We start from the raw sequence: 279,119 nt of genomic DNA, 5'->3' as shown, positions 1-279,119 counted from the left end.
AGACGCTGCTCACAGGGCAGGCCAGGCAGCTTAGAGCCGCATTCACGGTGGGCACGCTCTCTTCTGATTTTTTTTAATAATCAAACAAAAAAAGTCTCATAAATGTACCACTCTTTCCTTTCCTATGAACACATCTGCTTCTTCATTGTTAAGTTCAGAACAAACAGCCCTTACACTAATTAACCAGCCTGTTGATAAAACGATGCCCATCAGTGGACATGTTCAGCAAGCAGCACTCAAGACCACAGGCTGGGTCACCCCTTGAGCTGGACAGCTGTGCCCAGGTCCCAGCTCGGCCCGTGCCAGCCACCTGCCTGGCTTCCTGCCCCTACAGCCCAGCCACCACAGACCACAGCACTCACCGGCCTCAGAGCGCTCTCCTGGAGTTTCTGTCCACCTGCCAGACCCTGACTATTGAACCGGCTTTCAGCTACAGAGCCTGATGCAGCTGGCCCAGCCCCCGGCCCCTGGGTGGAGCTTTGGCCAGGCCACATCTCATGCCACGGCCAACCCGCCCGCCTTGTTCTGCACTGGCCTGGGCCACGGACGCACCACGCTGTTCCTGGGGCTCCCAGTCCAGCAGGGACCCCAGGATGTGGGAAAAGTGGTGCCCCAGGCAAACCTCAGCAGGGTCTTGCAGGGGCACAGAGGACTCTTCCAGGACAGAGATGGCAGGGCTGGGAGACCCCCGGCCCGAGTGCACCCTCAGGTGCAGTGAGGGAGGGGGCGAGGTTTCTGCTCTGCTCACACAGCGGGATTTCACGCCACCCTTCCACGAGCCGACCTGATTTGCAGGCCTGAAACCCGTGAATGTCACCTAGAGCACGGAAGACAAGCTGGGGACAAGCAGGGTGGGCAAGGCCTGCAGCCTCACTAAGCAATGGACGGGGAAGACAACACAGACGCGGAGTCCTGGAGAAGGGCGCCACGGGCCAGGGGGAGGGGGCCAGGCCTCCACGCCCGCCCCTCCCTGTGGCCAGGCTGCCCAAGCAACTGTCCATACCCAGAGCGACCACCGGCAAGTGGGGGTTTACTGGGAACAGGAGAGGGGCCCAGGGCACACGGGAGACGCCAAGACCCGGCCGAGTGCCTTCCATTCCCGGGCAGGAGTCACGGCCTCCAGACCAGGATGTCTGTGCCCAGCTTGGAAGTTCTGGAGGACGCAGCTCACCTGAGAAGCACTAACAATCTGGCCCCACAACCCAAGCTTGGGGCTTGGGCACCAAGAGGATTCGCATGCCTGAGGGACACAGGTGGGGGCTTCCTGGGGTCCTGTGCTTGTTACTGTTTGGTATGCATGGTCACTGGCTGTGTGTTTTTTCTAACACAATTCCTGCTAGAGACACACGGGTATTTAGACCTTCTTGGGCTGCGAGCTGCCTTCGGGGAAGGAAGGCTGCAGGAACTGTACTCCCTTCCCATCATCCCAAATACGGAATGTGTAAGTGCCTGTTCCGTGTGCTGGACAGAGGAGACAGACGGACAGCAGGGCAGACGGTGCGCCAGGACATTCCAGCCCACGACACTCGGGGCGCACAGTCCCAACCACAGCTCCCGAGAAGGCGGGAAGTGAGCGGGGTGACCTCACTGAATCAGAAAAAAGGGGCCTTGTATTTCCAACAACTGGATTCTCTGAAATGTTTCTGAACAACCTACACTAATGTTCAATGATCAACCAAACAAGTCTGGAGTGGAACGTGCCTGAATTGCCCTTTTTTTTTTATTTTTTTAAGATTTTATTTATTTATTTGAGAGAGAGAATGAGAGAGAGAGAGATGAGCCCAAGAAGGGGGAGGGTCAGAGGGAGAAGCAGACTCCCCGCTAAGCAGGGAACCCGATGCGGGACTCGATCCCGGGACTCCAGGATCACGACCCGAGCCGAAGGCAGACGCTTAACCAACTGAGCCACCCAGGCGCCCTGAATTGCTTTTTAAAAGTCAGATTTTCTGGGGGCGCCTGGGTGGCTCAGTCGTTAAGCGTCTGCCTTCAGCTCAGGTCATGATCCCAGGGTCCTGGGATCCAGCCCCGCATCGGGCTCCCTGCTCGGCGGGAAGCCTGCTTCTCCCTCCCACTCCCCCTGCTTGTGTTCCCTCTCTCGCTGTGTCTCTCTCTGTCAAATAAATAAAATAATAAAAAAGAAAAAAAAAAAGATTTTCTGGCCTGCAGCCACCTGAGGCCAGAGGGCACCGAAGCCTGCCAGGAGCGCGATGCCAGGGCCGGGCGCCGGGGTCACTCTGCCCCCGACCCCCTTCCCCGGGCTGGGGGCACTAGACCGTCACCAGGGTCCCTTTCATCCCACACCATGGCCCCCAGCGAGGTTCAATGGGGTGTGCCAGCCGAGCCCAGGAGCGGGACGGGCAGAGGGGCCGTGGCAGGCACGGCCTGGCCACAGACGGTACAAGTCAGAAGGGCGGTGTTTCCGTGCTGCTTCCGGACCCCTAACGAGAGAAGGCCTTCGCCTACTAACACATAAGCTTCAATCAAGGTGATTTTCCGCGAATTTTCTTTAAAACCAAACAGGGGTTTACATAAACTCTAATTATCACGTTTCAATTCTGCAGCTCACCTGCAGCTTGGGGGGTGTGTGCATATGTGTGTGTGAAAGGGGCCCCCTCCATATGCTCGCCCACCGGGGACGGCCCACGGCCACCCCAAACATCAAGATGACAAAGGAAGAGGTCGTCACTTGCGTGGAACCTGCTTCCCCCTGCACTTTCCCCTTCAGGTCTCCATTTCGAGAAGGTTCCTAAACCCCACCCACATACAGCAAGGGAGCAGCCCCACAGTGTGCCCCAGGACCTTCAGCCTCCTCGGTCCTGGCCTGCTGTTCCTTTACTGCGACCACCCAGCTGGTCCCTCTGCGTCCTCAGAACTGGAAGGGGCTTTGGAGTGAGGAGGCCGGGCTGGGCGGGAGGGTGAGAAGCAGAAGGTGTGGGCCCTGCACGGAGGGAGGTCAGCTCAGGGCGAGCACCTCTCAACACCACAGGGGACATGCCACCTCCAGCCAAGGGCTCTGGGCAAAGCTGGACAGAATCGCACATCTGCACCGGACAGAGTGCCTTCTGTGGGGGACACGGTGCTGAGACATGCCACGGAAGGCTGGCTGTGGCTGGCGGGTGGAGAAGGCACCCACAGCTGGCCACGCACCTGGGACAGCGCCAGTCCCTGGATCTCTCAGCATCCGTGGGTCAGGTCCCCGGCTGCACCCCTTTGCATAATGAAAACATCCACAGATTTCCACGTGCGAAGGATCAACATCAGGTAATGTGCGGGTTGAGGCCCACGTGCTGGTGTCTGGAAAGGGCTGCCAGCCTCGTAGCCGGGGCAGAATGTCAAAGTAGGGTGCGTCCCTCCCCTACCAAGCTCAAGGCCCCCACACGGAGTCCCAGAGAACCCCACAACAGCCCTGCGGGGACAGGCTGCCCAAAAGCACACAGGAGTCGTCAAAAATGCCTCCAGAGCAGGAAACAAAAGAGCCCTCCTCCAAAGAGAACCAGATGTCACCAGCTCCCGGGGCTGACAACCACGGGTAAGACCTGACAGGAAGCCAGCGTCTGGCCGTGAAACAAGGAGGCACTTCCTTTTCACCAACTGAACCCCATGCACCGAGGCGCCCGGAGTGTGGGTGTCCTCAGAGCCCGAGCCGGAGAATACACTGGAAAGTAACAGTGCCCTCGTCCACCGCACAGAGAAACCAGCTCGGGCTGGGCTGTCCCAGCAGTGGCCTCGTCTGCCGGGCCACCAGCTTGCAGGCCGTGTGGACGGACAGGGAGCCTCCTGGGGATTCTATCAGGACAGGGAGAGCACGGCTCTCAGAACCTACAGATACCCTGCGGGAGGGACCCGCTCCTCACCGGCAGCACCATGAGGCAGCGGCCCAGCTCGTGTGGGCAGAGGCGTGGGGTGCAAGAGGAGGCCACGCACGGGGGCAGCTCCATCCCACAGCAGGGCCCACGTCATGCCCTCCAGAAGCTGGGGCGGCCCCTGTCACCCCCCAGGAAGGAGGGACCCTGCAGGGAGGAGGGTGACCGTTTGTGGTGGGCGACCCCAGGGGTAACTGCGTGCGGCGGGATGGCACGGGAGGGGGTGCCTGCGTCCTGTGCGGGGCTGGCGGGCAAGGAAGTGCCTGAGCGGGCAGCGGGGAGCCCTGGGCCCCCCCTCACCTGGCCTTCAGCACTTCCTGGACCTTCTGCTCCAGCTCCATCCGCCGCTGCCGCTCCCGCTCCAGCTCCTGCCGCAGCATCTCTGAGTTGGTTTCTTCTCTCAGCTTCCGGAGCTCCTCCTCTGTAGGGGACAGAACCGCCAGGTGACCTGCGCTCGGACCCGCCCTGCCCCTCCAGCGGCAGAGGTGCCGAGGGCAGGCTTGGTCTTCAGAGCACTTGGACGGAGGGCCCTGTCTGCACCTGCTGGGCCGTAGCAGCTCTCTTGCTCCTCTCTGGGGGGACACCTATGGGGAGACTATTAATCGGGGTTCCTCTTACACGGTGGGGGTGAGAGCTGGGGCGAAGCCACAATGAGGAGTCCTGTACTAAACAAAACAGGTGCAGGTCACATGCACGAAAGGTCTCACCACATCACCGCCACCACCAGGATGCCCCAGAGAAAGGGATCCTGGTGGCACCTGGTCACCCAACGGACATCGCCTGGACACACAACCGCACCAGGTGTGGTCCGCAGGCCTCAGCCACAGAGCCAAGCCCCTGCCAGGGGCAGATGGACGGCTCCCACCACCCGGGTGCTGATGACCCAGGAGCACAGTGGGAGGGCAGGCAGGGAGCTCCTGCAGTCCGAGTGGGGACCTGGATGGGACGAATATCAAGGCGACAGATTCCTAGGAGAAAAGCAGGTGGCAGGCTCAGCAACAGTCTTGCAAAGGCCCTGAGGCAGGAGGGCCCTGGGAGCTGAGGGGAGGCGTCACAGATGAGATGGGGTGGGGGGCAGGACGTGCAGAGCCAGAAGGACCTGACATTTACTCCAGGAGAGGTGGAAACCAAGGGCCACATAGTTGTGGTTTTTAACTGTAATATGTGATATTGATGGTCCCCAAAGAGGTCCCAACCTAATTCCGGGGACCTGGAACTATGTCCCCTGCATGGACAAAGCAACCCTGCAGACGTGATCAAGCGAAGGACCTTGAGATGGGGGGCTCTCCTGGTTATCCAGGCCCAGCGTAATCACCATTTTGTAAACTCAGACGAGGCAGGAGGGTCAGAGGTCAGGGAGAGGAGAGACCTGCAGGTGCCAGGCTGCTGGCCTCGAGGGCAGAAGGGGCCAGCAGCCCAGGATCGCGGGCGGCTTCTCGGAGCCAGACAAGTCAAGGAAACAGATTCTCCCCGAGATCCTCCAGGGGGGACAAAGCCCTGCCAACATGTGACCCTCATTCTGCTGGACTTCTGGCCTCCGGAATTGTAAGAGAATAAACACGCTATTTTAAGGCCCTCGGTTTCTGGTGCAACAGCAAGAAAGAACTCCCACAGAGCGGAGCCCACACGGGAGCTCAGATCTAAGTGGATGCCTCACTGCATTTGCACACACTGGACACCCAGATCCAGAGACAGCACACTGCAGGCCACGCAGAGGCCCCTACGCCTTCCATCTGTGTCCGTCCTCCGTCCATCCCAGGGGTGACCACCAGTTAGCATCTACGCACAGGTGAGGGCTCCCGTTTCTGAGACCGTATATAACGAAGGTGGGTATATCTTAGCTCGTGCAGCCAGGACAAAATACCACGGACTGGGGGGACCCAAAGAGCAGACCCTGATTCCTCCCAGTTCCGGAGGCTGCAAGTCTGGGGTCAGGGGGCTGGCCGAGCCTGGTGCACGCCGCTTTGTGACGGCCTCACGCGGCAGAGAAAAAGGGCTCGGGCGTCCCTTCCTCTTTTCCTGAGGGCACTCACCCCATCCTGGGGGCCCCACCCTCACGGACCTGTCTAACCTTGATCACCTCCCAGGGGCCCCACCTCCTAACCTGCCGTACACTTTTGGGGGCACGCAGACATCCGGTCCACAGCAGGGCCTGAGCTCAGGGGGCCGGCCCCAGCCAGGCTCTCGACCGGGACACCGTGCTGACTGTCAGGCTGCCCCACTTCAGCCTTTTTTGGGTGTCCCCACGCTGCCCGGCCAGCCTTCCTGCTCACCCTGCAGCCCATCCACACCACGGAGCCCACACACACACTATCCCATGGAGCTCTTACATGACCCAAGGGCCGCTCCGAGGCTCCGACCAAGCAGCTGAGCGGGGGACGCAGTAGCCGCAAGCAGGCCCTGCCTTCCGCACTGTTCCTAAGGCGCGAACCCTGGTCAGTGGGCACCGCCCAGGAGTACAGGACCCTGGCTGTCCTTGCAGGCAAATCCTTCGCCCCTGCCACTTGGTCACTCCACAAACATTCGGGGAATGACAGCTGGCTGCAGGCAACTTTTTCAATTCTCAAGGACTATGCTGAGTCCTCTGCAAACCCAATTACCAAACGTTTGTATCACGATAAAATGCAACGGAGTCCATCTGGAAATCCTAGGGCATCTCCTTCGGGCCTAAGGCTCCTGCAGATGGGGACCCAAGTCACATTGGGAATGGCTCTGTCTTGTTTCTAAACTGGGCACGCAGTGGACCCACTCTTGTCACAGCCCGACGACAACACGGGGCTCACCCCCTCTCCGCTCCGCCCCCCATCCCGCACCTTCTGGATGTCAGCCCTGACTTCTGGAGGTTCTCTATCATCTCCTGGAGGGGTCACCACCCACGGGGAACAGATGGACCATGAAGGCGTGAAGGGCAGAGAGCCGGCTGCCTCGCTGGGCTGGGCTAGGCTCCCCATGTCCAAATAGGACACAGGTACCTGGTGAGACGCCCCGACTGCCCTGCAGGGAGAGGGAGGTGCAGGGGGGATGCGGCCACAGCAGCCCCGGACACGTGCCGCGGCCCAGCCACGAACCCCCACGGAAAATAACACAGCCCGAACAGACACCTCTCCACACTGGCAGGGCTGCCGAGGGCCAAGACTGTGGACCAGGCTCCTCCACAAGCATCTGCCGGAAGCTGATGATCGCATTTCCCCTTTATAGCAAACAAAGTCGCCAAACGAATCTGCTGGGGCTGGCCCACCGGGGCCCGGGTGGGACCGAAGCAGGCTGTCGAGCCCCGGGGGGCCGCGGTCAGCGGTCACCCGTGACAGATCTGCGTCCTGCCGCTCCACTAATGAGCGCTGCACAGCCTCGTGCACCGGGACGCTTGTGATGAACAAGTGACCCAAACAAAGGCCCACCCTCCCAGGGACGTGGGCAGTAAGGACAGCTGGCTTGGAGGGAGCCCTGCTGGCTGGGAACCTTCTCTCTGGGGTGGGGGCAGGGAGGTGCTCGGGAGGACCCAGCAGCTTCCTTTCTGGTCCTGGCTGCCTCATCAGACCTGGGGACACAGGGCTGAGCCTGAGCCCCCGAAATTCAGGCCAAGGTCAGTCCAGCAGCCAGAGGCCCCAGACACAGACGGGCTTACAGCACAACTGGGCGTGAGGGCAGGTCTCCCTGTCCAGACAGCACACGGGGAGGCTGAGAGGCCCAAGGTCAGAAGACCCTCCTGCCTCAAGAGAGCCTGCATGGCCCCGGCCACACCACCTGCCTGGGAAGTTCGTGGCTCGCTGGGTTTTGTCACTAACCAGTGAGAAGCACTGAGGTTTGCTGAGTGCTGGCATCCACTGGCTCAGTAAATATTTGGAGCGCTCAGAGCCCTCCTGTGCACCCACTCTGCTGGGATCCACCCCGCTCCGGGCACCTGCGCCCCACCATCCTCCAGCACCCTGCTGACCCCATGGGGCCCCTCTTCGGGAGACTCACCGGGAGAAGGCCCTCCCCAAACAGGGGGCCTGGAGGATGCCATGCCAAGCCCACAGGGAGCGGTTCCTCCTGGCTCCCACAGCACGGTTTCCCCCCGAGAACCCCTCTGTCCTGGGGTGAAGCAGGGTGGCCCTCCCACGGCCATGTTTCCCCTGGGGCACAGAACAGGGTCCATAAGGGGCCATGTAAAGGGGAGATCTGAGAGGAGGGGGTGGCCTCTGTCCAGTTAGACCCAGAAACAGGGCCCAACCGGCCAAGCAGCAAGGGAAGGGTGGCCAGGGAGGCAGGTGACAGGAAGGGCTGCGGGAAGCCCGGCCAAGGCCCCCCAGCCCTGCTGACGGAGCTGTGTGCCCCACCCCTCTCACGCTAGCCAGCCAGGCTCCTTTACGGCCGAGGGGACCTGTGGCAGGCACACCACGCACTGGGATGTCCTGCAAGTACACCCAAACCCATGCGTTCTGCTGGTCTCTGCTCCCACCCTGATTCCCAACTGCACCCTAACACCCTCGAATCTGGCTCCAAACAGCGGTCAGAGGTTCCTCTGAAAGCCTAAGTCAGAACCTGCTGCTGTCTTGCCTCAAAGTCGGCAGAGGCTTGTGATGAAATCCAACCACTCAGCAAGTGTCCCCACTCCACCTCACCAGCTGTGTCTCCCTCTGCTCTTCCTTCATCTTTGCCGCCGGGACCTCCTTTTAGGGCTTCAAATGCCCACGGTCTGACTGCCCCAGGACCTTTGCACGTGCTGATGCCCCTCCCCCACCATTTCCCCTGAGGAACCTCCCTGACGCTCCCCACAAATTGAATGTAGCATCTTGTCACGTTCTCTCATGGATCCTGCTCTTTCCCGTTGGGGACCTCACGGGTCCTCCTCAGGGTGCTGGAAGGGGATTCCTAGAGGTGACACGGGTCTACAGGGAAATGACCACTGTGAGTCTACACTCATCTGCAGGCGCCGCTGACGCAGGCCCACAGCCCCCATTTGCTTTGCTGTCTGCGGCAGCCCAGGACCCAGCCTGGCTCCAGGAGAAGCCACTGAAGACACGGGGAACGGACAGCAGGTGAGCGAGGACGGTGTGGCAGGTTCTCACGTGACACGCCCGGCAGCCAGAGCAGAGGACTGGCCATGAGCTGGACAGCGAGACGCCGGTGGTGGGGGAGGGGCCGGCATCTGAAGGACGTCTGCACCCAGCCCCCACGATTCAGGCCTCCGCCTTCCCCAGCCTGTGCCAGGGCTCCTGGGGACTCTGACCCTGAGAGTCCCCGCCTGTGGTGCTCCTCGCGCGCACAGCGTCTGCTGGGAGGTAGCAGGGGGCACTCAGGAGATGCGGGACCCACAGCCCTAACGTATTACCAGCCCGAGAGCCCCGGCCCCCACGGGGCCTTCCACTCAGCCCCACACGAGGCCCAGCTGCCCGGAGAGGCCACCTGCTCGCACACGAGTTCCCCAGCAAACACTCACTGTGCGAGTATTACGCACCGGGCTCTGTTAAGGAGGAAGACTGCATGACAAAGCAGCCACACCCTGGCCCGGGCAGACGTCCCAGTGGGCCCTGGGAGCACAGCTCTGGGTATACTGGCCCCAGAGGGCGAGCCTGGACACAGCTCCCGCTGGATCCTGGGCCCCCTGGGAGGCGGGTCTCCTGTCCTAACACAGGCAGGGCCCTGGGGCCCTCTTCCAAAAGGGCAGGCACCCCCTGGCACTGGGAAATCTCTGTCCTCCCGGGTGGACATCTCTGTCACACCTGCAGGGTGATGCTCCGCCTCCTCCCGTGGGACTCCTTTCTGCTCAGTTTGACCCTCCTGTGGTGGGCCTGGCATAAGCAGGTGCTCAGCCGAGACTCACTGGATGAGCCCGTGGATGAACCTCAGAGTGAGCCTCCACAGTGACCTGTCAACCAAGTGCTCATGGGCGGACAGCCCTGTAAAGGGGTGGGACCACTTCTCTCCCAAGGGGAGTGGCCACAGCTCGGTCAGGTGCCCTGGGGGCCGGCTCTGTGAGCCACCTCACAAGGACCAGGCTCAGGTGAATGTGCAGAGAGCCAAGAAGGCTTCCATCTCACTGTCTGCTTTATGTGGGGGCAGTGGGGGACAGTGAGGACCGTGGGGACGGTGAGGACAGTGGGGATGGTGGGGACAGTGAGGACAGTGGGGATGGTGGGGGACAGTGAGGATGTGGGGACGGTGGGGATGGTGGAGGGAAAAGTGAGGACAGTGGGGGGCAGTGGGGGACAGTGAGGACAGTGGGGATGGTGGGGGACAGTGAGGACAGTGGGGATGGTGGGGGACAGTGAGGACAGTGGGGATGGTGGGGACAGTGAGGACAGTGGGGATGGAGGGGGACAGTGAAGACCATGGGGGACAGTGAGGACAGTGGGGATGGTGGGGGACAGTGAGGACAGTGGGGATGGTGGGGACAGTGAGGACATGGGGACAGTGGGGATGGTGGAGGGAAAAGTGAGGACAGTGGGGGGCAGTGGGGGACAGTGAAGACCATGGGGGACAGTGAGGACAGTGGGGATGGTGGGGGACAGTGAGGACAGTGGGGATGGTGGGGACAGTGAGGACAGTGGGGATGGTGGGGGACAGTGAGGACAGTGGGGGTCAGTGGCTGCTCTCGTGGGGAAAAGAGAGGTGAGGCACTTCATGTTATCACAGCCTTGCTCCTGGGAGCCCTGGTTGGGGGGGTTCTGGTGCTTTCCCATCAGCTCCTCTGAGGGCCAACACCCACACGCACCCCAACAGCCTCCGTGGATCTCAGCTCCACCTGAAGGTCAAGGCAGCCCCAGACGCCTCCTCCGTCCACAGACCCTTGGCCCCTCCGACAGCATCGGCAGGAAACCACACTTTCCTTAACGTGGCCACCCCCGAACTCCCTTCCCCGTGACGCTCACCTGCGAGAGCTCCGCACGTGGCCGGGTTCTACCACGTGGCGACCACCAGCCCGGCCCATGGGAACACGTGTGGACACAAAGAGCCCCTCCCCGAGCCCCGCGGGGGCGCTGAGCAGACAGGCTCACAACCGCGGGCCGTGTCAGAGACGTGGGGGCCCAGGCGGCCAAGAGCCATGTCCCCTTGACCGGGGCCTCCCTGACGATGCCCCCCAGCCCACCCTGCCCTTCCCCCAGTGGAGGCGGGTACCTCGGCCCCGGAGCTGCCCCCCCTGCACCAGCCGGAGCAGAGACAGACGCCCTCCTTCCCCCGGCCCCTCCCAGAGCCCCCCGCCCTCACCCCCGTGCCACAAAGCCCACCCACCGGCCAGAGCCGACCCTCGGTCGCAGCCCCGCAAACGTGCTCGTCCCCCTTCCGGGCGAAGCCGCAAGGAGACTTCCTCCTTTTCCAGAGTCTCCTTTCCTGGTGGCACAGACCGCCACAGAAATAAAACCAACTGGCGTTTCTGGCCGGTTCCCTCCCGTGAGTTCTCGCTCACTGAGCAAACGGCTGCCCGCGAGCAAGGCCAGCGCCTCAGTCCCCGAGCCTGAGACCCTGACTTGACCCAGTGACGGGCGTCCCGCCCACTCCCCTCGTGGTGACATGTTTAGTCATCGTGGTGCACAGAGCACAGGACAAGGCATCACACACCCCCAGTCATCGATGTCTCTCTCCTCTGAGACAGAAACAGGAGAGCCAATTTCCTGCTGAGCAGAAACTGCTGAGCTAGTCATTCAAAAGGCGGCCAGTCCCGCCAACCTCCCACCCACGGGGACAGGGACGGGGACGGGAGGGAACGGGGATGGGACGGAGATGGGATGGGGATGGGAGGGGGACGGGACGGGGATGGGACAGGGACGGGACGGGGATGGGACGGGGACGGGAGGGAGATGGGGATGGGACGGAGATGGGACGGAGATGGGATGGGGATGGGACGGGGATGGGAGGGGGACGGGACGGGGATGGGAGGGGGACGGGACGGGGATGGGACAGGGACGGGACGGGGACAGGACGGGGACGGGAGGGAGATGGGGATGGAATGGGGATGGGATGGGGACAGGAGGGGGACAGGAAAGGGACAGGGATGGGAGGGGGACGGGGACGGGATGGGGATGGGACGCGGAGCTGTGGCAGCCGCCCCTGACCTCTGGGGCTCTCAACCGCTCCTGCCCTGACACTCAGACCTCAGAGCCCAGGCCACCGGCTCTCCAGCGGTCACCAGCCTTCTTCCTGCAGAGCCTGGGCCTGGACACTCTGCTGCCAGAGCGCCAGGCTCCCCGTCCCAGCACGGGACCACCTCGTGCCCTGAGCGCTCACAGATGCCACGACGCAGGCCAGGCAGAGCAGCGCCCACCCCACGGCCTGCCTGGGACCGTATGCACGCCCTGCTCCCTGGGTCACGGGGCCCAGAGCATCTCCAGCAGGGTGGGGGGGGCGGCGACAGAGCGGCTCAAAGAGCCCCCGTGTTAATTCCCTATGCTGCTGTAAAAAAATACAACACAGAGGCTTAAATCAACCCAAATTTATTATCTTAACAGTTCTAGAGGTCAGAAGGCCTAAAACCAAGGTGTCAGCAGGGCTGGCTCCTTCTAGGAATTCCAGGGAGAATCTGTTTGCTGGTTTTCCCCCCTTGCAGTGGCGCTGCACTCCTCGGCTGGTGACCCCCAGCCACAATGACATCACGGTGACACATCTCTGACCCTCGGCCTCCCTCTCGCACTCGCGGTAAAGCCAGGAGAACTCCCCGCTCAGATCCTCAGCTCAGTAACGAGTCCCTTGTGCCAAGCAAGGTGACCACAGTCAGTCACAGGTTCTGGTGACCAGGTCACTGACACTTTCGGGGGCCAGGATTCTGCCCCCCACATTCCTCCCTGAGACAAGACTCTGCGTCCAAGGAGGCCGTGCTGGCCCCAGGAGGGAGTGATGAGCCCCTCCGCCCACCTGGCCCAGAGGGGGCCTTCTTGCCCTTGGGAATCCACCTGCTCTGGGGCTGTTCTGGGCCCCTCTGTGCCTCCGCGTGGGACAGGCTGCACCCGGCCTGCCTCCTGGGCCCAGGACACCCACTTGTCCTTATGTACCAGCAGCTAAGTGACAGGCGGGGTCCCCAGGAGTGGGAGCCCCACCCCGCACATCAGACCACCAAGTCACAGCCCCACAGGGCGGAAAGGCCGCTGCATGAGCGCTCACCAGGCCAGCCCGGGCACGCAGCGAGGCTCCCCCCACAATGACTCGCTCACTTTCAAGGACGGGTGTGGCCGTGAGGGCCCCGCGGCCTCTGCTGACCTGGCATAGACAGCCAAGGACAGTGGGAAGCCTGTGGGAGACTGCGGAAGCCAAGATGCCTGCCCGAGGAATGAGTCTGAACCCCCAAACCTTCTAGGATCCGAGGGCGCCCCTGGGAGAGAGAATCAGCACCGTAATTCATTAATTTCCCCCCTGAGCTCCTGTTGAACGGGAGTGTGGCACCGAGGGAAACCAGGGCCGGCTCCCCGGGCACACAGCCTGTCGCCACCCACCTCCCACCAGAGCAGCTGGGCAGCAGACTTTCTTTCCTCCTTTCTTCTTTTTTTTTAAAGATTTATTTATTCATTTGAGAGAGAGAGAGAAAGGGAGCACAGATGCATGTTGGGGGTTGGCGCAGAGGGGGAGGGAGAGGGACAAGCAGTCCCCACGCTGGTGCGGAGCCTGACGCGGGGCTCCATCCCAGGACCCAGAGACCACCACCTGAGCCGAAATCAAGAGTCCAATGCTCAACCCCTCAAGTGCCCCCATCTTGACTGTCTAATAAGGTTTGGTGTCCTCATCCAAAATGTCCCCTTCCTGCAGCCCAGGGTCCCGCTCGCGGAGGAGCTTTCAGGGACCCTAACAAGGAGAAGACCATCAGGTCGTGCTCGCAGCCCATTTCCTCACAGAGACCGCGGACCGCTGCTTTCGAAGGGACACGGCAAAGGAGCCACAGCCACGGAGCCCCGCGAAGGGGCAAACGGCAGCGCTCTGTGGCAAAGCGAGCCGTCCAGCATTTGCCTGCGCGCCCCACCCGGCAGGCCTGCCCCGGTCGGAAAGAAGGGCAGGGCCGGCACGCTGACCGGTCACTCCGGGCACCTCGTCTGCCACCAGCCCACCGCCACCCTGGCTCAGAGGGGGAAAGAGGGGACGCCGTGGCTCATGCCCACCGCACACCCAGACAGCAGAGGCACCAGCCCAACCCAGCACCCCAGCCTCCAGGGAAGTCACTGGGAGGAAGGAACCAGCTTCCAGGCTATTTTTAAACCTGTAAAAGTAGAACTCTTCAAGCAGGAGTCCTCTTGGCACATAATTCAACAGGCCCAGCCACAGCCAAAAATAAAAATCAAGTGATGATCCTTAAATAAAATGCCTTCCCACCGGCCAGGCCTGCAAACACTGGAAAAGCTAAGCTGTTCCTGCCACCTGGCCAGGTGCGAGGCCAGCATACCTGGGGGCCCCAGGCTCCACCCCCTCACCTCCCTCGCCAGGTGCCGCCTGCCAGCCCAATTCACCCCTCTGGCCATCGCCGGGGACCTTTCTAGAAGCCAGGACCACGTGCTCCCCACTGCGACAAGTTACCAGGTTCTAGGGCAAGGGCACAGCTTTACTTCAGTGACCAGCGAAGAAGTGGCCACGACAGCTCCCGCCCCCCACCCTCGGCCTCTCGTTGCAGGAAAACAGCTCCTCATGGGCAATGCCTGGCTTCTATGTAAACTTCCATCCGCACGTTCTCTCCGCTATGCTCCTCACCACCGCAGAAGGGCCGTCAACCACCGTGCCCTCTGGCCAGCAGCAAACAGCACCGCCTCAAACACCTCACCCCTTCGAGATGGCCTGCTGAGGTACCGCCCTCTCGTGGTGTTTGCAGGGCGTCTTAGGAAACCGACCGGGGTCTGGGTGAACAAGTAGTGTGTTACGTGTTTTTCCATGTAAACTAATAAGAAACAGGATCCCAGCCTATCCCAGGAACCGAACGCCCGTCAGCAGAGATGGTGTGCTTCATCTGGCCGCCCGCGGTCCGGACTCTGGGACCCTGGGCCCAGTTGTGGAAGACAGCATGTGTGAGCGCCCAGTCCCCCCATTCACAGTCCCTCTCTCTTTCCAACCCAGCACTTAGTGCCGGCAGCTGAGCCCTCCGGGCCCCTCTCCGTCCCCACAGCAATGAGCTATGTGCTAAGCACCTGCTCCCCACACGGCACTGGGGTGGGGCAGCAAGGGACTCTGCTCCCCAGCAAGGTGAGACCAGGCCGAGTCTCTGAGTGGAAGAGCTCACCGGAGAGCAAATGTGGCACATACAAAACATGTGCTTATGGACCAAACACCAGACAGGATGGGAGCAAGGAAGGATGTATCTAGAGGATCAGAGCTCAGGTAAGTACCCAGTAGGACCTTGAAGAATGTGCAGAAGCATGCTCAGTAAAAGGAACAGTCCATTTGTTCATCCACCCACCCACTCGCCTACCCACTGCCCCACCCACCCACCCACCCATCCCCCACCCACCCACCCACTCGCCTACCCACTGCCCCACCCACCCACCCACCCATCCCCCACCCACCCACCCACTCGTCTACCCACTGACCCACCCACCCACCCATCCATCCATCCCCCATCCACCCACCCACTCACCTACCCACTGACCCCCCCACCCACCCATCCATCCATCCACCCACCCAGTCGCCTACTCACTGACCCACCCACCTACCCACCCACCCATCCCCCACCCACCCACCCACTCGCCTACCCACTGACCCACCCACCCATCCACCCATCTATCCCCCATCCACCCACCCACTCGCCTACCCACTGACCCATCCACCCATCCATCCATCCATCCATCCACCCATCCCCCACCCACCCACCCACTCGCCTACCCACTGACCCACCCACCCACCCACCCACTCGCCTACCCACTGACCCACCTACCCACCCACCCATCCATCCCCCACCCACCCACCCACTCGCCTACCCACTGACCCACCCACCCATCCACCCATCCATCCATCCCCCACCCACCCACCCACTCGCCTACCCACTGACCCACCCACCCATCCATCCATCCATCCATCCCCCACCCACCCACCCACTCGCCTACCCACTGACCCATCCACCCATCCATCCATCCACCCATCCCCCACCCACCCACCCACTCGCCTACCCACTGACCCACCCACCCACCCACCCATCCATCCATCCCCCACCCACCCACCACTCGCCTACCCACTGCCCCACCCACCCATCCCCCATCCACCCACCCGCAGACAACGCCCACTGAGCACCCCGCCGCCTGACCGCAGGCCTAAGCGTGGGAACGCACACGTAAGGCAGCAGCGACCTTCATCTTCACACAAGAATCTAGCTCCGGAGAGGAAATGAAATGCGGATAAGGAAGAGTCCCCTCTCAGGCCCGGGAAGTTGGGGCAACCCCACAGCACAGGACAGCCCATCTCGGCCAGCTGGGCCTCGTGCACACCGACGAGGGTCTCGGCAGGAGGGGACGGCCGGCAGGCGGCAGAGGATGGCCCTGTACACACGGAGCTCAGGTGTGCCACCTGTATGTGCCACCTGTACGTGGGGATCACATCCTCACAGCGCAGGGAGCCGGTGAGGTGTTCAGGGGGTGGATGCAGAGCAGCAACGAGACAGGTCCCAGAGCTCAGCGCGGCCCTGCCTGAACACTCCCCATGGAGCTCAGCTCTGTCATCTTCCAAAGGGCCCGTCAGGAGACACGGCCAGACCCCGGACACGGAGGGGACACGGAGGGGACACGGAGGCATCCAACACACAGGCAGGCGCGTGCCCGCTTCCTCCCCGACTTCACCCCTCACCCCAAGATGCCTGCAGCCCTGGGAGCAGGCCCGCGCTGGCAGGATGCGGGGGTCTCTCCCCTGAAGTGTGAGCTGGGCAGGCGCTGGGACGACACAGCCTGGGGCGGTGAGCTGGCCTCTCCAGGCTCAACATCCACAATGAATAATTAAAGGGCACATTCTCACCCGGCAAAGGAAGGGATCTAGAAATTTGGAATTCTGGCCCGCCCAGTGGGTCGTTCAAGCCATTTTCTTCGGGGCCAATTCCATTTCTTCCAAAATAAAGCTCATCTGATCCGCACATCCAGTCTCACCTCTGTTATCTGTCTTCACCTTTTGCTTAACATCAGCGAACTAACAGCAGGAGCAGAGCCAAACAAATGAGCAGCCAGACCCCCAGATGGACATCTGCAGGCCGAGATCACCTGCCGCCACAGGCCTCGAATGGCCGCCTCACCTCATCTGGACACCTGCCCCCCAGCAGCAGGCCGCGGCAGCTCCCCGGGCCCTCCTGTTTGTAGGTGACTGTGGGTGAGAAAGCTCTTCCTCACCCTGAATCACCCATACTGGCTGCTCAGAAACTTCCCTTCACTCCAGGGCCCTCCTGCTAAGTCTAGGCATTCAGAGAGCTCCTGCAGCCACCGGAGTGGATTGCTCGCCTCCCTGGCCAGCCTCTCTGGGAAACCCTCTCACGCGGGTAGCAGAGAGCTATGCTGACCCGCCTCGTATCAGGGCAGGAAGGGGAGCTTGCAGCAGCACGGGGGCTCACGAGCAAGGGGCACCCTCTCCCCGAGAATGTTCTGCAAGAGCTCCTACCTCTGCCGTCCGCCCATCTGTGTCCACCGGGAACCCACGTGCTCCTGGCGCCGGGTGGGTGTCGGTGGCCCAGTGAGGATGGTCCCTACCCCGAGGGCTCAAGACCCCGGAGTGTGGCCCCCTGGGAGAGCACCCTCTGGCATGTCCAGGGAGGATTCCACAGGCCTTCACCTCAACACGGGAAGAAGAAACCGCCCGGCAACACAGAACCTGCACTCAGGTAAGGGTGCCTCAGGCTCAGCCTGGCCACTGGGATGCCCCCAGACCCAAGGCCCCATAAGCCTTTCCTCCAAGATCCAAATTCCACACCAAGTCACTTCCGGGGAGAGCCTGTGTGTGCTGCTCACAATGTTGGAGAACCTCCTTTCCCAGGGCCCGCACCCAGCAGGAGACAGAGAAATGCACAGAAACGGGAACAGTGCGCGTGAGCTCAGAAAGCAGCAGCTGCTAAATGAAAATGTATGATGCTTTTAACTCGTTTATAGGCCTCTTTAACAGATTCGGGCTCCTGCCTCCCGTCATGAGCCAGAACGTGCTTCCATCTCACGTTGCCCGTCCCACGTCATTCCTCACGGGGACATTTGTACTGTTCAATATTTCATGGTGAAGTGAGCCGCTGCACACTTGGGCTATTTCCTCCTCCCCATGAAGAATAATCATCTGCTTTCAGAGAGAAAGTACTACAGGTAATTAAATGGAACTTTAACACTGAGCACTCGGGTGTTTTGCAGATGGGAGGGCTGAGGGCTCGAAGGGGTGAACGTCCCCAGCCGGCCGCTCCCCGGTGGACAGCAAAGCTGCCCCCGCCCACGTCAGCACCTCCCCTGCAGACCCGGAGCAGGCAGGGCGGCCACGCCGGCGCACGGAGGCCGGGTCAACAGCAACCACAACAACTCTGGGTGTCAAGAACACTGTAGATCCTTTCCTACACGCTATGCTCCCCTGGCTACTGAGACGGAAGCAGCAGTGGAGAAAGACAGGCTCTCCTGTGCCGCTCGGGATCTAAGAACAGGCCCAGCCCGGGTACCCACGGCGCAGTCCTGGGAGAACCACCTGTTACCACGTAAGTGGCTGGCGGCAATGGATTCACCGTCACAGGACGCGGAGGGTTAAACCGTGCATGCAGGATCCACATGGCACACAGGACATGGAACATGTCGAAGGACCGTCTGGAGGGACCTCCAGGAGGCGATGTAAGTGTGGAGAAAGTGAGAGCAGGAAAGATTTATCTAAGGGGGAAGGTAAGAACAAACGTACATATTTGCTTCTACGAAAGAGTCAGGGAAGGATAAACTGCAAAATCAAAAGACAACTGGTTCTCCAGAGAGAAGGAACGAAGGTGTACAGTAAGACAAACTCCATTTCTCTGAATATACCCTGACTTTGCAACCACGTAAATAGTTTTAGGGACACCTGGGTGGCTCAGTCGGTTGAACATTTGACTTCAGCTCAGGTCATGATCCCGGGATTCCTGGGATCGAGCCCCATGTCGGGCTCCCTGCTCAACAGGGGGCCTGCTTCTCCCTCTCCCTCTGCCCCACTCCCCTGCTCATGCATGCACTCTCTCTCTCTCAAATAAAAATTTGAAAAAAAAATTAAAAAAAGGGAAGAGGGGCGCCTGGGTGGCTCAGTCGTTAAGCGTCTGCCTTTGGCTCAGGTCATGATCCCAGGGTCCTGGGATCGAGCCCCGCATCGGGCTCCCTGCTCTGCGGGAAGCCTGCTTCTCCCTCTCCCACTCTCCCTGCTTGTGTTCCCTCTCTCGCTGTGTCTCTCTCTGTCAAATAAATAAATAAAATCTTTAAAAAAAAAAAAAAAAGGGAAGAACTCTTTACAATACGTGTCAACAGGACGAAATGACATCATGCACCTCCTGACGGATGCACTGAGGCTATAGAATCACTCCTGTGATGCTCCTTACCTGATCTCCCCATGGGGACATCAGACACACCCAAACCGAGGGACCTGCACTCTTGGAGAACGTCAACATCCCTGCTCGGTGACAGGAGCCTGAGGACACAGGACACCTGCGCATAACATGTGACCAGGGACCTTCTGCTAGAAATTCCAGGACATGACTGCATGCGTTGCAGTCTCAGGTTAGATAACTGTCTGGCATCCCCGTTCATTCCAGAGAGTGATACCTGGACTGTTAGGTGAGAGAATGTGCTCGCTTCTCAGGAAATACACAGAAGCAGTCAGAGCCCAAGGGACATTGTGTCCGCAGATGACCACAAACAGGGTCAGAAAATAAAACACACAGGTGGACACAAAGAAGGATACAAGACCGACAGGCAGACAAACATGGTAAGATGCTATCTCTGGGAACACTCTAGCTGAAAACTAGCTTTGCATTCTTCTTGGCACCTTCCTGTGAATCTGAAATTGGGTCAAAAGAAAAAGTGAACCGGAAACAGAAGTGATCTCTCAAGATCTCAAGCGACAAGAAACACACGCAGCAAGTCTGTACTGAGTTGGTGACGTAGCCGCAAAGGGGAAAACGCACAGTCGCGTCACCGTACGAGCCTCGTGGGATCGGTTCCCCCGAGCGCAGAGGAACCAGCAAACACAGCGGGGCCGTGCGGGGGCCGCATCCCGAGGCCGCTGCGTGTGTGACCTGGGGATAAAACAAACGAGGCCTTGTCCATGTCGCTCGCGAGAACCAGGATGGGCAGCAGGAGAGACTCAGAGAACAGTCTGATGAGGTCAGGTGAAGCCCTCGGGGTTTGAGAGCAGGGGTCAACAGCAACCACAACAACTCTGGGTGTCAAGAACACTGTAGATCCTTTCCTACACGCTATGCTTCGAAGAGAAAACGCACGCCGTCGCTCACAGCAGCCACACGAGGGCCCGCTGCCGGATGGACAGACAGACACGGTGTGGCCTGTCCGCACAGCGGAAGGAAGGAGATGCTCACACCTGCCAAGAGCCGATGAACCCGGAGGACACTGTGCTCTGTGAGGCCAACCCAACACAAAAACACAAATACCGGGCGCCTGGGTGGCTCAGTCGTTAAGCGTCTGCCTTCGGCTCAGGTCATGATCCCGGGGTCCTGGGATCGAGTCCCGCATCGGGCTCCCTGCTCGGCAGGAAGCCTGCTTCTCCCTCTCCCACTCCCCCTGCTTGTGTTCCTGCTCTCGCTATCTCTCTCTCTCTGTCAAATAAATAAATAAAATCTTTAAAAAAAAAAAAAAAAAAAAAAAAACACAAATACCATAAGGTTCCACTTACACGAGGCCCCTGGAGGAGTGAGATTCACGGAGACGGATGGTGGCGCCAGGGGAGGGGGACCTGTGGTTTCACAGGAACAGGGTTTCAGCTTCACGAGCAGCCACATGGTGGTGACGGCGTCACAATACCATGAACGGGTCAACACCACTGAAGGGCACACACCAAAATGGTTAAGATGGCAAGTTTTAGATCATCTGTATACTTTATCATTTTTTTAAAAAGAAAAAACCCCCAAAACCCCATGGTCTTGAATGTGAATTCAAACTATCTGAATGAACTCGGGATGCCCCACCTCTGCCCACTGGAAAGGTCTAGAAACACTGACAGCAGTGACCAGAATCCTTATTTACCTTCTAAAAACCACTTTCGACCAACAGGAGCCAGGGGAAATGGCTAATTCCAGGACAGGGGCAGGAAATGTTTAAGAGGAGCCTGGGCGGAGGGGGACCTGGGTGGCTCAGTTGGTTGAGCATTGGACTCCTGATTTCGACTCAGGTCATGATCTCAGGGTCCAGCGATGCAGCACTGCATCGGGCTCCGCACTCAACGGGGGGAGTCTGCTTGGGATTCTCTCCCTTTGCCCCTCCCCCACCTCCACATGCATGCTCTCTCTCCCCCCAATAAATAAATCTTAAAAAAAAAAAAAGAAAAAAAAGGAAGAAGAGCCCAGAGTGTCTTGTCACACCAGAAAGCAAGGGATTGCTCACAGAGGACTGGCTCATGTCGAAGGGACTTAGAAGCAAACTGGAGGAGGCCCCCGCTGCCCAGAAGTGGGTCTACCTGAGCACCAAGGGGGCAGTGGCCACAGCGACTAAGACACATCAGCTACGTTCAAGGCCACGATCTCATGATGACACCAAAAAGCTCAGCACCCTCACTGGTCACCTTCGGAGGATGCTGAGTAGGGAATCGGCTCCTGATTTTGGAAACCGGACAATAAAGGGAAAAATTCAAGCCTGTATCCTGCCTCTGCTCTAGGAGCCATCCCTCGAGCAACCAAGTAGTTAGGTTTTCAGAAACAGGTCAGTGAGCAAATGGAGAAAGAATGGAGGGGTGGGAAATTATCGTTCTGTAACCTCCAGCGGGATGACGGATCGAAGCCACGTGACCACGGATGGACACCGCCGCAGGGAAGCCACCGCCGAGGGAGTCCTCCCAGAGAGCGCTCCGTGGGGAGCCCACGGGGTCGCCCCGAACAAGGTCCAGGGTGGAGTTGCCCCCAGAGCAGGCTTGGTTTCCTCCACAAAGATCAAGGGACGCAGAGAACCAGCACCAGCCCCTCAACATGGGGCCTTGGGGGCTACTCCGGGAGTTGCAAAAAAAAGGAGACAATTGGGGAAATCTGAGCTCGGGCTGGAGGTCTGAAGATTAGAAAGGACAACTTGATGTTTTCAGCTGTGATACCAGACGCGTGGCGCTCATTTTTAAAACACCACGAGCTGCCAACTGAAAAGCACAGATGAAGGACAGGAGGCTGCCAGGACTGGCTTCCCAAGCCGGGGTGGTGGGGCCACTGCCCACCGCCGGCCGCCTCCTGCCGAAGCTGAACGTGAGCATGTGAGATACTCTGCTTCTGCATCTGCTTGAAATGTTCCACAGTTTGAAAGAATGCCCGTCACTGCCACTTGATTGCACCTTACGCTTCTACGACATGAGCTGCCCAAGAGTAAACGAGATGCTCCTTTGGCAAAACACTGAGGACAGACCATGAGGACGGACCGAGGACACCAGCCACGCAACGCCGTGGGGCGTGGATGCTTCTCTTCAACGCAGAAAGGGTCGGCCCAGAGAGGCGTCCCTGTGGGTCCCAGCCGTCCTGCCTGCACAGCTGCCTGGTCGGTACGTGCATCCCACCTGCCCCGCCTCTGCCAGGTAACCCCTGCTCCCGGGGGCCTGCTGCTCCCCTCCCCGGCTGGGGCTCCCCAGTCAGACATGGACAGCACTTGGCTCTGCTGCTTCATCAAGCCCCCGTGAAACCACCCGTATTTGGCCACTTGATCCACAAAGGCAACTGCACGAGGCTCCACCAGCCGATGCCTGGGGCAGGGTCTGTCCAGCTCTGTCCGGACTGGCCAGGGAACCAGTGGGGCAGCCTGCCCCTCCGTTCATGCAGAGCCTCCCTGCGGGACCTCAGCACAGGCCAAGGTTACAGGCACCAGGTCACCAGGACCTAATCAGGCGGGCCCATCACCGCCCGTAGCCCCGGGCTGACCCAGCCTGGCCCTGCCTGTCTGAGCCGCCCGGCGACGACCTTGGACTCGAGGGGAGACCGAGTCATTCCGCAGCACTGTCCTCAGAACCACGGGTGCTCCAGCCCGACACCACACCTGCACACACACAGTCGACGATCTTGTACACACGTGCGTGCACACACGCTTGTGCCGAGGGAGCGTGGACAGGCTAGAGGAATTCTGAGGGAAGGCAGGGCTGCAGCCCCCGGGTGGCAGGACACTGTGCAGAAATGCCGGGACAGCCAGGTCCCCTGCTTCCAGGAGAAAAAGGCAGGGCCAGCCCCCAAGGCTCCCCACCACGGCGCAGACACCCACTGTCACGTGCAGGCGAGGGCCCCACGTAGCTGCAGAGCTGGGGGGCCCACGGCTGGAGCCCCGAAAACCCCCAGTGTGTGGACGAGGGGGCGGCGCCCGTAGGGACATGGAGGGAGTGGTGTCTGTGGGCCAGCAGACGCAAGGGAAGGAAAGCAGAGGGGGGGACCTGCCCGCGGGCCCTTCCTCCTGGCCCGGCAGCTCTGGGCCCGCTCTGGGCGTGCGGGGCCAGGAGGCTGGTTCTCTCTTCCTGTGTCATCCCAGCAGCTCTGCTCTGGCCCCGGTGTCAGTCGTGGAAGCTCCGCATGGCGCAGCGGGGCATGCGCGCGGGCGCCACGGCAATCTGCCTGCTCTAAACCCCCTCCCGGCCGGGGGCCTGTCCCTGCGCGGGGGCCCTCACCCGAGCCCTGCGGCTCCGGTCTGGAGAGCAGGACAGAGGGTGGTGAGAGAGCCAAGGCAGGAGTCAGATGAGATCATCTCCATGAGGAGCTGGCAGACGCCCCCACAGCAGTCTCTCCCATTTGCACCCAAGAGGCCAAAACCACAGTGGCAGGGAACGGCCCACATACCAACGCGGACGGCCACCCAACAAGGAACCCCTCGGGCTCATCCTCCCTCCTTGATGCGAAACTAAACAGAACACGGTATGAAAGCCAACTGCCAGAAATGCAACACCCCAGATCCGTCAGAAGCAGCAAAATCCCTGCCTCCCTGGGACATCCTCCCTTACCCCAGAGTAAAGACCTGTAGCGCGCGGACGAGAGCTGGTCTTGGTGGAGCGGCACAGGGAGCTTCCGCTGGGGACGTCACATGGGGGGCCACACGTGTCCCCAGCACGAGCGAGCCCGGTGACAGCAGGCACAGGGCTTCACCAGCCCCAACACCCTGCTGCACGTCTGCAGGACTGCATTCCCCCCGTCACCCCACCCAGGGGTACTCACGTAAGAAGTGTTTTTCCAATAAGGCGATTTCCAGGTGACCTTTGATCTCATTTAATCGATCAAACTCTGTCCGGTTAAAGTCCTGGACTCCTGCAGCCATGATGAGGGTCCCCGGACCAGCCTACAAGAGAAACACCAAGAGCTCAGAGGAGCGACCTCCAAGCACCCCACTTCTCAGAGGCGAACCCTGAGGACCCCTCCTCGGCAAGGGCTGGGCCCACAGAGCCCCTGCTGGGCAAGGAAGGCGTCGTTCTGCCGAAGCCCGCATCAGTTCACCTCGGCCTCACCTGCCGCTGGAAGGGACATCTCGGACAACGTGGACATCCCTGGAGCCCAGCGAGGTCAGCTTTTAGAAATGATTAAAAAAAATTAAAGCCAGAAGCGTGACGCTAAGCCTCTTGATAGTCACGCCAGTCTCAGGCTGCGGAGGGAAGGCAACCATCCAAACCTGCGCTGGCCTCCCAGGCGGAGGGTGAGCCCAGCCGCAGGCCCTGTCCCCTCGCAGCCCGGAGCTGGACTGACGAACGCAAGGCGGCTGGGGAGGGCATGTCCGCAGGCCAGGCTGCGTAAATCTGAAGGGACAGTGGCTCCTGACATGAGCAAACTCCAAACGGGGCCTGTCCTGTTGCACAGAGGGCTAAGGAAAACCACCGCCTAACATCCGACGGGTGCAGGCCAGGCTCCGGTTACCGCTGCCCGCTGCCGCCCGCCCAGGGCCTTGGCACAGGCGGCCGCTTGCGTCCGGCCGACGGGAGGGGAAGGGGTGCGGCACAGGTCAGCACCGCCACGCCCGCCCAGGCGCACACACTGGACGCTCCCACGGCCACCCACCGCTGCACGCTCATGCTGAGCTAGCGAGAAGCAGCACCCGTGTGCCTCCCCAAGCGACGAGGGGGATCCGACTCCCAGTCTGGGTTTCCATGACCCCCCTGCAGGCCAGGTGAGGGTAGAAGGGGACACACAGCCCGGAGAGGGTGCAGGACAGACCCCTGCATATACACGTGTCGCCTGCTCTGAGGCCACATCTCAGGAAGGAGGAGCGGACGTCTGGGAGCCAGCAGGTTCTGGGAAGACCCCCTGGCCTGTGGCTGCCCGGACCCTTGCCCTGTTGGACTCTGAGCTCCTCTGGCCACTGGGGCGAGTTCCCATGTTTCCCTGCAGCCCTGGGGGCCAGGCAGCAGTGGGCACAGGAACTGGGGGAGTGGGGTGGAAGGCAGGCAAATTCTACCTGCCCTGCCACGGGGCAGATGGCATATGCTAGACCCATCCCCCCTGCGCATGAACTCATCCCTCCCCTGCCCGTCCCCCACCTTGACAACCAAGGCGGTGGCCACACGGCAAAGGGCGGAGACTGGCCAGGAAAGGCGGCTCTGCACGGACGTGGAAGCAGAACACTCAACCTCTGTTACAACTGCCAACTCCTCCCCGAAAGCGGGCAGGACGCCCCCCATTCACGGGGCCACGTCCGAATGCATGAGTCCAAGCCCTCGGAGGCTGTAACGCACATCAGTCTCTAGGACGCTGGAACGAAGTCCATCTGGAACTTGCCCCAGAGCGTCAAGAATCCCCGCAGGGTCCCCCTGGGTGGGGGTTCAGGGTTCTGGGTGCTCGGTGCTGAAGGCAGCTCTGAGCCAGAGCCCCGTGGACCGCAGGGAGGAGAAGGGGCTGCTCCAGGGAGCTGACCAGCTGGCAGGGAGCACCGATGGGGGTGGCGGGCCCCAGGGGCGGCACTCGGGAATTCTGAGGTCTGAGCCCCTCTGTGAGCCCCTCGGGTCCCTTCAGCTGAGCAAACCCCCAAGGCCGCAGCGTCACCACCATAAAGCCAGGGAAGTGGGCTGGGCCACTTCTCCTTGCAGCTCCCTTAGAATGGTGGCCTCCAACTCCCCACCTCCTGGGCTCCCCTGCAGCCCCTCAGGGCAGGACCTCCTGCTCCCAGAGGAGTCTGCCCCTTGGCCTCCCGTGCACGGGGTCACTTGTCTGTCCCCAGCTCTAGGGCTCTGGTACCCTCCCCGTCACACCTCTCCTCACTGGCCTGTCCCTGACCCACCCGGTCGGCCCTGGTCCCAGTCCCCGTCCTCATCTGCAGCGGCCCTCCCCCCCAGCCACACCCTGAAGCTGGGTATCACCCCAACTGCTGCACGCTGTCCCCACACATCCCACTGTCTGGGGCCTCCTCAAGCCCGTCTGCCAGCCCAGGACCCCTCCCCTGCCCACGCCCTTCCCCTCCACCCCTGCGCCCACTCATCTCTGCCCGGGACCCAGAGACCAGCCAGGCAGGAACCGACAGGTACTACGGGATTCTCTCACAGGTCGCTGGGCCAGTCGGTCCACAGAGACGGAAAGTAGATGTGGGCGCCAGGGGCTGGGGGACGGTGTGGGGGTCAGTGTTTAATGGAGAAGGGGCTTCCGCTTGCGGTGAGGACGATGTTCTAGAGACGGATGGGGTGACGGTCGCACGACACTGTGAATGCACTTAATGCCCTGTACACATACCAGTGGCCAAAACGGTGAGTTTTAGCTATATTTTACCACAACAAACAAGAAGTAAAGTAAAAAGAACCCAAAGCCTAAGCACAAAGATGACCAGCCTCCCTCACAGGAACAACCAGGAATCAGAGCCATGCTCTTCACCCGCTGGGCCGGCAGAGCAGAAAGCCGTGGGACGACACCCCGGGCCGTGGCAGGGTGGGCAGGCGACCTGGTAACGGCCACCAGGACAACAGACAGCATGGGCCCAGCACGCCCACCCCAGGGATGTGGGCCGGGGAGAGGGTCCCTCAGTGGGGAGCGGTCAACGCATCGACGGCATATTCCAGCACCACCACCACTCAGACGTCCCTGCAGCCTCAGACCCGACTTCAGTGTGGCACGGGCCCGGCCCTGCAGACCCTCTGGACCTTCGGCCACCATGCCCACGCCGCGGGCTGCGCTCCAGGGGCAAGTCCAGGTCTCTACTGAGACAGCACCCACAGCAAAGTGGCTGCCGCGGAGTCCTAGAGGGATGGACAGACAGAGCACGGTGCCAGACGAGTCCACTGCAGGATCCCTGTCACACCCCGCAGTGAGCTCAGACCCCCATGTGGGGATTCACGCTCCTGAGAGGGCCACGGCACACCCGGCCCAAGGACACCACGGAGAACCGCGGCTCATGGTGCCCCAGGCTGCCGCCGGCCCCTGGCGCTCTGCAACACACCGTGCACTGGGAGACCCAGCAGCAGGGCCCCGGCCCCCCACGGACCCCGAGGCTGGAGGACCAGCCCACCTATACCAGGGGACAGCGGCCAACGCCTCATCAGGCAGCCTGGCTCCCAGGAGGCAGGGCCAGTAAATTATTCATTCCTGCCAGGAGCAAACTCGTAGTCCCTGTTCTAAGGCATTAATAATATAAGAAACCAGAGAAGGCGAGCGCTCACAGGCCACACCGGGGAAGAAAAGCTGGCTTGGGTGCTCAGAGAGGAAACCAACGGACCACCGACTTAGGTCATCCACACCAGGTAAGATGGCTCTGGGCTTCTTCACTGGCAAAGGGGAACACTCGGGCAGCTGTGCCCACAATGGTGAGCCTTGTAATCACATCTGGCCAGAGAGCCTGCCCCGCCCCAGCCCCACTCCCGGCTGAAGAGGCACAAGCTTCCAGAAGACAGGGCCCACTCAAGCCCTGTTCCCGCCACAGCCACGCTGCCTAGCTGAGGTGCTCAAGGGATATTTGGTGCCCCGTTAAAGAGAGCCCTGCAGACCAGCCCACAGGGGCCAGCTCTGTCTCCACATGGCACGATGAGGGCCCAGCCCGGCCTCAGCCAGCTGCCGAGGGCTCTGTGCATGACTCCCCCATGAGAAGTTTGCCAACCACCCAGGAAGCCAATGAGGAAGGAAAAGAAATCCAGTGGCTGGACAGACCCGTGGTAAAGGCAAGGCTCTGTGATCCTCGATCAGGGGGACGAGCACCTGCCAGTGAGGTCCAGTGGGGAGCAAGACAAGGACAGAGGGGAAGCCGGACCAGGCAGGACAGGGCTCAGCTTGACCATCTGAGGATGGGGGATGGTCCCTCGCCCACCCAGGGCTGAGGCCAAACAGAGGAGGAGGACATTCCCGCTGCTGAGGCCCGCACGGCATACTCACAGGGTCCCTCAGCTCCTCACTGTCCCGGGTCGAGGTCCGAGGTATTTTCAGGGGCACTTCATCTCCACATTCGGTGTCTGAGGCATTTGGAGACTCTGCTAGATCGAGGAAGTCATCTCTCTTGTGACCTCTGAACCTGATTTTGTCCAGCCTCCTTAGCATGTTCAGCACTGAGCCCCTCTGCTTTACCTTAACATGACGGTCGGAGTCCCTGCAAGAGAAGAAAAGAACAGGCTTGGTCACTCGGTCACTCGCCCACTGGCCACCTGTCCCCATGGCGCACCCACCCGCCCGAGTACACGGTTCTCCTACACACACTTTGGTCCTGTGGCCGAGCCCTGCCCTCAGGAAGTGGCCAGGCTGGCTTTTCAAGGAAAACTCGGGGCCCACTGGCTCCCATCTGGCACCCACCAGCCTGGGCCCCTCCATCACTCCCACTCGGCTGGCCAAGCTCCTGCCCCTGGCCCCACCAAAGTCACCTCCCCCCATGTGCCCCACAAGGCAGAAGGAAGCCAAGTCAGCAGGATCTTCCCAGCCATAAAGATGGCCAGCCTAGTGCACGGGGAGGCCAGAGAGCCTGGGGAAAGCTAGGGCAGAAAAGCTTCAAAGAAAAGGGGAGGGGGACGCCTGGGCGGCTCAGTCGGTTAAGCGTCTGCCTTCGGCTCAGGTCATGATCCTGGGGTCCTGGGATCAAGTCCCGCATCGGGCTCCCTGCTCCGCGGGGAGCCTGCTTCTCCCTCTGCCTCTGTCTCTCTCTCTCTCTGTCTCTCATGAATAAATAAATAAAAAAAAAAAATCTAAAAAAAAAGAAAAGGGGAGGGCGCCTGACCGCTCCTCAGAAGCGCCCTAAGAAGCCAGCCATCAAGGGCGCGGTCCAGGCTGTAGCTATGCACACCGCTCAGACAGCAGCGAATGCCCAGAAACCGCTGGAATGCTCGGCATTAGGGTGTCTCAGTAGATCCCTTCCGGGCCCAGCAGTGCCCTGGCTTCGCGTCCCCTGACTCGGCCTGGTCCCCCTCCCAGGGACACAACCCAGCCTGCTCTGTCTGCCCAAAGCACCTCCCTGCTCGCCTGGCCAGCCCTCACTCAGCTTGCTGAGGTCCTGCTCAGAGAGGTCTTCCCACACACGGGCTGGTCAGGAGCCCAGCGCTCGCCCGCCTTCTGGCCTGGCACAGCCCCAGACCACAGGCGCAGAAGGAAGGCTGCCTGCCTGCCCCCTCCAGCCCGAAACCACTGCCACAAAGACCTGGCGTGGGTCACAGGGAGGGGAGGACATGTGGGAGCTCAAACACGAACACTCACCCAGAGATGGACATGTAGTGGGGTGCCCCATATCTCTGCACCAACCTGGCCAGGAGAGGCAAGCCGACCCCCTCAAGTCCCCGGGGCAGAGTATGAGTGGCTCGTCTGCACGTCCAGCCAACCTCACTCCGAAGCCTACAGCAGAAGCCACAAACCGCAACCCGAGTCCCAGTCACACAGCCCCTGGGCCCAGGGCTGCAAGTCGGGGTCTCCCACAGGCCCCAGCCCCCCAACTTCTACAAGAGGCCCTGGGTCCCTGCAGGAGGGTGGGGACTCTGGACACAACAGGGCTCAAAGCCTTCTCTGCTGCTTACCACCTTTCTGGGCCTCGGCTTCCGCCTCTGAAGGAACACCACCAGTAAAGGCCAGTGTTCTGGAAGCTCCAGATGACGCACACCAGGAGCCGGACGCTGGCCCCAGTAAACACACGCGCATCTCCACGCAAGGCGGGCAGGGAGGGGGTTAAGCAGGATGGAATCCATCAACTCGGCCCTAACTGTCCCAGTTGGGATGTCTCAGGGAGAACCACAAAGTCAGGGAAAAGTGCTTCCTGTTTGGGACTGTGCAATCACAAAAACTCTCAAAGGACTCTTAAATCACGGCCCAGGGTGTCTGCCCACCCCGCGAGGGCCCTCCGCCCCCCTCAGCAAGTTTTCCTGCCCCGAGCAGTGATGCCAACAGTGGGGCTCCTAGGACTCCAGCCAGACGGACCAGAACCCGCTCTGGTCTACGAGAACAGAAGGGTGTGTGGCACGTGGAGGGAGGGGCTAGCAGGGGCTCCTGGGTCAGGTGATTCTCAGAGCTCGCTTGGAGCACTACAAGGTGGCCCGGGGTAGGCCTGGTGGCAAAAACGACAGGACACCCAATGCCCAATGCCCCCAGGACCCAGGAAAGCCCAGAAGTGCATGATGCCGAGGGGGGCTGTGGGGGGGCCGGGGGGGCCTTGGGGGGGCTGGGGTGGCCGTGTGGGGCTGTGGTGGGCCATGGGCAGTCTTGGGGGGCTGTGGGGGGCCAGGATAGCCTCAGGGAGGCCAGGGTGGCCGTGGGCAGCCATGAGGGGCGGTGGGGGGCCAGGGCAGCAGGCTGCTTGCATGTGGGTGGGGGCGCAGGCCGGCCACCTGGACAAACAGCTGCTGTGAGCTCCACATAGATGAAACGGATAAGAAAACTTAAAAAAAAGAAAAGAAAAGAAACCTAAAGAAAAGAGAACTTTGTGCTGACCAAGTCCCCAGAGAGGGGATAACAGTCTGTTTAAGAGAAATGACAAAAATAATCACAGCATGAAAGAGTAACAGTCAAGTGGACAGAAACAAACTTCCACTTGTTTTTTTATAGATTTATTTATTTATTTATTTATTTGAGAGAAGCGAGAGAGCATGCGCACAAGCATGGGGCAGGGGTGGAGGGAGAGGGAGAAGCAGGCTCCCCGCTGAGCAGGGAGCCCGACGCGGGACTCGATCCCAGGACCCCCATGGCCTGAGCAGAAGGCAGACGCTCAACCGACTGAGCCACCCAGGCGCCCCCAAACTCCCACTTGTTAAAAACAAATGCAGTGCCACCAGGGTGTAGCCAACGTGGTCCACGAAGGACTACTCTCTTTGCTCTGAGACCGCTCCAGTACGTGGGCAAAAGCTACAGGACCCCGGGGCACAGACGGGCCAATTCCCTGAGCACAGGAATTCGCAGCCAGAGGAAATCTACCCACCACTCGAGCACAAACCTCCAGCTTCCCTAAAAAGGAAATACAAGCCAGTCCGCGTGGCAGAAGGCAGCGGGAACCGTGAACGCAGACGCCCTCGGAGCCGGCGATTCTGCTTCTTGAGCGCGAACCCAACACGTGGGGAGTGTGTCGCCCCCACGGCGGGATGGGACCCAGCAGCACAGCGCATGGGCAGGCCACTCCTACACGGGCAGGCATGGCATGCTGAGCATCACGTGGACTCACACAGGACCCCGGCCCGAGTGACAGACGCTGCCGCCCCGCGCACCATGACGGCAAACAGGTGTCCAGAAAGACCAAAGGTGATACAGGCCCCCACATGGGGTGGTTTGTAAAACTCTCTCCAGATGTCCTATAATGCGTTCCTACTGCTTTTTAAACTATGAAAATAAAAACCTGGGTACGGGAAGTACAGCAACGTAAAACCTATTTCCTCTCATTTCCAAAAAGACCTGAGGGATTCCTCGGCATCCGGCATCAGAGGAACGTGGGGTGGAGGGGACGGGCCAGGCGGGGACCACGGCTTGGGAGCAGGGACATCTAGCTGACTTGTGCCTGGAGAAAAGGGCTCAGGGCTGGCCTCACACCAGCCAAGCTCTGACCTCCTGCAAGGCTCTGGCTGGGTGGGTTCTCACCATCTGGGATTCTCTACAGGCCCTGGAGCTGGGGCTGCCTTCCTTCCCAGTTCAGCTCCAGCAAGCCAATGAGGTGGCAGCAGCAGGACAGGGGACAAAGCACCGAGTGTCCAGCCCCGCACCATCAGAACGCAATGCACGCCTCGGCGAGCCAGGGGCGCATCCCTCCAGCAGCCAGCCCACCCCAACCCTGGGCTCCTCCTGCCGGCTACTCATGTCAGCCTGTGGTGGGGGGTCCAGACACAGCCCACCCGAGCGAGGGGCTCCCAGAGGCCCGGCCCGGCCCTGTCCCTCCTGCTCCCCCAGGCTCCCTGGGCCCTTCAAAAGGATGAACCATCCATGCTGCTGTCAGCTCAGGGCCAGACACCAGGACTCCCCACCCACCCTACCCGAGGACGGGTCCAGGCTGCGAGGGGAGCCATGCTGCATCCCTGCGCTGGGCTGGAGTGTGGCGCATCCTACCCCAGAATTACCGCATCTTGATTACATCTGCAAAGTCTCTGTTCCAAGTAAGGTCACGTTCACAAAATCTGGGTGGACGGGAATTTGGGGAGGTTCATCCCCCATCTGTCAGATGGAGATGGAGGGCAGTACGGACCATTGTCTCGGACACAGAGGAGACCGGATCTCGGACACCAAGTGCGACCCAGAGCAAAGCTTTCCACGTGGAGCCCATGTCCAGTGGGTGCCCTCTCGACAAATCCTACCTTCACCTTGCATTCTGGTTGCTGCTGCCATGTGTCCCCCGGGCCCCACCAGCCCCCCACTCCCCAACCCTACCTCCTCAGATGCCCTCCACAAGCACCCAGAAGCCCAGCCCAGGCGGCTCAGGGCAGCTCCCGTAAGCCCCCCACCCCAAGGGGAACCAGCTGCTCAGCGGGATCCGCCACCACCCGGCCCTGCCGCCGTCGGAAGGAACCCCCTCCCCGTACCTCCACGTGGAAGCAGACGCTTGGGGAAAGGCCCCCTGGCCGTGGCTATTCCAGATCCCTGCTCAGAGCCAGGGCATTCTACAAGGACTCACGGGGACCATGTGCAACGGGGGCACCTGGTGCTGAGGCACAGGGTGCAGGGGCTTGCCTGGCTCCAGGCAGCACCCGCCAGGCTCCGGGTCCCCTGCACGCAGGACTGAGTCCAGCAGAGCTGGCCCGGGGACACAAAGCACGCTGCTCTGGAAACCCGCTGAATGGCTTCTGGACACACAAAGGCGGCAGTGTCTAGGGAAACTGGACTTGGAAACCACAAAGGACTTTATCTCCCTTCCCAGCCAAGATTTTTAAAAGAGTGGTTCCTGGTCTCCGGCGCTTGCAGCGTCCCAGCCAATCTGCCTCGACCCGCAGCGCACACCACTCCCCGGCCTGGCTTCACCTCCCGATTATCTATGGCTCTCCTGCTGATCTGAGGACAAACAATGTCCACTTTCCCACAGGATGCCGTCCCGTCCTAACCTTCTTCCCGGGGAGTCACAGACGCTGAGAACCGCGCGCCTCCCCCTTCCCCCAGGCCAGTCCCAGAGACAGCCAGGTCCTTCCCATCCTCTGGGAAGACAGCCCCGGACCCCACGGTCAGAGTGGCCTAGGATGGCAGCTACAGACTCTGAGGCTCTGCGGGGCAAACAGGAGGGACGGGGAGGAGGCACAGACTCAGTTGTCCTGATCAACGCCCCAAAGGCCTTGCCCCCAGAACCCCAGTGTACACGCAACTCCCATCCAGCCCTGTGGGGCCCTGTGCTGAGCACTCCCTGGGAGCGGTCTGACACTGGAGACCACTGACCCTGTCCCCAACCCCATGCCAGGCTCAAGACATGGCTCATAGCGGATGACCCCCAGGTTTCCCCAAACACAAGGCTTGTGTGGGATCCACTTCTCTCACCCCAGATTCACAGCTCAGTCCTGCCGGACTGGGCACAGGCAGCAGGACCCCAAATGCTCCCGGCGTCCACACCCAGATGTCCTGCTCCTGACCTAGCACCTGCTGGCTTCCCTGGGAGCTCTGCCGGCCAGCTGGACATCTCACTGGTAGCTTGGTTCTGCCTAGCTTAGCACGGAGCTGGAGTCTCAGCTCACCCTCCCGCCGGATGGCATGTGTATCCACCAGCTGCTCAAGCCACAGCCCTTGAAGGAGCCCTCAATCACAGGATCACTCCATGGCCACCCTCTCCAAACCAGGCCCCACACCAGTCTGCCTCTCCACCCTGACCCCACCCTCCTGCTCAGCTGGGCCTGGGGCGGAGGGGCCCACAGCACCTCATGGAGCCCCTTCTGCACGTGGCAGGAAACCAGACCTCCCAGCGCTTCCTCTTCCAGTCCCTGGGGGTCCTCTGGCCACTGCGTTTGCTCCTACTGTGGGGCCCAGCACCTCTGGTTCTGGGGTGTCTCCCATCCCAGAGCCTTTTTCTCCAAGTACCCCACCTTGAAAGCCATTCCTGGAACTTCCAGCTAACTCCCTTGTTTGGGATTTGGACCCCCAGCCCCACGCTGTAAGAACACGGGCCCCAAGGGCAGAGGCAGCCGTGGCTCTTCAGGTGATGCCCCAGCAGGCCTGGCCCATGCTGGGCTCACAAACCCTCATCAGGCAAACGAAGGAATGATGCACAAAGGCGGGGCCATGCTGAGCAGAAGAGCAGCAGGAAATCCAGGGCCCTACGCCGGCTCTGGGCCACCCAGCCACAGCTGCGAAGGGCTATCCTCCCAGAGAGCCCTCAGAGCAAAGGGCCGTCCACGGACTTTGCTCAGGAGCCCTGCTGGGGTTTGCAGTTCCTAAATCCCTAAACACTTGTGGAAAACTTAACGCCAAGTTTTCAACAACCTGGGTGTTTCTCCGGGAGTGGGGGGGAGGCTTGAATTTCTTCCCATGGGCAAGCATCTTCAGGGGCTGTCTGTCCACGAAGGTCAGGCCAAAACCCCCAGTGCGGTGAGCCAGGGGAGGATAATGAAGGCCCAGGTCCCACGAGCTCAGTGACCCTGACCGATGGCCCAGGTGGCCCTGGAAAGTCAGAGAGCGGGAGAGCTGGGAGGGCCCGGTGTGAGCTGCCACCCCCTTTTCTGTGACCTGGGATCACGCCCCCGGACCGGAGAGCTCATGACCACACAGGGAGTGGCCCCGGGGACCCGTGTGCAGAGACGCAGGCTGGACGGCGACTGCAAACCGCACAGATACACAGCCGCGTGCACACGCTCACAAATACCAGGAAAACGTGTGGCACCCTTCGTGGGAAAGCCGAGGGGCCGGTGCAGCTCACGGATGTTCTGACTTTTCCTGAACAACCCCCTCCCCTGTCCAGCACGATCCTAACGGAAGATGAGTACAGCGTAGAGAGGAACGCCGGCTGACATTCCGTTAACGTGAACAAGACAAGGTGCACGTGGGAGGCACGCATCAGAGCCCCACGCGTTGGTCGCGGACGGGGGAGCCCCTGCTGAAGGGCAGGGCAGCTTTCTGAGAGCGCAGGAGTGTTGCCTCGGCTTCTCTGTGCCCCTCACGGTGGGTGGCTGCACACGTCCCACACGTGGCTCTTCCATTGCTTGATTAAGCCGAGACAATCAACAAAATGAGAAGCGAAGCCCCAATTCGTAGCATCTGCCCGTTTCTGTGGTGTGGCTGCTCCCACCGTGGCCATTTTCAAGCCACCAGAGAGACGTGCAGGCGTGGGCGCGTGGTTGGGGCCGATGCAGTGGCCACCGTGACCCAAGATTTCCACCTTCCAGACACGACGGACGCAAGCCACCTCGCGACCATAAAAGTAGCGACGTAATTCAGAAGGGAGGGATTTCCAGTGAATACCTTGGCTGCGAATTCACCTAAGTTTACAGGCTTTCGTTTTTATTACTGGCCAGCTCCCCAAATCCCTGCAAATGTTAGCAGCGCCTGCGAGCTGGGACGAGCTGGTTCCAGCACACCGGCCCTGCTCCCTCCCCTCACACTGCATGGCCACACAAGAATGGGGCTCAGGAAACACTGGGGAACCCAGCACTCCCACTCACCCTTCTTCCCCCGCAGGGCTCAGGGACAGAGGCACGAAACAGGAGCCAAGGTCAAAATGCAAAATTCGAGCCCCTGAGAGGGCCAAAGGGACCGAAGACAGTCCTGGGAGGTGGGACCCAGATGGCGTAGTCACTGCCTGGACCCCACCCCCCATCCTCACCATCCCCGACCCCCCGGACCCCTGGGACCCCGCCAGGGACATTCCTGCGGTCTGAGGCATTCCCAGCCACCGGGTGACCACTTCACTCTTCCCATCTCTGGCTCGGCACCACCTGCCCATCCAGCCAGGCGGCTCCCACCCGCCGTGAGGTCACCCCCACTCGGGCGTCCTGCAGCACGATGGTCCACACAGCAACCACAGCTGAGGGGCGCAGTCAGGGGACGTACGCCTGTCCAGGGCAGTTCCCACCGCAGAAGCCACTGGGAGCGGCCTGTGTGCTGAGTCCGGACCCGAGCCACCTCTCCTCACCATCCGGGCGTGAGTGCAGTGGTCCCGAGTGCCCAGAACAAGATGCCACCTGCCACGTTGCGTGACCTTGTGTGGGTCACACCCCCCTCCCCTGTGCCCGGTCTCTGGCTCTGAGAGCATGTTGATGGTAGCCCCTCATTCAGCTGTGCGTGGAATGACCTCATGGTCGTCACCTGGCGAGCAGCAATAATGAGGGCAAAACCCCAGATCCTACTTTCCAAAACCACATTCAACAAATGTCACTCTCCCTGCACGCTGTCACTTTACCTGGTGGTGACATCACTGCTTGACAGATGGGGGAAGCCACGGTAAGAGGGTCCAGGACACCCGAGACCACCCCCCACCCCCAGCCATCAGCAGCTTCCACACCCACAGGCGGGAAAGGAAGGGCCGGCAGGTGAGCGGAGCCTGCAGGCAGTGGGAAGCAAGGGCCACAGTGCCCAAAACACCACGGGAGGGTTCAGACCGGACCCCGGGGGGGCAGGCAGCCGGTTCAGAGAGGGCGCAGCAGCCCCCGGCCAGCACTCCAGCACCAAGGCTCAGCCCTGCCACCTGCCCTGCACGAACCAGGCCGTGCCCTTTGACCCCAGCTGGAGACCAGCCCCAAGGATCAGCAGTGAGGTCTACAGAGGCAGGCCAGCCAGGCCAAGCCCAGCCCTCCTGGTCCTTGAAGTGGCATTAAAAAAAGAGCAGTACCTGCTAGAGGTGTGAGCCGGGCCCACCCGAGGACTTGTCTCCAGGCCCTTGGGCCTCAGCAGACACACACACCTGGAGAGGAAACCCCAGGCGGGGGCTTGGAGCACCTGCTCTGGAGTGCTCACCAGGCCCCAACACAGGGGAGGACAAACCCTCAGCGCTGTGCTTTCACTGTCCCCAGGCCTCCTGTGCACCCCAAAACCTGTGCAGGGCCCCAAATCGCAGGCAAGAGTGACAAGCTCCCCCATCCTAGGTGTCCTATGTCCCAGTCACAATGCTGTTAAACCAAATGACAGGAAGGGAAACTGAGGCTTGGGGAAGCAGCATAAGAGAGAAGTGGCACATCAGAAACAGAAGCCAACATCACTGGACTCCAGAGCCCGTGCTTGCCCTAACCCCAGACAGACCCAGCCATCCCACCCTCCCTAGCACATGCCTCTGTTAATACATCCCTCACTGAATGACAGCTCCCAGGCCCCTCTGCCTAGCATATTGAGTAGGGAGCCTGGCAGAGTGGCCACACTGATGTTTATTTAAACAAAACAACACTAGCAAGAAAATCTAACGTTTAGGAGTAGGTAGACAAAAACCTCTGTGTCGTGTAAGCAAATAGAATAAGCTACTAGAAATGCACACAAATTCATTTCAATTTCTCTCCATCACTCTTCACAACAAGGACCTGAGAAGATCCAGCCAATGAGACAGCTGGTAGGAAGCACCTTCCAAATTCCGGGCACTAGGCATGACTTCGTGCCATGGCCCTGGCCCAAGTTCCTGAAAGCAGAAAGGGGCGTGGCTCGCAGCTGTCTGAAACCAGGCAGCTCTCCAAAGGCATTGCACCATTAAGACACGGCAGCAGGCGAGGCGCGGCCCGGGCGAGCCTGTTCTGCAAGGGGCCAGGTAGGAAATGTCGGGCTTGGCGGGCCACACGGCCCATCCTAACTTCTCAACTCTGCTGTACCACAAAATGGGTGTGGCTGTGGGCAAATAAAACATTATTTTTTTTTTAAGATTTTATTTATTTATTTGACAGAGAGAGAGAGAGAACACAAGTAGGCAGACCGGCAGGCAGAGGCAGAGGGAGGAGCCCAGGCTCCCTGCTGAGCACAGAGCCCGACATGGGGCTCGATCCAGGACCCTGGGATCATGACCTGAGCCGGAGGCAGAGGCTTAACCGTCTGAGCCACCCAGGCGTGCCCAAATAAAACATTATTTACAAAAGCAGGTGGCAATGGGCTAGGTTTGGCCCGTGGGCCATGCTCTACTGCCCCTGCTCTTACGGCGAGATGCCCAGCAGAACAAGAACTCTCAGAAAGGTCACAGTACTTACTGGCCCACTAACAGGGAACCTGGGCCCTCGCTAAGCACCGGGGTCCCACTGCCAGTGGCCTGAGCATCACAGGCTTGTGCGTGGACCTTGCTCCCACCCAGTCTTCTTAAGGAAAGGGGTGAGGGGCAAGGTGCTCTCCATGGCGAGGGTGGGGCAGCCTGGACAGTCTCTAGGCTCCCTGGGGCCTGAAGGAGCTCGGTGAGGGAAACCGACCCGTCTCCGTCCACCTCAGTCGTGGGCCAGGGGCTTCTCCCCACATCCCTCATAGCGCATCTGAGGCAGGGAAGCTGGAAGGAGAGGAGCTGTGAACAGCCACGGGTGGAAGGCACTGCCCACCCTGAAGGGCCGCCCCTTGGGTCTCACTCAGGGTAGTGTCCCTTGCTCTGCAGGGACAAAGAGCACAATGAAAAAGCCCTCATGACACCAAGAGCCAGCGCCAGGCCCCACCCCCTGCCTGGAACACCCCAATCTGTGTTCCTGGCTGAGCACTGCCCCCCTCCCCAGAGCCACTCAGCTCAGTCACCCCAGACCCAACACAGCCTGGTCACCTGGCTGTCTCCTGGCCGTCACCTGCTTCTGGCAGCCAGTCAAGGAATGGGTGGGTGAGGTGCATTTTAAAGACCTTCCGGGACCCGGGCAAATCCAGCACCAGGTAAACCCACAGCTTTAAACAGCCCCTTAGGTGAAAAGAGCTTCTGTGCGCCACCAAACCACCTGCCCGGAGGCCACTTTGTTTTTCCTGTTTTATCTCAGCCCAGCCCAGGCCCAGGGCTCTCCTGCCAGGCCTCTCCCCACCCCAGGCCAGGCCCCGGGATATTTACAGGCCCTCCGCCGGGTGTCAAGCACCACAGGCCACAAAGGTTTTCCATGTTTAAAACAACACACAACGAGGAGAAGGTGGAACCCACATTTCCTGCTCAGCAGGCCAAGAAAGGAACACAACCCGAGCCGAGACAAGGCGTGACAGCAGAGGGGCCGGATGGAGGCGCTCAGCAGCCCTCCCTCCATGGGCCTCTGTTACAAAACTCACATCCAGCGTAAAAGAAAAAAGAAACTAAAAAAAAAAAACAAAAAAAACACCCGAACCCTCAAAGTTGTCTTTGCACCTGCCACCCGGATAACCGCTGAGCTCCAATGTGGCCGCCGGACGGTCTGGTCTTTACTCGGGCTGTCCTGGCTGGCCTGGCGGCAGGTGGGCTCTGCAGCCGAACGAGCCATCTGCACGTCGGCTCCAGCACACAGCCCTGGGGACTCGGGCTGCGCACCCTCACTGTGCAGCAGGGGTCACGGGGCAGAGGCCACGGAGGCAGGGGTGCGAGTCACGCGCCGCACCCTCGGGAGTCACAGCGACGAGCGATCCTGTCAACAGGTGTTTAATGAGCACCTACTATGTACCAGACGCAGTCCAGTGCGGGAATGCAGAGGAGGCACTCTGACGGCCCCGGCGCTTCCTAACCACGGAAAGGAGGAGCCGGGTGAGTGGGGGACAGGGGGCCACGGGCCAGGGCAGGCCGCTCTGAGCTGCAGGAGCCAGCCGCGGGCTGCAGAGGGAGACACCCCAGGGAAAGGGAGCAGCACGGAGACTCACAGCAAGACGGACAGAGGAACTGGTAGGGCCGTGGGAAGCAGTGGAGGCCGGGCAGGGGCTCGGTCCATTCCGGGGGCGCGCCCGGGGAGCCCCCACATGCAGCAGCTGCGCGGAGAGCCACACTGACACGGCCCATGGGCTTCACGCCTTCCCGTCCCCCCCATCCAATCCCCGCCTGCCCGGCTCTGGGAGGCTGAAGTCCTGGCTCCCGCACGCCTGTCTCTGGGCCAGGCTGGCACAAAGGACTCCGTAAACATCAGCTGCTGGGACTCCGGGGTCCTGCCTTCTACAGAGAGGAGGACACTGAGGTCCAGAGGGACTCGCAGGCATGACTGGGTGGAAGATGGTGTCCAGGCCACTGTAAGGTCCCCGTCACTCCCGCACTGCCCCCCTCCCCTGGGACGGCTCACGGACCTGCCTGGGGAACCAGGGCAGCCTGGCTCAGAGCAGTCCATTTGCCAGATTCCCAAGGAAACACTCGGCCCAATTTCCAGCACCCACGGCCAGAAAATAAACACAGGGCTACCAGAGGACCCAGCAAGCCCGCTTCTGGGGATACACCCAAAGTACCGACACCTGGGGCTCAGAGAGGGATGGATGGATGGATGGACAAACAAAATGTGGTCTATGCATACAACGGCGTATCACTCAGCCTCAAGAACATCGGGAATTCTGACTGGGGCTATAACACGGATGAACCTGGAGGACGCTGTGCCCAGTGAAAGAAGCCAGTCACAAAGGAGCCAATTCTGCATGATTCCACTTAGATGGTCCCCAGGAGGGTCACATCCACAGAGACAGAAAGCCCATGGTGGGCGCCAGGGGCGGGAGGAGGGGGACGGAGAGTCAGTGCTCCACGGGGACAGAGTTTCAGTTGGGGAAGATGACAGTTCTGGAGACAGATGGTATGATGGGCTCACACAACGTAAATGTACCTAATACCACCAAATTGCATACTCAACAATGGTTAAAATGGTATGTTTTATATCATATAGGTTGTATCGCATTCATAAGGCATATTATATACATCATGTTGTGTATATCCCATCATGGTTACATACAAATACACAAGGAGAGATAGCCTGAGCAAAACTCTCTAAAATAATCTATAGGTCTAATGTGATTCCCCTAAAAAAATTAGAAAACGATTTTAGAGAAAGCAAAACGAGCTAAGTCTAAGGTTTACAAGGAAAAACAAACAAGCCGAATAACCTGGAAAATTCTGGAAAGCAAGAGTGATGCGGGGTGACGAGCCTGATCATGTAACAGAACGTGGTGCAGCTACAGCCATTCTGCAGGCGTGGGGGTGGCGCGTGAACAGAGAGCAGGGCCACGGAACAAACTAGAACGCACAGAAGCAGACCCAGCCCCCGTCGGGATCAAAGTGGCATTTCACAGCAGAGGGGAAGAGACACACTGATATCCGGGTAGTTGTGCGGAAAAAGGTAAGGTTGGAGCCACACCTCACACCTTCCCAAAAGACACTGGAAGTAGCCCGGGGGCCACAGGGGAGGGTCCAGGACCTCAGACCAGACTGGGCCTCTCCAAGCAAGACATGAAGCGCGGTAAGAACACAGATTACTTTCAAAACAAATTTTTGCAAGGCAAAAACCTCCATCGGTAGTCAAACAAATGATAATCTAGGAGAAAATGTTTGCAGCACGTACTACAAAGGATTAATCTGTCCGACGTTCATAAACAGCCCAGTAGAAAAATGGGCAAGAGATGCAGACAGCTCCCAGAAAAGGCAAACAGTTCTTAAACATATGGAAAGACAATTAATCTTCACTTATAAAGACAGAAATACAAATTGAAATTACATCGAGAAGCCCTTCTCCCTAGCAGACTGGCAGACACGCAGCACGTGGGCGTGAGGACGAGGAAGCAGGGTCCCCCGCTCGGAGAGCGGTGCCCAGGGCCATTTTGCAACACCCAGTAACGGTACTATTTCATTTCCAGGAACCTCTCACACTTGCAAAATGATGTATAAGCAAGGTCGTTTCACTGCCATGTCGTTTTTGTAATAGCAAAATAGGCTGGGTGCACCCTCATGTCCACCCATGGGGGACAGTCACCCATGGGAGCCCCCCCAGTCTGAACAAGAAGTGAGGACCCCCCACCCCCCACCCTGCTGGAGACCTCGCAGCCTGGGCTGACTGCTACCTGCAGTGTGCGCAAAGCCAGCAGCCGCGGAGGACCAGAGAGCAGGAAGTAGGGAGGGGGACGGGAAGGGGCACTGGAGACCCAGCCTAAGCTTCAACCCCTTTTGAATCTTGAATGTGTTGACTATTCCATAGCAAACAACGTTTTAAAATTAAACGTTTTAAATAAAAGATAAGAAGGATTTTTTTTTTTTTTTTGATAAGAAAGATTTTAAATGAAGCAGAAAAAATGGGGAAAAGGACCTTCATTTCACTTCAGGGAAATCTCTCCCGAGGCCAAACCGGCGGTTCTCAGTGTGGCCCAGGAACCCCTTCTGGGGGACCCACAAGGTCAAAACTAAGGCTCGTTTGCTTTCCCACGCTTGCTCTCACGCCACGGTGGCCGGGACAGGACTCAGCACCCCAGCTGTGTTCGCTCACAGCCGACTCGCGGCGGCCTGCAAAGCGGGCAATGCTCCCTTCACTCATTTCTTTTTTGTCTGGGGAGGGAGGTGCAGGGAATGATTTTTTAAGAAATAAAATATGCTACTTATGTGAATATGTAATGGGTTTATGGTTGGCAGTTTTTGATAAATTAATAAGTATTTTTAAATTTTTCAGTTTTACTTTCTAATCCGGTAAAGAGCAACAGAGACAACCCACATATATAAGGGCCCTCTGGTGACCTCATGAACTAAAGATACAAAGGGGTCCTGAGATCAACTCTGAGACCAGGCAGCCTACCCCAGTGATTCTGGAGAAGGGGTGCGGGGCCAGGCCAGTGGGCCCACGACTCCCCTGACCCCAGTCTAGGCCGCGGGGGTGGCAGCTGGGCCCCGGCTGGGAGCTGTGTCCACAGACGCGACCAGAGTGGGCCTCGGGCAGGTGTGCGGCAGGCCCGGCAGGGGTGGGGGGCAGGGCAGAGCGCCCTCACCTTACAGGTAGGGAGACGTGGCACAGAGCCGGGAAGCAGGGGTGAGGCAATGCCCCTGTGCCCGGCCAGGCCGGTGGCTACACCTCCCCCCTTCTCCACTTCCACCTCACCCCTTGGGGCTCAGGCAAGAGGAGGCCCCCAAGCACACCCCCATTTCGCCACCCCCTCTGCTTACACACACCCTCCCTGTCTCTGGGTACCATGCACCTTTCAGGGGCCACAGAGGCTTCCTGCTCCAGGAAGCCCTCCCTGATGTCCTCGTCCACAGGTGTCTCTCAGTTCGTGCACACCCCTGCCCCGGGGCACCGGGGCTGCCACACCGGAGTGTGCATGCACGCACCCGCCCACCGTGCCTCTGCAGCCCGGTGCACACGGCCTCTGTGGTTCTCAGGCCTCAGCAGCCCGTCCCCCGACCCCCCACACTTGGAGTGCAGCTCAGCAGGCAAATTGAAGCCTTTTTGGTAACAGGACTGCGTGAGTCCGGAGCACACAGGTCCTGCCTTCCTGGGGAACAGCCTGCCTGAAAATGAGTGGACCGCAGGGAAAGAAGAAGGGAGAGGTGACAGGGAAGGAAACAAACAGAAGAAAGGGCACCAGAGACATGGGCCTCCCCCACCCCCGGGCCAGAGCGGCAAAGGCCCCTGTGCGTCAGCAAGCCTGCGGCGGACCCCTCCTGCTGGGCAGACAAGGCGGCTCCGCACTTGGGGGACTCCCTGGAGGGGAGACGAGGAGGAGTGGGCGACGTCTGCAGAGCGCACTCACGAGCTGCTGGGACGCTCTCCGGAGACCACAGGCATCGCGGGCCGTGGGAAATCAGGCACGCAACGGTCCACCTCACGAACAGTCGCTTGAGAAGAAATGGTTTTAGGACTGAAGGACCCCTCTCTCCACAGGACCCCCTGACAAATCGCTTTGTAAACAGTGACCTTTCCTGGGACCTTTAAGGTTCAGATGGGATGTGCCCTCATCGGCTTCCTGGGCAGTCCTCCGGGGAGAAAGCACCACTGTAGCGAGAAGCACTGGGACCTTCCTCACTCTCAGGAGGGGGGCCCCACGTGGGAAAAGGTCACTCTTCGGCGAAGGCGATTACAACCCACACCATGCCTTTGCTTCGGCGAGAACAAACGCACAGAACCCGTCAGGCTGTGTGGCCGTGACGCTGAGTGGGGCAGATTTGTGGACAGGCTTTAACCTCCCTCCGCAGAGAACCGAGAGGACACGGTCAGTGTGGGAAGAATCAATACCCAGAAGCGCAAGGATGAAAATCACGGCTCAGAGTCTGAAAAGCCAATGGCCATGCCCACACTAAGTCACAACGCGACTACGGACACACACAGGCCCCGCCATCCACGCCCCAGGCCCCGTCTGTTGACCCAGGTTCCAAAAGCCGACTTGTCCTGTGCTAGGGATTCTCCCTAAATCTTAATGTCCTGACCTGACCCCACATCGCAGCCTGCTTTGTCCCCATTCCCCGAGACCCTCTCCTGAGAGGCTGCAGGGATGCGAAGCTCCGGGCTGTGGGCACCGCAGGTACCCCCCGGCCAAGCTCACACCCCAGCCCTCCCCACCAGGCCCTCAAGTGAGGCTGCTGTTCCGACCCCGGGCACTCACTTTCCCCCTGGGCCCCCCGTGCACCCAGCCCACTGCTCCTCTTTCGTTCTGGCCACTCGGCACAGCTGATAAGGGGCCTGCACTCGGCAGCAGCTCTGGTCTCCCCATATCAGCGACCCCTGCCCCTCAGACGAACTCACCACTGCACCACGCCCCCACGTCCCCGGCTGACCGCAGGCACTCCTGCCCCAGGTGGGCCCCCACCGCTCAGCCAAGCAGACCCCAAAGACCTGGAACCCCCCGAGCGGCCAGAATCAGACCAGTAACCATCCCTTAGAGTCGGGGAGGGAGCCACTCAAAGGGTCCCCTGGGGATGCATCCAGCGGATATCCACACCTTCCGCAACAGGAATCCTCAGGCGGCCACAACCAAGGAGCAAGATGACCACCCCCACCCCCCAACGGCCACCCTCCTGCCTCCACTTACCAGAGCAGAAAAGGCCCAAGCATCTCACTCAAAGTTTCATCAAAGTTGGACCCAAAAAAGGCAAAACGCCAAATCCTTAATTGACTAAAAAAAAACAACGCAACTAATCAGAACATGCCACCTTCTGGACCGAGAAGGGAACGTGTACGAACAGAGGATCGATACAAACCCACATTCCACGCAAATCTGCCCTCAAAGACGCCACCACCCTGCTTCTGTCCTCATGGAAACACTGCGGGCACGTCACCTAAACCGTGAGACAGACGTCACTCAGCAAGTCCCCCGGATCCTAGGACGGCCCCAGCTCACCACATCATCTCATTCCCACAGGCCGCAGGGCTCCAGGGAACCAGCACGCGGTCTCTGCCGCAGCCTGGACCGCACCATGTGTCCACACCTGGCCCGGCTGCCGGCACCCAGCTCTGCGATCCTGCCGGAGCCACCTCCCAGCGCTCGTCCCAGCCAAGGGGTCTGAAGGTCTGGCCGTGGATTCCCAGGGGAGGGCAGGACGCACCGAAAGCAGGCGTGGAGACCTGGCTTAACCAGACTGACAGGTTGGCACAGCCGAGAAGGGTGGTTTCCCATCCCGCCCGGGGACAGCAGCTGAGTCCATCCCACAGCCTCGAGATGCTGCAACGTGGAGGCCTTGGGGACGGTGGGAAAGACCCAAGAGGACAACGGAGGCCACCTGTTCAGGCCTGATCCCCAGATTCGAAAAGGAAACAAGATTCCATCAACTGGTTCACTGAGGAGACAGACCGTGGGCAGCCCCCACCAAGCAGAGCACACGCACCTAGGCCCGGGGAGGCCCGGCTCCACCACACACAGATGGTCAGAGTCCCTCACCTGTCACACAGGTCACCCCGCAGGAAAGACTGCCTGCATCGGTCCTCCCAGAAACTGCTGGCTCTGGCCTCACTGGGGCCACCTCACCGGTAAGACCCCAAGCCTGGGTCTCTCTTCGGGGAGCTGGGCCCCTCCCCCGCGTCCTCCCCGCCAGTTCAGGGGGAACCTGCAGTTACACAGCCCTGACCTCCCCTCGGAGCGCTGCACCTGCGCACAACGATCCCACCTGCATCCACAAACTGCCTCTGGATGAAGTAGATCCACCTGGTACGGTGGGTCAGCCCCTGGAGCGAGGAGAGCACGGGGGTGGCCGGCCCCTCTCTCCGGGACAGCAGGCTCGTGCTGACCCGCTTCGAGGACCCTCACTGGCTCCCTGGGAGAGCCCATCAAGGGGGCAGAGGAAGAAAGAGCGCCACGTGTAAGGACAGGAGAGCCGGAGGACCCAGCTCGCCGCTGGCTGTGGACGGCATCCACCGCCCCCGCCCCCGTGGGACAGGGAGGCACCTGCCTGCGGAGCGCGGCTCGAAGGTTCCCGTGCACTTGCTTCTCGGACTCGCTGATCCTTGATGACTTAGAGGACCGTCACCAGAGCATCGTGGGCTGTGGGGTGGGCACAGGGAGGGTGCAGGGGTGTCAAGGCAGGAAAGGGGTCCCCCGGGGGCCGACCCTGGCTGAGGGCTGAGCTGCCTGACGGGAGCCTGTTTTCCTCTCAAGGTTCTCCACTCGGGGACCCCGGCGTCCCCAGCACAGCCAGACGTCAGGGGCACTGCCGCACGTGCCCAGAGCACAACCAGCTCCTCCCCGGGGCTACAAGACGAGGGTCCCCAGGGTGCGGAAACCCCTTAATAAAGACAGACTCACAGCCCGGGACACCGAGGTCAGAAGGGGCATCCCCCTCCAAGGCGACCGCATGAAACCCGGTCCCAGTGGCCAGCTTCTCCCACATTGCCTCTGCGCTTGTTCCGGAAACCCGAGGCGCTCAGTTTCCCCCTGCACCTCACTTCCCAGGAAGCTGCCAATACCCTGCACGAGGCTATGGGCCGCAAGGCGCCTTCTTCTGGGCCTGGTCTGCGGGCTGCAGGCTGGAAGTGGGTGCAGAACCCCCTTCCCTCGATGCTTCGCCTCATGGCGGCCCCCTCCAGGCCCCAGGGCTCCCTGAGCTGCCCCTCACACCCACCCCCCGGGGTCACGGGGTGGGCTCCGACCTTCCCCTCCACTCCAGGGCGGCCCCAGCCTCCATCCACCTCCAGTCCCGACCTGCTCCCAGCCTCAGGTGCCCCTCTCCCATCCCGGGCCACTTCCACACTTGAGACTTCTGGAAACACCTGCCCTCCCTGGGGCTCACCCCGCGGAGGTTCCTCACCACCCACCTCCCTCACCCCAGCTCCGCTCGGCCCCACCCCCCGCGCACACCTGTGTGCTTTCATGCCTGCCCTGGCTTAGAAGGCTCGGTATCGCTTCCCTACCTCCCACCCTCTCGGTCCACCCAGACCACTTCTACCAGTCCTTCCAGATTCAATCACACAAAGAGGGGCAGAGAGGAGGGATGCTCCGGGCCCTACGGATGAGCGGCAGGGTAAGACAGTGTGGTGTCGGCCCGAGAGAGGCCCACGCCAGGAAACGAGGAACGCCGTGCAAGGAGCTGGCGCCCAAGGCTGGCAGAACACTGGTGACATGGGATCATCAAGGTCCTGGCTTCCGTCCTGCCCGCAAGCTCGAGGGCGCCTAGGACATTGGAAAGAACGGAGTAAACAGATAGGCCTTCTCCAGGACCACGCGCCTGAAGCCAGAGCAAGAAAAAGACTCGGCCCATGAGTCTCCCCTCTTAAAAGTCTCCCCCAGCCCCACGCACGCTGCCACGGACACTCGGCCCCACACCTGCCTCCCCACCAAAGGGCGCACCACCAAGAGGGCGCTGCTGGTACCGATCCCCCTCCTCGTCCCAACGCCTCACCCCAAGCCTGCCACAGCCAGGAGCACCTGCTGGCAAGCCTCCGGCTTCAACTGAGGTTTAGGGGGAAAAGCGGGGCTGGGGGGAAGCCAGCCACGGTTCAGCAGCCAGAATTCACAAAGACTCCGGAAACATTCCCGTCAAGTTTACCTTCCTGCGGCTGGCAAATGAGGGGGTCTGCAAAGGGGACAACCGGCAACAAGGCCTCCTGGTTACTGACGCAGACGCGGGATTTTCAAGCCTTTGAGAGAACAGTGTAGATGAAATCAATTCCTTTTATGTTTTTGTTAAAATGGCTTCTGTTTTTTACAAAACCTACACGGGGAGGGTTCTCATCTAGGTTACGCTAGTGCACAAAAATAATCACAGAGTAGGGTTTATATCTCCTAATTATACAGAATTTAGGACAAAATACTCGTGTAAGTGATTCTAAAATACTTTATAAATAGGTCACACTAGGCTCTTTGATTGCCAGGATGCCTGCAGCTCACGCAGCAGAGCCCAGCCTCCACGCACAAAGGGACCAGCGGCAGCAGGGGGTCCCCACACACGGGAGGCTCTCGGGATGGAAATCCTGCCTCGGATTCGGGCATCCTGCAGGTGTGGCAAATGTGGTCCCACCCCAGCCCCATCCGATCACAATCGGAATGGGAAAAAGATGCGGAGAGACCAGGAACCCGGTTGTGAGGGAGAGCAAGGGAGAAGGGAGGCCGCAGCTGAGCTTTCGTGCGAGGACTCGGTGCCGACACTCACCAAGCTATGTTCCCTCACATGGTTAAGCAGTCAATTATTTAAAAAGACACACACCTGGGGCGCCTGGGTGGCTCAGTCGTTAAGCGGCTGCCTTGGGCTCAGGTCATGGTCCCAGGGTCCTGGGATCGAGCCCCGCATCGGGGTCCCTGCTCCGCGGGGAGCCTGCTTCTCCCTCTCCCCCCCACCCCGGCTTGTGTTCCCTCTCTCGCTGTCTCTCTCTCTCTGTCAAATAAATAAATAAAATCTTAAAAAAAAAAAAGACACACACCTGCCTAACTTAGAAGAAGGAAGCTGATCTGTCACGTGAGTCAGCTGGTGGGGGGGCCGCGGTCCCAGGCACTGCCCGATCCGGCCCGGGGAGGATGGACTCGGGTGACAGGCATCACCTCCTCAAACATGCCCAAATGCCCTCGGCCAAGTGACGGGGACGCTCCCTGCCCGCCTGGGGGGCCTGCAGCTATGGGCGACGGCACCGGATACTTCCCACCCCTCCGTGGCCCGGGGCTAACTGCACAGCGCAGGGGGGCGGGACACAGACCTTTCTGGGGCGTGGAACCTGGGTCAAAGGTACAACTCTGGCAGCACGGGCCTCCTCCAGATCGGGTAAATGTTGGTAAACCAACAGTCCATTTTCTGATACAGCGGCGAGGTTAATTTTTTTAGGTCTGGGATCAGAGAACGTTAAGACAGAGCGGGATTTCGCAGTCACGTGCTGGGAAGAGGGAGGACACAGTTACCTGCCTCGTGGCCTGTGGGTTCTGGGCACCTGGCTCCCTTTCTGGGACCCGCGCCTTCTCCAGCCATGTCTCTAAACTAGAAACCTCAGCTCCTGTCCTCAGACACTGCGGGCTCTCCCCCCCAACCTTCAGACCCAGCCCTGCCGGGCCCCGGCCCCTCTCCTGTGCGGTTGGCCTACACGTGGTTCCAGCCCGGGCTTCCCCTCCTCCCCTCACCCTGCCAACCCACACGAGCGACCAGCAGACACCCACCGCCCCAGCATCCACAGCAGCAGCCTCAGGCCTGGGTCGGTCACTCACTCACACTCTCACACACACACACACACACACACACACACACACACTCGGACGGGCGCCCCCACCGCCCCAGCACCTCCTCAGCTCTCTGCCAGAAGACAAGGTGGCCGGCAGCGCCTGGGGGACACACAGCCAGCAGACAGAAAGGCCTGGACTCGGGCCCGAGGCCTGTCCGGGCCACCATGGCTAACGTAGACACGCGGGGCCCTGGCTCACAGTGGCCTCTGGAATCACCCAGCCTCACATCTCTCTGGCTGTGTGATCTTTTCTGAGACACCTCACCTCTCTGCGCCAGGCTCACCCGCTCTCCCACGGGGCCATCATCGATGGAGGCCATGGGTATGAAGCCTGGGCCACCCAGGGAGCCTCCAGGATCACGGTTCCCATCATCGGGCGGCATCTCTGTGTGAGCCTTCCTGCCCCACCCCCAGCGAGGTCCTGACCCTCTCAGTAGGTTGTGACAGGCTCCGGGGGGAGGGGCAGCCCAGATCACGGAGGCCTCCCTGGCCCCGCCCCACCACGCCTCTGCTCCAGGCACCGCCCACTGGGCTGGCTTAGCCTGCAGAGGGCAGAGCACGAGGGCGCCAGACCCCGGGCAGCACCCTCCTGCAGGTGCCCCCTGCGCCCCGCCGCCAGGCTCTGAGGGGCAGACAGCAAGGGAAGGTCACCGCAGACAGCACCAGCATTGGGCCCCTTGCCACTCCAGCTCTCACCGGCCACGTGGGCAGGCACCTGCCCGAGCCTGCCGTCAGTCCCGCGGGAGAGACCACCCCCTCCCATCGAGTGCCAGGTGGTGGGGGGGGCCCGGTGGGGGCTGGCTAGGTGGGTTGGGGAGGAATCTGACACCCGAGCCTCCCTGAGAAGGCTGGGGAGGTGGGGGGAGGCCCGAGGTCCCTGCAGAGCAAGGGGGGCCTTCGTGCACACATGCACGAAGGGGGCGAGTCCCCCAGAAGAATTTAGGGTCCACATGAGGCCCATAAGTGGGTAGCAAAGAGGACAACTTCAGCCCTGTAAAACCCCTAGGTGGACACAAAAGGTGTGGTGGGTGGGACGCAGACAAGGGCACAGGCCCTGGGGGCGGCAGAGGGGCTTACCCACTTACAGGACCTCTCCAACCCCCACTGAACTCATCTGCAAAGTGGGGACGATGAAGCCCCTCCCAGCTTTGTTGTGGGGGGTGACACCCACCTGCTCACCCTCCCCTGGGGACCCTCGGGCAGCCCTCCCCAGGCCCCCCACCCCCCGTTCAGACCAGCCCCCAGCATGCCGTCCATGCTTGGGCCACGTGAGGTGGGGTCCCCAGCATCCAAGGCTCCCTTCCCTAAGAGGCCTTCCCAGAGATGACAGCGACGCTGCGGGGGGCGGGGGGGCCCAAGGACTCCGGGCCCAGGGCTGCAGCTCCAGAAGGATTCCTCCCTGGAGCACTGCTCACTCATCGAACACCGTGCGCACGGATGTAGCACCTACTGTGTACCCAGCCCCGCGGTCCCTGCCCCGGGTCAGCAGGAGCTCCGCTTCAGAGGACAGGCTCAGGCAGCAGAGCCACACCTCCTCGCGAAGCCACGATCCGGGGAAAGACTTCAGCACCAGCTGGGCCTGGGCCACATCTAGGCTCTGCCCCGTCTGTCCCCTACGTCTTGGGATGAGAGAGGCCCAGCCCGTGTGACGGTGGTGTGGGGCTCAGGAGCCTGACGGAAGACCCCAGGGAGAGCAAAGGGCCACTTTAAGAACTCCAGCCACCTGCTTCCCCACCGGGGGAGCATCTGAAGACTCCCCACTCCCCCAGTGCAGCAGGGAGCTATGTGGCTATGGAAGACCCGGGATGGAGCTTTTCAAAGATGAGAAACTGGCTGGTGAGAGGCCATGGCTCCCCTTTCCTGGGCTCCATGCGGCCTGGCCCACCCCACAGGCACCGGCAGGAATCCCAGTTCTCCCAAGAACCAGTCGGGCGGCCTCACACAAACACGAGCAGACCTCAACATCCAGGCGGCCCACCACCTCCCTTCTGGACGCTGTGCCTTCCACGCACACCGGGGAGATGCCCAGCGGCCCCTCGTGCTCCCCCTGTCAGATGGGGGTGGTGATGCCAGCAGTCCTGAGAATTCCACCCCCCCTTCTGTGCTTGCCCTGGTCAGGTTCTTGGGACTGATCTCCCAGAGCCCCCCCCCAGCGATGATGCTAAGTGTGGCTGAGAGCCGCCTGCGCCCCTCCTGACCGGCACGGACCCCTTGCCTCTATGCTCTCCCAGCAGGGGCTCGACCTTGGGACACAGGCGGGCAGGGCAGGACACAGGCAGCAGGAGCAGGATGGCCCCTCCAGCCTTGCCTCCCTCCCAGTCCTCACTCCAATCCCGCCAGGAGCTCCGCCCAGCCTGGATGCCCAGGGCTTTCTGGTTGACTCACAGCTCACTTCCTCTCCCCCAAACATGCTCAGTAGCCACTGAGTCACTTATCTGCAGCCCCCACTGTGTGGCAGGCTGGGCTCCAGGGACCAGCGAGTCCCACGCTTCGGGTCTGCCTTCTGATCCAGCACCTGTGGGTCCCTGCCGCTATCCCTCCTCCTCCACCAACCCGCTCACCACCCCTTGCACGCACGTGCACGCGCACACACTTAGATGCTTACACCTCATTTTAACTTCCTCACGGACTACTTCTGATGTGATTCACACATCCCCCTGCATTCTTACGCACTGGCTGTTGAACAAACTACTCCTTTTCCTTCTGATCCAGGACGTGCCCGCATGCCCGCTATACGCTCAACCCACCTGGCAGGACGGGCAGGGCCTGGCAGCACGCACCGCTGTGCCCCGCCCCCATGCAGCAGGCCACACGCTTTCCTCTCTGGAACGACCTAGAAAGGGGCCACAGCACAGGACCCGAGGCCAGCCCAGGACCCCCAGGACATGCGCAGAGGGGCCTTGAAGGGGCGCACAGCACAGCCTCAACCCCCTGGAGCCAGTGGGCAGCGTCGCTCAGGACAGCTGGGCACCCCTCCGCCCACCCCACACGGGAACCTCATAGTTCTGCTTCTGGGATGCAGGGCCTGAGGTGGTTCACGCCCCTCACTGCCACAGCGCACACCCATCGGCGTGTGGATTTGGGGGGAACCCTGTGGGTGGTTCGTTAGCCTGGTTCTTCTAAGAGTGAGAGTCTGAGTTCGGTGATATGAAAGGTTTGTGTTTCTCACTATTCAAGTTGCTTCGGCATCTTAAATGCCAAACTCGCCGACCGGGGGCCGACACTGACCCGCATCCTCCGGTCTCTGCCACGGAGCATCCTCGGAGCGGGGGAGCCCTCCGCTCCCGTCCCCTCTGCTGTGGGCAGGAGGACCACGGCCAGGCCGGCCTCACTGGTCCCGCCACGCTCACCCTGGTGGTGCAGCTCAGGCTCCCCTCCAGGCAGACAGACACCGCCCCAGACCGCGGTCACCAGGCAGCCACGCTGGGCAGCCGCGACCCCCAAGCGATTCGTCACCCCAGAGCTCTGCCACCATCGCCAGGCCAGCATCACCCCCAAAGCCGCCTGTCGCACGGGACCTAGCAGACCCAAAATCTCAAGCCGGAAAGAAGGGGTGGTGCAGGGCGGCACAGCAAGGTCCTGGGATGGGGCACCCGGTGGGGGAGCCAGGCGAGCAGGCAAACAGGCGGCGGGTGGTGGCACGCTGGTCCCCCCTCAGGTCCCAGGAAGGGCCACTCAGGGACAACAGCACCCCCACCCCACAGAGCCCCCGCTCACTGAGCCCCCGGCCTGCTCCACCAGCTTCCTCAGCCCTCCCCCCACGGGACCAGAGCGGGGAGACGAGCTCTGAGCAGGCCCAGCCAGGGGGCACGGGCAGCCAGCCCCACAGCCCTCGGCACCCCGACAGGCCCGCGACATGGCAGGGGTGCAGGCACACACCGGCTGGGTCTCCAGGAGCCTTGCACAGGAGCTGACCTTTGGGAAGCTGACCCCGCAGGTGCCCACGCCACCAGAGCTGGTCCAGGGGAGGGCAGAGTGGTGGCGGAGGCCTAGCCCGCCTGCTGCCCCTCCTTACTCCTCCTCGGGCTAAGCCCCCTGAGTCCTGCCAAATGGGCTCCTGTGGTCTCTTCTCTCGCCCCTCCGGGGGTCCTCCCTGACCCCCAGGCAGTGCCGGCTGCTCTGTCCCACAGCCCCCACCTCTGTCGTCCCTCCCGCCTGGCCTGGTCTCCCTCCCACCATGCGCTCCATTCATCAGGCCCTGCTGCCCAGCGCCCGGCACAGAGCAGGTCCTCATCAACCAGGTGAGAAGACAGACGGGGCTCCCAGCACCCGCACAGAGACCAGACGCAGGCTGGGCGGGTGGGCTGGAGCCCCCCCCGGCCCCTCGGCGGGAGCTCACCCAAGAGCAAGGAAACAAGACCAGTTCCTCTCAGAGCCAGACCCCGCTGCATGGGAAAGAGCACAGTGACGGTGCAGACAGGATGGTGGGCACGGCACTCCCACCCAACTGTGCACCCACTCCAAGCAACGGTCCTTGTCGGTGCCCAACTCACCCGCTGTCCTTCCCACCGTCCTGCCCCACTTTCCCTCAGCAGGGACAGCTGCTGTGCCAGTCTCCTTCCGAGCCTGCCCAGCTGTCTGCTCCCCTTTTCAGAAACCTCCTCCCCAAGCCGTGGCTGCGCTCGGACCTCCCCAGCCCAGGGACCCCAGTGCCGACCCCTGCCCAGCCCCTCGGGCCTACAGACCGTGTGCAGGCCCCCAACTTAGGGGCACCTTCTCTGCCTCCCAGCCTCCCGCCTGGCTCTGAAGCCTCCAGCGGAAGCCCTTCTCCCTGCCAACAGGACCCACACGTGCCGCAGACAGACCCCACACGGAAATGGAAGCCGACACACAGCCTTGCTTCTCTCCTTTCCAGAAAGGAAACTGGTCTCAGGGCACGGCTGCTGTTCCACAGAGCCACGTGCAGACCTGTGCTCTCCTTTCAAGGGCTACCCCCTGCTCAGGTGTGAGTTCAGAGGTGGGGAGAAGCCAGGCCCCACCAGGATCGTAGTCCAAGATGCATCCAAAGAGTCTGCTCGCAGTCTTTCTCCTCATGCTGCTGAGGCCAGACCTCTGGGGCGTGTTCAAAGTCAGCCCCGCTTTCACATTTCAAAGGGATGCCAAGTCTGTGCCCATCCCCGCGGGGCTGGCTGACCGGGCACAGCCAGCCCCCCCCACGTTCTCCTCCTTCCCTCTCCCCGCAGGCCACAGGCCTTCTCGGAGATATGCCGCCCCGTGAACCCCTGCAGCCTGAGCTCTGACAGCACGCCAGGGCCCCGCAGAGTGAGAGGGACTGGACACGCATGCTGCGTCCAGGCCCATAAAGCTGCTTCCCGCGGCCAGGATAACAACTGTGACCCCGCTCTGCGCGCGCACCGGAATGGAACAATTACGGAAATGGATGGCAAATGGGGAGCCCGTGTCCCACTGCAGGATAGGAATTTATTGATCAGCGAGATGAGGAGGCCAGAAGGATCCACGTGGTAACGAGCAGACTATATCATCAGGATGAACTCACATTTCACTTAACACAGACACAGATGGTTACTCAGAGAAGTCGTCAGAGACGCAGGTGGCCCCACGGTTAGAATACCCGCTCCGCCAGCTGACAGTGCGCCCAGCACCCGACCCCAGCACCCAACCCCAGGTCCTAACACCATGCTCCAGGAGGAGGAGCGGCCAACCGCAGCGCTGGGGCAGGAAGGTGAGCCCGGAGCCGCCGGCAGGGCCAGAGAGTGGGACGCGCTCACCCCCCACCAGGATGGGGGCCAGAGCTGGAACAAGTCCTCCAACAGGATAAATAGCTCAAAACACAGAATCAGACAGGAATCCGTGCTGATATAGGAAAGACTGAATACATTAGTAAATGGGGAGAAGACAAGACTCCCACACAGAAGAATTCCAAATAAAGTAGAAACTCCGCCCTGGAGGAGCCGGGGCAGGAGCCCCCTCAGCGTGGGCCGTGCACACGGACTCCCCTCAGAGGGCAGCGTGGACGGGGAGAGGGGGGCTTCGCGGTGGAGAAGCCTGACCGACGGGTCGCAGCCCCGCGACCGCGGCCGACACCGTGGGGGTCAGTGAGGCTGACAGGGATGAGAGGGCGCTGCCCCTGTGGGCTTCCTCCCAACCCCACGACCCCAGTCCAGCCCCCGAGGAAAACATCCAAATTTCAACAGAGGAATTCCAGTTGTCTAAACAAATTCCAGCGTAGAGGGACCCTACCATATACCTAATACTCCTCCACACTGTCGGGGTCTTCAGAAACAAGAAAAGTCTGAGAAACCGTCCCAGCCCAGAGGAGCCTCCGGAGACGGGACAACTCATGTACACGAGCCCAGACGGGGTCCTGGGATAGAAAGAAGATTTTAGGTTAAAACTAAGGATATCTGAGTAAACCTGGACTTGAGTTAATAGTGTGTCAACACCAGTTCACCAATTTTAACAATGTTTCACAAAAATAAGATACTAACAACAGAAGAACCTGCAGGACCAGTGAGTATGTAGAAATCTCTGCCTCATCTGTGCAATTCCTCTGTATATCTAACACTGATCTAAAACACACAGTCTATTAAAAAGCAAACAGACAGCATGCCACACAGTGGGAGGCGGGGCGGGGCCGGCGGGCCTCCTGGCTCGTGGCAGCTCGGGCCCAGCACCCCGACACCCACAGCCAGACCAGCCCTGCCCTGGAGGCGCTCCAGAGGACACAAACAGTGAAGTTTCAAAAGCAAGCGAGCGTACAATCATCATCAACGAACAGAAACAGTGGGGAAGTCAGGGAGAGAGCCTCATGGACGCACCCCCACCAAACCCCCCACCTGCAACCATTCACCCCCAGACGCTGTCCCCAAAGAGGCCAGCAGAAAATGAAAGGCAAGGCCCCTGCCCTCTGGCAGCTCAGAAGGCAGGTGGGTAACCAGGCAAGCCCGGGCAGGGTGACCAGCACAAGGGCACGGAGGCCCACGAGGTCTAACCCCGTGGGAAGGGGAAAGCCAGGAAGGCTTCCTGGAGATGGGAGGTATGTGAATGGCTCGAGGTCCCTGCACACAGAGCGTACACCATAGCGACCGAAGGGACTGCTATGAGCTCAGACCCTGGTGCCTGGAGAGGCCAGGTGAGCCCACGAAGCCTATAAGAAAGGTGGGCCAGGGCCCTGTGGCGCCAGGGAAGAGACCACACTTCAGAGAAGGCCCCCACAGCCACACAGATGAAGCATCCTGCTCAGTGAGCAGAGCCCATGCAGGAGGCGGGGATGAGGAGGGCACAGGGTTTCTTTCTGGGGGGACGGAAATATTCTAAAATCTGATTGTGGTGACGGCTGCACAATTTTGTGAATATGCTAAAACTCCGTGAATTGCACACTTTCAATGGGCGGATTGTACGACATGTAAATTATGACTCAATAGATATTTTAAAAACAGCCGCCTCTCTGCCTGCCCGGCCCTGCCCCCTCCCTGTGGAAGCCTGCCTCCCCCAATCCCACAGCTCCCCCAGCCAGGCTCCCAGGAGCTGGAGCGCCCCCACCCCAGGGCAGAGCACGGCACCGCAGCCGCACGGGCTGAGGGCAGGGACTCCATCCCTTCCTTCCTTTCCCTAAGTCTTACAGGCTTGGGAGCTCAAGCAGAGAGGGGCAGGAGAGGCACAGGAGGAGCGAGGTGGGGGAAGGAGCAGAGTGAAGGGGGCACTTCTCTACCCAGGGCTCAGAGGCCGCCCTGGCCGGGGGGAAGGGAGCAGAGACGTGCGGGACACAGGGCTCTGCAGCCCTGGAGGCTCTGTGGGCAGAAGGGGGCGGAGAGGGAGGGAGCAGGGGAGGACGGGTGGGTCAGAACGGAGGCTGCACGCCTCTCTGTCCCAGGAGGGTGCTGGGGCACAGGATGGGCTCAGATGTGCCCCCCCACCTGCACTCCATGTTGGCAGCACTGGGGAGGGCCTCCTGCCTCCTCGTGCCCTGTGCTCATCCCCAGACAGCCCCAAGCCCCTGCTGCCCACAGGGGGACGGGCTAGAAGCAGAGTGCTTTCCACTGAGAGTGGGGAACCTGACCAAGAGGGGGGAGCTGTTTCCCCCCACCTCTGGGGACATCAATGGTGCCCAGCACATTTGGTGTCTCCTACCCACAGCTTAACCTAGGTTTGGTGGCACAGAGGAGCTCTGGGTAGAGCCCCCTTCCCCATCCCTCATTCCGGAGGAACCGGTAAGAACTCACTGAGCGCAGGGCTTTACGGTTTCCAAGCACCCCCACTTCAGAGGGAAGCAATATGGCCCCCAGTGTCACGTATCTTTCTTCCCAGATCCGGGACGGAGCCCTGGAGAGCCAGACGCCCTGACTCTAGCCACGGCCACTCTCCACCAGTCCGTGCTGGGGATGGTGAGCACCTGCCCACTTGCTCCACCATCTTCCCCACACCCCCTCCTCCTTGGAGAAGCTAGCCAGACCTTTCTGTGGATGGCAGAGTGCTCTTAAACCTCTGGCTTCTGCATCCTACACCGAGACCCTTGTTTATAGGTGACCAAACTGAGGCCCAGAGAGGTTAAGCATCTTGTCCAAGAACACACAGCGGCAAGATCATGTTTTCTCCACCTAACCCCCCTGCTACCAGTTAGGAACAGAGACCACTGGTTCAAGGCTGGCTCTGCCACTCGCCAGCTTGTGGCCTCAGGGACATTACTTAACTTCTCTGAGCTAGGGCTTCCTCATCTGTGCGATGGAGCTAATAATAGCCCCTACCTCCAGTTGTTACAAAGATCAATCATATAAAGTGCTTAGAAGGCTGTCAGGCCCAGGGTAAGGGACGCTCTCACTATTGCCGCATGTTTGATAGCAGAAAGACTTCCTACCACGACTAAATTTACTGCTCACGACTCTCTCACGAACCCGCAGAAATGTAACTGAACTTTCTACGGGGTTATTGGAGAGGCGGGGAGGTCAAGAGCTCAGCCTTAGGGGCCAAACAGCCCAAGTTCCAATCCCAGCCCTGCTACTTAACTAAATGGGGGCATAGGCCAGCCCGCCTCTCTGTGCCTCAGTTTCTCTCAGTGGGAAGTGGCACAATGCGTGGAGAACACCTGTCCCCCGTCTGACGCTACACAGAGTGACTTCCGTCACTATTACTAAAGTTTCTTTGAATGGCCGGTACTTCCTGTCTTCCAGTGTAACCACAGGGGACTCCGGTCCCAGGGCTCAAACAGGATCACAACCCGGTTAGAACTCAGATGCCCAACAATCCCAACAACAGCCCTCAGGAGGCGGTGGTCATGAGCGGAGGAGGAGGGGCCCAGAGTCTCCCCCAGCCCCTCCGTGCGGGCCACACGCAGACACCAAAGGCCGAAAGAACGCGGTTTTCTCTAATCAGGAAACCCTCCTCCTCTTGCTCCATCTCTGTAAGAAAAGTCAGAGCGACCTGCCTTCGAAGTTCTCAAGTTAACCGATTACGTTTCTTGACCTCGCCAGCCGACTCCAAACCCGGGGCAGGGCTGTGCCTTCAACGTGCGCTGTTCACTAAACGACCATCATCTTCAGGGACCCAGGCCTCCTCCCGAGCCCGCCCACCACACCGGACTGTCAGGGACTTGAACTCTTACCCCTTCTGCGTGGGGTATTTTCGGGACTGTGCCCGGGATGAAGAATCAACCAGAGTCCCCACTGCCATGCCACCAAAAAAACCACGGAAAAAAACCGGCCTGAACCCACAGCGGTGCCGAAGAGCCTCCGAGTCAGCTTCCAGTCCCCCCGCCCCAGGGGCCTTCCTCCAAGCGCCAGGGGAGTGGACACCTTCTCCCAGAGCGGCTTCCCACAGACACCCCTGTCTGGGCTGAGCAAACAGAAGCCGCTCCCCAGCAAGGACATCTGTATTCCTCCTACTACTCACTTCCACAGCCCACGTCTCATCTCCCCCAATTCATTTCCAAATTCTTTAAGTGCAGGGATGTGCTGCTACAAAGCCCAACGCGGTCAGAGCTCCCACGGGGCAGCAAGCACACATGGAAATGGGAGGACCCCGTCCTCCCGGCAACAGGGGCCGCAGCCGCGGGAAGGGAAGGAGGCGGAAGCTCAGAGACGGGGTCACCAGGCCACACGGCCGGCCACCAGTGGCTTCCTTCCTAGCCAGCACTAACAGCCAGCACGCTTTGCACTACCAGGCGCTCCAGGAACGCTCGTCAAGTCCCCATCACGGCCGCTAGGCAGGACCCCCCATCCTGACGCACAGAGAGCCAAACACCAGAGGTGAGGGGCCGGGGGGAACATGCCAGCGCCCCAATAGGGCTGCCCCGGAAAGGGGCAGCTGGCTGGGGCCAGGCCACGCCAGGATGGGAACCCCATCCCTCACACAGCCCGGGCAGCTCCAGCTTCCAGAGGGAAACACCCAAACCACAAAACAGGGAGAGCTGGAAGGGGTCCACGGGGGTACCGAGGGCACGACCACGGTCACACCACGGACGCATCAAGGGGGCCCCTCTGTTCTCCGATGACACGGATCCCATCAGGAGCGGCCTGGGTTTGGTGTGGGCGTCTCTGTCACATCTGTAACCTGGCTGTCACACAGGGAGGGTGGGCTGCGAGCTCGCGGCCTGCCCTGGCAACACAGTTCGCTGGGATCTAACAGCACTTCGTCTCATCGTGCCCGAACCACGATTCTATCCTGTTCTGTCGTAGAGCAAAAACGGTGATTCAGGAAAAACAGGCCTGATTCTGCTCCTCGTTTCCAGTTGGTGAACGTGAGGCCTAGGGAGCAAGGGGAGTGGAGGTCACCCAGAGCTGGCAACCACTGGTCTCCTGACACCCACTCCTGGCTGGACTCGACAGATAAGAGGAGGGCACAGAGGGGGGCCTTGCGGTCTAGTGGCCTGGGGAGAGACCAACCTGGTTCCTGCTCCATGAGGGGTCCCTCGCCCACCTCCACAGAAGACACAGAATAAACAGGCTGCCAGGGCCAGAGCCAAGCAGACCACAAGTTTAAGACTTTCCCAACCAGTTTCCAGGAAATGCCTTTCCCGAGTGCAAACACACAGACATCACAAGGACAGGCCCTGCCCGTCCCCAGGCCGCTCCACTGGGACAGCAACACCCCACACCCCAACAGCCAGGGCAGCTGAGAGGGAAGAAGGGCAGAGGAGGTGTGGCACTCACCCTAAAGCCCTGAGGACCCCCTACCTCCCAGTCCCCAGGACCAAAGTGGCACCCCCACGGCCTGCCATAAAGTCCAACACTGTCCAGACTCTGGAGGTTCAAGGCCCCTGCCCCACGGTCACAAAGTGCTAAAGCAGGACCACCACCATGGCCAAGACAGGGAGAAGGCCAGCCAGGTCAGGCCCCCTACCTGGGCCAGGCAGAAGGTTTTTGAGGGTCTGCAGCAGGAAGGTGGGGCAGGTTTCCTTAGGTCCCTGATCCAAGGTGTCCCAGCGAACAACTGTGGATGTGCTTTCATCCCAGCGCAGGGCAGGGCAAAGTGTCTCACCTAGCTGGAAGATGTGTCCTCAAATGTGCCTGGGACACAAGTGGAGCAGTCAGGGAAACTGGCTGCCTGGGGGCAGAGGGCACCGCCAGCCTCACCAGGGTGTTCTGATCTCTGCCCCGGGCGTGCCTGGCCAGTGGGAGGCCTGCATCACCTCAGTTAATACTCTTACCAGCCCCCCTCTCCCTTTACTGGGGGGGAAACGGAGGCTCAACGCCTTCCTGTCCAAGGTCACAGAGCTGATGCACGACAGAAGCAAGACTCCAAAGTTTTCTCTTAACGACTGCGTAGCCCTGCCCCTGCCCATCCTGCCAGGCCCAGACTTAAAACAACGCCCAGAGCTGGGTCACTATTTGCCACAATTTGCGTGTGTGGGAGAGGCTCAGAACTCTGTATTTCCTCCCCAACCTGCATAGGGAAGGCAAGAAGAGATTCCCATCCTGCAAAAGATCTCCCCCATAATGAATTTTCCCTGCCTCTGGAAATTCAGGGCTGGCAACAACCCCAAGAGCAACCTGGCTTCAGGGGGTGGCGACGGAGGTCCCCAACATCTGGGGCCCACTGCTCCTCCTACCACAGAGCCACTGTCAGGGGCAGGGGCGCCCGCCCACCTGTCTCTGGCTCTCCTTCCTCCTCCCCAACTGTAGGCCTGGACAGGGATGCTGGTTCTGCTCTGGGCAGGTGGGGACCCCAGGCTGGGGGCGGCCACACTCCACCTCCTGGCCTGCAGGCGGCCCTGGGTCCCCGCAGAGCCCCACTACTAGAAGTCACAAACAAAGGGAGAGCAGACGAAGCAGAAAAAGGGGTGCAGGGAGGGGGCGAGTGGCCACAACTTTTTGGCGGGGTCGTTTCTAGGGTCGCGGGCTCCCTCCTCCTCTCCTGTGTCCCCACGGAGTGGGTTCCAGGACGACGTTCGCCGAGCCCCTGTCCCCAGCTAGCTTCGGCGACCCCCAACTCGGCGACCAGTAGCACCCCAGTCCGGGCCCCGCGCCCCCGGAACGTCCTCCTCTCCCAGGCGGGTCGGGCGCCAGGGACCGCGGGGCGCGCGCTGGAGGGGAGGGGGGTGGCCGTGACGCGCGCTCCGGCCCCGCGCGGGACCTGGGGGCGTGTGTGCAGGGCGCGCCCGCGCGGGGCCCTTCTAGGAGGGCCGCTGGCTCCAGGCACGGGAATGAGCGTGGCCGAGCGCGCCGGGTCGCGGCTTGGCCGGCCCGTGCCGGGATCGTGTCCGTGTGTCCGCGAGGTCCGTGTGGGCGTCCGCGCGCGCGCCGCTTACCCTGCGCGGAGATCGGGGCCAACTCTCATTCACCCGCTGCCGCGGCGCCCCCTTCGCCAGCCGCCCGGCCGCGCTGCACCTGCCGCCCGCCCGGGAGCCCAGCGAGGCCGGGGAGCCCGGAAGAGGCGGCCCCGCGGGTCCGGGCCACGAGCGCGGAGGCGGCGGCGGCGGCGGCGGCGGCGCCAGGTCGCGCGCTCGCGTCCCGTTGCGCGGAGTCTGCGCGCCCCAGGCCCGGCCTGCGCAGCCGCCGCCCCGCCCCGCGCCCCGCCCCGCACGCCGTCCCGCCCCGCGCCTGGCCCCGCCCCGCGCCGCGCGCCGCCCCGCCCTCCCGGCGCGGCGGGCTCCGGAGCTTGCGGGGGGCGCGCTTGTCCCGGCGGGGCCGCGCGCGCGCGCGCGCGCACGCTCGGTCACGCGGCGCCACCTTTGTTTGGGTGGCCCACGTGCGTCCCCGCCACCTGCACCCACGCGCACGCGCAGCGGCTCCTCCGCGCGGAGGCCCGCCAGTCGCGGCCGCGGCCAGGCGTTCCCGCGCTTCCGTCACGGCGAAAGTCTCGGGTACAGCCACGCACAAGCACGCACGCTGCTGTCACCTCGCCGGCCCGCACGCCGGACAGCCAGGGGACGCGCCGGACCGCCAGTGGTTCCGAGATGGTGACTGTGCTGCCGGTGGCGACCCGCATCCCATAGGGATACGCCTTTTCCGTGACCGCCACTGCTTGCCCTCGGTGGGGGGGGGGGGTACGCACTCCCTCTGGACTCCCAACACCTGGCAGGGGCTCCCCCTAGGCCCAGCCGTGCTGCCTAGCCTCAGGATCTGGGCCTCTGGGCTCGCCCCCACTTTCTCCTTGTCATCGAAGGGAGCCGGCCACCTCCTCCACGCTACAATGGGCACCATACAATGGGGCAGGGCAGCACAAGAGGGGTCCCACTCTAAGCGCTCCTGCCCCTGCGTCCGGGACACCACCCCCCCACCAAGCGCTCCTGCCCCCAGGTCCTCCAGGACCAGAGGCCGCCTAACTCACAGGACGGTGCTGAATGGACAGATAGAGGAAAATACCCCTCAGAACCCAGGCCCTTACCCTGGGCTGGGGGTACCCACTATCGGCTCCCCACCCAGGTCTGACCAGGACAAGGCTACCGGAGATTGGGCTGGGAGGGTAGGGGGAACCCAGAGAATACAGAAGGCCTGAAGGCTGTCACCCAGCCTCCTCGGCATCCCCTGCCCAGCTGGATCCTCTGGGCTCGGCCCTGCCTGTCCCATCTGCTGTCTGCCAAGTGTGTTTCCAGCCCACTCTCCCTGCTCTGCAGAATCCTACAACCGTGGGAGTCCCACAGGCGCCTCCCACTCAACAAATCCAGAACTGAACTCTCCTCTACCCTCCTGCCCCAACCCACCCCCAGCCTCCCCACCATCTGGGAAAGTCCTATCCATTCCTTCAGGGGCCCTAGGTCCCTGAAGCACTCCCGGGGGCAAGATTTGGGGCCCCCTTTTTTGTCCTTCCCCAGCGTTCTCTGCCTGGGGAGGCAGCCCTGATGGGCCAGGGCCAGAGGCAAGCATTCAGGTGAGCTCCTAGCAGGAGACGGTTCCTCTCTGTGACTCAGTCTCCTTTCTGTACAATAGGGAACCAAATGACTTCGGAGTAAGGGAGCTAAAATAACCTGCACGGCCCAGCTCCAAAGCCCCCAGCTCCACAGTGCACCCCTTGACCAGCCTGGCCCGAAACAATCCTGGCCTCCCGTGCACCCAGAGCGCCCAGGAGTCCCCACCCAGTACCTGCCACCCCCTGCCTCCATCACTGTGATTGTTTGCATTGTTATTGGTTATGTTCTTGCCTCCCTGAACTCTCCCCACGGCCCAGCGGGGGAAAGACCCAGGTTATTTATTTATGTGTGAGTCACTCCTCCCACTCGCCCCCACCTACCCTCACCTCAGGACCTTGGCCAGGCTAAGTATAGTTGTCAGGACCTTTTTGTTCACAAATGACAGAAATCCACCTCCAATTAGCCCAAAAGGGCACCTATTTGCTCATGAAAGTGGCAAGCACAGCTAGGCGTGACAGCTCGCCCCCCAGCATGGCACAGAGCAGGTGCCCAAGAATGTGTTTTGGAGGCGTGGCCAGGGTTAGGGGGAGCAGGCAGGAGCTGGAGGGAACCTGGGGAGAAGGAAGGGGTTGAACCAGACCGCTGGGTCTGCCCCAGGATCCCTCACGTTCAGTGCACCCGACAGACATCTGCTGGGGGGCCCGTCTGCACCTGCGGCTGCTAGGGAGGCCACACGGTGGACAAGGCCAGATGTGGTCCCACCTGGCGGACGGGCACAGACCGGATACCCCTCAAAGCAGGTGCTTGATGTGACAGGACACTGCCCTGCTCAGTGGCTCCTCAGAGCTATCCTATCACCGCATTTACAAACGGGGACTGCTCCAGGCTCACCTGTGTCCATCCCCCAAATTAATAGGCTGAAGCCTTAACCCCCAGTACCTCAGAATATGACAGTGTTTGGAGACAGGGCCTTTATCAAGGTGATTATGTTAAAATGAGCTCCTTAGGATGGGCCCTAACCCAGTCTGGCTGGGGGACTTACAAGAAAAGGAGGTCAGGACACAGACCCACACAGAGGGACGACCGTGTGAGGACGGGGGAGAGGACAGCCATCTGCATGCCCAGGACAGGGGCTCGGAAGGAACCAGCCCACCTTGTTCTCAGATTTTCAGCCTCTGGAACCGTGCGGAAATAAATCTCTGTTGTCCCAGCCTCCCCTCCTTCCCAGTCTGTGGTATTTACGCTGAGCCAAGTCCCACAAGGACCAGGCTCAGAGCAGTCTCCTGGCCCCTCGGGGCCACATCGCAGGTGGTTGGCGAGGCCACCACTAGCTCCCTACCCCTCTGCTCAAATGAGTGGGCATTGCCAAATTTTGAGCTGTACTCGCAGCTCTGAGAAGGCGGCCTGGAGTCCCCCCCCCAACCTGGAGCCAGCTGAGCCCCCAGAACCGGTCTCCTGGCCTCAGAGGCCCAAAGAGCATCCAGGGGACAAGATGGCTGGACTCAAGGGAACCCCTGGGTGACAAGCAAAAGCAGGGGATGTTGGTGGCCAAGCAAAGGCATGCAGAAAGAAGTCAGGGGGAGGCCTGGGCCACTTGCCTCAGACCCCGTCGTGCCCTTCCCGCCACTCCCCTGGGCCCTCGGCACCCCCAGAGCACCCTCCCCCAATCCCTCCATCCTCAGGCCTTCTCCCACCCTTCCCTCTGCCCCGTGCTCTGTGCCTGGCAGCACTTTCTTGTGGGGCTGGCCGGACACCCCTCACCCCTGGGCCCGCAGGTGGGGCCCCGAGTCCTCACTTCAGAGCCACCTCACCCCACCCCGACCTCCACACCAAGGCAGGTGGGACCCATACACTCCCTGCCAGGCCCACCTGCCCCCATGGCCACCCGGCTTCTATGACCCAAAGTCCTAGCGCCTACCTCCTTGCTGGGCCACCTGCAGGCACACAGGTCCCCCCCACCCCTGCCGAGGCCTCTTCTTCAGGGCTGTGCTCAAGTGCCGCCTCCTCTCTGAGGCCCACCCTGACCACCTCTCCTTTTCTTTTCCTCCCGGCACCAAGGACTTCGTCATACACGCCAAGGGACGCTCTTGGTCAGCCAGCCGGGAGCCTTGCCTCCCCCCATCCATCTCAGCACCGAGACCAGCACGTGGCCTCTGCCTCTGAGACCGTCTGTCTTGTCAACCTGTGCTGTGCCTGAGGACAGGGACCACGGCTGACCCCCTCCAGCCTCCCAGCCTAGGGCCTGGCCCACAGCAGGGCTGCAGTATCCCTCTCTGCCAGCCTGGGGGTGGTGGTTCTTCTCTGGCCATCTTCCCTCTCATACTCCCGTAGATGGGCTCTTTTCAGGCACACCCATGTTCAAGTGCCCTGTCTTTTAGGAAGCCCTCCCTGCCTGCTCCTTTTCTCAGAGCTCCTACGGGGCCACTCTGTCCATCCTGGACTCTTCTAGAAGAGTCAGCCTGCCGAGAGGTCCCTCCCAGCCAGAGCCCCCTGCCATTGGGGTCTCCTCATTCACCCCAGCCCTGGGCCAGAGCCCCTCTGTTCCCTTCCTCCCGGCCACCCTCCCCCCAGATACCCCACCCTTTGGCCTTGGATACCAGTATCAGAGCTGCTGCCCCACCTTGGACTCTGAGCACTGACTCCGGCCCTCAAACATCTCTCTTGGGCTCTCTCCCCACCAGCTGCTGGTTCTGACCTGTGGCCCCAGCCCCGTGAGACCGTGAGGGCCCTGCCCAGAGAAGGTTGGGACCACCCTCCACGTGCTCTTGGCTCTGTGTCCTTGGACACACCACCTAACCCTCTGAGCCTCAATTTCCTCATCTGTAAAGGGAAGAGTAAGATGCCCACCACCAGGCTGTGGCCACCACTGGAGAGGCAAGAGGCAGCCTGTAGGGGAGGCCAAGGGTGGGCAAGGCCTCTGAGGAAGGGTCTGCAGCAGGGGGGATGAAGGTCTGATGGTTCCACGTGTCCTATGGGAATCGACACACGTTTATACTTCAGTACGTGGGAGAGCCTTGCACCTAGTACGCACTCAGCAGATGTGGTACGGATGAGCAGTCAGACGACCCCCAGAAACTGTCTTTACATATTTCCTTGACTTTAAAATGCTGTTGAGGGGCACCCGGGTGGCTCAGTCATTGGGCATCTGCCTTCGGCTCAGGTCATGGTCCCAGGGTCCTGGGATCGAGTCCCGCAACAGGCTCCCTGCTCAGCGGGAAGCCTGCTTCTCCCTCTCCCACTCCCCCTGCTTGTGTTCCCTCTCTCTCCCAAATAAATAAAATCTTTAAAAAAATAAAATGCTGTTGTGTAAGATGCACCATCAACTTAATAACAGCTTTTCGGGAAAAAATGGACCACGCACCGCTGTATCAGACACGCTCCTCTGTTAGGAGCTGCATCAGCGTCTCAGCAAGGTGAAGATGGGAACAAATGAGCGTCTCCGAGTGGAATTAGCACAGAGCTAAATGCAAGGTGTGAAGGGCTTTTCTCAGCTTGTGTCCCTGGGGAGATTGTGTTCTCTGCAGGGGGGGGGGGGCTGAATACACGGCTCCTTAGCAGGGCTTAGCCAGGCCCTGGGGAGGCGACAGAGCACAGACACCCCACCCTCACCCCCCCACCCCCACCCCCCAGCCCTGGCCTGGGACAGACACAGGGGCTTGTTGCACAAACTTGGGTTCTAGCTTCTGAGACTAACGGAGCTGCCACCTCGTGGCAGCAGGCGGCAGTGCAGGGGCCGGGCGCCTCGCCCCCTGGGCCCGCCCTGGAGCAGTCCGCCCAGCCCCCGCCCTGCCCAGTCCTCGCCCAGAGGCCCGGCGTGGGCAGGGTCTCCCTCCTTAGCGGCCCCGCCTTCTGCCTCCTTGTGGAAGAAGGCTGGGTCAGCCAACCTGGATCCGGACTCTGTCTTACCAGCTGTGGGACCCTGGCAAGCCCCTCCCCACTCTGTGTGCCTCAGTTTCCCTACCTTTCAGGGTGGTGGTTAGGCCTCCTTCCTTCTCACCGCTCACCTACTCCGCAGCAGTGCGGAGGCCGGCGTTTGTTAGACCTGACCCTCATAGACCTTCTCTGGGGAGGAAGACCTCCAGCCCAGGTGGTCAGTGGGGCTAGGATCTGCCACAGCCTGGGGGCTGGGGGCTTCGTGGAGGAGGAACTCTCAGGCCTCCCTGAGGGAAGGCAGGCCTGGCAGAGGCCAAAGGGAGGAGGCGGTGGAGGGCTGACAGCCCCCTCTGTCCTTGGGTCCATGGAGCTGAGCAGGCATGGTGGGTGGGTGGGAGCCTGGGGGCTGGTGAGCCGAGGTGGCCAGTGCAGGGCAGCCGGGAGGGACTGTAAAGGGTAGACTGGAGGAGAGTGACGGTCGGACCCTACCCAAGTTTGTTATAAGAACAAGAGAGTAAGGCAGAGAGTTATGATCCTATGGACCAGCTCTGTCTGATAGAACTTTCTAGAATGACGGAAATACTGTACATTTGCACAGTCCAGTAGTTACGGAGCACTTGAAATGTGGCTAGTGGCCCTACGCGGTGGGACAGCACTGCGTGGAATACGAAAGTGTGTCAGAAAGATGTGCTCGCAAAGCAGATGGAAACTGGAGCCTCGCACTTCCGATCAAGGCCAGGTCATTATGAAAATGATAGAAATCACAAAAGAACGACATCATTCAGAATTAGGAAAACTCAGAAAATCCATGATTAGAGAGGAAAAGAACGGTTGAGCGTGAAGTGTGTGGAGAATAATTCGAAAAAAATGAGAAAGTAAATTCCAGGAACGAAGACAAAACTGTCAGGGAATAAACACAACCAGCAGGAGGTGAAAAGTAGGCAACTTTTTCAAAACACAAAGAAACGAGAGAAAGAGAGAGAGATTAGGGATTAGAGGAAAGTGAGCATGGAAGGCAGGCAGGAAAGATCCAGCACAGGACTAATGATAGCGTTCCTGACCAGAAAGCCAGATCAGCGGGCCAGAGCGAACACCGAAACTGTAATTCAAGAAGGCATTCCTGAAATTTAAAACAAATGAACAGCTGTGAAATTACATATTGGAAGAACATACCCCACGCTAGGAAAATGGGCCTGGAATGACTAACTCTGAGATGCGGGTGAGTGAAGCCACTGAACTTTAAAGAAAAAGAAAATAAAATCCTTTGGACACCCAGGTGAGAAAGTTCCTGTCACAAGGAAAAATAGCAGATCGCCACAGACTGCTGATGGCCGTGCTCTGTGCCAGAAGGCGTGGTTCCCAGATCCAAGGAAAGAAAATGTGCGCCCGGAATATTGTGTCCAGTCAAAACGGCCCTTGGTGTTAAGGCTGCAGAGAAAGTGCTCTTGTTGAGGATTATTGCTTCGATGAGCCTTTACTGAAGTGATCTACTAGAGAACGAGCATCGGAAAGTGGAAATGGAGAGACAGCAAGATAAGGGTTGATGATGAGCACTGAGTATGTTTTATCTTCAGAGTTAAACATAACTGGGATGGTTCCTGGGGAGGAGCAGGGCGAGGGTATGAAAGGTAGGGTCAGCTTCCCGCTTACCTTGCAGGTGTTAACTGGATGTAAAAATATGATTTTGAATCAGACTATGGAGAAAAGGAAGAAAAGAGAAGGATCAAAGGTCACCAACTAATTTCATTATTGTCTTGCTGGGAGACCAACAGATAATTGAAGAAGAAGGAGGGGGGAGGGAGGGAAGAAGAAAGGGGGGGAGGGAGGGAGAGAAGGAAGAGGGGAGGGAGAGAAGGAAGGAGGGAGGGAATGAAGGGGGAGGGAGAGAAGGAAGGAGGGAGGGAGAGAAGGAAGGAGGGAGAGAAGGAGGGGGAGGGAGAAATGGGAGGGGGAGGGAGAGAAGGAAGAGGGGAGGGAGAGAAGGAATGGGAGGGAGAGAAGGAAGGAGAGGGAGAGAAGGAAGGAGGGAAGGAGAGAAGGAAGGAGGGGGAAGGAAGGGGGAGGGAGAGAAGGAAGGGGAGGGAGGGAGAGAAGGAAGAGAGGGCGAGAAGGAAGGAGAGAGGGAGAGAAGGAAGGAGAGAGAGAGAGAAGGAAGGAGAGAGGGAGAGAAGGAAGGGGGAGGGAGAGAAGGAAGGAGGGAAGGAGAGAAGGAAGTGGGGAGGGAGAGGAGGAAGTAGGGCGAGAAGGAAGGAGGGAGGGAGGGAGGGAAGGAAGGAGAGAAGTAGGGAGGGAGGGAAAAAGAAAAGAAGGAAGAAAGGCAGGCAGACAATGGACCAAGAATATTATATAAAGGTTTAAACATAAAGTAATTACATATATAAAGCATAATAAAAAGAGTAAATAAAACAGGCTACCTGGGGAAAGACAATCATTTATCTAAAAAAGTGAGCCGTCAAACATTATTTTTCATATTCTTAAAAAATTAAAAAATAATGCAAAAAAATTTTTAAACAGTTACCTCAAAGAAGAGAGAAATAACAGGATACTTCTTTGAAAATACTTTGGCAGATCAATTGGAGAAATGATGTTAAATTTTTAAAAATCCTAAAAACAAAAAATGAAATAAATGAACCTAAATTGTGTATTTAGATGGCAACATAACCATAAAGAGGAGAGGTATTCCAAGTAACCTTAAATACAGTAATTTGTCTGCACATGTCTGGTAGTCTATAACTTAAGGACAAAAAGAAGTACAAAATATTTAACTCCTTTCAAGGATCATGTTGGTGCTGTTGTTGGTATTGGGTATTGTTTTTCTGAGATTGTTGTGTATGCAGGGTGGAATAAAGCACACGAGATTATTTTCTCGATGTGCTATTTGTAGTTCAGGTGAGAGGAGATAGAGGTCAATGAGTTTAAGTAAAAATGCTGTAGTCCAGACTCTAAGTAGGAAGTGTCAGTGTAGACTCAGGGTGTTTGTCTGAAACACAGACAAATGTTTCTCTGCTCTGTCCAGTGGAAATGCCTTAGAAACAAGGATCAATCCCCTGGAAATGAGCACCCCTAGTGGGATATTTGTGGTCTCTAATTTCCCCTAAAAGGAACCAGAACTTCTTGGAGAAAGGCTGGCTCCAGGTCTGGGATGGGAAATGTACAAGGTGAGCCTGGAACATCTTGTCACACCCAAAAAAGCAAGAAGCTGTCAAAGACCACTGCGGTCATGTCAGAACCACCCAGATGCCACAGAACAGTCTCGCACTGACCGGGGACGGGACAATTAGAACACCAGTAAGGATTGTAACTGCACTGGACTGAAGCACACTCTATATACTCAAATCCATCAGTTCATAATGATGCCAAAAAAAACTTGACAGTCACAGGATACTAGGGAATCAACTCATTATTTTGAAACTTGTAAGTAAAGGGAAGGAGTCAGCCATTTATCCTACCTTTCCTACGTGATCTGTAACTTAGGGTGATCAAATAGTTGCTAAGGGGAAGTTTCTCTTAACAGGATTTCAGCCAGTGATTGAAGCAGCAATGGTAGAATTGGAATATCACCATTTTGCACCTGCTGGTAGATGAAGGGGTCCAGGGCAGTGATGGGCAATGACCAGCAGTGGATCCTAAACCACAAATAGAGAGAAATCTGACATTATGGTTACTTCTGAGAGAAAACTCACTCCCCTCTCCATGAAGTCGTCTTGCCAAAAAATATTGAACCTGAATCTGATTAAGCCTCTAAATCTGCCCATTATGGTGGCCAATACCTCCCCACACAGCTATTTACATTAAAATTAAAATTAATTAAAATGAAAATAAATGAAGAATTCAGTTCTTCAGTTGAACTAGCCATATCCCGAAGGTGGTGGGATGTAGGGGGTCAGGCTGGTGTCCCCCTCAAAGTGTTCCCTGCTTCTCCCAGAGGCGGCTGACCCCATCCCTCTCACACAGGTTCAAGCACAGCCCTGAAAGGGGCATGCCCAGAAAGAGGGCAGAACCTTCTCCTGGTGCACAGGAAGGGTCTGTCCAGAAGCTTTTTCTTTTCTTTTCTTTTCTTTCTAAATAACGTTTTCCAGAAAAGTTAGATTTACAGAAAAATTGCAACAATTCTTCAGAATATACCCCCCCCACACCCAAGTCCCCCAGTTGTCATTCTAGCTTAGTCTGGTGCATTTCTTACAACACATGAATCAGTATCAATACATCATTATTCACTAAAGTCCATACCTTATTCAGACTGACTTATTTTCCGAGACCCCATCTGGGACATTATATGGCATTCATTGTCATGTTTCCTTGGGCTTCTCTGGGCTGTCACTGCTTCTTTGTTGCTTGTTTCCGCTGATCTTGGTGGATTTGAGGAGGACTGGGCATTTTTGTAGAGGTCCCTTGACTGGGATTTGTCTGATATTTTTCTCGGGGTTGGACTGGGGTCACGGGTTTGGGGAGGAAGACCGCAGAGGCCAAGTGCCCCTCCTCATCCCATCCCTTCAGGCACGTGCTGTCAGCCTGACGGATCCCCATGACATTGACCTCGATCACTTGACTGAGGGTCCCTTTTTCAGGATTCTCCCATGTAATTTTCCTACTTTCATTCTGTACCCTTCGGGAGGAAGTTGTGACAGTGACATTGGTCTATTTAAATTTTTCTTTATGTAAAACACCATGAGAACTTAATTTTATTACTTTATGCAGCTAATATTTGCTTAAATTTACTCACACGTTTATATAATTTTATGGTGGTGATATATGCATAGCAAAATTTACCATCATAACCATGTCTAGGTGTACAATTCGGCAACCCTAAGCCCATTCACACTGTTTTCATCTTGCAGAAATTAAACTGTCCACATCGGACACTCACTCCCATGCCCCTCCCCTAGCCCCTGACAGCCATCATCTACGGTCTGTCTTTATGATTCAGACAACGCTAAGTAACTCATGTAAGTGGAATCCTATAGTATTTGTCCTTTTGTGTCTGGCTTACTTCATGGAGCATAATGTCCTCAGGATTCATCCATGTTGTAGCAGGTGTCAAAATTTCCTCCCTTGTAAAGGCTGAATCATATTTCATTGTATGGATGGACCACATGTGGTTTATCCATTGATGGACACTTGGATTGTGTCCACCTTTCAGCTATTGTGAATAACGCTATCAATGTACAAATATGGGTGTACAAATATCTCTTCAAGTCCCTGCTTTCAGTTCTCTTGGGTGTATACCTAAGAGTGATTTTGCTGGATCATATGGGAATCCTATATTTAACCCTTTGAGGAACTGCCAAACTGTTTTCCACACCGGAGGCACCATTTTACGTTCCCACCAGCAATGCACAAGTGTCCCAGTTTCCCCATGTTCTTGCTGATGGAATGCTATTTTCTGTTGCTGTTTTTAAAATAATAGCCATCCATGGGGCACCTGGGTGGCTCAGTCAGTTGGGCGTCTGACCCTTGATTTCAGCTCAGGTCATGATCTCAGGGTCATGAGGTTGATCCCCCACATGGGACTCCGTGCTGGGAGTGGAATCTGCTTAAGATTCTCTTTCTCCCTCTCCCTCCGCCCCCCACCCTGCTCATGTGCCCTCTCTCTCAAAAATAAAATAAAATAAAATAAAATAAAATAAAATAAAATAAAATAAAATAAAATAATAGCCATCCTAAAGAGTGTGAAGTTGTATGCCTTTATAAATTTTTTTTAAATTTATCATTTTTCAAGTGAGTGGTATGGACTGAATTTTGTGTGCCCCCCAAATTCATATGTTGAACCCCTCACACCCAATGTGATGGTATTTGGAGCTGCGGCCCATGATGGGATTAGTGCCCTATAAGATGTGTGAGAGAGAGAGAGAGAAGAGAGAGACCTGTCACTGGTTTGTAAGCACAAAGGAAGGGCCACGTGAGGACACAGCCTGAAGGCGGCCGTCTACACCCAAGGAGAGAGCTCTCACCAGGAACTGAATCAGCAGCACCCTGATCTCAGACTTCCAGCCTCCAGAACTGTGTGAAACAAACGTCTGCTGTTTAAAGCCCCCGCCCCCACCCCCTCAGACTGTGGTATTTCTCATGGCGGCCAAGCTGACTGAGATAGTAGGTAATATATTCACATGGTTCAATATTCAAAAGGCACAAAAGGCATCGGGGAAGCCACCTCATTCCCAGCCCCAGCCATTCACACCCCTGCGGGGAGAGAACATTTGAACCGAGACCCCATAATGAGACAATCACTGAGAAAATGTTCTAGGCAGAAGGAAGAGCCCGTGCAAAGGCCCTGAGGTGGGAAAGATGTTCAGGGAGCTGAAAGGTGGCCCAGCGACTGGAGACAGGTGACCAAGTTGAGCCCACGTGGCTCGATGGGGACAGGGCCAGCAGACTTTTCCAATGAAGGAAGCAGTGGGTCGTCTACACACATTCTGGCACGAGCTCCTGCAGCCGCTGGGGCCAGGTGCTCTGGGCAGCTCTGAGGAGGCTGAAGGCCCCCCCACCCCCAGGACTGGCCTTCTGTATGGAAGGAGGAGGGCAGGTGGCTGCAAGTCTGGGGCAGGTCAAGGAGGGCAGTGTTGCGTTTTTAAAAAGTCACTCTGGCTGCTGGAGAAGAAGAGATTGGAGGGACCAGGGCAGGGTGGGGGACGAGGGACCAGCTGGAAAATTCCAGCATTGTCCACGGCGGAGACGGTGGCCTAGACCAAGGCAGCAACGTTGGGGATGGAGAGAACTGGAAAGACCCACAGTGCAGGCCCGAAGGTGGAGTCTACGGGTCCGTGGTGGACAGGAGGTGGCTGGGGGTGCACAAGACTGCACTATCCATGGGGCCAGGAAGGGGGCCAGGTCTCAAAGCCTTTCAGGAAGCTCAACTCTGCCTGCCCCCCCCCCCAACAATCCAGCTGCCACCAGGACCCTGGTCAGGCCGTGTCGGCCTCCCCCAGCAGCCAGCACCAGCCTCCTGAAGGACTGAGCCCACCCTGGTCACGTCAGTCCCTGGCCGGAAAGCCTCCATGGCCTTGGAGAGACCATCTAAGCTAATTCAGGGCCTCTCCCACCTCACCTGGTGTCCAGTGTGAGAGGGACTCTGGGGACAAGGAGACGCCTCCTGCAGTGGGCTGTGTGTCAGGAGTTCGTTCCCCACTCCCCACAAAACCCGTACAACCCACAGCCTCAGTGGGTGTGGGAAGTGGGTTTGTGTGGAGGGGGAGTGTGTGCGGGAGCCGGGGCCTGGCCTCAGAGGATCCAGGCGTGACAGCAAGGAAAGGCACGGGAGGAACGGGCCTGTCCCCTTTGTTCATTTCAACCTCACGGGCTGGGGCGGGCCTGTGATCTTCCCATCACAAGGAGGGGAGCCAGGGCTCCCAGAGCTGAAGCTATGTGCCCAGGCCACAGCGACCGGCACGGCCTGGGCCCTTGGGGGGCTGCTCCATTCCCAAGCCTGCCAAAAGCCCCCAGGCCCCTCAAGGTCCCCTAACCCCCCCAGCCCCCTAAATTCACGAAAATTTCCCAAGGTCTCGCAAGACTTCCCAGGTCCCCCAAGGCCCCCAAAGACCCTCAAGGGCCCCCCATGCCCCAAGACCCCCATGACCCCCAAGGCCCCTAAAGACCCATCAAGACCCTCCATGGCTCTTCAATGCCCCCAGGCCATTCAGACCCCCCCAGCCCCCTGAGGACCCAAAGGTTTCCCAAGGTCTTCCAAGGCCCCCAGGACCCCCCAAATCACCCAGGTCCCAGATCCCCAAGGTCTCCCAAAGTCCCCTAGGCCCTCCCAGTTCCCTCAAGACCTCCCCCAGGCCTCAGGCCTCCCTCTCCATCTTCAACCCTCCAGGAGACTCCCCCGGCATTGCCTTTTTCTGGGCCATCCAGCTGGGGTCCCCAGGGGGTGAATCCAATTGGTCAGCTGCTCACTCTACTGCCAGCGATTGGTCCTGGGCTGACCTATGGGGTGCCCCCTGTGCGTCATGTGACCGCGAGGCACAGTCACGTGGTGCCAGACATGGCTGCCTGTAGCTCTGCTGCCGGCGAGGCCAGAGGAGGTCTCTCACAGGGTCCTGAGCCGCCTGCTGCCCTGGGCCCCCCGCTCGGGCACCAGGGGCCTCGCCCAAGGAGGAACACAGCGCTGGGGGCCGTGCAGAGGGCTGAGGGCCGGGTCTGAGTCCCTGAGCAGGCTCCCAGGCCCTCCTGGAGCCCCGCCCCACAGCCTGCCCTGCCCATCAGTGGGGGGCCAGCAGCCCACCCACATACCCCTCCCCGGCCGGGGTCTCTCTCAGATCCAGCAGCGCCCTCTCCATCCCTCCCTGGTCTGGAGGCCCAGGGCCCTGCCCAGCCAGCCTCTCTCCAGCTCCTGTGCCGGCGCCCAGAGGCTGAACCCATCAACCAGCACTTGCTGAAACACACCCACAGACCGCAACCTCAGCTCCCCACTCGTGCCCTCAGGTTGTCACCAAGAGAAGGGAGGAGGGGCCCAGAAGGGCTCTGCCTCTGTGGGGAAGGAGCTTGCCTGCCGCCTCCAAAGCAGCCTGGGGAACAGATGAGTGATGTTTGAGATCTGAGGTCCCAGGCTCCTGTTTTAAGGAGGGAAGAGCCACACAAGGAGGCAGGAGGGTTTGGCCACTGGCTACAATGCCTTCTGCAAGTGCCTCTGCTTTCCTGGTCCTCAGTGGACTCGCTGCACCCGTGGGGTGATAAGATGACGGGTAGTGGCTGTGGGGACTCAGAACACGGACTCTGAGAGGGGCTGCCTGGGCTCAGGTCCTGGATCCGCTGCCTACAGGCTGTGTGATTCCGGACAAGTTCCTAGCCTGCTGGTGCCCGACTTTCCTCACCTGTTAAGTAGGGATCAAACGTAACACACCACTGAGCATCATTATGAGGAGTCAGCGAGTTAGTATTTATAAAGATTTAAAACAGTGCCTGGCACATGGTAAGTGCAATGTGAATGGAAACTCGAAATTTCATCCAACTATTCATTGTTCATTTAGCAGACATTTACCCATCAGGTGTTCATTCTAGGTCCTGGCTGGGCCCTGGGTTGGCAGAGATGAACCAAAGGAAAATACAATGAATGTACCAGTAACTACCTACCACAATAGCTTGGAACTGGCAATCTGTGAGGGGTCCCGGGTTCAAAGGGATGTGAGAGTCAGGATGGAGCCCTTCTGGGGTGGTCAGGGAGGGCTTCTTGGAAGAGGGGGCATTTAGGTGGGGCATGGAGGCATGGGCTGGCAGGGACAGACACAGAGCACGGGCAGCCCACTGATTGCTGGTTGGTCCACAGACGTCTGAACTCTGCTGGCTGCTAAGTCGGCTGGGACCAAGGGCCTGAAATGACTTTATTGCACAGTTCGGTGGACCCTTAAACGCACTCGGTTGGGTGACCTGCAAATTGCACCTGCCTGGCACTTCCCCCAAGGGGCATCCACGGCCCTGGCCAAGCTGGGGCCTGGGGAGGGACAGGTGTGGGCTTACGGCTTCCCCACTCGGCTCCTCTCACATACCTTGGCTGAATCCTGAGGTTGGGGTTTTGCACAGCAACACGACCCATGAGGCAAGGCCCCTGGAGGCCTGGCCTGCCCCACCCCCATGCAGTGCTTCTGAGACGTCATCCCCTCAAGAGACCTCCAGCCCTTGCCAAGGCCCAAGGCCATAATAAGGTGCTGTTAAGAGCCAACTTGGGAGCCTGGGGCCTGCCTGGGCAAAGATTTGGCCCAGGAGCCTGTGAGTTGCCCTGACTCCCAGGAAGACCAGCAACACCCACGCCAACCTGCCTGGGCACACCGCTCTCCTGACAGCTCACTATAACACAGCCATCAAGGCCTGGCCCAGCCAGGGACAGGAGGAGACTCACACAGCACGTGTGTATGTGTGTGTATTTGTGTGTATATTTGTGCATGTTTGTGCATATGGGCTTAAGATGGGAAGGTTTGGGTGAGCCCTACGCCCGCCCTCTGTGCACGCCCCAGCCCTTTGGGTGTCCCCTGCCACAAGGTTGGGTCCTCTTTCCTCTCCACGCCCCCTTTCTCATTGGCACTGGGCTGCGGGCAGCTCCTGGGAGCCCCTGGTCCCACGGGGAGGTGCAGGTGGGTGGAAGGAAGGCAGCCCGAGGCCCTGGGCATGCACCCTGGTTCCTCTGTTAACTGCCGCTGATCCTCTCTGGCACAGACCAGACAAGGACAAGTCGTCCGGCCCTCGCGGTGGGAACGGGAGTGGGGGCTTCGAGCTGCTGGGTTCGCCACATGGCAGCCTCCCCGCCTTCCTGTGGGAAACCAGAGCTAAACCTGACCAGAGACACTTGAGCCTGGTTCACGCAGAACCTGCAGCAGGTAAGCCGTGGGTGGGCAATCTCACCACGCTGGCCATTTGCCAAGCTTTCCGAGGGGTCCTGGGCTCTGGAGTGGTCCCAGGTGGCAGGGAGAGAGGGGCTTCGAGCCGGTGCCCACTGCGTGTCCCTTGGCAGGCTGTCTGGCCTCTGTGAACCCCTTTCCACGTGGGTGAGGCTCCCCACCGGGCAGGATCATCAAGGTAATGGAGCTGAGCTGTGGTGAGTTCTTAGCAAGAGTTGGCAAAAGCCAAATCAGAAATCCTTCCGGTGGAAGAGACAGAGGTGGAATCCCTCCCTGGGTGCGCAGCCGCGGAGCCCGTGGAACTGGAACCCAGATCCAGGCTGCTTCTGCCAAGTCCAGTTCTCCCCCCGCCACCACCACGCTGGTCTCCCCGAGGAGCTATGTTGCACCGTGAGCAACATGCTAATCAAAGGAGGGACTCTCAAATGCCATAATTTTTGTCCATGGAAAGACAAGAGAGCAGAACGCTCCCGGGACAGGTCACCTCCTCCCTGCTCCAAGGAAACTCCTGGCTGGGGCTTTGGGATGCGCCACCTCTCACCTGTGCCAGCCTGGTGCCTTCTGTACCAATGTGAGTGCCACCCTGTCAGCCCGGGCTGTGCCGTCTGCACCTGCGCTCCCTGGGTACCTCCTCACCAGGGGCAGCTGGTCTCTTTTTTTTATTGTTATTTAAATTCAATTCGCCAACATAGAGTGTATCCTTAGTCTCAGATGTAGAGGTCAGTGATTCATCAGTTGCGTATAACACACAGTGCTCACCACATCACGTGCCCTCCTTCATGCCCATCACCCGGCTACCCCATCTCCCCCCCCACCTCCCCTCCAGCATCCCTCAGTTTGTTTCCCAGAGTCCAGAGTCTCTCATGGTTTCTCTCCCTCTCTGATTTCTTCCCATTCAGTTTTCCCTCCCTTCCCCTGTGGTCCTCCGAGCTATTCCTTATGTTCCACATATGAGTGAAGCCATATGATAATTGTCTTTCTCTGGTTGACTTATTTCACTTAGCATAATCCCCTCCAGGTCCATCCACGTCGATGTAAATTCATCCTTTCTGATGGCTGAGTAATATTCCATTGTACGTATGAACCACATCTTCTTTATCCATTTGTCTGTTGAAGTACGTCTTGGCTCCTTCCACAGTTTGGCTACTGTGGACACTGCTGCTGTGAACATTGGGGTCCAGGTGCCCCTTTCGGGTCACTACATTTGTATCTTTGGGGTAACCCAATAGTGCAATTGCTGGGTTGTTTTAGGATATTGAGGTATGTTCCCTCTATCCCTACACTGTGGAGAGTTTTAATCAAGAAAGGATGCTGTATTTTGTCAAATGCTTTTTCTGCATCGATTGAGAGGATCATATGGTTCTTGTCCTTTCTTTTATTAATGCAGCGTATCACATTTATTGATTTGCGAATGTTGAACCACTCTTGCAGCCCAGGAATAAATCCCACTTGGTCATGGTGAATAATCCTTTTAACGTACTGTTGGATCCTATTGGCTAGTATCTTGGTGAGAATTTTGGCATCCATGTTCATCAGGGATATTGGTCTGTCATTCTCCATTTTGAAGGGGTCTTTGTCTGGTTTTGGGACCAAGATAATGCTGGCATGGGCATCTGGTCTTGTTCATCCATCTCCTCCCCAATCCTCGCTACTCTCCCAGCCACCCCTGACCATGTCCTTCTACAGCTGAAAATCCACATCACCTATAGCGTAAAGGCTGGACCCCTTAAACCATCCCCGGCCTACCTGTGACCTCACCCCCAACCCCTGCCCCCCACATCTCACCCTCAGTAATACCGGACTGCTTATACTCTCCACCCACCCCAACACACACACACACACACACACACACACACACACACACACACACACACACGAGTGTTCTGTTCCTCTGTTATGCTTTGGCACAAGTTGTTGCCTCCAGCTAGAATTCCACATTCCCATCTAGCTGGTGAACTCCTACTCACACTTCAAAACCCGTCTACCCCAGAAAGCTTTCTCAGACACCTTTCTCCCTCACCATGGGGAGACAACACTTTCTCTTTGGAGTGACCCTGCCCTTTGGTTTTATCCCACAGTATTTTGACGGGTATGTGTTCAGCAGGCTGAACTTGGTGAGAGCAGGCCAACACATCTGATTAAACGGGCCCCACATCCAGCACAGAGCTGGGCACGGGAGGCACTCAGCAGTGGTGTGTGGCCCAGATGAAAGGCAGGACCGTCCCCCGAGTCTTGGCTGCGGGAAACATCTCTGTAGAAGTGTGGTGAAGATTTGGGGGTCCCGGCGGAATCTCTCAGAGGGCCGGCCTTCCCCTGCTCCTGGCCTCCATTCTGGAGTGAAGGCCTCCTTTTTCTTCCAGGAACACCCTGCTCAGGAGTGACTGCGTCGGGCTTCTGCGGACATCACGGCCCCATTCTTTGGTGTTGGCGGGCTGTGTGAGCAGGGCTTCCCCGCAGAAGCCCCCAGCTCAACCCCCACCAGCCTTGGTCATCTGGGTGGGTCCAATATAATCGGATCCTTAACCCTGGAAGGGGGAGGCAGGAGAGTTGGCTTCAGAGAGCCGCGATGTGAGAAAGGCCACTGTGGGCTCTGAACCCGGAGGAGGGGCCGTGAGCCACGAGCCACGGGAGGCAGGCGGCCTCAAGAAGTTGGGCGAGGCAAGAGAATGGGTTCTCCCCTGGAGCCTCCAGGAAGGATGCGGTGCTGCTGACATTTCGATTTAACCCGCAGGAGAGTACGTGTGTTGTTTTAAGCCACGGAGTCTGTGGGATGCTGCTACATCAGCCGCAGGAAATGGGTACAGCCCATTTCACAGAGGAGCAGACTGAGGCCCAGAGAGGAGAAGGGGCTTGCCCAAGGCCACAGCCTGTGGCACTGCCAGGCCTCTGAATCACAGCCCGGTGCTGCTGGCCCTGCCCACCCCCCTCCTCAAGTGACAGGGCAGAGCCCCCAGCAAATACTCGCTGTCGATTCTGCACAAGTGTGAGGCTGGAAAAAGTACTCCACATTCACTTTTCTGGGTGCACCAGCACACGAGCGAACTTGGTGGACAGACATGCTTATGTGCCTTGAATCCTGCAAAGCAACCAATTAACCAATTTTGGCAAAAGTTGGAACTTGCAGGAACCGAGGGCTCTGCCAGCAGCCCCTCCTTGTCCTCCCGACCCCCTACAGCGGGCGGCGGCCAGCCATGGGTGTCGACGGGAGCTGCTATCCTTAGCTTCGTGGGCGCCCAGACCACGCACCTCCCCAGGGCACCTCCTGTGTCCGGAGCCAAGCCTGGTGGCTCTTGCCTATTTATGGTGTTCTCACCCATCTTTTTTCTTTTGATCAGGGCAGGGTCTGCTCTCCTTGACGAGTTGCAGGTCTCAGCAAGCACACCAAGTTCCAGCAACGCATGACTCATCGCCCCTGCCCCTGAGAGGGCCGTCCCCTGCCAGCAGGGCTGGTGGGGCCCCGGGGCTCCCCTGTTGCCTGGGTGGGACCCAGTTCCCCGGGCGGTGTCCCTGCATCCCCCAGATGACTCCCAGAGCCTTCAGGACCTCAGGCCAGCTTTTCCCCTAGGGATCTCGGTTGACCCCTCTATGAATTTCCCTTGGGATGGAAGGATGAGGGAATGCCTTTTCTCCCTGGCAGGTCTGGGGGCCAGGAGCCCATTGGCATTGGTGGCTCCTCAGGGCTGGTACCTCTTGCCTTGAAGCCTCATGGGTCTTTTTTTTTTTTTTTTTTAAGATTTTATTTATTTATTTGTCAGAGAGAGAGAGAGAACACACAAGCAGGGAGAGCGGCAGGCAGAGGGAGAAGCAGACTCCCCACGGAGCAAGGAGCCCCATGCGGGACTCGATCCCAGGACGCTGGGATCACGGCCTGAGCCGAAGGCAGACGCCTAACCGACTGAGCCACCCAGGCGCCCCTGAAGCCACATGGGTCTTAGACACCCCCAGGTGCCAGATGGCCGAAGTTCCCATGCTTCCTGGAATTTGGGATTCTCTTGGAGACCAGACGACCCCACCCCCAGGCTCTGTGGGCGGCCCAGAGGGGGAGGGTTCCTTCAGACTCTCAGGGTCAGGCTTCTCTGCTCCACGTTCTGCCCCAGCATCCCAGAGTGGCCAGCTCCCTCCCCTGGCCTCTGAGCAACTGTCCTTCCCTCCTCCTCTGGGGAGCCAGAGCCAGGAGGCCTGTGTAGTGTTCCCAACACGTGCACGTGGCAGGCGGCTGGACTCTGGTGCTGAGTGCTAAGGAGCTGCGGTGAGCAGACATTCATTCCATCATGACAATGGCAAAAATAGCACCGATCTTTCAGTCACTGCTCACAGGAGCCGGTCCCTCCCGGGCGGAATGTCCCTCCCTGCTGCATGCTTTTGTCTCTCAGAGGAGGACATGAGGCCACCAAGGTCCCTCCCGGGGAGGGGACTCATGCAGGAAGAGGCAAAGGGACAGGGTTAGTTCCCAGCTTTGCCATCCCGGTGTGGAGAGCTTCCTTTTCATTTTTTTTAAAAAAATCTTTAAGAAGATATAATTGGGATTTGGGGACTTTCTTTACTTCATCTGGGTCCCCCCTGTTCCTGTAGAGTCACTGATGAAATCATGCTTGCTCACGGTCACGTGCTCATCTTCCCTGCACCCTGAGAATGTTTTGCAAGCCGAGCAAGAGAAATAAACAAGGAGGGGTGCCTCCCAGATCACTCTCTTCCCTCCAAGAGGGACATGGGGAGATAGAAGCTTCCTGAAGGAGACATGGGGGCCTTTTCCATCTCTGCCTCCCCACAGCCCCAGGGGGTGCTACACGCAGTGCTTCTCACTTAGACACTGGATCTTGCACAGGGGGACCCTTCTGTTGACAAAAAGGCTTCAAGGAAGAAGGCCCCGGGGTGTGCTCCCCAGGCAAGTCAGAGGAAGGAGACCTGTGCAGGTGGGGAGGAGTGGGAGGAGCCCTGTTGCTGGGCTGTGTCGCTGGGGGGACCCTGATGGCTCTATGTCCCCCAACCCCACTTTTACTCCAAGGGCAAGTCCTGCTCACTCCCCTCCAAAGCTCAGCCCAGATCTGATGACTTCTCCCGCCTCCACGGCTGCACCAGTCCCATCAGGATGCCTGGACCGTGGCCCTGGCCTTCCAAACCCACCTCCGATCAGCCAGGGTGATGGCTGGAAGGCACAGACCTGCATCACTGCATCTCCTGTGCTCGCTGCCTGAGGTCTTCCCATCAGACGCACGAGAAAAACCCAAGTCCTGGCTGGGGTCGTGAGCCCCTGCCACTCACTGTCCTCCACCCCCGTGGCCTCAGACACCCTTAGCACACCCACACCTACCCCAGGCCCTTTGCACTTATTATCAGTCCTTCCTGGAATGTGCCTCTCCCAGATGTTCCCCAGGTCCCTTTGTCACCTGGCCGGGAGGCTTTCGCAGATCACTTCACCTCAAATAGCTCTCCCACCACTCTGTCCCCATTACTCCACTTCATTTTCTTTAAAAAAATAAAGAATAATTTCAAAACAGGTTTTGTGTGCAATTTAAAAAAAACATTTGTTTTTATTTTTAAAAATATTTTATTTATTTATTAGACAGAGAGCGAGAGAGACAGAGCAGAAGCAGTGGGGAGGGGCAGAGGGAGAGGGAGAAGCAGGAAGCCCGATGCCGGACTCGATCCCGGGACTCTGGGATCATGACCTGAGCCAAAGGCAGATGCTTCACCAATGGAGCCACCCGGGTGCCCCTGTGTGCAATTTCTTTAGGGAGAAATGTCTTGCCTTTTCTTCCTCCACTTAAAAGGAAGGGAGGGTATTCAAAAAAGTCAAAAAGTGGAAACAACCCACATACCCATCAGGTGATGAATGGCTACACAAACATGGTACATTCGTACAACAGAGTATCATACAGGCATAAAAAGGAACAAAGTCCCGATTTGTGGATGATCCTTGAAAACAAGATGCTCAGTGAAAGGAGCCAGCACAAAAGGCCACAAATCGTAGGGTCCCATTCACAGGAGATGTCCACAGAGGCAGAGGGTAGACGAGTGGTTACAGGGAGGTGGGGGGAGACTGCTAATGGTATGAGCTTCTTTCCAGGGCGGTGACAACGTTCTGGAATTTGACCATGGTGCTCGTTGCACAACTTTGCAAATATACTAAAAAACACTGAGTCGTATACCTTAAAAAGGGTGAATTTTATGCTGTGTAAAATATATCCTTTTTTTTTTAGACTTTATTTATTTATTTGTCAGAGAGAGAGAGAGAGAGAGAGCATGAGCAGGGGGAGCGGCAAAGGCAGAGGGAGAAGCAGACTCCCCACTGAGCAGGGAGCCCGAAGCGGGACTCGATCCCAGGACCCAGAGGTCATGACCTGAGCCCAAGGCAGATGCTTCACCGACTGAGCCGCCCAGGCGCCCCTATGTAAAATATATCCTTAAAAAAAAGAAGGGAGATACGCAGAGGGAAAAGAATCAAGGAAGACGATGTGCTTCCCCACACTGGCTTCGAGATGTGGGTGTGGGGGGGCAGGAAATGACAGAAGCAAGTACCTCCACACTGTGCGGGCCAGCCAAGTGCTGAGTTGCATGCCCCTCTCCCACCACCGAAGTCTCGGCTCGGCTCCGTCGCTGCCTTCCGAGGCCTTCCTCCGTCCTTGGGAAGCCCCCTCCGGCCCTCTCCCTTCCCCTGCAGGGGCTCAGACTGGATTGGGCCTTCCTGGTCTGCCAGCTCAGGTCATTCTCCGGGGCTTGGTGACCAGATCAGACCCGAGGTGTTTGAGTTGGAATTCCAGCACCTGCACTCCCCCCCCGCCGCATGTGCCGTGTGCTCTGAGCCTCAGTTTACCACGTGTCCAGCAGAGGGGGAGGGGCCCCCCTAACCTGCGGAGAGTCTCAGGAGCCCCAGCGTGGCCGTGTGGTCAGGAGGCTGTGTGGCCCAGCAGGGGCCGCGTGCTCCCCGGGCTGCAGCAGCCGTGTGCTCGCCGGTGCCCACGCTCGGGCCTGTTGCCATCTGGCCATCTGCTCCCTGAGGGCGCTTGCTGGGCCCCTGTGCAGGGGGGGAGGCGGTGGGGCAGCGACTGTGCTCGGCCACTAGAGGCCAGTGCAGCCCAAGGGGGGCCAGGGGAGCCTGCCAGGACGGGCTCAGAGGCCTGGGGCCAAGGGCGGGGCCGAGCAGCCCCGGACTGAGTCCTGTGCCCACCACCCTGTGCCCACCACCCTGTGCCCACCGCCCTGTGCCCACCGCCCTGTGCTCACCACCCTGTGCTCACCACCCTGTGCTCACGGTGCTTCCAGTCAGCCTGGAGCCTGGGACTACAGGGCCTGCCCAGCCAGCTTGCAGAGCCTTCCAGCACCTTCCTGGAGCTGAGGCCCGGCCAGGGACAGGCCTGGTGCAGACTGGTCGGGCGCTGGCCTCTCAGGGAGCACCTGAGGGAGTCAAGCTCCCAGGAGGGACCTTCACCTAGGGGCCCCGAGGGCCCCAAACCCCAGTCCAAGGGCTTGGGAGCCTGAAACAAACTGCAGCATTTCTATTTAGAAAGTTCTGGCAACTTGCAACCAGGACAACAATTTTATTTTTTGTCATAACGATATCTGGGTCGTTCAGGGAAGTGCTAGTACATGAAAGTTCTTGACTAGATTCCAAATCCCCTTCACACTCTTGCTTCTACCAACATTCTGATTCAGTCAATTTCTCCTCTTTGTTCCCTGTTTTGACTTTTGGGATTTCCCACCAGTCAAACCCCACCAAAAGCGAGGGCCACTGGGGGTGGGGTGAGGGGGGAAGAGGGGCTCGACCAACTGTTTGTAAGAGGTTTTTCCCTCTGAATTCCAAAAACAGAGCAAAGTGGGGGTCCCAGCTTTTCGGCTCTCCCCACTGGGGTGTTTCTTTGACCTCCTCACCGCTTAAAGATTGGCTTAGGGATTTTTTTGTGCAAGGAACAGATTCTGGAATTCACATGAGTTCTGGTTTGAGCCCCTAGCAAAAAGTGTTTCGAGATGCTTTTTTTTTTTTTTAATTTTTTTTTTTTTTTAAAGATTTTATTTATTTGCAAGAGAGAGAATGAGAGACAGAGAGCATGAGAGGGAGGAGGGTCAGAGGGAGAAGCAGACTCCCCACTGAGCAGGGAGCCCGATGCGGGACTCGATCCTGGGACTCCAGGATCATGACCTGAGCCGAAGGCAGTCGCTTTAACCAACTGAGCCACCCAGGCGCCCTCGAGATGCTTTTGAGAACATGAACAACACTAGAGATCCACAGCTTCTGCCTTAAAAAAAAAAAAAAATTTTTTTAAAGGACTCACTTAGGCGGCTCAGTCGGTTAAGCGGCTGCCTTCGGCTCAGGTCATGATCCCAGGGTCCCGGGATCGAGTCCCACATCGGGTTCCTTGCTCAGCGGGGAGCCTGCTTCTCCCTCTCCACTCTGTGGCTCCCCCTGCTTGTGCTCTCTCGCTCTGTCAAATAAATAAGTAAAAAATCTTAAAAAAAAAAAAAAAGTGTAGAGCACTCACTTCCCGTGAAGCAGCGCGGGGGTGTGTGCAAAATATAAATGTCAATTACATTCCCTGCGCCCCTGAGCTCCAGGCACAGCACCATTGCTAACCTCCAAGCTCCTCCTGCTCGGGTGTGACCCGCCCCCCGCCCTGCAGGGGCCCCGGAGTCAATGAGTGGGCGCTTGGTCCGCAGAGATGGTGGGCATGTGGGGGAAGGGAGGAGAGTGCTTGGAGCCACCCCCTGGGGGAAGGGCAGGGGAGCTGGACACAGCCCCACAGGCGGTGCCAGGCAGGTGACTTGGGAGCCCCTCCCAGGCACCTGCCTTCGCGGCCCCCAGCGAAGGGGGATTTCTGTGAACACAGAGAGGACTGGATCAGGGCTGAGCACAGACAGCCCCCCCCCCGCCCCAGGAAACTGGATGAAAGTCCCAGGCTCTGCCTCTCCATGAGCAGGGACATGGGCATGCAGCCTTCAGCTCACGATTGCAGCCATGAGCACTGAGACAGTATGAAAGTCATGACCCATGACCTCGTGCTCAGGGATAATGACAGTGGCAGGACAGGTCAGCCCCCTGGTAGATCTGCACCCAAACCAGCCCTGTGCCAGTCTCTTTATGCAGTCTTTTTTTTTTTTTTCCTTTTTGCGTAATCTCTACACCCAACATGGGGCTTGAACTCACGACCCCGAGATCAAGAGTCGCACGCTCCACTGACTGAGCCCGCCAGGGGCCCCTTTTCGGCCTTAATAATCCTGCAACAACGCTAGGAATCTAGGCTACTCTTGTCTCCAGTATCTCCTCCAGACTTAGGCCCTGGTGACGGTCACACAACTACTTAGTGGCAGAACTGGAACGTGACCCCTGCAAGGCGCCAGCCCTTTGAGATGTGTGCGGTTCTGCTCACGCGGCTGGGGTCCCTGCGTCAGGGCCGGAGCTGGAGCCCGTCTTTACCCCCATCCCCTCTCTTTCATGCTGTGGACACTGCACGTGTGCACATAGGAAGGTGCATCAAGCATGTGTGCAGAGTTCAGTGTATGATCGTAAAGCCAACACTCCACGAACCCTCGTGTTCCCTGCTCCCCAGCGCTCCTCCTGACCTGGCTCAGGTCACCCCCTTGCAGTTCCCGAATCTTCCGCCTGTTGATGTGCATTACTAAACACGCGGTTTGGGCCTGCTTCGGACCCGTATGTGACTGGAACAGCGGCGTCTCTCGGCCTTTCCCGGGACATCATGTTAGGGAGATCTGTCCATGTGTTCCTCCCTTCCCCGTCCCTGGGACCAGGAAGTGGCACAGAGCAGTCCCTGCAGTTTCCTTGCAGCCTGCAGGTGTCTTATTCCAGGAAGGTATGCCCACACCCAAACTCCTTCACTGCATTTGAATTTTCAAAAACCAGCAAGCACAGTGCAACAGAACCTTTTGTTTATATAAACCCAACCCAACCTGTTTAAAGTCCTGTTGAGAGAGAGGCACTCTGGGGTTCTCTCCAGCCCGAGTCCCCCTGCTCTCCCCTCACCCTGGCCTTGGAGCTTTCCACTGCAAAGCTCTAGCCTCCAGGTCCTCACTGCACTCCCCACCCTCAAACTCCTGCCCTTTGATCCTCCCCATCCGAGAGGAAGGACAGACCCGGGATGTCCTGGACATTCACACTTGAAGGATGAACTTTTCTCTTTCCTCCCCCTCCCTCCACGCACACATTTCCCCCAAAGGGCTTGCCAGTGGAAACTCCCAGATTAAAAGATTCTAAAGCAAATCTACCTTTAAGGCTAAATATAACCTCTTTAAGTCTTGCTAATGGGAAGAAAATGCTCGTATTTGGCGTTAGCCTAAAGACATTGTAACAGGTAACTTTGAGCAATATTGTTTGAGTTAATTTTTTGCCGCCCCCCACCCCCATCTGCACTCAGCTTGGAAATACAGCGGCGGGAACCTCCAGGGTCCAAAGGACCTGCTTGAACATCTCTCACCCCTGTCTTTCTACCGGACCAACCCGGTGGAGCCTTCCGGGATGAAGAGACTCTACTGACGGGCCGAGGGGCTGGAGAGGGGTCCTGGAGCCCCGAGCTCTACTGAGGGCAATTGCATCTTCCCAGCCGGGGGTGGCACAGTCCTAAGGCCCCTCGGGAGGTGGGGTGTCCTACAGTCCTAACCCCCGTCCTCCAAGCCGTGCTCCGCAGGAGGCGGGGGGGGGGGGCCCGCTTAGTTCTAGAGCTCCCACCCCCATCTGTTTCCCGCAGAAGGCTGAGGTGCGGAGGTCAGTTCCAAAGCCTCCCCCCCCCACCCCCGGTCTTCCCCGCAGGCGGTGAAAGGGGCGCTGCCACGCTTCTTAAATCTCCCGCAGGTGGCTCTCCGCTCCCGGCCGCCGCGCTTCGGGAGGAGCCGGGAGGCCCTGGGACCCGGACCGCGCGTCCACGAACGCTCCGGCTGGTCGCCTCCAATGTCCCCACTCCAAATCCCAAATGTCAACCCAGTCTGTTTTCCTTTTCGTTTCTTGAAACCCGGTGGGACCCGATCCGGTTAGTTGCCGATTGCGTTTCAAAGTTTTGTCGGGGTGAAGCACTTTAGCCTCCCGCGTTGTGCTGTGAATGTGTAACCTTCCTCCAGCCGTTGCCGCCGTCCCCGACCCGGGGCGGGCAATCCGGCCCCCTCCGGGCACCTCAGCACCCGCCCTCTCCCCTCCCGGGTCCAGCCTGCGCGGCGGCCCGGGCGGCGCTCTCCGTGGATCAGTGCTGCCCGCGTGGTGGTGGGTGGGGGGGCTTCGGGCCGCGCCCCGCCCGGGACCACCAGAGCCAACGCCCCACTGGTAGCGGCCGCCGGGGGGCCCCCCTGCCCCGCCTTTCCCGGCCCGGCTCCCTCGGCCCCGCCCCCCGGGGAGGGCCGGTGGGGAGGCCGCAGGGGAGTGGGCCCAGCCTCCAGCCCCCGCCCCGGCTGCGCCCCCGCGTCTCCATAGCGATCCTCCCGGCGCGCACCTCCGGGCAGGCTCCCCCCGGGGCTGAACAATACGCGGCGGGGCCGGGGGCGGGGCCCAGCTGGGCCGGGGGCGGGGAGAGCGCGGGCAGAGGGGGCGCCGGCCGAGCGCACCGCCCAGGCAGCAGCCGGCCGCCCGGGTCCGAGCGGCGCGGTGCGGCCCAGCCCCTCCGGGAGCGCTGCCCCCGCCCTGCTCCGGGCCCGCCCCGCTTCCCACGCCGCCCGGCTGAGCTCGCGCGGGAACCACCTGGAGCCGCCGGGAGCCGCCGCAGCCGCAGGTTGATGCGCGGCGCCCTCCCGGGACGCGCAGAGGAGCCATCTTGAAACCAACTTCGCAAACTTTCGCAAAGTGCTCTCGAAGTGGAAGCTGCGGGGGAGACCGGGAGCGCGGCCCCCGGTGTCCCCGCCGGGGCCCCCGGGGAGGCAGGGCGCGGGCCGCCCCGAGGGCCCGGCGCGGGGCGCGCAGGAGCCCTCCCCCGGCCGCGCCGGGTGGATGCGGAGCCGCGCCGGGTGCATGGATTGTGCTCGGGCGCCCAGCTCGGGCTCGGGCTCGGGCTCCGGGCCATGGCGCCGCCGCCGCCTCCCGTGTTGCCCGCGCTGCTGCTCTTGGCTGCGGCCGCCGCCCTACCCGCGCTGGGGCTGCGGGCGGCCGCCTGGGAGCTGCGCGTGCCCGGCGGCGCCCGCGCCTTCGCCCTCGGGCCAGGCTGGACCTACGGGCTGGACGCCGCGCGCACGCCCCGGGCGCTGCGGGAGCTGCTGGACGTGAGCCGAGACGGGCGACTGGCGGGGCGGCGGCGCGGGCCGGGCGCGGGGCCCCGGGGCTGCGTGCGCCTGGGGGGCCGCCCGCTGCCGCTGCTCGTCCGCCTGGCGGCCCGCGGCGCCCCGACGGCGCTGAGCCTCCGCCTGAGGGTGCGCGCGCACGGCCCCGGTTGCGGCGCCCGGCTCCGGCGCCGACGTGCCACCAGCGCGGAGCTGCGGGCGCGGGCTGTGCTCACGGTGCCGGGGCCCGGCGCAGTGCTCTGCTTCCCGGCCCTCGGCGGCGGCGACAGTGGCGGGGCCACGCTGCACTCGGCGCTCGCGGCCCTGACCACCTTCCCCGCCTGTAGCTGCCCGCCGCACCCCGGATCCCGCTGCCCACGCCGATCCGCCTGCCTGCCGCCCGGGGGCTCGGCCCGCCTGCGCCAGCTGTGCGCCCTGCGGCGCGGGGCCGGCGCCATCCAGATGGAGCTGGCGCTGGAGGCGGCCGCGGGGACGCCCTCCCCGGCGTCGTCGCTGTCGCAGTCGCCGCCGACCCAGCCCCAGGCCGGGGCCGTGGCGGCGCGGCGGGCTCGGCGGGGCGCTGGCGGCAGCACGACCCCTCAGTTCCCGCTGCCTAGCTACCAAGTATCGGTGCCCGAGAACGAGCCGGCGGGCACCACGGTCATCGAGCTGCGCGCGCACGACCCGGACGACGGCGAGGCGGGGCGCCTGAGCTACCAGATGGAGGCACTGTTCGATGAGCGCTCCAATGGCTACTTCCTCATCGACGCCGCCACTGGCGCGGTGAGCACTGCGCGCGCGCTGGACCGCGAGACCAAGGACACGCATGTGCTCAAGGTGAGCGCTGTGGACCACGGCTCACCGCGGCGCTCGGCCGCCACCTACCTCACCGTCACAGTGAGCGACACCAACGACCACAGTCCGGTGTTCGAGCAGTCCGAGTACCGTGAGCGCGTGCGTGAGAACCTCGAGGTGGGCTACGAGGTGCTGACCATCCGTGCCACCGATGGCGACGCGCCCTCCAACGCCAACATGCGCTACCGGCTGCTGGAGGGCGCAGGCGGCGTCTTCGAGATCGACGCCCGCTCGGGCGTGGTGCGCACCCGGGCGGCGGTGGACCGGGAGGAAGGGGCTGCCTACCAGCTGCTGGTGGAGGCCAACGACCAGGGCCGCAACCCGGGCCCGCTCAGCGCCACCGCTACCGTCCACATAGTGGTGGAGGACGAGAACGACAACTACCCCCAGTTCAGCGAGAAGCGCTACCTGGTGCAGGTGCCCGAGGACGTGGCAGTCAACACGCCTGTGCTGCGAGTGCGGGCCACAGACCGAGACCAAGGGCAGAACGCGGCCATCCATTACAGCATCGTCAGCGGGAACCTGAAGGGGCAGTTCTACCTGCATTCTTTGAGCGGCAGCCTGGACGTGATCAACCCGCTGGACTTTGAGGCCATCAGGGAGTACACGCTCCGCGTCAAGGCCCAGGATGGGGGCCGGCCTCCACTCATCAATTCCTCGGGGCTGGTCTTGGTGCAAGTGCTGGACGTGAACGACAACGCCCCCATCTTTGTGAGCAGCCCCTTCCAGGCAGCTGTGCTGGAAAACGTGCCTCTCGGCCACTCGGTGCTGCACATTCAGGCGGTGGACGCAGACGCAGGTGAGAACGCCCGCCTGCGCTATCGCCTGGTGGACACCGCGTCGACCTCCCTGGGTGGCGGTCCTGTGTCCCAGGACCCTGGCTCTCCCCCGGAGTTCCCTTTCCAGATCCACAACAGCTCTGGCTGGATCACCGTGTGCGCGGAGCTGGACCGCGAGGAGGTGGAGCACTATAGCTTCGGGGTGGAGGCGGTGGACCACGGCTCGCCGGCCATGAGCTCCTCGGCCAGCGTGTCCATCACGGTGCTGGACGTAAATGACAACGACCCGGTGTTCACGCAGCCCGTGTACGAGCTGCGTCTGAACGAGGACGCCGCAGTGGGGAGCAGCGTGCTGACCCTGCGGGCGCGCGACCGGGACGCCAACAGCGTGATCACCTACCAGCTCACCGGCGGCAACACCCGCAACCGCTTTGCCCTCAGCAGCCAGAGCGGCGGGGGCCTCATAACCCTGGCGCTGCCGCTGGACTACAAGCAGGAGCGGCAGTACGTGCTGGCGGTGACCGCGTCCGATGGCACCCGCTCGCACACCGCGCAGGTCTTCATCAACGTCACTGACGCCAATACCCACCGGCCGGTCTTCCAGAGCTCCCACTACACCGTGAGTGTGAGCGAGGACCGGCCGGTGGGCACCTCCATTGCCGCCATCAGTGCCGCCGACGAGGACACGGGTGAAAACGCACGCATCACCTACGTGCTGGAGGACCCTGTTCCCCAGTTCCGCATCGACCCGGACACTGGCACCATCTACACCATGACCGAGCTGGACTATGAGGACCAAGCCGCCTACACGCTGGCCATCACCGCTCGGGACAATGGCATCCCTCAGAAGTCCGACACCACCTCCCTGGAGATCCTCATCCTCGATGCCAACGACAATGCACCCCGCTTCCTGCGGGACTTCTACCAGGGTTCCGTCTTTGAGGATGCGCCACCGTCCACCAGCGTCCTCCAGGTCTCGGCCACAGATCGGGACTCAGGCCCCAACGGCCGTCTGCTGTACACCTTCCAGGGTGGGGACGACGGTGACGGGGACTTCTACATCGAGCCCACGTCCGGCGTGATCCGCACCCAGCGCCGGCTCGACCGGGAGAACGTGGCCGTGTACAGCCTCCGGGCCCTAGCTGTGGACCGGGGGAGCCCCGCACCCCTCAGTGCCTCGGTGGACATCCAGGTGAGCGTCTTGGACATTAATGACAACCCCCCAGTGTTTGAGAGGGACGAGCTGGAGCTGTTTGTGGAGGAGAACAGCCCCGTGGGGTCCGTGGTGGCAAGGATTCGTGCCAATGACCCCGACGAAGGCCCCAACGCCCAGATCATGTATCAGATCGTGGAGGGCAACGTGCCCGAGGTCTTCCAGCTGGACCTGCTGAGCGGCGATCTGCGTGCCCTGGCTGAGCTGGACTTCGAGGTCCGGCGGGATTACGTGCTGGTGGTGCAGGCCACCTCGGCCCCGCTGGTGAGCCGGGCCACCGTGCACATCCGCCTCCTGGACCAGAATGACAACCCGCCCGTGCTGCCGGACTTCCAGATCCTCTTCAACAACTACGTCACCAATAAGTCCAACAGCTTCCCCACAGGCGTGATCGGCCGCATCCCGGCGCACGACCCCGACCTCTCAGACAGCCTCAACTACACTTTCCTGCAGGGCAATGAGCTCCAGCTGCTGCTGCTGGACCCCGCCACGGGCGAGCTGCAGCTCAGCCGGGACCTGGACAACAACCGGCCGCTGGAGGCGCTCATGGAGGTGTCTGTTTCTGGTGAGTGGCTGCCCCGAGAACCGCAGGGACCTGCCGGGGGCCCGCCCGACGTGCTGGGGCGCATCTGGGCAAGGCCCAGGCAACTCTTTGGGGATCTGTGGCCTCCGGTTGAATGGTTGGTGCCGTAAGCTGGGGGGGGTGCTCCGCGCCTAGGCCAAGGGAGTGGGAGGGGTACGACACTGCTTCCGTCAGCACTTTTGCTGGGAGCAGGCCTGGGCTGCTTCAAGTTCAAGACTGGGGCTTTTTTTTGGCGCTTTCCTCAGTGGGCTGTGCTCCCGATTGTGCTATTAAAAGTTGGTCTCCAGGGTTATCTGAGTTGTCTGTTTGCCTGGCGATGCCCTGCAGTCAGCCCTCCGCCTGTCTGGAAAGATCAAAGGTCACTGCCCGCCCCATGTGCTGGTTGGAAATTGCTGGATGGTTCCCTGAGTCACCCTGTAATATGGCTGGAGTTCGGTCCTGTGGTGTCTCTTTTCTGTTTCCTCCAGATAATAACAATCCGGCTTATGTGTGCTCGTCTGTCGGGGAGCTCTTTGAAAAGCATAGCCTCGTTTGATCTTGGCTTCTGCTCCTGGACACGGGCTTATAATTTGGGTGTTACTTAGAGGCCTGCCCAGTTTGGTGGTGGGGCCAGTGTGGGAATCCAGCTGGCCTGCTCTGGGGCTGGAGGTGAGCAGAAGAGCGAGGTGGTCTCAGCTCAGCCAGCCTAATGCTTGGCAGCCAAGTGTTGGTGCTCCATGCTGCCGACCCCCGAGTGCTGGACAGGGCCTGCAGGGCCAGGGAGAGGGGACAGATAGAGGGTGTGGGAATTGGGAGACACAGCGGCTCCTTAAGGGGGCCTGCCTGTGGACAGGGTCGGCTGGTGCAGACGGGTGACCTTAATCATGAGACCAAACTATCACCAAGAAAGGCAATGTTTCGGTTGACTTATTTAAACAATAAATTATTACAACACAGTATCACTGTGGGAGCCCTGCAAGAATTAAAAAGTAAATTCTCTGATTTGTTTTGTTTTCATGGTTGGTTATCAGTTGTTATACGCCAAGGGTTGGGTAGCAAACAGGTTCCTGTTTCAGCTGTTTGCTTATAAGACCCGGAACTTACAGGTCCAGTTTTGAAGTGATGCAATCCTTCACCAAGGCTTTTGGCAGCGTAGTCTGTCTGCAGGTGAATATTTTAGGTTTTGTGAGGTTGTGAATATGCGTGGGGAATACGGAAGAGGCCCTTAGGGGAAATTGTTAACCAGGTTATGGGTATTCCAGGCAATGACGAGTTACCAAAAAAAGTCTCTTTCCGAAATTCCCATTTGCATTTGCTCAGTTTTGTTTGCTCATGCTGCTTTATCTGCTAGATACAACAGAGTGGAAAACAGCCCGTGCAGACACGACTTGGCAACATCGTGGGGTTTTGATTGCACAGGGGACACACGGGGCTTTAGTGGGAGCCCTGCATGTGGAAGCAAGGATGTTGTGTGTGCCTGAGGCATCAGGAATGTGGGCCCCCCTGTGGCAGCCGGATAACAGGGCTTAGGGTGGATTTCATTCACCAGAGGGTAGTTACTGGGAGATGGCTTGCCTACCTGGAGGGCTCTGGGCTGGGACCACAGTCGAAGGTGGGCTGGGATCCATGCTATGTAGGGGACTGTCTCGATGGTCTCAGTGACCCAGGGCTGGCTCCGATCCTGCGGCGACATAACGCTTCCGCCACTCAGGCACTGGGCCTCCTGTGGGGATCCCGCCAGGAGGAGATGGTTCCTTTTCCCTGGGCTCTGATCAGAGAGCAGGCAGTTTTATAAACTCTAGCACTTACACGGACACTTAGGTGAGCAGTATTGGGCTTCTTGCAGGAAGATTCCCGAGGAATGCGTTGCTGCGCTTATTCCGGCGCCCAATCTGCGCTCGGCGCCCATTGGCGCCGAATCCGTGCTGGGGTCTGAAGTGGGCACCTCGGGGCGCGCTACGACCCTCAGACCACTTGACTGCTGCTGAGTGCTCAGGCGAAGCACATGGCTGGACACTCAAATCTATGATTCCAAACAGCAGAGCGTTGTGTAGAAACAGAACAGAAAGATCAGTCTTTGAATGAACCCAGGTGGATTCTCAGGTTTTGTAAAGGAACAATGGAGAAAGCTGTTGTTTGGGACTCACTCACCCTGTTTTCACTGAAGTGTTATTGGCTTTTCGGGATTTACAGCCATGCCCTAAAGCCTCTGATGCATTATTACCGCCCTCGAGGTGCTGGACGGAGGCGTTCTGTGAGAGCCAGGCCTGTGGGAGCCAGGCCGGCGGTGGGAAGGGCTGCGTGCCCCCAGCAGAGGAGCCTGCTGGGAAGATGCACAAGGGGGAGGGCCTGAGATGGCCAGGCAGGGGGGAGGGCCTGCAGGAGGGAGGGCTGTGCCGGGGGGAAGGGCTGTGCAGAAGGGAGGGCTGTGCAGGGGGGAGGGCCTGCAGGGGGAAGGGCTGTGCAGGGGGGAGGGCCTGCAGGGGGGAGGGCTGTGCAGGGGGGGAGGGCTGTGCAGGGGGGAGGGCCTGCAGAGGGAAGGGCTGTGCAGGGGGGGAGGGCTGTGCAGAAGGGAGGGCTGTGCAGGGGGGAGGGCCTGCAGGGGGAAGGGCTGTGCAGGGGGGGGGCTATGCAGGGGGGAGGGCCTGCAGAGGGAGTGGCTCCAGGAGAGAGCAGCTGAGGGAGGGCCGGGGGACTGGGAGGGCCTTTCCTTTGGCCAGGCCAGGGGTTTTAGTTGGCAGGAGCATTTTGACTGTAAGTAGATAGTGCTGATGATTTTACATAGCCACCGAGAACAGAACACCGTTTGAAAGTGTTTTTGAATTCAGAAATAGTCACATTCAAATAACTGCCATTTTTGGAGGACATCCAGCCATACAAAATGCTCATTTTCTATGCGACGGTTTTTGAATGAGATTTAAAATTCTGTGACTGGGACCTTTTTATGGATGTTGTGTAAAAGCCGTGTTTGCGTTTTTCAAAGTGGTACGGCCGCTGACCTCGTGGGACCCTTCAGGCACCAAATACTTTAATCTTTCTAGATGTCAGTTTTTAGTAACATCGTCATTTTGAATCCAGCTTGAACGTGTGTGTGCCTGTGGGGTTAGGGCCTTACGACCCCGCGTTTGTGGGCACTGCCAACCGGTGGATGTGGGAATGTTAGCGTGTGTGGGGGGAGGACGACCAGTCGACGAGTGGCTCGGACACGCCGGAAAACAGTGCAACGCGGTGAAATGAGATTGAGCAACCTCGGGGCGCCTGGGTGGCTCAGTCGGTTGAGCGTCAGAGTCTTGATCTCAGCTCAGGTCTCGATCTCGGGGTCTTGCGACCAAGCCCCGCGTCGGGCTCCTTGCTGGGTGTGGAGCCTACTTAAAAAAAAAATAAGAAAAGACTGAGCAAGCTTTCTGTGGTTGACCTTGGTGGGGGGTGTATGGCATAAAGCCGCCTAGGCCTGACGAAGCTGTAGAAAGTATTAGCCTTGTTAAGTACAGGATATCGCGGGGACTTTTCCCCAGGTGATTGCAGACGGGGAAGTAGGGTTGGCCGCCGTACCAGGCAGCACCTGGATGCTTGGTGCCGGAGTTCGTCCCAGGTCTCACGGGAGAAAAGGGTGGACCAGCTGAAGCCTCTGGAGCTGCTGAGCTGGATTCTCCCGTGACACCCAGTGCCCCGGGAGAGTTCGGTGCTTCTCACAGCTGGTTAGCAGCGAAGGGCTTTCGTACTCTGGGGATAGTCACTTGCTAGCATACTTTCAGAAACACTGGCTCCGAACCAAAAGTGTGTTTCTTGTTTTGCTGAGCACCTACTCTGTGCCAGGCCCTAGAGAGCCAGTGTGGCCCTGTTCTCCCGGAAGTTGGCCGGGGGACAGAGGATCAGATGAACGCGGGTGAACACGGAACTGAGATCGAGGGGAGGGAGATGCAGGAGGAGGGGGGCATGGGGACTCCCGGTCACGCGCCTGAAGCGCCTTCCTGGGGGTGGGGGGAGCGGGTGTGGTGGAAAGCCCCTGACCTGCAGAGGGCTGACTCTGGAGGCTTTGGTGACCTTTCTGGGAGATTTGGGGGAGAACTGGGCGTGTCTGAGCTGCCGATGGGGAGGTGGCTCTAGGCGGTGAGCTGGGAGGGAAGCGTGGGGGTGGCTGAGGAGCGTGGGTGGACAAGGTGGGGTCTGTGAGCTTAGATGGTCAGATGTGGGGGCGATGGTGGGCTTGATGGGCCCATGTGCTCCGTCCGCCGGGGCCTCCCCAGGCGCTACCTGTCTGCACGTGGCGTGATCCTCCCGGAGTACACCAGGGCCCCCGGGGCTTGACGGCAGCTGCTTGTGGGGGAAGCGCTGGGATCTGAACCCGGCATGGTGGCTTCCAAACCATGTTCTCTCAGAATAAACTGGCTCCAGGAGCGTGAGGATGAGGTGAGGGAGGGACACTCACTGAGCCGGGGGTCCTTGCAGGGGAGTCTGGCCTTGGGGGGGAAAGACCAGGAGACCATGTGGCTGGGGCACCTTTGACCTTTGTCACTTTGGACATGCAGGTCTGGGCAGGAGAGGCCAGCTGGAGTCCTGGCCAGAGGTGGTCAGCAGGGCCTCAGGGGTGACAGAGAGGACAGTTGTGGCGGGGGGTGCTCAGTGACCAGTCTGCAGGGGTGTGAGGGCCTTCAGGCAGGGGGTGCGTGTGACGGGAATGGGACCCAGGTGCAGCCTCGAGGAGCCATGGCCCAGGTGGCCCATGGGCAGGGATGGATCAGCATCAGAGCTAGAGCATGAATAACCACACGCGAGGGAAAAGCTGGAGGGCCTGGGGCTCTGGGGGCTGAGGGTCCCAAAGTGGGTCACCCGTGGGGGTCGGGGAGCCTGGGGACAGAGATAGGGCTCGAATTAACCAAAGGAAGGTCCTTGGTGGCCTCCATGAGAGCCAGAGTGGTGGGGGGCTGGGCGGCCCCTCTGAGGAGCAGAGGACAGGCTCGCAGGGGTGAGGGAGCGAGGCTGAGGGCAGGGGGCTGGCCGCAGGGACATGGAGCCTGCACTGGCCCAGGCCGGGTTGAGGGCCGGGAGGACTTGACGGGTTAGCACGCACCACCACACCGGCCGTGCGGGCACTCTGCCTACCTGCGCGGGCATTCACCTGCTGGGGGCCCTAGCACCTTCCGGGGGCACCGGGACTGAGGGAGACGCCTCGATGGCGATGCAGTGCCCGCTGTGACCACACTGAGTGTAGACAGGCCTGCCCGGGAGGGTCGCTTCCACTTCTCTTTGACTCACAGGACCTGTGACGGGGGAGCAGGGGGTCAGGGGGCCAGGGCAGCCCCCCTCAGCACTGGTTACCTGGCAACATGAGGTCTCCTGGTGGTCCCACCTACCACCTAGAGCCACAGGGAGGCTCTTTAAATGTGGGAGGAGCCACAGGCAGGTAGGCCCTCGGAAGGAGGAGGGGGATGCCGAGCTTATGTTTGGAAGTCGACTGACGTTGTGGTTTGTCGGGGACGCCCAGGCTCCGTCCAGGACCCGGTGCCCTTGTTGGACAGCCCACTCGGGGCCGGGCGGGCGCACACACCTGCCCTGGTGACGCCCAGGAGCAGAAAGCTGCGCAGGAACCGGGTTGGTGGGACGGGCGCTGCCTGGGCCTGGCAGCCACGGCTGGGCCCCGCAGAGCGTGTTCTGTGGCACAGGGCCACGGGCCTCCACCCTGCCAGCACTCGGATGCAAACAGAAGTAGATTTTATCGTGTGGGGCAGAGCATATGGAAAATATTCCTGAATTTGGCATGATTCTCCGCTCACAGCCTAGGGGGTCATAGTTTTCTGGTGTTTCTTCTTGTCCTGTAAACTGAACACGCAGGTTTGTATGAAAGCCAGAGGATTCCTGGATCCCAAAGGGGTGGAGTGAATGACCTCCCGCTTTCTGCGGGTTTGTTTTGGGAGGGTCACTGGGGTGACCTGAGGACGCGTGGCATGGTTGGGGTTCTGAGTTGTCAGGGTCAGGGAACTGGCCTTGAGTATGTGGGGGATGACGGGGATCCCCTCTGCTTTTCCCCTGTGAGCCTGGGTCTCGTACACAGTAGGTGCTGTGCAGTGGCTGTGGGTTATTTATGGACTGAGCCAGAGGGGCCTAGGGGGAGGGTCCCCCTGCAGAGACCGCGGCGGCTCCTCTGCCCTCTGTCGGGGGACCGGGCGAGGAGCACAGAAGACAGGATACCCCCACCCACCACTTTGGGTCCCTTTGTGCCTTGCTTGGGGCTTGGCCCTGGGGGAAAGGTCTATTCCCATGGCTGATTCTCGTGCTTTTGCTTCAGGTAAGGACTTGTGGATACCTTGGTAATCGGTTCCCCTTTTTGGGTGTGAACATTCCAGAGCTGGGAAAAGCCCGTCACCAGCCATTCATCATTCTATCACTCCCGTGAGCGTCTCCTGACGTCCTGGAGATGGGCCATGATTCTTTCTTAAACACGCACACGGAAATGTGTGCACGTGCCCACATGCACGCACACACACGTGGACACACGTGCACAGCACAAGGCACACACATGCACAAACACATGCAGAGACACATATGCACACAAGTACACACATGCACACACAGACATGCACACACATGCACACGGACACAGGTACACACGCATAAACACGTACATGCACACACATGCACACACGGACACGTGCATAAACACACACATGCACATACACGTGGACACACATGCACACGGACCCAGGAACACATGCATTCACAAACATGCACACATGTGCACACAGGCAAACACGTGTACCCATATACACATGACAGGTACACGCATGCACAAATACACAGACACAAATACACATGTGTACACATGGACACACACATACACGCACAAATAATACACAGACACACAGTTTAACCGACTCCTTTGGAGGCAGACCGTTTAGCATACGCTTTCCTTCTGGCCACCCCGACCTGACACACCGTTTTTTGCAGTCGCGGTGGGCTCTCGGCTGGTCTGGTGATCCCTCAGGCCCGGGGCCGGGGTGCCGGGCTTGAGAGTGTACTGTGGACCATGGGCCTCCCGTGAAAGGGGTTGCGCTAGCCGTTAGTTTACAGGTCAGCCACCGGATATCGAGACAACAGGTGTCCCGAGTGCCTGGCCGGTCCTCCGCAGTGGCCGCTGGGACAGACTCCGTGGCGACTTTGCCACAGCTGCGTCCACGGTGTGCCCTGGGGGGAGGTGCACAGCAGGCGAGCCCTGCACTAATCTGTGGGACATGGAATGGTCCCTCCACCTTCCAGGCGGGAAACGGGTGGGAAAGGACACACCACCTCCTTCGTTGTTGTGTGGAAATGTTAGAGGGGACACGAGCTGGCCAGACCCCCATCCCTGCCGCCCCTGTGTTGGATTTTCAGGCCTGGCCCCCAGTAGCCGCGAATGATGGTGCCGGTTTGCTCTCTTGGGGTGTTTGGATTGTTCCCGACCCCCCAAGGTGGCCCAGGGCTGGCTTCCCGGGTCCTAACCTCCTCTCCCCCTCCCCACGGGGCACTCCCCACGAGCACCTGGAGCGGGGACTCTGTGCCTCAGTTTCCCCTGGCACAGGCTAGCAGACGCCCTCTGCAGGGTGTGGTGAGGGTGCCCTGGGTCTGCTTGTGCTCTCCGGACGTGGCAGGAGTGGCTGGCCTTCTCTTCCCTTTCCTGTGGCCTCACTTTTCCCTCTGGCTCTCGGTTGAGCAGCTGCGAGGGCGAGGGCGGCCTCCTGTCCTGCCTGGGGGAGGCCGTTCCTCCTCCGTGTCCGTCTGTCTGTCCTTCCTGCCTCTCCTCTTGCTTCCGACACGCCGGGACGGTGGGGGAGGTCTGTCTGCTTTGGAGGGGGAAGCAGACGACTCAGGAGAGGGGCTTGGTGCCGTGACCCCCCCCCCCCCGACCCTGGAGGCAGAGGCCGTGGGTCTGGCAGAACGTTGGGACCCCAGAGCCTTGGTCTAGGGCTTCAAGCGCCTGTGAAACCTTGAGGGGACAGTGTGGTCCAGCGGTGGGTGGCCCCCTGTCAATGGGCCTCCTGCGCTCAGAAGGCAAGAGCTGTGTGAGCCCAGCCGAGTCCCTGAGCGGTCTCGGAGCAGCCGGACCCGCAGGGCCCTGAGCTGCGGAGTCCCAGCCCCGCCCCGCCCTCCGGCCGCCCCTCCCCTGCTGTCTCCTGTCTGCTGAGAGTGCCCACACTTTCGGTCCCTCCGCCCCTCCGGTCTTCCCCTCTGCCCGCCTCCTTCTCTCCCCCGGGGCTTTGAGTGCCTGACCTCTGCAGACCTGGGACGGACTGGCCTCCGAGGCAGGACAATGCCCCGAGCGGTGGCTGTCCAAGAGCCTGTCGCCCCCCCGCTGCCTGGGTCTGTGTGCCCCCTCCCCAGGGTCGGCCTCGTCATCTTGCTGGAAACCCGAGAGTCCCCATTTCCTAGGCAAAGACACGGAGGCTGCGGAGCTCCCAGTGGTGGGTCCCGGTCTATAACCACGGGGACCCCGCTGCCGGCCAGCAGCCAAGGCCTGCGAGGAGGGGCTGTAGCGAGTAGCCCTGGGGACCCAGGTCTGGGGATCACCCGGAACAGGAGGGCTGTGCGTCACGTGGGCATCATGCCTGATTCCTCGGGAGCGCTCTGGTGAGCAGGGGTGCAGCCGCGGCACGATGAGGGGAAAGGGGGTCCTGGCCGCCGTCCATGAGTCTCTGCGGGCTTCCTGTGGCGGAGCTGTGTCACAGGAAGCTGTGGAGTGCAGGACCCGCGTGCACCAGGTGCAGGGAGGGAGCTGAGCCAGGGCGGTGGTCAGGGTCAGAGGCGGCGGCGAGGTGGATGGCATTACGGAGCTCACGCTGACTGGCTGACATGCCCTTGGGGGCCCTCCAGCTTCGAGAGCACAGATTCTCCTGGCCAGGGACCGACTGACCTTCCCTCCTTTCTTCTCTCCTTCCTTCCTTCTCCCCTTCCTTCTCCCGTCCCTCCCTTCCTTCCTTTCTTCCTCCCTCCCTCCCTCCTTCTTCCTTTCTTCCTCCTTCCTTCCTTCCTTTTCTCCTTTCCTCCCTCTATCCAATAATCAAGATTTTTCCTTCTTTTTCAATAGTCTGTTTTCACTTCCAGTTCTGTTTTTTTTTTTTTCCCTAATTTAAAATCTATCTAATCTAAGTAATACTCGGTTAGGGTAAACTTCGAGCAGCTAGTTCAAACAAAGTCATATGCTATTTTAGCATTCAGAGATAAGAACTCTCTTGCAGGGCAATAAACTTTTATCAGTGAGTTGACTGTTGAAGGACCGTGGTCACAGAGTGAAGTTGTTCTGCGGGGCAGCCCCACTTTGGAGACAGCCATGCTCGGCTGTGGTCTCCGCAGTCGTCCCGTGCTGCGCTGTGACGCCTCCCCGGTGTTGGACAGAGCATGGGGTTTCCCTGGCAGTGAAGCCCAGATGGCACCCTGAGTGCTGATTGCTAATGCTGGTCACGTCAGCCCCCTCTGGGCCTCAGTGTCCCCACTGGAATGAGGTGGTGGGATGGTCATCGCCCAGGACCCCCATCCTGACTCCAGCCCTGGAATCACGCTGTAGGTGAAGGATCAGAAGAGCAGAGACCCAGCGTGAGGGTCTGGCTGTGTCTTGGGAAACCTTTTTTTTGGTCATGAACATTGCAGGTGCTGAGAAATTACCTCGTTTAAAAGCTATTATGAAGTATTTGTGAATCACATATCCGGTAAGGGATTACTATCTAGAATATATAAAGAACTTCCACAATGGAGAGATAGAGAACAATAGAGAAACAAACAACCCAATTAAAAAATAGACAAAGGACTCGATTAGACATTTTTCTAGTGAAGATGTACGCATGGCCAAAAAGCACACGAAAAAGATGCTCCACATCACTCATCCTCAGGAACATGCAAATCAGAACCACAATGAGATATCACCTCACACTTTAGGATGGCTATTATAAAAACAAGAAGAGCAGAAAGTAAGACATGGCTACAATAGGGAGAAATTGGACTCTCATGCCCTGTGGGTGGGAAGGAAAAATGGTGCAGCCACTGTGGAAAACAGTATGGCGGTTCCTCAGAGAATTAAACCTAAATCCTGTTAGGATCCAGGAATCCCACTTCTGGGGATAGACGCAGAAGTAAAAGCAGAGCCTTGACCAGATACTTGCATCCTCACGCTCACAGCAGTGGGTTCGCGATAATCAAGAGGTGGAGGCACCCAGGTGTCCACGGGCAGGTGAATGGATACGCTGTAGTGGCGTATCCATGCAATGGGATTTTACTCAGCTTTGAAAGGGAGGGAGATTGGGACCCGTGCTACAACGTGGATGAAAAATTAGGACCTTGTGCTCTGTGAAATAAGCCAGACACGAGAGGACACATATTGTAGGAGATGATGAAGATCCCAGGGTCATGGCCTCCATGGAGACCGGAAGTAGGATGGTGGTTGCCAGGGCTGGGGGAAGGGGGGGACCGAGTGCTTAATGGGAACAGGGTTTCAGTTCTGCAAGATGAAAAGAGTCCGGAGACCCATGGGGGTGATGGTTGTGCAGCAGCGTGGATGTGCTTAATGCCACTAAATTGTACACTTAAACATGTTGACGTGTTAAATTTTTTATGTATTTTAGCACAAAAAAAAAAAAGCTAATAAAACCCAACCGTTCTGACCACTCTGGCGCTGGACGTGTGGGAGCAGGTGCCTCTTCCTGTGGTTTCAGGCGCTCTTTCCACCGGAGCTGAGCGACCCCACCCAGCCCTCTTTTGTCCTGTCCTCATTCTGTGCATTTCCGAATTCTCCACGGGTGTCCTGACGTCATCCACAGCCAAAGGGGCGGGCACTTTAGTCTAGTTTTTGTGTCTGAACGTGTGTGAAATCTCCGTGGCATTTGACTATGTGCTAGAAGCTGCAGGATGAACACGTACCTTGTTTTAAAAGCCCTGGGTGAGAGGAAGGGTCCTTGGGGCGCTGGGTGCAGCCCAGCCTGGGGGGGAGATAGATGGGCTGGGGGCTGGGGATTCAGGCCCGGCCCCACTGCCCAGGGAGAGAAGGCCAGCGAGGATGTGGGCCAGACTGCTGTGCGTCCTTGCACGTGGGGGCCCTCTCCTCTCGCCACCAGCCTCACCACATGACCGGGTCTTGGGTCTTGGGCTCAGTACCACTTGGTCCATGTGCAGGTCTAGGCGTAGTTATTGGCATTTTAACATGTTTAAGCAACTGGGCTTGATCTTTCTCTTCTTCCATTTTTTTTTTAAAGGATTTATTTATTTGACAGAGAGAGACACAGCGAGAGAGGGAACACAAGCAGGGGGAGTGGGAGAGGGAGAAGCAGGCTTCCCACAGAGCAGGGAGCCCGACGTGGGGCTCGATCCCAGAACCCCGGGATCATGACTTGGGCCAAAGGCAGACGCTCAACCAACTGAGCCATCCAGGCGCCCCTTTCCTCTTTCATTTTTATCAAGGTGAAATTCACCACGTTAAAGCGTATAGTTCTGTAGGCATTTGGTGCATTCACCGCTGCCACCTCGTCCCCTAAAGCCCTTTCGTCGCCCCCAGAGGAGACCCCGGACCCATCCCAGTCACACCCCAGCCCCTGGGAAGGCGCAGCAGTCGGCTTCCAGTCTCCGTGGCTGTCGGAGCGGCGGAATCACACCCCCCGTGCGGGCTCCCCTGTCTGGCTGCTTTCGCCGAGCGCCTTGCCTGCGGGTTCGCCCACCGGTGCCCTGCGTGGGTGCCTCTCTCCTCTGCATGTCGGCTCTTTCGAGCTCGCGACCTGGGGCACCCCACCGGGCCACCACGGCCACCAGACTGCCACGGACAGGTGACTTCTGTCACCAGAGGTACTAGAGCAACTCGGAAAACTGGAGTATTCCATGGGAAAGGTGGGGGGGCAGTCATTTGGGAACCTCGGACACATTGTTAGCTCTGAGGATGATGCCCCGAGAGGTGAGGAGCCACACTTACGAGGGTCACAAACGTGCACTCCATCTGTAACTTTATAGCTCCTGGGAGTTCCGGGGTCTTCTGTGACTCAGCCCTGTTTTCAAGTCACCGGTGCCACCTCGCTGAGAGAGTGGGGTCCCCAAGGGAGGCACCTGGATCAGGACAGGTAGCAGCCCCAGTCCCATAGGCCTGGGTTTATGGGATGCAGGGGGAGCTGACTTCTACGTAAGCACAGCAGTGGACATTGCAGGTTGGGGAGACCCTGTGGGTGGGCACAGTGGGGGAGACTTAGGGAGCTCTGAAGCGAGCAGGGTCTTGGGGGGTCAAACTGAAGGGTGGGGGCGAGGGGCTGAGTGTTGGTGAGTGGCCCCAGTTAGGGGCTTGGAAGATACAGCTTCTTGTGGCGGGAGGTGAGGCCTTCTCAGGGACGGATTGAGCTCATTGGTGCTGAGCAGAATTATCCCGCGGCCTCAGGCGCTGGGGTCTGCAAGGTGGTAGGGTCAGGGGTCCTCCGAGGTCCGAGGTGGAGATGAGGGCAGTGTCTTGAGATTGCTTTTGGCTGTGCTTTGTGAGATCCCTGCCGGGCCCTTCCTCTGCCTCTTGCTCATTCCGGAGCTCATGTGCAGAGAGGATTTGAAATTCGGGTTTGTTGCCCTGTGCGAGGTGAAAATGTGGAACACAAGCCCCCTCCCTGTGCGCCTCCCGGAAGGTTCTGCTTCCCCTACAGATCTTTACAGGCTCCCACCTGGGCTTAGCGCCGGCTTCAAGGAAGCCGGAGGGGCTGCGAGGGTCTGGAGGGGAGGTTCGGTGAGGGGCCGGGCCCGGGTCTGTTTGGCCCCGTTCCTCAAGGCGACGGGCTTGCTGCGTCAGCTTCCTGGGGCTGTAACAGAGCACCCCAAACCGGTAGCTCAAGACAACAGAAATTTATTCTCTCACCACTCGGGAGGCCAGAAATCTGAAATCAAGGTCTTCCCTTCAGAGGGAAGGCTCCTTCCTGCCTCTTCCAGCTCCCGGAGGCCCCAGGATCCTTGGCTTGCCCAGGCTCACCCCAGCTAGGCTTCCGTTGTCACATATGGCCTTCTCCCTGCGTGTGGCCTGTGCGCCTTCCCTCGTGTAAGGACACCAGTCCTACTGAATTAAGGGCCCACCCTACTCCTCTCTGACCCCATCTTAATTGATCTCTCTCTTTCTCTTAAGTAGACTCCACGGCAAGCGTGGAGCCCAGCGCGGGGCTTGAACTCACAACCCTGTGATCAAGACCTGAGCTGAGATCAAGAGTCAGACGCTTAACTGACTGAGCCACCCTCGTGCCCCCTTAATTTATACCTTCGTTACGTCTGCAAAGGCCCTATTTCCAAATCGGGTCACACTCACAAGTACTGGGGGTTAGGACTTCAACGTATGTTTTTGGGGCCCACGGTTCAACCCACTGCAGCACCCGCCTTCACGTTCAGGCGCGTAGCTTGTGTTCGGTGGGATGATGGAGCTCTGCTTTGCCAGTGGGACCCACAGTTTGGCCGCCGGAGCGGTGCCCCCCCCGACCTGTGATGCCACGTGACCCATCGGGATCCTGCCCCTTTGTCCTCTTCTCCCCTGGGACTCCTCCCAGGAGACCGAGTAGCGCACTGGGTAGGGCTCCCGACTGCCTGCATCACTTGGGGGATGAGAGCAGCGTTGGGCTGAGTGCTCTTGCCTCTGGGCATCGCGTAGGAAGGAGCGGGGTGCGGAGCATGTGTGGAGTAACAAACAGCACAGAGGTGCGGGGGGCAGGTAGCAGGGGCTGAGGTGACCGCACACCCTGCCTCACCCTTTACGCCTCGACGCCACGGGACACAGCTGGGGGCGGCGCCTTGGCAGCTTAGCTCCCTCTCCTAAGCATGGAAAATTCTCTAATGCGTAATTCAACGTTCCCCAAATCTTCAAAGAGGAGAGAATGGAAAATATTAAGGTTTATTGTTCTGAGCGGTTTCCTACGCATCCGGCACGCGGCCGTCGGGGGTCAGGGGTGTGTGCGTGTGCATGTGTGTGTGTGTGTGTGTGCGCGTGTGCAGGGCAGGAAGTCCAGCGATGAGTTAGAGCGTGTTGGCCAGGGCGCCGCACTGGGCAGCAAATATGCCCGAGAAAGCAGGCAGGGGCTGGGGCCGGGGGCCGGGGGCCGGGATGGGGGGCGCACGTCAGCGGCTGGGTTCTGCACCCGGACAGCGCCGCTTTTTGCCAGGTAGAAAGTGACAAGTGCTAGTGAGTCTGTCTGTGGGGAGAACCAGGCTGGGGCGGCCCCGGAGGCAGGAAGCCGAGGGCCTCAGGGTCGGGACAGCTGTCCGAGAGGCCCCGGTTTGGCCTGGGAAATCCATTGTTTGTGGCGGGGATTCTATTTTCCCTCCTCTTGTTTGTGCTGCCCATTGGCCTGGCGTTTTTTGAACCAAAAGTGAAGTTGGAACAGCGTGAAAGTGGGCCCAGCTCCTTTCCCTGCAGCCAGGGGAACTGAGGCTGGGGAGCCCACGAGGGGTTGTCCCCCGTCTGTGCAATGGCCCATCCAGAGCGGGCCTGCCTCGGCCAGGACACTCTGGATTCTTCCACAGAAACAGCGTCCCCGCCTCTGAGCTCCTGGAAGCTGACAACCCCAGCCTCCGAGTCTTTCCCTTATAACCGCTGCTTGGAAAACCCAAAGAGAGCGTCTTGTGGCGTGCCCGGCCGCGACACGGGTTTGGGTGGGAGCCCGGGGCTCAGCGGCAGGTGGATTTGGGAAGTAGGGAGGGACGTGAGCGCACAGCTTCCTGTCCCGGCCCTCGGGGTGCTGCCTGTGTTCCCAAGAGCTGTTTTTAATGCTGCGCCGCCGCGTGCAAACTGGTGGGAGCCCGAGAGAGGGGGGCTCTGCTGCCCGGGGAGCCGAAGGAGCATGCGGGAGGGAGGTGGCTGGGAGCCCCCCTGGGGGGTGTTGAGGGGCCCAGAAGGGACTTTGAAAGTATGTCCTGTCCCGTTTGGTTTGACGAGATCAGACCGGGGCCGCGGGCCTACGGTGTTCCGTGGGTCGGCTCTGCACACTGGGAAGCATCGGTGCCAGCCCGCTCAGCCGCCTGCGTGTGCCGTTCCTGAGGGCAGGCTTGCTTACTTGTGCGCGCGACGGGTCACTGCACACACGAAATGCACCACTTAGCCGTCTCCAGGTGGACAAGCCGGTGGCGTTTAGGACATTCACACAAGCTGCACTCCCGTCAGTGCTGTTGAGTTCCAGAACATTATCCTCACTCCCCCCCCCCCCATTGTCTGCTTTTTGGTTTACTTTGTTGTTATTTGAAGAGATATGGTCAAAGGACAGGACTTACTTACCTGTGCCAACAGATCGGGATGGGTTGTTGTCAGCAGCGTGGTGGGTGCCTGTCTGGCGGGAAGGGAGACGGGTGTCCCCCCTCATCCTCAGGGGGCGTGGGGTGGTACGTGCCAGGACGGGGAGGGGGGCGGCTGGAGGGGCCGGCTGTAGCCGAGGGCCAGGTAGTTCTGCCTGTCTGCACAGGGGCTGAGCCTGGACCTTCTGCCTCGAGAGCCGGAAACACAACCTTAGGGTCTTGCCTCCATCCCTTGTGTGCGGCCCCTCAGCCGGCACTGGAGTTACTGGCTGGCCCGGTTTGCTGGGGCCCCGAGGGGCTTCAGACTGTGGAACTGCAGTTCTAAGATGGGGAAGGGCCTGGGCAAAGCAGGCCGGCTGGGTTTCCTCGCTGTTACCTCGCTGGACGGTCCCTTTCACGTGATGCCCTGGACTCCATCGGAGCCTTGGGCCTTCAGCCCAGGTGCCCCCAGCTGGTGCTGACCGGGCCCCTTCCTGAACCACCAGACTGTCCATATGGCCCCTAAGTGTGGCTCCACCCTCATCTTCTTCACCTCCGGCCCCTCCACCTGGACTGGACAGATATGTCTGGGCCTGGGGTTCTAGTCAACCTTCACACCCTCTTCCTAAATGGAATTCTGCCCCCCCCCCCCCCCCCCAGTATCTCACTTCCCACAGCGGCTCTGACAGCACCAGCTTGGAGACTTGGCCCCAAGGTGGTGTTGTGTCCCAGTGAGTTCCTGCACTAAGAGCCCCCTGGGTCACCTGGGACCCTTTCCTCGGGGCACTTGTTCATGGGATGGATGCCTGGTGGCAGTTTGGCACTCAGGGTGCTGGCCCCAGCTGCCCCTGTGGCCTCCTCGTCGTCTTGTGTGCAGCCCCATGCCCCGCTGTCCCCATCACCCCATGTCAAGGCCTTGCAGCCTGCTCTAAGCCAGGTGTCCCTCCTGTGACCTTCTGGCAGCCGTCAGCGTCCTGGAGCTTGGCCTGTGTGCCCGCTGGCTTGCTCAGGAACACCTAAGCGCTCCGCACAGGTGGGTGAGGCCAGGCGGGGTGAGCGTGCGTGCAGAGGGGAGGGTTTAGTACTTCACCCGGGACATTCTGACTCTCCAAGGCATTCCCTATACTCTCCTGCTTTTCAGAAACTAGCTTTCTGAACCAGATGAACCAGGCAGCGTCCGCTGGGGAAACAAAGCCACCCGAGGGATTTCAAGCAGGAAGGGATCTGAGGGCAAAGGAATCAGGAGGGAATTGGGGCTGGAGGTGCAAAAGGGGTGCCTGCTCCCACCTCTCTGCCCCCGGTCTCCACCTCTGTGCCCTGGGCACAGGCTGTCATCCTCTCTGGGCTGTCCGTGCCCCCCAGGGCTTGGACTACGTCAGCAGAACTCTCCGAAATCCGAGTTAGAAATGAATCTGCTGCAACTCGGTGCCCTGGGGGTGGCAGGGGCAGGGCTCCGGCGGGAGCTCACGGGCAAGTGTTGGCGTCCACGGAGATGCAGAACCGAGAGCTGAGTGTGGAGGTTCCTGTGTGAGCCCCCCATCCCCCGAGCTCTGAGGGCGACACGGGCCCTGGGTGTGGGGCTTGAGCGGGTGCCGGGAAGCCCAGAGCGGACCGGGGTGCTCACCTGCCAGGCTGGGGGCTGCGGGTGCAGGCAGGCATCCCTGGGTGGGCGGGGCCTCAGGCTTTTCCTGCAGGGGCTTGCACTTGCCGGAGGCATGGGGATGACTCAGGTGGTGATGCCGGGGCCGCGGCTCGTTCTGCTGCACAGCCGAGCTGTGAGCCGGGCTCCTCACTGCAGCTCTGACCCCCGCGAGGCAGAGGGACTTTGCAGGTCCTGCCGCTCTTGACGCTGGGAGGGGGACATGGGAGGGAGCGGCAGGGCAAGTGGCCATCTTCCTGCCTCCCTGCAGGGATCTGGTGATGCCCGATGCCCGTGTGGTGTCCTTGAGCCATATGTCCCCCCAGGACTGGTTCTCACTGACTCGTAGCCGGAGAGGCAGGGCTTCAGGCCGCCGGGATCAGAACGTGGATTGGGCCTCAGAGATGGGACCTCGGGGGCCTGTTTCAGGGCGGGGGCTTCTGTGTCACACAGGTTAGCAGTTCACATGTGGCTTGACTAGTACAGGCAGGAGCCTCCCTGGCTGGCCCCTGGCACTGTCGTCTTGGGGGTCTCGGTCCCCCCCCCCCAGGTGGGGCAGGGGCCCCTCTGGGTGGGGGCAGGTGCGCAGTCAAGGTTAAAGGCAGTTCCATTCTCAGAGACTTGCGTTTGCTGGCGGCTGGGAGGTGAGAGAAAGATAGAGGCGCCAAGGGGATCGCTGGGAGAAACTCTAAGTAGGACATTTGCAAGGTCTTTCTGTGGCTTTCAGTCTCTGGGCCCCTGTTCGAGTGAGCATTCGTTGAGAGGTCTGTGCGCGGGTGAGTGCGGGCGGGACGGACTGATGGACAGGATGGATGTGCGCTCCAGGCCACGGCCCCCCCTGGCTGGTGCGCAGGGGGGGAGGGTCAAACAGAGCAGCCCCCCAGGCAGGGTCTCATTATGGCAAATATGAAGCCCCCCAGCCCCCCTGATCTTTGCTCCTGACGATGTAGGGGAGAGGGTGTGGCTGCAGGTGCTCAAACTGGAACTGCAGTGAGTAGGATCACCTCTGTCGGTGTAGACGTTTCTGCGGAACTGCTTCAGCCCTGTCAGTGTGGAGCCAGGTGCAGGCTGACCCGGGCTTCCCAAGAAACCCGACTTAGGACCCTCCGTGGGGGAATGGTTTTGAACATGGATTTTAGCTCCTTGCCGATTTACAGACCTTTTGGCCTGCAGGGACCGTGCACACAGTTTCCCTCGTACCGTCTGATTTACGGAGGATTATAATCAGCAGTGAGACCCTGCGGTTCCCTGGAGGCAGGGGGCCCCGGGCTCGGGGCGGGGATGTGCCAGCTCAGGGACCTCAGGACGGAAATGACTTGTCCTTCCCCAAAGGCAGCAGGATGCCAAGCATGTCATGGCAGAAAGAGCTGATGTTGGGAAGAAAAGGGGAGGAATCCGTCACTCCACAGTTATGTGGTCCGGGCAAGGGGACGCGTTCATTCAATGCCTGGGCTGAGTTTCAAGAAGGGAGGCGGGTAATTGGATCTAATTATCCAGAGACGCTCGCCGGGCTGGCAGCGCCTGGACACTGAGGGCGCCCGGGGCCCCCTGACCCTCTGCCTGCCTGCCCGCTCTTCCCGCTCCCTCAGTGTCACCCCCGGGCCGCCCCATCATGCCTCAGGGGTCCTGGGGCGCCGTGGCCCCACAGAGTGTCAGCCCCACTCCCCGGGCGTCTCAGGGCCTGGCATCTCCTGGCTCTCGAGGCTGCAGAGGCCCAGCCCGAGGTGAAGACATGGTCAGTGTTTTTTGAATGAATGATTGAAAGCATGCCGAAGAGAGCACAGTTCATATTGTGTTATAAAATAGAACAAAAGGAAAGATTAACTCCGGGTCCTGCTTGCCTGGGGGAGCCGTGACACTGTGACCAACGGTGGGTTCTGTGGACTCTCAGAGCCTGGGAGGGGCCTGGGGGAGGCCCCTTGGCCGTGTAGTCTTGTGCTTTCTGTCCCACCTTCAGTGCCGGGTGAAAACAAAACCAGAAAAACTGCCGAGCAGACATACCATGAAGAAGGCTAGCACCGTCTAGTTTTAGTTTTTTAAAGCTTTATTAGGGAGTATTAATAGAAGTTGCTTTTCAGAATCAAAAACATGTTAGGTTTGGGCGCCTGGGTGGCTCAGTTGGTTAAGCGACTGCCTTCGGCTCAGGTCATGATCCTGGAGACCCTGGATCGAGTCCCGCATCAGGCTCCCTGCTCGGCAGGGAGCCTGCTTCTCCCTCTGACCCTCCCCCCTCTCATGTGCTCTCTCTCTCATTCTCTCTGTCTCAAATAAATAAATAAAATCTTTAAAAAAAAAAAACAAAACATGTTAGGTTTGTTCACAACGAGAACCATGCTCATTCTAGAAAATTCTTGCAGTACAGAAGAACGTAAAGGAGAAAGCAGGAAATCACCCCAAGCCCAGAGCAAGTCCTCACTGACCTTTTGGTTTAAATCACAGTTTTTCCTCTGCTCATTCGGACCTTTCCCGCTGCCGAGTGCTGCCAGGAGGAAGGTGGCTTTCCTGCTTCTCAGAAAGTGACTGTGGGGCTCATCCTGGATGGGCCACGTGCCTCCTTCTGGGCCCTGGAGGGCAGGGTTGTCATGGCGACGGCGCTCCCTGAGCTTTCGGGAGGCACCTCTGGGGCCGGTACGCTGAAGGGCCGTCCCTTTGTCCCAGGACAGCGGGGCCCTGAAGGACCGTTTGTGTGTCCAGCTCACTTGAATTACCTTGGAGGGATGCCCCGGGAAGGGGAGCTGCCATCCCCTTGGGATGAGCCCAGCAGCCGAGGGGTCTCTTCCGTAAATGCTCAGCCTTGGATCCCTCGCTTCAAAACAGTCATCGGGTTGTTTCACTCCTGAACACCTTATTAGCTTTTGTGGCTTCACCTTAATGGATGGACCAGAGGTAGACTCTGCGGACAGCCGCCCAGAGGCCCGTCCCCGCGTGCTGGACGGTTCAGGGCCAGCCCGGCTCACTGCTTCACCAGCCAGCTCCTGTGCATCTCTGGGTCCCGTCACCAACCGCCCTGGAAGGGACACATTCCCTCTCCTGGGCTCTCTCTGCTCCCTGGCCCGGGTGCTGCACATGAAGAGGGGCCTTCTGGAGGAGGCGGCAAGCTCCGTGCCCCCTGAGAGGGATGTTGTCGGGGCTGAATGGAAGAGAGAAGGGCTCCGGGGTCCTTCATGCCTCCCTGGATGGGCCACGTACTCAACAGTCTGCTGTGTGTGGGTGAGGACCAGTCCTTGCCTGGGGCTGCCCCTGGGCCGTCCCCTGGTCAGCCCCCGAAGGTGGCCCTTCCTCAGAGGGCTTTCCCTGAGCGGGCTCCCTGAGGCCAGCCCCTCCCCAGGAGCCACAGAGTCCCTCTCCTCGTCTCTCTCCGTCCCCAGAGCAGGCCTGCCCCCGGACGCTGTTGACATTTGCAGCTGGGACGGTCTCTGTGGTGGGGTTGTCCCGAGATGGTAGGATGTGGAGCAGCATCCCCAGCCTCCACCCACTATGTACTGGTCCCTATCCCCTGAGTCGTGACAACCAAACATGTCTCCAGACGTCACCACGTGTCCCCAGCCCCCCAACACCAAGATGACTCAAGCCGGGCGGCCCGTCCAGAGGGCCGGCTCCAAGTCTGTCGCCCTGTGACCCCTCTGTGCCTGGCATAGCCTCCAGCACTGGGGGGCCCCTGGGAAACCTGCGGGGTCACGGTATGTGCGGGCTGGTGGGTTTGGCCTGGGACTGGTTGCATTAAGACAGTGTAGCGTGGTGAAGGCACCAAAGAGAGGTGCAGCCCCGGGCCCCGGGTCCTGGTTGGAGACCCTGGCTCAGGCCCGCCCCACCAGGCTGTATGATTTGGGGGGCCCATCACCCTCTCGTCAGTAAAGGAGTGTGATGAGTGCCACTGTGCGGACATCCTGGGTACATGGATCCTGCAGGTCCCGCCCCCACTGTGCCCCCGACTCATCCCTGTGATGGTGGACAGCCTGGCTGTCCTCGGACTCCCAGGACCCGGCCCAGAGGCCGTGCTGCCCGGTGGGGTGTCTGCAGCCTCCTGGCCCCCGGCCCCTCCTCACCCACTGCAGGCCCTGGGGGCACTGCTGACGGAGCAGGGCTGGAGGGGGGTGCCAGCCGCAGGGACAGGGCACCCGGGAGCTGTTTCACATTAGGACGATGCCTTTAGAATGGCACAGAGAAGACGCTGGACACTGTGCTGTCCTGCCTGGACAGAGGCTGTGGTAGCAGGAGTGACGGGAAATGAAACTGGGAGAGCCCGGGTGTTCTGGAGCCTTCCGGGGACACACAGGTTGTCTTCACGCTCTCCGTGGCTGGTGCGGCAGCCTGAGGCAGCTGACACCCGGCAGGCCTGCCCCGAGGTCACCTCTGGGTCCCAGGTCCCCAGACGCAGGGCCGGCTCAGCTCCCGGAGCACGCTCACACGGCAGGGTCTTCCCAGCACGCCCCACGGGGCGTGTGCTATTTATAGATTGTGGAGCATACTCCGTCCTAGGATCAGCCGAACCGAAGCTCGTGCGGGTCCTTGGAGGGCAGCAAGCTCTGGAACCAGGGCCGGCGGCAGAGACCCAAGCGGGCAGCCACGGTGGGGCAGGGGGGCCGCGGTGAGGGGCATCGGGGACACTCGGAATTTGGCAAGTAAGCGATATGCTTTAGGGAGGAGAGGGGCCCGCGCATGTGAGAAATGCCACACGACGAAGGCTCTTCCAGGAGGGCTTGGAGGGGCTGCGACAGCAGCAGGTGACAGGTCTGACCCGACAGGTGCCCCCTGCCCAGCTCCGCACGCACAGGCACTTGCAAGCACATGGCCTGCAGCTGAGCAGGCGCACCTGGCCTGCCTGCTGGAAGCTTCTGTCCAGGAGGCTAGTCAGCTCCCAAGGTCAGCTCGTGCCGCGTCCGGAGCTGCGGAGGTGACGTTCGGGCGAGAGTGGGGTGGAAGGGTCTCTGGTCGGGGGCCGAGAACGACTCCCGTGTTGGGGCTGTCGCCTCGACAGATGCCCGTGGAGCACCGTGGGTGTCTGGGCAGAGCAGGTGGAGGGCTCTGCCCCTGAGCGTCCTTTCTCCTGGAAGCGGGGGGATGAGGGTAGGCCACATGCAGCAGGGATTCTGCACCACGTGGGTGTCATGGCTGTGGGGCCAGGCCCCCCAGCATGGTTGTTGTAGGGCCCACAGCCGGGGGACTGGTAGACAAATGGACATAGCTCAGGACCGTGTGTTGAGGTGGGAGGCAGGTGCTGGGGGTGGGCGTGTTCATCTCTCCGTTGGGTCAGCCTGCCGTCTTTATTGAGCACCTGCTATATGCCAGGCTGGGTTCTGTCCTGAGGACTGGGCGGAGAACGGAGCAGGTAGCCCCCTCACGGCACTCACCCTACAGTGCACGCCCGCCCGACTGAACGGGGATGCCCGGCACTTCGGGGCAGGGTGGGGTGCCAGGGGGCACAGCCAGCCTGTTTGGGGGCAGGGAGGGCCCAGAATGCAGCCTCTGAGGCCCGGGGGGAGGGCTTGGAGTGGGGAGAAGGGCCAGGGACAGGTCATTTGGGCTGAAGGGCAGTGAGTGGCCTGGTCGGGGAGGGGACGTGGGAGGAGCGACTGGCGGGGGTCTACACTCCCGCTGCAGGCTGTGTTAGGGGCCGTGGGGACCCAGCTTGTGCGAGTGGGGGCCGCTGCAGCCCCCCAGCCGGGACCGCGCAGGAGGCTGGTGAAGTCAGCCCTGCGCTCCGTGTTGGGTGGCACGTCAGCATAGGGACCCCTCCCCACCGCCTCGGTGCGAATTTGCCCACCTACGGGGAGGTGACTGACTCCTGGTCTCCCCCCAAACTGCAGCGGGCGCTGGGGAGCTGGACAGAGGCCCCCCGCAGGCCTTTCCGGGGCCCTGGTTGCTGCCCTGAGGGTCTCCATTGGCGCGGGGTTTCCGGTGTTTGGAAGATGTGCTCGGTGTGCGTGCGCACGGTGCATCCAGGCGGGGCAGACGACTGAGCGGGAAGCCCCCCGCCCAGCCTCTGTTCCCCGTTACCGGGCATCTTGCACAGAGATCTTGGCGTCTGTCCGCACGTGGACGGCGGCACAGAGATCTCAAAGTCAGAACACAGCTCCTGGTTGTGGCCAGTCTGTGCGCTGTCAGCTTGGCTCAGCTGCGATGCTTCACGGGGAGCTGTGTGCCCCGAAGGCTGTTCCAGATCCTAAATGTCGCATGTTCTAGGAACAGCCTCCCTGAGGCAGTGGTCTTGGAAGCGGGTGAGAATTCCAGGGGGTCGGACACCTGTCTGCACTTGCTGGGCTTGGGTGGGGCGGGGGACAGAAGGGCTCGGCTGGCCCCTGGTCAGCTGGACCCCCGGCGGTCTCAGGTCTGTGAAGGGAAGGGTTGAGCTGGGGTCTGGACAACGGAGGGGAGCAAAGGTGTCTGAGGAGGAAGGACGGGCTTCCTCCCCGGAGCCGCTGGGCTGTTGGGACTGCTGTTCTTTCAGGTGCCAGGTGCTCAGGGGCAGCTGCCCCGGCGGAAGCTTATCGGACCTTCCAGAACCAGCAGTCAGCGACATCTTTTTGGGGGGAGGGGAAGGGTGGGTGAAAGAGATTTATTTTTAAAAAATTCTTAAGAATCTTACTAATCAACAAAGTAAAATGACCTGTGAAAATTCAGATGATCAGAAATGCAGAGTAGAAAACCAACGTTTTCTGCGTGTCCTCTGTACGTTTTTCCCCGGGTATAAACATGTGTAGTATTTCTGCATTTCCCCCATGCACCCCCAAGCGCAGCTTGCTTTGTAAATGAGTCAGTGGACCTTCCATCCCAGCGTAAGTATGAGGATCCACCCTGCTCTTCTCAATCCTTGTGACACTTGCCATTGTGTGAGTAGAATGTGTTGTTTTCAGCCAATTCTCACTTACTGTATATTTGTTTCGAGATTCCCCTTTCCTCTAAGACTGTTGTAGCAAACATTAGCGTGGTGTGTGTGTTTTTAACTTTGAGGTTATCCTGAATAATAAATTTCTAGACATGAAATTACTGGTGCCAAAGTTCTGCTCACTGTATTCTGATAACCTTGGTCAAATTGCCTTTGGAAAGTTTGTACTGATTTACCAGAACGAGCAATGTTTGAAAATCCTCGGTGTTTGTATCATCATTGCAAAGAGAAGTCTTTCTTATCTTTCTAATCTTACGGACAAAAAATGAATGTCTTTTCTTGACTTGTGTCCTTCTTTAGGGAAAGGGAGCAGTGTTTCATGTTCATCCATCCTCCCTATTCCTTCTGAGAATTGCCAATTTATTTTCGCAGTTACATTGCTTCTTTTTTGATTTACAGGTACTTTTTGTAGATTTAAAATATATCTACAAATACATGGATATATATTGACTTACATTTACTCTTTATTTATGATACATCTTTATATTTTTTAACTTGTTGCAACTATTTTTTTTTTTTTTGCCATTTTGTATTTTTCTTGTAGCTGATGGTATCTTTTCAACCCGACCATGTGGGTCCTAATGTTTTTGTTGTAAATCCAGTCATTTTCATTTATGGCTTCTGCAGGCCCTGGGACAACGTGCACAACCTCTCTGGGCCCCAGTTTCTGTTTTTTAAAACTGCCGACCTCATAGGGTTGCTTGAGGATTAGATGAAGGAATGATAATGGTGTCCGGCCATCAGCACCTCGCCTGGCCTCTGGCCCCTTGGCTGCTCCTTGTTAGGGAACTGACCACTGCCGCCGCCGGTCGAGTTCTCTCCAGCAGTGACCACTGGTGGCCCCGCCATCATGGGGTGATGAGGGGACAGGGAGCCTCTGGCTGACTCTCTACCCGGACAGACAGCCACTAGGAAGCAGACAAAGCCTGGTCGTGGCTCCTGGCCTGAGCTTCAGTGTCCTCAAGCTGCCCAGTGGCGTCTGGCATGAAAGGGCCACTGGAAGCAGATGGTGAATCATCTAGCATATTTCTCCGGCTGACCTCCTGACAGCAGAAAGCCCTGGTGACTGATTAAATACCCCCAGGCCACGGGCAGGTGGGGTTCGTGGGGTCAGGGCTCCGTTCCAGGGGTGCAGGCTCTGAGTCTGCGGGGTTCTTCGGTCCTGTCCCTTCGAGGGTCAGAGGCTGCTGGGTGTTGTTAGTAAAGCTGGTACATCCAGAGCCACTATGTCACCAGGAAAGAGCCTCTCAGGGACAGAGATGGGAGAGTGTCCTGGAGTGGCCTCTGGAGTGGCAGGTCCAGTGAGAGTCCTTCAGACACTAGCCACGGGCCCCGGGGTGCGGGTTTCCCCAGGGAGCTCCGGGAAAGGTACCTCACTTAACCGCTCTGGGTATGAGTGTCCGCATAGCTCACACTCCACGCCAAGTATTTGAACGTCACTCCTCCCTGTCCTACCTCCAACGGAGCGTGCGTTCTGTCAAAAACATCTCCCTCCTGATTTGTTGTTGTTGTTCAGTACTTAAAGTTAAGGGGGGAAAGCCAGAGAGAGGCAGGAGAAGGAGGGGATGGATATGGGGTTCACATGTCACTTACCAGGTGACCTTGGGTTTGTCACATAACCTCTCAGGACCTTGATTTTCTTGTGTGACAAATGGGGACCATGGTTCTTATTTCACAGGTGTTTGCAAAGCGTCTAGCAAAGTATTGGCCATGCCCCATGCTGTCAGGGCTCTGGGAGAGTCACCCTTGTCATTAGTGATTTCTAGAGCTTATTGCCCAATAAAACATCCTGTTTTCTATGAGTGCTTTTCTGCATCGTGATAGAACATGTCAGGAGCTTGCCCTGCTCCTTCAGAGCAGAGGCGAGTCCCAAATCGCTCTGACTTTGTGTGCCTTCCCCGGTACTTCTCCAAAGGATGATGACCAGATGGTTCGATTTTACCTTCTCTCCAAGTCAGGGAAGCTCCCAGTTATGCCGCAGGGGACTTAAGAAATACTCAGTAATTCTTTCTGGGGAGCTAGTCCCTGAGTTAATGGAAAGAGGCGTTCAGTTATCTCTCATTGGAGATGTTCAAACATCAAAGGGTGTTGTTGGTTTCAACATGACGTTTCTGGGGCGCCTGGGTGGCTCAGTCGGGGGAGTGATTCAGAGTTGTGAGTTCAAGCCCTGCAGTGAGCCTGGAGCCTACTTTAAAAAAAATAAAAAAAATAACGTTTCAGTTCTGCCTTTGTAGAGAGTCTTAAACGGTGGCGGTGTTAGGTATGTGGCCTGGGAAGGCCTGGTGACTGGGCTCTGACCGGCCCCCACGCCCGGCGAGCACGTGGGGCCACTTGGCCTGTGTCGCACATGGCGGCTGCTGGGGCTCCGGGTGCCCTGCTTCCCGGCCAGTTTCCAGCCTCTCCGACACCCAGCGAGGGGCCTGGTGGGGCGTTCCATTGTGCATTTGAATGCCTACGGGTCGCCTGGAATATAGACCAGAGGATGGTTCTAAAGTACACTTCCAGAAAATAAGGACGGGGCGCTCGCAGGTCATAGTTGTAAATTCCCCCAAAGATCAAGAAGCCCAGGTGTGGGCCACCAGGGCCTCTGTTCTTTTGTGACAAGTTATGGCGTCATTTACACCCCCTTTGGAAGCGGGAGCCCGCCTCACTTTGCCAGTGGCCTTTGTGCCGGGCTCCCATTCAGCCCGCCCAGCCATCTGAATAGGCACTGAGCCGCCGCTGTCATTGTCCCCGGGGTTACTCATCAACGCGGGGCTGCCTGTTTCCGTGGTTACCGCCGAGCTGTGAATGTGACCCCAGCCTTGGGGGAGGGGCCGCGGCCGCGCCGTATAAAAGGGCACCTCCAGCCGGAGTTGAAACCCTGCACCGGGGTTTTGCTGCTGTGATCTGAGAACTTCCTTGTGTCCCCTGCGTCCCTCGGGGGCCTGTGAGCCCAGCTTTCCCGTTAGAGCAGTGCTGTGGGCCTGGGCAAGGGGGTGGCCCCGAGGAGAGGGAGCAGGGCTTTGCTCTAGGAGGGGCTTCAGCCATGGCACCTGGCGGCCTGGGGGTCTGGGAGGCGAAAGCAGAGGGGGCCAGGGGGTGGGCCAGGGGTTCAGGGGGTGCTGACTCGCCCGGCTTAAAAGTTCCTGTGCATGGGCGCCTGGGTGGCTCAGTCGTTAAGCGTCTGCCTTCGGCTCAGGTCATGATCTCAGGGTCCTGGGATCGAGCCCCGCATTGGGCTCCCTGCTCCACGGGAAGCCTGCTTCTCCCCCTCCCACTCCCCCTGCTTGTGTTCCCTCTCTCACTGTGTCTCTCTCTGTCAAATAAATAAAATCTTTAAAAAAAAAAAAATTCCTGTGCAAGGAACACCCCGTGCTCGTGCTTGGGGGGGTCGATGGCAGCCCCGGCGGGCTGTGTCCCCGTTCTTGCTGTTGTAACGAAGTTGTGAGTATCCTTGGACAGCAGTCTCTGCGCGTCTAAACCACGGCTCCCTGAAAATAGACACATACAAGGGGATTCGCTGTTCGGAGTGTATGGGATGTTTACATTTTGCTCAGATCACCAAATTGTCTTCTAAAAACACTTCTGAAAACTTCTAAATTCTTGCCACAGAGGCTTGCTAGTGTGTGTGTCCCCCAAGCTCGATGTCGTCACTGCCTGAGATGTTTGCCCATCTGCTGGGTGAAAAAAAATAACCCACTGTTCCGTTTTTACCTTTCTCGGATTCCTTTGAAGGGGGCGCTTCTTTTCTAACGTGTGTGTTGGTCATTAGCGTTTCTTCTGTGGCCTGTTCCTGGTCTTTTTCTAGGTGGTTTCTGGTTGGGGTTGAGCATCCCAGCCCTAGGGTCATAGAATTGTCCCATGTGTTCAGTGTTTTGCAGTCATATCTCCCTGTCATGCCTGGCTCTGTTGTGGGTGAGATGGTGTGAGGTGAATGATGTCTTTCCCAACTCTCTCAACACCTTTATTTGCGGACCACACACCCCTCCCCTTTATCACAAATGGCAGCGCCCCCGCGGCGTCCCACGTAGCTGTTCCTACCCCACACCACCACGCTGTTTGAATTACAGGGGCATTATAGCATGTTCCAAAAGCCAGTTGTTTTTTCCATAATTTTCTTGGCCATGCTTATGGATTCTCTTTTTTTTTAAGATTTTATTTATTTATTTGTGAGAGAGTATGAGAGAGAGAGAGCATGAGTAGGGGGGAGGGATAGAGGGAGAGGGAGAAGCAGACTCCCCGCCAAGCAGGATCCCAGGACCCTGGGATCATGACCTGAGCCGAAGGCAGACGCTTAACCTACTGAGCCACCCAGGCGCCCTGGATTTTCTCGTCTATGTGAACTTAATACTTTGTAAAGGTCTTTTGAATTAAAAAAGAATCCCAGGAAATTTTTTAAAAAGATTTATTTATTTATTTGAGAGAGAGAGAGAGCATGGGCAGGGGGAGGGGCAGAGAGAATCTCAAGCAGATTCTCTGCTGAGCGTGAAGCCCAATGCAGGGCTCGATCTCAGGACCTTGAGATCATGACCTGAGCCGAAATCAAGAGTCTGATGCTTAACCAACTGAGCCACCCAGGCGCCCCTCCCCTGGGAATTCTGGTGAGAATCACATTGTGTTTATGGATTATTTTGTGCAGTGGGTTGAAGAGTGATCCTCCCAAAAGATACATGTATCTAGAACCTGTGGATGTGACCTTACTTGGAAAAGGGTCTGTGCAGAGATAGTTAAGCTAAGGATTGCAAGATGAGATTTTCTTGACTTAGGGTGGGCCCTAAATCCAGTGACAAGTCCTGAGAAGAGGAGGGGAAGGGGCACAGAGGGAAGAAGGACCTGTGAGGGCAGAGGTAGAGATTGGGGGGTGCAGTGCCAAGCCGAGGAACCCAAGGATTGCCGGCCACCACCAAAGCTGGGAAGAGGCGGGGAGCAGATTCTCCTTCGAGCCTCCAGAAGGAGCCAGTCCTGCCAGGCTAGCACCTTGATTTCAGACTTCTGGCCTCGTTGGCTGTGAGAGAATTTTCCATTGTGTTATGCCACCTTTAGGAAACTAATACACTCTGGAACAAAGTGGTTTCTTTACAATGTTTTTCTTTTTAGAAATGTGGTACATTTCTTCATTCCTTAACATCTTTTGTTGTGGTAAAACTAACCATGTTTTCCACATATGTATTTCATTTTAGGTTCATTTCTAGGGATTTTACGGGTTTTGCTGCCTTTGAAATAAGGACTCTCTTGTTTTCAGTTGCATTTTCTGACTGGCTTTTGCTGGGTGTTGAAAAGTAATGAACTTTTGTCTTGTGATTTTGCATCCAACCACCTTCTCAAGCTCTCTTATTAAATAAAATAATTGCTTATTTGATTTCTCTAGGAGAGCTGTCATGTTGGCTCCACATAAGACAGGTTTTGTTTCTTTCTTTCAGCTCTTTTATCCCCTCCCCCTTTTTCTTCTGTCTCCTTTCATGGTCAAGTAGCCTTTACCCTCTCAGATCCTGTGCGGACCCTGTTTGTTTGTTCACAAGCAGGTTAGGACCTCCTGGCGTGAAGTCCAATAGTGACCTCTTGAGCAGAGAGACGTGCTGATGCTAGTTGTTGGTGATTGGTTAGCTCAGTTCTGGCAGCTTGTGAAAGTTTAAGTTACTCATTGTCTCAGTCAGTATTCATTTAGTTTCTACTGTTTGCCAGACATTGTTTTAGATGCCAGATACGCAACATTGTATTAGAAGTCTTAGCCAAGGCAATAAGACGAGAAAAAAAAACCAGATAGAAACATAATACTGCTTTATTATAAATGATAACACTGCTATTATACACAGATGATATGGTTACATATAAGGAGAACCCAAAAGAATATGCAAATAAAGGATTAAAATAATAAGTGAGTTCAGCATGGTTGCTGGATACTTGGATAATATGCAAAATTAAATGTGTTTCTGTGTACCAGCAATAAATGGAAAATGAAATGACATGTATTATTTTCAGTAGCATGAAAAGGTCAAATAACCAAAAATAATTCTAATAAAAGTAAAATGTTGTTGTGAGAAATTCAGGAAGACTTGAATAAATTGGGGTGGAGGGAGTGGTTAGCCATTTTCATGGATTAGAAGTCTTAATATTGTAAAGATGTCATTTCCCCCCAGACGGTTGTGCTGGTTTAGTGTAGTACTAACCAAAACCCATTTAAGTTTTATATGTAAGTAAAATTGTATGTAAATTTTACATGTAAATAAAATTGGCTGAGAAGAGCCAAGGCAATTTTGAAGAAAAACAAGGTGGGGGGACCTGGTCTGCTGGATGCCAAGGCTTATTAGAAAGTCACTGTAGTTAAGAGAGTCTGTCAGTGGCCAAGGATAGCCAGATAAGCTAGCAGAGTTGACTAGAGAGCCCAGAAAACAGACTCCACTGTTTAAAAGCACAACTGATTGGGGTTAATTGGTAGAGCAGGTGAATCTTGATCTCAGGGTTGTGAGTTCAAGCCCCATGTTGGGCATGGAGCCTACTTAAAAAAAAAAAAAAAAAGCACAGCTGATCAAGAAACAAGGAATAAATGAAGAAATCAGAGCTGAATTACCAATGTCCTCCAGCATGGAGTATCTTTGGAGGGGTCTTTTTTCAGAGCCCCCCTCACTCCCATCCTGCACGTATGCGCTCTCCCGCAAAGACAGCTCTGGAAACGGGCACCACTCCTGCTCGCAGGTCCTCTCCCTCATAACCAAGATGCAGCTGGAAGATGGAAGAGTCCCCTTGAATGTAACTCGAGAGGAGGACTGTGGGGTATGGGTTTCCACGTGCAGGTGTCAGGCTCCATGCTGTTCTGCCAAAGGAGCCCCGCGTGGGAGAGAGAAGGCGCACCACCCTGTTCTGTGCTGTGCCGACCTTGGGGGAGCCAGTCCCCACTCGGACTGGCAGGCCCCACACCTGCAGGGGAGGGGCCCATGCGGTGGTCATGCGTGGCTCTCCCAGGCTCCCGGGCACCCAGATGTCAGAAGATCACCCCCAGCCCAGTTTACCGCTCTGTCCCATCAGGTACTGGGGCCTAATAAAGTCTCTAGAGGAGCCCCCCCCTTGGGGTCGTGAGAGTGTGTACACGGGGGGCAGGCTTCCGAGTGGGGATGGTGCCCAGCAGGCCTGCCTGGCTGCAAAGAAGGATTTGGTTCAGTCTGTTTTCTTCTATACTTTTCTCTCTGCCAGAGAAAATTTAAATATTTTCCATGTTCACTTTGCCTTTTAATCCTTCCTCCTGTTACCAAGAGCCTGATTCTAAACCAGAAGAAAATACATCGATGTAAGAACAACACAAACTGTTGGTTTTTGAAAACCAAGAGGTCAGTTGTAGGGAAAAGAGAAAGGAAGGAGGTAATTTTCGTCCGTGGTTGGAGTTAAGCCAGGAAGACTGTGGGGAATTAGAACAGGACTGTGTTTTTGAGTGAAAATTACTTAAGCTCCTTGTTGCTTGTTTATATAAACAACACAACAGACCCATTAACTGAGACCACTAATGGCGGACAAGTTTTATTTATTTAATTTTTTAAAGATTTTATTTATTTATTTGACAGAGAGAGACACAGTGAGAGAGGGAACACAAGCAGGGGGAGTGGGAGAGGGAGGAGCAGGCTTCCCGCGGAGCAGGGAGCCCGACGCGGGGCTCGATCCCAGGACCCTGAGATCATGACCTGAGCCGAAGGCAGATGCTTAACGACTGAGCCACCCAGGCGCCCCTGGCAGACACGTTTTAAAGTAGAATTTTAGAATGGAAAGTGGAACCTGTGTTTTGCAACAAGGCTAGCCTGTGAGCACGGAGATCTCTGGCGGCACCTGGCATGTTGGTCAGCTTCCTACCTGGAATGAACGGGGGGTGTGTGCACGCCAGGAGCTGCCTGGAGCCTGGGAAGTGCCTGGAGTGGACATCCGGCTCTGGCCTTCATGGGTTCCAGCAGCCCCTTCTCCTCCCTTCTGCCTCCCGAGTTGTCCAACACAGCATCTCACAACTCACGGGCTCTGTGACTCAGCCTTGCCTTACTTGCTTGCGACTATTTAAAAAATAGAGTGATCGGGCGCCTGGGTGGCTCAGTTGGTTAAGCAACTGCCTTCGGCTCAGGTCATGATCCTGGAGTCCCGGGATCGAGTCCTGCATCGGGCTCCTTGCTCAGCAAGGAGCCTGCTTCTCCCTCTGACCCTCCCCCCTCTCATGTACTCTCTCTCATTCTCGCTCTCTCAAATAAATAAATAAATCTTAAAAAAAATAAATAAATAAATAAATAAAAATAAATAAAAAATAGAGTGACTTAGTATTTTTTTTCTCCTTTTCTCCTCTTTTACAAGAAAAACATCTTTAAAAAAACCTTTCTGGCTGGGTTTCTTCAGTGCTCCTCAAACGGGGGTGATTTTGCCACCCGGGAGACGTTTGGTGGTGTCTGGAGACCTTTTGGCTATCACGGGATGGTGGTGGTGGGGTGTGTGTGTGCACGCACCTGCTTCTGACATCTCATGGACAGAGGCCAGGGATGCTGCTCAGTGTCCTTCAGTGCAGAGGACAGCCCCGTGCAGCAAAGAATGATCCAGTGCGAAGGTCCAGAGTGCTGAGGCGGAGAAGCCCTGTGTTGGAAGATCCATGGAGCGTGATTTTCATCAGAGCCCCTTCCCGTGCCTGGAGCGTGTCTGGATCCAGTGGTGTCAGACTCGCCCGAGGAGCAAACTCCCTGCGTGCGAGAGGCAGCGGGCTCGGTGGGCAGGGGGCCCCTGGATGGATGTGGGTTTGCATTTTGGCGTGTCATTAACCAGCCCGGTGACCTCATTTAACCTGCTGACCCTCGGAGGCCTGGTCTCTAAAACGGGAATGGAGGCTGCCCGGCAGGACAGCCTGCAGGGTGAGGATGGAGCATGGAGCTGGTCGGGCCAGCGGGGCACTCACGGTGGGTGGGGTCGTCGGCAGGAACGGCAGGGAGACGGCAAACGGGACCGAGGATGAGCAGAGGACGCACCTGCAGGACATTGGTGTGGATTCTTGTTGTTTACAAGTGAACCCCACCCCCCACGTCTGCAGGTTGCAGCTGGTGCCGCGTGAGGGGGGCTATGTTTTGCCTCCAGGTCACGTTTCAGAGGTGTTTTCTGAGTAGGTGATCATGACCCTAGAGCGCCCAGGCGAGTGTCTTCGCTTTGTCATTGTGACGTCAAACCTTCAGATGGACGGAGAACAGGAACCTGTGGACAGAGGCGGCCACAGGTGTCCCCACCTCTTCCTGGAGCCCAGCTTGGCTCAAAGCTCCTGTCTCGACAGATGTGAGTTCGTGTGGGGGCCGTGTGGGGGCCGTGTGGGGGCCCTGTGGGTCTGAGGGCACATGCCACGCGAACTCGGGGCGCTCTGCGCTTGTGCAGGGCGGGTCTCGGAGAGTGTCTCACGTGGCCAGCTCAGCCCTGCTGGGCGGGAGGCCGAGCCCACGAGGGCAAGGACGAGCCTGCTCTCACGCTGACCAGTCCGGCAGCGCTAGTCTGGGCTGCGCTTCTGGGTCCGAGACCTTGCTGTCCTTGGAACCTGGAGGCCAGAGAGTGTAGGAAACACTGGCATTTTCCTGGACAGCCCGAAAGCTGTTCTCAGGGGCTTGTGAGAGGGCAACCTAGGCCTGCTCCAAGCGCTGGCCTCTGTGGGCCTGCAGAGGCCTGGGCTGGGGACCATCTCTGGGGGTGGGGAGGCTGGGGCCGCAGAGGGCCCTCCGAAGCTGAGCAGTGGCTGCCCCCTCATTAGAAGGGGCGGGACAGCCCCTCGGCACCGGCAGAGTCCGGGGCGCTGGCGCTCGGCCCCTCCTGCCGTCAGTACGCCCTTCGCGGTGGCGGTGACCGTGGGCACGCGGGGCCTCGGGTTAAGAGTCACCAGTACCGGGTCAGAGAGCACGCCGCCCACCCCCACCAGCGGGCGGGGAAGAAGACCCCCAGATAATTACTGGCTGGCACTTTTGGTGTGACAACTTGAGGAATTGGGTACAACAGCGACTGGCTGGTTAAGAATTCTGAGCAAAGAGAAAGCACTCAGGCCTCCCTGAGACTGTTCCAAACGGAAAACCAGTACTTGCTTGGGAAGAACCCAAATCCTGGCCATTCTTTTTTAGGTCAGTGTATAACCAGCAGGAAAGTGGCCTGGCCCTGCTGTGAGGGGTGGGCCCTCCTGGGCGTCTGAGCTGAGTTATCCGCCCCCAGCCACTGTGACCGCAGGTGTCACATGCTAGAAAGTGCCACCGAGGTGTAAAGGAGAAACCTCCCCTCTGCAAGAGCAGAGGCTGTTCTGGAAGCCGTACTGCTGTGGGACTGGGGGAGCCGTTCCTGCTGTGTCCTTCAGCGCGGTGCATGGGGCCACCCCAGGAGTCCCACCCCCGTGCCAGGAGCAGCCACATCGGCACGCTTGCCCTTCTGAAAAGCTGCCTGTGGGGTTGGGGACTCGGGCAATTAAAGTCACGTCCCCCTAGTGGTCCCACCGGGTCCACACGTGTGCACACGCGTGCACACACACACACGATTCACTGGTGCCTCTCTGGACGCTCCACCTGCTGCATTTTCTGTCTGCCACACTTTGGTCCTGTAGGTGACTGGCATGGGCAGAGGCTCAGGGGCAGCCATGTCCCCCCCCAACACCTGGTGCTTCAGCTCCCAGGACATGCTTGTGTCCCTGCCGGCCACCCCCTCGAGGCCGCCTAGGGAGGGCATGGGCCTGTGGTGTAGCTCTACTTGAGTGCCTCCGGGACAGAGTAGGTACAGTGCCCTTCGTCACCAGGTGCAGTGACATTACAGGGACGGACACCAGCCCTGGGTGTGTGGTGACCACAAGGCTTCACCCAGCTGCTGGTCCTGCCTACAGTGCCCTGTCCTCCTGCAGCTGGAGCTCAGGGGGGCCCCTCCCCCACGGCCCTCCTCATCCCTCCCCCCAGCGCCCTGACACCCCTCCCCCTCCCCCAGCGCCCTGACACCCCTCCCCCTCCCCCAGCATGCTGACACCCCTCCCCCTTCCCCAGCATGCTGACACCCCTCCCCCCCAGCACCTTGACATCCTCCCCCTCCCCCAGCACCCTGACACCCCTCCCCCTCCTCCCAGCACCCTGACACCCCTCCCCCTCCCCCAGCATGCTGACACCCCTCCCCCTTCCCCAGCATGCTGACACCCCTCCCCCCCAGCACCCTGACATCCTCCCCCTCCCCCAGCACCCTGACACCCCTCCCCCTCCCCCAGCATGCTGACACCCCTCCCCTTCCCCCAGCACCCTGACACCCCTCCCCCCCACCAGCACCCTGACACCCCTCCCCCTCCCACTAGCACCCTGACATCCTCCCCCTCCCCCAGCACCTGGACACCCTGCCCCCCAGCACGCTGACACCCCTCTCCTCCACCCTGTCATTCTCACTCGGAACACTGCCCCATGGCCCTTTCCACACCCTCTCTGTGGCCCCATCTGTCACCCCTACCAGGCCAAGAGGGCAGGACTGGCGTTTCCTCTTGACACTCCTGGATCTGGGCCTGGCACACGGACGGCTGCAAATATTTGTTGAATTAATGAGCGACAACAATTTTAATTAGTTAATTTGAGTTTAGGTTGCAGATTAGGATCTTTACAAAGGTTTATTATACCAAATAATTCCTAATTATAATTGAATTTGTGAATGTAGTCGCTGTGGTAATCCCTGAGTGAACTTCTATGTCCTTTTCAGGACCCTTGGGGTACCGTACGAGGGAAATCCACTTTGTTACTCGTAAGTCATCTTTTAATCACTTAATAACAGGATATCTGATATTAGACTAATCTCTTCATCTGCTCAGACCCACGCTGAAGGCACCAGGGCAGACTTGGAGCTGGCGTTCCCCTGCGCACCTCGGAAGTGTGAGTGTGTCGTGCGTGTGAGTCGTGCGTGTGAGTGTGTCATGCGTGTGTGGGATGTGGATGTGTGTGTAGCGTGTGAACATGTGTGTATGTAGTGTGTGGACGTGTGTGTGTAGTGTGTGGACATGTGTATGCATGAAGCCTGAGTGCAGTGTGTGAGTGTGTCGTGCGTGTGAGTGTGTCATGCGTGTGAGTGTGTCGTGCGTGTGTGGGATGTGGATGTGTGTGTAGCGTGTGAACGTGTGTGTGTGCAGTGTGTGGACATGTGTGTGTAGTGTGTGGACGTGTGTGTAGCGTGTGGACATGTGTGTGCAGTGTGAGAACATGTGTGTAGCGTGTGAACATGCGTGTGTGTAGCGTGTGGACATGTGTATGCGTGAAGCCTGAGTGCAGTGTGTGAGTGTGCAGCGTGAGTGTGTAGTGAGAGTGTGTGGTGTGTGAGCGTGTATGTGAGTGTGTTAGAGCGTGTGTATATGAGAGCGTGACGGAGGCCTGGTGTGGAGGAGGGGCAGGGGCTGCATACAGTAGGTGCTCAGTGGGGTTGGGAGCAGAGGTGAGACCCGCCGGCCTCGGGGGAATGGGGCTGACAGGTAGGGGTGGGGAACTTTGGGCCCCGAGACCTCTCCGCGAACGTTGCTCCTGGGCCGTGTCCCGACATGCGGCTCTGGGAGGTCCGTGTGCCATGAGAGCATCCTGAGAGCAGAGTCCAGGGCCGCCGTCGTGAGGAAGGCCGGCTGTGGTTCCGTGTTCTCCCTCTGTCCGGGGATGGCCCTCACTGCTCCGGTTCCAGCTCCGTTCCCCAGACTGTTGGGCCGCGTGTTCGCCCCGGGATTGTGCGGAGCCCGCCGAGCCCCCAGGGCGCAGATGTGGCTGGAAGTGGACGGGGAGCCGGGTCAGCCGCCCGGCCTGGAGACGCTCAGACACAGGGCATGTCATGAAACCAGCGTGCCAGCTGGCCCGGTGGGACTCTCGGCTTCCCTTGAGACGTTCCCTCCCCTCGAGGCTCCCTGACCCTGAGCCTGATCCTGAGCCCTCCGCCCCGTGCAGTCTGCTCGCGCACCGGCCTCACCCCGTCCAAACGGAGCTCCGAGTCTTCCTTGGATCTGCTCACTCACCACCTTCCGAAGAGGCCTCCAGCTCATTAGTTTCAGGGGGAGGGAGTTCGGGGGGCCGCTAACAAAGGCCGCGGAGGGGGACCCAGCAAGCGAGCGAATAGGAGGAAGGAGGCTTGTCTCCCACCAGAACCAAATGCGAGGTGGGAAAGACATCTTTGTCCTGCTCAGTGAATACTGGAGACTGATTTCACCACCTGGATGGAGGGGAAGGAGGCCCCCGAAAGAAGTCATTAAAAAACTCAACTGAAGAAACACACGTAGGACATAATGAAGACGAGAAGAAAGGCTGCTAACGGGCACGTTTTCTGTGTTTGCTGAAAGATTTACGTCCACCGGGAGGGTTGCCGTAACTTCTCTCCTGCCTCCACAAGAGTTGCTGGCTACCGGTCTAAACCACGGCATCTTACCCGGCTACTGTCACGCTAAAGCAGGCTCTTGAAATTCAGGATAGGAATTTCCTTAGCCAATGTTTAACCAGGAAAAAAAAAAAAATCCTTGCTTTTCTGTTCTCAGCACTTGTGATGTAAGTTGCAAATTAATAGACGTCTGGGCCAATATTTGATCTTTTCTCCACAAGAAAATGATTTGTCCGCTCCTCACTCAGCTGGAGGGAAGGGTCCCTGGAAGTAGCAAAGATGGTGTGCTGCTGTTGGTGGGTTGCTGTCCCCACTGAGGGCGGGTGGCCCGGCTGGCTGTTTGGTCCCCCAGGCAGCATGGGGGGGGCCACGCAGCAGGCGCTCACTGCAGCATCTCCCATGGGGGGGGACACTGCAAGCAGTACCCCCCCCCCCGGGCCTGGCCAGAGCATGGGTAGCAGGGAGTGGCCACGGGGCTTCTCAGTGTGTGAGGGCAGTTGCCCTCTGCCCCCAGGGAGGCCTGGGCTGGCCCCTGCCCTCTGACTTGAGGAGCTAACCCATCAAGAGGTCAGGGGTTTAATATAGCCTTGCAGTGCTATTTGCATTTCAAAAGAGGTGTCAGTAAAATGATTCTGGAAGGGACTTCAGGGCCCCTGAGCAGGGAGACATTTGGGGGCCAAGAGGGTGGCCCTTCTAGTCCCTGTCAGACGCTGCGCAGTCTCTTAAGGAAGGCTAAGCCCATGGCAGGCCGCTGCTACCCTAGGCTGGGCAGGACGCAGGGCCCTGTGCCCTGCAGGGGCTGAGCAGCCAGGGTGGGAGGGCCATGTATATTCTAGTTCCCCTGCCCAGCTCCCCACCACCTCAGCTGGCCCACCAGCACCTCCCTTTCTCTTCTCCCATACCCCTGGACTTCTGGACTGAAGGCCCTCAGGGGCTCTTTCCCAGAGGTGTGTCAGCGCTGGGTCGAGTCTGGAACCTGCAGGTGCATCAGAGCTGGGCCAGGGTCTGGAAGCCCACAGGTGCATCAGAGCGGGGCCAGGGTCTGGGAGCCCACAGGTGCATCAGAGCGGGGCCAGGGTCCGGGAGCCCACAGGTGCATCAGAGCTGGGCCAGGGTCTGGGAGCCCACAGGTGGGTCAGAGTGGGGCCAGGGTCTGGGAGCCCACAGGTGGGTCAGAGCGGGGCCAGGGTCTGGGAGCCCACAGGTGCGTCAGAGCTGGGCCAGGGTCTGGGAGCCCACAGGTGGGTCAGAGCTGAGCCGGGTCTGGGAGCCTGGGGTGTTCTGATTTCTCTCTTGCTGTGGGCTCCCTGTGCTCACTAGTCCTTACCTGGAAGCAAAGGAAGGAGTATCTGATGCTGTTGGTCCCACTTGCCTTTGTTGTTGCACATTTGCTCTTGAATAGGTACAAATTATTGGTATTAGACGTCCTTACAGCTCCCTCTCCTCATTAAGCCTCTGCAGTTAATAATTATTTTCTCTCTGTAAAGTGTTGGTGTAAAACAGCAGGTAGGCACATGGAGGCCGCCAGGTCTCCTCCCTGTGCCATGGCCGGAAGATTGCAACCTGCATCCCCATCACTCCAAGGCTATGTGCCCTGGGCACAGTCCCTGAGCCTCTCTGGGCTCCCTGTCCCTCGGCCCTGGGGGAGTGGAATCTATCAGTGTGTGGCTCTGACAGCCCTCACAGATCTCTAGGGAGCAGGAGAGCCCATCACCCTGGTTTTACTGGGGGGAAACTGAGGCACGGGGAGATTCGGGAACCTGCCCAGGGTCACAGAGGTGAGTGGCAAAGCAGGATTGTCTCAACAGTGAGTGTCTGCGAGTGCCAGGCAGATGTGTGGGGCCTTTCCTGACCAGCTATTTGTGACCCAGGCATCACGTGGCAGCACTCTGCCCTCCTCTGTTGGTTGAAGCCGTCGAAGCCCACCTGGACTCTAAAGGAAAGGGACCCAGGTCTTGCCTGTCAGTGGGGGGTCGTCAGAGTACCTGTGGCCATTTTTTTAAACCACCACACTCTTGAAGCCATCAAGCCCCAGACAGGGAAAACCTCACGTCCTTCCTGAGCTTCCTGTCTCTGGGAACAGTGTCCCCATTCAAGCCAGAAACCCCTCTGCCTCTTTCCTTTTGTGCTTAATCCTCCACGCCACCCCCTTCCCGTCTAAGGAATTTTTATTGTTCCGGAAGAGTTCAGATATGATGTGGAAATGAGATAAAATGCATGTATGTGTGATATAAAGGACAGCAACGAATGCATGTTACATATTTGATTGCGGGATCTACGGCTTTGTACGGCCATATACGTGCCATATTTCAGATTCGAAATCCCAGAGCCATCGGATCCCAAGGGTTTCAGATAAAGGATTCTGGACCTGTCTCGTTCTGTTCTGGCCGTTTCTGGCATTTGTACAAATGGGACCATCCTGTGTGTCCTCATCTACAGCCACCTTTTTCCCTTAGCACCCATATTGGTGTCCCCAATTATGGTCGGGTCATTTTCCCCGTTGCATTGTGTTCCATCCTGTGGACATACAGTTCTTAGTCCATCTGTTCAGCAGCTCAGGTATTCTTGGGTGCATCTCCTGGCCCGTGAGGGTACGGCTCCCCTGATGTCTGTTCCCATCGGGCGTAGGAATGTTATCCACTCTTAGCTAACTTCCAGGGTTTTGCAGGGTGATTGGACCAATTGCTCTTCTTCCAGCAATGAACAAGCCTTCCTGTCCTTGCTTGTCCTTGTCATTGTCATCACTTGTTGGTGCCTGGCTTCTTAATTTTCGCCAATCTGGTGGGTGTAAAATTGTATCTCATTGTGGTTTCAGTTGGCATTTCACAGATTACTAATAATATTGAGCATCTTTTTATTTGTTTCAGGGTCAAATATGTTCCAGTTTGTGGCTCGTCTTGTAGTTCATTTTTAAAATGAGGTTTCTGGCAAAGTACTTGTATTTACTGTTGAAATTATACATTTTCCTTTTAGGTTGTGTTTTATGTGTCATAAGAAATCCTTACTGACCTCAAGATCATCAACATAATTTTGTAGGATCTCTTCTAAAATTGGTTTTGCCTTCACACCTAAGTCTTTAATTTGCTGGGATTTATTTTGTGTTCGGTGTGAGGTAGGGATCCAATTTCATCTCGTCCTCCATATAGATAAGCAACGGTCTCAGGACCCTTGATGGAATAGTTCCACGTTCCCTGCCACCAGCTCTACCTGTCAGGTTTGCACGTGCATGCAGGTCTGTTCTGGGCTCTCTGCTGTCGATAGGTCTCTTGGTTTGCTCTGTGCCCATACTCTGGTTGCTGTAGATGAAGCCAAGTCCTGCGTCTCATAGACCTTGACCCCTCCCTTTCTTCAGGAGCGCCCTGGGCTGTTCCTGGCCTGTCCGTCTTCCATGTAGATTAGTCTGTGAAGGACCCTGTAGGGATTTTGGTAGGAATCGCTGTGCATCTACAGTTTCAGGAGAACTACATTTTCCACCTTGGCTCTCCATATCAGTGATTGTCGGCAGTTCTTTATTTCTGTCAATGATACTTTGCAAATGTCTATTTTTATTTATAAAGGGCTTCTATGTCTGTTATTAGATTTATTCTTTTTTAAGAAAAGATTTTATTTATTTATTTTAGCGAGAGCTCGAGAGAGAGCACATATGAGCAGGTGCACATGAGTGGGGTGGGGTGAGGCAGAGGGAGAGAGAATAGCAGACAGACTCCGCACTGAGCACGGAGCCTGACGTGGGACTCGATCCCATGACACTGAGATCATGACCTGAGCTGAAATCAAGAGTCAGACGCTTAACTGACTGAGCCACCCAGGCTCCCCATGTTATTAGATTTATTCTTAAGTGCAATGTATTTCTGCTGCTATTATAAAAGATATATTAAAAATTACATTTTGTGAGACTGGCGTAAGGAAGTGCATTTGATTTCTCTGCATTGCTCTTCTCTCTAGCTGCTTGCTGAGTGCGCCTGTGCGTTCGGACTGGTTGTCTGTAGAGTCTTTGGGGTTTTCTATGCTGACAGTCATACCTGTGAATAATGATGTTGTGTCTTCCTCTTTTCCATTCATTCATTCATTCATCATATCATTCTCTTTCCCCTGGGCTGACCTTGGCCTCCAGTACAGTATGGGATGGGAATGTTGATGGTGGGTACCACTGTTGAGTGTCTTATTTGCTGTTGGGCTCTTGTGGACGCCCTTCATTGGTTTAAGAAAGTCTCTTTTGTGCTTGTCAAGAGTCTTTATTATGACGGGTTACAGAATTTTATTGAATCTTTTCCTCTACTTACTGAGATGCAAATATGTTTTCTAAAAAAGGTGTGGTGTTGCCTTAACACCTTCTTTCTAGTGCTAAATTCCTGAGATAAACCCAGTTTGGTCTGGATAGGTCGCCTTGTCTCATATATTATTAGATTTGTTGACCTTTTCCTTTTTTAAGGAGGTGTTGCGTTTGTGTTTACGAGAAAGCTGGCCTGTAATTCTTCTTTCTCATGCTCTCCTTGTCTGATTTTGGCATCCCAGTTGTAACCTCACAGAATGAGGTAATAGTTTTCTGTTGCTGCTGTCACAAATGACCACGGACTTGGACTTGGGGGCTTGAGACAAACCCAGGTTTCTTCTCATGCAGTTCAGGAGTTGAAGGTCCTACGTGGGCCTCCCTGGGGTGGAACTGAGGCGTGGCAGGGCTGTGCTCCTTCTCGAGGCCCTGGGGGAGCCAGTTTCCCAGCCTTTCCAGCACCTGTAGGCACCCGAGTTCCTGGGCTGGTGGCCCCTTCCTTCCTCTCCACAGCCAGTGGGCCGTCTCTCTGAGCCCGCTCTGTCCACAGCTCCCTCTTCTGATTTCTCCCCGCTCCCTCTCCACCCGTAAGGGCCCGGTGATTACATTGGGCCCACCTGGAAAATCTGTGCTGCTTCTCCTATTTTAAGGTCTGCTGATCAGCAACCTTAACCTTTACCACATAGCATAGCATTCTGGCAGGTTCCAGGCTCTCGGACCAAGCCTCTTGGGTAGGGGGCATGATTTTGCCTGCCACACGTGGCCTTGGTAAGATTTATGTAAGTGTCCAGTGACAGCAAGAAGGGTCCTGCCCACCTGTCCCTCGGAGCCGCCATCGGCGTCCACAGCTGCCCAGAGGCAGCTTTGGCTCCTGTGTCTTTCGAAGCTCCCAGGAGACTGTGGACAGTGTGTGCTTGCTGCTCGGCCATCAGAGGACGTTTTCCCCCACATGAGGCGCCTGGTTGAGGAGCACAAGGCTTCTAGAGCCAGGCCCAGATTGTGGTCCCCCCACCACCCTGGGCAGCCACTATGGCCTTCCCGTTCCGGAGCGACTGCAGGGCTCGGGGCGCCTTCAACTTCGTCACCGGTGGCTCCCAGGGCAGTCTGAGTTTCAGAGGCGCTGCTGGTGAGCGTGAGGGTCAAGGGTCAAACGCGAGTCCAGCACAGTGTGTTGGGGAAATAGAAACTTCCAGTATTAAATGATGCTAAGGGAGCGTTCTCAAGCTAATACGGGCAGGTGTGCGTGTGCAGAGCTTCAGCTCAGGAGAGGAGCAAAGGAGGAGGAATGGTGCAAGTGTGCACTCACCCGTGTTCCCCCGCAGGGAGGCCGAGGGTCACCCGCCGCTGACCATCCAGGTGGCTGGAGGAGGAGCTTGAGGTGGGTGGTGGATGGCACAGGGCCTGGGATGTTCCAGACTGTCCCTCCCAAGTCTGTGGGCTAGCAGTGAGCTGCGCAGGCCCCTGGGCTCCACGGCGAGCAGGCTGGGTTGCGCTGGTGTGTTTGTTAGAAATCTTGTCTTTAAGGCTCACAGCTCTCATGGGCTGACAGCTGCTCCTTGACGTGTCCAGGGCTGGAGAATATGGGGGTGTCCCCGGGCAGGTGTCAGGGACCACGTTGTCTTGCTGGAGGGTGTCGTTTGAGAACAAGGCAAGGCTCCCTAGCTCTTTCAGATCCAGTTTGGTGTTTTGCTTCAGGGAACTTTGGGGGTTTTCCTAGGACGGGGCACAAGGGTGGTCTTTCTGGCTCCCCAGGGAAGAGTGAGGCTGGACCGGCTTGCTGCTGGCCCCACTGACAGAGGGAGGCCCTGGGCCGGCCCGGCAGCCGTATCCGCAGAGCACTAAGCCCCGAGCCCAGCTGCTTCCTCACCAGAAGAAGAATCCAGAAACATTTGTGTGGCTTCCTCGAGTGGGCTTGTTGACGGGGGCGACCTATCCCCAGCGGACGTCCACAGTGTCTGGAGTGTTCTTGGTTGGGGCAGCTGGGTGGGGTGCTGCGGGCACTGGTGGTGGAGGCCGTGTGCCCAGGGCGGCCCTGGGCCCACGGGTCAGGGCACGGAGGCCGTGAAGCCTGCCTGGGGGTTGGCGCCCCTGCATCGCTCCTTCTCTCCTGGTCCCAAAACTTCCTGCTTCAGGCCAGGCGACCACCACGCATCCCAGCCAGGGGTTCAGTGCCACCAGACTTCTAGATCTTGTCCAGCAGAGATTCCTATGCATCCTGCGGTCAGTCCTTGAAATACAGCAGGGACAACAGATGTTTCCCGTGGAAACTCTCCGTGTGATTCCGATGAAGCCCGAGAAGTCTTACCACCGCTGTGAACCCCCCTTGGGCGAGGCTCCTATCCGGCAGTAACCCAGCAGTTCCACGGGAGAGGGTTCCTTCCAGCCAGCGGGCCCGGGGCGGCTTCCCCTCTCCTCCAGGTCCTCACGGCCCTCCGCTCATCTCCGACTCTGTCCATGGCATGGCTTTAGGGAAGCGTTCTTAAAATGCCTTTTAAAATATTTTTTTCCCCTTTGGGTAACGTCATGCAAAATAAAGCAGATTTTTATTGAGGCCTTAACTCTTCTTTCCTCTTGTTTTCAGTGGAGGTGAAATTCACACAACATAAAAGCGTCCATTTCGGTACGTTCTCCGCGTAGTACGCCCCCCCTCACCGCGTTCCACGTGTGTCCTCACCCCAGAAGAGGCCCGTGCCCATCCAGCACTCACGGCCTGTTCCCTTGGTAATCCCATGTTTGGTTTCTGCTACTATGGACCCCCCTGTTCTGGACATTTCATATAAATAACATCATGCAATACGTAGTAGCCTTTTCTGTCTGACTTTTTCACTGTGTTTTTGAGACTTACCCCTGTTGTAGCATGAATCTGTTCTTCATGCCTGGTTAGGGCTGATTAGTATTGCACTGTAGGGATGGACCACATTGTGCTTATCCACTCCTCTTTTGATGGACACTTGGGTTTCCACTTTTCGGCTCTTGTGAATAATGCTTTTACTCGTGTACTGGTTTTTTGTGTAGATTTACGTTTTCAGGTCTTTTGAATTCTGCCAGAGAGTGGAATTCCGGGCCATCTGTTAATTCTGTTGAACTTTTTGAGGAACCAACCCTTAACTCTTAACTGGAAGTTCTTAATCTTGACAAGAATGCACTTGCTCAGGGTCTCAGCCCACAGCTTCTGTAGCCCAGGCTTCCCGTGGGGTCGTGGGGCCTGTTACGATTTCACCTTCTGGAGGGTTCCATCAGCATAGACGTGGTGAGCGAGCTCAGGGTTGGGGAGGGGTTGTGAGCTGCAGCAGGGAGCGGTCAGTGGGGCGTGGGCTCACAGATGGGCTCTGCTGAAGGAGGGGACCAGGGGAAGGGGGGAAGGGGGAGCCCGAAGTCATTTCAGATGAAGGCAGAGTGGGCTGGGGAATGCCCGTGGTTAACGGGGTGGTTAACGGGGAGGGTGCGCGCTGTGATGGGAGGCTGGGCTTGGAGCCCTGCAGGAGTGTGGCTGCCCCCCAGGTAGGAGTCCAGAGATGAGCCCCGGGGGCTGTGGGGAGGCATCGGGGGGCTGCGGGGCAGGGGCTGTGAAGACCTGCCTCCAGCAGTTGGAGGGAAGGCTCCAGTGGTGGATTTATAGGGTGAGGAGGACTGGGATTGCAGAGGAGGAGAAACCCAGGTGTGGGCTGCCTTGGGGAGTCATGAGAGACCCTCCCTGTTGTCAGGCCAAGGTCACATGGGGCGGGAGGAGGGGGCTGCTGGCTCTGCCCTCTTTGACCCCCGGCCCCTGGTGCCAGGCAGAGGCGCATCGGCCGCTTCAGGGCCTTGCAAGTTCACTGCCAACCCTTGGACGTGTTGAGAGCACATGTGAGTGGCGTGGGGTGTTGGTGGGACACCCGAAGGCCCCTCCTGCGTGGACGGGGCAGGGGCGCAGCATCTTCGCTGGTCGAGTGCGCGCTGGGTCTGACACACCCTGTTCCCATGCGGTGAGCCCGCATCCCGAGATGCAGTTTCTAGGTTTGGCTTTTGTTGCCCCAAGAGGAGAAGCCAGATGCCCTCCAGGTAGCAGATCAAAACAACACGCCTGTTGTCTGCCCTCAGTGTGGCCTCAAAGAAACAACAAACCCCACAGAGGAACGCCGAAAACCCCTTCAAAGTCCCCCGGCTTTGGGTGGGAGCCCCGAGCAGGCCCTCCCTGCCTGTTGTGAGGCCGCGGGAGGGGCAGGATGAGGGACAGGCGAGCAGCCTTTGTCTCAAAGAAAGCGCCCTGGGGATTCAGCCACTGCTGGTAGCGTGGGCTGTCCAGTCAGGCCTGGAAGGCCATTGCCAGTACTAACTGGAGGCGTCTCCCTGTCTCCCTGAGACCCTGGGGTGCATTGGGGTGAGGTGGCAGAGACCCATGGCAAGTGGCCTTGTCCCCTCCTGGCACCGGCTTGGTCTTTAGCTGCTTGTCCCCAGGGCCCCAGGCGTTCAGAAACTGCCCTCTCCTCCCCTTTGTGCTTGGCAGACCCTCCTAGGCCAGGTCCACGGTCCGCTGGGCCCTCCATGCACCGTCCAACAGGCTGGAGCCCTGCCATTTGCTGCCCAAATGACCTCGGCTGGGCTTGTCGGTCAGCCTCTCTGTTCCTCAGGGTCCTCATCTGTGGAGGGCCAGCAGGGGTGGTGGCAGGGAGAACGTTTGCGTTGAGGCCCTGAAGGCAGCCGTGGAGGCTGTGGGCAGGCCACGCCATGAGGATGTTTCTCCTGCATCCACCCCCCACCATGAGCCTGGAGGCCAGCAGTGTTGAAGACCTCCACGTGCCTCTGGAGCCTTGTCTTTCCGCCCCCCCCCCCGCCCCCTGCCCCCATACATTGCCATCTGTCCTGGATGGATGAACATGCCCTAAGTTCACGTTCACCTGGAACCCCCAAATACCAGGTTATCTGGAGATGGGGTCTGTGTAGATGTGATCAAGGTTAGCTTTGAGATGAATTCATCCTGCATTGGAGTGGGCCCCAACCCAGTGACTGGTGTCCTTTTAAGAGGGAATTTGGACACACACACACGGGGAGAAGGCCCCCAGACGACCAGGCAGAGATGGGAAAGATGTACCTGCAAGCCAAGGTTTGCCCGCAGCCGCCGGCCGCCGGGAGGGAGCCATGGGACAGACTCTCCGTCGGAGCTCCAGGTGGAACCACCCTGGGACACCTGATCTCAGACTTCTGGCCTCCAGACCGAGAGGATTAATGTTGGCTAAGCTGCCCAGTCTGTGTGCTTTGTTACGGCAGCCCCAGGACCCTGACACACCCTCCCGCCCATGACGTGCCAGGCCTCACCTCTGTTTTGCTTATTTTTTTTAAGACTTTATTTATTTTGAGAGCGAACAGAGGGAGAGCACAAGCAGGGAGAGGAGCAGAGGGAGAGGGACAAGCAGACTCCTGGCTCTGCACAGAGCCCCAGGACCCTGGGATCATGACCTGAGCTGAAGGCAGACACTTAACCATCTGAGCCGCCCACACGCCCCTCTTTTTTGCTTTTAGTTCCAGGAAGGAGTTTCCTCTCCAACTGAGTGACGACCACCATCCCTCCATGGATACCCCACCTCCCTGCTGCCTCCTGGGGTCGTGTTGTCACCACATCTTGCAAATGTGGCTCTGTCCCCTGTCCCCTGCAGCCTCCCGGCTCCTTGGAGGCCACAGTGTGACCTCTCGCGGCAGCATCCCAGGGTGGGCCCCCCACAGGGGACAAGGTTGTGGAGGGTGGCTTCCATGAAGACCCGCGGAGCACTCACTCGCATTATCTGTGGCTTTGCGGGAAGCACCTGCTGGTGGGCATCCCGCCGCCGTGGCACATTCTGCCATCTGTTCTCTTTCCTCCTGTGATTTGGGGACAACAAGGTGACTCACCTTTGCTGAAGAAAGCAGTGGGAATCACACTGGCCTGATTTGGGGGCGCGCAAACCTGGCTTGTAGCTGTTGTTTACAGCCGCAGAAGAAATGCCTGCAGCAGAGGCTGGGGAGAGCCCCAGGCAAGCTCCGTGTCTTCCGGAATGCAAACGGGCTTTTCAATGATAAACCCGCTGTGTGAAGTAAAATGGTACAGGAAAGTATAGAGAGGAAAGTAAAAGGCACCTAATACCAGCAACCTGACAGCCATCCTCAAAACTGTCAAGGTCATCAAGGCCACTTTCTAAATTCGGCCCTGCTGGCTTTTCGTGAGGACGAGATGGAACGGCTGCAGAGCGCTCGGGGCCCGGCCTCCTGAGGACGCTGAGAACCGGACGCTGCTGACGGCCGTGTCCACCCAGCGCGGGCTGCTGTCAGTGGGGCGGAAGCCGGGCCCCCTCCAGCTGTTAAATGGGGGATGCAGGTTTTCTCAGAATCTGAGGGTCTCCGGTCTGCCGTGGTCGTCAGATGGAGCACCCGGAAATGCCGTGACTTGGGGAGCAGTAATATTTTCTTTTTTTCTTTCTTTTTTTTTTTTAAAGATTTTATTTATTTATTTGACAGAGAGACACAGCGAGAGAGGGAACACGAGCAGGGGGAGTGGGAGAGGGAGAAGCAGGCTTCCCGCGGAGCAGGGAGCCCGATGCGGGCCTCGATCCCAGGACCCTGGGATCATGACCTGAGCTGAAGGCAGACGCTTAACGACTGAGCCACCCAGGGGCCCCAGCAGTTACATTTTCTTGTTGTTTGGGCAAGTTTTGTGACTCAGGGTCCCTCCCGAAGGGGCTCGTGGTGCTCCAGTGCCCAAGAGAAACAGTTCCAGTGTCCACAAGCTTCGGTGCTTCTGTCCCCCGTGATTTTGGGCTTTGTGGGGACTGTGCTGGGGCCACAGTGACAAGGTGGCCCCTGGTTTTGTCATGTGACTTGCCCTCTCAGTGATCCCACTTTTCCAGAAATAAGTGGGGCAGGGTCCCCCTGTGGCTTCTGCGCCCTGGGGGAGCACCCCCAGGCTGTGAGCTACGAGAAGGTGGGAGGGGTCCCCCCAGGGCTCACTGGCCTACACAGATGGCTCTGTGCCCCATGGACCTGGGGGTGCACTTGTGGGGGCACAGGCAGGGAGCAGGTTGGGGGAGCAGATGGGGAGGATTGGGCAGAGCTGTAGGGACGCAGAATTTAAGTTGAGCCAGAAGGATGTGAACTTTGCCAGGTCTTTCTCAGGGTCCCGTAGCACATTTGGGGTGAGGCCTGGGAGGCAGGTGAAGGCCCCTGGGTGGGGTGGCTGCACCTGTCAGGGGTGCTGGGCAGGCTAATGGTGCCACCCCAGAGCCACCCTGGGGAGAGCCCTGTGGCCAGCCCTTGGACAGCTCCTCTGATTCTGGGCTCAGAACCGATGGTGTGCCCAACGTCATAACCAAGATATTCCACCCTTCTGGTCTCACAGTCCTGAGTACCTCGAGTCATGGTTTGCTTACCTGTGTTGGTCGAGGTGCACCCTGTCTTGTGGGTGTCTTTCTAAAGCGGCATTTGCTGAGCGTCTCCTATGTGTGGGGCGTGTAGGCATGCATAGGTTACAGCCAAGGGAAGAAAAACCATCGCCGTAGTGTAGACCAAGGCCGTACCTGGACGGCACCATCCTGGACACTGTGGGGTCTGAGCGGGGCTGGGGATGGGCGGAATCAGAGAGGGTCTCCCGGTGTCTGGAACAGGTGTGGAGGTGGTAAATGAGGCTCAGTGTCCCCGTGGGTCTGGAGCAAAGCGTGTGCGGTGGGGGACTCGGGTGGCACGGGGCTGGGTTGCGGGTGGTCCTGGGATGTCCTGCTGAGCGGTTGGGGGTCCCTGGGGTTCTTTTGAGCAAGACAGACTCAACGGGCGCTGTGTTTTGGGAAGCCGGATGTGGAGGGAGAACGGGGGCTGGGAAGCAGGGGTCAGGGGGCGGTCACCGGTGGGGTAGGGTGTGGGGCTTGGGGGTGCTCGGGCTCACTTCTGCCATGCCGAGTGCCCCTGAGGCGGTTCCCGGGTGGGGCTGGCGGGGCCCAGGAGACCCCGAGTGACCCTGACCCTCCTTGTGTCCCCAGATGGCATCCACAGCGTGGCCGCACTCTGCACCCTGCGGGTCACCATCATCACGGACGACATGCTGACCAATAGCATCACCGTCCGCCTGGAGAACATGTCACAGGAGAAGTTCCTCTCCCCGCTGCTGTCCCTCTTCGTGGAAGGGGTGGCCACGGTGCTGTCCACCACCAAGGACGACGTCTTCGTCTTCAACATCCAGAATGACACGGACGTCCGCGCCAACATCCTGAACGTGACCTTCTCGGCCTTGCTCCCTGGCGGCGTCCGCGACAAGTTCTTCCCGTCGGAGGACCTGCAGGAGCAGATCTACCTGAACCGGACGCTGCTGACGGCCGTGTCCACCCAGCGCGTGCTGCCCTTCGACGACAACATCTGTTTGCGGGAGCCCTGTGAGAACTACATGAAGTGCGTGTCCGTGCTCAAGTTCGACAGCTCGGCGCCCTTCATCAGCTCCACCACCGTGCTCTTCCGGCCCATCCACCCCATCACCGGGCTGCGCTGCCGCTGCCCGCCGGGCTTCACGGGCGACTACTGCGAGACCGAGATCGACCTGTGCTACTCCAGCCCCTGTGGCACCCATGGCCGCTGCCACAGCCGCGAGGGCGGCTACACCTGCGAGTGTCCGGAGGACTTCACCGGTACGTGCGGGGGGCTTCCGGGGCCGGGCGGCGGGCGGGCCTTCTCTGCGGGGTGCCAGGCCGCGGTCCGCACGCTGGGGCTCTGACCGGCCTTCTCCGTCCACTCCTGCCCGGGGAGGTGGCCAGGGGCCAGGCGCGGGCCCTGTGCGGTGTGGGGCCTCGCGTGATGCGGGGGCAGCCTCCACTTAGTGGCACGCGGGCAGGAGGCAGGCTTCCCGCCAAGTGCCCCGAGGTCGCGGTGGACCGCAGGCGATTGGAGTCACCCTCTTTTTTTTTTTTAAGATTTTATTTATTTATTTGTCAGAGAGAGAGAAAGAGCACGAGCATGGGGAGGGGCAGGCAGAGACAGAGGGAGAAGCAGACTTCCCGCTGAGCAGGGAGCCCGATGCGGGGCTCGATCCCAGGACCCTGGGATCATGACCTGAGCCGAAGGCAGACACTTAACCGACTGAGCCACCCAGGCGTCCCTGGAGTCACCCTCTTAATGAGGAAGATTATAGCGTGAGAGCCACCCAAAAACCCACATGCGTGAAGCAACATGCGCTCCTTTAAGTGGCTTCAAATTGGAAGGACTTTATTCCGGCTTTCAGGTTTAATTAGTTATGTAAACAGTGTCACCGGGGTAGAGTGCTGAGCCGTTAATCGTTTGGGTCTGGAGAGACGGTGTTCGTTTTTCGTGCCCCGTTGTCCCTGTAGAGATGACTCATCTTCTCTGCCTTGAAGGTACACTTGCCTCGAGACATCCTGACTAGTCGCAAAGATGAATTGCTCCAAAGGCAGCCAACGACTGTCCTTGCAAACATGTAGGCAGAGCGGTGTAGAAAGGCACGACCTTGCCTTGGCCATCCATTGCGGCTTACGTAAGGTTATGGCCCGTTTGAGAAGCAGATTTCTAGCGGCCTGATGGTGAGCAGCCTGGCGTTCGGGGAAGCTGTCGGATCAGGTGGGACCTCACTCACACCGGAGGTGGCTTTGCGATTCTAATATGGACTGTGGCCTCGGCTGTCCTGTTTAGTATCAACGGCCGAGAAATCGTTCTCTGCTTGTGTGGGACAGGACGCGCAGTTCACCGGGCTTAGAACAGGGGTTTACGGTATGAGCTGGTATTTATGAAGCAGGAAGAGAGTAACCTGGGGGTGGGGGAGGCACAGAGAGCGGAAGACGGCTGTGCCCGGTGCTCTGCATCAGAAGAGGAGGGAGAGAGGGCGTTTGGCAGCGGGGGAAGGTGGGCGTGTGCGCCCCGCCTTGCTGGGTCTAAGCCCCCGCCTGGCCGTAATCTGGTGGTACAGCACTGCCGGAAGGCACCTGCTTGCCTGCCTCGTGTCCTCCCCTCCCCTGCCCGTCTGTGGCTGGCTGGCCGTCTGTCTGTCCCGTCGGGGTCCAGAGGTGTCTCCCGCATTGTCTCTCTGAGTGTTAGCCCCGAATTCCTGGCCACGCTGCGGTATGGTGGTGAGTGGGGAAGGAAGGCTACGGAGACCCCTGGGCCCCCCAGTTCCTACCGACGTTGTTGGGGCTCTGGTTGTGCCGCGAGGCCTGGACAGAGCGTCCATCTCCCCTGCTCCTCCCTGCCCTGGGCTGTGGAACTCCGTGGAGCTTCACCACATGGTGGTGGCAGGTGCCTGCCTCCCTGTCCCCGTTCACTGCGGTGAGCTGGCCTCTCAGCCTCTTCTGAAGTGGCTGACGCGGTGTGCCAGCCGCTGGTGATGGGGAAACCTGACATAAGCGTGGGGCCATGTCTGGGCTGGGTAAACTGAGGCTGCTAGGGACGCGTGGATCCCCGATTCCCTCCGCAGAGGGTCCGACCTGCTGAGTGGAAGGGCCTTCCAAAGTTCATAGATTTCGTTTTCATCACGGGAGTCATTGCTAGAGAAGTAAGGACCGGGAATGGTCCGGTGGGTCATTGCCAGGAGGCCCACTGAGATGCCGTGATTGGCAGTGGCCTCGTTTGAGGGTCTCTGGCCCTCAGATCATCACGTGGGCTTCCCTCGGAGATAAGACGGGCTCCGACTGATTGTTTGTCCTCGGTCCCCCTTCCTCTGGGTCTCCCTTTCTCCCTTTGAACCCTCCTTCTCTTGCGGGCAGTAATTGCACTCATTTGCTGGCGCTGAAGGCAGCCCTGTCGTCGCGAGGGTTTCATTACCTGCTCCCCGGTAAGCTGAGCCCCCGCCGCGGCGGGGAAGCTGGAAGCAGCCCAAGGCCCCCGGAAGACCCCGGCTTCCTGTGCCGCCGACGGACAGGAGACAGGCTGGGCGAGGGAGGGTGTCAGTTAATCTCAGGAGAAGCTCCATGAGTTTGGGGAGGACACCCCCAGCAGCTCTCCTGCGTTGTTCTTTGATGCACGCTGGCCCAGAGCAGCGGCCAGGCCCCGGGGATGGATGCACCGTTGTCATGGGGGAGGACGGCCCCACTCCCAGAAGAGCAGGACAGAATGGCTGCAGGTGTCGTGGACGCCGTCTCCTGGGTTCCTCCTGATCCCGGCAGATGCCTCCGAACGAGCTGTCCCCTGCTCCGGGGAGGTCCTGGAAGGTTTCCCGACTTCCTCGGTGCCGTGTTTATGTGTTGGTTGCTCTGCTGTCACTTTGGGTGCAGATCCCCTTATTTCTGTGCCTCTCAGGACAGCGGTAACTTGCGGCTAAGAGTCATGAGCCTTCAGTGTGCTGTGCTGTTCCAGGTGATCCCCCGTGTGGTACCCCAGTCCCTGCAGCAGCAATAGGCCCCGTTTATAAGCGGGGAGACTGAGGTGCAGAACGGTACAATATCTAGCCCAGTGGCTCTAAACGGGGTAATTCTGCCCCCGGGGACATCTGGCGCTACCTGAGGACATTTTTTTAAAAAATTTTATTTATTTTAGAGAGAGAGAGAGCACATGAGCAGGGAGGGGCAGAGGGAGAGGGAGAGAGAGAATCCCAAGCAGACTCCGTCCTGAGCCTGGAGCCCTATGTGGGTCTCGGTCCCACGACCCTGAGATCATGATCTGAGCTGAAATCAAGAGAAGAACGCTCGACGTACTGAGCCAACCAGGCGCCCGCCCGAGGACACTTTTGGTGCTGGGGGGTGGACGCCAGGCGTGCTGCCCAGCGCCCCCAGCGCCCAGGACGGCCCCACACAGAGAGCCGGCCCGCCAGCGAGCGTGTGCGGGTGTGGAGGAGTCCACTGCTGCGGCCGCGTGGTGGGGCAGGACTCCAGCCCAGTGCTCTACCTCTGGGCTCCGGCTCGCCCACCCAGTGGACTCGTCGGGGGCGACCTGGCCGGGCTGCCCCATTTCCCTGCTGACCTGGCCCTTCCTGCAGGTGTGTCCCAGCTTCTTGCAGGAAGCGTGATGGAGGTGGAGTGCGGTGATGCTGAGCAGGCCAGCCGCCCTGAGAGCCGTCACCCTGCTGCCCGAGGGGCCGGCAGGACGCTGTTCCTTCCCAGAGACACTGGACCTGGTTGAACCAGGGCCTGACTCCGAATCCTGGTGCTGCTGCCTCTGCGTCTGTCCCCTCCTATGCCCTCAGCTGCTAACGCGGAACGCTCCAGCCGGCCCTCTCCCCGTGTCTCCGACAGCCCCATGAGATGGGGACAGTTGTCATCCCGTTTTCAGAACACCAAGGGGCAGAGCTGGGTGGGGGGACCGGGGATCTCGGGCAGGCCAGGCTCGTCCTCCCTGGGCTCACAGGAGACACCCCCCCACGCCCCCCATGACTGATCAGCAGCCACGTCCCGACGATTGTGCCTCTACGTCCTGTCCCCTTCTCTCCACCGCGAACCAGCGCACCCGGGGCGGCGGCCTCAGCCCTGCTTCTCCCACCCTGTCAGTTGCTAGTTGTGGAGTGCCCAGACAGGCCGGTTACAGGTGCCCTGGTCACGTCGGCGCCGCTTAAGGTTCCCAGGGTCCCGCTGCTCTCATGCGTAGTCTCCGATGGCCCTTTGCCGGCCTTCCGGAAACACGCCGTTCTCACTGCAGGCCCTGCGTGTGGAGCGCACCTTCCCCCCACGTCTTCCCCCATCTGTGCCCCCTCATCGCAGCCCCCCCCCTCATGTCTGCTTGGTGCCATCTGCTCCCACCTCAGTGCCGGGTACACAGAAGGTGCTTAATCAGTGCTGTGCACAGATGATGGAGTCGGGGGTGACCCGGCTGGGCCCGTTCATCCATGTAGGCCAGAGAAGACGTCCTGGGGTTCCTTCTGTATTGTGCTCAAAGCAGTGTCTTTGCTACTTTGGTCACTGAGCTGGGGGGGGGCAGGAGAGTCCCTTCTTGGGTCGGGGGGAGGGTCTGAGGTATTTATGGCTCTGTCCTGCTGGTGTGGCGGCTGGCCGAGCTCCTGCTCTCACCGCACAACCATGTGCTAATGCGTATGCTCCCAGGCTTCTCCCGCACGAGCGTCTTCTCGTGGAGAACTGCGAGCTGATTTATCGTCCAGATGAACGTCTGCCCGCGGGGTGCATTCCTGAGAACGCAGCAGCTTTGATATCACGGGGGGCGGGGGCAAGGGTCTCCTGGATGCTCAGCACTCCGCCTGTCGGAGGGGAGGCCTGGCGGTGGCCGCGCCTGGACCAGGACCACCGGGGTGCCCCCCCACCCCCAATCGCTCTGGCCAGGTCTTCTGTTTAGGGTCCTGTTTATTCTGGAGCATATGATTTTAGATCCCTGGGCCGCTTGCCTGGATTCAAAGTGTGTTTCAACGAATCCTGGAGAAGAGCCCTGCCTCCGAGCATGAAGCCCGTGGCTGTCCCCGGGCTCCGATGTCCATGCTGTGGACGCTGCATCACAATGGGGGCTCCTCAGCTGAGATTTAGCCTGGTCTGGGGGTCAGTGGGTCAGTAGCCACTTGGGAGAGTTTCAGTGATGCTGGATCTTTGTGCTAACTGCCCCTGGGTGGAATGTCCCAGTTGTCCTGTGTGACAGCCTTCCAGGGACCCTGACTGTCCCCCGTGGTGGCCTCCCCAGGGCTGGGGGCCCTGACTGTCCCCCGTGGTGACCTCCCCAGGGCTGGGGGCCCTGACTGTCCCCCGTGGTGGTCTCCCCAGGGCTGGGGGCCCTGACTGTCCCCCGTGGTGGCCTCCCCAGGGCTGGGGGCCCTGACTGTCCCCCGTGGTGGCCTCCCCAGGGCTGGGGGCCCTGACTGTCCCCCGTGGTGGTCTCCCCAGGGCTGGGGGCCCTGACTGTCCCCCGTGGTGGCCTCCCCAGGGCTGGACTGTCCCCCGTGGTGGCCTCCCCAGGGCTAGAGGCCCTGACTGTCCCCCGTGGTGGCCTCCCCAGGGCTGGGGGCCCTGTCCCCTATGGGGAGCTGTCCAGGGCCAGGACATTCTGTGTAAGTTCAAGGCTAGAGAAACTGCTGGTATAAAAACCTAATCATCTTTTCTGCTAAGAAAAATGTTTAAAATCAGTTCTGGCGCTTCTTGGATTCTGTTGTTAAAAAAACGCATGTTACTCCAACCGCACGTTTATCTTGAATTCTGTTGTCAGAGTCACGATATTGCCATCATCATGTGATACACGAACGTGCCACATGGTCCCAGGCCGACCCCACGCCTCCGTGGAGGCTACGGCCGTCCGCTGCGCCGCGAGGAGCATCCACACAGCACAGGGGAGGGGGGCTCGCCGGCAGGAGCCGCAGTCCGCGGGATTAGAGGCCCCCTTCAAAGTGGTCATCAGCAAGGCGGGTTTGGTCCCGAAGCCAGAGAGTTCATCGTCACTCACAGTGAAAATCGTGGCCTAGCCCGTAAGGAAATCTCAGAGCAGAAACGGAGTCCTTCCTGAGGAAAAGGTGCTTTTCGGGTAGTGGGGGTCGCTGCGAGAGCTGTGCTCTCGAGCTCCTCACCCATCCTGTAGGTCTGGCTCTTTCTCCAGATTCCAGGTGTGGCTATCCAGCCTTTCTTTCATCTGTTATTGCACTTCTGGGTGACTTCGTTCTCCTTAAAATCGTGTCCTGGGATCCCGGTGTGGGGAGATTCTGCCAGGAATCTCCACGAAATTCATAGTCTCCTCTCCTGGGCCACGTGGCCGTGGGGGGCGAGGACGATCCTCAGGCCGACCCTGCATTCCTCCTCAGGCTCCTGTTAGCTTCCTGGGGGTGGCCACACAAAGGAGCTCACACTGGGGGGCTGGAAATCGCAGAAACACGTTGTCTCGCGGTCGTGCAGGCCCCAAGTCCGGGACCGAGGTGGGGGCCGGCCCGCACTCCCTCTGGAGGCTCCAGGGGAGGGTCCTTCCTGCCTCTTCCCTTCTGGTGCCCCAGGTGGTCCTCAGCGTTCCCTAAACTTGTAGATGGCACCTCTCCCTGGCCTTCCGCCTGTGTGTGCTGGGTCTGTGTCCCAGTTGCCCGCCCTTTGAAGGACAGCAGTCCTTGGGTTAGGATCCTCCCTCATCTAGTGTAATCTCGCTTTAACTTGATCACGTCTGTAAGAACCTATTTCCAAATAAGATCACAGTCACAGGTGCCTGGGGATCAGGACTCAAACCTATGATTGGGGGGGGAATTCCACATGCTTCAGGGCTGCTGGTGATTGGCAGTGGTGGCCCCTTCTTGTCAACTGCTTGCCAAGAGTCCCCTGGGGCCAGAGGGCCCTCCTGGGCGGGAGACAGGCTCCTGTGGTTTGTTTTCCTCTTAGAGACCTAAGCCTGAGAGCACAGGAGACACAGTCCCTCCTGCCCAGCCCCGAGGTGGATAGGTGAGCCGGGCGTGGGGCACGAGCTGGAGAGGAGCAGAAGTGGAAACCATCATGTCCAACCACGGCTAGCGACGTGGCCCGAGGACGTGCCTCCTGCAGGCCCAGCCCCCCTGGGCCATCACACCGCACCGTGGGAGGGGGACGAGGCTCCGGGAGAGCAGAGGCCGGGCTCACCCAGTCGCCCCTCAGCCAGGGTCCCGCAGCTGCTGCCCCAGGTCCCACAAACAAGTGGCTTAAACAGCACGGGTTTATTCTCTCGGGATTCCTTCTGGGGGCTGGGGGGAGAACCTCCTTTTCAGCATCTAGAGGCTGCCTGCACTCCTTGGCCCCTTCCTCAGCTCGCCCCAACCCCCGCCTCCGTCATTCCAGCTCCCGCCGCTGACCCTGGGCCCTCTGGGCCCTCCCTGTCCTGGGGACCCTTGTGATCACCGCAGCCCCCCTGTGATCCAGCATGGCCTCCCCGCTCAGGCCCCCCATCTGAACCACACCTGCAATGCCCCTTTGCAGTGTGAGGTCACATATCCTCAGGCTGCAGGGGTAGGATGTGGATATCTCTTTTTTTTTAAAGATGTATTTATTTGAGAGAGAGAGCGCATGCGCACATGAGCAGGGAGAGGGGCAGAGGGAAAAGGGGAGAGAGAGAGAAGCAGCCTCCTCGATGAGAATGGAGCCTGACGTGGGGCTCGATCTCACGACCCTGAGTCATGACCTGAGCCGAAATCAAGAGTCAGATGCTTGGGGGCGCCTGGGTGGCTCAGTCAGTGGAGTGTCTGCCTTCAGCCCAGGTCATGATCTCAGGGTCCTGAGATCGAGCCCCGCATCGGGCTCCCTGCTCAGTGGGAGTCTGCTTGTCCCTCTCCCTCTGCCTGCCATGCCCCCTGCTTATACACTCTCTCTCTCTCTGTCAAAGAAATAAATAAAACCTTAAAAAAAAAAAAAAAAGAGTCGGATGCTCAACTGACTGAGCCACCCAGGCGCCCCAGGACGTGGACACCTTTGGGGGTCCATCATTGTGCTGACCATACCCCTGCCCCCCAGCAGCACTTGGCACCACTTGGCCCTCAGCAGACATTTGTGGCAGGGGTGAGTAGGTGAGGCCTTTGCCATGGTGCCCCCGTGGCTGTTGGCTGGCCCCGCTGTCTCTCTGGACATGCGGCATGGGCCGAGGGCCATCGGGAGTTGGGGGCAAGTCCGGTTTGCGTCCCTGACCTGAGTGTGACAACCCCAGACGTCCCCGGGGAGCGTGGTTTCTGGTGGCATCCACTGCCCGTAGCCCACAGCTGAGCCCTTTCCCTGGGGTGGACAGACAGCCGGCTCTCTGCTGTGCCCCCCGCGGGGTGTGCGGGGCCGGATGGTAAGTAAGGCAGGACTCATCACGGAGCCGCCGAGCACAGCTGGAGGGAGGGAGTCTGTGCTAACCAGGGCTGTTGGGCTCTTCTGCTGACTCCGAGCCACAAATCAGTGGGTTCTTTCTGGACATCGATCTGTCCCAAGGAACTGTCCCACCTCCCCAGCACCCCGCGGGAGGTGGAATTCGAACCATCTGGGGGCTGAGCGGCTGTGTGTATGGATGACGGAGGTTTCCGTCAGCATTCCAGCTGAGTTTGGACACGTTTGCTGTTTGAGAACTGGCACGGTTTCCCTACAAACCGATAAAGTGGGGGGACCCCCCCTCCCAGCCTCGAGGCATACAGAGGCCAGCTTTACCCTCCACCACCGGGTTCTGCCCCACGGTCAGCGGGACTGTGCCCGACCCTCAGCCCTCCCTCCATCCCTCCTTCTCTCCTGCCCTCACCCACTCACCACTCTGCCTGGGCAGGCCCTGGGCCTCTGTCCCCCTCGGGTGCAGGGCCCCACCCGTCCCCACCTGCATGCCCTCTCTCGGGGAGACCTCCCCACGCCCAACCTCACTCCCATCCTCAGATGTCCCTGTGTGTCATTAGAGCTAAATCACAGTCCTGTGTCCGAGATGTCATCTCGGAGCTGGTTCGTAAGACGTTGCAGACAGACGCCCTGGCCACAAGGCTCTCGGGGCCTCCCCTAACAACCTCTTCCCAAGCTGGGGGCCCCAAGACGAGGATGTTTCCATGCCATGCTGCTACCCCAGCTCCACCCCAGCACCCAGAGGGGGGCAGCTGCAGGGGCCCAGATGGGCACACGGGGGGCCCCGGAGGCCCCACCACAGGGACTGTGGCTTCTCAGTGTGTGAATGTCCCCAGGGTGCTGCGAAGGCTGTGTCCCATCAGGACCAGGGGAGGTTGTCTGGGGCCCAGGCTGCCTGAGTGAGGACCCTTTGCCAGGCTCTGCCTCATTCCAAGGGTCCTGACACCTTCAAAGCTGCCACCAGTATCCTTCTGAGCCCACATTCCTGGCCCGGCCCTTGACTCGGAAGGACCATGACTTTGCCTCAGGGGGTTTGGAAGTGCCTTGTTGAAGGGGCCGAGATGGGGATCTGGGCACTCAGGTCCTGGTGGTCAGCTCAGCTGAGCCCGGTCACCATGTGCGGGCGTCCAGCGCCCTCTGCTTGGCCTCCCCCACCAGTCTGGGCAGCCCAGCTCCGTGAAGTTCACGTGTGTTCCTTCAGCGCCTCCTGGGGCCTCAGCCACTGCCAGCGAGGGCCACCACAAGGGCCTGGGGGGCAGAGGGCACTTTGTGTTCAGCAGCTGCTTGCCCACTGAGACTCAGGGAGATGCTGAGAGGTTCACGGGCTGCACTGTGCTCTGGGGGCCGGAATCTGGCCGGTCCCCTTGGTGTGATTAGGATTGGCTCAGCGCGTTTCCCTGGGGCCCTTAAAGCAGCAGGAATGCGTTCTCACCGTTTTAGAGGCCAGAATTCTGAAATCGAGGTGTCACGTCCCTCTGGCGTCTCTGGGGAGGGTCCTTCCTTGTCTCCTGCAGCTCCGGGTGGCCTCAGGTGGCCCTGGGTTTGTGGCCACAGCCCTGGAGTCTGCCTTCGTCCTCACATGTGTGAAAAGGACATGGGATAGCTGGGGTTTTCTCATCTCAGGACCCTTAATTTGATCGCACATTTGCCGTGTGAAGTGACGTTCACAGGTTCTAGGAATCAGGACATGGACATGACTTTCGGGGGCCACCGTTTAGCTGACTTCAGGGTCACTTACTTCCTGTGGCCCCCCACCCCCTCATGGGCATGAGGAGAGGGAGGGTGGGGAGAGCACCCTTTACTGAAAGGAGGGGTCCTCAAGTGTGGCCCGCGGCTGGGACTGGCTGGGCCGCGTGCTGCTGGAACCCTTCTGTTCTAAGCACGGGGAGTTTGAATTGCACACTGATTATTCCGGTTAGCCGGGTTTCAACCCTCAGACGTGTAGGTGACTCTGGTAAGCAAAGCCAAAGCTGTGGATAAGCCAGAATCGTTTTTCTTTCCTGCTGGAATGCAGTTTTTTATTTATATTTTAAAAAATTGGGTGTGTCTGGCGTTCTGGGAAATTGCTTCAAAGACAATAATGAAGTCATTTGAGAAGGCCCAGAGAAGGCCCAACCCGGACAAGCCTGCAGTGGTCTGGGCTTCCGGCTTTACCTCCCTCCCGGGGGGGGGGTCGGGGGGGCAGCAGGTGTCCGGGCTCTCTGCAGAGGCCTTTTCTGGCAGCCTTGCCCCATGGGGGAGGAGGCTCCAGGGCGGAGCCGGTCACCGCGCGGTGAGAAAAGTCAAACAGCGGAGGAGGCGGGGGGGGGCGGGGGGGGAGGGCTGTGGGGGGCGAGGGGTGGACGGACAAGGCCTCCAGTCTCAAGAAGTCAGTTAATAACGGTGGAGTCAACAGGAACAGCGGGCCAGTGCTCAGCTGAGAGCTTTACAGGATCAGCTCATTTCAGCTCGACACCAGCCCCCCAGGGGCTAGGGATCGCTCCAGGGCAAGACCCAGAAATCCTGCCTTCAGAGAGGGATTGACAGCAGGGGAAACTAAGGCACTGGTCGGGAGCTTGCTGGGGAAAGGTCCGTCCCTGGCAGGGGCGGGGGTGGAGGGCAGTGCCAAGGCCCCGGTGGGCGGGAGGAGGGATGGGCAAATTTTCCCAGGGTTTAAGCATTTCGGACGTACCCTCCCCTTTTCAGACACCCTGAAGCGTCCCTTGTCCCTTGTTCTCTGTGCTTCTCCTGGGAGTGAAGCTTCTGACATGAACCACGCTGTTGGGTCGTGTCTGTTTTGTTAAGATGCAAGACCCCTTTTGGTAACCTGATCTCCACTGTGGGGACGGGTCGATGGGCTTGGGGTTGGCTTCAGGTTCTGTGTCCTGATGTCTGAGGACCCACCTCTGAGGCTGTCCTGGGTTGGAGATTCTGGGCCCTGCACCCTCTCCTGATGCTCTGTCCTCTGCATGCCTTACTGATCTGCAATTCTGCCTCAACTTCAAGCTTCAAGAGTGCCTTGTACGCTTCATACCCGATGCCTTCTCCCCTGGCTGCCTTTGGAAGTCCTCGTTTTTCTAGGTCAAAGCCCTTAGCTAGATCTTAGGACTAGAAGGGAATTGTCGTTTTGTCTATAGAACAACGTAAGTGCTCCGATTTGTACACGCCCTTCCCCTCGTGGGGCCGTCCCCAGCCCTCCTCCAGTCCCGAGGGTCTCCGTCTGGCTGCACCCCCCTCTCCGGGCTGGCTGGGACCCTGTTGTCTCTCTGTCTCCGGCCCTGAGCTGCCCCGCGTCAAGTTCCGAAGCCGGCTCGTGGCAGGTGCTGGTCCGGGTCCCATCAGCACCTCCCTGCATCCAGCCCTGCCTCTCCGCTCCTGTCCTGCCGTGACCGTCACACGCACGTGTGCACACACACCGTCCACACCACGCACACGGCACACGCATACACGTACACACGCATCACACTCACACACATCACACACCTATGGACCGCACACGCACACACCCCACACTCGCACACACACCCCACTCCTATGCCCTCTGTTTCCCGTCTTGGTCGCCCGCTGGTTCTCTACATAGTGAGGACAAGGTGCCTGGGTACCCCTTCCTCGTTCACAGACCTCCTGCTCAACCATGGCGTCCCAGTGGCCGGGCCCGGGCCCTCCTGTCCTCTGCTTGGGCCCTTTCTGGGGCTGAGTGGTCGCCCTGCCCCTCGCACCACGACCCCCTGATGCTTGGACAGAGCCCAGCGCAGAGGCTCCCACACCCGGGCACCATCTCTTCTTCCCATTTGCCTTATCTTTAAGGAATTTTTTTGTTACGTACAAAAAATGGTATGTTTTATACCCTGTGCCAGGCCTGGCCTCGGTTTCCCCATCTGCAAGATGGTGTCATAGAAGAGTCCCCATACCTGGTGCTGTGGAGTTTAGAGCAGTAAGGAAGCAAGTGAGGGGCTTGGCCGGGCCCCTGCACCCTGCCCTCCGTAACCCTGTGTTCCTAGCGGTCACCTTGCAGGTGAGCCCTGGCCTTCAGGCCTTTCAGGCTGGGGCTTCTCCAGGGGATTCAGCCCCCTCAGACAGAGGGTCTGTGGCTCTGACACCCAGGGCTGGGGGCCCTGGGCAGGCACGCAGTGTCCCCTCACTCCCAGCCCCAAGCCTGGTGTGGGACAGGTATCCCGTCATGGGCGTGTGCATGAGGCCATGGGGCTGGAGGGGCCTTGACTCCTGGGAGCTTTGGTTTCATAGTTAAGAATGGTTTCGGGTGGTGGGGGTCCTTTCCAAAATTTCTGCTTGGGGTTCTGCATTTGTGGCCGTGACCAGGAGGCTGAGCCCTGTGTCGCTTCCCTGCAGGGGGCTTGTGGTGCTGTGCATGCATTATTGAGCACAGCTATCAGTTTGCTCAGGTGAACCTGATCCTTGGCGTGGGGGTGGGGCTGGCAGTCATCTTGGGAGGGGGGTGCTCAGGAGGAGGAGGGAGAATCGCCCCAGAGTTGGAATGGCCTGGAACAAGTATTTGACTCTAAGCAGGATGTTGGGATGGGAGAAGCCCACACTTCGTTTGAGTGAGAATTCCCAGAAAAGGGAAGGTGAAGCTAACTCCGGATAGGAAACGCATCTGAGAACACTTGGATTTCATCTTAATGGTTGTTTCTTATAAGAGCTGTATCAAAAGTTAAAGATATGGGGCTCACTAAATTCAATCCATCTTCGTTACCTAAAGTAAGATGATTTTTAGCATTAAAAACTATCTTATTGCATCTCTCCTGAGCTCAGTAATGTCAAGTTGGTAGCTTGAAATTGGCCGTGGGGGGAGTGTGCACACCGTGGAAATGGGAAAATGCTACAAATAGGGCTCCCCCCACCCAGGGCTGGCTCCTAGGACTGGCCAGCACCCCACTGCGTGGGACAGACCGAACACTCAGAGTTCTCACTGGTCTCTTCTAGAAAAGGCTTGTTTACCTATAAAAATAATTCTTTGTTCATTACGTCAACATTTTCCCAACACGGTTTGAATCAAATACGTGAATTATGTAAGGTTTTATAATTTTGTGCAAGCATTAATCACTGGCTTGGACCCGGGGAAGTCCTGGCATTTCATGACTTCACTTCAGGAGCATTTGTCGGGCGCCCCCTCTGTGTCTGGCACCCTCTGTGTGCTGGACATTCTTAGGCTTGGCTCCAGCAGCCCCTGCCCCCACCCTGGAGCCAGAACACACTCCTAGAGGGAAGCTTCTGGGCCCTTTAGTGTCTGTCGTGGGACCCTGGTCCTGGTCAGGCGTGTGGGTGAAGTTTGCTAAGGGGAACATGCCTGAGACGGGGCTGCATCCAGGCCAGAAGAGAGGCCAGGCCCCGAGGAAGACGGTCACTGTTGGGTTATGCCCAACGAGAATGTTGGGGCCCCCTGCATTAACCTGTTGCATCCCCTGACAGCCCTGTGAGGAGGGAGACCAAGTGGCCAGAGCGTGGGGCGTGCAGTGGGCAGGTATGGTGTGCACAGGGGCTAGGGGTGTGGCTAAGGGCTAGGCCCCGGGGCAGAGTGGGGTCTTCACGGAGCCGCTACCGGGCAAGGCCAGCATTCTGAAAAGCTCTCTCTGGTGTTATGTGAAGCACAAGCAGGTTTGTAAGTTAGTGGGTGGCCGGCCTGGGTTCAGGGTGTCCATGGCGAGGTTGCTGTGTTTGTGCAGATGGGCTGCATAACCAGGGGTTTGGGGAGCCGTGGAGATGAGCAACACGAGACCCCAGGAGGTGGCTGGGGGGTATTGATGGGGATGAGGGGGATGGAGGGGGTGGCTCTGGGCTCTGGGCTTGCCTGTCCTGGACAGAGGGTGCAACCTTCCCCGAGGAAGGGGACCCTGAGGAGAACAGCTTTGACAAAAGCAGGATGGGGTTTGAGGTCTGGGCTTTCTGGGGCAGTGGTTGGGTTGGTTGGGGGGGCCCAGAGGAGAGCGCCTGAGGCCGGGCCGTGGGGGTGGGCACTGGCCACAGCTGGCCCGGGTGCTCCACCCCTCGCTGGCCTTCGGACCAGGTTGGGGAAGAGCGCTCCTGAGGGTGGAGACACCAGAGAGTCACTCAGAAGCCGGAGCTGCAGCCCCACAGGGTCAGATGCTCTTCCCTCGGCACTACACACTGAGGCCAAAATTTACTGTGCTCGTAATTTTAGGACAAACACGGACGACTGCTGTAGTAGGTTAAGTAGTGTCCCCCCCTCAAATTTGTGTCTGGAACCTCAGGATGTGTCCTCATTTCAAAATAGGGTCTTTCGAGTTGTATTAGGTGAGGCTCTCAGGATGAAATTATCCTGGGTTTGGGGTCTGCCCTAAATCCGGTGATTGGGTGTCCTTGTAGGAGAAAGGGGGGGTGGGATTTGGGACACGGGGCAGATGCGCAGGTGAAGATGGAGGCAGACGCTGGAGGACCTGGCTACAAGACTGGGAGCACCGGGAGCCACAGGAGTCAGAGGTGCTGGAAGGATTGGGACCCTCCCCTGGAGCCTCAGAGGAAATCAGCCCTGCCCACACATTAATTCTGAACTTTTGGTCTCTAGAGCTATGAGAGAATATAGTTTCTGTTGTTTTAAGCCACCGAATTTGTTGCAATTTGTTCCAGCAGCTCTAGGAGACGAATAGTATTGGAAATTAAAAAAAAACAAAAACCCAAAAACTTTACAGTTAAATCAAAACAAACAGCTCATGGAGACTTAGCTTTATTTACAGCTTATTTAAAATAGCATGATCTACAAGGAGAGGGACGGGGATAACCCCCTGGCATCCGTCTCGACTTTTCTGTGGACAGCCAGATGGTCTGAACCTGCGAGTCCCCGCGTGGCTATCCTTCCTGTTCCTCCTGAGGAAGGAAGTTTCCCTGCAGCCACGGAGAACTGCTCTGGAAGCAGAAATACTGGGCAGCAGAGTCCAAGTCAGATCTTCCAGAACGGCATAGCTCTCTGGCTGGGTGCGGGGCGCCTCCTGTCCCTGGGCCGCAGAGGACGTTGGGAGGCCGGGTGAAGGGTGGGGGCCCTCGGGTGACGGTGACGGTGGGGGGGGTGCCTGAGAGCAGACGTTGCGGTCCACGGCCACGCCGAGCTCGGGAGGGGCGGTGGCAGCCGTGGGGACGCGGGCTTCACGCCCATCCCGGTGAAGGTGGGAGCACCTGGAGCAGCGCCCGCATGGCTGATTCCGGAGCAGCTCGGGGCGGAGCGCGCTGGGAAGGGCCGTGCCAGGCCTCCCTTTGTTTGCCGTCACGGCTTGGGGAGCACACCCCGCCCTCTCCCCTCACACGGCTCTGTTTCAGAATACACTGTGCCTGGCCACCGACATGCCCACCTGGAACTCGGAGAGCAAACACTCCCAGATGTCACCCACATTTCTAGAGCGGAGATTAGAGAATTTGAAGTGTATGAAGGACAAACACACTGTAAGCTGAGCATTGAAAGTGAACGCGGAGAATTTAAGAAGGCCGCAGGCCATGCACCTGGGGGAGGCCGGGAACACTGCTTCGCCGGTGTGAGGGTGTGAGTGTGCGTGTGAGGGTGTGTGCATGTAAGGGTGTGTGAGTGTACGAGCAGGTGTGCGCCTGAGTGTGAGCGCATGGGCGCGTGTGTGGATACATGGGTGCACGCGTGTGACGTCATGAGTGTGTGCGTGTGAGGGCATGCGTGTGTGCATGGGTGTGTATCAGCATATGTATGAAGGCGCACACGTGCTTGAAGTTGTGAGGGTGTTAGCACACGTGTGAGGACATACGTGTGAAGTTATGGCTGTTTGTGTAAGCACACGTGTGAGGGTGCATGTGTATAAGGTTATGAGTGTGCGCACATGTGAGGGCCCATGTGTGTGCACAGGTGTGTTAACACGTGTGAGGGTGCACGCATGTGTGAAGTCAGTGTGCATGTGTGGGGGTGCACGTGTGTGAAGCTATGAGTGTGTGCATGTGAGGGCACATGTGCACGGGTGTGTGTTAGCGTGTGCATGAGTGTGCATGTGTGTGACGGGACGCGTGTGTGCATGTGAGGGCACATGTGCACGGGTGTGTGTTAGCGTGTGCGTGAGTGCATGTGTGACGGCACGCGTGTGTGCATGTGAGGGCACATGTGCATGGGTGTGTGTTAGCGTGTGCGTGAGTGTGCATGTGTGACGGCACGCGTGTGTGCATGTGAGGGCACATGTGCACGGGTGTGTGTTAGCGTGTGCGTGAGCGTGCATGTGTGTGTGACGGCACGCGTGTGTGCATGTGAGGGCACACGCGCCCGGGTGTGTGTTAGCGTGTGCGTGAGTGTGCATGTGTGTGTGATGGCACGTGTGTGTGCACGGGTGTGTTACCGCATGAGTGATGGTGTGCACGCGTGTGAAGTTATGAGTGTGCATATGTGAGGGTACGTGTGCACACTCGTGAGCATGTGTGTGCACAAACACAAGCCTGCCTGGTACCTGGTGGAGCCCGGCACTCTGGTGGGCAGAGCACCCTGGTAACAGGAGCCGGCTGGGGGACATCAGTTTCCATCAAGGGTGGAGCCGTGAGGGGTCTGGGCGGGTCAGTGGGCTTCTGTCCTTTTCCTTTCACTTCGGAGCAGTGTGCGAACCAAGCCTCTCTGTGAACACTCGCCTGGGGGGCAGCCCCTGCCAGTGGGGAACAGGTGGTTGGGCTGCCCGGGGCTTCTGGCCTCAGCCTGCTTGCTTTGCCCAGCGGGGCTGGAGGGCTGGGCTCAGCCCTGGGGGTGGGTGGGGGCGTCACTGGCCTGCTGGCCCCTGCACAGTCATGGGACTCGGTGAGACGTCAACAGTGTGGAGCCCCCTCCCCCTGTTCTTGACGGGGCTCAGACTGGAGTCACCTTTGCTGAGCGAGTTGTACTTTCTTGGGCTGTTGCAACCAGGGACGAAGATTGGGGGATACATCGGGGAAGGAGAGGGAAAGCGCACATTTTTCAGGAGTACCATTTGCTTCCAATGTTAATCACAGGTCTGTTTCGCCTGTGCCCCAAAAATAAGCTCCTTTGGAGCATTCCGTTGGGTGACCCAAAGCCTTTCCTTACACTGGTCAGTGACCTATGCATCTGAGTCGCCTCCTTGAGAAACGCTCCGAGGCTCCATGACGATCTGCCTTCTCGGGAGCCGCACCTGGGGGTGGGGGTGGGGGCGCAGGGCTGTCCCTTGGAGGCAACAGGGTCCCCTGCTGACTCGTGTCCCCGCTTCATTGATGGCCAGCGCTGGGCTGTCTCCTCGCTGACCGGTTGCGGGCTGTGGGCAGTCCCAGCAAGGGCGGCTTCTTGGGCCGAGGTCTTTTGGGGGAGGACCTGGGTGCAGAGTCCTGGCTGTGAGCCGTCGGCACCCGGCACGCCGGGGCCTCGGTAGGATTGGTGTCCTCACACGCAGAGACACGACAGTGCTCGCTCTGCACACACACGCCGGCGATGGGCCGCGTGAGCTCCCGGACACAGCGCTCTCGGCAGGCGCTCGGTTCGCGGCACCTTGATCGTGGACTTCAGCCTTGGGAACTGTGAGAAACGAGTGTCTGTTGTTCAAAGCCACCGGGTCCGCGGTATTTTGTTTGTCGGCCCGGCCGGCTGAGACGAGGCTGGAAGCCGCTGCCACGTGAAGGCTGCCGTCCGCGGGCACCGCGGCTCCTGTGAGGCGTCTGGGGAGTTCTGTGTCCCGCACCCCGTCCTAGCGGCCTCGTACTAACCCGAGGGGACTAGCGTCACTGAGGGGAAATCGATAACTGCGACCGCACGCGGATGGAACATTTCTCTGTGGCCACAAATGCATAAACAGAGGTGAACCTCAAGCAAATGGATGTTGCCAATAAAATGCAAACAGATGCTGACTCTCCCCCAAAATAAATGCACATAGAACCCCTCTGTCGTTGGCCCGAAATGGAAACTCTTGGAGAGTGCTCACACCTGGTAATGGAGGGCGTGTACGTTCTGCCTGCTTTGGTGGACGGCAGTTTGGAAATACTTATCAAAATCTAGACTTTCTCAGGAGGCATGCTCCTAACACGCAGCACGGATGTGTACTGGAAGTAATTTGCAATAGAAGAAGCCGTAGAGGCGCCTGGATGGCTCAGTCGGTTAAGCATCTACGTTCAGCTCGGGTCATAATCTCAGGGTCCTGGGATCGAGTCCTGCATCAGGCTCCCTGCTCAGCGGGGAGTCTGTTTCTCCCTCTCTGTGCTTTGTGCTCTCTCTCTCTCTCCCCCTCTCAAATAAATAAAAGCTTTAAAAAAAAGAAGAAGCTATAAACAGTGTATGTGCACATCGACAGTAGAGCTGACGGGTCCTCCCGTGGGATACTGTGCAGCTGTTAGCAGGGGCAGAAGCCCGGGCGCTGCCGGAAGGATCTCCAAGGAAAGCCCTGAGCAGAGTGGACAGAGGCCGGCCAGCGCGAGCCGGGCGTCCAGCGTCCCTGACTCGTTCCTGGGGCGTGTGCAGGAGACCGCTGATGGCTTTCACTCTCTGTGCCATGTTTTTGTACAGTGATTTTTTTTTTGGACATGAATGTCACATGTATATTTTATTTTATTTTATTTATTTATTTTTTAAAGATTTTATTTATTTGAGAGAGAGAGAGAATGAGAGACAGAGAGCACGAGAGGGAGGAGGATCAGAGGGAGAAGCAGACTCCCCGCCGAGCAGGGAGCCCGATGTGGGACTCGATCCCGGGACTCCAGGATCATGACCTGAGCCGAAGGCAGTCGCTTAACCGACTGAGCCACCCAGGCGCCCCCACACGTATATTTTAAAAGGTGTTCATTTAAAAATCTGTAACTGACAAAGAGTGTTGGCGGGAGCTGGGGAGTTTCTGGTCCTTAGAAGCTGCTGTCGGTCTGCAGGCATTGGGCGGCGCTGGCGGCGTCCTCACCGTGTGGCAGAGGCAGGCCTGGGCCGTGGGGCCGCCAGCCCCGTCCCGGGCAGCAAGGATTGCCCAAAGTGCTGCCGGCTGCCACAGGCCAGCTCGGGATGGACCTGTGTCTCCCTGAGTGTGTCCCCCCGTTGGTGAGCACGGGCATCCTCCCAACAGACGGGGTCTGTGTGCCCTGGGTCTGACAGGCCTCCGGGGTGGAGGTGTCTCTCTGGGGAAGCTTCCAGAACCCTGCTGTTACGGAGGTTTAGACTTCTGCCCTTGGAGAGCTCGAGCGCCAGTGGGAAGGCCGGACAGGTTACAAACACACGGGGACCCAGCGTTGGCCAGGCTGCAGGGGGCTCTGCATGAGAAGCCGCGGGGTGGGCACGGCTGGAGGCCTCCTGCGGGGGCGGCCCAGGTGCAGGGTGCTCCGCGTGCTCCCCAGTCTCCCTCCGTTCGCACTGCGCAGCCGCCGCCCCAGCACGGGTGTGTGTGGGGGGCGTGAGGACCCCTGTCAGTCTCCTCATTTCCGGGTGATTCTCTCCTAGGAGAGGGGTGTTCACGGCTGCACGTGACGCTGCCCCCCAGAGCGTGGGGACCCCGGCAGGGCTGGGACAGGGATGGGCCCCCTGCGGAGGAACCCCCGGGGGTGCCACCACTCTGGACGACTGCGACACGGTCCTGGGAAGGCCCAGGTCCTGCAGTGTCTACACTGCACCTTGACCCTCGGCCCGACCTTGCAGCACCTTCACGCGGTGGCTCTGGTGGCTCAGGTTCCGGGGTTCAGGGTGACATCCCCCCGTCTCTGTCTCATCCTCCAGGAGAGCACTGCGAGGTGAACACACGCTCGGGCCGCTGCGCCCACGGGGTCTGCAAAAACGGGGGCACCTGCGTGAACCTGCTCATCGGCGGCTTCCACTGCGTGTGCCCTCCCGGCGAGTTCGAGAGGCCCTACTGCGAGGTGACCACCAGGAGCTTCCCGCCCCGGTCCTTTGTCACCTTCCGAGGCCTGAGGCAGCGTTTTCACTTCACCATCTCCCTCACGTGAGTGTGGCCCCGCGCGTCCCCGCCTCGGCTCCTGCCACTAGAGCATCGCGGGTCCCTGCCCCGTGTCTCTCCAGGTGCCCACGGGGCCGTGTCCGCTGGTCCGGGCTGGCTGTAGGACTGGCTAGCTGATCTGGGGGGCCCCCTGCAAGTCGGCAATGGGGGGGCCCTGGCTCAAAAATGAAGATTTTCAGGACGGCGGCAGCGGAGGGTTGAGCCCTGCGTGGGCCCCTTACGACGGCCCAGGTCACACGCCGTGAAGCCAGCCCTCGCCCTTCGGGTCCTGCCCGCTTGCCGACACCCTGGTGGCCGGAGCTGGAGGGCGCAGGGGCGCGCAGGCTTGGCGCCAGGCGGCGGACTCAGCTTGGCTTCCTGCTTTGTGGCCCAGGGGCCGGCTGCCCGGTAGCCCTGCTCCCCGCCTGTGATCCAGGGTGTGGGCGTATCGTGTACTGTGCTTGCTATTTCTGCTTCTGCTTCTCCAAGAGAATTCAGGTTTAATTTAATTCTAAAAAACCGGTCATTTCTACTTTAAAGATTTCTATCAGGTTTCACTTAGGGAAGTGGGGTGTATTTTTTTTTGGTCTTTAGTGCCGTTGTTTGGGGGCCCTTCAGGTGGTCTCCCGGTGGGAATGCAGCACCCCGTGTCCTTTGAGCAGGCACCCCAGAAGGCGGCTGCCCCTGCGAGCTGCCCTTTGAAGACAGGCTCCTCTCTGGGGGTCCTGCCCCCTGAACGGGTGAGGGGTGCAGTGCAGCCAACAGGCCCTGGAGAGTGCAGGTGGGGGCTACAGTCCAGAATAGTTGGGAGTGAGGCCTGATCTTTTCGGTAAGTGGCCAGGACGCACCGCCATTGGCTCAAGCCCAGCGGAGCGAGGACTGGGGGCCGGCTGCCTCAAGGAAAGATGCGGTGCGTGCGCTGGGAACAAGGCGGGACGGCCCGGGGCAGGAGCTGGGCGCCGGCCTGTGCCGGTGTGAGGGCCACGCTGAGCGGTTGGGGCCAGTGCACAGCGCTTACTGAGCACCTGTCGTGCACGACACGCTCTGAGGTGAGTCAGAAAGGATTTTAGAAATGTCCCTAGGGATCTTAAAATCCAGTGGGAGGGACCCTGGATGTCAGTGCTGGGGAAAGGCCCCGATCACGTGGAGGTCCCAGGTGAAGCCAGGTCTGCAGGGCTGGGCCGTTGGACATGTGGTTCAGGCCCGTTGACCTCTCCGTGTGGGCGTCCCCAAGTGCCCCTCCAGACCCGAGAGGAACCTCTCTCTTCAGAGCTGCTTGAGGCACCAGGCCCACCTTGGCCTCTCCCCATACCTCTCACTCAGACAGGTCCTGTGAATCTCTTGTCCTTCTGTCCCCTGTCCAGACACTTCTCCCTTCCCAGTGCCCAGCACCTTGGCCCTGTCCTCTCTCCCTCCTGACCTGGTGTGACAGCACCGGGCTCGTCTGCCTGGCCTGAGTCAGCCTGAGTCCTGCCGGGCCTGCCCACTGCCTGGGGTAAGACCCATACTTCCTAATAGGGCTGGGGTCCTCTGTGGCCTGACCACTGGCACTCCCTGAGTCTGGCACGTGTGCCCTGTGATGGGGCCGCCCTTGCTTGCTTGTGGTTCTCTGGACCTGCCCAGCCTCCCCCAGGCGTTCCCACATCCTGCTGGCCCGCCCACCCCCGCTGCTTCCTCCAGGAAGACCCCTGCCCAGGCTGGACAGCACATTTGGTCACTGCTGCTCGTCTGCTGCCCTCCCCTCTGGCGTCCTTGTCTGTGGGTTCAGGCCGCCATCGACCCTGGTGCTCTGCTGTGCCTGTCTGCTGCTGGCCTGAAGCTGCTCGGGGGCTTTTCATCCTATGTCCTGACACCCCAGACGTCCAGAGGTCAGCAGGCGGCTGGCCACTGCTTCCTGGCCTGTAACCCCAAGACTCCAGCTTTAATAAAATAACAAGAGTGCTGTGATCCATGGAGCCCAAGTGGGTGCTCGAGGCCCTGCCCTTTCCTGGGGCACCAGCGGGGAGGCAGGACACTGGACCCCCACTTGGCCCTCCAGGCCTGGACGGCAGTTCCTTTGACTGTAACAGCAGTTCTGAGGCTCGGGTCACCTGGAGGCCAGGGTTTTGAAGTTGTTGCTGTTTTATTTTGACGCACAGCCCATGGCTCTGCCACGTTCTGTTAGAACAGCCAATGGGGGTCCCTGTCTGGGCGTGCTGTGAGGGCTCGGGGGTGCAGACGACGTGGCTGGCTCTCTTGGTGCTTGGCCTGGTCCCCAGGCTGCAGCAGGTGTAAGTGGTGTCCGCCTTCAGCGCGGACGGCCCAGTGGGGCCACGCATGCCAGGCGCTGGGGCCTGGCTCTCTGCCCTCTGCCCACAAGACCTGCGCGCAGCAGGCCCACCCCGAGGGCACGGCCTCCAAAGCTAGGGCTCTGCCGTGGGATCCCTCCTGGCCACTCTGTGCCCCACGTGGTGGAGGTTTAAAACACCGTGCTTCTGTGGACGTCCGCCCTCCAAACCAGAGGCGTTTTATGTCTTCTGGCAAACGTGTCCCTGGCATGTGATGGGCGCTGGTTGGGGGCATGTGATCTTGACATCTGTATGGCCATGGCCACCCGCCCCCGGGGCGTGGCTGGCAGCCTGCGGTCACACTCTGTGCAGTGACCATGGGCAGCGGATAAGCCGCGGGGGGGGGGGTCCCTGCTGGAGGCTGACCTAGGAGGTGACCGGAAGTCCCGGTGCGGGAGGCGGGCAGGCCGTGGCAGCCCTGCCGGAGACCGACGGGAAGTCTGCTGGCTCAGACTCAGAGAGAAGCTAGAAAATAAAGCGTTTAATTAAATGTGCGAGTAACATAGTGGGATGTCCGCTTGCTTGCCCGGCTTAGCAGTTTCAGATGATTAAGTGTGGCGGCCATATGTGGGCCGTGTCCCGCTTGGGGGGCCGTGGCTGGGACATCAGGGCCCCGCTAAATCAGTGAGTGGTTTGTTAGGGAATGACTTCAACAGCAGAAACCGTGAATAGTCCTCCCAAACCTTGAGCAGAGCAGCTGCGCTGTGGGGGCCGTGGTTGCTGGGGGGGGCCCCGCTGCCTCCTGGGGGCGCACCGTGGGGCAGGGGGGCTGGGCGCCAGCGAGCAGCTTGTTTCAGGTGATTTCGACTCTCCTCTTCTAGTTCCTGTTTGCCAAGTGGCTGGGTTCCCAGGCGGGCCCCGCGTTCCCAGCTGCCTCTCTTCCTCCACCCCTGCCCCCATCCTCTGTTCTTTGCTTCTCCCCCGGCCGCTCGCCAAGTCTTGGTCTCTGTTTCTAGTCTTTCCTCTTTCTCTTGTGCTTTCTGGATCCTCCCCTTGGCTCTGGGTCCCCTGTTAGCGCTCCATGTCCAGCAGTGGACCTCTGGGTGCCTGCCTGGGGTGGGGTGGGGCCACGCAGCACCATTTGATGCCAACAGCCCGTACCAGCTCCCAACTTGGTCCAAAGAGAAAGCCACAGCAGTGCAACCTGCCGAGGAGAATTAGGTGTGTCCCAGCGAGTGTCTGTCGTAACCGTAATCTGTCCCCTTCTCCCGCCTGTTCACTCCATACCCCGAAGCGTCCCCTTCGCTATATGGGTGTTTTTTCTGTGCAGTGTGTTACCAGTTCTCACTGTGTCCTAAACAGAGGGGATTCGAGGTGTGGACGAGAACTGTTCATTTTAAGTAACTCACAGGAAAGCCTGGGGTCGCATGCCTGCAGCCTGTTCTGATAGACCCTCGCTGCGTGAAAACAGATAAACCAACCTCGAATCCAAGGGAATAATCCCCGCCCCCACATCCAGGCCACTCGGGAAACCGTCCCGAGTTCATACAGGACACTTTCCAGGGTGTCTGTAAGCGGGGCGTCCAGGAGGCCTGGCTGTGACTCAGGGATCCCTGGCTTTCCTGGGACCACAGGGTTGGGAGAAGGATCTCTGAGGATGTATCTCTGGTTGAAATAAGTGGTTCTTCATGCTTCAAATGCGTGAAGTCTGACAGGTCTGTTCGTTTTCACGAATCTGCTTTTTCAGTCATGCTTCCATCCATTCATTTATTCAGCCCACCATTATTAAGCTTTTCTATGGGCCCTGTTTTGGGCTCCAGGATGCAGCAGTGAATGAGAGTCATTCCCTCCCCTTAAGAATCATAGGTTCTTTTTTTTTTTTTTTAAGATTTTATTTATTTGACACACAGAGAGCGATAGAGGGCACAAGCAGAGGGAGCGGCAGGCAGAGGGAGAGGGAGAAGCAGGCTCTCTGCTGAGCAAGGAGCCTAATGCGGGGCTCGATCCCAGGACTCTGGGATCGTGACCTGAGCCGAAGGCAGACGCTTAACCGACTGAGCCACCCACGCGCCCCTAGGGTCATAGGTTCTTAAAAACAAATCAATAAGCAGTATAATTTCAGAAATAGACTGATGTGCTAGATTCGATGGAGGTGGGGGCACAGTGTGGATAAAATGAGTTATGGAAAGTGCAGTTTGAGTGTCTCCTGAGGGGTCTGCAGAGCCAGGGAAGATTGTTCTCGGCAGAAAGAGCAGCAGGTGCAGAGGCCCTGGGGCAGGGAGGAGTGTAGTGTTTGGGAAGAAAATGACCTTGTGTGCTGGAGTCTGGTGGTGGAGACAAGGGACAAAGGCCCCGAGGTAGTCATCAACACAGCCTCCCTGCGTGGAAGGGGACCGCGAGCCTGTGCCCTGGGAGCATGCGTGGGGATCCGTTTCCAGGCGCAGAAGATGCACCGTGCGTTTTTCTGTTCGGACATCTCTAATTGGTTCGGTGGCTTTTAGGACACCGTTCAGATGTCATCTTTTCCTATTCTACAGGCCGTGGAAACCAGATTCCTCTGTGCAGTCCGGTTTGCCGTTTCCAGAAAAGAACATCGCTAAGCAGGTTTTATGGGCTGTCAACTGCTGATGAGAAAAATGAGTGCCCGGGGACCAGAGTCTTCCCTGAGAGTGGCCCCCCGCTCTCGGCCGCTGCTGGCTGGGCGTGTCGCGTCTGGGCAGCCTCTTCCTTCTACAGCCGCCGCCTGCAGACCTTCCGAGCAGGGGTCGTTCGTTCTGTGATGTGCCTCTGCTTGGCCCCACAGGTTTGCCACCCGGGAGAGGAACGCCCTGCTGCTATATAATGGCCGCTTCAACGAGAAGCACGACTTCATTGCCCTGGAGGTTGTGGGTGAGCAAGTGCAGCTCACCTTCTCGGCAGGTGGGCCCCCCCGGAAGGAGCAGCCCTCCGAGCCCCTCACGGGCACTTTGTCGGTGGGAACCACCCCGATCCCGGGCGGCGCCTTTAGCTGCGCTCACCCACTGATCCCCGAATTCTACTAGGAATCTGTCCTGTTGGGGGCCGGGGGGGATCCAGAATGCACAGAGGTGTTCATTGTGGCGTTCTTTAGGACGCCGAAAACACGGAAGACAGCTCAGATTTCCACATGGGGACTCACCGTACATCCGTCGATTAAAAATATTTAAAAAGCCATTCACCGCGTTATCCGCGCTGTCAGAAGAGAGCGTTTATCCAGACTTTTTCATGGCCCACTAACGTGTGTTCTCTCTGGACCCCCTCCCCCCGCCCGCAGGTGAGACTACAACCACAGTGACACCCCAGGTTCCCGGGGGCGTGAGTGACGGGCGCTGGCACTCGGTGCGGGTGCAGTATTACAACAAGGTAGGACGGGGTGCCCCCCACGCCTCCCGCCGGCCTGGCAGCTTTTCTGTCTCAAGTCATTTATACTCCGAAGTTTACAAACGTTTATACTGGCTGGAAACATGACTTAGGCAATGAGCATTTGTAGAGGGTCCGTGTGCTGGGTGGGGAGACTCAGGGACCCCCAGGGATCACCCCGCAGTGGGGAAGGCGCGGAAGGCGTTCATGCATTGCGGCGGCCTTGGCTCAAGCTGTTACTGGCGGCTGTGATTCTAGGCCATTCGCATGCAACTCCAAAGCCAGAATTATCCGCTCTGACATGGACGTGACCTGAGCAAGAGTCAGGAGGGTCTTGGAGGAAAGGCTGCGAAGGTGTGGGCAGTTCGGGTTTCGTTTTATTTTGCCGTGCACGGGCTCGTGAGGAAACAAGGTTTTCATCAGGATGTTCCACTTGCCCTCGCTGTGGTTCTTGCGAGCCAGTTTTCTCTTTCCCGGGGCACTCCCGGGCCCCCCCACGGGTGGGTGAGGGACGACAGCCTGCTCCTGGGCACAGGTGGGGAGACGGTGCCCCTGTGTCCTGCAGGGTCAGGAACCCCCGAGGACAGGGCTGTGTCTCCGTAGCGTGGGGCACACTCACTCTGAGCTCAGCGACGTTCTGTGTGCCTGGGTGCCAGTCCGCCCCTTAGGCCCGGGGCCCCCCAGAGCCCATGCTCTGTCAGGGAAGCAGAGAAGGCACACCTGTGGCTTTTCCTTCCTGCTTAAGTGGGAGCCCACCTCCCCACGCCGGCTGAGGGCTTTCAGCTTTCCGACCGTGTCGGCCTTGGCACCCCCGTCAGCGTGCCCGCACGTAGCATGTTCTGGAATCATCTGGGGATGGCCCAAGCAACTGTGTGTCACAGTTGAGCAGGGTCGGGACCCCTGATGGGGTCACCCCTGCTTAGGCCGTCGCCTGCACGCAGGGAGCATCCACCAGGGGCCTGCCTGCTGGCAAATCCCCCTGCGGAGGCCCCCCCCCGGAATGTTCTGGAAGAGGGAGCCTCCCGCCAGGAGACGCACAGGGGTGCATCCCTGCAGCCCGCCGTTTCCGTTCCCTGGGCCAGCCTTTCAGCAGCGCTGAGCCGCTGAGCCAGACCCTCAGCGCGGGATTAGGCTGCTCCTTTCCTGGGGCTCAGCCACTTCCTCTCTTGCCCGAGGTTATTCCATGTATGTCTTAGGCCTCCGTGATGGGGTTTGCGGGTCACACTGTCGGGAAGCGTTTGGTGCACATCTGTCTCGCGGGGGCAGGGCAGGGGGGAGCGTGTTGTTTCTATGTGACTCAGCGCCCCAGGCTCTTAACGTTTCCAGATGCAGTGACGTTCTTCGGCGTGGCCCGCAGCTGGGCAGGGCTCAGCAGGTTGCAGGCACGTTGGCAGGGGCGGGAGGGCTGCTGGCCCCGAGGCAGGACACCCCCGGGATGAGGGGTGAAAGTGACTCAGGAAGTGGTCCCTAAGGGCTGGTGGCTCTGCCCTCCGGACCCTTGTTCTGTGGTCCATGCCGACTGTGGTCCTCGGTGCGGCCCTACCTGCCTGGGCTCCTGAGCACCTCAGCCATGGGCCCCCTCACCTGCGCTCTGTGTACGAGACATAATTCAGGGCAGTCCGGGAGGGAAGAACGGTGGAGAGTCAGAGGCCCCCTCTTGCATCACGCCCTGCGCTCTCCCACTGCCCGGCTCTCACTCACATGCCCTCCCTGGCCTCCTGTTTCTCAAGGTGTGGTCTGCTCTGCATGTCTTGCATCCTGCGGGGGAACCTACGGGGGCCCCTGCAGACCCTCCCCAGGTCTGCCCGGGCTGTCTTATCAGGCAAGGTCCTCACAGGAAACAGGGAGCCCTCAAACAGGATGGTCTCAGCAGGGCTTATTCCCAAAACGGGGCAAGGCGTGGGGCGCCCACGGGGACTAGTGTGTGACCCCGGACGGTGGCAGCAGCAGGGCTGTGAGCACCTTCAGGCCTGGAGGAACAGGGGAGGGCAGAGCCCACAAAGATAGAGTTGTGGAGGGAAGCCACTTACGTGGGGTAGTGACCTTCCACGGAGGCCCTCCTGGTGGCTCACCCTGCCCTCCCTCTGATCTCCTGTTGGGCTCCCATTGGCCAAAGCCAGCCAGAAGCCAGATGCGGTGAACCCTTGATGAGGTCCATATGGGTCGGCCTCCCGTTGCAGGGAGCAGGCCAAAGTCCATTTACTTTTTCTCTGCTTAATAACGTTGTAGACGAGAGGGTCTGTTGGTGTCATCTGCCTTCCATGAAGGGAAGACGCACGAGAGCTGGGCTTTTTCCTGGGAAGGTGTTTTTGAAAGCAGACACTTTGCACAAACATGTTGGACTTCGTCAAGCGCGGCAGAGCCCCTCCCATGCCCCCCTGCAGAGGTTTGGGGCTGATCTGGAGGATTTGTGATCTGACTCTGTCGCAGATGTGCATTTTTTCTGAGGCTATTTTGCAGGATAAACATTTGCATCACCAACGTGCAGAAGCGTGAGCGTACCCGATGGGGAAGGTTATGCCTTTCCCACTTGGAACTCAGGCTTGGTCGCAGGGCGGCCGGGGGACGGGGAGAAGCACGCTCCCTATGGAAACGGCTCTCATGTGGGCATCTCGTCTCTTTGCTCTTCCTGGAGAGAACTCTGTGAAAGGGGGTCTCTCACTTCCTGAGCACCTGCTCTGTGCCTGGGGCTGCTCTCATGCTGGGCATCTGCAGGGGTCCTGTGGAGGCCCCTCGCTTTGCTCCGGCATCTCTCAGCCCGGGGCTGGGGGCATAGACACGTCATCAAGGGGATGTTTAGTAAGATCCTGGGGAAACATGGATGGCTCGTGTCTCCCTCTCCCGTGGCATCGGGGAGTGTCTGCCCACGCCAGCCGTGCCCACTAGGAGTCTGCAGGGCGACCTCCCGGCCGCTGGGCAGACACGGACCATGCAGGGCGTGGGGCTCGGAGAGAGGGGGCTGCTGGAGGTGGTGTGTGAGGCAGGGCCACGTCGGCTGGGGATTTGGATGTTGGGCGAAGAAGGGACTTGGGAGGAAGTGAGGTGTGTTAGGCAGGTGTCTCCACCTCGGCACTGTTGACACCTCTCAGTGGTGGCTCATTCTTTGTTCCAGGGGCCTGTAGGGTGCTGAGCAGTGTCCCTGGCTTCTGTCCATTAGCGCCAGCAGCACCCCCCAGTTGTGACAACCAGAATTATCTCCCATCATTGTCATGTGTCCCCAGAGGCCTCAGCAGGGGACACTGCTGCTTTGACCGGCCACACGTGCCTGGACGAGGTGGTAGAGCCCCTCGTGGCTGGGCTGGCTGCGTGAGCCTTGGTGGGCTTGGCCTCTTCGGGCTCAGGGCCATTCTGGGATGATGTGCGCTGCCTTTGGTAAGCGCTGGAAATGTTTTCATAAAGACAGGAGAGGTCCGGCTGAGGCTGAATGGAAACTCTCCCCTCCAGCATCAGTGTCCTCTGCTTCTAATAGGGCGGAACATCCAAATGCCTGAGGTTTCCATGACCTTGGGGAAAGGGGCCACCCAGAGCAGGGGTCATTTGGAACTACTCTGTCCAGCCACACTTCAGACCCTGTGTTTCAAGTCACTCCTAACCTTGTGGGTCTGACCTCACATTAGAACTGCAGGTGTCCTGAGGGAAGTGGGTGATGTGCGGGCCAGTGCAGAGTAACAGCCCCACACGCCGCACTCTGGGGTCGGACGGGGGAGGGGGGGTCTCCCTCTGCTTTGCTGAATGTTCCAGAAAACTCAAGGGCTTCAGAGTGATAGGCGTGTACTTCTTTCCAAAACTGTGCAAATGGCAGCATTTGTAATTGTTGTTTTTTATAGGCGGGGATGCATCGTTCCCTTGTAGAGCCCAGCCTACAGAAACTGAGGAGTTACTCAGTAGAAAGGAGGGTCGTTCATGCAGCACAATGTCACACGGCCATGAAAAGTGATGAGGTCGTGCTCTGTTTGCTGATGTGGAAAGATCTCTAAGAATGTTGTTCATAGGTTTAACAAGCACACTGAAGACCAGGTCGTAGACTGTACACTTTTTTTTTTTAAGATTTATTTATTTATTTGAGAGAGAGAGAGCGCATGCACGCGGGAGAGCATGAGCAGGGGGAGGGGCAGAGGGAGAGGGAGAGAGAGAGAATCCCAGGCAGACTCCCTGCTGAGCACAGAGCCCCACTCAGGCCTCAGTCTCACAGCCCTGAGATCATGACCTGAGCCAAAATCAAGAGTCGGATGCTTAACTGACTCAGCCACACAAGCACCCCGGACCATACACGTTTTAATTTCAAATTGCAAACTTTCAGAAAAGTTGCAAAATTAAAACAAGAACTCGTATTCCCTTTGCCCAGATGCCCATTGTTGACATTTTTCCACTTTTGCTTTATTATTCTCTATCCCTCACCATCCCCCCCCCCATATGTATCCTCCTCCCATTGCACCTGCTGGTCTGAGCACCCTCAGTGGTCACGCCTATGTCAGGTGTCGCTGTGCTGAGTGTGGGCTGTGTGCTAATTCCATCAGGCTCTCCACAGATATTTGTTGGCTTTCTGCTATATGAGGAGTTCTCTCTTCTTTCTGTGTATTTATATTACTGTGGTTTCACAAATTCCTGTTTTATTCAATGGACCATAATCTATTGCTTTCTTTTTTTTTTTTTTAAAGATTTTATTTATTTATTTGACAGAGAGACAAAGAGAGACACAGTGAGAGGGGGAACACAAGCAGGGGGAGTGGGAGAGGGAGAAGCAGGCTTCCCGCTGAGCAGGGAGCCCGATGCGGGGCTCGATCCCAGGACTCTGGGATCATGACCTGAGCCGAAGGCAGACGCCTAACGACTGAGCCACCCAGGCGCCCCTATTGCTTTCATTAATTTGATGTTCAGATTGTTTCCTGTTTGGCCCATATCTCAGATTTGGCTAAAGGGTGTAAGTGCTAGCCGTATATAGCTCTGGCCTTTTGGCACCCCCATTGTTTTTATTAGCAGTCCTTTGCTTTTTGGCAGAAAAAGATATTCCAGGCTTATTTTGTACTTTTTCTGCCCCAGCCCTGGAATCAGTCATTTACTCACAGAACTCTGGATTCTTTTTGCAAAGAATGGCATTTAGAAACCAAGATCCGGGCGCCAAGGGTTCTTGCCACTGCTGGGGCATCTCACTCACCGTCTCACTCACCAGGCAGAACTAGGACGTGTGTGTGTGTAGGTGTGTATGCACAGACATGTACGTGCATTCCGAAGTTCCTATTTGTTTTGTCCCTACTTCTTGAAGTCCTTGAATTCCATCCCAACATGACAGAGTCAATCTAGTTTTTCCTGTTTCATGGTTGTAACTCTTTTCTCTCAGTGAGAAACCTGTTCCCATTATCCTCAATATGGTTATTTATTTTCTCACTCCACTGTTATTTAAACGACGTGCTGACCCACTGAGCCACTGGCTTGCAAGCTGTTCCCTCCTTGGGCCTGACTCTACCACTGACTCCAGCAGGTGCTAGGAACAAGGGCCTTTAACAGAGATTTGGCTGATGTAGTAAATGATTGAGAAAATAGAGGAAGGAAAGAAGGAAGGGAGTTTGCTTAAAATTTGTTATAAATTTAGAGGCAATGAAAATACAAAATACCAGGATACGTGTGATGTAGCTGAAGCATTGCCGAGAGGAAGAATCATAGCACTAAAAACACTATGAGGAAGAAAAGGAAAGTCTCAACTCAGTAATCTAAGCTTCCACCTTAAGAACTTCTAAAAATAAGAGCAAAATACACTCGAAGCAGGTAAGCAAAAGAAGGAAATAGTAAAGATAAGAGTAGAAACGAGAGGAGTTGAAAACTGAAAAGTAATACAGAAAATCGATCAAATAGAGAGCTTTGGAAAGATCAACAACACTGGTAAACTTCTAGCAAGACTGAGGAAAAAAGAAAGACAACACAGTTCCCACTGTGAGGAATAAAACAGGACATCAGTACAGACCCTGTGGACACCGTGGGTAGCGGAGGAATTTCACACACAACCCTGCCTATGTGCGTTTAAGGCCAGATGGAATGGTCCAATTTCTCAAAAACACAAGCCGCCACAACCCACCCAATATGCAATAAATAATTGAATGACCACATTGCTGTTAAGGAAATGGCATTTGTAATTTAAAAACTCCCTCAAATGAACTCTCCAGGCCCAGTTGGTATCACTGGAGAATTCTGCCAAATGTTTAAAGAATGACATCAGGGGCTCCTGGGTGGCTCAGTCGTTAAGCGTCTGCCTTCGGCTCAGGTCATGATCCCAGGATCCTGGGATCGAGCCCCGCATTGGGCTCCCTGCTCCATGGGAAGCCTGCTTCTCCCTCTCCCACTCCCCCTGCTTGTGTTCCCTCTCTCGCTGTCTCTCTCTCTATCAAATAAATAAATAAAATCTTTAAAAAAATAAATAAATAAATAAAATAAAGAATGACATCAATTCTAAATGGTCCCTTACAGGAAAATAGAAGAGGAGGGGATGCTTCCCTGGTCTCTGGGATGTTCGTAGTACCCCAATAGGAAAACCAGATGAAGATGGCACAGAAGAAGGAAACCAGAGGCTTGTGTCCCTTGTGACTCGGTGCAGCTCATGTCCCCATGGAGGTCTGCACACGGGTGTTCACGGCAGCCCCAGACTGGAAACAACCCAGTGGCCTTCGTGGGTGAATGGTGAGGCGGACTGTGGTGCGTCCCCCCCACGGAAGGTGGGCTGTGACTCAGGGTACTCGCGGCAGAGACATATGCCGAGTGACAAAAGCCGGCCTCGCCAGCTTATGTACCGATGATTCCATTTATAAAACATTCATTAGGTGTCGAAAGGACAGAATTGGAGAAGAGATTAGTGGTTTTCTGGGGTCGAGGTGAGGGCAGGAGGGAAGCAGGCGTGGCTGTGGGAGGACAGCAGGTGGGGTCCCAGGGGCGATGGAATGTTCTCTGTCCTGCGTCGGTGTCCACACCACGCTCTAATACCTGTAGCGCTCCTACCATTTTGCAGGATGTTTACCATTGGGGGAAACTGGGGAAGGGCACATGGCATCTCTGTTACTGTTGACAATCGCATGCACATCTAAAATGATCTCAAAATTAAAGGCTTCATTAATGGAACTTTGCAAGATAGATAAATAGGTGCTGGCGTATGCATATTTTTTTTCTGAAGGGTACCCTCCCCTGCCCCCCCAAGAAACCCCATATCCATCAACAGCATGTGTCAGAGACCTTCTGCTATAGGTCATAAACCACCCCAAAGTGTGGTGTATTAAAATGTCAGATATTTATTATTTCTTGGGATTCTGTGACAGAAGCATTGTGGCTTTTTGTTGTCAACAGTCTACCACGTGGTGGACGAGTCTGGGGAGAAAGATGATGAAAGGGACGTCTCTTGTGTTCATTTTGTACCTTTCTGTGATGTTTTTTGTGTCTTCTGTTTTCCCACGAGTGCGGCAGAAGTCACCTGGGTGATGGGGCTATGAACCAGGTTTTTTTAACGTTTAGGTAAACTTTTGCCAAGGACGTCAAGGCTTTGGGGGAAAGGAGGGGCCAGGCTGTTGTCCCTGCCTCGGGACCGGGGGTCACACTGGCTTTGCTTCGCCCACTGACACGGAGCCGCATGATTTACCGCTCGGCAGCTTCGCCCAGTTCAGCACGAGCCTCCAGTCCGGAGCGTGAGTGCTTTTGTCTCTCTCCCGCCGCATTTCCGCGGAGGCAGCCAGTTTCTCCAGGACCGGAACGGCCTCCGTTGCATCTGCGCCCGTGGGTAGTCCATAAATACCAACTGTCAGGGCTCTCGAGACCGAATCGGAGGGCCATGTCTGCCACTGCTTTATCCTGAGCCTGGAAGGTTCGGTGTCTCCCTGGGAACCCAACAGGCAGAGAGAAAAGCCTGATGAGCCGCCTCTGTGGGGGTCCGGGCCAGCAGTCCCCGAGAGAGGCGAGGGCCCCAGCCTGTGGGCGGCCCAGGGGCTGGAACTCACATGCTTCCTCTCCAAAACACGGCCTCATCAGATGGTAGACAGTCACCTGGTGTGGAAACATAATTATTGCCTGGGACTCACGCAGCCCCACCCTGGGGCCTTTGTGTCCCACGGCCTGGCGTGGAAAGTCAGCCTCGGGCCTGGCCTCCCGGTCTGGCACCGGTCACTGTTCTGCACCTGCCGCCTGTTTCACGCCCCCATCCCTCCCAGCTTTCCCGAGGGGCCCCTCCCCGCACCAGGCTCGCTGCCGTTCCTTGCCTCTGCCCCCACCCCCGGGGAACGAGGACATTTACTGACCAGGGTCCTCATGTCCACCCTTGGAGGAGGAAACCGAGGCCCAGAGAAAGGCCATGGGGGCCAGAGGTGGGCCGAGCCAGGGTCCAGTGGTTCTCGCCCACTTGTGGGCTCTACGGATCCAAGGGCTACACGGATTCCCAGACCCTGGGGTTTGTGGGCGGCCTGGAGGAGCCAGGGGCCTGGGGGGTCTCTGTGCTCCTGTCCAGACTCTGGGGACTGAGAGGGGCCTGTTAGGGTCCCCGCGGGAGCAGGCAAGGCTTTGCAGGAGTGTGTGTGTGTGTATGACGTGAGCACGTGTGCATGTGCATGCTAGTGAATGTGTGTACTCACACACGTGTGAGTACGTGTGTGTAAGTGTGCACATCTCCTATAAGCCTTTCTCCCTTTGTCTGAGGAGGCTTTTTGAAAAGGTGACCGTGGCCTGTAAACCCGTGCAGGCAGGAGTGACTGTTGTTGCCAGGAGCTGTCCGTCCTCTCTGTCCTGGGAGGGGTGGGTTGAGCGCAGAGCCCACCTCGGCGGCCCTAGGAGCCCCTCCCAGGCGCCAGGGCCCTGTGCCTGGGACCCCGTGGGCTACTGCTCAGGGTACTCCCTGCCTCACCTCTCGTCCAGTGGGAAGTAGCCGACCGTCAGATCTGTAGACCCCACCAGTGGAGGGACGTGAGCTTCTCATCTGGTGCCTGAAGGTCCCCCCAGTTTGCATCGAGTAAAGCCCCCAAGAGAAGGATCATTACCCCAACTTTCCAAGAAGTTGCTGTTTAAACATCAGGAACCCCTATTTTGAGCCCCTCATTTGTCATTGGAGAAAAGACCCCCTCGGAGCAAATCTGCATAAACTCCCTAGTTCCCAGAAACCCGGGGAGCCTGCTGGCCAAGCTGGCCGCAGAGGGGGGACCTGACCCCCGCCAGTGGGGACGGCAATGGAGGCTCCTGGCCCCTCACAGACCCTGGGAGCTTTTGTCTGGTGAAGGGCCGGGCCGGTGAGGGGCTGGCACCATGCCCCGTGGATCTCGTCCAGAACAGAAGTTGTCCCCACGGAGATCACTGGGGCCTGCAGGAGATGCTTATTAGTATCCAGGGCCGAGCACACAGGCCTTCCAGCCCTCGGCCCCGACGGACCCCCGTCATATACGTCCACCAGAAGAGCACAGGGCCCCTGTTTTATCTGTGGCTGGGATCGTTTGTGAACTAGGCTTGGCCACCTAAGCAGTCGTTAGGTCCACCTTGGCCTGAGATTTTTTTTTTTTTAAGAAACTCTAGAGTGAGCACTTGGTTCTGACCCTTGTTGAAAATCTTCTCTTTTTAATGCCCCCAAACACGGAGCATCTGTTGGCACCATACAGCATTTTCTGGGGCCGCTCTGGAGAAGAACAGGGGCTTCCCTGAAGACGCGGTTATGTGCAAGGTGCGAATTGCTCCTTTTTTCTTTAAAGACGTAAAAAGAATTTTTTTCTTTTTATCTACAAGAAAATATTGGGACAGCAACAATACAGGGAGAACAGCCATTTGCACTTTCTTTTTTCTGGCTTTTCATCCCATCTTTTTAGCAACCACACGGCAGCTGCAAGCCTTTGTGGGACGTTCCCCTCACGCCCGGGTGCGGTGCCAAGCCCTTCACATTCATTCTGCATTTCATCCTACAAGGGAGGTGCTGTTTTTACCCGTTTTACAGATGAGTGTGGCGGGCACGGAAGTCAGGTGACTTTGCTCTGTGGGGTCAGGATGTGAGCCCTTGGCCTCCGGGAGGACGTGCTGTCCCGTGCTCCCTGCCAGCCTTAAGCCCTCACGGCTGGGCCTCACGTTGGCGTGAGACCGGCTTCAGGCACTCTGCAAAGGGGCTCAGATCCACTTTCCTGTTTTGTTCCCAAAGGACCCTAAAGGTGGTAGCCATGAACTTTTCCAGTGTCTGGAAGAGGCCGCCCAGGCGCCAGGTGGTAAGCACGCTGCCCCCGGCCACGAGCGGGTGAGGGAGCCGGGAGCACCTGCCCGCTCCTCAGCTGCACCTGTGTGCAGGGACTTGGCGTGTCTCCTGCGTGAGAATGCGCACCTGTCTGCCCCACCTGGTGGCCAGCACGTGGCCTTGCCTGAGGGCCCAGTGAGGCTGGCGGGCAGCCGTTTGCTCCTGCCCCCTCAGGGGGATGCTGTGTCCTCAGGACAGGTTTCTAACGTCTTTACAGAAAAACAATCAAGAAAGGTCTGGGCTTTTTTTTATCCTTAATGTTAAGCTTGAGAAGTAAATACTTTTACGACTTAATTTTGAGGAGCTTCTGCTGGCAACTGAGTTGACTTTTTACCCCAGCCGCCTGACTGCAAGTGCAGGTGACATGGGACAAGGGAATGAGCCGTTGTCCAGAACCGTCTCCGGGCCTGGGCTGTGGGCACCAGCTCCACACGGAGGGAGGGGCAGCCGGGTCCTCGGTGAGCAAGCCATTTTGTCCTCATGGAGACGCAGAATCGTGTGCCAAGTTCCAAAGACGCCTGGCCAGTTTCACGGCCTTGGGGAAGCCTGTCTAGTCCGTGTAGCTCTTGAGCTCCTCCCGTGTTTACCGTGTGGCAGATCCGGAGTGTAGGTGAGCCTGACGTGCATGGCGTCCATGCATTGGGTCTGATGTGGCCAGGCCTTGTTGTGGGATCCAGTGTGAGCGGGCAGGTGGGGTTCCCGCAGCAGGGACTTGCTTTGGGGGGGATGGGGAAAGCAAGGCAAGTCGGGACGAGAAAAATCAAGTAGCCTGAGGTGCTGGGGGGCTCCGTCAGTTAAGCGTCTGCCTTCGGTTCAGGTCATGATCTCAGGGTGCTGGGATGGAGCCCCACGTCGGGCTCCTTGCTCAGCGGGGAGCCTGCTTCTCCCTCTGCCTCTTCTGTGCTCTTGCTCTCTGTGTCAAATAAATAAAATCTTAAAAAAAAAAAAAAGTAAAAGAAAAATCAAGTAGCCCAAGTGCCTCGAGAAGAATCAGAAGGGGTGAGGTGATAGCAAGTGGTTGGGCCTTGAGGTTAAACCCCCCATGTTCCCTAACCTATCTTTCCTACGTTCCTTCTCTGCCCCTCTCGTGTGTGGTGCTGGGGGTGAATCCCTGCAAATGAGGATGTAGACTCATCAGCACCTCACTGTCCTGGGGTCCAAAGCACCTGTGTGCAGGCTTGCCTGGGGAACAGGGATCCTGCCTGGAGGGCAAGAGGGAGTCCACACCCCCGTGGTGCAGGTGGGGAAACTGAGGCTCAGAGAGAGTGGTTTCCAGCTCGACCGTGTCCTGCTACCTTCCTACCAGCGTGGGCACTCCATGCAGGCCCACTTTGGGCCTCCTGGGAGTCAGCACCTTGGTCCTGTGTTTGAGTTCCCCCAACGTCCCATTGGAGGCTCCTTAGGAATTTGGTGTGGATCCTGGAAGCACGTGTGCATCTGGATGTTACTCTCATGACCCCATCTTCCAATTTGCTTCAATGCCTGCTTCCCGGGGAGGGCTGGTCGCCTCTGTGCTGGGACCGGCGGAGTCTGGCCCACGTTTCCTGCCCCTCGGGCCCTGTTCAGCAGACCCTCACGTCCGGTCTGAGCCTCACTGCGTGTGAGAAGTGACAGCTCGGTACATGTTCAAGGCTGCATTTTGACTCCTTATGACATTCCCAAAGTCCAGCCGTGTGTGAATTCTTTGATGTGAATTTTGGTTGATCATTTCTGACACAGAGCATGAATCTATTTATTTCCCAAGACTTGCTGCTCCTGGTGTCTAGTTTCGAGGCACCCCCACGCTGCCTTCCCCCCGCATCCAGCATTTGAAACCAAACCCCATCAGCCTCCCTGATGAGGAATTGTTTGCAGCAGGGTAAAAGGCTGTAGAAATGTGAGTACTTCGTAAGGACCAAACGCTTTTGTGCACACAAGAAAATCTCCACCAGCTGCTTGAGAGCATCTGAATGGAGGCACACGGGGAGGGTCTGCACGTAGAGAAGAAAATAAATTGAAGGAAAATAGAAAGGGACAGACCCTAAGTGATGACCTCTGAGGGACTTATGGAGAATCAGGAACCTGGATTTGCACAGTTGCAAAGCTTTTTGCTTTCGGGTTCCCCCCAAAGCACATGGCAGCTCTCTTGGTTTTCTCACTTGGCGGCAGGGGTGAGCATGGTGGGGTCTGTCCTTGCTGGCCCCACTCCACCTGCCCCGTGGCGGGCTCTGCTCAGGAGGGGTGCAGGCCTCGCCATCTGCAGGCCCGGCTGGCTGGCTCATGCCTCTGGTTTTTCCTGCTTTGCCTGGACCCTGAGTGCCCAGGCCTGGCTGCTGCAGGCGTGGGGCCCCCCGGGGCCTGGCTGGCCCCCCGACCAGGCAAGCCGAGCCCGAGGGAAAGAGAGGCAGGGACGCCAGCCTTCGCCCTGCCTGTTTCCAGCCCCCTTCTAACGTGAGAATTGTTGCCACGTGACCTCTTTACTTCCCGTGTCTTTTTCTTGGTGCAAAGGCGTGGCAAACGTTCACAGTTCTTAAGAATATTAGAGACCGTTTGTTCTGTCTCGTTCTTTATCTTGTTCTGTGTGCCCGGGCTGGCGGCGCTCCAGCGAGCGAGCTCTCTCATTCGCCCGTGCCAAGGCCCCGCATCTGCGCTCCGAATGAGCGGCTTAAACCGCTCTCTCTTCTTCAAACACGAGAGGTGGACACACAGAGGTAAGCCGGGGGCTGCCACGGTCCTCCGATTTCTGCCCCGCGGGGGGTTCCTTCTACGTGCTGGCCGTGTGGGGGAAGACACGCTTTGTCCTCCCTCGGCAAGAACACATGACCTGAGCCCAAATCCAGTGCACCTGCCCGTGTGTTCACCTCGCTTCTCCGACCTGACTCGGGCTGTTTGCGCGGCGACCTGCACACCTCCCACCCCGACGGAGAGCTTTCACTCTCTTCCTGCGTTTTATTGCTGGTGACGGTCTCGACACGAAGGCCTCGCGGTGCATTTTATCCCCACTTTCCGATCAAAATGGGAAGGAGCTTCCTAGCGGTTATCCAGTAGACCGTGGCCACGGGGGACGAGGAGGGCGGATGCCCGTCCAGACAACCGCAATTCACATCACGCAGAAGGAACCGTTGTAAAGTGAACAACTCTGCCATTTAGCTCATTCACAACATGGTGCGACCTTCCCCCCCATCTAGGTCAGAGATCTTTCCAGCACCCTAAGAGGAGACTGTCCCCACTAGCACTGTCTCCCGATCTACCCCCCACCCCAGGCCCCAAAACCACCAGGCTGCTTTCTGTCTATGGATCTGCGTTCCTGGACGTTTCACATAAATTGAATCCTGCAACACGGGACCTTTTGTATCCGGCTGCTTTCACTTAGCATCACGTTCTGGAGGCTCATCCATACTGTGTCAGCTGTCGCCGCTCCATCCCTTTTAAAGGCTGGATCGTAATTCCGTGGAATGGAGAGGCCACATTTTGTTCACCATCCTTCTGCTCACGGACATTTGGGTGCTTTCCACCTTTTCGCTATTGAGAACGATGCTGCTGTGAACAACCGTGAGCAGGTTTTTGCGGAAGTCCCTGTTTTCAGCTTCTCGGGTCTGTTCCCAGCAGGGGAGCTGCCAGGTCCTGCCGTGACTCTTAGAGGAGCCCCCCCAATGCGTCCCCAGGCCCCTGCGCATGCCTCTCTCCACGCGTCCCTCGTGTTCTCCTGCTGCGGCTGACCACACGGTGGCTGTGGGCGCATGAGGCGGGCGTGGCAAGTCGCTGTCCCGCGTGCTATGTGTTCTGGGGCAGCCTGAGAAGGGGTGGGACAGTGGGGTGCTCTGTGGGGCAGGGGTCCCCCCGGATACTTCACGGTGTCCTGCTGGTCCTTTTCGTTCCTCATCTGAGAATGTTGTACTCTCAGCCAGAAGGGCTATTGCTTGACCTGACCGCCCGTGGGTGCGGGGGCAGGAATCGAGAAGCGGGTGTTGGATGATGTCGAGCAGACACTGTGTGTTCTCCTGAAAGCCGACTGGCTGGTTTGATGATGTGTCGCTAGGCTCTGACGTCTGTCTTCACAGTGGGCTGTCTCCAGCCAGCAAGTGCTGCTCTCAATTCAAATGCTGGTGTTCGCGGGGGCCCTTGCCTCCCGTCCTCCCTCCCTTGCCGCAGTGCTTGGATCCCAGGACCCTGGCCCGTTGACTGCGAGCAGCAGTTTATAACAATTGCAGTCTTGCTAACAGCAACTCTGCTTCATTAGAGCTTTCCAAGGGTAAACGCCGTTGACGTCTTCTGAGAAGGCTCCCGCCCAGCCCCAAAAATGCAAATTATAAGTTGTAAAGATAATGCGGGGCTCGCACAGCCCGGGGGACGGTTCTTCCCCCAGGATGGCGCCTAGCACTTAGGTAGCCCATAATAGGCAGTTGTACATGTTTTTCCAAAGCAGGCTGCCATAACAGAGGGAGAAAACGGATGATTTTTTATACTCATCTAACTGTTGCTTAACCGAAGGTGAAATCTTTGAGGATATAGTTTATCAGATCTTGTGATCTCATCAACTGATATAAAAGAAAATGAAGAAGATGATCCAGGAACCAGGGTACGGGGTCGCGTGGTAAAAGCCTCCCTTGGATTTACCAAAGAAGGGTTCCCAGGAAAATCATGTGCCTTATATTAATGTCACTTTTGAAGTCCCTGTAACATAGAGAGGACAGGTATTCTAATATGAAATCCTTCTCTTGTGGGCAGAGAAACCGAGGTCCAGTGATGGGCCTTGTCCATTCAGATGGTTGGCCAAGAGGGAGTGGAAGGCTCAGCTGAGGTCACCATGTACAGTGGTATAGGCTGTGCACTGCACAATTCGGGGGGAGGGGGACACCACCAGGGTGAACGGGGTAGCCCCTGACATCACACAGTTTGGCCACCTGGCTGAGCTCCTGTTACCAGCAGCTCCTTGTCCTGCCTTCCAGCCTAGTGTCCTCGATCGAGTGGATACTTCTTTACTCCTCTGAAAACCTGAAGATTTCTTTTTAAATGAATTGTGAAGTTGTTATTTCCCTATTAAAAGAGACATGGAGTTGATTTAATTAAAATTCTCTGTATTTTTACAACTCCCTGTTTCCAATACCATTATAAAGAAGCATAAAATTGCAGCATTTTATAAACTCAGGCAGACCCCAGAGCTCTTGTGTGGGGGCACTGAGTCTTGTTTTTAGGGGCAAGGGGAAGGGCTGCTGGGGCCGGGAGAGCGTGTCCTCTGTGGGAGGAAGGAGCCCTGTGTGCCGTGAGCTGATTGTGAGGCCCGGTGGTGGTTTACACACACCATTGGGGTTAATCCAGGCCACCCCAGGGCAGGCAGGTCTTGTCATCATCCGGGTTGGACTGATGGGGACGGTAGTTCAGCTACCTGGCCCAGCCCGAGCCAGCTGTCTGGCCACCTGCTCCGTTTTTGGAACTTCGAGACCTGCATGCGGACATTGTGTGGTGGCATGAGCAGGCTCCCAGGCTCGTGCCGGAAGCATGGCTGAGGGCTGTCTGGGTGCACGTGTTCGGGTCCTTAAGGGGCAGGCCAGGAGACTGGCATGGGGGCTGCCCAGGGACAGGGGCCGGGCTGCCTGGTGTTACTGTCATTGGATACTAACCACGGCCTCCTTGAGAAGGGAACGTGCTTCTTAAGAAGTGAGCCAGCCCTACCCAAAGCCACCAGTTCCAGGGTGCTGGGTGGGGAGACTGTGCGCGAGGCCCTCCGGGACGGCCCAGGGGGAAGAAGCTCAAGGCAAGTGGGGCTTGGTCTTGGGGCAGGAAGGGTGGTTGGCTTCAGGCCAGTAAAGGGCATGGGAGGGTCATCCCAGGATGAGGAAAGGCCTGGGTCCAGGAGTGACTGGGAGCCACTGGGGGTCCACACTGTAGGAACACGGAGGGGTGAGCCAGACCCTGGTCAGGAGGTGTGCGGCTGCGGGTCCAGTCAACGCTTGGGCTCCCAGGCAGAATATTCGGAAGGAGGCATCTCAACACTTTGGTCTTGGCTGCTATAACAAAATACCATAAACTGGGTGGCTTAGGCCACCAGAAATTTGTTCCGTCATGGTTATGGAGGCCGGAAGTCCAGGATCAAGGTGTCAGCAGGGCCGAGCTCCGTCCGAGGCTCCAGGGGAGGGGCCCTCCTTGTCTCTCCAGATGCGGGTGGTGCCGGCAGCCCCTGGTGCTCCTTGGCCTGGCGCACCGCACTCTGCCTCCATCGATCACCACATGGCCCTGTCCCTGTGGCTCTGTGTCTGGGCCTTGTAAGGTCCCCAGTCACATGGGACCAGGGTCCACCCTCCTGTAGTGTGACCTTGTCTCAGCTAATTATACCTGCAGACCGTTCATTTCCCCGGAAGGGCGCATTCCGAGGTTTTGGGAAGAACATATATCTTAGGGGTACCCGGTACAGCTGCTTTGGGGAGCTAATTTAAAACAAGGCTGTCCACACGTGGTTTCCCGTGTCCTCAGAGCCCATGGGCGAGCGGCACGTGCCCGCTGGTGGGAGCACACGCAGATGCCTTCTGTGCTTTCTCTTCCCACAGCCCAACATCGGCCGCCTGGGCCTGCCCCACGGGCCATCTGGAGAGAAGGTGGCCGTGGTGACCGTGGACGACTGTGACACGGCCGTGGCCGTGCGCTTCGGCAGCCTCGTCGGGAACTACAGCTGCGCTGCCCAGGGCACACAGAGCGGCTCCAAGAAGTGAGCATCTCGGGAGGGGGGAGGCCTAGGCAGCCCCCCCATGACTGCTACTCCCCAACAGGGTCGTCCAGGGCAGGACCCCGATGCAGGGCACCTTGGGCCCAGCACCCTGGCAGCCCCAATCCAGGCTGGAGTCACAGTCCCTCCCATTGTTCGGGGCACCTTCCCTCTGACATGTTAGAACCTTCTAGAATAAGTCCCCTTATCACTTCTGCCGAAGTAACGGCCAGGTGAAGCCCGCATTTGTGACGGCTGGCTTGCGGGCCCCAGAGACTGTGGGGCGGCTGGCCTCAATCCATCGGGCCCAGGTCCCTGCGGGCCAGTAAACCTCCGTCCGTTAGATCCTGGAGGTTTTCTGCAGATCATCCTAACTCCAACCGGACTGACGACGCAGACAGCTGCCACGCCGGTCTCCTGAGCCAAAGCAGACGTTCCCGTTTCTTTCTAACTGTGTTTTGGTGGGGTATTCAGTAAGCTTTGGAAGTCCATGGTTAGACCACCCGATCCGTGCTGAGCATCTGGAGCAGCTATGGTGGGGCTGGGACCGTGCCCATTTTACTGATAAGAAAGATGTCGCCGGAGAGATTAGGCCCCTTGCCCGAGGCCACGCAGCTGCTCATGCGGAACCAGGGGTCTAGTTTGCCGTGAGCTCTTCAAGGTCATCAGAGGTCGGAGGGGGGTAGTGCCACTGGTTGGCATGGGCCTGGGCCTGCTGGGCTGCTCGCTCTGTGTGGGCTGGACTGGCCCAGGCCGTGGGCGGGGACTCTGTCCATCTGGATCTGATGCGGGTTCGAGGGGCCAGGGATGGCCCTAGAAGTAGGACCTGCCTTCTGTGTTCTGACCTGTTGGCCGCCTGCCTCCCTGTTCAGTTATTGACCTTCAAGAGGATGGGTGTGTCTGGTGGCGGAGGCCACCGTGCTGTGACGGCAGCGTCAGGACCCCCGCACCGCCTCTGGCCACCCAGACACAGAGGCCAGAGGGATTGGCTTTGCATCCCCAGGTCCCTGGATCTGACCGGCCCTCTGCTCCTGGGAGGCGTCCCCAACCTGCCCGAAGCCTTCCCGGTGCGCAATCGGCAGTTTGTGGGCTGCATGCGGAACCTGTCTGTGGACGGGAGGAACGTGGACATGGCCAGCTTCATTGCCAACAACGGCACCAGGGCAGGTACGGCGTGGGCGGCCGCGCAGGGGACGGCCACCTCCACAGCCCAGGCAGTCACTTCTGGAGCCGAGCCTGTGTGCCCCTAGCCGTGGGCCTCCAGGAGGGGGGCCCTGGCTCACAGACGTGCCGCTGCTGGGGCCCGGGCGTTTTGCAGCGCGGGGTGCGGGGACGCCACGGGGCTGGGCAGGGCACTCGGGCGTGTCACTAGGGGACCCGGCCAACAGGCAGGACCGGCAGTGCGTCCTGTGCCCCTCCAGGTCTGACGCTCTTACTGCTGCCAGAGGGTCCCGGGCCAGCCTGCCTCCCCTCAGGGCCGCTGCTCCCCAGGCTGTCTTCCCCCCCGCGTGGGCCAGTGTTAGGGAACAGTGACCGGTCCCCCGCGACCGACGCACAGTCCACTCGTGTTTCCCCCCTCTGTGTTCCCAGGCTGTGCTGCTCAGAGGAACTTCTGTGATGGGGCCTGGTGTCAGAATGGGGGCACATGTGTCAGCAGGTGGAACACTTACCTCTGTGAGTGCCCACTCCGGTTCGGCGGGAAGAACTGCGAGCAAGGTGAGGGGCTGGCCCGGGTGTCCGCCCGGCCTCGGGGCCTCGGGGACCTCACTGCTGGGCGTCCGGGCTCACACGGGCCTGCACGTCCAGAGCCGCGGCCTCTGGTGGCGCGTGTCCCCAGGCGTGGGCCCTGGTGGGGCGTAGGAGCACACACAGGACCCGGCTGGGGTGAGAGGCTGGGGGGCACGTGCAGGAAGCTGGGGCGGCAGCCGGGTGGACGCCCGCCCACGCCCAGAGTTCCTGTTATGGAGGCCGCAAGTCCAGAGAAAACAGATGCCAACGTTGGGTTCATAAGAGCAGGAAACAGACAGCCCAGGGCGCATGAGGCCGTCGCCCCCAGAGACAGCCCCCAGCTGGCATGCCCTGTGCTGTTGGCCGCTGCGGCTCGTCTTTAAAGCCTCGTATGAGGACCGTGCCGCCCCGCCCCGCCCCTCTGTGACACACGGGGTCTGGAGACGGTGAGGCCCGTCTGGCACCCAGTTTGTCCAAGTGTAACAGACTGCATAAGGCTCTCGATCCACCCATTGCCACCTCCCTGGTCCCCCCCAAGTATCTCGGAGCCCTCGGCTGGCCAGCAGCCTCCCCATTCCCGTGCACATCACCAGGAATAGAGCGACAGTGGCCTGCGTGCCTGGGGGTCAGAGCCCACCCCAGACACAGATGAGGGCTGGTTAGGCTGCGGGCTTGAGGTGGGGGTGCACACGTGTGTGGTATTCGCTGCGGGCTCACACTGTCCCACAGGCGTGGGGTGGGACAAGTGGGTTGTGCTCACAGGGCCCCCGAGCACCCCACCGCTGAGCCCAAGGATTCTGAGCCACCGCGCTCTGCCTTCCATCCAGCCTGAGAGACCCTTGTCATGCCCTGGCCAGGACTGAGAACCCCACCCTGCCCCCGGCCTCAGCCTCCCCCACCCAGAAGGTGGCAGGTGCCCCAGGGGGTGGGCTTCTGTAGGCCTGTGGCTCCGGGACTCAGGATTAGGTGCTGGACACATGGCAGTCTGAGACCGGCCTTTGAATAGAAATGAAAAATCCCCCCCCTCCCCGGGAGCCTGTCCTGCCCTCCCCGCAACTGAAAAAGGTTCTCCGAGGCACGTCTGATGTCCGGGGCTCTGCATTTCTGTGTCCCCAGTCATGCCTCACCCCCAGCGCTTCAGCGGGGAGAGCCTCGTGTCCTGGAGCGACCTGGACATCACCATCTCCGTGCCCTGGTACCTGGGGCTCATGTTCCGGACCAGGAAGGAGGACGGCGTGCTGATGGAGGCCACGGCAGGCGCGTCCTCCAGGCTCCATCTCCAGGTGAGGGAGTACCACGTGCCCCCGGGGCAGCGGCAGGGCCGGTGTGCACCCCAGGGGTGCAGCCAGAGCTGCACGGAGAGGGCGGGAACCTCGCCTCTTGCCGCCCCCACCCCCTCGCCGCCCGCACCGGCCCAGCAGGGTCCCCAGTGTGAGGAAGAAAGGGAACACGAGCCTGCTTTCCCAGCCGGCCGCACAATCTCGCCATTCATGCCCGGGAAGCGCGCGGCAATCCAGTGTGCAGCTACGATTCCCACGGGGGCGGTCGATTCCAGCGCTTTGTTTCTTCCTTTATCACCGAGATGGACTATGTGCGGGGCTGGCTGGACCCAGTGGCCCGGCTCCTCGGGGGCGAAACTCAGCCAAGGTGTGTTTTAGACCACGGCTGTGGCCCCTGGGCATTTCGGAACTGCAGAGGGCGGCGAGCACCTGCGGGTGGGGACAGGGGGTCCCCGAGGCTGGAGGCAGGCTGTGGCCGCGTGCTTGAGGGGGCCACGCGCACAGGCTGGCGCCCCGAGGTTACGCTCTGCCGGGAGGTTCCTAAGGGTCCTCCTGAACTTGGGATCTCCTTATGCGTGTGCTCTCTTAATCTTTTTGGAGTTTACCGTTTTGTTGATTGAAAACGTCAGATAATCAGTTCCTAAAAACCTTGAAAATGTGATTTTAACATGCTGTGTTCCCGACTTTTTGCTCCACAAATACTTCCACCTTGTGTCTTTCCAGCTCTGTAGAGATTTCATTTGGGGAAACGAGGGGCGTTCCTGCAGGTTGTGAGTCACCCAGCGACCTCAGCGGGCTGGCCGAGGGCAAGGAACTCTTACCCTCGCTGCCAGCCTGGGGTTTTGATGTATGGGAGGGTTCAGGAGACTCTGCCCCCGGGGCACCCAGGGTGCAGGCCTGCCGTCGTCTCCTGTCTCCAGGGGCTGTCTGTCTGCAGTGATGGGGGGGATAGGAGGTTCTTGTGCAAACCCTCCACCTCTGAGCCCCCTTGACCGGGGGGCCACACTTGGGGGTTCTCCCCCCTAGAAAGTCCACCTCGTGACCCTTTTCAGACCCGATCTGCCTCCTGACACGGCAGCGGCCTGTGGGACCCGGGATTAGAAGGAATTCCATAGCCAGGTTGCTTTTTCCTGCCTTTCTTTGGGAGTTTTCTTTAAGTATGTATACGTGTGTACGTGTGTGTGCATACGTGTGTGTGCATGTGAGTGTCTGCACATGTCTGTGCGTGTGAGTGTGATGGAGGACCTGGGTGCATGTGACCCCCTTCGCACGGGTCATTCACGGTCTTCAGCCACACTGAGTGTCCGTCTAGACCAGCCTCCTCTTCCACCTCGGGGCCGGGTCGCCCCTGAGGACCCCAGTGTGCTCCTGGGACGGCCTGCCCAGCTGTGATGGCTCTCCCGGTGGTGGGGGGTTCCTCACGGAGCTGTGTGTTGGTCCTCTCCAAGCCCTGGGCCCAGGGACTGCTCTGCCCAGTGCGGAGTGGACTTAGTTCCGAGGCAGAGCGGGCTGTGCTGGGGTCAGAGGAGGTCAGACGTGAGATGGATCCCACGGAGCATCCACCCCAATCTCTTTTTGCTCAGGGGAAGCCTCGTCCCCTCGTCACCCGGGCTCTGTGGTGTCCACAGGGCCCCCTCCCATCGCCCCTGTGGGCTCTCCGCCTGGAAACACTTGTGAGTGGCACGGACAGTGGGTGGGGACCGAGGCACTGCCCAGCGCCCCCTGTGGGCTCCGTGTCGGAGGTCAGCAGGGGCTGGACCCCGAGGGCTCCCAGTGGACGGACAGGCCCCGGACGCGCCCACAGACCAGTGAGGACCGGGCCCCAGGGGGCTGTGACTAGCCCTGTGCGGGCAGGAAGTCCCCCGCGGAAGCCTCTCCCTCCCCACCTGCCCTGCTCCCCTGCCTCACTGCTCAGCAGCGGCCCCAGCACCGGCCTGTTCAGGTTGGACCGAAGGTGCAGTCTGTGTATCCCGTAATTACAGCAGCATTGTGTTTCTCATATTATCTTGTGATTTCGGAGGTTTACCAGCAGTCCCAGAGGCTAGCTCTGGGCCAACACTTGGCAAGCACAGTTCTGCCTCGGGATGGTATTTTTTCTCTGTGGTGGTTTCACTGTTGGAACAAATTAAATTGGCTGTTTTCGACTCAGGTGATGGATTGGAACTTGCAGGTTGTCATTTGGCAGTGGGGGTCTCTAGGAAAAAAGTACCCTTTCAGGAGGAGCAACAGTGAAAGCCCCAAACTCCTCCCGTATTGTTTGAATAATTACATTATGGGTAGCTAATCCAAAAATTTAGGGGTTTTTTTGCCAGGGACTGTGGCCGGCTCCTCCCCGTGGAAGGCTGGGTGGCAAGACTAGTGGCCTTGAGGGGGGGATCCTCCAGACCCCGGTGGCCACCCCGAAGGCCATTCCAGGGCCTGAAGGCCGGTCAGCTGGGTCCTGCAGGAATGTTCTGGGTTATTTCTATGTGGTATGTCTGAAGGCAGGCCTCCTGTAGGCTCGTGAGCTCTGTGAGGCAGCAGCAGAGGTGTTCCTGGCGTCCGTGGCAGGCCAAACCAGCTACGTAGTCATTCTACAGCCCACACAATTTGGGTAATTGCTCTCAGGCGCCCTCACTCCTGCATTGTTAAGGGGGATCACCTGGCTATTGTTGAATGCCCCTCTTAAATCCGGCAACAGACCGGAGGGGGCGAGCAGTCACTGCACGTGGGCCTGGGATTCATTCTGTCGCCTTTGTCTATAGACAGATGTCATTTTTATTGTTGATCCACCGGTCTTGGGCTTTTGTTGGCAAGGACAGTGAAAGAGCATAGCCAGGGAAATGAAGCAGGTTGACTGAAACTTCCGTGGATGAAAGGAGACACAGCATAAAATGGTGAAGTCACCTTCTTGATTTCACTCTCGATTAAGACTAAAAACCAAAACACATTATTAGTTGCATTATCTTTATAATCAGTTAAAAACATCTTCTATTCTTCCATCATGATTTCTTTTTTGATCCGTGGGGTATTTAGAAGTATGTTTTGGGGCACCTAGGTGGCTCCATCGGTTCAGCATCCGACTCTTGATTTCAGCTCAGGTCATGATCTTGGGGTCTCAAAATCGAGCCCGCATTGGGCTGCACTGGGTGTGGAGCCTGCTTGGGATTCTCTCTCTCCCTCTGCCCCTCCCCCCACCCAGCTTGAGCACACTCTCTTTCAAAAAGAAAAAAAAGATTTTTTTTTAAGATTTTATTTATTTGTTTAACACAGAGAGAGAGAGCACAAGTAGGCAGAGAAGCAGACAGAGGGAGAGGGAGAAGCAGGCTCTCTGCTGAGCAGGGAGCCCGATGTGGGGCTCAATTCCCAGGACCCTGGGATCATGACCTGAGCCAAAGGCAGCCGCTTAATTGACTGAGCCACCCAGGCGCCCTGAAAAAAAAGATTAAAAAAAAAAGATTTTATTTATTTATTTGAGAGAGTACACATGCACACAAGCAGGGGGTGAGGGGCAGAGGGAAAGGGAGGAGAGAATCTCGAGCCGACCGTGCGCTGAGCATGGAGCCCAAAGTGGGGCTCGATCCCATGACCCTGAGATCAAGACCTGAGCCCAAATCCAGAGTCAGACACTTAACTGACTGAGCCACCCAGGTGCCCCTCGGAGTATGTTTCTGAATCAGCAAACAGGTGGCATTTTCTAGTAAATCATTTTGTTGTTGATTCTAGCATAGTTGCAGGTCAGAGAGGCATGCTGTGTGATTTCAGACCTTTGAAATGCATTAGACTTGCTTCACAGCCCAGCATTTCATCTTTTTTGTGAATGTCCCACCTACACTTTGAAAGAATGTGTGTTCTGCAGTTGTGTTCTGTATACATCGAGTGAGTGAAGTTTGCTAATTGGGGTGTTCAGACCTTCAATATCATTACTGATTTTTTTTGTCTCTCTGCTCAGTTACTGAGAGAGATGAGTTTAAAAAGTTTGCAGCCCTCATTGTGGATTTATCTCTTTACCCTTTTAGTTCTGTCAAGGTTTGCTTTGTACATTTTGGGGCTGTGTTATTAGGTGCATACAAGCTTAGAATTGTTTTATCTTCCTGGACAAGCAACTCAGTCATCATTATGAAAATCACTTTTATCTCTAGAATTCTTTGTTTGCCTTCAAGTCTACTTTGTCTCATTAATAGAGCCACACCAGATTTCTTTTGGTTGGTGTTTACATGATATACTTTTTTTCTGGTCTTTTATTTCAACACTTCTGAATCCTTATATTTTAGGTGTGTCTCTTTTAAACAGTGCATTAATAGTTGTTGTTACTGTTTTTCTAAGCTATTCTTTTGCTTGAAACAGTCTTTCAACACGAGTAGCTTAGGTGAGTTGCAGTGCTATATCCCCACCTTCTTACGTGTCTTTAAACTGGGTAGCTTGAATCTTGTCTCCCGAAGTGGAACATTTATCCATAAAAATAAGAGTCTAATGGTCACCTGAATCTGTTTCCTTGAAAGTTCCGTGGTTCCCATTATTGTTATCAAGTCTGTGTCTGATGATTCTATTTTATGGATTCCCTGGGCGGTGGGGCGGGGGATGGTCTGTTTCCATCCACTCTTTCTTGCTTCTCTTGGTTTTCATGCACATTGTCGTATCTCCTCCGGTACTTGGTTATTTTTGATTGAGTGCTGAACATCATATTGAAAATGCAGTGAGAATTTGAAACTAGAATGGTGCTGTCCCTGTCCCTCATGTTTGCTTCCTGCTGGCACCCCCACACACCCTGGCTGGGCTCTGAATTCCAATTTTTATCATCCCAGCCCCAGGAGCCTGGAAAGCGTTGCTCAACTTCCAGGCTCAGCTGTGTCTTCCAGAACCAGCTGTCAACTGTCAGTGGGAGCGAACACCAAGCTCACTTCTGCAGATTTCCATTTTCTTCCTGGCTGTGACTCTGTAACTCTGCCTTGAGTCATTCTGATGCCTTCAGACGGCTGTGCGTTAGTGTTTGTCTTGTGTTTCCAGGTGTTCTCAGGAGGAGGGTTGGTCCAAACTACCCAGTTCCTTCATTAGGGGAAATAAGATCTTAGCATTACTCCTGGCTATGTTTTCTTAAAACATGAATGTCTTAGGCGAGTTACTTTACCAGCGGCTGTTTTTGTTTTTTTTTTTAAATACAAATATATAAACGTAGTGGCCTGAATCCTGTGTCATAAAGTGAAACATATGTCTCCAAAAATAAGAGCTCAGTACTCACCTGAATCTGTGGTTGTTCCCAGTAATTAAGTCCAGTGGGCTTTATCTTACCCGCCCTCTGTCCACATTTGACACTTCTTGCCACAGAAAAAGGCATGTAAGTCCAAAGAGTGATACAGGCAACAATAAGAAATTAAACTTGGCCTCATTTTTAAGTCTATCTTTGGCCCAGTGCCCTGTAGTAGGTCTGTTTTCATGGCTTTGTTATTTAAGTGACTGCAAAGCATTTTCTGTTCTGTTGTCATCACATCAACTGGTAGGTCTGGCTCTCCCTGTCCTCCAGATCCTAAACAACTATGTCCAGTTTGAGGTGTCCCATGGTCCCTCAGATGTGGCATCCATGAGCTTGTCCAGGTCACGTGTGACTGACGGGGAGTGGCACCACCTGTTGATAGAACTGAAGAGCGCCAAGGAGGGCAAAGACATCAAGTACCTGGCGGTCGTGACTTTGGACTATGGGTTGGACCAGGTGAGTTGGCATCCGCACCCTCTTTGGAACAGACACCTTCACTGGGCCCATGGGAGAACGGAGTGACCCCTCCGTGTGCCAGGATCTGCCAGAGCCCTAGAGGATTCCGGGCCCCCCTGAGTTTGGGTCTCACATTCTGCCTTATGCTCTGGTCTCCAGTGTCTGCACCTCAGCCCCCTTCCAGGTGGTCAGCTCCCGGACTCAGAACCGGGCTCTCTCTGTGTGTCCCATCATGGTGCTGTTACTGCCTTCCGCGGTGGTTTCTTGTAGCAAAGCTGTCCTGAGTAACGACTGTCCTCGGTGCCATGCCTCTGGGGTACAAAGATAAACAACGCACGGGTCATTTCCCTCAGTATGGGTGGTGCGTGAAGGTGGGCAAGAGATGAGCCCTGGGTAGCAGAGGAGGCCGAGGGACACCAGACAGGTGCCCCCGTCCTGGATGGGCAAGTGGCATTCCAGGCAGGGCTCACTGAGAGCATGCTTGGTGAGCCACACTGGATTTCCACGGTTTGCAGACACTAACAAGAGGCCTTTTTTTCTGGGATACTTCAGGGGCTCCTCGTGATTTTTGTGCCCCTGGAGTCTAGGCTCATCTCCCACTTGGTTCTGAGAATAAATAGCTGTCATGTTCAGAGTTCAGCCTTCCAGGGCCTGAGGGTCCAGCAGGGACTTCCTTAGATTCCTGCCACGGTGGACGTATTTTAGATTTGCTGCCATCTCCCTAGTTCACCAGGGTTGTCTTGGAGTGGCTCATTCGTGACGCCCATTACAGAGGTGGTAGCATTGCCCATGTCCCCCCAGTTTGCCCTCTTGGCTGTGCTGGGATGTGGACAGGTGTCCTGCGACCTGGTTCCCACTCCTGCCCGTCACACACAGACAGCCTGGCTCACCCCCCTGTTCGGAGGCCCAGTGCCCTCGGGCTGTGGGGAGTTTGCCAAAGTGACCGTGTTTTAGCCTTCGAGCATCTTCTTCCCAGAAGATATTTCCAGCGTGGTGGATGTAGCCCCCCTCTCTTTGCATAGGACACGGTGCAGATCGGGAACCAGCTCCCGGGGTTGAAGATGAGAAGCATCGTTGTGGGCGGCGTGTCGGAAGATAAGGTCACGGTGCGCCGCGGTTTCCGGGGCTGCATGCAGGTACGGCCGAGCCGTGGGGGCCGCCCGCAGCGCCCTTGGTCAGCCTGCTGGTTTTCAGTAAATGAATAATTTGTCTCACAGCCAACCCCGCCTTAGCAGATCCTGCTTCCAGCTTAGACCCGTGCTCCCCACGGTCCCCCTCCAGACGCCCCCCTGCATCCCCATCACCGCGCCACGGTCCGTCAGCTGCAGCTCTGCCTTCATGTCCTGTCTGGAATGTGGCCCCTCCCCCCCACGCTCACCTGAACGGGTGCCACCGTCGTCCCCTCCCCCCACGCTCACCTGAACGGGTGCCACCGTCGTCCCCTCCCCCCACGCTCACCTGAACGCATGCCACCGTTGTCCCCTCGCCCCCACGCTCACCTGAACGGGTGCCACCTTCATCCCCTCCCCCCGCCACTCACCTGAATGCATGCCACCGTCCTCCCCTCCCCCCCACACTTATCTGAACGCATGCCACCGTCGTCCCCTTGCCCCCACGCTCACCTGAACGGGTGCCACCATCATCCCCTCCCCCCCCACACTCACCTGAACGAGTGCCACCGTCGTCCCCTGGAGCAGGTGTTCTAACGGCAGCCAGAGTGAGCTGTTTATCAAGTAGCTCCACTCGTGTCCCCCTGGCCTCCCGCGGCAGAGAAATAAACTCCCTACGTGCCTTCCCCTTCACCGCCCCCACCCTCCCCAGTGACCGCCTTCCACCTGTCCGCCATCCTCCAATGTGGAACTTGCTGTGGGCGGCCCCACGTGGTCCCCATTCTCTGCCAGGATGCCCCCTTCTCCCAAGAGGCGCCTCGCCTCCCTTCATCGGTGGCCACGACCTTCCGCCACCCTCATTTACTTTTTCTTCATGACACCAAGCATGGAATTATGGGAACGTGGACTCACGTGGTCTTTGGTTCCGGGCAGCTGGTCTGCGTGCCTGGAGCACATGCCTGAAGGCAGCAGAAGTGACCCTGCCCTTCCCCATGCCAGTCCCAGCTCTGCACATAAATGAGACGTTGTTGCTTTTGGGGGACCAGAGAGAATTTGGGGCTCTCTTAACCCCCGGCTACCTTTTGAGATTCCTCCAACCCCAAGACGCTGGACTGAATCCGGCTGCCCCCTTTTTAACTCAGGGAGTGAGAATGGGGGAGACGTCCACCAACATCGCCACGCTGAACATGAATGACGCCCTCAAGGTCAGGGTGAAGGACGGCTGTGACGTGCAGGACCCGTGCACCTCCAGCCCCTGCCCTCAGCACAGCCGCTGCCACGATGCCTGGGACGGCTACTCCTGCATCTGTGACAAAGGTGGGAGCCCCACGCCCGCACCCCCTTGTCCTGAAGCCCGTCAGCAGAGGGCAGTGCTTTGGTGTTGCGAATACATCGGGAAGGCAAAGCTGGAGCACCCCCATCAGTGCTGAGGGTCTGCGGACGCCTGAGCCTTGTTTTGTAACCAAGGAGAGGGGCCCTCTCTTCTCTAAGTTCGTTCCCACGTCTGGTCCTCACTTGGGACACAGGGGGACACTTTAGGCTTTATCCTCAGGGCACACGATGAGCTGAGGGAGAGAATTCGTGAAAAATCCACGCTTTCAAAGATTATACTTCCAGTAGTCGCCTCTGGATTTTGAGGTGCTACCATCCTGCGTGGCTGGTACCCGTCCACCGTGTGACCTGGGGTGGCCGGGACTCCCTCCCCCACGCCTCCTGCCCTCCCCAGTGGAGGGGGACCCGGGAGGCCCTCGTGTCTGCATGTCCAGGTCCGACCCACCAAACACTGGTGTGTCCCGTGACTCCGAGCATCTCCACCCCGTCCCTCCATGGTGGCGGAGCACGGGAAGTGGAGTCTGGGGATGACACAGATGGCCCGAGACGTCTTAACCTGGAGGCTCTGGCTCTGGCTCTGGAGGGGGGACGTGGAGTGCCGCAGGCAGGTTCTGGGGTGGCGATAATGCTGGCCTGTCCCCACAGGGTACTTCGGAAGGCAGTGTGTGGACGTGTGCCATCTGAACCCCTGCGAGCACGTCTCGGCGTGTGTGCACAAGCCCGGGTCCCCGCGGGGCTACGCGTGTGAGTGTGGGTCCAGCCACTATGGCCAGTACTGCGAGAACAAGTAAGAGCACCCCCCTTGCGGAGTTCGGCCGCCACGTCTCCCCTGACGTCTCTTCTCCTCTTGGTCATTTCACGCAAAGACATAGAACTGTGGCTAACACGGGCATAGATTTTTTTCAAATTTGTCATGAAATGAATAAGAATCTCACCGAGCATCTCAAACTAACCCCGTCGGAGCATGTTTCCACTCCAGAAACCCACGACGTTGCGTCTGCGTCTGCACGAAGCAGGCGGCCGCTGAGGTGCAGGGACCTGCCCTGCGAGCCGGGAACGGAGCGTGGCTTGTGGAGGCCGAGGCGGCCCCGCAGAAACACGGCAGGCTGGAGGCCGGGTCTCGGGGCCCCGGCTGCCGCGTGGAGCGCGGGAGGAACAGGCGGAAGCCGGAGGCGGGCGTGTCCAGGGGCTGGCCCTGCAGGCACAGAGGGCTGAGGAGGCCGTAGGGAGAAGGGGTGCACCAGAGCTCTGGGGTCCCCCCCACTGTAAATGCAGATCTGTGAACATCTGACTGGAGCCCCCGGCTCAGCCGGTTTGCTGTGGTTATTTTTATGCCCGTGCTGCGTACACCGTCAGTACATAATAATTGCTTGCCCGGTGAGCAAGTGAGTACGAGAGGTTGACTGCCGGCCGGGTGGGTGGATGGATGGAATGGCATTAGCTGAGACAGTAAGCACAGGATGGCACTTCATTTTAAGGTGCCTGAAGGATTTGGTTGGGGGCATGCATCCCACAGGTAGGTGGTCTGCAGGTGACACTCAGGTGAGTGACCAGGTTGAGAGTGGATGAGGGGTGACAGTGACAGGCAGTGGCCAGAGCCTGGGAGGGGCGAGCCTGACCTCAGGACCTCTGATGTCCCACATCTCGGGACGTGCTGGGCTCTCGAGAGCAGGACTGGGCCCCTGTCCTGATCCTGAGCCCCCGGGCCCAGCCCCTGGCTGCACGGAGATGATCGTGTGTGGAAAGGTAGCTCTGGGCATCTGGGGGGATGTGGACAGTGTTTGCCTCAGGGCACCCAGGAAAGCATGGATGCCCCAGAACCCCGTGTTCAGGAACCGCCCACCGGGGACCTTGTGTTGACAGACCCCCTGGGTCCTGCAGGAAGGTGACCCAGGGCAGCCGGGCTCCGTGGGCTCCGTTGGGGCTGCGGTTGGCCCGGCAGTGGGCTCACCTGTCCCTGAGCTCCCCCGTGAGCCGGGCACTGTCATGTGGGCGCTCGGACAGAGTGAGCACAGATCAGTGCCATCCCCACTGGAGGGGGCGCGGCGAGGTCACGCTACTAGAAAGCCCAGGTTGGGGTACTCACCTGTGTCTTCCAGGTAGAAGGAAAATGTGAGCAAATAAATCATTTTAGAAGTAAGTTTAGTGGTAAAAGCCTTCCAGACAAGGGGCCCCTGGAGTCTGGGATCCTAAGGGTGAGTGAGGTTGGGTGAGTGAGGCTGGGAACCAGCAAGGGGGAAACTGAGGCCACTCCAGGGGGAGGGAGGGGCCCAGAAGCAGGCCAGGTGAGGCTCCTGGCCTCCAACATCTTCCTCTGGCCCTGAGGACAGTGACGCACACCTTCCCTCTGCTGTCCTGTTTCCCCAACAGGGTTGACCTTCCGTGCCCCAAAGGCTGGTGGGGGAACCCCGTGTGCGGACCTTGCCACTGTGCCGTCAGCAAAGGCTTTGATCCCGACTGTAACAAGACCAACGGGCAGTGTCAGTGCAAGGTGAGCCTGGCTCGCGGGCAGACGCCGGCCGCGTCCCCACCCCCTCAGGTGGCCGCCCCGAGAGATGGCCCGTGCTCGCCCACGTGCGCACACACATCCACGTGCACACAGGCATGCACACACACGCAGGTCCTGAGCCCAGAGAACTGGCTGCTTACCGAGGCACTGAGTACTCCGGACCGGTCTTCATGTGGACACTGGTTTGGGCCCTGAGAGCTGGGTCCTCAGCCCCACACCCAGCTGGTAACAGGAAATGGCAATTTCTGTGAGGTTAGCTCATCCTCAGCACCAACCACTGTCCTACCTTCCGTTTTCCTGGGCTTTTGTCAAACTGGCTCTCGATGATGGCTGAACTTTCTTCACCCACACCCCACCCGGGGCGTCTGTGGTTCTGTGTGGCACGGAGTCACCTCCTCCCCGCGTCAGACCGGCCGCCGTGCTCCCGGGCCAGGCCACGGGAAACCGTCCCCCGCGGCATCCTGGGAAAGGCCACGGACCTTCAAAATCGTGTCTGCACGGCTGTTGAGCTGTCGGTTCTTTGAAACCCAGAAGACGGATCTGTCTGGCTGGATGAGGGGCACGTGCTGTGAGGCATGGGCTTGCTGGCCCCGGAATGGAGATCGCCGTCACGGGCACCCTCTGCACTCCCGGCGGGTTAATACCAGGGACGTCCCACGTGTGCCCAGCACTTCCAGAAACAGAACGTTGTTTGCTGAAATGCTTAAATGAAAAACTGCCCCGGCCGCAGCAGATCAGGACTGGGCAAACCACGGAGCCACACGGTGGTCGGCGCATCCGTGGGTGGTGGAGGGGATTTGGGGAAAATGTGCCTCCAGTTTTTTCTCATCAGAAATTACACAAAATGCAGATGCGTGCCTAAAAGGTGACAGTGACACCATCTGCCCTCCCAGGGGGACCGCTAACATGTTAGTGCCCACGTGCTCCAACACACGCGGTTGGGTCCCCCTGTGGGGACAGTTCCGTGTTCCTGCCTGACACGGGGGCTGGACACTGGCCTTGGCTCTGCCCAAGTCACAGCCCATCCCACTCTTCAGCAGGGGACGCTTGAGTCACCGGCAAGGGCGGTGTGGCCAGAGATGGGCACAAACCCAGGACTTGACAGTCTGAAGCCCATGCTCTTGACCATCACCCTGACCTGCCCAGTGGTGGACCTTCAGGTGCCTTCTAACTTCTGACAGTGAAAAAACACAGCAAGGGCCATCCTTGTATATAAGTCTCCATTTGGATCCAGTACTTTTGAGGACAGATTTGCGGGTGGCCCCCGACAAGTATTAGCTAAGAAGTCAGAGGGGTGCTTTCCCAGAGAGTGCACCTGCCCCGTCCGGCACGGTGGGCGCCCGGGGAGCCGCCCGTGGGGGAATGTGGGTGGAGGGCGGCAGGGAGAGGCCCAGGAGCCCAGCCTTGACGCAGCCGGGAGGCATCCCGCGGGAGGAGAGCCTCTGCCGGCGCCTGGAGTCCCACGCGCGGCTTCTCGCTTCTGCAGGAGAATTACTACAGGCCCCCGGATCAGGACGCGTGCCTGCCGTGTGACTGCTTCCCGCACGGCTCCCACAGCCGGGCCTGTGACATGGACACTGGGCAGTGTGTCTGCAAGTCCGGCGTCATCGGTCGTCAGTGCAACCGCTGTGACAACCCTTTCGCTGAGGTCACCGCGCTCGGCTGTGAAGGTCTGCGCTGCCCCTCGATCCCTTGGGCCGTGTTGCAGGGACACACTGCCGGGCTCCTGCATGCGTGCCCGTGTCTGCGTGTGCACCACGCACTCCTGGGGTTGGGGAGCATTCGGCAGCCTCGTGGTCTGACAGTGTGCACTTGGCCTTCTGTTGGCGTGGCCCTCCTGGAGGGCACGGGTCAGAGCCTGGGTCACCCCCTCCCCAGTTCTAACACTGATGAGGGGAGGATGCAGGGGTCTGGTTCCTGGTGGGGGCGGAGGACGCGGAGAGCCCTGCACCTTTGTGGGCATGGCCGTGCCGGGCTGAGCAGCCTTCCTTCCCCCCCGTGACCCCAGTGATCTACAACGGATGTCCCAGAGCATTTGAGGCTGGCATCTGGTGGCCGCAGACCAAGTTCGGGCAGCCGGCGGCGGTGCCGTGCCCCAGGGGATCCGTGGGTAAGTACCGTGGCCTGTGGCATCCATCCTAGGCAGGAACTCAGTCGAGGCACACGGCTTGCAGGAACTCACGGGATGTTCTACGTGGACAACATTTCTTTAGCCAAAGTGTTGGGGGAAAATAAAACCTTGTTCCTTAATAATAAATGACAAAACATGGAAAGGCTATGATGCAAACATTAAAACACGCCTAGTGGCCAGGACGTGGACAGGCTGCTTCGCTGCTCCCAGTGCCAGGTTCTCTTTGTAAAATGGGGGTGGTAGCTGTGTCCGGAGACCCAGGGCGACACCCCACCAAAGCACACGACTGCGAGTCGGATTCGTGGCAGATGGGCAGGGCCCATGGTCGTTGTGGGTATTCGGCAAGCGATGGAGCTGGTTTCTCTTTTCGTGGACTTGCTCACGTGTCTGCTCACGGTGGCCAGGTGGCTCAGGCAGCTTCAGACGTGGCCCCAGGCGTGTAGGGAGAGAGCTTGTGGCCGTGGCACCTGCCTGGCCCTGGGCTGGCCGAGGGGTGCACATTACGCCTGGGGTTCACACCTCTGCCAGACACACGGGGTTCAGGTACATACAGGTCAACGAGCATAATTAACAGTTGGGATTCCAGGTTTTCCTCCGTGTTCCCCGTTCCCTAGGAAACGCAGTCCGACACTGCAGCGGCGAGAAGGGCTGGCTGCCCGCGGAGCTCTTCAACTGCACCACCATCTCCTTCCTGGAGCTCAAAGCCATGGTAGGCCCTCGCCTTAGGGAGCCGCGTGTGCGCGCGTGGGCGGGCTCAGGGACAGGGTCGGGGATGGGCGTGGGGGCGGGGGGCCCCCGGATCCCGCTGGCCAGGGGCTGGACCGTCGCTGGACCCCACATCTGTTCTGGGCGCCCGCGGCGGAGCGCAGCCGCTCTTCCCGTCAGGACCAGCCCTGCGTCCGGATCTGGAAACGCGGGGGTCCCCATATTCTGGCCCGCCGCCTCTGACCTCACCCTTGTCACTGCCTCTTCCCTTGGTGTCTCTTTCCAGCGCTTTCTGGCCTGACAGTCCCTCCCTTTTGGTGCCAGAGTTAACAGCCAGCGCTCCTGTTTGGTTTGGGGGTTTTCAAGTTCTTGCCTGAAAAGGGAGTTTCTACCAGAGAGTCACAGATTTCTGAATCACAGGAAGGAGCAAAGCAGCTGCGGTAGGTGTGCAAACGTCTCGTGTGCTCCCCCTTCCCAGAACGAGAAGCTGAGCCGGAACGAGACGCGGATGGACGGCGACCGGTCCCTGCGGCTGGCCAAGGCGCTGCGGAATGCCACGCAGCACGCGGGCCAGCTCTTCGGCAACGATGTGCGCACGGCCTACCAGCTGCTGGCCCGCGTGCTGCGGCATGAGAGCCGCCAACAGGGCTTCGAGCTGGCGGCCACGCGGGACGCCGACTTCCACCAGGTGCGGGTGTGCGGCGGGTCGCCCTCGGGGGCCCCACAGGCTGAGGCCGAGCTGCGGGCCCCGCGGTCCTGTGGGGGCTTGAGGGTGGCCGGGGCCCGCGCTCAGCTGAGCGAGATCGCTGCTCCCCGTGTCCTCAGGGCAAAAGGTCCCACTCTGCCCCTGAGCTGGGCCAGCGCGGTGACCGGTGAGACTGAGTGCCAGTGTTCGGGGAGGGCACGTGCGGGTCACGGTCTTGGTGGGGACTGTCACCGTCATTGACAACTGACCCTTAGTACCGGCCTGTGGTCTGCGTGGCTTATGTGAATTAGCCACTCACCCCCCACACGTCCTGTGATGGTGTGTGGTTACCGCCCCATTTTACAGGTAAGGAAACTTTGTAAGAGGGGTCCTCCTCTCTCGGGTAAGAGAGCCCGGGGCACGTAGCTTGTAAGGGGGCTCCAGAGTCTCTGCTCCCACCTCGGGGTCCTGCTTTCAGAGACCATGATGTCTCCTGCGAAGACCATCCTGTTTTGTGCTTAAGTAATTGGCCCCTAAGAAATGTCTGTTTAGAATTGTTGGTCAGGAGACGCTCGTTCATCCTGACGTTTGTAAACTGCTGGGCAGTGAGCATTGTCAGCCCCTGATTCCTCTGGACTCCCCTGCAGGCCTCCCCATCCACGCAGACCCCTGGGAGAATTCTCCATCCACACAGAGCCCATAGGGAGCTTCCTGATCCATGCAGACCCCCAGGGAACCTTTCCATCCACACCCCCCCCAGGACCTCATCCACACAGAGACCCCCCCCCCAGGACCTCCCCATCCATGCAGAGACCCCAGGGAACCTTCCCATCCACACACCCCCAGGACCTCATCCACACAGAGACCCCCCCCAGGACCTCCCCATCCATGCAGAGACCCCAGGGAACCTTCCCATCCACACACCCCCCCAGGACCTCCCCATCCATGCAGAGACCCCAGGGAACCTCCCCATCCACACAGAGACCCCCAGGGAACCTCTCCATCCACACAGACCCCCAGGGAACCTCTCCATCCACACAGAGACCCCTAGGGCACCTCCCCATCCACACAGAGACCCCCAGGGAACCTCCCCATCCACACAGAGACTCCCAGGAAACCCCTCCATCCACACAGACCCCCAGAAAACCCCTCCATCCACACAGACCCCCAGGAAACCCCTCCATCCACACAGACCCCCAGGAAACCCCTCCATCCACACAGACCCCCAGGGAACCTCTCCATCCACACCGAGGCAGAGTCCCCTTGATTGCATTTCCATCCAGGCTTGAGTTTGGGCCGATGGAGTTTGTTGCCATTTTGGATTCTTTGCAAACAGACGTTCCCGTCCTGGTTTCCATGTTGGAGCCCCTGCCAGTAGCCCGGTTCCCATACACTCTGAGACGTGTGGGTTGGGGGGTCAGGCATGTCACCACAGGGTAGCCCGCAGTGTGTCCTTGGGCTGAGTCCCTACCTGCTCAGCAGGGGGGCGGCAGTGGGGTTGGGGTTCTGATGTAACCAAGGGCCCTCCACGTGCCTTCTGCCCTTTGCGTCTCGAGTGTACGTGGGGACGCCCCAGCAGAGCCCCTCCCTGACGCGTGCCTGCCACCAAGGACCTGGCCCCCTGTCTGACCCTGCCCAGCCATGTCTCGGGGCACTAGAGGCTCTCCAGAGCCGGGTGCGCCCCCTGCCGCGTTGGCTCAGCCTCCTCGGGCCGGCCTCACTCACCCGCTGAGCGCCGTCTGTCTGTCCGTCTGTCTGAGCAGGACATCGTCCGCACGGGCAGTGCGCTCCTGGCCCCGGACACGCAGGCCACGTGGGAGCAGATCCAGCGGAGCGAGGGGGGTGCGGTGCAGCTGCTGAGGGGCTTCGAGGCCTACTTCAGCAACGTGGTGCGCAACGTGCAGAGGACCTACCTGAGGCCCTTCGTCATCGTCACGGCCAACATGAGTAAGGGCCGCGGGCCGGCTGGCTGGGGGGCCGGACCCCCGGGGCCTGTCTGGGGGGTGGCCCCTGCTGGGCCGTCTTTAGGAGAGGGTCACCAGCTCTGGCCTCTGGTTCCTTGTCTGCAAATAGGGAGACAGGACCCTCCTTGTCCAACCTTTCAGAGCTGAACCAAGGAAACCCACACATCACTCCCAGGCCCAGAGAATCGGGGGCAGATCAGAGGAAGAGCTGCTGGCTCACCCTCGGAGGTCTGCAGGCCTCTCAGGCCATGGCTGTGAGACTGTCCAGGGGAGCAGGCCCGGGGTCTGGCTGCAGGTCCAGCCCTCCAGGCTCACTGGAAGAGGCGCAGACCCCAGGGAAGGACAAGGGACCTGGGCGGCAGGGGGACCCTGAGTCAGGGGCTGAAGATCAAACAGAGCAGATACCTTGTGAACCAAGTCACCCCCAGTGCCCAGGAGGTGCCACCCTGAGGTCCAGGGGTTTAAAGGATCAGGTTCCTTCAAGGGGAGAAAGCCCCAGATGGTAGAACCAGCCCCTACCCCACCCATCCAGACAGAGCCGGCCAAGTACCTGGCTCGGGGTGGGCCCCTCCTACAGGTGAGGGCCCTCGCTTTCTCCTCTTGCAAATGTTTATTAGGCACCCGGGTGGGGGATGCTCAGGCAGCACTGGGTGATTGCTTCATGCATGCCCATCACCAGAGGGGCCCGAGCCATAACCTAGAAGTGGCGGCCCTCACGTGATCCCTGCAGCCTCCCATGCAGGCCAGAGATGTTCGGGCAGTCTGCGCCTGGGCCCTTCTGGAGCCCCTGACTGGGCCTGCCCTGTGCCAGGGTGGAGGTGGGCTCAGGGCCCCGTCATCACTGGGGACAGGAAAGAAGGATGAGCGTGCTGGGCGTTCCTGCTCCTGTCCTGGAGGAGGGCCTGTGGAGCTGGCCTCAGGGCTGGACAGGACTCGGACATGGTGCAGCGTGCACCCCAGGCCCTTCTGGAGCATTCAGGCGGTTCCAGGTGTCCTGCTGGCCTCTGCCCACAGCCTCTCTGGTGTTGTCCCTGAAGCTCTGTGACCGGGAGCATCCGTCCTGCCCCGGGCGCCCCGTCTGTCCTCCCGTGTCCTGTCCCTGGCTCCAGGGCTCTCACCCATCCCCGACCACCCAGCAGCTTGGGGTGGGAGCCTGGCCCTTGCCCATATAGGCAGCCTGTGGGCACCCTTCCTAGTGGGGGGGGGGTTGAACCAGTCAGCTCAGTGGGAGGACTTTGGGGGGTGACCCTGGGGCATGCAGGGGTGACTGTTGGCCTCTCCGTCACCAGGCCCCTCAGAGCAGTGGCGGTCAGCGCCAACAGAGGTGGGTGCCCGAAGCCTCCGAGAACCAGCAGGAGTCAGGAGCCCCTTGGGTCAGTCCGAGTGTCTGCTCGGGCTCTGCTCTGCCGGACAGGGAGTGGGTTACTGCTTGTCTGGCCTTCTCTCTCTCATACCCCGGCCGGACCGTCCCCAATGCCGCCGTGATGTCTCACTTCACGCTCAGCGCTTGCGCCGTGTGACTCTCGGCGGGTCCCGGGAGTGCGGCAAAGTAGAAGTCGGTTCCGTTAGGAAGGGTGTCGTCGGTCAGGGCGGTGGCTGTGGTCGGTTTGGACACGGTGGTGCCGATGGAGGAGGCTCTCGGTGGGAGGAGCTGGGGGATGGATGACAAGGGGGACCTGTCCCCACAGTTCTGGCCGTCGACATCTTCGACACGTTCAACTTCACGGGAGCCAGGGTGCCGCGATTCGAGGACATTCGCGACGAGTTCCCCAAGGAGTTGGAGTCCTCGGTGTTCTTCTCGGCTGACTTCTTCAAACCACCCGAGCGCAAAGGTGAAGCCCCATAACGGCACGGCTGCCCTTGGGAGCCCCACCGGTCAGGGGGGCGGGGGGCCCTCCGAGGGTCCTGTAAGAAGAAACAACACAGTTCTTAGTAGCAGAGCGTGTTGTGTGGGTGCACGTCGCATGCGTGCCCTGAAAACGGGGCCAGCCACGGGGCGTTAGCTGACGTCAGACCCCACCGCTGTGCTGGGGCATTTCTTGCGGGAACTTGGCTGACTCGTGGCATGACGAACGAGAGAGCGCTTAAATCACATGTGCGCTAGTCTCCCCACTGGGCGGGGGGAGGCTGTCTCTGTGTGTGGGTAAAGTTTGAGAATCCACCCCCAACCCCGAAAACAAGCTGGTTCTTCAGTCCTGGGTTAGCATTATATTACCAAATGGCTTAAACATTTGGAATTTTCTTTTTTTTTAAGATTTTATTTATTTATTTGAGAAAGAGAGAGAGCAAGAGAGAGAGCACGAGGAGGGGGGAGAGGGAGAAGCAGACTCCCCGCTGAGCAGGGAGCCCGATGCGGGGCTCGATCCCAGGACCCTAGGATCATGACCTGAGCTGAAGGCAGACGCTTAACGACTGAGCCACCCAGGCGCCCCTGTAATTTCTTAAAGTATATTTTTCACAGATCCACTCCAGCTACTGAAAACATCTCAAGATAATGGGGACTTGAAAACGTAAAATTCTATAATGGACAATTTAAAATTTGAAACGCTTTTAGTAAGTTAGTTTTGTCAGCCATGTGGCATTATTATTCAGAACCTTTTAAAGAGGATTTTACTCCGATGTGGGATCCACTGGGACCCCGTCTTTCAAACTGTGATTTGGGGCCGATCTGGGTTTCCAGCACATTCAGCCGTGTTCACAGCTGCTGTCAGCAATGATGTATGTGCGGCCCTGCAAACGTTGCCTCTTATCCTGACATTGTCCGTGCTTCTGCTTCTGAACTGACCCCTGGGTCCTCTGTCTCTGAGCCCGAGGCACCAGGAGTGGACACACTGGAGTCTCGTTTGCTTTAGAAGATCCCATGAGAGAAGCTTCTGGTGCTTCCCTCGGCCCTGTACATGGTGCTTCATTCAACTTGTCAGTTAGCTAGAAGTATCACCACGGGGTAAACCCCGCCCGTTCTTTTACTGATGCGAAGACTCAGCTCCCGGCCTTCGGTGACCCCCTCCCCCTCCAATTTCCCCAAACGCCTGACTCATCACATGGCAGGCAAGCTTGTGGGCTGCCTGGAGTAGGTGGCCCTGCTGGAGGAGGAGCCCTGGCAAGCGACCGCTGGGAGTCAGACCATCTCCCGCTTCCAGAGCAAGCAGATGAGAGGCGGCAGGCCCCGGGGGGACTGAGTCAGCACCTTATTTGGCCCCCACTCTGTGGGGTCGTCCAGGAGCGAAGAACCCGTAAATGTCCTTGCTGTGTGGAGATAGTTGCTTCCGTCCAGGTCACGTCTGAGCCCTTGGGTGGCGTCTGGCCCACGAGCGGAGGCCCGGGCAGGGTTGCCCGGCCTGGGGCGGCACCTGGCCCTGTCACGCAGGAAAGCCCACAGCCTGCACTGCCTCCCCCCAGAGGAGAAGCTGGGGGCGGCTCGCTGACCGGCCTGAGTGTGGCTGAGCAGTGTTGTTGACCAGTCATCGGTCAACCCTGAGCAGGGTCAGGAGGACGTTGAAGGTGCGCGTGCCCGCCTCAGAGGGGAAGACACCAGTTGGTCACATGGCATTTTGCCGGGACCGGTGAGCTGTTCTGAGCTGGGGCCTTTCAGTGTGCGGTGGCCCCTGCACGGGGGCAGAGATGACCCCCGCCCCCACCGCACCTCACAGCCCCTCCGCAGGCTCGTCTCCCGGGCCCTGCCCCTCCCAGAACCCCCGGCCCTCAGGGCCCAGCCCTCCCTGGAGCCTGAGCTCAGCAACCCGTGCTCGGCGCTGAGTGGTCTGGGTATTTGCAGAGGTGACTTTTGGGCAAGCATTTCTCGAGCATTTTGTTGGTTCTTGAGAACGTGGGCGAGTGTGGCCAGGTTAACAGGGCATCGGAGGAGAGTGTCCCTCTGCTGGTGGGACGGGGAGGACTGATACCCCCTCCTGTGACCCTGTGTGGACACAGGGACTGGGGAAGGTTCCAACCCCAGTCAGTGGCAAGATAGTGTAAGCCTCTACACCCCAAAATATGTGTACTGACGTATTTACGAGGGCCGTACCCAGCTTCTTGCATCCCTAGGGCGCGTACAACTTCAAATCCATGATTCACACGGGATCGAAACACGGGGCACAAACCCACTCGAGCGGTCCCCTGTCCCTCCTGCGTGCTGCCTGGGGTGTTGGAATTGGCCGGTCAGCCCCTAACAGCTGTTGCTTTTCTCCGAATCGTGCCGAGATGCGCCTAAGCGGCACCATCCTGACCACTCTGGGGCGGAGTTCAGTAACGTTAGGTCCGTCCACAGGGTTGCGCGGCACCCCCACCATCGTCCCCAGGACTGACAGTCTGTGCCCCATCCCCGCCCCCAGCCTCTGGAAGCCCCTATGCTGCGGTCACGTGGGGGCTCCGTGTTTAATCTGTCGGGGCCCCACAGAGCATCTGTGATTTCAGGAGGCACTTGTTCCCGTAGGAAGCGGATTGCTGGGAACGCAGGCCCCTTGCTCACGCTCTGCTTGCGTTGCAGAGAGCCCCACGGTGAGGCCGGCCGGTCGGAAGGCCACCCCGCAGACGGCGCGCCCAGAGCCCAGCGCCGAGAGGGAGGCCCCGTTCAGGAGGCAGAAGAGGCACCCCGACGAGCCCGGCCGGTTCGCCGTCGCCCTCGTCATCATCTACCGGATGCTGGGGCAGCTCCTGCCCGAGCACTATGACCCCGACCGCCGCAGCCTCCGGTAAGGCGTGTTTCCAGAGCATTCTGAGGGGCTTTCCCAGGTCACAGCCTCCAGCGCCCGAGCATCCGTGTGAGGGTGTTCCCCGGGAGCCAGGCCCACGGCCGCAGACCACCTCCCTGAGAGCTCCCTTGGAAGGTTCTGGGCGTCCAGGCGGGCCCTTCCCTGGTGTTGCTGCCGGCTGCCCCCTCCCCAGCACACGCCCCGCTCGGCCTCCATAGGCCTTGTTACCGCATGGGGCCCAGCGGTGTCATTCCCGTGCCGAGGGGCCGCCCCCCACACCTGTCCCACATCTGTGTGCCTCGGGCAGCCGGCGGCCCCACTAGCTGCCAGGTCAGCACTGGCCGGAGAAACGAGAGCTGCCCTCGGGCTGCGTGGCCCCAGCAGAGGTGGGCGCAGAGGTGGGCGCCCACCGGGGCTTCACTGATCAACCTGCGAGTCCCTTTCCACACCCGTCCCTGGGCCTGTGGTCTTCAAGTTCCTCCTTCGCGGCTGCATGCGATTCGGCCGCGAGCTGTGTTTCCTGTACCCTCCAGTGGCTTCCAGGCTTTCCGCGGCTGTATGTGACCGGCGGCGACACCTGCGCGCACCTGCCTTCCTTCTCTTCCTTTTAAATTTCCGAAGTCCGCCTTTGGCGCGGAGGTGACCGGTGCCGGCAGCCATGGAACCGCCGCACGGCCGGGGCGCTCCTCGGGAGCAGCGGCTGGGCTCCGGGCCTGCCGGAGAGACGTGTGCGCGGCGTGCTCCCGGCGGCGGCGCCCGGCCTTGAGAGCCGTGTCTTCTAAGCGCGCCTGTCCCCGTTCTCGCTTCTCCGCCCCAGGCTGCCTAACCGGCCGGTCATCAACACGCCGGTGGTGAGCGCCGCGGTGTACAGCGAGGGGGCTGCCCTCCCCAGCCCCCTGGAGAGGCCCGTCCTGGTGGAGCACGTCCTGCTGGAGACCGAGGAGCGCACCAAGCCCGTCTGCGTGTTCTGGAACCACTCCATCAAGTAAGGGTGACGCCCGGGGTGAGGGGCCGTCCCCCCGCCCCTGGAGCTCTGCGCTTGTGTGGGGGGTCCTTGCTGCAGTCCCCAACACTCTGTTGGCACAGTGTCTCATGGGGCGTCCTTTTGTGGTCTGTTGCTCCCTTCCGGCCCCTCGTGGGGCAGGAGGCTCGTCCTGGGGGTGTCCGAGTCCCCTACACAGGGTTACATGTGAACACGTGCACATCTGTGTACACACATGCACATGTGGGCAGTACGTGTACAGGTATATACAGCTAGGGAAGCAGACTCACACACGTGGGCACACGCGTGTACGGGGATACACGGCTAGGGAAGCAGACTCGCACACGTGGGCACACACGTGTACGGGGATACACGGCTAGGGAACCAGACTCGCACACGTGGGCACACGCGTGTACGGGGATACACGGCTAGGGAACCAGACTCGCACACGTGGGCACACACGTGTACGGGGATACACGGCTAGGGAACCAGACTTGCACACGTGGGCACACACGTGTACGGGGATACACGGCTAGGGAAGCAGACTCGCACACGTGGGCACACACGTGTACGGGGATACACGGCTAGGGAAGCAGACTCGCACACGTGGGCACACACGTGTACGGGGATACACGGCTAGGATAACAGGCATGCACACACGTGTATGGGCGCTCATAGAACCCTCGAGAAGGTCAACACAGACATCGGGCTGGGCACTGGCAGGACTCCGTGATGCAGCAGCTGACACGTGCCCGTTCTCCCATCAGATGAGGCAGAGCTTGTTCAGCATGCACACGAGGTATCACCCAGACGCTCAGGCCCAGGGGCCCTTCCACCGGCAGCAGCAGGTCCCAGATGTGTGTGGGGGCGTTGCTTTAACAAACAGGGGTCCCTGGCCTCAGCCACCCGCCCGTGAGATCAACCCAGCAGTTGCTGGGGCGGTTTTCCCCCTCTGAGGCCGTGCCCGCTGCCCCTGCTTGAAGCTAGGATGGAATTCTGTGCATCTGGGAGTTTCTTTCTGGGCAACGCAGACGTTCCCTCACGTCGTGCTTCATACGATTGAGTGGGTGTCCGCCAAGTGGGGTTCCAGCTACGGGCTGTGCTGGACGCCCAGGGGAGCGTGCGGAAGCCCGGCTGCAGGGGCCTCACGCTGGGAAGCAGGCTTGGCCGGCCAGAGATCGTGCAGCTCCTTTATTTTCCAAATTCTAGTTAATGAGCAAGCAGTGTTGTGTCTGCAGGATAATAGACACTTGGCTTACAAAAGAGAGAGAGAAGGACCCACTTTCACCGCGAGGGAGGTGTGAAGGGCTGTTTGGCGTGTGTGAGGCGCGGCTGTCTCTCATGGGCACTTGAGTGGATCCCAGCAATTAGCTGTTGCCTAATTATCCTCCCTGCTTCCTCGGTGCCTATCGTCCCCAGATCTTAGAGCTCTTGGCAGACACGTATGAGCCTTCACATCCCATTTTACAGATGAGTAAACTAAGGATCAGAGAGAAGTTACTTGATTTTCCCAGAGTCTGGGAGGGCAGGGCTCTCCCTGAGCCCGAGACACGCCCATAAGCAGCTTGTCATTTGGGGCTTCCCATCAGTGTAAAGGAAGTCATAATTGGGCCCTGCTTCCAGGCATTTGCCATAAAACATGGTGCAATCTGAAGATGAAAGTGCAGAATGAATGTGAGGTATTATTTCTTGAAACACCTAGACTCAAAAGAAGACTGAAGTACAAAGCAACCACGTTAGCAACCGAGTGCTTCTGACAAAAGGGGGATGCGGTCGGCCTGAGACATCCCCGTTTAAGTTTTACTGCGAGATGACACAGAAACCGTGAACTTCAGAGGGTTGCTCTAGGGCCCTCCCCAGCCACGAAAGGGAAGGGAGACTGTCCACAGGGTCCTGAGGGCTGTTGTCCTCATAGCGGGCGACAGTGGCACTGGGCTTGGGGACGGCAGTGGGGCCTCAGAGACCCACTGGTGGAAGGGGTCCTCTCACGGCTGTCTTTTCCCCATAGCGTCGGGGGAACAGGAGGCTGGTCGGCCAAGGGCTGCGAGCTGCTGTCCCGGAACCGGACCCACGTCTCCTGTCAGTGCAGTCACATGGCCAGCTTTGCCGTGCTCATGGACGTCTCCAGACGCGAGGTGGGCGCGGGCCCCGCGGGCGGTCCTGCCCTCCCAGCAAGTGTGTCCAGGGATGAGTCCCTTTGGGAAGTTAGCCTGGCCCCAAACTTGCCCCCTCCACAGACCGAATCCACGATTAAAACCCGTGTTCAGGAGGGTTGGCCAGAATCTGCCAGGATTTCCAGACCAAAACTCCTTGGAAACAGCGTTCTAAGAGGCTGGGTTGTAAATTAAAAACCCTGGTGGCAGACCCCGAGCCTCAGCCCGAAAAGAAAGCCCTGGAGAAGCCTCACTTCAAAGCAGGATTCCTGGTGTTCTGTTAGATGGTGCTGTGTCTACCCTGCTTTAAATTTTAAGGGAGAACAGAGCCGGCTGGCCGGGACAAAGGGAGTGTCACCCATTAACACCACACACACTGGCCCAGAGACACAAAAGAGGGGGCTCGGTCGGGAGCCACCGAGGCCAGCTAATGTTTAACCTCTGGCATTTTCCCGGGCCTGGGAATGCGAGCCAGCCTCTGTGAGCCCGCGGGTGAGTAGGGCAGACAGGGCAGTGGGCCCCCAGCGGGCAGGCAGCGAAGTCAGCCTGGGCTCAGACGGGTGCGGATGTGGTGTCTGGGAGCCAGAACCGACGCCTGGGGGGGCCTCACCAGGCACATTTTTTTCAGGCCTGGGATGTGTCCCAGGAGGCCAGGCCATGGTCCCTCCCAAAAGCTCTCTGGTATGCAGGTTTCTGTCACATTGTTGGGAGGGTGACAGCCCCGAGTTGCTGCTGCTGGCAGCCAGGGTGACGAGAGGAAAGGGTGTGCCCTTGGTCCTTCCCCTGATCGCAAAGCTCCCGTGGGCAGGGGGCACTTTTGAGCCGGTTGCCCCAGGTCCTGACCTACAGGGGGTTAGTTATTAGTGGGGCGGGATTGGGGTTCGTCCCCTAGCCAGGGAGCTGGGCGGTGCTGGGAGCCGACTCACAGGTGGAGGAAGCTGAAGTTCAGGGAGAAGTCCAACTGGAAGAGGGCTCACCGCTCCCTGCCCAGGGGCCTCGTCCAACAGCAGGAGGCAGCCTCTGGGCCGTGGGAGTGCAGCGGGAGGGAGCCCTGAGCCCTCAGCCTCCCCTCCTGGCTCCCAGCCTTTCCCCGGTAGCCCCGCTCACAATCCCATGCGAGTCGCTGAATTCCAAACAACGCTTTCTGGGGGTTCCCGGAGAGCCGGAGCTTAGGTCGCTTCCTAAGTGGCAAGGCTCCGCGGGGTCCTGGACAGCTGTCCTGTTTTGCAAAAGCACAGGGGACAGCAGCAGCCCCATGCGGCTGTGGCCCATCTGCCTTCTGTGTGCTGAGAGTGTGTGTGCAGGTCCCTCCCGGCTCCGAATTTGGGGCACACAGGCTCAGCATCTCCTGGATGGTAGCATCTATGTGTGAGGTTTTTTTACATTTTTTTTATTGGGACAAAATATACAGAACACAGATTCACCACCCCAGCCACGTGTCAGTGGACACGCCATTCAGTGTGGTGCAGCCACCATCCCTCTCCAGAACTTTCTTTTTAACCCCCCAATAATTCATTTGGAGTTTGTTCTTGGTTTTTGGCAGCCTGAGAACCGTGTCACAGTCATGTCGGTTCTGCCCATAGTAAGCTCAACCTTAACATGCTTTCATTGTGCAAAAGCCCCATCAGAGCAAGTCCTCACGTCCTCCTGCCTTACCCGCCCCCCTGCCCGCAGCACGGAGAGGTCCTGCCCCTGAAGATTGTCACCTACGCTGCCGTGTCCTTGTCGCTGGCCGCCCTGCTGGTGGCCTTCGTCCTCCTCGCGCTGGTGCGGACGCTGCGCTCCAACCTGCATGGCATCCACAAGAACCTCATCGGGGCGCTCTTCTTCTCCCAGCTGGTGTTCGTGATCGGGATCACGCAGACGGGAAACCCGGTGAGGTCCCTCTGCCGCCGCCCCGGGGGTGCGCGCGCAGACCGTCAGACCTCTCTCGGGGGCAGAGGCAGCGCGTTGTATCTAAAGTGTAACTTACAGAGGAGCGACGGGGGTGACCGCAGTGGAGACGTGAAGTGGGGTGGGCTTGAGGGAGGCGAGGACTAGAGGTGACCTGCTGCTGCGGAGTTTCTGCAGGAGGCCAGGGATCTGAGCCCCTGCCGCATCTCGGGAAGGAAGGAGGGAGGGAGGGCGGCTGCTGGCCGGGGAAGGGTCCCTGGGGCGTGGGGTAGGGAGCAGCCGTGGAGGGGACGTGGTGGCACAGCCGATGGGACGGGTACAGAGAAGCGCACCGGGAAGCTGGGAGGTCTGTGGCTTCCGCTGTGCCTGCCTGGTGGCAAAGTGATTTAACATGTTTACGGTGGGGATGTGCAAAACACAAGGGTCGCAGCTGGCTGCCCCTGGTGGGGAGGGGGCAGGGCTGGAGGTGCGGGCTCTGTGCCCGAGGCTTGGGCTCCCTGAATCCCTCCCCGTGAGGCGCCCGGACCGGTGAGAATGAGGGACTGCCCGAGCACACGGTTCCCTCCGTGTGGGTTCCCTTATGCGTCCATCACAACATGGGGACCCTGTAGGCAGCTGGCCAGCACATGTGCGTATGTAGGGACTCCGTGAAGTCCGAAGGTTACTCTCACATAGTCCCGATCTCTCCCAAGGTGAGCAATGGGCTCTTGGTGGGCCATTCCAATACGGCCACCAAGTGCTGTTGACAGAGCTGTCGTTTCCTCCCATCCTCATGCAGCGAGGACCTGCTGATTGTCACTACGTTCCATCTACCCAAGACCCAGATCCAGGAGGCCCCCCCATCCCCACCCATGGAGCCCCCGTTCCTGACACGGACACACATGGCAGTTCTTGAGTGTCACGTGCCAAAATGGTGCCATGGTGGCAGGTGGGGGAGCTTGCCTGGTTAGGGAAGGACTGACCATCCAGTGGGAGGGCTCCAGGATAAGTCAGGACAGGTTGGGGAATCTGGTCCCCCAGGGCCCGAGGGGCCACACCAGGCAGGGCCACGTTCCTTTTGCAGGCAGCGCTGTACCACGGAGAGCCATGACCGGTCTGCATGTTAGGAAGATGCCCGGAGGTCAGAAGAGCAGGCAGGGTGCTATCTTCATAGGTCCGCTGGATGGAGGCGAGGCCTAGAACCGAAGTCAGGGCAGCGGGCATGAGGAGACGGACAGGAGTCAGGGCTAAGTGGGCATGGAGGGAGGAGGAGGGGTGCCTTAGGTCTCCAGAAGGGGGACGAGTAGGTGAGGATGCCGCAAAGTGAGATGAAGACTGAGACAGGGTGGCTGGTCTGGGTGTGGCTGGCCAAGCCGTGGGAGGCTGAGGGCAGACGTGCACGGGGAGGCACCTTCACATTTCCCGTGAAGAGGAAACGTGTCTGTGGGAATGGGTCAGCCCTAGGAGAGGAAGTGGCACAAAAGGACAAAGAGGGAATGTTCTGGCCAGCCGGTCAGGGCCCCTGGCATACTTGAGCTCTTCCTCCTCATTTGTTGCAAGCGGCGGGACCCCCTTGAGACCCTCTGGGGTGGCCAAACCTCCTCTGGAGGAAGGGGGTAGGTAGAGGCAGGGTGCCCTGATGGCCTCAGGGGCTTCTCAGCCAGGACTTGGGGAGCACCAGGCCTGGCAGAGGACACCCACAAGGGCAAACCTCCTTGCTGCCCTCCAGGGTGCTCCCCGCAGCTCTGGGCCGGTGGGGGACGGGAGAGGGGCCATCACCATGTGGGGCCCTGCAGCAGTTTCTGTGCATCCAGCCAGGCAGGTGCACCTCTCCCTGCGTGTCCTTATCAGCGCATCAGACAGGTGAGGCTCTCTGTGGGAAGCCACATGACTCATTTCAAAAGCCTCCAAGAGGGCCCTTGAGTGGTCTCAGCAGAGGCAAGCCGCTCCTTGCAGCTACATACCGAGTGTGAAAGGCAGAGAGGCTGTCCGCTTCTTTCAGGCACTGACTCATCTGCTGCTTTCCAGCCTGCCGCGCACCGGTGAGCACGAAGAGAAGGAATGCCGGCCGCACGTAATTCTAGGGGCTTGGCACCTCGCCTGCATTTTATGGGTTTTCTGTAAACTCACAATCCCATCTCTGGGCGAGGTTTTTCATCTCCCAGATTACTGGCAGGTTGAAATGATTTATTATGCATTCGCTTTTTGTCTTTGTTCTGTTTCTGGAAAAGGTAGTACATCTAGTGCAAAAATCTGTACACGTACGGCCCCATTAAATTTTAAAGTGTATCTCTAACACTTCTTTTTTTTCAAAAGGTGGTTTTGTGGGTTTACTTTTCACATGATTGAAGGCGGCAAGCCAGCCAGCCTCCTCACTGTTCTCCCTCGTCTACGCCCACCGTGCTTTGCAAGCGGGGGACCCTGGGGTGTACGGTGTGGGGCTCCCCGAGCCCCAGGCTCGCCCTTGGCACCCGGGCTGACGGCTCTGCTTATCGCCAAGGGTAGACCTCCCGTCTCCCGACTGTGGAGTCAGAAGCAGAGGACAGGGTGTCCAGTCATATGTAAGATGCTGTCTTGTCTTCTGCTCGAGTGACTGTTTGGTCCTGTATTTGACAAATGTCAGTGCGGGAGCTTCCTCCCTCGTCTCGGGGGTTTGTTTTGGGGAGAACCCGGCCTTTGTAGGCTGACATGGCAGCAGGTGTCCCTTATGGTTCCCGCCAGCCCGCGCTCTGGTCAGCTCCCCGCCAGGTGCACCGGCCTGACACCGAGCAGAACGGCCTCCAGTGTGGGTCAGGGTGGTGGCCCTGTGTCTTCTACTCCTATGTCTGTTGGGTGGGGTGGGGGTTATCCTGGGTAGGGACACTGAGACCCTGGGAGGTTGTGCTGATGGGACGGCAGCCAGGATTGGACAGAATGTCTCAGGAATGGGGCGAGCCTGTGGGGTGTGGCCTGGTGGAGGGGTAGCTGTGGGGTCAGGGCCTAGGTTTGGGGTGTGACCGGGATGGGCGGGGCCTAAGAGTGGGGTGGGGCCAGGAGGGGCAGGCCAGGAGTGGGGTGTGACCAGGAGGGGTGGGGCCTGGATGTGGGGGTGGGGCCAGGAGGGGCAGTGGCTGGATATGGGTGTGGTCTGGAGGGGGCCTGGATGTGGGTGTGGCCAGGAGTGGGGTGTGACCAGGAGGGGTGGGGTCTGGATATGGGGGTGGGGCCAGGAGGGGCAGTGGCTGGATATGGGTGTGGTGAAGAGTGGGGGTGTGGTCTGGAGGGGACCTGGATGTGAGTGTGGCCGGGAGTGGGGTGTGACCCCCGGAGGGGAGGGGCCTGGGTGTGTATGGGTGGGTGGTCAGGAATAGGGGGTGGGGTCAGGGGGCGGGGCTGGATATGGGTGTGGCCGGGAGGGGCGGGGCCTGGGTGGGGTATGGCCAGGAGGGATGGGGCCTGGATGTGGGTGTGGCCAGGGGGCGGGGCCTGGATGTGGGGGTGGCCAGGGGCGGGGCCTGGGTGGGGTATGGCCAGGAGGGATGGGGCCTGGATGTGGGTGTGGCCAGGGGGCGGGGCCTGGATGTGGGGGTGGCCAGGGGCGGGGCCTGGGTGGGGTATGGCCAGGAGGGATGGGGCCTGGATGTGGGTGTGGCCAGGGGGCGGGGCCTGGATGTGGGGGTGGTTAGGCGTGGGGTGGGGCCAGGAGGGGCAGGGCCTGAGGCCTCTCTTCCTTCCCTGCTCCTCAGAGCGTGCCCCGCCTTTTAGGACCTTGCAGGGGCGCCGCTCACATCTCCCAGCTGGGCAGCCTGGGGAGCCCTGGCCAGCGCAGCCCCTGCCAGCAGGCCCCACGTGAGGCTGCTCTGGGCCAAGGCACAGCGCTCCTCGAGGTCTGGCCTGGAGCACCTCACACTGGATTCCCACTCATGGCCGCAGAGGCTGGACTCCCTGTGACCACACCATGTCCCCAGCCCCTCCCTGACACCGCTTCATCCCGTTCTCAGGGACACAGGGCTGGCTCCCCAAGGCCTGGAGAGGGCGGGATGCTGGCCCTGCGCTGCCCTGTGCAAGTTGGTTTTCTCTCCCGAGCACTTGGCCACACGGTGCAGCCCTGCCCCGCTGAGGACGGGAACAGAGCAAATACTCTCCTCCCTGTTCTGCTTTTGGCGGGAAGTAGGAGGCTCTGTTAACTTGGTGCAGACAGGAGGAACTTATTTGATGGCAAGGTCATGAAGCGTGAGGCCTCCCCCTCCTCTGGCCACACCTGTGGGACCCTGCAGACACCCACACAGGGGTCCTGGGTGGCGGGTGGAGGCCAGCACCACAGCCTGGGGCCCGCAGCCTGAGCAGGCTGCCTTCATACTATTTCTTTCAACTTTAAATGCCTATAGGTAAGAATTTGGAGCCATGACATGAAAATACAAGTTCCCAGCTTCTAATGAAAACATTAGAGGCTCTGCCTACCCTTGCCCTGTGTCTGCATTCACTCCAGGCACTGCTCTGGGGTTGGGGAGGGGGTCCCCGAGGCCCCCAGGTGCCTCACTCCCCATCCTCTGTTCCACTTTGGGAGCCTGAGACACCGTGGCTCAGTGCCCAGCTCTTCCTGGGTGAATCACATAGAAAGAACCAGCTAACTCGATTTCCTTTCCCAGACGTGCATACCCTCGCGTTTGCAAAGTGGTCTGATTGGTCCCTTCCCTCCCCACCCTGTGCCCATCTGCCCTCGGCCTCTGGTGCAGCGGGTATGGGTTCCCGCGGGCCTGGCGCTGAGCCGAGCTCCCTGCCCTCCGCGTCCTCACAGTTCCTGTGCACGGTGATCGCCATCCTCCTGCACTACGTCTACATGAGTACCTTTGCCTGGACCTTCGTGGAGGGCCTGCACGTCTACCGAATGCTGACCGAAGTGCGCAACATCGACACTGGGCCCATGAGGTTCTACTACGTCGTGGGCTGGGGCATCCCGGCCATCATCACAGGTGAGGACTGGAGGAGCAGCCCTGGGGGGGTGGCTTGGGCCGGGAGCTGACCACCGCTTGGGGAGTCCACGTGACACTGCCCACACAGAAGCCCACGTCAGCTTAGCCCGCACCCCTGGGCCCGGGCGGACGAGCTCTCTGGCCTCCTCTGTCTTTGGTACCCAGCGTGACCGGCCCCCGGCAGAGGAGGCCCTGCCCTGCACTTGCGTCTGCGCACATGAGCCTGATGGTTCAGTGCCCGCTGGGGGGGTGCGTCTCCTGTGAGGTGTGGCGTGGGCTCCTGGAGAGCTGGCTGCGGGTCTGCTCGGGGTTCTGTCCGTGGCACCTAACGGATGAAAACTCCGCGTCTGCCTGGCGCGTGGGTGGGTGTGTGTGCACGTTCACGTGTGTGCGTGTGTTCTGTCTGTGTGTGTTCTGTCTGTGTGTGGTTGTACTGTGTGTGTGTTCTGTATGTGGGGTGTGTGTGTGTGTGTGTGTGTGGTCTGCATACGGCGTGTGTGTATGTGTGGTAAACGTGTGGGGAGTGTGGCATGTGTGTAACTGTCGTGTGTGTGTGGTGTGTGTGTGGTCTGTATGTAGCGTGTGTGGTACGTGTGGTTTGTATGTAGTGTGGGGGGTTGATGTGCGGTCTGTATGTGGTCCGTGTGGTCTGTATGTAGCGTGTGTGGTACGTGTGGTTTGTGTGTGGTGTGTGTGGTGTGTGTGCGGGGTACGTGAGGTCCGTATGTGGAGTGTGTGTGTGCGCAGGCCTGGGAATGTCCCTTGTGGCCACGCGCCACCCAGGCTGGCCCTCAGGAGGGGCCTCTCCTGGGTCGTGGCCCTCACGTCCCTCCCTGTCGTCCAGGACTCGCGGTGGGCCTGGACCCCCAGGGCTATGGAAACCCTGACTTCTGCTGGCTGTCCCTTCGAGACACCCTGATCTGGAGCTTCGCCGGGCCCATTGGAACGGTTATCATTGTGAGTCCAGGAGTTTTTGCAGAGCCCACGATTCTTGGGGATGTGCGAAGCTGGGTGCGTGGGCTGGGAGGGGTTTTGGGGGCCGGCGGGATCCTTGGCTCCTCAGAGCGGCCTGTTGGGCAGGAAGAGCTGATCTCATGGTGCTGGGGCCTCGCCCTTGGACCTGCGGATCGTTCCACGTCTGCGTCCTCATCCACCGTGAGGCAGCTCAGCGTCCAGCCCTCAGGAGGGTCCCTGCGGGCAGGCAGGGTGCGTGAGGCCTCGTTCCAGCCACACCTCGAGACGCGGACGAAGACCCTCAGAAGCGTTTGGTCTTCAGATCTGTTGTGGCGATACTGACGAGCCGGCCACCTGACTTTGGTTTTTAAAAATGTTTTTCAGGTCAACACAGTCATTTTTGTCCTGTCTGCAAAGGTCTCCTGCCAAAGAAAGCACCATTATTATGAAAGGAAAGGAGTCGTGTAAGTTGGTGCCAACGCTGACGGGCGGGTGGGACCCCCAGTGTGGGTTTGCACACCCGCCAGAGCCACCTGAAAGTGCCTGTCACCCCGTGGCCAGGCCCTTGGCTACCCCCCAGCTCAGCCACTGGGGAGGTGACAGCCACACAGACGCATCGGCAGGCCGCAGTGGGGAGAGGCCAGAGCACCGAGGCACGTGGAGGAGAGGGAGGGGGCTGGGCACAGGGAGACCTGGGGCAGGGAGAGGGACGCCGGGACCCCCAGAGGTGGTAGGGTGTAGGCTCTGCAGCATTCAGTGGTAGAGTCGCTGAAGGGAGCAGGCTTGGGCTCTGTCCTCCTCACCAAGGCCTGTTAACAGACGGATATAGAGGAGGAGGGGGCGATGACAGCCGGGGGGAGGGAGGTGCTGAGCTGCTTGGATGCAGCAGAGTGGAGTCAGGCAGGGTGTTGGGGCGCAGGGGGCTGGAACTTTCTGGGTTGGTGGTGACGGTGATGTTGTGGCCACAGGAGTGGAGAGTTATCTAGGCGCTTAAAAAAGTGTTGGGCAGGAAGGGAGGGGGGTCGATAAGTGGCTGGACGGCGGGGGCGGGTGCAGGGGAGGGGGGGCCCAGAGTCACTCCCGCCCCTGCGCCCCTCCGCCAGCTCCCTGCTCCGGACCGCCTTCCTCCTACTGGGGCTCATCAGCGCCACCTGGCTGCTGGGGCTGCTGGCCGTGAACAGCGACTCGCTGGCCTTCCACTACCTCTTCGCGGTCTTCAGCGGCTTGCAGGTGGGCAGCTGTCCCAGCTGGGGCCGGCCTTGGTGAGGTCCTGGGTCACTTGTGCTACCTCCTGTCCGAAAGGCCCGGGGGAGATCCTGGACCCAGGGTCCGAGGACAGACGGGGCCTCGGCGTGGCTGTCACAGTGTGGCCGCAGCGTGCTGGGGGTTCCGGTGACGCCTCTCCGCACACGGTCCTGCCCCCGACAAGGAACCTGGGGTCCCAAGCATAGCTCTGTCCAGGGCCTTCCCGGGGACCCCCAGGACACCGTCCTTTGCTCAGCCGGTGCCAGGGCTCATCCTCCCTCTGCGGGGCAGAGTACATCCCACTCGTGTCCACAGGGACGGTGTTGGCCACTTACAGTTCACCCCGAGGGTCTTCCCAGCCAGTGATGTCACGTTGGGGACGCAGATGGCCCGAGGGCTGTGGCCGGGGACGAGCCCTCCTGGCCCCTGGCGTGCTGGCTGCCCTGCCCCCACTCCCCTGGGCAAGCAGAGGCCCCGGGGAGGGGGTACCCAGGCGGGCCCCGGGCGCTCAGCGGCACGTGTCGGTGGCGCCGCTCTGTGCCTTCTCGGGCAGGCGGGCGTGCCGTCCGGCGGCCACAGGACCTTGGCTGCTTTCCTGACTGCCGGTCCCTGCCCTGACCGGCCGCCCTTCCCTCCAGGGTCTCTTCGTCCTCCTATTCCACTGCGTGCTCAACAGGGAGGTCCGGAAGCACCTGAAGGGGGTGCTCTCCGGGAAGAAGCTGCACCCGGATGACTCGGCCACCACGAGGGCCACCCTGCTGACGGTAGGCGGTGCCGGGGGACCCCCATGGCCGGGGGGGCCGTGTGGGTTTCTAGACCAAGCATTCGACGCAGCCGCCCAGTCTCTGGGACCCAGGCATCAGAGAGCCCCCCTTGGAGAGTGGCATCGAGCCTGATATCATTCCTGATATCCTGGGAAGAGAGCAGCGTTCACCAGATGGGGTCTGTCCTCGTCACAGCCCCATTGTTCAGGGTCGCAGAGGACAGGGCGGCGACAGGCTAGGACCCCTGACCAGAAGCCGTGGCTGTGGGCAGGAAGCCGTCCTCGGACCACCATGGGGGCTGGGGCTGCTCTCCTCTCGGCCGCCACGAGGCCCCTGGGCTCTGTGCCGGGCAGGGGCTCAGTCAGGGTGCTGGCACCGGGGCTTGCTGTGGGGACAGAGCCGTCCTGTGCACCCCAGGGGCCTCTGCTCCGGCGATAACCATGCCCCCTCCCGCAGCGCTCCCTCAACTGCAACCACACGTACAGCGAGGAGCCCAACATGTTCCGCACGGCCCTGGGCGAGTCCACTGCCTCGCTGGACAGCACCGTCAGGTCAGGCTGGAGCCGGGCGCCCTCGCTCGTCCCCAGGGAGGGGGGAGGCCCGGCTCTCAGGTGAATGCGGGCTGCCAGGCCAGCTGGGGAGGCCCGAGCCGTGTGCCCTGCTGTTCTGGCTGATGTGTGGCTCCCCATGTGCTCTGGGAGTCTTTCGTGGCAGCAAACCTTCCAGAGCCCCGTGGGGCCGTCTTGGCACATTCCAGCGGTGCCCGGTGATGTTGGGTGGTCATGTCATGCAACCCCTTGAGTGATGGTGCTGAGCCCCCCATCCTACCCTCTCTAGGGACGAAGGGGGCCAGAAACTCAGCGTGTCCTCTGGGCCAGCACGGGGTGGCCATGGGGAGCCAGATTCGTCCTTTGTCCCCAGGAACACCAAGAAGCACCACGGTATGTGTCCCCTGGAAGGTGATCCCCCATCCACCTGGGCATCTCCCTCCCGGGGGGCCATGGTGGGGAGCTCCTTGTCGGCTCTCGTCCGGCCCACGGGCCTCTCGGTCCCTGGACGTCCAGCCTCAGAGAGGAGTCTGCGGCCGCATCCCAGTCAGAAGGCCAAGAGGGAGACGATTGCTCCCCTGTGCCTGGGGCCCAGCTGGCCCCCCTCTGCCCTTGGCCTGAGCCTGCGTCCCTCCTGTCCGCCCTGTAGGCCACGATTCAGACTCCGATAGCGAGCTGTCCCCGGATGAGCAGAGCAGCTCCTACGCCTCCTCGCACTCGTCAGACAGCGAGGATGATGGGGTGGGCGCTGAGGACAAATGGGACTCAGCTCGGGGCCCTGTCCACAGCACCCCCAAAGGTGAGCCAGTGTTGGGCTGTGGAGTGTCTGAGGGCCTGCCTCCCTCCTGGCATGGAGAGCAGCGGCAGCATGGAGGGACAGCAGGTGGGAGGGACAGCAGGTGGGAGGTGCTGGCTGGGGGGAGGGACAGAGGGTGGGAGGGACAGCAGGTGGGAGGTGCTAGCTGGGGGGAGGGGCAGCAGGTGGGAGGTGCTGGCTGGAGGGAGGGACAGGGTGGGAGGGACAGCAGGTGGGAGGTGCTAGCTGGGGGGAGGGGCAGCAGGTGGGAGGTGCTAGCTGGGGGAGGGACAGCAGGTGGGAGGTGCTAGCTGGGGGGAGGGACAGCAGGTGGGAGGGACAGCACGTGGGAGGGACAGCACATGGGAGGTGCTGGTTGGGGGGAGGGACAGCAGCTGGGAGGGATAGGTGGGAGGTGCTGGCTGGGGGGAGGGACAGCAGGTGGGAGGTGCTGGCTGGGGGGAAGGACAGCAGGTGGGAGGGACAGCAGGTGGGAGGTGCTAGCTGGGGGAGGGACAGCAGGTGGGAGGGATAGCAGGTGGGAGGTGCTAGCTGGGGGGAGGGACAGCAGGTGGGAGGTGCTGGCTGGGGGGAAGGACAGCAGGTGGGAGGGACAGCAGGTGGGAGGTGCTAGCTGGGGGAGGGACAGCAGCTGGGAGGTGCTGGCTGGGGGAGGGACAGCAGGTGGGAGGTGCTGGCTGGGGGGAAGGACAGCAGGTGGGAGGGACAGCAGGTGGGAGGTGCTAGCTGGGGGAGGGACGGCAGGTGGGAGGTGCTGGCTGGGGGGAGGGACAGAGGGTGGGAGGGACAGCAGGTGGGAGGTGCTATCTGGGGGGAGGGGCAGCAGGTGGGAGGTGCTAGCTGGGGGAGGGACAGCAGGTGGGAGGGATAGCAGGTGGGAGGTGCTAGCTGGGGGGAGGGACAGCAGGTGGGAGGGACAGCAGGTGGGAGGTGCTAGCTGGGGGGAGGGACAGCAGGTGGGAGGGACAGCATGTGGGAGGTGCTGGCTGGGGGGAGGGACAGCAGGTGGGAGGGACAGCACGTGGGAGGGACAGCACATGGGAGGTGCTGGCTGGGGGGAGGGACAGCAGCTGGGAGGGATAGGTGGGAGGTGCTGGCTGGGGGGAGGGACAGCAGGTGGGAGGTGCTGGCTGGGGGGAAGGACAGCAGGTGGGAGGGACAGCAGGTGGGAGGTGCTAGCTGGGGGAAGGACAGCAGGTGGGAGGTGCTGGCTGGGGGGAGGGACAGCAGGTGGGAGGGATAGCAGGTGGGAGGTGCTGGCTGAGGGGAGGGACAGCAGGTGGGAGGGATAGCAGGTGGGAGGTGCTGGCTGGGGGGAGGGACAGCAGGTGGGAGGTGCTGGCTGGGGGGAGGGACAGCAGGTGGGAGGGATAGCAGGTGGGAGGTGCTGGCTGGGGGGAGGGACAGCAGGTGGGAGGTGCTGGCTGGGGGGAGGGACAGCAGGTGGGAGGGATAGCAGGTGGGAGGTGCTAGCTGGGGGAGGGACAGCAGGTGGGAGGTGCTGGCTGGGGGAGGGACAGCAGGTGGGAGGTGCTGGCTGGGGGGAGGCCCCGGCCACAGCATCTGCAGAGCAGAAGCAGGGAGGTCTTGGAGGGTCTCTCTGGGGACCCTCACTTCAAGGACCCCACAAAGCTGGCCCCGATTGCTGCTGGGGGAGCCAGTGTTGAGGCTCGAGGGCGTTGAGGTGGAGTGGGGGGATTGTAGCCTGGGCCCCCACTGTCAGGAGCCTTAGCTTCCCCACCTGGAGGGTGGCACCCTGTCAGGCCTGCAGCTCTGGGAGTGGTGGGTCAGGGCCACTAGGAGGCAGGCTCCCCACGGAGGGACACTAGGGAACCTTTTAGGGGGTGCAGCTCCAAAAGTAGGGAGTCTCCCTGCTGTTGACGGTTGGTCTTGTGCCTCAGTGGATGCTGCTGCCAACCACATGCCCGCCGGCTGGCCCAATGAGAGCCTGGCTGGCAGCGACAGTGAGGAGCCTGGCGACAAGCCGCGCCTGAAGGTGGAGACCAAGGTCAGCGTGGAGCTGCACCTGGATGAGCAGGGCAATCACTGCAGCGAGCGCTCCCCGGAGCAGGAGAGCGGCGGCCCGTTCAGGCCTGCGGACGTGCTCCCCAACCAGCCCCCGGAGCAGAGAAAAGGTGCTTTGGGAGTGGCGAGGGCCGCGTTGTTCCCGGGAAGCTGGGGACCAGAAAACCTCTCAGCGAGGGAGGGGGACAGAGGCGGGGCCATTTTGGGAGGGAGCGGGATCCGGTGGGGCAGAGTGCAGAGGAGGTGGGGACGGGGTCCAGGAGGGTTGGGGTGGTGGGGTGGGGTGGAGTGCAGGTGGGGGCAGGACGGGGTGCAGGCGTGGCGGGGGCGGGGCGGAGTGCGGCTCAGGGCGCAGGCGGAACGGGGCGTGGCGGGGGCGTGGCGGGGTGCAGGTGGGGGCGAAGGGCGGTACGGGGTGCAGGCGGGGCGGAGACTGGGTCTAGGCGGGGTGCAGGTGGGGCCGGTGCAGGTGGGTCAGGGTCCCTTTAAGCGGGGGGCGGGGGGGGCGGCCGGAGGGGGGCCCCCCCTGCACAGAGGCGACCATTTGGCCCTGGCGCTGAGACCCAAGGAGGGAAGAGCAGGGGCTGAGGGGTCCGCAGGGACTGTTCCTCGAGTCCCTGCATCCGGCAGCATCAGCCTGACCGTGTCTTCATCCGTTTCCCCACCTCCAGGCATCTTGAAAAACAAAGTGACCTACCCGCCGCCGCTGACCGAGAAGACTCTGAAGTCCCGGCTCCGGGAGAAGCTGGCCGAGTGCGAGCAGAGCCCCGCGTCGTCGCGCTCGTCCTCCCTGGGCTCGAGCGACGGGGCCCGCGCCCCCGACGGCACCATCACCATCAAGAGCCCACGCCGGGAGCCGGGGCGCGAGCACCTCAATGGGGTGGCCATGAACGTGCGGGCTGGGAGTGCCCAGGCGGCCGGCTCTGACTCCGAGTGAGTAGCCTCGGCCTCGGCTGCAGGGCAGCGGGAGCGGCCCCAGCCAGCTCCCTCTTCGCCTCCTGCCCAGGGGACAGGTGTCCAGTCCAGAGAGGGGCGGTGGTCAGGGGCCTGAGCACAGAGGGGCCCAGGGGCTGTGCTGGGGTCCTGTGGAGGGGAGGGGCTTCAGCAGGGTCAGGAGGAGCCCGCTAAAGATGAAGTGGACTTCTGGCCACTCCCCGGGGTGGGGGAGGGCTGCCAACATTCACGCCCTTGTGGGGGCTACACTGGCCAAAGCCCTAAAGTCCTGCCCAGTCCTGAAATTCTAGGACTTAAGACCATGCAGGACTAAGCACTTTGTAAGGCTCTTGGTCCAGATCATTACTACCCTGTGTTGTGGTTGAGGAAATCGAGGCTCTGGGGCCCCCCTGCTGACTAACAGAGCCGGGGGGATGGGCCTGTTGGCCTCTCCCGGCGGCTCCTCCCTCCTACAGACTTCTAAGGGAGGAGCAAAGAACGGGAGCCAGGTCTTCTAGAATGGCTCTCTTAAAACTGAGTGAACTCGGTTGCTCAGAGGCAGGGCTGGCTGTGTGGACGCTCAGATGGGCGTGGCCCTCCAGGGGGCCCTGGGTGTCAGGGTGCAGACTCGACCTGCCCCTCTCCTGCCTAATGTAGCTCTGTCCACACGTGAGCTTGCCCTCCTCCGAGCCCCCCGACTGGGGGATTCTGCCCCCCGCCCGTCCCCTGAGTTGGGGGGGGTGTCTGCCCCCGCGTGACCTCCACCCCGCGCAGCTGCTGGCTTCACGCGTGGCAGGGGCCGTTCTTGCTGACCTCCGCCTGCCTGACGGCTTCTTCCCACGCACAGAGGCAGTAACGAAACTTCAATCTGAACCATCAGGAAACCGAGACAAGCCCACCGCCTCCAGCCAGGCCTCTGTGCTGCGTCGATGCACCCTTGGACCTTGGAGCCCAAGGGGCCGCTGCGCTGTCAGTGAAGGGGCCCTGGTGGTGGGGATCCCTGCGGTGGCAGCCCCATGACTGGTGTGACTGACAGTCCAGACACAAAGCCCCGGGCTACCCCCGGGGGCTCGGGGCCCAGCCGACCCGTGACAAGTGCCAAAGGTCACGGGCTCGAGGATGGGTGGGCTCCCGGGCCGGCTCAGCCGGATGCCGACTGCGGAGGGAGGCAGAGCCGCGGCCGGCAGGGCCAGGAGTGGGCCCGGTACAAGAGCTGGCAGGGCCCCACACTGCCAGGCCTGGCTTGTCGGGGTTCGGGGGTGCCGGGCGTGGGTGGAGGACGGAGGTCCACTGGCCATGCGGGTGCCCCCATGTAGCACAGGCCCCTGGCCGGTGGCCTTGACGGCCCTTTGCATAAACATCCCTTGTCTTAAAGCAAATTACTTTCTTTTGTTGAAAAGGTGTAGATACTTCTATATATATTTGTACGGGACTCGGAGAAGGTGCAAGCCTGTGTATATTTTGCATTTGTACCATTGATACCGGGAGATCCGTGGGATGGTCTCTCACTATGTTTTTTATATAAGGAAGATTGCACAGTTGTACTTGAACCTGGCGTGCAGTGACGTAGCTGGTGTCCCGGCAGACCAGAGTGGGAAGTGCGTGGGGCGCGAGCGGGTCCTCGAACAGAGGTTCCTGCCGCTGGGCCCGGCCAGGAAGCAGGGAGCTGTGGGCACCACGCGTGGCCGCCCGAAGTCCCAGCGCGCGTTTCTGAGACGTGTGCCCTCCGCTCCCAGCCGCCCGACCGTGGTGGATCGGAGACAGGGCAGCCTGGGACGGGGCGGGACTTGAGGAGCCCCCCCCCCCACTGAGGCTGGTGGGGAACGCAGGTGCCCCACGGCCATGGTGGAGGCGCTGACTGTGACTTAGCCCTGGCCCTTCCCTGGCCGCCCCGCCCCCACCCCGGCCCACGCTCGGCCTGCGGGGCTTCCCTGGCCACTGGCCCAGTCGGTGTGGTACGGCAGGTGGGGACGTCTTTTGTCCCCTCTGCTCCTGTTCCCAGTGGGATTGTACAGTGTTCACACGTTTCCAATCCAGACGGAGGTGTGAGGTCTTCCAGGATGTCACAGTCCTTCCTGCCAAATTTCCCAGCTCTTTTAGACTCTGAGGATCCCCAGGCAGGCCGGGGCCCCACCCCCCGAGTCCGACCAATGACTTCATTTTGCTTCAAATGGCCAATTGTGCGGAGGGACAAAGCCACGGCCACGCTTCTCAGTGGTTACCAAGCTGTTTTTTGGAAGCTCGTACTGAGGAGCGGCCGCGCCTGGCCCGCGGTGGGCAGTGGGCGCGGCGTGGCCCCCGGGGCTGTGGCGTGGGGCCCAGAATGACTCAGACGCGTCTCGTTCCAGTGTTGCCTTTGTTCTTCAAATCAGGCGCCCAAGTACGTGACTAGTACAGCTGCTTCCAAGTTTGAGAAACCATAAAATAGGAAGAAAATCAAGTCAAATGCGAAGATTTCCGCGCCATATTTGGATGGAAAAGTGAGCACTGTTAGGACCACTCCGGGAACAGCAGCTGCGAGGAGATTCTGAGGCCACACACCTCACACGGGAGCGAAGTGAGACCCCGGGGTCCGCATGCGGGAATGAATTATAAATGTGCCTTAGCGGGTGAGGGGCCTTCTGAAGACAGAAGAGGGTCTTCAGATGTTTACCCCTGACGAGACCTTTTCTAAGTAAAAAAGTTTGAATACCCTCGAGTCAGAAGCCCCCACCTTCGCGTCCTCACTCTTCTGCAGCTGGGTCCTGCCCCTTGGGGTGCAGTTTTCAATCTGATCAGAATTGTTACCAAAAAACAACTGTCCATTTTATTAAGACAGGAAAATACATTGTAAACCTATTTTTGTGACTTAAGACTTTATGAGAAATGAGACACTGGAGATTTTTTTTTTAACAAATGTCTATTTATTAATGTTCGGAACACTGGAATTACAACACAAGAGAAGAGTCTGCAATAAATTAAGATTTCCGAATTTGTGCTTCTGCTGTGTTCCCCCCGCCCCCCGCCCTGAGGACAGGCCCCGGGGGAAAGGAGCTGTACTGGAACTTTGTGTCCACCCTCCTGACGCAGTCGGGACGAGCAGGCCGTTTGGGGTTTCCCGGGACCTTTAGCTCTCACCATGTGTACAGCACCAGCCCTGGGCCCTTCCCTCGGGATCTGGGCACGTGGGGCAGTGGCGGGGCCTGGCAACGGGGGTGCCCATCTGGGAAACGGGGACAGGGGGACACGTCTTACTCCTCAGCTCCAGCCCCTCCGGCCTGCACAGGGCAGTGGGAGGGGCCAGAGTCCCAGCTCATGAACTTGGCCCCCTGGCGGACAGTTGACGCAATGCATGAAGTGGCCTCGCGCAGTTGGCTGGTGGCCTCAGGGGCAGGGGGAGGGCAGGCTGTGCCCACCAGAGGGAGGGTGGCGCCGCCGGCTGGAAGGCTGCCATGGGCCCCGCCACAGGTGAAGCCTGGGTGACCCGAGCGGCCGCCGGGCCAGCTGGGGACCTGGCACTGGGCTGGCAGGACGGGCGGCCTGTGCTGGACGCTTCCACCGGGCTGCCCTTCCTCCCTGTTCCTGCTGCCGTTTCCCAGAGTCAGCCTTGCACAGAGCAGGGTGGGCGCTGGGGGGCCTTCCCAGCAGGACAAGAGGCCCAGCCACCAGGGCAGTGAATCGGGAACCCTGAGGCCGGGGAGGCTCCATTCCATGCTGCCCTGTGAGCTGGCCGAACACGGGCGGGGTTCCAGTCCCTCCCTGCCTCCACGGCCAGCCTCGCCAGCCTCCACCGCCTGGCACGACCTGCAGAGTGATGCGGAACAGTGGCCGGCCTCCTAGCCTGGGCAGGGCAGGCCGAGCCCCCCACCTCCCAGGGCCTCCTTTATCTGGACCAGCTGCCACATGGCAGGCCAGAAGGCCCGGCCCTGGATGCTCGGGCCCCCTCCCCGCTCCTTCCAGCCCCAGAAGCCCCCTGCCAGGTGGGGAGAAGGCAGACCCAGGCCTGGGCTAGTGTAAGGAGCGGGGACAGGGATCCTGATCGTCACTGAGGGGGACCACGTTCATCCTGCCTCTGGAAAGGGGGGCTGGCAGCTAGTTCTCAGCCCCACACAGCAGCCTGGTCTTAAAGCCCCCAACGGTGCAGCCTGTCACCCCCCACACAGGGTCCCACTAAACCAGCGGTGGGGCCCGGCCCACCTCGTGCCCTTTGCCCCCGGCTGGCGGGGATGGGGTGCAAGGCCGGTCTCGCCGGCAGGCTGCGGGCAGCACACCAGAGCCGAGGCAGGTGCCAAGCGGGATGACAGGTCTTGGCCTCCCCTCCTGGCTGCACGGGGGGCAGGGGGGGTGGCCGCTCTGCTCTTCGGAGCACTGCGTGCTGATGCGTGGGGAGATCCGAGGGCAGCAGGACCCCATCTGGACAAAGGTCTTAGTCGTCCACCCTCCTCCCGACCCGCTACACGGGCCTTACACTTGTCCATGCCGCCACCAAACCCAACCCCACAGCCCACGTGGCCCCCATTCCCTCCCACCTGTACCTCAGGGGCCAGAGGGATTTTCTGCTCCAACCACCTGCCTCCCTCCTGTTCAGAAGAAAGTCCTCCTCCCACTGTAGTGCTCTGGGGCCGCGGTGCCCGTCACCCCACTCTGGGCTCCTCCCTTGTGGTCTGGGGCCTGTGACCTGCCTCTGGGGGCGGGGAGGGGGGGCCCTGGATGCCTGGCACCCAGACCCAGGGCTAGCCCCGTCACCCCCAGAGGCCTTGAAGGCTGGGGGCCACGGGACGACCTTCCCAGGTGCCCCTCCAGCAGCACTGTGCCTGGAGGCCTAGGCCACCTCTGGTCTAGAACCTTCTATCCACAGGAGGCAGGGGACCACACTTGTGGCCCCCACAGAAGCCTGGCTCGAAGCATTAGGAATGCGTTGGGTGTGAGGCTAGTGAGAGAACGCAGCCCGAGCTCTGTCCCCAGCGCCCAGCCCCCACCCTCAGGGCAGGCGAGCCGAGGCAGTGGGGCATGCGGACACGGCCTTCCCCGAGGGCCAAGTCCCTGCCTGACCCAGACGCCACCCCCCAGCCGCGCAGGCACTGAGGAGAGGAGACCGAGCCCGCGGCGGGGCCTGGCGGGGCCCTCACAGCGCACGGAGGTGTCACTCAGGGACTCCGCGGGGCCACAGGGTGCCGCCCACGCAGCACAGCCGGCCCTGACCTCCTGCCCTCTCGCCACAAAATCCACACGTGCGCACACACCATGCTGGGGGCTCAGCGCCCCCCCAACGCTCCTACGGGGAAACCCTAAATCCCCGATGTGATGGTGTGAACAGAGGAGCTCTTTGGGAGGCATTGGGTCGTGAGGGTGGAGCCCCGGGGGATGGCACGGTGTGAGGCCCCAGAAAGACCCGTCGCCCCTCTGGCCGCTGAGGACATGGCGAGAAGTGGGCCGTCGGGGAACCACTGGGGGAAGCTCGGCCGACCGCGCCGCGGGGGCCCCGACTTCTGGTGAGTAAGCTGCCCTGCAGGGAACACCCGCCGAGGTCCGCCCCACTGGGACGAAGGCCCCGGTCCTCCTGGGTTCCCTGTGACCGCAGCCAGGGCACCGGGCGCTCTGCAGGGGGAGGGATGGCCTCCGCGCAGCTGGCCCCCTCACACACCCGCACCGCACCCCTGCGGGCCGGGACTCGCTCTCCGACACAGGTGAGGGAGGGAGGGCACGGCAGGAACGGGGGAGCGGGGCTGGCGTCCCTCTGCCCAAGCTGTGCACCGGAGGCCTGCTCCCTCCCCAGGAGAGTCCGGCAGACTCTGTGTCCCAGACACTCGTTTTATTGGATGCGGGCCCTGCAGCCTCCTCCGCAGTCCGCCTGTGTGCTTGCGGGTGGGAGGCCTGCCCTGGGGCACGAAAGAGCAACTCTACAAGCGGGGCCCTTGGGACCCAGCCACTAGGCAGCAAGTCCTTCTGGCCAGAGCACCAACTTGGAGAAGACAGGGCAGGCCTTTCTGGGGCTCTCCCAGGCTCGGGAGGCTTGCTGGAACCCTGGCCGCCTGGGTAGAACTGGGGCGGCAGACCCAGCCAAGCTCCCCCGACTGCTCCACCCAGGCTCCTCCGTGTCTGCTCCCGGGCGCTCGGCGGCAGCTCGGCCTCCTTCAGGGCGCGGGGCCCAGCCGTGGGCCATTGCCGGGGCCATCGCCGGGGCCCTCGGTGGCCACTCTGGACTTGCTCTTGCCCTTCTGGAGTATGTAGGCAGATGGCCCCAAGCGCAGGATTTTCCCGCTGCCCAGACACTCATCCCCTTTGTAGAAAACGGCAAACTAAAAAGGAAAGAGGCCGTGTCACCACAGTGGGCCCGGTGCCAGGTGCCCACCAGCAGCCAGGAGTGGGGGCCCGTAGCTGCTGGGCTGGGGGGACGGGGGTGGGGGACGGGGGGCCGACAGGGCAGCTGGGCCCTCCCAGTCAAGCAGGAGCGGGTACCACTGGTGCGGCTGGGAGGGGCACGCCGGGTGCAGGGGGGCACAGCTTCCACCCTCACTGGCTGTGTGAGCCGCGCACCCACACCCACTCTGCCCCTCAGCCCCCGACCCTGTACACTAGGTGCTCCGGTGGGGAGGAAGCGCGGGCCCTCCTTCCAGAGCACGAAGCCCCCTGGCTAGAGCTCTCTCGGCCACACGGGCCCCGGCGAGGGGCAGCTGAGCACATGCCGAAGCCCACCTCGTGCACGAGGCCCGGGCTCCAGGCCACACGTGGACGTGGCGTGAGGCCCGGTGCCCCCTTCCAGCCGGGCTCCCCACCCCCTCTGCAGCACGGGGCACTCACCTGTCCCGGGGCCAGGGCCCGCACAGCCTTCACAGCCGTCACCCACACGGTGCCGTCTTGATTGAGGGTCAGCACACAGGGCACTGGGTGGAAGAGAGGGGTCCTTGGCGGGGGCACTGGCCTTTCCACGTGCGGCCCGCCCCAGGCCTCGCCCCCCGGGGGTGGAAGGAGCAGCAGGGCCACCCGCAGAGGGGCTCCGCACCACGGCTGCTGCCAGGCCTGCACCTCCTGGACGCGCCTCCCAGCGCCGGCTCCCAGAGAAGGCGGGCGGAGAGGGGGTTACGAGTATGTTTTGCAACCTGAACAGTGGGGGACGCTCCCGCCCCAAGTCTAATGACTGCTCCTACCCTGGGCCTCCTCTGAAGGGACCCTCCCGCTCAGTCACCTAGCGCCATCTGGTGGCGGAACCGGAAGTGGCACTCCATCATTTTGTCCCGGACCAGGGCGGCGGGCGGCTCCTCCGCGATCCAGTGCACGCGGCTGGTCCGCAGCAGGTCCCTGTACAGAGCCGGGTGGTCTGTCCGGGGGGCCTGCGGGGCGGGACGCGCAGGTCAGGACACGGACGCCCTCAGCGGAGGGGCCCCCACCCCAAGCTGCGCGGCCGTGCTTCAGCAGCAGCAACCCGAACAGCAGCTGGCTGCTAGCCACCGTGTCGGCCCCACAAACGCATGGGCCGTCCCACGGCCTCTGCTCCCTGTTCTGCACAGGAGGAAACTGAGGCACAGGAGGGGAAGGGTCTTGTCACGGTCCCCAGCACTCTGCGTGCCGCACCTGCCCGGGCAGGGCTCACCACGCTGCTGGCCTGTCTCAAAAAGGTCACCGCAGGAAGCCCATCAAACACCAGGTGGCCGGGGAAAGAAGGGACAGTGTCGGCGCCCCGGGGCTATGCTGAGGCCATCTGCCTCTAAGGCCCCTGTCCCCAAGGCCCACGCAGGGATACCCACATGGGGACAAATGTCAGGTGATGACCCTCCTGGTTTTTCTCAAAGCAAGAGACACCACTGAAATTTTACACGAAAACCACTTTAATTCATGCACGACCACAATCCCTGTCCAGGCTGTGATGCCCACGGCTCTTCTTGGAAGGAGATGTCCCAGAATCAGGAGGCGAGGTGCGCTGGCCGCTCTGCCTGTCTCTAAGAGAGGGTCCCCCAGCTCTGCGAGCGAGCACTCTGCTCTCCTAGGGCAGGGTCTCTCAACCTTGGTACGACTGAGATGGGAGGCCGGGTCGTTCTGTTCGGGGGTGGGAGCTAACCTGTAGGATGTGAGCAGCCCCCCGGCCTCCACCCATCAGATACGCAGGGACACTGCCGAGTGTCCCAGGGGGTGGGGGTGGGGGGCAGGGCCAACTCACTCCCTTTGGGAAGCCCTGCTCCAAGAGCCCAGGGATGGGATTCAGGGTCACAGGGGTTCAGGTCACTGGCCCACAAACGGCTCTGGTCCCGGCTCGGCTGCTTCCGTCTGTTCAGCAATGGCCTGCTGGAGCCATGGGCCAGCCCTGTCCTAAGCACTGAGGGACCTTCGGCCTCTTGCGTAAAATCAGAAAAATAGGATCCATTCATAGCCATTAATGTCATGATCACCAGAGTGGCCGACGTACAGTAAGACCCTGGTAAGTACCTTCAACAAAATCCTTCTGGTACCTTGGGGGCCAATCCCAGGAGGACGCAGAGGGAAGGCAAGGATGGTCCATCAATCACTGCTGCTCTGTGGGGCTCCACCAGCCCTGCCTGGTCTCACAGCCACTGCTGGCTCTGCCAAAACAGACCTCCGTCACCTGCCTAAAAGGCCAGCCCGACTCACCACAAACACGTCGCCCTTGGTGCCGTCCTTCTCCACCACATACCAGGGCTCCCGTAAGCCGCCTATCTTGGCTCTCTGGCCCAAAGTATACAGGAACCAACCTACGGAAATAATGGCGTCTCAGGGAGCCGGCACCAGCTCCATCTCAAACGCCATCCCCCTCTTAACGGGGAGCAGAACATGGGGAGCAGGGGGCAGCAGTCGGGAGGCCACCGAGGAGTATCCAGAGGGGCTGTGTGCTCCCACCGCGAGCCTCGGCCCTGATCTTGTCTGGGCCAGGTCTGGCTGCACCTCGCACCCTGCCCGGAGCCATGCCAGCTGCCGGGCCACCTAAACCATCGGCCGCAGGGACCACTCCTGCAGACCGTGGACAGGGCGTCTTTCAAAGCCCTAAGCCCCCTCCTGTTGAGCCTCCAGGAGCCCCTCTGATGGACGAACCGCACGGGGGCTGTGGCATCACTTCTCTGTGCACCCCCTGACCCCACCCCAGAGGAACAGCCCTAGCACAGAGGAGACAAGCTGAGGGGATCTCATCCTGCTGGAGACAGGCTGGGAGCACCCTGCGGGCCTGTCCCCAGCAAGGCTGCCCCCTCCTCCCGTCTCAGAACGCCTGGGGCTTCTCTGCTTGGCTCCCCAGGAGCCCAGGACAGCCCAGTCAGCTCCCCCAACAGGAAAGAGAAGCCATCTGCCCAAACTGGACTGGGGGCTTCCAAAGAACCATCTGTGAGACTGTCTATGCCTGAATAGCAGCCCTTGTCCCCCAGCAGGTCAGGCACGTTCTGGGTCAAGACCTACCTGGTCACCAGCCCCCAAGGGCTTCTCCGATGCCCCGAGGGCACAGGCCCACCACTCACCAATCCACCATCTGTCCTCCCACTGCGCTCTGAATGTTTGGGCCTGATTTGTCTCTCGCAGCCTCACCACACCAGCCCAGGGCAAGTTCACCCCCCCCCCAGCAAGTATCTGCGAACAATCAAGCAGCGCCCCAAGTGCCACACCCCTGCCTTATGGGGACACTCTCTGGTCCTGTCTCTTCCTCGTCCTAGATCTGGAAGCTCACGTTCTGAAATCAATTAGTCATACTTCTTTCATCAGGTGGACCTTTCTGTGTTCTCATGTTTTTTCTACGATGAGAGGGTAAGTTTATTTGCAGGGACACAGCACTCAGAGATCAAGGTCTTTCTGAATCGGAGGGCATCCCTCTTCATGAGCGTCCAGGCTTCACGGAGACCACGTACAACACTGGCCACCACGCTCGCCCATGCCGCCCGCGGCCCCCGCCCACAGGCTTCTCGGACTCACTCGCGGACGCGGAAGGAATTACAAGCTTCTTGTCTGAAACTCGCCCCACGACTCAGGACGTTTAGGACGAAAAGCAGCCCGACGTTGTGTCTCACCTCTGTGTGTTCCCAGAACTTTATTGTCTTCTATAGAAATAAATTTACCAGGTCGAGGCTGTAAATACTGAAAAACAAGCATTTCCTTACTAACGGATCCAGGTCCAGAACAAAAATGTGGCTCCATTCTTTTGCTCAAAGAACACTCACCTGAAGGATGAAATTTTCAAAATTTCTTTTACCAACGAAACAGATGCCCATGCTCTGAAACAAAAGGAAAGCCGACAGTGAGGACAGTGAACAGGCAGGAGGTGTCCGCACGAGAACAAGCCAGTGGCGGGAGGACAGGAGGCTGCACACCCCGGCCTCCCGGGGCCTCCCCACACTCCCGGGCCGCAGGCCTGGCTTTCCTCAGCCAGCACCCACAGACACCAGCCGCGCCCCACCAACGGACCTCAAGGGGTTTCAGAGCATCTCGAGGGGTCTGCTTCAGGCCCCCAACCCGGGATCTGGTGAGTAAGCAAGGCCACCCCACGTCTACCCCGGCAGGAGAGAGCGCCAGAGCTGCGCGGGCCCTTGGGACCACCGTCGGTGAGCCGCGGGCCGGGAAGGAGAGGAGCTGGGCCAGAAGCCGAGGCATCCGCAGGAGAGTCGGAGGAAGGAGAGGACTCCCTCAAGGTGATCTACTCTAGCCCAGAAGATGGGCTGGAACGCACGCTCCAGCACCGTTCCCATCATACAGAGCGCTCACCTGCCCTGCTTGTGTGTCTGAGCTCCCAGCACAGAGCCACACCCAGAAACCGAACAGGTAAACAGAGGGACAGACATGATGGGTGGATGGATGTGAGAAAGGATGTCTTCCTTGGGGACAATGACTTGCTGATAAAAAAGCAAGGTCATGCTCATTCCCAGGAAGACAAAAATGAAGCAGCAGCCTCAGCTGAAGGTGACCCAAGCCCTAACGTGGCCCAACCAGCCCGAGCACGCCGGGACCGTCCTGGAGCACCGGACCCCCGCCACGCTGGCTTCACCGCCATTCCAGCGCCCAGGCTCTTCTTACCTCACGGCTTTTGCACACGTCTTCCCACTACTGGGACAATTTCCCTCTAACCCTCTTTGTGACACTAAATCCTATTCATCCTGAGGCCTTACGTTGGATTAAACGTTAACTCCTCGGAGCCCGTCTTTTTACCGTGGTATGTTTCGTGTCTGTCTCCCCCTCCTGTGACCTCCGTGAAGGCAGGAATGAGGGACCCGTGTGCTCCTCGCCCTATCCTCAGGGGCCAGCAGCATGGCACCCAGTACAGGAAGGCCCTCGACAAGGAGGGGCTGGACGAGTGTGTGAAAACGGCAGATCTGCACGCAAGCAGCGACAGAGCCCTGGCTGGGGCGTCTTGGGGCCTGGTCCTTCCTGCCCCACCCTCCCCTGACAGGCTGGGCCAAGAGCACCCCAACCGGCTCGCCAGGCTCCGGTGAAAGCTGCTCACCCCAGAGCAGGGCCGAGGAGGGGACAGAGGGAGAAATTACATCTGAGCGGTTCTTGGTATGTCAACAGCACGTCCTACCGCGTGCGTGAGCCGGGCTCTGTCCTGACGTTGGCTCCTGGGGAGGAAGTGCCCAGACAGGACCCCGCTTCCCCGCAGACCATGGCCATGGTACCGCGAGCGCACCCCCCTTGGTCCTACCTCTTTCTTCTGAAGCACGTGATGGAGTCTATTCTCAGCAGCTATTTTCTTGACAAAATCTTTCGTTAGCCCCCCCAGAGGGAAGAGGGTTCTCCTCAGGGCATCTTGGGAAACCTGGCTGAGAAAGAAGGTCTGGTCTTTAAAGCTGTCAGCTGCTTGAAGAAGTTTTACCGCTGCCAAGAGTAAAGAACAAAAGATGTTGCAGGAGTAAACATAACGGTACTTGGCTCTGAATCACATCCTTCTATTAGATTACCCCTGGTCTGTCAGAAGCAGAAATCAATACTCAGAAGCAGACCACTAGGAAAAACAAACAATCCCCCTGCTTCAGGGGAGGAAAGTTCTCACCCCAAGTTTATTTGCTGGTAAGAACAATTTTACGTGATCAGGAAGCTTATTCCAATTCCCACCGTGGGTCACAGTATTTTACAGACTAAACAACGTACACACCCGCTCTGAAGAGGGGACGTGAAAACAAGCCCAAGATACATGCAGCCGAGCGTGAGAAAGCTGGACGAGAGGACCCCAGAGAACCCTGGGACGGGGGGTCAGCGGCTCCCCACGCCCCCCACCTTCCCATGTCCGACTCCAGCCGCAGTGGCTCTCAACTGGTTTCCTTTCTCAGGAAAGCGGGTTTTGTTCAGAGTCACGTGGACCTCTGTCCGACCGCCCCGCGATCTCCCGTATGCCCATCTCCACTGTAAAGAACTTCTGCCTCAGAGGCCACGGTGCACAGGTGTGACTGACCTTGGCCCTGTGACACTGGATCAGAGAAGGCCCGGCTCCAGCGCTGGGCCACATCAGACCTGCCCGGCCCGCGCCAGGACGGCCACAACTGCAAGCACCAGGCTCCCCAATGTCAAGTTCAATGAGCCACGGGAAAAGCCATGGGGGCTTTCAGTACCGTGGCTCCTTCCAACATCCCTCGGATGCAGCGCTAGGAGAGGCCGCCGCACGGCACCCTCAGAGCGTGCTACATGTGCTGGGGTCCACACGACACAGGTGCGCCTGTCAGCTCACACCGTTGCGTGTGGAACATGGGCCCTGGGGAGGGAACGCTCGCCACCCGTGACCTCAAACGTGATTCTCACTTTAGCCACGGGAGGTTTCATTACCCCTATTTTACAGACGAGGAAACTAAGGTTGAGATCGTTGAAGAGGCTCCCCAGAACAGTGCAGGTGCGGCTTAAGTCCTAGTCCATCCCTTCCTATGTGCAGAGCAACGCGACCGGCCGAGAAATGGAAAATAGCCAGTCATCAGGCAGGCAGACTCGTCTGCCCAAGGCTACTTTTTGTTTCAAAAGGAAGCCCAGTCAAGCAGCGTGCACGGAGGCCTCAGGACACAGTTTAAGACAGACTCAAAATCTAGGGCGTCTGGGCGGTTCAGTCGGAGAAGCGTCTGCCTTCGGCTCAGGTTGTGATCTCAGGGTCCTGGGTCGAGCCCCACATCGGGCTCTGCTTCTCCCTCTGCTCCCACTCATGCTCTCTCTCTCTCTCTATCTCTGTTGCTATTTGTCTCTCTCTCTCAAATAAATAAAATCTTTAAAAAATACATAAATATAAATAAATAAATAAAACAGACTCAAAATCTTTTTTTTTTTTTTAAAGGGGCCGGCAATCTTTTTTTTTTTTTTTAAAGATTTTATTTATTTGACAGAGTTAGCGAGAGCAGGAACACAAGAAAGGGGAGTGGGAAAGGGAGAAGCAGGCTTCCCGCGGAGCAGGGAGCCCGACGTGGGGCTCGATCCCAGGACCATGGGATCATGACCCGAGCCGAAGGCAGATGCGTAACGACTGAGCCACCCAGGTGCCCCAGGAGGCCGGCAATCTTAAACCATGGAAAGGAACACGCTCCAGGGGCTTCATTCACACACCCTCACAGCTCTGTCCGCAGTCAGGCTGGCACCGTGCCCCCTTCACACGGGTGAGCCTGACTAGGCGGCCAGGCCAGGGTCCAGGAGCGCCGACGAACCCAGGCGGGCTCTGCGCTGCCCCGTGTGCGCTGCCCCGCCTGCCCTCTGCCCAGGGACCCACGCCCAGGCCAGGAGGCCCTAGTCCAGGTCTCTAGGGCAACTAAGTAAGAGTTAAATAAAAAGCTCTGGTGTGCCTAGAAAACATGCTGAAAACAACGACACTGTTGTATTCCTACCACAACTACACATTCAAATGACTCAACAAAACATCCGTCAATATGATCAGAGAAGTTTCAGAGCACCTATTGGCCTAGCATAAAGGTCCAGAGAGCTCTGGAAGGCACACCATTTTCTAGGAGATAAGCATGTCTATTCAATATGGAAATAAATCCTTTAGCCACTCAGGACACTTAAATCCGTATTTACTTGCACTCTGCCGCGGAGTTCCCAAGTGGCAGGACTCCGCATCCTTCCCGGCACGGAGAGGCTTGCCGGCAGAGCGGTGCCAGGAGTGGGAGAGGCGGCCCCCGGGAGCACCCGGGAGGGAGGCCGAGGAAACCCGTCCTCTCTCCCCGCATCTGTCCCTGAGGCCCTGGCGGCAAGCCCGGCGGCTAAGGGCCCAGCGCCCCACAGGCAGCAGAGGGAGACCTTCCCCCAAGCAAGCACTGTCCTTGGCTGTGCTCAAGGCGGGAAGGTTATCTGGGCGCCCTCTGCTGTGAAAACAGGGGTGGGGACGAGACCTGGGCAGCCGAGCGCCTGCAGCACCCTCGGGGCCCCCGCAGCACAGCAGACGACTGCACGACCAGGCTCGGTGACACGGAGGACAGAACTCGACTGGGGCCTGGCCCAGCAGAAAGGGCACAACTATGGAGCTGGGCCGAACTGGGCTGCGAGCCAGCGCTCCGGCCGCATGGAGCCCAGTCAAATGACTCCACGCCTCAGCCCCCTCCCCTGTGAAGTGGGGCGAGCGCATCCAGCTCCGCGCTCAGCGGGGCCAAGCGAACGCGTGCCTGTCACGGCCGTGCTCAGGGGAGAGGGGCAGGGGCCGTGAGGCGGGCGGTCAGCGGGCTGGCCCTCCAGCGATCCCACAACAATGGAGATTTCTTGCTCAGACGTGGCTCTGAGCTCCCTTCACAGTGATGTGAGCTCCTCTCTTCTACACACAAATGTACACCGGACAAGCCAGCAGCTTCCCTGTGACAGCTGGGCATTTTTCTAGAAAGGTGGAGCTTGACTTCCTCTAACGCCGATAAACTGATTTATACCCATAATCTCTGGAAACACGTCTTCCAGCAGGCCTCTCAGGCTCCAGCAACTGGGTCACACTGAAGTACACACCTCAGTGTCGAGCCCTCAAGAGTCTGACGGTAAGCGACATGGCCTGTGAGCCCTCCGACTATCAACAGATATGTCCTCGACAGCACAGGAACCTTCGAGTCGCTAGCGGAGTGTGAGGAACTGGGTAAGAAATCACAGATGCAGGCTCCAGCCAGGCTCTGCTCCCGATAACTGTAGTTTTCAAGACCAGCCAGCCAGTGTGGAAGACACAGACGTGGGGGCCGCGCTCAGACAAGGACCCGCCGCCACGCTCCAAAGCAGTCTCCTCTGTGCACCAGTCCTGAAGGTCTGACCCCCGCGCTCTAACTTACCATTTCTGACTTCAAATCGATTTCTGAAAAGCCCTTCTGGCCTCCTCATGTGCTTCTGCTGAAAGACTTCCTCATCCTCCAGTGAGGTCCTGGCGTAGTGACCTGTGGCAACTGCGTCTGCTCCTGTCAGGTTTTTAAAGACACAACATCAAGCTTCAGACCCGCATGTGTGACTATGGCCACCTCGGGCCTCGGGAGCTCTCAGGAGCGGGCAGACACCAAGCCTTGTGTGGACGGCCCGCGCCGATGGTCCAGCTCCCTCTCAAATACGGAGGTCCAGGGCGTGGAGGCCGCCCCCAACATTCTGATCAAAAGTGGCCTTGAACTCTCCATTTACGCGGATACAACCTCGCTACAAGGTTTCACTGCAGCTTTATGATCCTTTCAAAAGGTAGCATCCATCCCCTCATTCACTCTAGCTTAAGGAAACAGATATGCACACAAAGATTTAAGTGTAAAAAGCTCATTTCAGTGTTTCCTATACTAAGGAAAATTGAGAACACCAAAATGTTCACCACCAGGAGAACATAAAGTTAAAATGCCACTGCCCTAAGAACAGCACCACTTACGAGGAATTTTTCATGACGTTGTTAAGTAGGGAAAAAAATACGTAACACTACGATCCCACTTTTTTTAATGTACAGAAAAAGATTAAGAAAAATATGAGAAAGCCCATTCCTTTGATTCTGGGAAGTGAAATGATAGGCGATATCTCCCTATTTTCCCTCTGCTGTCGTTTTGAACTTTCTCTAATAAACACACATTATTTCCACCGCAGTGAAGGACCATCCAGCATATTCCATTTCTTCTCTCCCCTTTATGCAAAAAAGCGAAAGAACCTACGAAGGCACATATGAGTTCATAACCTTTCCCTGCGCGAACATTTCAGATATTCAGTACTGCAAGAGACCTGCTCCCGGAAGGGGCAGCAAACCGAGTGGGTGCCTCACCCACCAGACTAGCTCAGTGTAAGACAGAAGATGCAACGAGAATTAACTGTTGAGGGCGCCTGGCTGGCTCAGTTGGAGGAGCGTGTGGGTCCTAATCTTGGGGTCATGAGTTCAAGCCCCACGCTGGACGTAGAGGCTTACTTAAAAAAAAAAATGAAATAAAGGATTTACCTATTAAAAAAACAAAAACAAAAAGGGAAGTTCTAGTAATACTGGTCTGCCACGGAAGCCATCGGCCACAGCTAACACAAGCAGAAACCACCTCTGCACCGGAGTGGGCGCTCCCGTTTGCCACATGCATTCCCCACCCTGAGGCAAATTCTTACTGGGAAGGTTAAAAAAAAAAAAAAAGAATTAACTGTTGTATATGAACTACCAGAAAACGCACATTTGGAAACACACTATTGTATCCTGATTGCTTTTCAGAGACGAAAAAAAAAAACCCTCCTTAAATCTATTTCCTTAAAGAACGACCACTTACACTGCCAAGCATCGAGTCCCTCTGGGAGAAGCCCCAAGATGTCAGAGTCTAGGTCTCACGTACTTTCCCTCCGTGTGCGCTGCTCACGCGGGAATTCAGACGTGGAGACACTCCCTGGACAAACTCCTTCCGAAGCGACCCCAACAGACGGCCACCTGGGGCTGGCTCCCTGAGAAGCTAAGGCAACCGGGAGCCCCACTCTCTCCAGAGGGAGGTGTCACCCCCTCCCGCAGAGCTGGCTGCGCCCCTCCCAAGTGCGGCCCTTCTCCTGCACAGCCAGGCTCTGCCCTGCGTGGCAGGCACGCAAAGGAGGCCACTCGCCGGGCACGAGGACCCCCGGTAACTGCATGGCTCATCCGAGGTCCTGTCTCCTAACACCCAAAACCAAAGTCACTGCCCAAGCCATGAGCCTGTCACTCCCTTCCCGAATAAATGGGGGCTAAGTGTAAGCCCCCCAGACATGGCCCCCCAGAGCAGAGCAGGGCAGGTGCCTTTCCTTCCTGACACCCCCGAACACCAGGTCATGCCAGACCGCAGGCCGCTAGAGCCCCAGATCTGCTCCCCAGCTCGGAGTATGACCTCCCTCGGAGTATGACCTCTACCAATGCTCAGTTCTGGGGTCAGTCATTCAAACGCACCCAGACTTCTGGAGCCTTCGTCTGGCAGGTATCAATGTGGCCTGTGACCCAGCGTGTCCCCTCCCCAGCGGCAGGGCCCTTGTGCACGGGGTCTGCAGGCCTCGTGGGGGCCCACCTCCATCACTGTGGCAGAGCTGACCGGACAGAGCAGCCGACAGTCCTGGGACGCCACCGGACCACTGGCACAGGACGGTCGCACTAACATGTCTGGGCACGTCGCCAGACGCGGCAGGGTGAGCCGCACGGGACAGAAGCAACGGAAAGGCCAGAATCGGGAACTGCTGCGAGGGCAGGGCACGGGAGTGGCCGCAGCGAGCGAGGCAGTGTCGGGGAGCCCCACCAAGGACAGGGATGCCCCAGCAGGCAGACGGAGAGGAGAGAGGAGAACCAGCAGGACAGACAAAATCTGCAGGCAGCTGTCAGTAGGGAGCAGGGCCTCGACGGGCTTTGAGAACAGACCACTAGGGGCGCCAGGGGTAGGGGGGCTCAGCCAGTGAAGCGTCTGCCTTCCGCTCAGGTCCTGATCTCAGGGTCCTGGGAATGAGCCCTACATCCGGCTCCTTGCTCGGCAGGAAGCCTGCTTCTCCCTCTCGCTCTGCCCCTCACCCCCACTCGTGCTTTCTCGCTCTCAAATAGATAAAATTTTTTAAAAAAATGAAAATAAAAAGAACAGACCACTAAACCATGGCTTCAAATCCTGGGAAAGAGAGGCCCAGAATCCAGAATCAAGTATAGACCCAGACCTGTTCTCGGGGCAGAGCAGAAAGTCACCTTGGGAAGCAAGATAAAAAGTCCCACCAGGACTAGCAAAAAGGAGGACTAGCAAGAAACCGAATGCTGACTTTCCTGAGCTCTAAATAGGGCTCATGAAACTTCCGCTAAATATAACTCTGCCAGGAAATGGAGCTGCTCTGGGCAAAGCTGGACCTGCAGGCAAGCCCTGGTGGCCCCACTGTGGGCTCTCTGCCCGTGACCCCTTTGTTTCCTCAGGACGTTCTGAGCTTGGTGCTCCTGAACCTACAGCACGGTCCCTACACCTGGGAGGTCCACGATGAGGAAACACTCCCTCCTCCCTGTGACCCTGTCATTTGCATATTGCCAGAAAATTCTTTCTTACTCAGGAAAATACAGAATATGATCGTTTTCACTGCTTCTTTTCCTTCTGAAGATAAAACTGTTTACCAGCATTTGGCTCCTGGCTACCTCTGAAAACCTTATGATTTTAAAAAGATTAAATGGAAATAACAAAATGACTTACCGAGATTATCCACAGCATAATGGAAAAAACAACTGAACTTGATGTGCTTGTTGCAGACTATGTCAGGATTGGGAGTCCTTCCTTTCTCATATTCACTTAAAAAATCACTGGAATAGAAGAAAAAGATTTTCATTCCTAAGTGTGAGACATTCCTCAAAAAAATAAATCCATAGGGGCACCTGGGTGGCTCAGCCAGTTGAGTGTCTAGCTCTGGATTTCGGCTCAGTTCCTGATCTCGGGGTTGTGGGATTGAGCCCCGTGTCTGACTCTGCGCTTGGCACGGAGTCTGCTTGAGATTCTCTCTCTCTCTCCCTTTGCCCCTCCCCCCACCCAGCTTGAGCTCACGTTCTTTCTCTCAAATAAATAAAATCTTTTTCTTTTTTTAAAGATTTTATTTATTTGGCAGAGAGACACAGCGAGAGAGGGAACACAAGCAGGGGGAGTGGGAGAGGGAGAAGCAGGCTTCTGCGGAGCAGGGAGCCCGATGCGGGGCTCGATCCCAGGACCCTGGGATCAGGACCTGAGCTGAAGGCAGACGCTTAATGACTGAGCCACCCAGGCACCCCTCAAATAAATAAAATCTTTAAAAATAAATCGGTTAAATTACTTGAAGTTAGCTTCTCCCCGTCTTACAGAGCTACAATCTTCTATAAAACGGGGGAGCTTCATTAGACAGCCATGTCAGTGTTTTCAAGCATTAGTGTAAAGCCAGCCACACTTTCCATCTGAATCTCTGGTAGCGGACAAAGCCAGACAGAAAGCCAGGTATCGCCTGCCATTCCGGCTCCGCAGCCGTTCCGGCTCCCCAGAGGCTCACAGGGTGTACGGGGAAGGGATGGGATGGACTCACTCAACTCCACTTCCCCTAACTCCACCAACAGAGGAAGGCTTGGGTGAAGAACATGCGGGAGCCAGAGCAGGAACCCTATGATCCTGAGCCACCATTCTGGGGTTCTATTAGCGATTCCACAGTCCCAGCCTGGGGACCCAGGTCACTGGGCGAATAAATGTACCAGGACTGGTACTGATACTTTTCTAATGTGGCTCCCACACGTCTAAGGACCAGCAACGTCCGGAGGTTTTCAGGGCGTCAGGCAGCCTAGCTGACCCAACTCTGCTCTAACGGGCTGGCTGACTGCACACAGGAGAAGGATGGTTAGGCAAGAAGTTCATGGTCTCAGAGTATTCACTTTAGGAGGATTATGATGACTGTTCCAGGAGTTTAAAGTGAGTATTAAAGGGGAGTTTAAAGTATTAAAGTTGGAGAAGCATGCGACTCTCGATCTCGGGGTAATGGGTTTGAGCTTTGAGTGGATGTAGAGATCACTTCAAAATAAAATCTTTAAAAAAGAAAAAAGTTACAGGGTATATTTTGAGTATCTGTGATCATTTTTCATTGAAGCTAAAGCTCTACTATGGTTACAAAGAACAACGCTGACCAAGAGGGGCACATTATGAAGGCAGACCAAGAACCGGCACAGGGTCATAGGTCACACGCATCTTTAACTCCAGCAAGCAATGCCAAACCGCTCCTGCCGCCTCTTGGTCCTCTCAGGAAGGGAGAACATTGTGTTACTCCGTATTTCAACTTTTTAACTGTTAGAAAATTGTCAAGAGTTTCATTAAACTCTTGCTTTACTCTTTCTGTGTGTCCACCGCCTCCAGAACGTTTTCTATATAACAAGTACTGAATGAATGTTAAAGAGGCTGAACGTTTCCACTGGCTTATGAAAATCACGTCAACCATTTCCCAGACGGCTTAATGAAGACAGATCAGTGGCATCAGCAAAAACCACGGAGCACAGCCTGTTCGGTGAGAGGACAAATCCCATCTGCACCCCAAGAGGGAGACGGCAAGCAGAAAGAACATCTGCACTCTGACCCTTGAAGGCCAAATGGGCCTTGAACAAAAGAATTCAGAAGAAATCTCGGAGCTAGAAAGTGCTATCAGAGCGGTGAGCGTTCAGGGGCTCCTGGGTGGTTCAGTCGGTAAAGTGTCTGCTTTCAGCTCAGGTCATGATCTCAGGGTCCTGGGATCAAGCTCCGCATCGGGCTCCCTGCTCAGCGGGGAGTCTGCTTCTCCCTCTCCCTTTGCCCTTCCCCACACCTCGTGCTCTAAAATAAATAAAACGTTAAAACAAAAACAAAAACAAAACAGAGCGGTGAGCGTTCAGAACAAAAAGCACAATCACAACCATCCCCACAGGCAACCAGGATGAAACTAGGGCAGAGGGCAGACTGGACAGAGCCTGCCTGGCCTCAGTTAAATGTGAGTTAACCTTCAATAGATCATATTCGCTCACACTTTCCAAACCTAGCAATAAAGGGTGAAGTTTAAATTCGCCTGGATTTCTTGCTATCACCTTAAACCCTGCAGTACTCAAAGGAATTCCCAAAGCAGCTTTCCCCACCCACCCAGATTTGACGGTGAAGCTATCTGACTCCTCTTTCTCCCACTCCTACACCCGTCAGTCACCAAGCCCCACGTCTCTGCTTCCGAAGTAAGACCCGGCGGATCCCCCATCAGAATGAATGGACGTGCTTGTCACAGTGCAGGTTCCGGGGCCGACATCCCAGGCCCCATGCAGGTGGGTGTTCAACAAGCACCCCAGCCGACTCTTCAGCCTGACATCTGCTGCCAATGGGTCTGTCCTCTGGGGCCCGCCACAGCCAGCCCTCACCCCCACTCCACACTCCCGTCATCCTCACCCTCTAGCAGCAGCTTCTCCCTAGGTTCTCCACCTCCAATCTTCTCCCATAACTTACCCTACACTTGGCTGCCAGATCGCTCTTTTCAATAATACAAATCACAAGAGCTACATTTATTGCTTACTAATATGCCAGGCACAGTGTTGACACCTTTATATCTCAACTCATTTAATTCTTACAGTAACCCCATGAGGCAATATCCTCATTAAAGAGATGAGAAAAAAGGCTTAGAAAGCCAAGTACATTGCCCAAGGTCATGCAGTAAGTAGCAGGATCAAGACTGGACCCACGGATTTCCTGAGGCTAGTGCCTACCCCACACCTGTGCACATCGCTGCTGCCCAGGGCACCTTTGATGGACACCCACCGTGCAGAGCCTAGGTGGGCTCCCCACACCCCAGAGCAAGCAGCCTTCCTCCACAGTGACAAGAGTCCAGCCGAAGCTGTCAACGCCCCCCCAAAATGATGGGCATTCCTCCTCTTCACCACTGCTCTTGCTACCCCGTTTAGAAAATCTCTACTTCACTATTATTTTCAAGAGCAGATCCAACTTCACCTCTTCCATAAAGCCCTCCTGACTGCTCCATATGACACATTTCTCCCTCCTCTGAACCTGCAGCATTTTAATGAAATCACTAGTACGTCTTACATGCCGCTCACCACTGTTACCTCTTTTGAAGGTAATGTCCTCCTCCCCCCAGGCTGCAAACCCCTGCAGAATGGAGCCACAGCTTATACGCCTTTGTGTCCCCAAATGCAGCACTGTGCCCAGTACAGAGCAAGCACTTAAAGATCACCGTTGGTATTTGTTACATTTTAAAGTCTTTGTGTTTCGTGTTTTCATGAGGCACCAAGGAGGGGGGCCTCACCTAATTCTTTTTCCCAGAAGCCCCTCGTCACTGACCCGCACAGGGATCCCTGCGTGGCACCTCTCAGGGAAGACCTCAGCCTCAGTTCCCTCACCCAAAGTTAGCAGCAGAAACAACTCCAGGTTCATGAAGGCATTAAGGAGACTTCTAGCAGGTGGCACCATAAGGAAATATGAGGCCGGCTGCTCTGGGATCTCCCATACACGGTCTCCGGCACCACTGCCAAACAGCACTGGCCACGTGTCACTGGCCCGGCCGACTACGGCAGTCGTTCCCTTGGAAAGGCGGTACAGCACATCAGGAAGCCTTCTGCGTCTCTGAACTGGACCCACCTGAACACGTCATTCCAATACTCCTTCACATAGGACACTTGGTGGAAAGGGATGTCTAGGATCTGGCAAACTCTATAAGCATCTTCACAGTCTCTGTCAGCAGTGCAAACTCCATGTTCATCCAGCGTGTCCCAGTTCTTCATGAACACCCCTGTCACTTGGTAGCCTGGGGGAATGAGGGGACACGAATTGGAGTCCATAATCAACGCGGGGTGAAAGCAGTTGCTGAGTTCCCAGCAGTTCCCTGACACGCCCCACTCCCGCACCACCATCCGCTGGGTCACCCGGCAATGCCTGCTTTGCTACATGGCCTTCCGAGTGACTCACATCTGAGTGCAAGCCACCTGACTTGCTGGCTGGCCCAGAGGCTCCCTCCCCTACACTCCCACAGCCCTTGTACACGCCTCCCTCATCACAGCGCGCTGCGGGACTGCAACTGTTGGCCTGTGTCCCCCAGGTGAGCAAGATGGTGTATTTTCATCTCTGTATCCCTACCCTGTGTCCGCACAATGCCTAGCACGCGGTAGAGGCTCAGCAAATGAGTGCTGAATGATGGAAGAGCAGAAATTCAACATTTTTCAAAGCAAATAAAAACCACCATTCAGTTATCAAAAAAGTAAACTGATTTCAAAGACTGTTTCCAATTATCATCTAGAACTTAGACTCTAAGTCATCAGACAAGAAGACAATTAAAATCTGGACTATTTTATTATAAAGGTGTACTAACTATGTATTTTATGACCTTTTTTTTGGTCCTCTTCTATTGTAACAAAGTACCCAACCAAATACTGGAAAGACCAATGTTAGCTTTGCTTCATCTTAGGGAACCACTCAGGTGCCTACCCTGTGGGAAAAGGGTTTGAGAAATGTTTCTTAGTGGGTAGGCTCAATGTAACAAAAGCATTGTTTGTTATTTTAGGGACTTTAGACTATGTTTAGACTGTGCAGAGCCCTTGAAGGTTCCTGATGATGTGTGACATGTTTTGAGAGATGTGGCAGACTAGCCGTGGGCAGACCAGGTATACTACGTTTACTCTACAGGAAGGTCAGCTGTCCCTTCTCCCCAGGACCCAGACGACCACTCCGTATTCCAGCCTTCCCTGGGGTTTCCTCCTCAGTGGGAGAAGCTGATGGACGTAGCAAAGGAAAAGCAGTGACTAAGAGGTTTTTTTGTTTTGTTTTTTTTTAGAGGTTTAATAGAGTATTCCAAAGAACAGAGATGCAAAGTCAAAGCTCCACCACGCGCCCCCCCCCCCCCCCCCGTAGTTCATCAGGCCCTCTCCCACTCCACTTCTCTTACAGGCACACCACACTGGGCTCTGCTGGGCTTGGTGTTCCAGTCTGCCCCCTTCAGCAATTCACGATAGCGTGGACTTCTTCAGAGAGCGGGGACTACATCTCATTCAACCCTCTGTCCCAGTGCCCTGCACAGAACAGGAGCTAAAAAGGTCCTTGTAGAAGAGACAACCCCAGGGGCGCCTGAGTGGCTCAGTCGTTAAGTGTCTGCCTTCGGCTCAGGTCATAATCCCAAGGACGTGGGATCGAGCCCCACATCGGGCTCCCTGCTCCATAGGAAGCCTGCTTCTCCCTCTCTCACTCCCCCTGCTTGTGTTCCCTCTCTCGCTGTGTCTCTCTCTGTCAAATAAATAAATAAAATCTTTTAAAAAAAGAAGAGACAACCCCACACACAGCTTTAAAAATCTCCTCTTCTGTAACTTCAGCCTTCTTGTCATGGAGACGGACCCACTTATGGGCACAGGCTCAGGCACTCCAGGATGGGACCTGAACTTTCCAGGGGGCACAGGATAGGACCTGCACCTCCAACAAGAATAGGGAAGCCCGTGATGCCAAGGAGAGGACCACGCTTTTCCTTTGCTACGTCCATCAGCTTCTCCCACTGAGGAGGAAACCCCAGGGAAGGCTGGAATACGGAGTGGTCGTCTGGGTCCTGGGGAGAAGGGACAGCTGACCTTCCTGTAGAGTAAACGTAGTATACCTGGTCTGCCCACGGCTAGTCTGCCACATCTCTCAAAACATGTCACACATCATCAGGAACCTTCAAGGGCTCTGCACAGTCTAAACATAGTCTAAAGTCCCTAAAATAACACCTTCCATAATCACTGTTTTCTCCTTTCTCCAGCCACCTCCTTCTGTCCAAACCCAGCCGACACTTGCATGCCTCTGACCTTTTGCTCGAGCTGCTGACTCTGCCAGGAGCACTTTCCTCCACAGTTCACGCCAATTCTCTGCTTAGTGAAATCCTACTCTTCCTTCAAGTCTCACCTTAAACACCGTGACCCTCTGTGATGATTTGAGTCCCCGTTCTCAAGTTATAGATGCTTAGCGTGCCTACATTTTTTTAAAAGATTTGAGAGAGTGAGGGCGCACACACGCACGCGCATGAGTGGGTGGGGAGGAAGGGAGAGGGAGAGACAGAATCCCAAGCCGACTCCCCGATGAGTGCGGAGCCCTCGCCGGGCTCTATCCTAAGACCCTGAGACCATGACCCCAGAGGGAATCAAGAGTCGGAGGCTCAACCGACTGAGCCACTCAGGCACGCCGTGTGCCTACATTTCTATTTAGAAGCTAATAACCACTGTTTTCGGAGGGCCGAGTAGGTGCTGGGCACCGGGACAGAGGGTTGGACGAAAGCTTGTGCAGGCTCGTGTCAGCTGCGCCTTCCAGTGAGCCAGCGAGGTAGGCGTTCCCTCCGCTTCACCGAGGAGAGCGGAACTAGCTCAGGAACCTCTCATCCACCCCTGCGTCCCAGGTGCTCCCAGCGGAGGGTGCACACCTCACCCCGTGGAGGCGGCCTCACAAGGAGAAGCGACCCCACACATGGAGACGGAGCTCAGCTCGGCTCCCGACCGCAGGCACTCTCCAGACCCCTGGAACGGACGCTGGCGCTCCGGCACAGGGGAGTCATCCGGGAACGGAGCGCACGGACGTTCCGTGGGCATTTCGGCCGCACGGGCCCGGCAGGACCAGGACCGTCCCCGGGGTCGGCGCAGACCCCGCCGCCGCCGTCACCCCGGTCAGAGGGCCTCGGGGCCCCCAGAGTCGGGGATGCCCCCCTCCACTGCGTGGGGAACCGGGCACGGCCGTAGTCCCCGAGAAGGGGTCGCTCACCTCTCCGCCTCAGCAGTAGCGCGGCCACGGCGCTGTCCACCCCGCCGGACAGGGCGACCACGACGTGCCGCGCCGCCTGCATCAGCCCACCGCCAACCTCCCGCGGCCTCTGCCGCCGCTTCCGCGCCGCGCCGGAAGTCCCGCCTCCGCCGCGGCGACGCAGACGCAGCCGGGCCGGAAACGTGCGATCGGGCGCGGCGCTCCGCCCCCGCCCGCGCGTCCTCTCCCGAGGCCCCGCCCACGCCCCCTGCGCGCGCACCCCTGCTTGGGCTCGCGGCTGCGGATGCTTGCGCCGCTCGGGGGCGGGGTCAGCGTCAGCTCAGGTGCACGCCTGTGGACCCGCTTACCGCGGGCAAGGCCCCGGAGGTCGTCCCCGGGGGTGTGCGGCGAGGAGCTGGATTCTAGGAGAGCGGACCTTTAAGCAGGGGAGCGAAATGATCACATCTAAATTTCGAAAGTTTTTCCTGGCTGCCCTGTGCAGAGGACGAGCTGGGAGCCTGGTTAGCAGCCCGTGACAGCCACGTGGGGAGGGGGTGCGTTTTCAGGTCGACTCAGTAGCCTTTGCCTGCGGGAATGGATGTGGGGGGATGAGAAAGAGGGTGGAGGACTTGATGTTTCTGTCTTGCGGAGTATTCCCGGAGGAGGGAGTGGCCTGCCGGGTCAGCTCCAGCGGGTCAGGTGCCTTGGGCCATCATCATCCAACTGGAGATGTGGCTGTTCCCGAATGCTCGCGCGCGGGAGCGCACGCGTCGGGCAGCGGGGCAGATGACCGAGGGCAGGCACGTTTCCGCGGGAGGGGAACAGCAGAACCGGGAGACATTCGCTGGGCCTAAAGAAAGAGAGTGGGGAGGTAGGAGGTGATGAAAGCAAAGGAGGAGGCCCAGGTAAGAAACCTGGACGGAGCAGAGGCGGCCGGCTGAGGGGCTGGGGGAGGGAAGGGGTGGTCAGTGCGGAGTGCCAAGGCAGGGGATGGCACGACTCAGATCAGGAGTGCCCCGGGCCCCAAAGGACTGAGATTTGCGCTGACACCAGAAGCTGTGGTCCGCACAAGCAGAATCAGGCATCCTTTTAAGTCAGCGATTCTGAACTTTCTTCACTTCAAACCCAGTGTCACATTTTCCAGGGTGGCCCAGAGGACACACCAACCTACACATAGAAAGCATAAAAAGAAACCTCTCTAAACAGTTTTTATCTTTCCAACGTGCCATGTACTCCGTTATTTTCCATTTGGTTCTCTTTCATTTTTAAGAACCGCTGGTGCTGTCCACTAGATTGATTTCATGTAGAATTTGGACCATGGTTTGAAAGTGCAAGGGAGGAGGTGCCTCAGCGAATAGATGGGAATCAGCCCAATAACACACACACCCTGAAGCCTCGGGTTAAAACTGTGCTAGCTCCTTAGCAGTTTCTTAGTAGACTGGCAGTGGACTAAATGTTTAAACATGGATAATTATTAAAGCAAGCCATTTCCCTGAGGATGGGAAGACCTTAAGGGTCTGGAGAGAAACGAGGTCAAGTCTCCGTTTCTGAGAAGAAAAGCAGGACCTGCCAGCTAGAGAGTCGTGGCCACTGGTGCCAAGGGCGGGTACAGGGTGAGCTCTCTGACAGAAGGGACGGTCAAGGTCCCCGTGGGGAAGCAGAGGAATGACAGCTTTTTCTGAAGAATAAGGTATCATCCAACAAAACATCCAACGAGAGTATCTATTTCATCTCACACTTCCCAGAAGAGATGAGCAGACACAGCGAATTTTGGGGTGAACCTTTGGTGGAGTCTCTGGCAGGGGCTGAGTTGAAGCCACTGGACGTTTTGGCTCAGTCTAGAGGACCACGCCCTTCCTGGGTGTGGCAGTTTGGTACAAGGTTAGGGTGGAAGTCCAGTTTTCCCGCCTAAGCAAAGGGGTTTGGGTTTAGATATGCTGCAACCCACCCCCACAGTGGCGGAAACATGGTAACGTTTGCAACACTTTCTGCGGCTTTTCGGTTAAAGAGCTGGCATTTCAGCTACTACATTCAGATGGTTCAGCCATGAGAAGGAAAATGACATCCCCGGTGCCATGTGCCAACAGGGATGTAAGATACGCAGATTTCAGAGACGTGCCCCAGGAGGTTAATGAAATACATAGAAGTGGCGTGAAGTCAGACCTCTTAAACCTGGGAGCGTGGACCTCCAGTGGCCGCCGAGGCACCTCACACTGTGCGGAGAACATGGCCAGCACTCAGGGAGCTCCAGAGCATCTGTCTTTTTTTTTTTTAAGATTTTATTTATTTTTTTGACAGAGACACAGCGAGAGAGGGAACACAAGCAGGGGGAGTGGGAGAGGGAGAGAGAGAAGCAGGCTTCCCGCTGAGCAGGGAGCCCGATGCGGGGCTCGATCCCAGGACCCTGGGATCATGACCTGAGCCGAAGGCAGATGCTTAACAACTGAGCCACCCAGGCACCCCCAGAGCATGTCTTTTTAATAGAATTAAAATCCTATTACTTCTGTCCTGCCTGGGGGTGCTTGTGGATTGGGTGATGCCCCTGAGCCCCAAGAAGAGCCTGGTGGCTCCCAAGGCAGCCCAAGGGAGGGGAGGGGCCTTGGATGAGAAGACCCAGGGAGCAGGCCAAGGTCCAAAGGCCCAGCTCATCCCCTCGGTTTGGATGGGATGGCCAGAACCCCACTTAATGATCATATATTAGCTAAGAGTTTAATGTCCCTCCCTCCCACCAAACTGTAAAGCCCCCAGAAGGTAGGGGGGATGCATGAGCTTTGCTCGCGACTGCATCCCTGAGAGCAATGCAGCCTGCCTATATTAGTCTCCATCAATATGCAGGGCGCCTGGCTGGCTCAGTAAGAAAAGCGTGCGATTCTTGGTCTCGGGGTCATGAGTTCCAGGCCCACACTAGGTGTGGAGATTACTTAAAAATAAATAAATAAAACGTAAATAGCATGTGAATGAATCAATTCAATTCCAGGTTTGGGGTTTTCCCCTGTGAACTGAGGGGCCACACCAGACATCAGAGGACCATTGCATTAATATTGGATTCTAACATTCTTGCTGCCCACAGGAACAGGGACGAGGGAGGAGTGGGCCTCTGTGATTCCAGTCGGTTCTCTGCTCCCCTGGCCAGGGAGTGTACCTTGAGCAAGGCCCCTGCTTCCAGAGTCAGCACTCATACTCGCAGGCATTCCTGCCTTTAAATGTGAAGCTTTCCTCTGCAGGTGAAATGCTATCCAGGATGCATGCTTGCCTTTTCTAGATAGCATAGGAATCACCTTTCCATTTGAGGCCTTAACCAGAGAAAGCTCAAAGCACGGCCCCTGGCTTGCTTCCCTCAGCGCTCTGTGGACCGAGGTTTCCTGGTCTCGGCCAGGAAACACCAGATGGGAGCCCAAAAATGCAGGTCCCATGACTACTGTCTGCTGTGAGGCCACTGAACTAGGACTGAGAAATTTTCTATACATTTCTGTACATTTCTATACTATAGAAATGAGGTATCTATACAGATCAGCGGCTTCCAAGCCAGCTAAGTTTTAGAAAATATTAAATTAGGGGGCACCTGGGTGGCTCAGTTGGTTAAGCGTCTGCCTTTAGCTCAAGTTATGATCTCAGGGTCCTGGGATTGAGTCCTGCGTCGGGCGCCCTGCTCAGCGGGGAGCCTGCTTCTCCCTCTGCCTCTGTTGCTCCCCCTGCTTGTGCTCTCTCTCTGACAAATAAATAAAATCTTAAAAAAAAAAAGTTTGGATTACTTAAATCTGATAGTAATAAAAACAGTTACACATGTTTGAAAATCAAGATAACCTTAAAAACCAAGCTGTGTTTTAATACATTTTCATTTATTTTACAATTTAATTTAAATCTAGAATACTTAACTTTTCATACAAACTTAATTTTAAAAATAGTCACTTACTATTTGACATACAAAAGATTCAAAATTCTTCACCTGGAGCAACTGCAACTCCATGCTCCAGCCCAGTGCTCAGGGCAGCACAGAGGGGAGCTGACGGGCAACAGTGGCCTCGGGGGCCCAAAACACCCCCCAGTCCTGCAGCACCCCCTCCTCCAGGCATGGGACCTTCACTGAGGGTTGGTTTTTTCCCCCAAAACGACTTCTCCTAGATTTATTTCTAAGGGTTGAAAACCATCTTAGGACTGACAGTTCTTTTAGAAAGAGTGAAACACAAAGGACTGTATTCTCAGAACTTGAGAAGTGGAGAATCCATGTTTTCCTTGTCAGCCTCGGGACTCAGCTGGATCAGAGGAGAAGCCAAGTCTATCAGCTGCAAGAGAGAAGTGACAGGAGGTGAGTGGCGTGGCCACGTTGCCCCTCGCAGCCCGTCGGCTCCCTGAAGACCCGGCTGCCCTTGAGTCCTCTGGGCCACGACTCAGTACCACCCACCGCTCGGGCACAGGGATCCTGCAGCCGTCCCGTCTAAGAGGTTGGACGGAGGAAGTGCCACACGAAAGAAGTCGGAGTTCCCTCGTCACGCAATAGGCACTGGGGGACCCTGGAGTGGCGGTGATGTGACACCCGCCCTCAGAGAGCCCTGGGCTTCCTGGGCAGGATCCCACAGCAGGACTTGGTGAATTCCAAGCTCATGCTACCAATGGAGCGTGCCCCGAGCTGTGTCACTTTGGAAACCTCCCTGGCCACTCTCGAGGGTCACCGTGAGGCACCCTGGGATGAGGAACAAACCCAGAACGGAGCCCACCCGAGACGAGGCCACCACGGAGCTTCCTGCTGCTCCTCACCTGTCCCACCTCCTGGGGAGGCTTGGACGCAGTGTTTCTGTTCATGTCTGGAGTGTTTATCAGCAGGTCGATCAGAGGTCTACTCTCAGATCCCAGAGCCACGTGTGCTTCTGGACTATTGCAAAAGTCAATGAGAGGGATGTCGATGAGGGCTGTGCTTTCAGCTTTTGGAGTAATGGCCAGTTGGTCCAATTTGATATCCACGAGAATAGCCTAGACAAGAACACAAGACTTAAAAGCAGTTCTAGCAGCTTTTTGTCAACCATGCTGAGGAAACCTAGGAAACCCAGGGAAGGATGGGCCTTAGCGGGGAGCTGGCTGTGTGCCCGTGCTGAGTTCTCTCCTCTCTGGCCGCCTCCACACAGCCCCAGCCCATCCACCGCCCTCCGGCCCGCAACCCACACGGGAGCTCCCGCCGACGCTCCCACTGCTGCCCTGCTTCCTACTTCCCGTCCTCTGAGCCCTGGCCCTCTCTGGTCAGACACAGGGGAGGGGTGTGGCTTCTGTGCCTGCTGGAGGCTGGAGGTCCTCACCCCCTCTCTCTGGCACAGCTGGCCCCAGAGGCCCCGAGCACGACGGACCAAGTCCCGGAGAGCGACTCTGGGGAACGCCGTGCTGAGTCGGCCCGCGGCGGGGGCAGGCTCCGCTCGTCCAGGGTAACTCACGTACCTCACCAGTGGGTGTGTCTCCAGGTGGCTGGGCTGCATCCAGCACGACTTCCGTGCTGATACTTTCTGAAAGAGTCAAGCCAGTCTTTTCTGGAGAAAAGTTAAGTGCCTGTGCTACAGCCGACGGAGGGGAAAGGGACCCGTCGGGAGACGAGTCCTCGCGCCTAGAGGTAGCCGTGCTGTCGGTGTCCCTCGTTGGTGCAGCTCTGCCAGACAGAAAAATGGGAAATCTGAGGAGGGGACTCCTGTCCGTCTTAGCTTGTTGGGCTAGGATTCTAGTTTTGGAGGAGGCGTGAAGTGCAGCGTTCCAGCCCCATCTGTGACAGCTCTGACTGACAGCGACCGCAGGACTCTCCCAGGGACCCAGTCGCAAAGACCACACCAGACCCCAGAGCTCTGGATGTGAGCGCACCTTACAGAGCCCTCTGTCCAAAGGGCTCCTCCCAGTGAGAGGCCATGACCCACAGAGACACGGGATCGGGGCAGACGCTCTCCCGCCTTGCCCGGCTCGGCAGCCCACCTGGGATAGGACACTCAGTGGGGACTATGATGGCGGATCAAGCAAGTGCCCTCCCTCGCTTCAGAGAGCCACTGAGAGGCTCCTGTGGCCGTTGCTGAGCAGATGCGATGAACCTCGGCCTGGCTGGTTCCCGACAAGTGACTCACCCACCAGACCAGGCAGGCTTTCCAGTGTAAGAATCACCTGGGGTCTTGGGAATCTGAGACAAACTTACTGCAGCCTCTACCTCTCACCTCACTGAAGACTTTTTCTGCGGCTCAGAAGAAAGCCGCCGAGCAGGCGCACACAGAGGCGAAGCCAGAGCTCTGGGCACGGTTTTAGGGGTCATGGATGGAAGGCCGGAGAGCCGACGGCTGGCAGGTGTGGGCAGGGCTGACACGTGCTTCGTACTCATGGGGGTCCTCGTACTGCTTACAAGGCTCTGCGGGGCTGCCACCGATGAGCGTCTAGCAGGAGTGCTCTGGACAACAACCCTGGAGAAACAAAATTGGAGTCTTCAGCAGACATGACTAAAAAAAAAAAAAATCCATTCAGCCAATATGCTAATGAAGTAAAAAGTCCTGTGATTTCAACATAAAAGATAAAAGATTCAAGCCCGCCAAGCCTGTTGGAGGTCTGCTCTGGGAAGGAAGGGCTGCCCTAGCCCCCTGGGAGGCCCTGGTGCGGGCTTCTGGTTCCTCAACGAGGGGCCTCTCTACACTACCAAACGTGATGGCACCTTCCAGGTGGTGCCGTGCAGACGCACTGCGTGGGACGTTCAGAGGACATCTAAAAGTCACCTGCTGATGGGGTAGGTATTTGCAGAAGGAAATGCAGACCCACACTGGGGCCTAGCCTGGGCTCACGGGCCTGTCCAGTTATTCCCAGTGGTAAGAGCACCCGAATCACACCTGAGCACACATGAATAAATCAGGGCAGCTGCTGCTGATTTCTCACACCTCTCTCCTTCCAACCTTGGCAATACACGTGGCTCTGACGGCCAGTGAATCCTGCCCATCTCTGTGGAGCCAGCTGCTATTTTAAAATAAACAAGCCGGGGCTGTCCCAACGTGCAGCCCGCAGGAGGGCTGCGGGTGACACACCATCCATCAAGGACAATCTTTACGTGCTTCAGAAAGAGTCTGAAAACAAACTTTAATTAACATTAACTGGAAAACTGAATCACTCCAGGGGCACTGGCAGGAGGGTGGGGTGCTCTCAAGCCAAGCAGCCACTCTCTGCAGTTCTGGAAGCACTGCCTTACTCTCTTTACTGCTGAACTCCAGTGAGAACAGATAAAAGTGCAAACAAATGTAATCTTCAGAGTAACCCTGGGAGGCAGGAACTACTGTCCTGTTGCACAGGTGGGGGACCGGGCGACAGGGCTAAAGTGAGGCAGGCTGCGGCCGTCTGGCTATGGGTGTGAAGGGGAAGACTCACAGCATGGCTAATGCCGTAAGGGGAGGCATCCGCCCAACCCATGAAGCACCTCCCAAGTTCACACTCAAGTAAATGAAAGGCCAGGGCCAAGGAAAGACTCGCAGATGGCGCAAGCTGGCCTGTGGCAGGGCCAGGATTAGGGCCCCCGCTCAGGGGTCTGAGTCATCGCCTGTCTTACCACCTATCCCCCCCGAGCCCAGCCCATCCCACCCACGTGCAAAGCAGCATTCCCATCCTGGCTGCACGCAGGCCCTGGAAACGCTGCTCCCCTGGGTGAGCGTCCTCACTTCCGCTTCCGCTCGCAGTGGATGTGCGCAGAGTGGAGCAGTGCTGGGACAGGGTCCTGCCCTGGGACAGAGTGCCCACAGCCGCGCTGGGGCCAGGCCGTCAGAAAGGGCCCTCTGACCCCAGCAGATGGCAGTAAAGGGTGGCAGGGGGAGGACGGTCACCGGCCTGGGCCCCGCACGCGTGTGCGTGTGCGTGTTCTTACTGTTTGCAGTATCTGCTGTGCTGAGTGTGCCCCGTCCCCACTGCACAGCTGAGGAAACGAGGTCAGGACTGTCCAGGAACTTGCACTGGGTCACAGACCAGGGACAGTGGAGCCGGGATTCAAAACCAAGTCTGACTAATGACACCACACCGAGGGTTTGCACCCATGGCACAGATGAGAGCCCCCTTTTATAACAGTGGGGGTGGACATTTCTGCCACCAGGTCAGGCCTGAGAGTCGGCATGTTACACCGCAGATGGCAAGTCTGCGACTGTTGCGAGGTGGATGGAAGTGACACTTGCCCTCGGGAGCCCAGGCCACACCCTGACAGACCAGAGCTCAGGCCAGTGGGGCCAGGCTGTGGGGTACCCCACGCATGCTTGAGAAAGCTCGGAGAGACGAGCAGGTTCCTTCTCAGAGTGATGTAAAATCAAAGGACGCGGTGACTCCTCACCTCCCCGCTGACGTGCAGGACTGCGGTCTCTGGGCCCGGCAGGACTTCGGCGTCGCGCTGTCCGGGGGCTCACCTGGGGCAGGAGAGGAAGCGTGTGCAGTCAGTCACACGTGAGGCAAGTGATAAACCCACCGTCTGGGGCTCTTCACCAGGGGCGACTCTCCTCAAACACTGAAGGCTCCGCTGCAGGGCCCTGTTCATGTGGTCCCCGTGTCCCCTCAACAACGACAGCTGGTGTCACGACCCCCTGCCCGTTCCAGAGGGAGCACGCAGAGCGGGGTGTTCTGAGCAGCATGGTGGCTCCCCGCAGCCTCGCCAGCCCTGACTTCATGGGAACAGTCTGATGCGGGGCCGATGAGAAAGGTGCTCGCGAGACAGCCCTGCCCCCACGCTGCGAGGAAAGGAGAGCCCGATTCCGGGGGAGCTGGAGGTGCCACTGAGGGCAGGAACGGGCGGCAGAGGGTGGCAGCTGGTAGGCAGCGGGACTGGCACAGGACAAGACCGGCGACAGATGGCGCCGGAGGAAAGGCAGCCATGGCTTTGGGCAGCCGGTAAGAAAGGAAGCAAGCGCTGCTGAACGCAGTCCACGCCCTGTGCCGTGGGGCGCCCTAAAGAACCCGCTTCTGCAAACGCACTGAGCTCTCTGCTGGAATCCGCATTCTGTCTCCAGGTGTGGCTTCTCCCTTGGGATCCAAACTCATACATTCAACCGCCTGCTCAACACAGCCCACCGGAGCCCTGTGGCATCTCCAACTCAACTGGTGCAAGCTGGGCCCGTGGGCTCCGCCCCAGGGCTGCTCTTCCTTGAGCCCTCCCGATGGCGGGAGGCAGCACCCGGGTGGCCTGCGGAGGCCCCTCTCCACGCTGCCGCCTGCTCTCCCACCACCACCATCTCTAGTCCACATCACGGCAGGGCCTCCGCATGGCTCTCCCCGCTTCCATTCTTGACCACGAGGGCCTGCTCGTCCCTCAGGGGAGGCAGCTGCCGAGGGCCTAAAGCCCTGTCCCATGGTGCCCCTGCACGGAGAGTTACTCCGAACCATTCCTCGGTCACGAGGCGCTACGCGAGCTGGCAGCACCTCACCTCTCACCTCGTTTGCTAACTTGGCTGAGGTTGCTGGTATTTGTTCAATAGCCACTCTCCTCTTCTCAGTAAGAGACGGTAGCGAGGCGGGAAGACAACATGTCTCTGCATCCCTGGCAGGCGAGCGCAGTCTCATGCCTGAGGCCTGAGCGATGGGACGGAGATGGAAGCGGCACATGCAGCTTCCGGGAAGCACCCTGCTCCTCCTCACCGACCCCGCCTTCGCTGCTGACGGTGGGAAGGCTGGAGCGGGGGCAGCCATACTAGAGCACGAGGAAGAGAGGCTAAGAACAAGGCAGAGGAGGCTTCGGGGCAGTAAAGGCCACCTGCGCCGGCCGGCGGTGCTGGAAACTTCCAACAGCTGCCTGGGAAGCACATCCACTCGGGAGAGGCTACAACTACCCTCTCCCTGGAGTCAGCTCTGTACAACGTTCCACATTATACACATTTCTGAGATTAATTTACCTCAACCAAACATCCACCTGCTACCTGCCGGACACCAGGCTGGTGCAGACCGGGAGAGGCCACACCAGCCCGGCAGCCTTACTGATCAGAGGAGGCTGGAGGGGCGAGCACTTGGGGGGCAGACCTAGACAGGTGGGAGCTACAGAGGAGGAGCTCTAGAAATGGGGAGGGAGCCCGAGTCCCTGGCTGCACAGGAAATAGCAGCACGCATGCAGCGGGAGACTCTGAAAGGCCATGGCGAAGACAGCCACCGGGGGCAACTGCCACCGCTCACACAGGGCTGGGGGACTGTCACGTCCTTCCGGCCAGGGCGGAAACCTCGGGAGCACACAGCACGTTTGGCAGGGACTCAGACAGGCCACGTGTTCGTAGCAGGGCTGCCCGGTCCCCAGGGTAAACGGCTACTTAAGACCTGCCCCATCAAAGCTTATAAAGAATCCTCTAAAGGATCAAGTTGACCCACAATTTAAATGCCTTCCAGGGCAAGATTCAGCTCCTTAAAGCAGGATAACAAAACCCAGATATTCAAAAAGTCTGAACTTACACCATCTAAGAGATGATCAACAATTATTAAACATGGGAAGAAGCAGGAAAATGTGACCATCACCAGAAAAAAACTTAGTCACTAGAAATGGACCCCAAAGTGACAGGGAAGATGGCATTAAAAGAAACAGTTTAAAACAACCATCATAAATACGTTCAAGAATTTAAACAAACACAATGGGGTGCCTGGGTGGCTCAGTTGTTAAGCGTCTGTCTTCAGCTCAGGTCATGATCCCAGGGTCCTGGGATCGAGCCCTGCATCGGGCTCCCTGTTCTGCTGGAGGCCTGCTTCTCCCTCTCCCACTCCCCCTGCTTGTGTTCCCTCTCTCGCTGTCTTTCTCTCTGTCAAATGAATAAAATAAAATCTTAAAAAAGAAAAGAATTTAAACAAACACTGTTAGGACAAAGATGAGGAAATTATAATATCAGAAACAAAAAATTAACTGGATGGGCTTAATTGCAGATTAGACACACTGCTGAGAAAGATGTGAATGCGAAGACATGATCTTGAAACGTCCCAACTGAAACACAAGAACAGGTGGGGAAACCCAGGGCCTCCGTGACCTACAGACCACATCGAGAGATCTGTAATACTTGTAATTAGAGTCCCAGGAAATGAAGGGAAGCAAGAAAAAGAATCTGAAGAAAGAACAGCAAAGTTTTTTTCCCAGAATTAATACAAATATCAATCCACAGATCAAAGCAGCTCAAGAATTCCCAAGAAGGATGAACCCAAAGAAAGCCACCTTGAAATTCATAATAATCAAAATGCTGAAAAGAATAAGAAAGAGGAATTTCCGAGAGCAGCGCAGGAGCAGTGATGGGACAAAGGGGAGTGACTGTGAGACAAGAATGCCACCAAGTTCTCATCTGAAATGGTGCAAGCTAGAAGATGCTAGAACAACACATTTAAAGTGCTTTAAGAAAAAAGAAAGCTGGGGCGCCTGGGTGGCTCAGTTGGTTAGGTAACTGCCTTTGGCTCAGGTCATGATCCCGGGGTCCTAGGGTCGAGTCCCACATCGGGCTCCCCCTGCTCTGTGGGGAGCCTGCTTCTCCCTCTGCCTCTGCCTGCTACCCCCCTGCTTGTGCTTTCTCTCTCTCTCTCTCTCTGTGTCAAATAAATAAATAAAATCTTTAAAAAAAAAAAAAAGGAAAAAGAAAGCTGGGTGCCTGGGTGGCTCAGTTGGTTAGGCGACTGCCATGGTCATGATCCTGGAGTCCCTGCTCAGCAGGGAGTCTTCTCCCTCTGACCCTCCCCCACTCATGCTCTCTCTCTCTCTCTCATTCTCTCTTTCCCAAATAAAGTCTTTGGAAAAAAAAGAAAAAAGAAAGCCAAAAACATTATATAGAATCTGTTCAATATTTTAAAACCATATGAAAAGTGACCCACTCCTTACCAGTAGCAAACCTGGGGATCTTAAATTGACTTGTAGGGGTGGGCACGGCCCGTGTCCTGCAGAGTAGGTAGGAGTCACGCCTTCTCACACTCCCAGCTGTATTCAACTGAGAGGGCTGGGACCAGGTGGAGCCGGAGCTCGGCCCCAGGCCTCCCTGTTCCGGTGTCCGGGCTTGGACGAGAGCTGCTGGGGTGGGCGCCTTGGCAGCCTCCGCCTTCACCTCAGCCACCGCGGCCCACTTGCTCTGCTTGCAGGGGGCACCCGAAGGGCCTGCCTGCGGAGGCAGGGAACTGCCCGCGGGAACACTTGCAGGTTCACTGGATCTAGCTGGAAGAGAAGACACAAAATCTGGCTATCACTCAAGCTGATGTCATTTTTAAATTATGAAGTTACTTAACAAACACATAAAAAGTTTTCAAGTGAGGAAAATTATTTCGATCATGATGATTTGCATATGATGAAACAGGACCTGTGAGCAACATTCTGTCCGCCCGTCAGGTAATGTCCTCAAACACAGGACAAGCTTGGTTGCTCACGGCTTAGCTGAGTGTGTTCTACGGTACGAATTCTAGACACATTACCAAGATGTATGTAAGTATATGTAAATTCAAGCTCTCCCGTCTTCCCTGATTTGTCAACAGACATCTGCCCTGGCTGAGCAGCCAGGAATGGACAGTGTAGTCACACGCCCCACCCCTCTAGTCAGGGAGGTGGGGAGGGGACAGGGAGAGAAGGTGCAGTCAACCGGGTTGGTTCCTTCAGATCCCAAGGAGGCTGGGTCATAGCAATCACAGGCACTATTTAAAACAGAAAGAAGGGGCGCCTGGGTGGCTCAGTCGTTAAGTGCCTGCCTTCGGCTCAGGTCATGATTCCAGGGCTCTGGGATCGAGCCCCGCGTCGGGCTCCCTGCTCAGCGGGAAGCCTGCTTCTCCCTCTCCCACTCCCCCTGCTTGTGTTCCCTCTCTCGCTATGTCTCTGTCAAATAAATAAATAAAATCCTTAAAACAGAAAGAAGATAAACCCGGGCGAAAAGTACTCAGGTGCCAATATGCCCCACGAAGACGTCAGCCTGGGAAGCCTCCTACAGAAACGCTCGAAGAGAAAGCCTGAGCCACGGCCCACAGCACACGGTGCACGCCGGCTTTACAGCGCTGCTCCCCACACGCCGGCCCGTCTGCGCACGACGCAGAGAGACACACACACACCCCGTCAGGCCCACTCAACGTCGTCTCACAGCCTTTCCGAGTTAGCGCTGCAGCAATCCTCAGTAAAAATGGTGCTGATGTCCTGCACGCGGCAGCCACACGACCTCACCGCCCCTCATCTGACAGAACTCCCTTTCCGCCCCCCGATCACGGGCCATGCGCCAGAGCCGCCGGGGCGGGCCCTTCGAGCACTCCTTCTAAAGCCCGTGACAGCACGGCAGGGGACACCATCCTGCCGTCTGTCCAGTTACGGAAACAACTTCAGGTCTCTTCACCACCACCGGGCAGTCGGGACTCCAAATCACATCAGTCTGATTCCAGAATTGACATTTTGTGAACCTGTCACATTCTGTGAACAAAATCCACACACGTCTACACAGCAAATAGCACAGGACGAGAGGGGTGAGTCCTGAAGGGACTGGAAGGTGGCCTTTCCCCCCAGCGCACTAGGGCTTCTTCCCTTTACCACTAGATGGCGCCCACGGCTTGCTAAGATGACAACTTAGCCTTATTTTCATCATGTTTGGGTGTGGGGATTTAAATAAATGCCAAGTTTACAAGGGTCATATGCCCTAAATGATCTGGAACAGTCCTATTTTTAAACCCTGTGTCTGATTACACATCCACGGGCCGGTCTCCGCGTCCTTGTGCATTCGCTGGCACCGGGAGCATACACCAGCTCGGGCACTGTGCAGGCCACCCTAAACTAAAACCCCCAGCCTGAGAGCGTCTCTCCTCGGAGGAGGGGGAGCGCCGTGAGGGCAGGGACCCTGACCCCATGGCCCCTGCCCCACACCACAGCAAACCCTCCAGAACCTTCTGCGGAGTCTAAGTGCTTCTGCGAAAACGGTCTCAGAAGGACATCAGCGCTCGGGGCCTGGCCTCGCTGGGCATGGGTGGGTCTGGGCGCGGAGATCCCCACTGGCCTTACCTCTGCCGGCTGCTGGAGAAGCACATGCGCTGGAAATCACAGCCGAAACGGACCCAGAGGAAGAGAACTTTCTTGAAAGACCTCCAGCACAACCAGGCGGTTTCAACAGGGTTTTCTTCAGCCCCAACTGAAACAAAATGTTAAAAAAAACAGTCATCAAAGAGTTCATGATCTACCCATTACTTTTTAATGCAAAAATAGGGTTTATAAATAATTGTTAATAATTTAATAATGATCATCTTGAATGTAAAGGAAAAGGCCAAGCAGTACTGCTCAAGTGTAGTCTTCAAACCCTGCATGAGAAACACGTGGGACCTTGCTGAAATGCAGATTTTTGGGCTCCAACCCCGGCCCACTGAGTCCAGAGCTGCAGGGCCCAGCTTCTGGCAATTTTAACAAGTACTTCAGTGGTTCTTACGCACAGCTCAGTTTAACCACGACGCCAGGAAAGAAATAGCAGAGCTGTGGGCGGTTGTCCCCCTGCCTGTGAGTGCGGTGTCGAAGCACTGACTTCCCATCTCGTCTGAAGGAAGCAGGGAGTGAGGCAGACACAGATGCTCAGAGATGCTGACTTTCCTCAGTCCGCGGCCAGGCCGCGCTGCCTTTCACCAAGCTGCCTCACACCAATCCCATTTTCAACCTTCCTAAACTTGATGTTAGTCGAAGACACATTATATGTGTACAGCGCTGCCCCTGTATTGGCTTTGCTCACAGGCCACGCCTGCCTGCAGCCCTGGCAGACCCACCTTGTTTGGAACAGGGAGCGATCGCTTGCCTTGGACCAAGTGGCTTCCACCAGCTGGCAAGCGAGCGAGCTCCTGGGCGGCACTGGACTTGTCAGGGGGCACATCCCTGTGGGATTCCTTTTCATTGAGGATTTTCATATTGGAAGGACTGGTTGGTATCCTTTTCCTAGGCTGAAAATTTTAAGATGAAATGTGAGAGCTGTCTGGTCTTTAACAACATACAGAAGCACCAAGTCTTCGATGTAGAGCAAGCACCATCTCTCTTCCCCATGCTATACACGTTCCTCCATTCATCAACTAGATTGAAGTGAATATAGCAGCTCACTTCCTGCACCAAATTACCATGGACAAAACTGATGATGGCGTTTGCTTCCTCATTAAAAACAGAGCAGAATAATACTAAGACCGATCATTAACAGGAGAGAGAGATCCTCTAAAGCTAGTCCTCAATCAGGATTCTTATTTAAGGATGATAATGAGGAAACTGGTCTAGTAACAAAAATTTTTAAATGCTGTATGGAAAGGAATCACTCATTAAAAGGTCATTCCTTCTAGCAGAGACACTGCTTAGTTGTAATAAATCTTCTTGGAAGAGTGCTGGAAGCCGTTTTTCTTTGGACAACAGAGTCAAAGAATACATGTCTGACAATATTTAGATACAAGGGCATTCATGGAACTAACCCGTTTATGTAAATAGCCCCTGATGACAAGGCCAGCTGTTAAGAAGCAGTAGCAGCTCATGAAGTCATAGTGTTGAAACTACTTTCTTTTTCCTTCACAGCATTTTAAAACTGATATGCCTCACATAACATAAAATTCGCCTTTTGGAAGTGTACGTGTCCATGGTTTTAGCATATTCCCGGTGTTGTACGACCAGCAACAACCCGAGAACATTCCTGTTGTCCCTAAAGGAAACTGCTAGCCACTAGCAGTCACTTCCCACCCCCACCAGCCCCCCGCCTAGACAGACACTACCCTACTCCCCTCTCTACAGTTTGCTTATCACAGTCCCCTCCTATAAATGGGAGCATACAGCATGTGACCTTTTGTGTCTGGCTGCCTTCACTAAGCACGTTTTCAAGGGTCGTCCATGTTATACTATGTCCTATTATCTACTAATACTGCATCTCCTGATTGCTTGAGTCCACCTGTTTGTCACATACAGAAATCCCTACCTGGGTCCATATACGACACAGAAGACCCGTGTCACTCATTCTAGACACGTCACTTTTAGAAATTTACATCCGGTCTCCAGCAAAGGGAGCCTGTATGATTAAAGGAACGGCCCCAGCTATTTAGGGGAAGAGACAGCCGGCAGATCTCCTGTTCAGGCTTCAGTGGGGCAGACAAGCTGTGAGCTCGGATCGGCTCTGGGTTCTGAGGGCAGGGAGTCATGCACTACGTAAGTTGTGCTCGTAGAGGGAAAAGGAGCTCCTAGGCCCTTGCTGGGTGGTTTGCACTGACCCCACAGAGCACCATTCCTCCGTAACTGGCTCATAGAGCGGAGGCCTGGGGCCCAGGTTAGCAGCGGAACTGAGAAACGGCACACGGCGGGCCCCGACCCGCTGGCTCTCCTCAAAGTAGGGCTTCCTCCCCTGAGCAGAGATGCAGCAGCAAAGCCTAGAAGCAGCCACCCTCTGACACCTTCCCTACCTGAGTGCCCTACCCCGCAAGCCTCCAGGAGCCCCAGTGCACCAGAGCTGGCTAGCCGTACCCCAAAGGCCTGCCTGCCCACTGCCACTTCCCAAGACAGCTCATCCGTTTAATTCCTGGGAGGAAAGCGATCTAAACAAATTCACAGCTAAGGAAGATGACTAGTGGCTATTCCAAGAGGGAATTTTTGGAAGTTGCTTGTTAATGCACATGAAATCCCTATAAGTAGAAAATCCAACGTTGTAACAAAGCAAAAGGAAAAATTTCAAATGGCATTTAGGAGGGGGTGTTTTTAAGTCATCACAAGAGGAAGGTAGCCCCGCCCCCGTCCATATCCACCCCAAACCCAGCTCTCCATGCTGTTCCTGCTCTTCATGGACTCTCTGTTCCTACACTTCTGAGTCCTCAGCACAGCTACATTTCCAAGTTTCTTCCCGTCACAGTTTCCATTAGGGCCATAAACCAAATGGGCTAAAACGCAAGGGGGCACCTGGCTCTCCAGCCAGATGTTCTGGGACATGCATGTGTCTACCTGCTCCGTGGCCACATGAATGTTTTTCCCTCTCACAGAAAAAGCTCGGGGCCGCACCAATTTGCTGATGACCTTTTTCTGAGTCCCTGCCTGTTTTGGAGGGTGAGCAGTACTTGGTTCCACTGGCAAAGAAGAGTGGGGTGAGTGTGGACACCCCTGTGTCTGGGCAGGAGCGCTTGGCAGGACCATGCCCGAGGGTGTCTGGGTTCCCCGAAGTGGCGGGTCCCTCAAGGGGCTGTCTGACAGGTAATAGGTCTCCCTCTTAAGTGACTTGGGGCTTTTCTTCATTTCCTTTTCTTTCTCAAATAGGCTTATTTTTAATTTTGATTCCTGTATAAATCTTTCCACGCCCTGGCTCCAAAGGTCTTCAGCTGTGACATCTTGGGCGGCCTTGTTTTTGCTCTTGCTTTCTATCTGAAAGGCCAATAAGTGAGCTTCTTTATACACTTCCACGAATTTTTCCCCAGGGAGAGGACTCCAGGTGAAGTGACTTTCCGAGGCTGGCAAAAGACGCTCTTCGGGAACGTGATGATTTAATTCCAAGCTGGCAGCAACGCATCTTTCTTTATGCCCAACGGGTCCAAAGAAGACTTCATCATCTTCATTTGCACTGTTTTAAATAAAAGGATTATTAATGACAATGGCATTTAAATGAAAGACTTTACTGAATGTGATTAAACCCAAGGCAAGGGAAGAAAACTCATCTGTTTACCTTGAAGAGGACAATGAAAGATCGAAGTCAAATTTTTCATCAGCTAAGAGAAGAATGTCTGGGGGGAAAAAGTCCAGCATTATTTGAGGGTTGGAGCTGACAAAGAGAAAACATCACCAGTCCCTACAGCTATAAAAACAATGACAATATTTCACTCTCCAAAGTGTACCTTATCATTATTTTAACAGTCACATTATCATAAAGGGCTCTAGATTATCAAATTTTTTTGTTTTCTTTTTAAAAAAGCATCAGCAATTCTGTGTTTGCTAAGCTGACCCAAAAGTTCAAGTCCTTATCTTTAAGATATAATCTAACATGCATTCACCAAGTCATTCAACTAGTTTTTCAAGGCTAGATAAGTCATCTTCAGATATAGACCATTTCCAAAAGACCATCAGCTTCAGGTCCCCCAGAATTAAATTCCTTGCTTACAGGGGCACCTGGGTGGCTCAGTCGTTAGGCGTCTGCCTTCGGCTCGGGTCATGATCCCCGGGTCCGGGGATCGAGCCCCACGTTGAACCCCGCGTGAGGATCCCTGCTCGGCGGGGAGCCTGCTTCTCCCTCTCCCACTCCCCCTGCTTGTGTTCCCTCTCTCGCTGTGTCTCTCTCTGTCAAATAAATAAATAAAATCTTTAAAAAAAAAAAATTCCTTGCTTACAAACTATATAACACCTACTCTTCTTTCAAAAACAAATTCAGTATTATTCAAATGCACCGTTGGGACTCCATCCATATTTGCTGACGACCATCTCTTCTTAGAGCCCACCTTGAAACCCCAGACGAAACTGCGCTTTGTACTGCCCATCCACACTTTCACCATAGTTCCTTCACCAGCCCGGCCTGTAAGCCTGACTCCCTCTAACAAACCTCAGGCTCCAGGTTAGTGGATCTCTTTCCTGGGCAACTTCTTCCCCCCCAGCTCTCACACCCCATCCACCCCCGTTCCTCCCTAGGGCCTCCCCACATCACCTAGACCTGACCTCTGTCACTCTACTGCCTTGCTGTTCTGTAATGTCCCTTTACCCTTCTGGGCTCCAACTAGATTGTAAGCTCCTCCAAGCTAGAAAATGTCTAACGCTCTCACAAATTCCCTTACGTCCAGCTAAGGGCCTGGACACTTAGCAAATAATTATCGAAATGCGCTGAGCGGGTATTTCCATACTATCAAGTTTATACAGCACTTTCGCAAATCACTTCTTATTTGATCCTACAAAACAATGCAGCATGCTTATTAAAATTATAAAAATTTAAAATATACTAATATCCTAATTAGGTCCTAATTAGTCACTTCAATTATTCTTAATTACCCAACCAAGGAAAAGGTAAAAGCACAAATGCACAAATGAAATAAAAAGAAATAACCAGAGAGAGAGGAAATTAAAAGATTCATAAGCCAGCCTGCTCAACTCCATGCCCATAAACCTAAGAACTTGGCTGAAATGCCTAATTTTCTAGAAAACACTATTTTTTGTATTTAAATTACTTAAGTGGATTTATTTATAAAACTGACTCAAGAGAGGGAAAAAAATCTTAATAGTTCAATTATCATAAAATAACTGCACAAATTTATTCAAGAGCTATTGTCCTCAAAAGAGCACAAGTCCCAGATAGTTTCGCAGGATAATTCTGTCAAGTCTTTCAAGAATGTATCATTCCAAAATTATTTAGATTGCTCCACAGGATAGAAGAAAGAAACCTTTCAACTTCCTTGTATGAAGCAAGCATAACCATATCCCAAAGCTCTAGAGTTAGCTCAGTAAAGAAAGCTACAGACCAGGCTCATAACATACAAATCCTAAATAGGAACATTAGGTAACAGAATCCACCAACACATTAAAAGAAGAAGAATATATCATGACTAGGTGAAGTTTGTTTCAGGACTTCAGGACTGTAGGATGGTTTAATTTTACACAATCTAGTAACATGATTGTTATATTACTAGATCTAAAAGGAGAGCCCTACATCATGTCCATCTATGCTAATAAGACATATGAAAAAATGCAAAATACCTTGTTGACCTTAAAAGCTCTTCATAAAAAGCAACAGATATATAATAGATACATTTGATCATATAAGGAAGTATCTCTCTCCAGCCAAAAGCCAAAATTAGGTTTAATGGGATACTATCAGAAGCATTCCTTCTAAAGTCAGGAGCAAATATACTTTATCAGTCAGGACAGGCTAACTTATGCTGAAGTAACAAACAAGCCCTGAATCTCAAGTGGTGTATTTCTCACTCAAACTCTATATCTGCTGAGGCTTGGGCCCTGCTCCACGTCCTCCTCACTGCAGAACACAGGCTGATGGAGCCTGGCCTTTGTGCTAAAGAAAGGGGAAACAGCAAATTCCATACTAGTTCTTAAAGACCTAGAAGTGACACATATCACAGCATTCCCATTTCACTGGCCACCTTGCAAGTCACTTGAGCCGAATCCAACTTTAAGTGGGCAGACAAGTACAATTATACCATATACTCAAGAGGAAAAAAAAAAGTAGAAAAGAGGGAAAAAAGCAGTGGAAATATTGATAAACAGCACCAAAACTACCACCTATATGTAAATTAACTCGCAAACCAGCATGAGGCTTAATGGAAATCTAAAGAGGAAATTCCATGAAAGCCGGGCACATGGCCATGATGTCTGCTCTCACGACAAGCCTGGACACTGTTCTGGGTACACTAACCAATACGATCAGACAAAGGAAAGAATCTGGAGGTAAAAGTATCACAGTACACAGATGCTGTGATTACAGACACAAGAAAATCAAATAAATACTGTTACAAGTAGTGAAAGGATAAAAGCAGGTGCCTGAGGGCAAAATTATCACACAGTAATTGATGGCATTCATATCTACAAAGAACAGTTCGAAGATATGATGGAAAAAAAAGACCTCGTTACAATAGCAGCAAAAACCACTAAATACCCGTGAATAAACCTAACAAATACACAAGACAGATATAAAGAAAACTTAGTATAACGTAAAAGTAGCACATCAAATTAAAGGGGGAAATGGTGTATTCAAAAGGGAAAATATATATAAAAGGAAAAAGAAGGGACGCCTGTGTGGCTCAGTGGGTTGAGCGACTGACTTTTGATTTCAGCTCAGGTCGTGATCTCAGGGTTGTGAGCTTGAGTCCCACATCGGGCTCCGCGCTCAATGCATGTGGAGTCTGCTTAAGATTCTCTCGCTCCCTCCCTCTCCCCTCATTCATACGCACGCTGTCGTGCGTGCTCTCTCTCTCAAAATAGATAAATAAATCTTAAAAAAAGAAAAAAGGAACAAGAAGAAACCATGAAGAAATTATTTTATAACCTGGAGACAAGAGGTTTAACTGTGAGACCAAACTGGAAGCCATAAAAGACTAATAGTACAGTATGTAAAAAAACATTTTAAATCTGCATGGCAACAATCACCATGAGCAAAGTTAAAGAAACAATAAGCAGGGGAAAAAGTATTCGCAGCTCACATCTCAAAGGGCTCATTTATGAACATTGCCTACAAACTGCTAAGAAAACAACCAATGATGTAATGGAAGAACTGACAAATGATAGGAACAGATAAAATAACTGATAAAATAAAACAAAAGAAAAATAACCCCGAGATTCCACTTTTCACCTATCAGGTTGTCAAAAATCACAGAGTTTGGTAAAACATGTTCGAGGCTGTGGGGAACAAGACAATTCACATAGCGCTCAGGAAGGCGTCACCAGGTTGCCTGGCAGCACCTACAAAATAAGAGGTGCACGTGTCCTCCCGCCCAGCAAGAAGACTGTGTGTGGACATCCCACAGTCACAGTGATGTTCGCTTCAGCAGCATTTGAAACAGCAAGACACTGGACACAAACGAACGTGCACCCACAGCAGATGGGAGAAATTACAGCCCCCCTCCCCCTCCACCCCACCCCCCAAGATGGACCACTACATAGGTACAAAAGAGAACAGCAGGGGCGCCTGGGTGGCTCAGTCGGTTAAGCGTCTGCCTTCAGCTCAGGTCATGATCCCAGGGTCCTGGGATAGAGCCCCACATCGGGCTCCCTGCTCTGCGGGGAGTCTGCTTCTCCCTCTCCCTCTGCCTGCCGCTCTTTCTGCTTGTGCTCTCTGTCAAATAAATAAATAAAATCTTAAAAAAAAAAAAGAAAGAGAACAGCAATAGTGCATGCGTTGATATACAAAGATCATCAAGATAAATTGGTGCCAAAAGCAAGATGCAGCAAAGGGTTCCATCTGCTATAAAAAAAAAGGGGGCAATCGGCTGACAATGTACACATACGGTTTGCTCTTGCACAGATCAGGTCTGGAAGATCAAAGAGACCAAAGACATTGGTGGCCTTTGGAGGGGCAGCTGGGTGGCTGAGGGAGAGGCTGCGGGAAGTGGAAACAGGCAGGGTCAGATCCTGGAGGGTTTGCAAGCCATGGCAAGAAGCTTCTATTTTATCCAAAGTGCTACAGAAAGCTATGGAAGGTTTTAAGCACAAGGGTTATGATCTAACTTGTGTTTTTAAAGGTTACCCTGGCTGCTGTGTAGTGTATCAGAAAGGAACAAACAGTGTCTACTGAAATCACAAATGCACACATTGGCCAAAGTGAAAAATGCACAAGGAGGTGGAGGTGAGCTAATGGGGCTGAGGCAAAAGGTGGTGGCATTTGGGTGGAGCTGGAAAGAGATAGATGGATCCAAATATATTCTGAAGGTGGAAATAGCAGTAAAGGATGATTGAATGAACCTGGCTGCTTCACAACTTAGACAGCTAGGTAAATGGAGGGGCCATTTACTTCCACGAGAGAACAAAGAGCAGGCTAAGAATGGGGTGGGAGGGGAGCACATTGAGTTTGAAGTGCAAGACATTCAGGTGAAGATGCCAAAGAGGCAGGTGGATATAGGAATCCAGAGCTCTGGGGAAAGACTGTGCTCGAGACAAAATGTGGGCACCACTACAAAGCAGATTGAGCTTAAAGCCATGGGAACGTCTGAGGGCCCCTGGGGTATGGGGGATACAAAGAGACCCTAGACCAAGTCCTGGGTAAGATTAGCTTCAGAAGACAACAGAGGAAGAGGAGCCTGCAAAGAGATGGAAAAACCAGCCAGAGAGGTGGAAGGATTTCTATTTGTATGTCAGTGATGAGCATGAGCAAATGGACAGGCACAAAGTAAGGCTACGAAGGGGGGCTGGGGGTGTGAGGGGGTGAAGTCCTCAAGAGCAGCCAGTGGGAATTCTGCATGCACATGGAAGGGACTGGTATTTGAAAGTGAGGATACAGGCAGGAAGGAGAAAGGGGTGCAGCGGCAAATACCTTTCTAGATACAACGAAGAAGTGAGGAAACCGGCAAAGTCCCGAGGACCGTTTTAGCAGAATGGAGTGCCAAGGATACCCAGTCCACCGGCCCCACATGGATGTTGTGGGGAGCAAAGGATACAAGGATGTCAACACGCTTTAGGAGAAAAATAAGAAGGTATGGCCCTTCACTCATCTCCTGAGGCTGTATTCTCACCCTGACGCTCAAGCCAGACAGGGACAGAACAAGGCAGGAAAGTCACAAAGCTTCTAAACAACCTTAGCAAACAGGAACCAGCAATGAATAAAAGAGGAAACATCAAATTCGACCCCACCCGTATCTGAGTGCCTACAAAGTGCCAGGCAGTGTCCCGGCACTGGGTATACACAGCAAGTCGGACTGGAAAGAAGCCCTGCTATGATGGAAATCTGAAGCTGGGGGGAATGGGAGGCAGAAAACCGAAAACTAAAGACGCTGGATGGATGCAAGCCGCTTGAAGACAGGGACCATGAGCTTCACTGGCACAGGGCACAGGGTGAGCGGAATAAATACAGGACTAAGTTCTCACAGAAGCATTAACTCGACCTACACCTTCACCGAGCTCCCCGAACCACGGCGCTGCGGCGACAAGGACGTACCATTCTCCTTGGGAACATCCATCTCTGCTTCTCCTGGCTGGCTGGCTGGCTGAAGGCGCGTCGTCGGCGCGTCCTCCTTCCACGGCGAGGGCTGCCAGGGAGTCTGCGGAGAGGACGGGGTCAGCAGGTAAGCGGTGTCGGGGCCCAGGCCCCCCGGCTCCGTCACTCCCCGGTGCCGACGGGAGCAGAGGGAGCGGGCGGCCGCGCCCAGGTCAGGGAGGGGAATGGCGGCCGGAGGCCACGGGAGGTGCAGCCGAGACCCCCCGCGCCGCACCGCCCGAGGCCGCGCGCCCCCAGGCCGGGAGCTCCGGGGGCCTGATCAGGTCTGTCCTCCGCGGCCGAGCACAACGGAATTCCCCGCGCTCGGGACAGCCCCCACCTTACGCGTGAGTGGACCCCGTCCGAGCCACCGCGCCCCTCACCCGAGCGACGGCGACACCCGGCGGCCCCAGCGCGGCCTGGAATTTAAACGCGGCGCGGCGGGCGCGGCGCGGCCGCCGATTGGCCGGTTTGAAGGCGCTCCGCAACGTCGCCGCGCCCGGTGCATCCTGGGGGCTGGGGGCGGAGCCGCCGGGAGGAGGAGGGCGGCACCCGTGCGCACCGCCTCCGCGCGCCGGTGGGCTGAGCAAGCCCGGGCTCCGCCCCGCGCCCGCGGTGGGTCCGCAGAGGCCCGCGGGGGCTTACTTGGGGCGCCGTGCTGTGTTCTGGCAGCTGGGCTTCAGGGTAGCTGCGCGTGCCAAGGGACGAAGTTCCGATCCCAGCTTTTTATCTGTAAATACAGAGGCTTCAATTCCTAGCGTAGATGTTGATGGGAAGACCAAACGAAATACGTGCACCTGTCTGCTTTGTAAAGCAGTACGCACCCGTTGCCAATACAGTAAGAAGACCCGGACCCCGCCCGGACCAGCGCCCAGGGTGACGCCGGTTTGTGCCCTTGCAGCAGGAGAAGCTGAGTGGTGGCGGGGGACAGTGATGAGGGCCTGAGCATGGCCGGAGGTGTGGCAGAAGCTTGCCCTGGGCTTTAGAGCCGCTGGGGACCTGGATTTGTTCAGAGGGCAAGATGGGGGGGGGGCGGGTTGAAGGGGTGCGCAGGTCCGGTGGCCAGGTGATGGAGTCCACATGGGAGAATGCACACGTTGGAACAAGATTCCGGATCTGAGCGACACGCAGGACTGACTGGTGAATAGGTCAATCAGCGGCAGCTTGAGATCGACCTCACTTGAACCTTGGACTGTGAACCAGGTATAAATAATACCCACGTCGTGGCCTGGAGTGTGAAATGAGGGGCTCCGTTCAGGACACAGTGTCATGAAGCCGTTGCTCTAGGTATCTGGGACTGGTGGTTGTAGGAGGATGTGGGAAGGAGGAGGCTGGGATGCCCCATACAGTCTGCTCTGGGAAGGTCTGAACTCCAGAGGGAGAGCACCATTTTCAGGGACAATAATGAGCTATTTATTTGGGGCAGGTTGGGTGGAGAGCTGTCCAGGGGGCAGCCATCCTGGGCCCAGGACCTATGCCAAGAAGCCTTCTATGCTGGCTGGCATCTGGACTCCCGTGTCTCTGGTTTCATGCCATCCACACCAATCACCCCATGTTGTTGTGGTCCCTCTCCACTTCTGCTCCTGAGTCCAGCTCCCCGTGAGACTGTGAGCCTCTAAAAGGCAGGGTGGGGTCTCCATTATGTGATGTCCCCCAGCCTTACACAGCCCAGGGATGAGCCCCCCCGCAAGAGCTGAGAGAGTGGGAGCTGGATATTGAAGGGGCAGGAGGTGGGGAGAGGGTCTGGGGGGAATCTAGCAGCTTGGAAAGAGCCCAGCCTACCCTCTGCATCCCCTTTGTCTTGTCCTGGCATCCCCAACGCCTCTTTTCTATCCCAGGGCTCCCTCTGTAGCCTTTGGCTTTCCACTGCACTCGGATGTGCTGGGTCCATTGGACCCTGCCTTTCCCACCTGAGTCTCCGTCCATGGGGTCCCTTCTGAATTCCATTGTCTTTTGGGCTTTTTTAAGATTTATTTATTTGAGAGAGAGAGAGTGAGCACAAGCAGGAGGGAGAGAATCTCAAGCAGACTCTATGCTGAGCACAGCCTGACGTGGGGCTCCATCTCACAGCCCTAAGATCATGACCCGAGCTGAAAACAAGTCGAACCCCTAACCAACTGTGGCACCCAGGTGCCCCATGAGTTGTCTTTTGCTCAGGTTCCTGCTTAACTAGAGAAGAAAGGTGGTGCCAGGCAGACCCAGCGGCAGGTATCCGCCAAGAGCCTTTGGGCTGTAAGAAACAGAAAACCAGCTTCAGGCTGGCTTTAGAAAGAGGAGAATTTACTGGCTCCAGGAACAAGGAAGTCCTGAAAAGAGGGGCTCAAAGGAGGGCACTGGGTTAGGTCATCTCCTAGCTGCCTCTCTCGGGTCCTGCTCACCCTCGATCAGGCTGGCTTTACTGGGCCCCCCAGCCCGGGAGCTCCAGGCTTCCCTCCACTTAGCAGGGCCTCCTGAAGACAGCAGCCGGTTTGGTGGTGCCCGTGCCCCGTCGATGGTCCGAAGGCCTATGCTTGCCTGACTTAATCACAGGGCAACTGCAACAGGAGCTGGGGCGGGGGGCAGGTATTGGCCCGGGTCCCCCCAGCCCTATGGATGTTGCTGGGGGTGAGGGTCCCCGACACCCACTCCCAATGCTCCTCTCCCTCTATCCTGTCAGCACATAGGAGGTGCTCAGTATCTGCATTGATTATGAATAGCTTGTTACTGTTAACTGAACAGTACCTTCATCCGGCTGTCCTATCATGGGCCTGCTCATCGTAGATTCATTTCTTCCTCCCCCCAATTTATGCCACCCTTCATGAGTTCATTCACTAACGTCCTCTGACAGGTCCTCAGTGCAGGCCGTGTGCTGGGTGATGCTGGGACCAGATGTCATCCCTGACCTGAGGTGACAGCAGGAGAGAAAGGGGCAATAGCAAACACAGGTGCCAAGGGCTGGAGCGCA

General features: G+C 58.3%; 4 protein-coding genes across 10 annotated transcripts in view; 1 reads left to right on the top strand and 3 right to left on the bottom strand.

Annotated features, from left to right (window-relative positions):
* The window catches only part of GRAMD4 (GRAM domain containing 4), a 78,350-nt gene extending 15,774 nt beyond the window's left edge, over window positions 1-62,576 (bottom strand). The window contains exons 1-4 of one of the 3 annotated variants that reach the window (XM_036072815.2): window positions 62,353-62,576; window positions 28,213-28,423; window positions 24,094-24,214; window positions 4,164-4,284 (exon numbers count right to left, since the gene is read on the bottom strand). In XM_036072815.2, coding sequence (XP_035928708.1) covers window positions 4,164-4,284; window positions 24,094-24,214; window positions 28,213-28,423; window positions 62,353-62,381 — 482 coding nt within the window. In that variant the 5' untranslated portion in view covers window positions 62,382-62,576. Of the gene's footprint in view, window positions 1-4,163; window positions 4,285-24,093; window positions 24,215-26,862; window positions 27,019-28,212; window positions 28,424-32,801; window positions 32,953-62,352 lie in introns of those variants that run through there. The other 2 variants (XM_036072819.2, XM_078076757.1) reach the window with 2 other exon arrangements.
* A 26,905-nt stretch (window positions 62,577-89,481) lies between these two features.
* On the top strand, window positions 89,482-230,110 carry CELSR1 (cadherin EGF LAG seven-pass G-type receptor 1). 3 transcript variants are annotated; one of them, XM_078076755.1, is made up of 35 exons: window positions 89,482-93,690; window positions 142,995-143,633; window positions 163,309-163,531; window positions 168,596-168,711; window positions 169,085-169,173; window positions 185,920-186,077; window positions 187,078-187,241; window positions 187,665-187,790; window positions 188,919-189,085; window positions 194,583-194,768; window positions 195,791-195,904; window positions 197,020-197,194; window positions 197,855-197,996; window positions 199,580-199,700; window positions 201,205-201,388; window positions 201,727-201,828; window positions 202,464-202,558; window positions 203,033-203,242; window positions 205,003-205,186; window positions 206,892-207,035; window positions 209,690-209,894; window positions 210,712-210,879; window positions 212,885-213,011; window positions 214,704-214,904; window positions 219,679-219,853; window positions 220,698-220,810; window positions 221,192-221,271; window positions 221,911-222,037; window positions 222,691-222,816; window positions 223,273-223,367; window positions 223,654-223,757; window positions 224,014-224,163; window positions 226,083-226,316; window positions 226,878-227,139; window positions 229,512-230,110. In XM_078076755.1, the coding sequence occupies exons 1-35, from the start codon at window positions 90,084-90,086 to the stop codon at window positions 229,525-229,527; spliced, it is 9,129 nt and encodes a 3,042-aa protein (XP_077932881.1). In that variant the 5' UTR covers window positions 89,482-90,083; the 3' UTR covers window positions 229,528-230,110. The 3 variants fall into 3 exon arrangements, with proteins under 3 accessions (XP_077932881.1, XP_077932882.1, XP_035928718.2); XM_036072825.2 differs by having other exon boundaries at window positions 89,483-93,690; window positions 227,987-230,110; XM_078076756.1 differs by lacking the exons at window positions 220,698-220,810; window positions 221,192-221,271; window positions 221,911-222,037; ... (5 more) ...; window positions 226,878-227,139; window positions 229,512-230,110 and having other exon boundaries at window positions 219,617-219,833.
* A 2,805-nt stretch (window positions 230,111-232,915) lies between these two features.
* Window positions 232,916-252,825, bottom strand: TRMU (tRNA mitochondrial 2-thiouridylase). The gene is made up of 11 exons (XM_036072830.2): window positions 252,672-252,825; window positions 249,543-249,708; window positions 245,634-245,740; window positions 242,307-242,429; window positions 238,745-238,917; window positions 237,270-237,323; window positions 237,120-237,186; window positions 235,723-235,823; window positions 234,305-234,449; window positions 233,920-234,002; window positions 232,916-233,417 (listed from the first exon to the last, which is right to left on the bottom strand). Exons 1-11 carry the CDS (start codon window positions 252,751-252,753, stop codon window positions 233,253-233,255), a joined length of 1,266 nt encoding a protein of 421 aa, XP_035928723.1. The 5' UTR covers window positions 252,754-252,825; the 3' UTR covers window positions 232,916-233,252.
* Window positions 252,826-256,468: 3,643 nt separating this feature from the next.
* Window positions 256,469-277,656, bottom strand: GTSE1 (G2 and S-phase expressed 1). Of its 3 annotated transcripts, none has more exons than XM_036072827.2 (12): window positions 276,821-277,656; window positions 276,137-276,239; window positions 270,224-270,281; window positions 269,512-270,121; window positions 267,327-267,497; window positions 266,581-266,707; window positions 264,445-264,771; window positions 260,956-261,028; window positions 258,827-259,066; window positions 258,075-258,279; window positions 257,406-257,618; window positions 256,469-256,933 (listed from the first exon to the last, which is right to left on the bottom strand). In XM_036072827.2, the coding sequence occupies exons 2-12, from the start codon at window positions 276,156-276,158 to the stop codon at window positions 256,850-256,852; spliced, it is 2,130 nt and encodes a 709-aa protein (XP_035928720.1). In that variant the 5' UTR covers window positions 276,159-276,239; window positions 276,821-277,656; the 3' UTR covers window positions 256,469-256,849. The 3 variants fall into 3 exon arrangements, with proteins under 3 accessions (XP_035928720.1, XP_035928719.1, XP_035928721.1); XM_036072826.2 differs by lacking the exon at window positions 276,821-277,656 and adding an exon at window positions 276,559-276,717; XM_036072828.2 differs by lacking the exon at window positions 276,821-277,656 and adding an exon at window positions 276,516-276,554.
* Window positions 277,657-279,119: the final 1,463 nt, after the last annotated feature.

The sequence above is a fragment of the Halichoerus grypus genome, chromosome 6, assembly GCF_964656455.1.
Source record: "Halichoerus grypus chromosome 6, mHalGry1.hap1.1, whole genome shotgun sequence".
NCBI classification, from domain to species: domain Eukaryota; kingdom Metazoa; phylum Chordata; class Mammalia; order Carnivora; family Phocidae; genus Halichoerus; species Halichoerus grypus.
The sequence above is the reverse complement of the archived record's forward strand: the minus strand, read 5'-3'. Positions and strand labels throughout refer to the sequence as shown.

What these genes read in the sequence shown, in the direction of transcription:
- CELSR1 (XM_036072825.2), top strand. Translation starts at nt 90,084, where the DNA reads ATGGCGCCGCCGCCGCCTCCCGTGTTGCCCGCGCTGCTGCTCTTGGCT. An exon ending in ACGGGCAGTGTCAGTGCAAG is followed by an intron (nt 199,701 to 201,204) that starts GTGAGCCTGGCT and finishes TCGCTTCTGCAG; the next exon opens with GAGAATTACTACAGGCCCCC. An exon ending in CAAACCACCCGAGCGCAAAG is followed by an intron (nt 207,036 to 209,689) that starts GTGAAGCCCCAT and finishes CTTGCGTTGCAG; the next exon opens with AGAGCCCCACGGTGAGGCCG.
- TRMU (XM_036072830.2), bottom strand. Translation starts at nt 252,753, where the DNA reads ATGCAGGCGGCGCGGCACGTCGTGGTCGCCCTGTCCGGCGGGGTGGAC. An exon ending in TCGATTTGAAGTCAGAAATG is followed by an intron (nt 238,918 to 242,306) that starts GTAAGTTAGAGC and finishes TACTCTTGGCAG; the next exon opens with CGGTAAAACTTCTTCAAGCA. An exon ending in TTGAAAATTTCATCCTTCAG is followed by an intron (nt 237,187 to 237,269) that starts GTGAGTGTTCTT and finishes CTTGTTTTTCAG; the next exon opens with TATTTACAGCCTCGACCTGG.
- GTSE1 (XM_036072827.2), bottom strand. Translation starts at nt 276,158, where the DNA reads ATGGATGTTCCCAAGGAGAATG. An exon ending in CTTTCATTGTCCTCTTCAAG is followed by an intron (nt 270,122 to 270,223) that starts GTAAACAGATGA and finishes TATTTAAAACAG; the next exon opens with TGCAAATGAAGATGATGAAG. An exon ending in CGCTCCCTGTTCCAAACAAG is followed by an intron (nt 266,708 to 267,326) that starts GTGGGTCTGCCA and finishes ATTTTGTTTCAG; the next exon opens with TTGGGGCTGAAGAAAACCCT.